Source organism: Callionymus lyra, chromosome 10 (genome assembly GCF_982586985.1).
Source record: "Callionymus lyra chromosome 10, fCalLyr1.hap1.1, whole genome shotgun sequence".
Taxonomy (NCBI): domain Eukaryota; kingdom Metazoa; phylum Chordata; class Actinopteri; order Syngnathiformes; family Callionymidae; genus Callionymus; species Callionymus lyra.
The window spans coordinates 11,831,002-12,102,298 of NC_141827.1; the positions used below are offsets into that span (position 1 = coordinate 11,831,002).

At 39.0% G+C, this 271,297-nt stretch overlaps 15 protein-coding genes and 1 long non-coding RNA gene across 25 annotated transcripts; 6 read left to right on the forward strand and 10 right to left on the reverse strand.

The window, feature by feature from the left end:
- Positions 1–3,767: 3,767 nt before the first annotated feature.
- Positions 3,768–5,303, reverse strand: LOC148070339 (uncharacterized). The gene is made up of 3 exons (XR_015712907.1): positions 4,710–5,303; positions 4,545–4,579; positions 3,768–4,446 (listed from the first exon to the last, which is right to left on the reverse strand). It is a non-coding gene; the product is annotated as an uncharacterized LOC148070339 (long non-coding RNA).
- Positions 5,304–52,148: 46,845 nt separating this feature from the next.
- Positions 52,149–54,396, reverse strand: pfdn5 (prefoldin 5). The gene is made up of 6 exons (XM_087800591.1): positions 54,294–54,396; positions 53,048–53,150; positions 52,944–52,975; positions 52,763–52,837; positions 52,573–52,678; positions 52,149–52,494 (listed from the first exon to the last, which is right to left on the reverse strand). The coding sequence occupies exons 1-6, from the start codon at positions 54,357–54,359 to the stop codon at positions 52,427–52,429; spliced, it is 450 nt and encodes a 149-aa protein (XP_087656717.1). The 5' UTR covers positions 54,360–54,396; the 3' UTR covers positions 52,149–52,426.
- A 2,176-nt stretch (positions 54,397–56,572) lies between these two features.
- Positions 56,573–60,074, reverse strand: ankrd33ab (ankyrin repeat domain 33Ab). Its single transcript, XM_087801148.1, has 4 exons — positions 59,817–60,074; positions 59,355–59,484; positions 59,132–59,272; positions 56,573–57,396 (listed from the first exon to the last, which is right to left on the reverse strand). The coding sequence occupies exons 1-4, from the start codon at positions 60,072–60,074 to the stop codon at positions 56,573–56,575; spliced, it is 1,353 nt and encodes a 450-aa protein (XP_087657274.1).
- Positions 60,075–64,169: 4,095 nt separating this feature from the next.
- arhgef25b (Rho guanine nucleotide exchange factor 25b) lies at positions 64,170–83,605 on the forward strand. Of its 2 annotated transcripts, XM_087800889.1 has the most exons (17): positions 64,170–64,528; positions 65,235–65,337; positions 74,522–74,820; positions 74,897–74,989; positions 76,784–76,902; positions 77,098–77,164; positions 77,461–77,564; positions 77,716–77,785; positions 79,182–79,271; positions 80,085–80,177; positions 80,249–80,299; positions 80,371–80,448; positions 80,530–80,721; positions 81,255–81,432; positions 81,497–81,672; positions 82,328–82,457; positions 83,190–83,605. In XM_087800889.1, the coding sequence occupies exons 1-17, from the start codon at positions 64,472–64,474 to the stop codon at positions 83,210–83,212; spliced, it is 1,923 nt and encodes a 640-aa protein (XP_087657015.1). In that variant the 5' UTR covers positions 64,170–64,471; the 3' UTR covers positions 83,213–83,605. The 2 variants fall into 2 exon arrangements, with proteins under 2 accessions (XP_087657015.1, XP_087657016.1); XM_087800890.1 differs by lacking the exons at positions 64,170–64,528; positions 65,235–65,337 and adding an exon at positions 67,031–67,327.
- A 348-nt stretch (positions 83,606–83,953) lies between these two features.
- Positions 83,954–96,582, reverse strand: b4galnt1b (beta-1,4-N-acetyl-galactosaminyltransferase 1b). Of its 2 annotated transcripts, none has more exons than XM_087800908.1 (11): positions 96,345–96,582; positions 92,176–92,391; positions 91,930–92,106; positions 90,781–90,887; positions 89,598–89,635; positions 89,347–89,527; positions 87,768–87,860; positions 87,512–87,702; positions 86,761–86,901; positions 86,450–86,684; positions 83,954–85,634 (listed from the first exon to the last, which is right to left on the reverse strand). In XM_087800908.1, exons 2-11 carry the CDS (start codon positions 92,382–92,384, stop codon positions 85,417–85,419), a joined length of 1,590 nt encoding a protein of 529 aa, XP_087657034.1. In that variant the 5' UTR covers positions 92,385–92,391; positions 96,345–96,582; the 3' UTR covers positions 83,954–85,416. The 2 variants fall into 2 exon arrangements, with proteins under 2 accessions (XP_087657034.1, XP_087657035.1); XM_087800909.1 differs by lacking the exon at positions 96,345–96,582 and adding an exon at positions 93,001–94,534.
- A 3,642-nt stretch (positions 96,583–100,224) lies between these two features.
- Positions 100,225–107,187, forward strand: os9 (OS9 endoplasmic reticulum lectin). The gene is made up of 14 exons (XM_087801243.1): positions 100,225–100,386; positions 100,659–100,841; positions 101,478–101,541; positions 101,651–101,727; positions 101,837–101,935; positions 102,035–102,236; positions 102,627–102,776; positions 102,869–102,921; positions 103,198–103,249; positions 103,329–103,411; positions 103,493–103,892; positions 104,211–104,378; positions 104,705–104,814; positions 106,190–107,187. Exons 1-14 carry the CDS (start codon positions 100,234–100,236, stop codon positions 106,325–106,327), a joined length of 1,932 nt encoding a protein of 643 aa, XP_087657369.1. The 5' UTR covers positions 100,225–100,233; the 3' UTR covers positions 106,328–107,187.
- A 1,142-nt stretch (positions 107,188–108,329) lies between these two features.
- c1galt1lb (core 1 synthase, glycoprotein-N-acetylgalactosamine 3-beta-galactosyltransferase 1, like b) lies at positions 108,330–113,481 on the forward strand. 3 transcript variants are annotated; one of them, XM_087801329.1, is made up of 4 exons: positions 108,330–108,777; positions 108,862–109,124; positions 110,891–111,555; positions 111,949–113,481. In XM_087801329.1, the coding sequence occupies exons 2-4, from the start codon at positions 108,914–108,916 to the stop codon at positions 112,246–112,248; spliced, it is 1,176 nt and encodes a 391-aa protein (XP_087657455.1). In that variant the 5' UTR covers positions 108,330–108,777; positions 108,862–108,913; the 3' UTR covers positions 112,249–113,481. The 3 variants fall into 3 exon arrangements, with proteins under 3 accessions (XP_087657455.1, XP_087657457.1, XP_087657456.1); XM_087801331.1 differs by having other exon boundaries at positions 108,865–109,124; XM_087801330.1 differs by having other exon boundaries at positions 108,330–108,768.
- Positions 113,482–114,756: 1,275 nt separating this feature from the next.
- Positions 114,757–117,504, forward strand: apof (apolipoprotein F). Its single transcript, XM_087801683.1, has 2 exons — positions 114,757–114,819; positions 115,685–117,504. Exons 1-2 carry the CDS (start codon positions 114,800–114,802, stop codon positions 116,595–116,597), a joined length of 933 nt encoding a protein of 310 aa, XP_087657809.1. The 5' UTR covers positions 114,757–114,799; the 3' UTR covers positions 116,598–117,504.
- A 2,331-nt stretch (positions 117,505–119,835) lies between these two features.
- On the reverse strand, positions 119,836–131,953 carry stat2 (signal transducer and activator of transcription 2). Of its 3 annotated transcripts, none has more exons than XM_087801681.1 (24): positions 131,830–131,953; positions 130,835–130,966; positions 130,625–130,769; positions 130,446–130,541; positions 130,289–130,381; positions 130,084–130,162; positions 129,916–129,995; positions 129,689–129,840; positions 127,884–128,042; positions 127,724–127,813; positions 127,443–127,502; positions 127,299–127,319; positions 127,113–127,206; positions 126,319–126,366; positions 126,167–126,250; positions 125,910–126,008; positions 125,693–125,828; positions 125,449–125,501; positions 124,435–124,523; positions 124,227–124,363; positions 123,973–124,161; positions 122,694–122,748; positions 122,490–122,560; positions 119,836–120,726 (listed from the first exon to the last, which is right to left on the reverse strand). In XM_087801681.1, exons 2-24 carry the CDS (start codon positions 130,963–130,965, stop codon positions 120,539–120,541), a joined length of 2,349 nt encoding a protein of 782 aa, XP_087657807.1. In that variant the 5' UTR covers position 130,966; positions 131,830–131,953; the 3' UTR covers positions 119,836–120,538. The 3 variants fall into 3 exon arrangements, with proteins under 3 accessions (XP_087657807.1, XP_087657806.1, XP_087657808.1); XM_087801680.1 differs by having other exon boundaries at positions 126,167–126,253; XM_087801682.1 differs by lacking the exon at positions 122,490–122,560 and having other exon boundaries at positions 120,583–120,726; positions 126,167–126,253.
- Positions 131,954–134,597: 2,644 nt separating this feature from the next.
- Positions 134,598–170,998, reverse strand: LOC148070348 (zinc finger protein 385A-like). 2 transcript variants are annotated; one of them, XM_087801444.1, is made up of 8 exons: positions 170,829–170,998; positions 151,899–152,044; positions 147,460–147,570; positions 138,418–138,583; positions 138,047–138,325; positions 137,103–137,290; positions 136,941–137,027; positions 134,598–136,006 (listed from the first exon to the last, which is right to left on the reverse strand). In XM_087801444.1, exons 1-8 carry the CDS (start codon positions 170,839–170,841, stop codon positions 135,785–135,787), a joined length of 1,212 nt encoding a protein of 403 aa, XP_087657570.1. In that variant the 5' UTR covers positions 170,842–170,998; the 3' UTR covers positions 134,598–135,784. The 2 variants fall into 2 exon arrangements, with proteins under 2 accessions (XP_087657570.1, XP_087657571.1); XM_087801445.1 differs by lacking the exon at positions 170,829–170,998 and adding an exon at positions 166,156–166,468.
- A 12,642-nt stretch (positions 170,999–183,640) lies between these two features.
- LOC148070349 (neurogenic differentiation factor 4-like) lies at positions 183,641–184,642 on the reverse strand. Its single transcript, XM_087800645.1, has one exon. The coding sequence runs from the start codon at positions 184,634–184,636 to the stop codon at positions 183,641–183,643; it is 996 nt and encodes a 331-aa protein (XP_087656771.1). The 5' UTR covers positions 184,637–184,642.
- A 12,505-nt stretch (positions 184,643–197,147) lies between these two features.
- Positions 197,148–200,781, reverse strand: endou (endonuclease, polyU-specific). 2 transcript variants are annotated; one of them, XM_087800292.1, is made up of 9 exons: positions 200,712–200,781; positions 200,528–200,650; positions 200,342–200,461; positions 198,911–199,076; positions 198,649–198,854; positions 198,464–198,577; positions 198,149–198,255; positions 197,929–198,071; positions 197,148–197,865 (listed from the first exon to the last, which is right to left on the reverse strand). In XM_087800292.1, exons 1-9 carry the CDS (start codon positions 200,767–200,769, stop codon positions 197,751–197,753), a joined length of 1,152 nt encoding a protein of 383 aa, XP_087656418.1. In that variant the 5' UTR covers positions 200,770–200,781; the 3' UTR covers positions 197,148–197,750. The 2 variants fall into 2 exon arrangements, with proteins under 2 accessions (XP_087656418.1, XP_087656417.1); XM_087800291.1 differs by having other exon boundaries at positions 200,342–200,464.
- A 2,124-nt stretch (positions 200,782–202,905) lies between these two features.
- tsfm (Ts translation elongation factor, mitochondrial) lies at positions 202,906–205,227 on the forward strand. The gene is made up of 6 exons (XM_087800779.1): positions 202,906–203,036; positions 203,291–203,443; positions 203,593–203,721; positions 203,780–203,902; positions 204,569–204,650; positions 204,752–205,227. The coding sequence occupies exons 1-6, from the start codon at positions 202,989–202,991 to the stop codon at positions 205,150–205,152; spliced, it is 936 nt and encodes a 311-aa protein (XP_087656905.1). The 5' UTR covers positions 202,906–202,988; the 3' UTR covers positions 205,153–205,227.
- Positions 205,228–207,916: 2,689 nt separating this feature from the next.
- myl6 (myosin, light chain 6, alkali, smooth muscle and non-muscle) lies at positions 207,917–210,356 on the forward strand. Its single transcript, XM_087800293.1, has 6 exons — positions 207,917–207,981; positions 208,120–208,147; positions 208,569–208,712; positions 208,777–208,950; positions 210,059–210,136; positions 210,208–210,356. Exons 1-6 carry the CDS (start codon positions 207,979–207,981, stop codon positions 210,234–210,236), a joined length of 456 nt encoding a protein of 151 aa, XP_087656419.1. The 5' UTR covers positions 207,917–207,978; the 3' UTR covers positions 210,237–210,356.
- Positions 210,357–210,755: 399 nt separating this feature from the next.
- On the reverse strand, positions 210,756–225,256 carry smarcc2 (SWI/SNF related BAF chromatin remodeling complex subunit C2). Of its 2 annotated transcripts, none has more exons than XM_087800311.1 (26): positions 225,129–225,256; positions 222,981–223,100; positions 222,824–222,909; positions 222,480–222,561; positions 221,411–221,503; positions 221,087–221,156; positions 220,213–220,282; positions 220,085–220,160; positions 219,776–220,020; positions 219,589–219,713; positions 219,003–219,056; positions 217,565–217,602; positions 217,371–217,501; positions 217,204–217,275; positions 217,008–217,121; positions 215,216–215,369; positions 215,029–215,145; positions 214,905–214,967; positions 214,587–214,845; positions 213,772–213,933; positions 213,652–213,707; positions 213,476–213,593; positions 213,148–213,311; positions 212,951–213,085; positions 212,482–212,830; positions 210,756–211,765 (listed from the first exon to the last, which is right to left on the reverse strand). In XM_087800311.1, exons 1-26 carry the CDS (start codon positions 225,237–225,239, stop codon positions 211,719–211,721), a joined length of 3,111 nt encoding a protein of 1,036 aa, XP_087656437.1. In that variant the 5' UTR covers positions 225,240–225,256; the 3' UTR covers positions 210,756–211,718. The 2 variants fall into 2 exon arrangements, with proteins under 2 accessions (XP_087656437.1, XP_087656436.1); XM_087800310.1 differs by having other exon boundaries at positions 213,652–213,710.
- A 6,025-nt stretch (positions 225,257–231,281) lies between these two features.
- c1ql4b (complement component 1, q subcomponent-like 4b) lies at positions 231,282–247,551 on the reverse strand. Its single transcript, XM_087800361.1, has 2 exons — positions 246,730–247,551; positions 231,282–232,112 (listed from the first exon to the last, which is right to left on the reverse strand). The coding sequence occupies exons 1-2, from the start codon at positions 247,267–247,269 to the stop codon at positions 231,933–231,935; spliced, it is 720 nt and encodes a 239-aa protein (XP_087656487.1). The 5' UTR covers positions 247,270–247,551; the 3' UTR covers positions 231,282–231,932.
- Between the last annotated feature and the right edge of the window lie 23,746 nt (positions 247,552–271,297).

Sequence of the window (271,297 nt, forward strand, 5' to 3'; positions counted from 1 at the left end):
TTTTTTTTTCTTCTTTTTTTGATAACAATTATCTTTTATGAATAGTCTCGTAAGTCCTTCTTTTTGCAACTTCATCTTAAGCGTTGCTCTATTTATGTTCATGTTTTAATTTCCACTGCTTTATCCGACTTTGATGTTGAAACTAAGGTACGAACACAGATATAGTAAAGTCAGGTGTCTAAATTAAGATTTTAAAATTAAATTTAAAATGATTTTAGAACGGATACCTTCGCTTCTTTCTTTAATACAAAAAAAAACATTCTGAGTAGATTTTTTTTATATATATATAGTTTTTAAATCTGAACATTTCAATTGTAAAGAAGAAAAAAGTAAGTAAGTAAGTAAGTAAGTAATTTTTATTTGTATAGCGCTTTTCTAGACCAGGGTCACAAAGCGCTTAAACAATCAAAACAATATTCAATAAAGTATATACTTTAAATGTCAAGATAAAAAAAAATATTGATAGTAATAATAATAAAGTAGGTTCTGTTCAATCCGTTAATGTTGTGAAGTGTATCCGAGGGTAGTTTTATGAAGCTGGAGTTCTAAATGTATCCCTAATATTCACATATTCTCACTTCAATATATTTCTCGTAGCGTATTATTCTCCCTGCAGGCTAAACTTCTCTTAAAACTTCTCTTAAAAGCATGTATTGTGTTATTATTCTTTATTTATTATAGCACTTCGATCTCTACCTACTGAAATGCGTATTTCCTTTGACTCACTTGTTTTGCTCATTGTGTTAAACATAGATGCTTGATTTCACTCACAATATTTGGGAAATGAACTGTAAATAGTCCACCTCTTACCCCCTGTATTATCTCAGGGTCAAAGTGACCCGAAGACTGGAAAACAAATGTGTTTGTTGTATCCCCTAACCACCACTTTATATCTATTCAAGCCAGGGACGTCGTTCACCACAAACAGTTTTTTTCCTGGTTTTCGGGTCACCTTGACCCTGAGAGAAGACAAGGGTTAATCAGATATTCAGTTAACATGTCTTGTCACAAATTATATTTTAATTGTCAAAAATATTATGTTTTTTTATTTATTTTATGACTCATTTATGTTATAATTCTCATATTTTTTACAATAATTAATTTTTGTTCTCCGCCACTGTGTATGTATTTCTGGAAGGCAGGAAGGTAATTCACCTTGATCCAGAGAACTAAAGGGATACCACATTTGTTTTCCGGGCCTCCGGGTCACCTTGACCCTGAGATTACACAAGCGTTAAGGAAAACGGATAATGCGCCACGTGAGTCATTAGATTGCTGACAATTCAACAACAGCTATGAATATGATTTGGTGTAATTTGACTGATGAATTCATATTTTAATATCATTCTTCATTAGAAACAAGAGAGTGGATTTGTTGATGTACATACAAAGGAGGTAAATATGGAGCTTTATAATAATAATACAGCTGAAGTTCATAAGAACTATAAAAAGCAATACCTTAAAGATAATTAAAAAATTAAATTGTTAGAAGAAGAAAATGTCCTCCAGTGCTCACACCGCTTTTTTTTATTATTATGTAGTAATCTTTCTGATATTTTGCCTCCTGACAAAATCAGTCTTTTTAAATCTAATATAAATATATGAAGACAACACTTTTATTGACACATTAATAATAAATAATGTGTATTTAAATTAAAATGGTCCGAGTGGAACCTTTAAGAAAATCATAAGATGGGGACGAGATGGAAATCTTTACCAATATTATTTTAAATAAATCAGCACTTTGATTAATACAGAAATACCAACATAATTGTGTAACAGTCTAGTTGATGATGTAAATATCCTCTTTATGAAGACTTGTTTTGTTTGGTACACTATTAATTGTCATAAATATTGCAATATAAATTCATATATAGAGTCTTGAAGTGGCTTCAAGTGCAGAGGCATATTTGTTATCCCCTATGAGTCAAATAATAAGAGCCTGGTTACACCTGTTAGATAGTAATTCATTCACAAGATTTAAACATTTTTTAAATGATAATGTCATTAGTGGATATCGCAGATCATATATATTTTAAAATGGCCGAAGAAAGCTTTTATTGGACAATGATTCCATCGTCATATCATTCTTTAAAAGTGAAATTAATTCCCTAGACCCTCCATCACTGCAAGTAACATAAATCATATAATATAACAGATTAGAAAGTAGTAAACAAAAATAAATGTGACTACTACCAACAAAAACAACAATTACTTTTTGTATTATTATTATTATTATTATTATTATTATTATTATTTGACATGTTTCCTCCTTCAATAGGGGTAATAATAATGATGATAATAATAATATAAATAAAAAACGATACGATTTTTTGAGCTATATGAAAGTTATTTCTCGCCAAATAAATAAAATCACATTTAACTGATTTCATTTTGTATTTGACATTTTCATTTATTATGTAGAATTTTTTTTATTTTTTGTCATCATCTTCATTTTATCAATATAAATAAATTTGTCCCCACAAGTTTAATCAGAATTCCAGCTGAAAAACAGCTACTTCCAGACAAGGATCGACATTGATCCAATTTGAATTAAATGAAACCAATGATCTACTAGGGTTAGAACTATTCATTTTAGCTTCTTACGAACCCTGCAGCAACTTTAATGTTTAAGATGTCGCTTCCCCTTGTTAGTTCTACTCCCAGGGTAAGGGTTAGGGTTATCATATTCAGTTTCCAGAGTGACCTGTTCACCCCGTAAGAGCCAATAAACCGCAAGAACAACACGCACACTCGGTTGCTTTTACTAAAAGGCATGACCATCTAGTTCACCTCTTACACTAAATTGAACAAAAAGAAAAATATACTTGTCCTGCAAACTGTTGGCAGGTCCGAAGCATCACAGCAGCTAAAGCAACATGCAGCTGGCCTGCGAAAGTAAAGGAAGACATAGTAGCGATGGGTGTTCTGGCCATGGTAAGCCTGCCAAAGCTTTGCCTCCACCCCACCTCCCTTAAACGCTGGAGACACAATGGTTTCTGTGTGGGTCTACAATGGTTCCTTAACAGCGTGCACTGGGAGGACTTGAGCCTACGTGCAGGACTCCAGTGAAGGGTGAAGCCAGCAAGATGCAAGCACAATCACACAAAAATGCAGAGGGACAAGCATCATAATTGAGACGACGTTGGTGTTTTGTCCCTGATCTACAGTGAGCGTATTCATGTGTAAAGGCTGCAAAGCTTTTACCACTAGGCTGCACTGTCTGTCTGCATTTCTAATGCACAATAACGCTGTCTTCATTGGAATACTCTCGAGAGCAGAATGAAAAGTTGGGACACAATATTTACCAGCAGAAAAAAAGTGTCAAATGAATACACATGACCAAAGGGATTTGTCATTAGAGAAAGGGATACTTAGTAAGACACAAACTGTCACAACCAATTCATGAAGTAAAATGGTAAATCTATATTCCCCCAAAAACTGTACCAGTGGACAATTTAGATACTTAATTTCTCCACAATTTCATTGTGATTATGTTTACATATGCATGTGACGAACATTTAAACATCAAACATCTCCCTTAGCCAATAAAGACAGAAATATGAAAAAGACTTTCTAGCTATAGCTACTGTCTGTCCATAGATATGTTTTATGGCCAATAACACTAAAATACCCTTATAACCAATAGTGAAAGTGTAGAATATAATGTAAAACATGCAACATAACATGTTGTTGTATATGTTACTTTCCTTGATTTAGTGAAATAAAAGATACAAAAGAGTGTGTAAACATATACAGGGAGTGCGGAAATATTAGGCAAGTTGTATTTTTGAGGATTAATTTTATTATTGAACAACAACCATGCTCTTAATTAACCCAAAACACTCATTAATATCAAAGGTGAATATTTTTGGAAGTTGGAGCAGGGCTTTTTTAGTTTTAGCTATTTTAGGAAGATATCTGTGTGTGCAGGTGACTATTACTGTGCATAATTATTAGGCAACTTAACAAAAAACAAATATATACCCATTATAATTATTTATTTTCACCAGGGAAACCAATATAACAGTTCAACAATCACAAATATACATTTCTGACATTCAAAAACAAAACAAAAACAAATCAGTGACCAATATAGCCACCTTTCTTTGCAAGGACACTCAAAAGCCTGCCATCCATGGATTCTGTCAGTGTTTTGATCTGTTCACGATCAACATTGCGTGCAGCAGCAACCACAGCCTCCCAGACACGGTTCAGAGAGGTGTACTGTTTTCCCTCCTTGTAAATCTGACATTTGATGAGGGACCACAGGTTCTCTATGGGGTTCAGATCAGGTGAACAAGGAGGCCATGTCATTAGTTTTTCTTCTTTTAGACCCTTTCTTGCCAGCAATGATGGAGCATTGTCCTGCATGAAAATCATGTTTTTCTTGAAGGATGCCGACTTCTTCCTGTACCACTGCTTGAAGAAGGTGTCTTCCAGAAACTGGCAGTAGGACTGGGAGTTGAGCTTGACTCCATCCTCAACCCGAAAAGGCCCCACAAGCTCATCTTTGATGATACCAGCCCATACCAGTACCCCACCTCCACCTTGCTGGCGTCTGAGTCGGACTGGAGCTCTCTGCCCTTTACCGATCCAGCCACGGGCCCATCCATCTGGCCCATCAAGACTCACTCTCATTTCATCAGTCCATAAAACCTTAGAAAAATCAGTCTTGAGATATTTCTTGGCCCAGTCTACAAGTAGACGTTTCAGCTTGTGTGTCTTGTTCAGTGGTGGTCGTTTTTCAGCCTTTCTTACCTTGGCCATGTCTCTGAGTATTGCACACCTTGTGCTTTTTGGCACTCCAGTGATGTTGCAGCTCTGAAATATGGCAAAACTGGTGGCAAGTGGCATCTTGGCAGCTGCATGCTTGACTTTTCTCAGTTCATGGGCAGTTATTTTGCGCCTTGGTTTTTCCACACGCTTTTTGCGACCCTGTTGACTATTTTGAATGAAACGCTTGATTGTTCGATGATCACGCTTCAGAAGCTTGGCAATTTTAAGAGTGCTGCATCCCTCTGCAAGATATCTCACTATTTTTGACTTTTCGGAGCCTGTCAAGTCCCTCTTCTGACCCATTTTGCCAAAGGAAAGGAAGTTGCCTAATAATTATGCACACCTGATATAGGGTGTTGATGTCATTAGACCACACCCCTTCTCATTACAGAGATGCACATCACGTGATATGCGTAATTGGGAGTAGGCTTTCGAGCCTATACAACTTGGAGTAAGACAACATGCATAAAGAGCATGATGTGGTCAAAATACTCATTTGCCTAATAATTCTGCACTCCCTGTATATTGCAGGATGGATGCTGCTCCAGGTGGACATAAATAGCAAGAGTCGCATTTTGAGAAATTAAGAAACTTAATAATGACATCATTTGTAGTACTTTAAGTGTATACTCAAAGCGTTGGTCTTATTCGTGGAACTACCTTGAATACACGGCTCAGCAGTTGGCTTTTTGTCACCTAACAACTTTTCCTTCCTAGTCACAATCTTCAAGAGGCTATGAGATAACTATGCAACATTTTGGGCAACGTTGTGGTGGAAACGGACCTTAATTAAATTCAGCTCATCATTGGCTTCTGTTGGTTCCTTATTACGACATTGGGGAAGATTGCTGTGTATAATACATGGACATGAGGTCAAGGGAGGCAGTGCCTCACCTATCAATATTACACCAAATTAGCGAAGGACAGACGTATGGACTTTATCTACAGATAAAATTAAGACCAGAAACAGATTCAATTTCAATCATATGAAAAAAAACAGATCAGACTAAGAAAAATACAATAGAGTATTTAAAAACTAAATTTTTGGCCTTCAATAAAATATTATTTGTTTTTCTCACTTATATTGATTAATTTAATACTCAATATTCATCTTTTCATGATAATAAACATTGTTCCGGTTTGCGTAAATCTAGCCAATCGCTGAAGGCCTGACGCAATATTAACCAATCAGAAGCAACAAAAGGCGGGTCCATCTGTCATTACAGCACCACTTGTCAAACGCCGTCGCTCAGGATTCTTCGCCCTTGAGCCAAACTTAAATCTGGACAGTTCTCGCTAAAGTTGATGGTAAATTCCCCCACTGCTATTTAATAGGAGGAATTTTTAAACTTCAAGGATTCAATTTCACTTCAATTTGTGTGAAGAATGCTAATGAGATATGAAATAACCCGTAGTCAATTGAATACGTTTCCCTTTTGAGTTTATATACTTGTAAATCTGACACTAAAGGAGTCAGTGCCTCACCAACCGTGAACCTCACTGTGAAGGTACACAAGTTATCTAGGAAACAGCTGCTTCAATAACCATTAGGCCGCGACAAAAGGAGACATACTGGTAGAGAAAGACCTAATATTCAACCCAAGGTAACTGTTGGCTCTAGAGATCCGTATGACAAGCAGAGACACAGCCAAGACTATCCTCAAGATCTTGGTTTTCCCTCACAGGCACGTCGTTGGACTGAAGGTTCATCTGGACATAAGGCTGGACGATGTGCCCAAAGTCTTGCAGAAGGCATGCCACACTTGGGAGGTGAACTGAGGACCTCAATCTGAGACGATGTTTGCCCGGGGTTATATTTATCCGGGAAATTGTGGTTGACCATTACAGACCACCTTTGTTGAGTGACCCCACTCAATAGGAAGGGACGAAGTAAAATAAATATAGGGAAGCGCACAATTTTAATCATTCAGTGCAAAATTGTTAACTGTTTATATATAATAGTATGTATATAATGATTGATAATGATGAGTGTTGTATATTTATTTTAATATTTTTTAAATTAATAAATACATATTTTAGAGTTTTGTTTTTTTCAGGCAAAAACAACATAATGGAAGACCAAAGACTACCTATAAATGCCATCATTTAACTTGCCATCTGTTCTCTGAAGGATGTAAATGTGATTCATATCAGTAGTACAACATGGTCTCCACACGCATGCAATTCACTACATAATAAATGAAAGTGCTCCTTGCATTGAGTGTATCTAAAACGTTTTATTTCATAAACATTTTCACAAAAATGTATACATTGAGTTCCCTATCCGCTTTTTGAGTGTGAGCAGACCTAGTGCTTTTGATTGATTAATTGATTGATATACCTTTACCCCCCAACTCCCTCCCCATGTTTTTGTGCTTCTCTTTTTCTTTTAGATCAAGATAATGATGTCACCGGAGATTAACCCACGTAATATTTCAGTCAAGATTGCAGTTCAAGTCTTTAACAATTAAACAACGTCTCCAGCAACGGCTTGTGTTTGTGTGCGATGGTGACGCGAGGACGGACAGATGGTGGAGTCACAGCATGCCTTCTGTCGCTGGTGCTCCTTGTGTCTGTATGTATGCTGGATATAGAACAGAAGTCACAAAGTTGATCAAAGATCGTCTCTAACCATGTGACTGATTTGACAAGAACTTCGTACTCAATGGAAAACCCTTGTCATTTGATAGGTTGCTACATATAATCTCATGCCCAGAGCACATCACCAGCGAGACGTACCAGGAGGCATCGTGATTAAATGTCCAAGCCACCGCAAATAAACCTCTCAACGCAGAGATTAACCATGCTTTTCAAAAACTAATTTTGGCTGCCTGTCCCACAACCACTAGTATAGAGTTTTGGCTTTTGGCTTACACCACCTCGCTGGTAAGAAACAGTTGGGTACCGAGGGACAACGTAAATCCAATACATTGGCAGACCAATTTTGAGAAGGATCAGTTTACAAACACCATTGTTCTACAGTCTGTTGTGGTTACAACTATCAGCACCCCAAGTGAACGTTTTCATGGGAAAAGAGGAGTGAGGCCAGCCTAAGGACCTGCTTAATCAAAGCTTAATAAGCATGCAATGATTATTTTGACATACCAATATATAAACCCATGCAATTAAACAAAAAATTGTCAAGATGCATTTTTACTCCTGCAGCTTGACAACTTTTTGTTTAAAAAAACAGGGAAATCCTAATATTTTGAGCTCATTGTGGAAACAGTACCAACAGCAGTTTTCACTGTTACAACTTTAGGAACAAAAGGTCAAATTAGTTAATTATGAAAAAGGAGAATGTGGGTAGAATAGTTGTTCTCTTGACTGTTAATAATATGTTTTTATTGGTTGTCTTTTCTATTGCTTATTCTGTTTGTTATCTTGTTTCATTCTTTTGTTCTGTAGAGGCACCACAAAGAAATGTTTTTTTTACAACACAAGCAATAAAAGCCTCTGATTCTGATGTTTCACACTAAAGTAAACTTTAAGCCGCTCTGGGTAGTTTTGGGTCCCTTCATATTTTTGTACTAAAATAATTTTCACTGCAAAAGTTCTCGATGGTGTGAACATATCACACTGGTTGTGGTGGGGGGGGGAGGGGGATATTTAGGTACAAAAACAAAGTTAAAGTTATGTTATTTACAAATGGAAGTCTAGGAACAGAAAATTCGTCCAACTGCTGCAAACCGGGACATGGCAACTTGTGTGACGTTTAGCAAGTGCTCATGGGAAATGCGGTCTCCCATCGGTCTAAACACTACTTTAGTCCACTGGTGTGGCTCGACTAAAAATCGCATAGCTCTGCTTTAAAGTGACAGTTCACCAAAAATGTATTAATCGTCCTTATTTAATACACACATTTTCTACTTGGGGGGTTATTAAAGGCTAAAGGAAAAGGACTAAAAGAAAAGTATGTCCAAATAATGATCCTAAATTCAAAAAATGGACAAAAAAAAATCGATACTGCTTGTTTGTAACTGCCCTCTTGTAATGAAGTCTCAACATGTGAAATACTTCCAGTTGTCCACTGTCTTCACTCATCTACGCAGTGTCTGGTGTCTTCACAACAGTAGTTCGACAAGGGGGGCGCAGAAATGTGGGCGCCATTCGCCACCATCATATGGTAACTCCCAAAAGAAATGGATCTCTGATGAAATAACACCAACCCTGTCAATATGTGGACAGGCTTTACTATTCAGAGGACACTGTAGCTTGAACAACTGTAAAAAAAAAAAAAAAGTATATGTTTTATGACAAAATTGCATATGAAGGAAAAAGACAGCCAACATTGCAACAGCTTTGAATTAAAGTTGATGTGAAAACCAATATGCACTGTGGACTTATACTAACTTGTCCACTTGTAATGTCTCCACAAAAAACATTTGAGAGTCTCTTCTAGCGGGTAACATTTCCCTGCTCTTTATAAGATAAAACAAGCAGGATAAACTTGTTTTTTATTGTACTGTTCAGTTAACAGTATATCTGTAATTGATATACAATCATCACAACTAAAGGGGCTGGCACAAGGCCTTATTGTTCCTACATCACCCAAGACCATACTCAGGTGGGACAGCAGTGAAATCTGGGGGTGGAACAGCAAATGTCGCCGGTGAACCAGACAGCCGAACCGACAGTGGACAATAGTAAGGAGTATAGGAGTGAAGGAAGAAGAAGAAATGAACGCACACCTTATCATGAGCACACTGTGGTTTAGGGACATCGTCATATAAAGGAGGGATGTCTGGTGCATCACATCAGTCAGATCTCTCCTGTCAATAAAACCTGCTGAGTCCAGGTGTTTGGTAATGGAGAGGAACACTTTCTACATACCAGATGATGTGACCTTTATGGCCACAATAAAGACAGAGACCTTGATTCAGGCAGCGAGCCCTCACTTCCAGAGTTAGCAAAGCCCTATTAACTGTCATCGATCCAAACTGCAAGAGTAATCAGCCCTATTAACTGTTTGAGGATCATCCCAGGTTTAGGGTGAGTCACGGATATCATGTTATTTAAACAATGATTAAAAACAGACCTAAAAGTGGGTTAATTCCATGCATATTTCAAAGCTACGATATAATAAAGACAAAGCTCTTTCAAAGGCTTGAAATATCATAATGCAGGGATATGAAAAGGCAAGTAAAAAACCATACGCATCTCAGCTGAAAATGACGAGGTCAAAATAGAGAGCGGATGGTGTTTTGAAGTTAATACTTTATAAAGTTCTCCCCGTCAGTAATCTTAGCAAACAAAGGAAAAACAAACAACAGAAAAAACGAAGCCTTTTCAGTGGACAGGCCTTAAGCACATTTTCTAGCGTAAATATTTCAATGAAAAGAGAGTTTTGTACTTGACATGTACTGATGAGTACAATAGAAGTACGTGATCAAGTTAATTCTTAAATCAACACATGACTAGCCTTTTAAGAAATGATTGGTTCATGATGCTTGAACATTTTTATGAAAATGGAGAATAAGGCAATGTCTTGAGCAAGTCAAAATCAACCACCAAACCCACTTACTTACTTTGCCATTGAGAAAAAACAGCACTCTTTTCAGAACACTGTCTGTTGAGCTTTCAATTGGTCAACAGATCAAAAAATGGACTAAAAAAGACTCACCAGATGGACGACTTGATGTCTATTTGCAACCAGGAAAGAAGTACCTAAGAGGTTGTGCAGTGACCATCACAGTACCAGACATCCAAAAACAAGTCTCAGTTATTGCTAGTGTGATCCAGATCTCATGGCTTATGAGGCTGAACTTACGACAAATTAATTGTATGACTGACTTATCTGGGGATGGCCAACCAAGGGATCCCCAGAAGGGAACATTCAAATCTAAGTATCTACACAGCAAAAACCTATGAGGCATCATTTCAAGGGAATTAAGTTGACCCCCAGGTGTTTTCCTTTTTTACATGGTTGTCACTTCACTTTTTAAACCTGTTGGGTCGTCTAAATCATTAACAGGTGTAACTTTAATGCAATTAAACAGATGGCTATCAGGTGAGATGAATACAAGTTTCCAACTTTTGCATGTGCAGAATTATCAGGTACCGAAGACTGAACTCTGAAGAAGGCTCAGAAAAAAAGACATAACACCTGCTGAAAAGGAAACAATACTGCAACTGCTGACTATAAGAGAAGATTTGAACAGAAACTGCAGGACTGTACGGCGTTTTGTTAACAATGCACAGCAGGGGGGAAAAAAAGAGTTGATCTACGCAGAATAAGGAGAGAAGTCAAGAGGAATCCAGTGCATCCAAATCCGTTCCAGGGTTTTTCACCAATTGTGGCTTGCCAGGTGTATCATCGTTATCAAGAGACATGATACATGAAGACGGATTTTTGTTTTTGGACAAAAAAAAAGAATCAACTGTGAGGTCCTTGGCCCCTTCAGAGTAGAACAGGCTGTTACAACCAACTCTGAGAATTCTGAGAGTTCTTTGAGCGCACCCTGTTCACAGTGGTACCGTTTTTGGCGACAAATACAGTATAGTAGTATAAGTAAAAGTGATCTCAACCATGTAAAACACCAAAACAGGGGGGTACCTAATAATACTGCACACATTGTACATGACAGTGAAACAGAAGGGGATTGGTAAAATACCAAAGGAGTAAAACACCAGCTGCTAGTTGACCACTTGCACTGCAGAACCAGGCATATCAACCTGAACTCCCTCAGCTAAATAATCAACAGGACTGGCTTCAGATACCTACTCTGAAATGGGACCAACATCATTTCATCACTTCCAACACCCTTTTTGGGCACCCTATGCCTTCCTATGTGTGTGAATGGCAGTCCATGCTTTACAGGCTAAACCGTGAAAGCAGTGGGCTTTTCTGTTGCTCAATCAATGTTTTATTTATAGTAAAGTTTACCTTTAGAAGTGGACAAATGTTGGTGTAATTTGCATACTGTATACATATGTGAGTCCCCGAATAAAATCTGGAATTGCAGCCTGGAAATACTTTTAATTTTACCTACTACTTATTTCCTTTCTTTACGCGTTCAAATAAACAAACAAACATTTGGACAGGATTGGCCTTCTGTTTCTAAGTTCTCTATAGTTTATGTTCAACAGCTCTAAAGGCACCATGGGTATTACCCTATTAAATTGATACATTTTGAACTTGGCCTTTATCGGGGGGTATGCATGAGCTATCCCAACAATACTTCCCAGTCAAATTATTCAACGCTGAACTCTAGTTGACCTTGCCTCCCATGATGCTGTAGTTCTAGTGTCCTCCCACATTTCTGACAATTGAAAGCATAAACAAGATGAAAGATACAATAGGATTTGCATACACACCTGCTCAATCGGTGTGAGATGTGTAAAAGGAGCAGCTTTGCTCTCTGCAAGGCCAGTTTGCCTCCTTTTACAAAGTCACAATGGGACTTCAGGTTACTTGGTCATGGCTCCTCTTGAGTCCTCTTTTTTGCATAGAGGTGGGAAGAAATGTTCTAGAAGCAGAGAAGTAATTCAATTATCAAAAGGTTAAAGCCCCTTTAGTGGCCTCTGTAGTCAAAGAAAATACTAAATCCTTTGCACAGTTGTCAACTTGTGTGTATTTATTAACATTAAAGAAAGAAAAAAAGCAAATAAATAAATAGAGATGGAGTTACAACAGATAATACATCTAACATGTTTTTAGTCCGGAACAGAAGTTTCAAAGTGAACCAATATGCCTGAAAAGAAAAATCATTCTGATCTCAATAATTCAAAAATGAAATCTAAAATGAAATCAACAAATATATAATACATTCAAATGAATAAACAACCCAGGGGCAAAGTATATTAAACACAACTATGATCACGGGGAATCCTTTAGTCCTCTCAGTCACTATAGACCAGTGTTTGAAACATTAAATGAATAATGAGGCTAAATTACAGAATCAAAGAACTGCCTTGTCGTATGAAGCACTATTTTAGCAAAATCCAACGCAGCATTGCTAACCGCTCGCAAGCTACAGAACTACAACAGGTTTATTTCCAATTTTATATGAGCCAGTGATGTTTTTAAATTAAATTAATTTTAGTGCTTCAAAATTAAGGGAAATTATTGGAGAAGAATTTGTCATTACTTTTTTCTTCGAGTTCTTTGTATTGCTTAGATGATTCGATGTCTGAAGGTGTCATTTTGAACAACATATATTTAGATATTTTAGGTTCAACAATGCTTGATGCAAAATACCAAACAGGGGATTGTCATGGTTTGGTTTGTCACATTTTCATTATTTTCTTGATTTCTCCTTCATGTTTAATGTCTTGTCATCCTGTTTTATTTTTGTGATCAATCACCCCTCTCTCTGTTCCAGGTTTTGCCATGTGATTTTGTTACCTGACCTGGGACACGACCTCGTTCACGACAGGAATCGAAACAGTTGCACTATCAAGTCTAGTTGACAGGTTTATTTTTAATGTTTCATTGGAAAGAGATGCTTAATCTCACATAAAATAAGCTCTGTGTTAGTATGCATAGCTAAAACTAGCTTCCACTTTCCCATGTCGAATAAAATATGTTGTATAATGTAGCTCTTGACAACTAAAATATACACTAATAGCTGGACCAAGTGAAGGTGGTTATTTTAACTTGGATCAGCTTTACCATGAAATTAGAGGCAAAGAATCACATTATCATATTATAAGAAAAACTTCAACCAGGCAAGAATTTCCATTTCTGTGCATCCCTAGTTTCACTAGACTGCTTTTGAAAAATATGGTGTGGGTTAAGTTTTATTTAATAAAGTTAATATATTAATCTAAATTAATATCTAACAAGCCTCTGATTGTCTCTGTAAGTCAGCTTTTTGTGTTGTATGTCAAATTAAAAAACTTTCACCAGAGCAGATCTGCACTAATTTACAACAGTGTGTGATCCATATCAATAATATATATATATATATATATATATATATATAATCCATGGTTCTTGTTCATTTAATTATGATTAATATTTAATATTTAAATGGGGTTGTGAAAAGGGATCTACATGTTTGTGCTGAATTCCATGTTGAGTGGATCTTGGATTTGCATGCAGGTAGAGATTCACACATCTTTATATTTTTGTGCATTTACCATTCAATGGATTTTAGTTTAAACCCGTTTTGACCATTCACGTCAAAATTCAAGGATATTATCTGGAGCCTGTTGCAGAGGAAGAGGTGGCTTTAAGCTCCCCGGCTATGGTGTTAATTACTTGAGGAGCCACAGATGCCGAGGCCCAGCAACAGGCGCTGCAGTCTTGATCAAATACCGGGGGTAAAAAAACTAGGAAGTGTTAGTAAGAAAGACACAAGTCAAGATAATAGTAAATTTAATATGTTTGTAGAAATGTAAACATTCATAATTTCAACGCATAAAAAACTAGCCATTCAAGCCTGAGTCTTTTTGTAATACTCTTAAGCCAAAATAAATAAATAAATAATTATAAGATCTAAAATATTTCATGCAATTCACGACTGGCACAATATTCTAACGGATCTTTAATAACGATGGAATAAAAAAACTGAAATGCATTACATTCGAGTCTCAAAGAAAAGAGTCGATTCATCTTAAGCCCAAAAACAACAATGCTCAAAAGCAAGTAAAACGTATGAAGCCGAATCGGTCCTGCTATACAATTATATTGTACACTTAAAATGCAAAGCAATTAAATATATTTGGGAAGTTGGATAATACATGCAAAAATAATTGTTGTCAATGGGAGAATTCAGATGCAATAGGGATATTGAGGTCCCTTGAGCTTTAGAATTCTGCCAATGCCAACATCTTTAGGGGATGCTTGGCACAGGAGATAAGCTTTCAAAACTCAGTTGCTCCTAGCAACTGCTATGTAGAATATCACTATGTCTACCTCAGGATTATTTCATTGCATTGCAACATAAAACTATGGTAACTCAGTCAAACGTCAAAAAATAATGCAAAGTAATTAATGATCACTGTGATGTACTGCCCGTTAGAAAAATATATTGGTAGTAAACTAAGGTACAATCAGTCATAATATCACTAAATTATGCCCACTGTATAATGCTGATATCAGCATTCCCAGACAAGAGTATGATTTAATCCTAGACGGTTGTGTAGCTGTGCGACTGCCATTTTATTTTCGTGCATGGCTCTGCAGTGCAGAAAAAAATCAGACACACTGTTTTATAAATGAGGTTCTAGAACAGCCTCTGGGTGACTGTTTTCATTTCCTAGTCATAAAGGAAGTATTTGCAACAATATTTTATCAATTATTTGAGGCTTCAGGAATTTCAGTACACACATCAGATGCTTTATAAATAACTGAAAGTTTAGGTTTATTAACTAATCGAAAAGAGTATTGCTTAACCGTGAACATAGACACGTTTACCTCTTTAGCAGACCGAGTCAATGTAATGACCTCCATATTGAAACATTGCATCCATTTTATGCTTCACGTGTACATGGCGGTTGCGTGAGCAGTGGCGTGTATGTTTCAGTGCTTTCGTGACTCGCCAGGAAGACCCCCTGCTGTGCTCCAGAGTGCCTCCCCTTCAAGCACATTAAAATAAGATGAGTCTGCGTCTATGGGATAGTACAGTGGTTTTCTTCGCCGTTTCTGAGAAAGAAATGTTGCAGAACCCAGCCTTGCAGGTGACGTGAACTAACTGCAAACACAGGCATAGTGAGGTAGAAATCAACACAAAGCGCAAACACATCTGTGTGTATGAGAATGGCCGTTTGTGTGTATATATGTCTGCGTGAGTGTGTGCTCGCGTATATGTGACTGTCTCCCTGTAGAGTAGACCATTAAACTAAGATGAGTACCGTCTTGGATGTCAGAGTTTGATACAGAGTGGAGAAGGATGGGCTTCTTTCTTTATCATATAGTAATCGGACATGATCAGTAGCATGATTCTTTATTTGTGTTTCATTTCGTAGACATACATTACTTTTCAAATCTCAATTGGGGCACCCAGTGATACACACCTTCTAGCGCAAACACAACTTGGCCCCAGAAAAATACTGCCAAAATATAACTCGGATAAAATTAGTAACTGGGGAAACATGTGAAGTAACGGGTTTTTTTTTCTGTAAATTCATTTTAAACCTTACTGACATGGATAAAACACATGAAAGAATATGTGTATCCTGAACAAAGAGCAATAACTTCAGTCAGTTTTAGCAGCGATTGTTCAAAGAAAAGTTTTTCCTAGTAAGTAAGCAAGTAAGTAATTTTTATTTGTATAGTGCTTTTCCAGACCAGGGTCTCAAAGCGCTTAAAAAATCAAAACAATGTAATCCATGCGGTTGTGTCTTCTCGCCTTGACTACTGCAACAGTTTATTTTCATGTATAAACAAGAAGGAGCTGTCTCGCCTGCAGTTGATTCAAAACTCTGCAGCGAGAATTCTGACCCGCTCTAGTAGGAGAACTCACATTTCTCCCATCCTTAAAACTCTTCACTGGCTTCCAGTTTCTTTCAGGATCAACTTTAAAATTCTGGTTCTTACTTTCAGATCTATTCATGGTCAGACTCCTCCTTACATCAGTGATCTGATCCAGCCTTACACCCCAGCTCGGGCTCTGAGGTCTGTGGATCAGAATCTACTGATGGTTCCACACGGTTCAGGACCAGAGGAGAGAAATCTTTTCAGGCTGTTGCTCCTAAGCTTTGGAACGATCTTCCTCTCCCTCTGTGTTTGATGATCTACTGACTCCTTCAAGAAACATCTTAAGACGTTTTTAATTGTTCAGGCTTTTCCTTGAATTTCCTGTTGTGTTATTGGTTTTATCTTGACCTTTAAAGTATATACTTTATTGAGTATTGTTTTGTCACATATTAATCATGCAATGGTGCCTCTTTATAAATGTGTGCGCAGTTAATTGTTCACATGAGAATAACTCTAGTCCGATGAATACTGGGAATTAAATAAGTGCATTCATTTTAATACCTAGTTTTGAAACTCGGTCGTCAAATAGGAGGATGAAACACGGACAAAGAAGAATTGTCCGCAGGAAGTGGGAAAGTCGAGCTGCCTCTTACTATGGCTCGGGCTCCGACAGTCAGTATGACTGCACTGCCGTCCGAAACCGGTAGGTAATATATTGCATATAAAAAAATGAGGTAAAGAAACAAATTGTCGAAGAATTAAAAAAAAAAAATTCAAACTTTTCTCTCGTTAAAACATTTAACACAATAAAAAATAAATGTGTTTTGCAGAATGATAAGATTAAAGAACTCGCTGTAAATTTAAACCAGATCAAGCGAAAGCCATTGAACATTGAAATCTAAGATGTAACTGCTAATGTGGTTCTTTGTAGTCAATAGAGGGAAAAGATCGTGGAGCTGATGAGAATGAGTCAAAGGAGGATAGTAAGGAGGATTACACTAGTGTGTGTAAATGTATTTTAAAAATAAAGCTCTTAAGGAAAGTGTCCCCGAATGTCCTTTACCTTTTCAAAAGAAAATGTCCTTGATTACCACATATTTAATAGCAGACAATAGGTTCTTACATTTTCAATCAATGTTGATAGTTCAAGTTTCTCTGATGTGAACTTCTCAATGTGAGGTGACTGTAGGTTGCGTCTGCTCTGATGTTAATAGTAAACATGCATGTTTCATAGTTGGTTTCAATCTTGATGCATCTTAATGTATGATTTATTTTTACGAATATGCACACGTTGTACTTTGGCCCCCAGAGAGAAGGGGTCGCTAGAAAGTCGAAGTCAGTCATTCAGGAAGAGAAGTGGGATTTCCATCCCGGTCCGGCAGGATCACTGCGGGTGCATCTGAGTTTGTCCAACCAACCTACATGTATTTTTTAAACTTAGATAAGGCCGTCCTTTGGGTGTGCTTCAGGATTATGGCGCTGTCTTTTTTCCTGTCCGACCAGCGCCGAAGCCTGGTCCAAACTAGACAGTAATGAGTCTGGTTTGTTTCCAGTAAGTATTGAAAATCCAGTTTAGTGGTCTCAGGATATGGTCACTGCTTTTTCAAGATGACATGGTCCTGTTGGCTTCACATACAGTAAAACTTTTTACTTTTTCAAACTACAGTGTTTTGTTGTGCTTTATTAGCCTTTATTTTGTATGTACAAATAATTGCATATTTATACATGTTCAAATTAAAATTCATATACATGGTAATTCTATCACGTTTTTTTGTTTTTAAGATTAAATAAGGTATTTTTTAGTAAACGCAGGTCTCGAAAACAATAGTATCGCAATATATATAATTAAAAACACTTGAATTGCTTGTAAATAAAAAATAAATACAGATAGGGTTAAAAAAAAACAGTTTAGTGTCTTGTATCATACAGTATTCTTATTTTGTATTACTATTATCAAAAAGTATCTTATTCCATTGGCAGTTATTAAAGTGTAAAAAAGTATAATTATCAGGCCAATCAGTGCAACATTGAGTTAAATCTGACGTTTTTACTCGACAAGACCACTTGATTTCTTGGATATCAGTTTTTTGCATTTCAGGTTATGCCTGCAGGTAAAACGAGTGACTGACATAAAGTCACTCTCGTAAATAAATATATTTTTGGGGCAGTTTGAGATGCTGATGGTTAACATTGATCTTCTTATTTAAATGGGATTGTGCTTCTTTCAAAATGTGCCTATCTGCACACTTAATCATCCATTAAGCCTAATTCAGCCCATCAAAAAATCCCATCATCCCTCTGTTACGCCCTTACTCTCAGGGATTGCTAAAATCCTCAACTGCAATGATAAACAGCAGCTACGGACTAAGTAAGTCTCTCCAGTCCACAGAGACCACATTTACGTCCATATCTTTCCCCAAAAAAATATGCTGACCTTAACATAAGCTTTAATTAGTGAATGGCTGAAATTCTATCCGTTATGTTCCTCGACTGAGGGGCTGCAAATTAAGTGTCCGGTAAATATGAAGCAATATAAACGGGTGTGGTTGGAGGTGAGATTGGTTTAATTGAATAGACATCATTTTAAGGTTAGATTTCCATGGAATTTTACCTCATTGCTAACACTAGTCACCCTCACTGGTAAGGGAAAGTTGTAGGATACTCGTGTTTAAGATTTAAAGCAAATCTCATTATGTACATTTCCCTGGACATTCTTCAAAAATATAATATAATAAAATGTAAAAATAAAAAGTGCATTGAAACTCAGGATCATATATGTGATGCATATGATGGTTTTGTTTAGTAGGGTACATGTTAATCTTATGCTACATTATTATTAAATAGCAGTGCATTTTTAATTCTCACACCAAAACACAGCGACCAAAAAGTGACATGTCTTTGGCATGGAAGTGTTATGTATTAACAAAAGAAAATGTTTTATTGGTTAAATTATTATATATTATTACATTTTTTTTTACTGTTTTTTCTATTGACTTTGACGTTTATAAAAAAGAAACAGAGATTTCAGAGAGTTTGGAAACACATTTGTAGAATGTCAAAACTGAATAATTTGGGAAAAAAAGTTTCTAATATCACTCTAAGGATCTCAATAGTAGTAATAGTTTGAAACAACTGAAGTAAAACCTTTCGGCAACAAATAAACAATTTTTAAGTAAATAATTGCCAAACATAACGGAGTAACATTGACCTTGGCATACCAGTGAATCAATAGCGATCATTTAATGCAACACAGCGCCATAGGTAGGGTTGGGTATTTTTTCGTATCTTATACTTCACCCCAAATTCAAATTTCAAATTTGTTTTGGTCACTTACATGTCGACTAAGGGTTGGGATTGTTTTAAGAGTAATCTTTTCCTTTTTGGAGTAACAAGAAAATTTGTATGACCATTTTAATGTAGCGACTGGAATTCATTTGTCGTGGCTTTCATCTGTCCAGAAAGAACAATCAGAAAATTTCCTAAAGTAGAATGAATTCAGGACGGAAATGTCTTAGAGTTCCACGGATGTATTTGGCTAATTTAAAGTGTTTGGGCCAATTCAGAACCAGAATTTTAAAATGAATCCTGAAAGAAACTGATGAGCCAGTGAAGAGTTTTAAGGATCGCGGAAATGTGAGTTCTTCTATGAGAGCGGGTCAGAATTCTTGCTGCAGGGTTTTTAATAACTGCAGGTGAGAAAACCTTTTTCTTGTTTAGACACCAAAATAAACTGTTAAAATAGTCTATAGTCTATAATAGTCTAGTAATGTAAGTAATAAAGAGAATATCAGAGATTGTTTGAATAAAATATTTTACAATTTTGGAGTGCTACAAATGAAAGCGAAGCAAAAATGATACAAAACACCATGTACTCACAAGATAAACATTTATGGTATGTTTACAATTTCTTTTTAAGATTAGCAACATTCTTGAACTGCAGCCAAGAGCAAAGACTGCTCCACACTAACTGTGCCGAAAAATAAAGAAAATTCTCTCTGAAAAAGAGTCTGGACACATATTTTTTGTTCAAGGTGGCAGCATATGTATTTGATCCCTCTATTGCTGGGACTGCTGTGAAGTTTGGAAGCTTTGTTAACGCTGCGACTCATTCTTGGCCTTTTCAGCCAATGGCAATGAAGTTATGTCAGCCTCAGTCTTTAGAAGCACTGCCTGGTCTTCATCCTCAAAGTGCTGAAAGTTGCTAGTATGAATTTTCCAAACTTGGAGCATACGCAAACAATTGAAATAGCATGATTGTGTTCGAACAAAGGAAAAATGTCCACTGGAGCAGATCACAATAACAATTAATGAACCTTGTCTCCACTTAAGAGAGCTTTTGCTGCATTATTTGACCTTGAAACCAGGAGCTACAGCAGTAGCCTTTTTTCAATTAACTGTTAAAGCTCTGTTTGTTTCCTTGTCAATATTAAGCATAAAGCTTTGGATAAAGCATTTTAACTGCACAAGTAAGTTGCTTAATAACAAAATAATCAATCAATTTTCCTGGAGTTAACTGAATATTGATTCTTATCAGATGACACTGCATTTGTGGGTTCATGAATGACCTTCATGTTGTCTTGGATTACTCTGGTGGATTCTCTCACTGTTGGATTTTATGGACACTGTTGTAAATTATCGTTTTCTTTGCATATATTTTTTATTATTTTTCTACCCTTAGAGCTCCAAGGTCAGCCCCTCCACTGTTCCCTTTGTTTACGTTTTGGAATGAACTTATCCATCGAGTCAACTGTGCTTTGGATTTACATCTTTTGGATTATTTGATTAAAGACTTTTTATAAAAGTCTTTGTTTCTGCGTCTGGGTCCACCGCTTCCTCATACGTCACAAATATTCGCAGCCTTTATAGAAGAGTTTTTTCAGTTCTCTCCACCATCAGGAAGCGACCATTCCATCTTGAGCTCACATTGGATATGAGGGAATAATGAACAATGCAAGAAACATAAACAATCAGCCCAATGTAATACTTTTAACAGTATTAACAATGTATTTATTGAAATAAATTTACTAAAATAGTATAGTTATTATCGTATCTTGTGTTCATTAAGTGTACCTACCAAGGAGATTACAATTTTCTTTGAAAGACCAGCTATGAATTACTTTTTCCTTTTATCCTATCTGACCGGTCGGCTATGCTTACACTCTGTAAACCTTTTGAGCTGAAGTTTTCAGGGTATGAACAGTGCACCATATCTTGTTGACTACATCGCCTGAAGTTAATACAAAACTCTGCAGTGAGAATTCTGACCTGTTCTAGTAGAAGAACTCACATGTCTCCCATCCTTAAAACTCTTCACTGGCTTCCAGTCTATTTCAGAATCAATTTTAAAATTCTGGGTCTTACTTTCAGATCTATTCATGGTCAGGCTCCTCCTTACATCAGTGATCTGATCCAGCCTTACACCCCAGCTCGGGCTCTGAGGTCTGTGGATCAGAATCTACTGATGGTTCCTGAACACGCTTCCGGACCAGAGGAGAGAAATCCTTCCAGACTGTTGCTCCTAAGCTTTGGAACGATCTTCCTCTCTCTCTGTGTTTGATGATCTACTGACTCCTTCAAGAAACATCTTAAGACATTTTTATTTGTGCTTTTCCCTGATTTTCTAGGACTCCTGTGTTTGTCTTACGTGTCCTGGCCTTTTAAAGCATGTATTTTAGCTGTGTATTGTTTTTGATTATTTAAGTGCTTAGTGACTCTGGTCTAAAAAGTCGCTTTACAAATAACCATTTCTTTCTTACTTACTTCACCTGAAAGTCATCTAGGATACTGTATATTACTTCAACAATTTAACAGTAATTGTCATGATTATCTGAGAACATGCTCTCTCCTTGGCAATAGTAAAGTCATGGTTGCAGCTTTTCAAACTTTTGGATGAGGATGACTTTCACAACAGGTTGACGGACTATTAGACGGACCGAGTGGAGAATAATTACTTGTGAAGGTTTAAATGCATCAGGCTTATTTCCCTGAAGCAAACAAAGAGGAGACTTGACTCGCGTTGTTAGTGTCGCTGAAGTCATCACCCATAATGGTGGCTGCATCTGCAGGAGACGAGTCGCTGACTGGTTGTTCACGCTTTGCTGACTGTGCAGAAAATGTTGCACTTGTCAGCCTTTAGAAAAATTGTGTGCTTCACTTCCTCCGATTTCAAGTATTCCCACCACTGGCCCTATTGGCTAGAGGACCATTATGTCGAAAATGCAACATGAGCTAAATAGATCAGTAAAACCGCACAAACTTACCAATGGAAACGTGCACAGCCATTATATTCAGGCTAGGTCAGTTTGGTTAGTTTAGCTTCCGACCGTCTCTAACTTCTGGACTTAAGTTTCTGGCGCTAAGCAAGTATTGTCGGGGGAACTCGCTTCCTGTCTGGATATCAATGTGGTTTATCTGACATTTTTGTGGTTGGTGAATTACCTTTAGCCCCAGTCTTGATATCCTTCAATATCCATATACTCTGACCAAAAACACATTTCCCTTCTCAACAAGAAAAAAATATATACAAGAGTGGAGATTGTGATGCACCACATTTACTGCGACTCCATCCTCCAGACGCACTACATACACATGCAAATAGGTTGCTTATTGACCTTGACATATGGGCCCGACTCCCATTGGTCCCCAAACTTTCTGTCCAGCTCAGCACTGCATTGTCAGTGACGAGGGAGAGGTTATGCCTGAGCCCCCTTACCTCCCCCCACTGTTAAGAATAGGTTCCTTCAGCCTGTTGAAGATGATCCTTTAAAGGATAACTAATGTGTTATTGTGAGGTGTTGGTGTGTCTTAAATGGATCTTGGACCTCTATTGTACTCATCAGTATGTGTAAGTAAGTAAGTCATTTTTATTTGTATAGCGCTTTTCCAGACCAGGGTAACAAAGCGCTTAAACAATCAAAACAATATTCAATAAAGTATATATTTTAAAGATCAAGATAAAAACGTATAACACAACAGGAGTTCCAGAAAATCAAGGAAAAGCCTGAACAAATAAAAACGTCTTAAGATGTTTCTTAAAGGAGTCAGTAGACTCCATGTTTGTATCTTTTAATTTAAATACTTAGGCCCCGACCCGGTTAGTTTTTCTGGAGATGAAATCGTGTTTACCTTTACCACACCCGCTCTGCTGTGATTTGGTCAATTCTCAAGGTTTGTTGCGGCCGATTACAGCTGGCTGAGGGAGGAGTGAAGCCCATTATTACATCATATCGGACTCCGCTCTCGTAACCATAAATACATTTAAAGACAATCAAATAAATACATGAAAAAATACATAACCATATAATTAGAAAGCTACTACCAACGAATACAAGTAAAAGTGCAAAGATCCATTGTAGCATCTTATGGCAGAACATAGGATGTCTTAAAAGGTTTTGCAGTGCAGGAGCCTATTGCTACGGTTACTCTTCTGAGCCGCTATAGTGTCATGCAGAGGGTTCCAAGGATTACTATGCTCTGCATAAGTGTATAAAAAAGTGTGTAAAAAAAGAAAGATAATCAATCAACTGAGCCTTCATACAGATACCGAATGGGGAGGTTGTAAAGTGTGTTCTTGAAGTGTTGAGGAAGGGTGTAGTGAACCCCCAACTAGCAAACCTTTGTACTATTAATCTCCATCAACCTTTTTCCCGGACATGATCAAAAAATACATTTTTGGTCGTTCCAAAGGCAGGTGGAAGAAGGAGCTTTTAAAGAAGTGTTCACTCTTTCACCATCAAAGGTCTTCAGTGGTTCTTAAACATTCTTTCTTCCCTGTGTTCTCTTAAATTGACTTCCCTTGTGTCTGGCTGATGAAGATAAAGATGGAAGTTTCAAACGCACTGAAGCGATGTGTGTGATTTGAAAGTGGATCTATAAAAGGGGAGAGTGAAGCTGTCATATTTGAGCTGAGGCTATGGTTCATGGTGAGGTTAAATGTATCCCAGGGGTTTGGTAAAACCGCTTTGTGAGTGATATAATTAAATAAGATCAACTATATGATGACTACGAGAGGAAATTAACAGTATCAATATCAAAATGTCCTTTGCAACTCCCAATATATGAATAATAATTGTGTAGGTCCCAAAAAACTTTGATAAATATTAAGATGATTTATTAAATAATGTGTTCCTTCCGAGCACAAGATGACAGGCCTTGGTCTTCAGAAACTTAAGTTAAGTTAAATTTCTGGTTGTACGTAAACACACCACCTGTGACGATGTCACACTCTGTGTAGCTTCAGGCAAGCTTGTATGAACAAAATGTACAGATTTCGTACACGAAGAAGACAAAGAAGCAGAATAACAGCCCTGAAAGATTATGCTGTTAAAAAAGCTAAGATCTCATGTTCTCTTAAAACTAGAAAACGTCAATCAGCATATATCAAGTTTGGCTTTACAGCCAAACAGAAAAATGACCATGATTGCCCAAAATGTTTTACAAATAATTTTTTGAAATATGTATAACAGATATTCTCTCTAAAAGTGGACTTTTCATGATACATTATGTGTTGTTTTGCAAATTCCCAGCCTTAGGATTATGGTGTTTGGAGACCCAGGCATGGTGAAGTTTGGGAAATCTGGCCTCTGCCGTCTATACTTGCATCTGTCAATGCACGAGAGCACTATGGTATATCTACTTTACATGTCTTACTTCATTAGGTAATTTATCAATCCGTGTAGAGAAGCCCAGCTGCTGAGTGGAGAATCACGTCAATTATAATTCCTCCTAAATGTTCTTAGGTCAGAAGTGGATGTTGGTTGACAGTGTAATGGATTGACAGACTGACACAAAGAGGTTGTCAGAGTGCTGGGAATGCTTATATTAAATAATTTGAGAGTAGTTATACAACAAATGACATGTCAATAGTCCTACTTGTCTTTCTTTAGCCTCAATTACTAGAAGACACCGGTATATGATTGATGTCAGGTGAAGACCAAACTGCTGCTTCAGTTATGTTTGAACTTGTCACTGAGATAAACCTTGATAAAGCAATAGATGGTTTAATAGTTATTAATTATATTGCATCACTTGTTGTATCAGATTTCAAGATCACTTTTAAGGTTTCAAAATCTATATTTAAAAAATAAAAAGGGGAGCACACTGACATTCCGTAAAAACCTTCTACTCTCAGATGATCTGTCTTACACAGACAGAAAAGTAATTTAGCTTATTACGTTGTTATGGCTGTCGTCAGTGCGACATATTGTCCCCACTTTTTTGTTATATAAATTGGTCACTAGAGACCGATATTCAAGATTTCAATAAACTATATTATCATTCAGCAGAAAATAATACTGACCAAAAAACTTTCCATAATTAATCCAACTACCCAGATTCTTACTTGACACACCAAACCATGGGTCCACAAGAGGAGGTCATTAATACTTATTTACACAGTTACACAGTAAGACATAATTCATCGCCCAAATGCACAGGAGCAATCAGTATGCATGTAATCACTTTTTTAATAATACATCTCCCACAGAGAAGAATAATTCCCCAGCGGAGGATTAATAGTAGATTATACTGACAAAGTAACCAATTATGCTCACAGTTTACAACGGCTTTTTGCATTTGTGCTTCCAGTTGAGTGATGGCTCTTGACCATGTAACGAGTCCCCAGGCAACAACTACAGTTGCAATCAAAATTATTCAACCCCCACTGCAAATAAGGTTTATTGGAAAAATGTACAAATGAACACAATCAACACAACTAATATTACAAACGGTTTCTCTGAATTCAACACAAAATGCCACTTTTAATGACCACTGCAGTTTCAAAATTATTCAACCCCTGAATAGAATTCCTAATGAGAGTAGACATTTGCAAATCAGGTGTGGTTTCCAGCTCCCCTGATGCAATAAAAAAAGGTCTTCATTAGCTGCATCAATTGTGCTTGAGATAGAACACCTAAAATACCTGTTGATGGGGATGTTGTATTGCATGTTAGAAACATGGTCAAGAGAATTGTCCACAAAGTTTAGAGAAGAGATCATTGCCTTCCATAAACAAGGAAAAGGTTAGAAAAGATAGCAAGGGCACTGAATGTTGCTAGGGGTACAGTTGGAAGCGACGTTTACAAGTTTAAAACAAAAGGAACAGTGGCTACACTACCTGGACGTGGCTGAAAGAAGAAGTTATCAATGGCTGCTACCAGAGTCCTGAGTAGGCAGGTGGTTAAAAATTCTCGACGGACTGCGAAAGACCTGCAGCAAGACTTGGTGGCAGCAGGCACTGAGGTTTCAGTGTTCACAGTAAGGCGCACACTAAATTCTGAAGGGCTCCATGCCCCAAATTCCAAGACGTACACCACTACTGACCCGAAGGCACAAGAAAAGTCGGCTCCAATTTACTCAACACTTTATGGAAACCTGCAGCGTGTAGAGGGCAGAGGGATTCAATCAGGTATCAGGAAATCCTGGGAGAAAATGTCATGCTGTCTGTGAGGAAGCTGAAGCTTGGACGTCATTGGACCTTCCAACAGGACAATGATCCCAAGCATTGATTGATTTGTTTATTGCAAACAGTTGCTAATTTGTACATTTTGCCAGTAAACCTTGTTTGCAGGGTGGGGTTGAATAATTTTTATTGCAACTGTATGTATGGCCCGTACTGGCTTCACAACAAATTCCACCAGCATTATGAGCACAAATCATTCCTCTCCAGATATATTAGAGATAAGGAAAGCGACTCCTGACTCATATGCCTTTGGACACATTGAATTGAGATTCAGTTAGAATGTTTGATGAAGAATGTTGGCTACAGTAACTGAGGAAGACATTGGTGTGACACGCAAAATTTAAAAATCGTCGACTACACTTCAAAATTCGATTAAAGTGGTTATCATTTGCTTACATATTGTATGTTGAAAATCAAAGTCTAATAATTAGGGATTTAACAAATTTAACTTGAAGTAAAAAAAAACACCAAAACTTAACATATAAGCCCTTTCTTTCCATACCATTTTATTTATGGCTATAACTTTGTTTCCTCAATACAATTGTAAGTAAAAGTTATTTGTAAAGCACCTTTCTAGACCAGGGACACAAAGCGCTTTAACAATCCAAAACAATACAAAGTTAAAATATATACTTTAAAGGCCAAGACACACTGCGCCAATTATTGTGCATCTGGCGCCGTCGGGCAGTCCTGTGTGGTTGGCGCCCCGAGTCCCTTTGGTGTGTATCCCCCAGTCGGGAGTCAGCGTCCTCCTCGGACGAAAAAAGAGGCGGTTGCACGCGTTCAGTCTGGAGTCGGGAGTCTGGCTCAATGGTCAATCTGATTGGCCGAGTGCTAGGTTTAGCGAGTGAATCAGCGCAGGACAATGGAACGGAAGTGACTATTGTAAAAACTAGATAAGCAGCGATGGATTAAACTGCACTTTTATCAAAAACTTTACACCAATATTATCATGTGACTGAAGCAGATCAATGCGGCGCAGTCTAGACATGGTAATCCGCCTTTCAAATGCATCCAGCGAACATTATCATGACATTGGAACACATCTCGTCACCTCCTGCTCCATGTACTAATTTATTTACGTTAATGTCTTGTTGTCCTATTCACATGCGACCTTTCATGTGTCACCGTGTCTGATTCATGGTCATTTTGTGCTAATAATGATACAGAAAGACAATATTGTTGACATGACTTTAATGATCATTCTAGATAATAATAATAATAATAATAATAATAATCTCTATTTATATAGCGCCTTTCTAGGCCATAATCAAAATGATTTCCCTATAACTTGCTCGACACATACGGAACCGTCTTTGAGCTGCCGCTGTGTGATCCAGGGGTTTTTCTGCAAGGTCTTTCTTCCACAACAAGAAGACCAAAGGCTGACAATGCCAGTCGCTTCATTTTCTCGACTAGTCTCAGAGGATTTCCGGGCTTCACTTCTCTCTGACGCCACGTGCTGCAGCGTCACCCGCTGTCGCACATGCACAGAACGTACACTTTTGCCGACAGTCTCTTTGGTGTGTTAGCAAGGCATTTTTTCGAGAGACAGGGCAAGACTACGTGAGACCACACAGGACTGCCCGAAGTTGTCAGATGCCCGACAGTCAGCACTGTGTGTCAAGGCCTTAAAAGGCCAAGACACATAACACAAACACAGGAGTCCCAGAAAATCAGGGAAAAGCCTGCAACAAATAAGAATTTCTTAAGATGTTTCTTAAAGGAGTCAGTAGACTCCATAAAGCGCAGAGGGACCAGAAGATTGTTCAAAACCTTAGGAGCAACAGCCTGGAAGGATTGATGATGTTCAGGAACCATCAGCAGATTCTGATCCACAGACCTCAGAGCCCGAGCTGGGGTGTAAAGCTGGATCAGATCACTGTTGTCAGGAAGGTGAATGGAGAAACCCAGGCGCAGAGGTAAATTGCAAAGACTTGATTTTATTCCGTGGGGAAGGCAAAGGCGTAGTCCAACAGTCCAGTATTCAGCAACAAAAGGCAATAGCAAGGGTAAGGCAAACTCGGTGTCAAGGGGCAGAAACAGGTCGAATACAAATCAGAGAGGAATGAGTCTTGGTAGGGAAAAGGGTAAGAGACAACGTACGAATACTTAGCGGTAGGATACAGGAACTAGAAAATGGTGACGACAAGACAAAGACGTGACAGCGAGTGGGGGCTTAAGAAGACAGGGGAGCAATCAGCAGCAGCTGGGGGCGGGACTAACGAGACACGGCTGGGAACAATTACTACTCAGACAGGGGGGGAAGTAAGACTAGCACAGACACAGAAGGGAGCTGATTTCACAATAAAACCGGAAACACAAGGAGGAACATGTAGACTCATGACAGATGTAATGAGGAGCCTGACCATGAATAGATCTGAAAGTAAGAACCGGAATTTTAAAGTTCATCCTGAAAGAAACTGGCAGCCAGTGAAGAGTTTTAAGGATCGGGAAAATGCGAGTTCTTCTACTAGAGCGGGTCAGAATTCTTGCTGCAGAGTTTTGTATTAACTGCTGGCGAGACTCCTCCTTGTTTAGACAACTGCACAGACTTGTATCTATGGTCAAAAGAATAAATCAACTGCAAAATTTAAAAAATAAATTCAGGACTGATATTTTCATTAAACCTTTCTGTGCCATGTTTATAATACAAGTGCGTCACATTCAATTGAATGTAATACAACTTTTCTTAGAGTCGTGGGATGAAGAAGAAGGAGACACCTGTTGTTTTTGTTTAGCTTTTACCCAAAACTCCCTTAAAAATTATCACATCATCTCCAGCAGATGCCTTTGGGCTGAAGCTGCTAAAAGAGTCAAAGACGACGTCTGCGCCCAGGCACAGGTCACTTCCGCATCCCCCCGGGTGTGTCGTCGGACCCGTTTGTTCCTGTTCCTTTCTCAGGTGTGCTTGCAAACAGACAGAAATGTTATTCTTTTGGTGTTTTGACCCTAATTCTAAATTGAGCTGTCTGAATCCAGCAATCAGTATGCATGTTATAGTGATTGGGTGTGTGTGTGTGTGTGGGGGGGGGGGGGGTTAGAGTTAGGGGGGGGGCAAAGGTTTTCCCGCTTTTTAGCATCAAGCAGAGTATATTTTATTATTCTCTAACTTTATATTCGATTATCTTTTAGCATTCATTTAAGTATGGCATAAACGTATATAACCATTTTAGTCTAATCTGCTTTATCAATGTATATACTCCAGCGACATGATGTGCCCCCCCCAGTCAGTCGGCCATGAGCTGTTCAATTTAGTGTAAATGAATCCCATCATGATTTAATTACAGATGAAAAATATCTACATTTGCGTATATACATCAGCTTCTCTGGCTACTAGTTAAGCCGATCAACACAGTGAACAGATTTTTGTGTTCCGACTACTTTTGAGCTGACCGTAACATTTTTGGTCTGCACTGCTTTTTGAAAGAAGTAATACTCAACACTGAGAAATGTGGTTCAAAAACAAAAGCCCCACCACTTGATCTGACAGGAAATGCCAAAAGGAGTGAAGGATATTCTGCTCAGGAGATTCCACACCAGCAGCGTCTGAAACTCTTCTAAGACTTATATTTTTTCTGCTTATCAGGCCAGCCATGGCTTTTATGTAATGATATATGCATGCAAATATAAATTAGTTTTTTCTTGGCTCAGTTATGAAATGGACAGTAGATTAGAGTAAGATTTACCCTGTAAATGTATCTATTGTGTTGGAAAGGTCCATGAAATACAAACATAAATGTTTCTCGAAACAAGATTGACTTTTCATCAGTTGTCAAGTCGACCATTGTTGACCATTTTTTATGATCAGTTAGGTTAGGTTAGGTAAGTTAGAACTTTATCGATCCCTCAGGAGGTCTCCTTCGGGAAATTGTTTTTCCAATTAGAAACAGCAATACAGACGATTATTCATAAAAATAAAAATAAGAACAAGAACAGAGAGAAATAAAAAGAAAGAACAAGATGACACAATCCAAGTCTGAAGATAAAGAACATAGATACAATAATAAATAACAAAGAAAAAGGATACAAAGATTAACAAAGAATAGAATGTCAAGATACATCGATCCACTCCTGCCCCAAAACTCAGAATTATACAAACTAATAACACGAGGAATGAATGAGTCCTTGAGTCTATCAGTGTTGCACCTGGGAAGGAGCATTCATGCACTCATTCTGCTTCTCTGCTCACTGATGACAGTGTTCAGAGGATGACTGTCACCATCCATGATGGACAGTAGTTTGTCCAGTGATCTCCTCTCAGCAACTGTCACCAGTGAGTCCAGCTTCATGCCAACCACAGAGCCAGCCCTTCTGATAAACCTGTCCAACCTGTTGACACTCCTCCTGGACACATTCCCACCCCAACACACCACAGCATAGAACAGGACACTGGCCACCACAGACTGGTAGAACATTCAGAAGGGTTTCCTGCAGATGTTAAATGATCGGAGCCTCCTCAGAAAGTACAGTCTACTCTGAACTTTCTTAAATACATGGTCTGTGTTGCAGGACCAGTTTACTGTGAAGAGGAGAGGGGCCAGTACTGTCCCCTGAGGTGCTCCTGTACTGCTCACCACAGTGCACACCACAGTGTCAGACAGTTTGCCCTCCTATCTGATCCAGAAGACATAGTTTTACTTCCTTAGGAGAAACAAACAAGTCTTTAAACTGTGGATCAAGGTAAGATGCAACGTTCAATATAAGCAGCAACTGCTTGTCTTCATCAAGACGTTTTTTCAGATAATTTCTGATGGTATTTTTCATTTTACCAGAGAGAATGGAGTCTTTCTCTTCATCTTCGAGCGATGCGTAGTTTTTCCATGTCATTGGCAAGATAAATGAGAGGTTAGTTTGTTGCTCAAAAGTAAATGCATCAGTGAATTGACTAAGTGGTCCCAGAACTTATTTTTTTATGGAGTCCAAAATCATAATGTCGGTCTCTTTGGACATCAGATGCCACTTCTTTTTCTTGAGGTGACAATAAGTTTTGGTCATTTTCAAAGCATGCTCCGTTTAAAATGCTGAATAAGTAAAGTACTTTACTAACATACCTGTGTGATCTGTTTCGAGTGAACGAGTGCATCTCCAACAACTTGGTCATGAACTGCATAGTGACGGACACAAGGGTAAGTGTAGATCTGCTTGTTTATAAATCAGTTGTGCATAATATGGTTTCTCTTTCAGATACTGGGTGGTGAGCTATCGGTGCAGAACTTGGGACTCTGTGTAAATTAAACAATTTCTGCTTGGCCAATTATATTTGCTCAATTATTGGACGGAATCTGTGCTATTGTACTCTATAGATGGGGAATTCTTCAATGTAAAGAAACTCAGCAACTGCTGCATTTTTTCTGTTTAGCTTCATTGGAATGCAGGTCATATTGTCCTTTCCTTTCAAAAATGTCTGGGAGTGCTGGGTAAAGTGTTTGACTCCCCTGTTTCTGTTCATTGTCATTCGAATGATACTGTAAAGGAAAAAGGAAAAAAAGGAATTCTACAGAGCTACCCAAGACATAATCGCTATTGACTTAATGGACGTTATTAACGAGAGCCTGGATTCTGGCTCCCAACCTCTGTCCCGCAGGAGGGTGGTCATCACATCCAATCGCTCTTCTGCAATTGGTAGGTCTTTTAGTAGGTTTTGCCCAATGTAGGGCTTGATCTATGCACTCTCTGTGGAACCCCTTCTTAATAAAATAAGATACAAAGTCCACAGTTCTTACCACGTCAATGTAGAAATGCTTATGCTGAAGATTTTGTTTTAGTAAAATATCAGCATTGTGCCACTTTAATTGGGAACTTGATCATGTTGGGGTGCTGCTGGGGTGGAAGGTGGAAAAAGTGAGGCCTTGTCTATAAAAAGATGGCATTACTTCAAACTTCACTTGGAAAAGGAGTGTTTCTTGGAAATGAAACCTTAAAGAAAGAGAACTGGGAGGGTGCAATTAAAAAAAGTAGAAAACAAAACAAGAATAAATATATTTTTTGGGGAAAACTCTTTTAAACAACCTGGAAAAGCACTATATAAATAAAAATTACTTACTTACTTACTTGTTTTTTAACCTTATTTAAACAATTTCCCGAAGGAGACCTCCTGAGGGATCAATAAAGTTCTACCTAAACCTAAATCACTGCTGTTGCTGTCTTGGATCCCCCTACTGCTCGGCTTCCATAAATCCAGGCCAAAAAGAAAACATTTTCTGGAATTGTTTTTTTTTTTCTTTGGGTGACCTCCTGACCACCACCAACAAAGACACTGCAAAGAACCAAAGGACAGTCGCACACCGACCAACGTTTGGTCAAATAGACTTGGGGACTGGGGCCCACAATGGAGGTGCAAGTACAAAAAACATGTTGGTGTATCTGTCTCGCAGGGGCTGACTGGAAAATGGGTGCTAGCTGGACGTAGTGACATCAAAACTGAGGCTGAAGTTCTGCTTCCACAGAGTCACCATTAACACAGATTTTTTTTGTTTTTGTTAATGGGAGAATAAATGACAATTGTGCACAATGGCACAAGAAATAACAACATTGGACACTGCCTTTTTTTTCCAAGTCAAAGTCTCTCCCTCTCCATTTCCACACTCTCTTTCTCTTCACCTCCACACACCAACTTTCTTCACTAGTACACTAACACTGAAACTCACTCTGGACTAATATAACACACACGCTCTCTCTCTGCCACAGCAGAGTCATAGAAAGTACTCAGGACCGTTCCCTGCACTCCGAAGGACCCGAGTCTTCCGAGAAAGGAAATGTCTGCTCTTTCCTTTCTTTCCAAAAAAAGCATCTGTGTTATTAGCCCACTCGGGCTTATTGTTCATGTTGCCCCCCCCGCCCTGACGTCCGTACCCTGGATGATCACTGGTGCATTTGAAGAACATCGGTGTGTGTGGGTAGACCAAAGTTAATTAAACTACATTTAAATTATACTCAAATATATATACTGTACTTGTGTGACGTTCTTGTATGGTTGCATCTGTATGATTTCCCTTCACTGTAGTCCCTATTAATGTCTTTTGCATCTTGTCCATCGCAAAAAAATTGTGGCTTTGTTTGAGTTGTACTCTGAATTATTCTAAAGAAGATCACAATTTTTTTTATTATATATGTTTTAAACAAATATTTGTATTTATTTATTTAGTAAACTATGTTCTCTGGAATAAACCTGAGACTTACGTTATGAGTACAGAAGTGACCAAATCTGTTGATAACCTGTGGAAAGACACTAATAAAACCAAACTGTGTGGTATCGCTAATAAAACTGTAGAGAAGAAGAGGTATCATATGATTAGCTCAAGACTAAATGGTAAACTCATGCTGCAATAGGTCAAATGTTATGTTGGTGACAATGTTACATTTAGGGGAACGTTGTTAAACTACATCGTGGACATCAAACTTAGAGAGTTAGAAAGGCAGTTAACAATTAACTGACCTAATGAGTGGAATACTTGCTACAGACAATAAGGGAGAGGAGAAAATGGTCGAGTCTTCAGCAGAAAAAAAACAAACACAAAGTGGAATGCAATTTAACGGTATTGTTGAACTTGCTGTTTTTCCTGAACATTACAGAGACATTTTCAAAAAGCAGAGCACAATGTGAGTCCAGCTTTTCAGCTCAGGAGTCAATTATGCACAACAAAGAGGTTATGCTCTAGTTTTGACATTTGACTGGCTTTTTGTCAGTTTCAAGCAGTACCAATATATGAATATATATATATATATATTCCCAGAGCAAACACCTATGAAAATGTATTTTTTCTGCCTTTGATTTTATTTAAATGATTATGTGTCAATTGATCAATGATGATGTTAATGCTTCATTGTTATTATTTTATATTTGACAAGCGTTTATTCATGCACATGTATTGTAGTATTCTTAAACTTGCATTTGTATTATCAAAGGAAATGTTTTCCAATTCAAGATTTTATAATAATTTCAACCATTATGGGCCTGAACCCTCGTAACAAATGTCTTTTAGTATGACAACAATTTTTTTTGTAATTTTGCATTTTTGAAAATCAGTGATAATTAAATATGTATTACCAATGTTATTTATGTGTATGATTGTATTATTAGTTCTAATTGAATTGTTTTTGAAGAATTTGAAGCAATTTCTATGCTTTGATTCGAGTGTTGTGAGCACAAGTTAATGTCATAAATGGAAATCTACTAATAGATAGATAGAGTGTGTGTGTGTGTGTGCGCGCGAGTGTGTACATGCCTGTCTTTTTGTGTGTGTTGAGAAAAAATATGCAATATTTGCAATAATTTACTAATATAAACATCTGGCAAGGGCCCAGCTCTGTGCCCCGTCATTGCAATCCCTGTTATAATTTTCAGGATAAGTCACACTACACTTTACCTTCCTCTATTAACTTAGCATTAATATATACGCATGGCTAGGTTACCCGTGAAACTACTGTGCAGATGTTTAGTTGCTTGAGACTGGATCACTATATTGAGATGATTTGCAGAAACCAATGTAGGCCACAGTGATGCTAAGATTTTGTCCAATGCTGCCATCTTGTGGTCATGATATGAACTCGTATTAAGTTCCATTGGATGACAGGCCTCTCCTCTGTGGGCGCAGCTAGAACATTTGAATGTCTCTTGTTGTGAATGACCCCTGTTGTAAAACAAGTTTAACTGGGATGTGATATACCCTGAAAGCACCATGGTTGTCATTGAGCCGTGCTGTCCTCTCCTTCACCCCACTGTCTATTTAGTGGAGCTCGTCTCTACCCTGCCTTAACACTCAAACCTCACATCTCACTTTGCATCTTTGATCCGCCCCCGCAGAATACTAAAAAGATGAAAGCATTGAAGATAGAGAGAGAGAAGGAGAGAGTGGGGAAGAAGACAGCTCTTCAACAAGTGTGGATAATCTGGGAAAAGAGAAAAGAGCTCTTGTGACGATGGCTAGAGGATGAGGAAGACATGCATTTGGCATCAAACAGAAGCTGACATTGATCTCAAATGTTGTTTAATCATTTGTTTACTGAGGAAAGTTTAGCTCTGGTACAAGAAATTCATGTTTGTATTATACAATTATATTTAAATATATTTTATTGTAAGTAAGTAAGTAAGTAATTTTTATTTGTATAGTGCTTTTCCAGACCAGGGTCACAAGGCGCTTAAACAATCAAAACAATATTCAATAAAGTATATACTTTAAAGGTCAAATATTGGATTAGAATCCCATTTCGAAATCCGAGGTAAGTACACAGCATGTATACATTTTTGTATACCTCCAAATGATGCATTAATTATTACTTATTACTGTTATTACAAAGCAACTAGTTGCATTACAATATTATTGTGTTGACATTGCAATGTGTTACACTTCTTTTATATTACTTTTACATCACTACTAAATCTGTTGTTTTAATAACAGTAATATAATGGCTGCATTAACAGCACAAAAACAACGTGACAGAGGTACTATAACTTTTGACATGTAATGGGAAGAAAAAAATACCTGATAAGATAAAGAACCCTTTACAAAAGTTAACATTTAGTGCTTCATAAAAAAGAAGAAAAAAAAACGTAGTTCTTAGTTCGGAGACTGTTTATTCCCAAGAAAGATGCCGACGAACAAACATAGTACACAAAAAAAGGAGATGAAGGTATGCTTGAAAAATAAATAAACAGATGCTAAAGGTGGCATGTAAAACAATCAAACAATCAAATGAAAGAACAAACATACACAGTCACGTAGAATCCCCCAAATATCTTCTGAGCAGTGCATTAAGATTTGCGGGCTTAGCTGTGCAAGTGTCCTACGGATGAACCCATGGTACTGTGATTCACACTAAACCAAGGGGAGTCTGATGAAATGCCTCATTCCCCATTGTTACCCCCAGCACACACATAAACAGACGTTCACACACAGAAGGACAAAAAACAGTATTGGATGGTGGTTGAATACTAATGTCACACCTATTTACATTTTAAGCTGCACAACTGTCAGCACATCTCTTTTCAGCAACGGAGCAGGGAACTGTTGGAACATGCAGTTCTCACATCGCTCTTGGTTTCATTCGGATCTTTGAAACCAATGACAATTAACGAGAATCAAAAGGAGACAATTTGAAAAAAAATGCGGTTGTCTGTAACCCTGTGGTTAAGGTAAGAATATTATAAAAGGTTTGTTTTGCTCATCTATGAGAAGAATCGCCCTTCATAAACGGACAAGGTACAGGCATGTTTTTAAATGTTTTGATAAATTAAGGATACATTAATTTGCCATATTATTGATCCTAAAAAAACGTTGGTTGAACCTGAAATTGAAAACATGAAATTCTATTTTAGATAAAGAGGATCCATGTGTTTTTTTTTAGTATTATTATAGCCACATTGCTCATGTAGCACAATACTTAGAGTAATTGAGTAAGTAATTTTTATTTATATAGCACTTTTCCAGACCAGGGTCACAAAGCGCTTAAACAATCAAAACAATATTCAATAAAGTATATACTTTAAAGATCGAGATAAAACTGATAACACAACAGGAGTTCCAGAAACACTTTTGATTGGAGGTACAAAGAGAAAAGAAAGAATGACAATTTAATACACATGCAAAAATCCTTGTCACATTATATCCTAAATGTCCCTTGAGAAAAGTTGCCATGTTTTTTCTAGACTAAACAGTTCGGGGAGTGAAAATTCCCATTTCCTGATACGCTTTAGACTCGTCTGAATGCAGGGAATTCACTAATGGCAAATGTAACTATTTGCCTATAACTTCTGGATCGTTTGTCTTTACTCAGAGTAAAGATCTCCATTTACTGCATTCCATTTTCATCTGCCCTACTTATTTAGAAGGATCCAAAACATCACTCAGTTTACCACACTCAGACTTGCACTGCCATCACCTGGCCTTGCAATGTATTGCAGGACAGCACGTTCCAAGAAACAGATCTGATATGATGGTGCTGCTTCCCATGAGCCAGGACTCCTCGTCTTATTGGTCAATGAATCGTTACCTCTATGCCCCTGACATTAGAAGTCATATGCACTCCAGCTTCCTCTGTTCCATGCAAGTTTTTTAAAATAAGGATTTGTAAAAACAAAACAAAAATAAAAACATTATTCCCTGTCTCAAGTATATGATTCACAATTGCACTTTTATTTAAATGTTATCTTCTTTTTTTTTTACAATTGGAAGAAAATGATGTACAATATAGGTATGTGTCTCCGTTATTGTTTGCAATACTGTAAACAATCCAGCAGATGTTGGTATTGAATAACTTAAGTAAGTAAGTAATTTTTTTTTATATAGCGCTTTTCCAGACCAGGGTCACAAAGCGCTTAAACAATCAAAACAATATTCAATAAAGTATATACTTTAAAGGTCAAGATAAAACTGATAACACAACAGGAGTTCCAGAAAATCAAGGAAAAGCCTGAACAAATAAAAACGTCTTAAGATGTTTCTTAAAGGAGTCAGTAAACTCCATCAAGCACAAAGAGAGAAGAAAGTTCCAAAGCTTAGGAGCAACAGTCTGGAAGGATTTCTCTCCTCTGGTCCGGAAGTGTGTTCAGGAACCATCAGTAGATTCTGATCCACAGACCTCAGAGCCCGAGCTGGGGTGTAAGTCTGGATCAGATCACTGATGTAAGGAGGAGTCTGACCATGAATAGATCTGAAAGTAAGAACCAGAATTTTAAAGTTGATCCTGAAAGAAACTGGAAGCCAGTGAAGAGTTTTAAGGATCGGAGAAATGTGAGTTCTTCTAGTGGAGCATCAGAATTCTCGCTAACGACGATAATAACGGTGAGCAGGGCCGGGTCTAGACAGGCATGTATGAGGGGGCAGCCACAAATCTTGAGGGGGCGTTGTGCTGTTACTTACTTACTAACATGTAAGTTTGAGGGGGCACAACATTTATTTGAGGGGGCCAGGCCCCCTCTTGCCCCTGCCTAGACCCGGCCCTGACGGTGAGTGAACTGTACATTATCAATGCAGTTTGGTTCGTTGTACCATAATGAGGCCTCATCAACCCATTAGCATCCATTTTAATTTACTTCTTGCACCTTGCAATTGTACATCCTTTAATCTACGTTAAACTAGGCATAACAAAGGTTTTTCGCTTTAATGTTTAACTGCACAGAAATAAGACGATTACTTTTATCTCATGCTGAAAAGTTAATAAGAGCCACTGCTCACATTGACAAGCTAAAAGCCTCTCTCGCTGTTAGATATATTGCTCAATAAGCTAATGTGAGTTTCAGTTCATACGGTTTTACAAGCGGATATGGGCTCTAAAACAAGTTTAAGAGAAACATAAAAAACGTATTTCAAGTGTAATCTAAAGAACCGTGGGGTGGGATATGGCAGATCAGGACAGACCACCAAGAGACGAAGGCGTCGTTGCCAAAGAGCCCGACCTGCTGAAGGACAGTTTAAAAATGGAGAAAGAGGTACTTGACATGGAAAAAGGATCCCTGCTCAAAAAACTGTTTGAGTTTGAAAAAGAAAATTGGAAATTACAACGAAAATTCAACGAGATGGAAAAGAATCAGAAGCAATGGGAGCAACACACTCTGATACTCGTGCAAAAGGAGAGAGATTACTTTAATAGAGAGAACAAGTCTCTTATCAAGCAGCTCGGAAACACTCTGAGGAAGTGTAATCAGGCCAGGAAAGATCTGGCAGAGAAACTGGACACTGAACGCGAGGAGGTTCAAGAGCTTGAGAAGCTATTGTGTAAAGAGAAAACTGCCAGCTTGAAGAAGAGCGAAAAAAGGAGTAGGAGAAAACCAACGGAGACTAGATTCTTTGGGTCTTTAAGGGGATTTCTGAACATCTAAAGTGTTTCTATTAAGAATTGCCTTCATGTAGATGTTGATGAACGGACGACACAAACGCTGAATTTACACTTCAATTCTTTCGGACATTGTGTGAATCTAAATAGGAAGATTAATGTTAATTGCTGTAAGATGTGAATTTATTCTATGATTTAAAACAGGCACAATCTTGGAGTGCTGGGTTAGATCGACGTGAGTTTAGTGTCATGTTAATTCTCGACGTGTGTGACCGAAAAACATCAATGCCGAAGTCCATTGACTTCTTCTGATGGTAAAACAAACAACAAATTCTCTACGACTAAATGCATGTGCAGGCTAATATCGTTGTGATGAAATAATATACAGGACATACTGACATAATGTACATTTTAATAAAAGAAGACATGACTGACACTTTACCCACAAATACCAAAAATTCAATACCAAGTAGGTCAATGTGTGTTTAAAAAACAAACAAGTATGGCAACGGTCTGTTTGTGAGCATAAAACCTTTTACTGGCTTCTGTAGTTTATTTATCCTAAATGAATAACAATATATTCAGAAGACTGAACTTTATATATTACTTGAAAAGTCGAGAATTTTCAAGCTGAAACAGAAGAAACTGTGACAAAATATGCCGATATAACTTTAATTACATTTAAAAAAAAGGGTATTCACTTATTATCAACCCGAAAAAATTTGGACCACAACCATTCCATACGATCTGTGGGTAAAAGGTGGGGTACACGATGAAGGGCAGTTTTGCTATCCAAGGTAATGAGATGTTGCTTTGATGTTTACAAATTGAGCTTAATTGAGCAAGACAGGGCAGAAATAATGGTCAGAGAAAAATCATATATATATACAAACATTAACATGAGTAGAACCACACCTTAACATATTTAATTGTTCCAGGAAAACGGAGCAGTTAAGTATGTATATGCAAGAATATCAACTTGCAATGCATCAGTAGATGACAATTTAAGTTTCTGATTAAATTGTTCATAAGAGGATCTGTGAGCCAGCAGAGCGACATGAACAACAACATACTTGTCGTGGAGATGATGAACCTGAGATTAGAGAAGGAGACGCTCGTTCAGAAGATCGCCGTCTTGATCAAGCAGTTGGCAAACGTTGAAAAAGAAAACAAACACCTGCGTAGAGTCATTGACGATATGGAGGTCAAGCAGAAACGTCACGAGCAACATATTTTATTCCTGCTGGAAAAAGAGAGGGAAACTTTCAACAGAGAAAACGCGATGCTTATCAAAGATATGGCGGACACTGTGTCCAAATGCAACCAGGGAATCACTGATCTCACGCAGAAGGTGGAAAACGAGCGTGAGAAGGTAGAAAATCTGAAGTGTCAACTAGGGACAGGAACACCACAGCTGTAACCTTCAAATTGGGACGTGAACCCACCTATTTGAGGGCTTATCAGGCGGATTATTTTCAGCCAAATGTGTATACCCTTAACAATTGCATAAAACATGTTGGCGACTTGGACTTCCCTTTAAGCAACAATAATTCTGAGAAATTGTTGCTTCAATTTTCAAATTTTAAATCACTGTTCAGGCATATTTAGTGTATCCACTGTCTGCCTGATACTGAAACAAGGAGTGATCCACCTCCAGCTGAGCGAGCAGACCTCACTGACCCATTGCTAGCCTTCTTTCCTTGAGCGGAGCTTAAAGACGTCAGTATTTACTGTATTAGACATTTAACACAAAGTTATATATGAACAACCATGCGTTTTGCCAACCATTGAATTGCTTTACATGGAGGAAGAGCAGTTTTGATATGTTTTCCCCAACAAACAACCTTATTTACAAATTACTTGCACCTGAAAACTATCATCTCAAATAAATGGAGTGACTTTAAACCAATTATATGAATATGCATATTTACTTCTATCATATTAATGATGTGGTGTTCCGTGTCGAGGCTTTGGAGTGTGTGTATTTCAAATTTCTACATAAAATCTCTCCAAATTTACCAGGATAGTAGTGAAAATACTCATGAATAATAATTATCCAGTGGAATTTCTCACTAAGCTTTAAAGGATTTTTTTTTATTTAATTTTTAAAATGTCGTCATTAACATATAATGACTATATTTATGATCATTTATTCAAAATCTGTACAGTAAAATCTCTCCAAATACACCATGACAGTAGTCAAGGTCATCATGAATCATAATCCAGTGGAATTCTTCAAACTTTTAAGGATTTTTTTTTGTATTTAATTTTTAATGTCGTCATTAATGACTATTTAATTATCATTTTTTTCAAATTTCTACGGTAAAATCTCGCCAATTTTTTCAGGATAATAGTCAAGGTCATCATGAATCATAATCCAGTTGAATTTTTCACAAACTTTTAAGAATTTCATTATAAGATATTTAAAATAAATGTGTAGTTATTGACTGATTATAATGATATAAATTTTGAATTTACCCCATAAAAGTTTAAGATACATTTCTGCTATAGCGCTATTAACACAATTTAAATTAGTTAATTCGTATTGTTGGTTAAAATAAATAAATGGAAACATAATAAATATAAATAAATGATAATCATTTAGTCCAAAGAAAATAGAACAGGATTGCATCAGGTTGAATAAAAACAACATAAAACATTATTACTGTTAATTTATTGTGTGAGAATTTTTTTTTTCCAAGTTGTCTCAAGCTATCTGCTAGCGTTCAGCGTCTTTACCGTAATCTTAGCAATAGACGCGCAAGATTTCTTCAGCGTGGGTCGGTCTTTCGCGGACTGCGGGCTCACATGATGGCACCGCTATGAACCCCTCAGGCTCCATCCAAAATGTGGGTGTTTGACAGAGAGTTTCGGTCATTGAGGATTTCGAGACAGTTTGGAAACCTTTTCACTTCTTAGGCAACAACCTACCCACAAACCCAAAATATGGTAGCAGGCTCAAATATTGAGATCCAACGCTGAGAACCAGAACTATTTATTTCAACTGTATAGTGTCTTGAGATAACTTTGTTATGATATGACACTTTAAATAAAATTGAATTGAATTGAACTGGTTTCAAAATAAAAAGCTTTCGTCGAGGTATTCCAACAATGGTTTCAAACATATGTTGTAATGAAGTAGACACATGTAGAACATCCGATCTTTGTTTACTTCATGAATATTTTGTACATATCGCTATTAGTAAAGAAGTGGTAACCAATGTGGAAAAGGTAGGGTTGATAGCAATTTACTATCAGTCCAGTAAATAAAATAATTGTGGACAGAAGCACATTCATCCACCACACACAGTATAAACTATTATAAAATATAAACAAAATATACTTTCACACAGTATTCAATAACCAAACAAAACAAAATAGCCTCCTTGGCTGGAAAATGTATTGTCTTTAAACGAAAAATAATATTGTCTGTTTGTTGTGCTGGCCAGCAAAATCAAAGTGAAAAGAGTGAGTACAAATCCTGAAATACTCAAGAGTTGATCCTGGAAGTAGTTGTTGAGCAGATGTTTCCTCCATCGTTGACAGGAACCATCAAAGAACAGGTGAAGTTCTAAGAGTGAAAAACGAGTGTATTCAATAGAAATGCAGGAGCTTTAACACACACGTGTCTCTGAGCCGCTGATGCATCTGAACACCACGCGATAACAAAATATAAAGTGCAACTTACTTTCAAAACAAAGTGAAACAGTACAATATAAAATACTGTCAATTAAATGTACACTTGAATAAAGTTATAAAACAATGCTTCAAGTTTCACACAAAAACTTAAATAGTTGCTTCGACACAACATTCATTTACACACAGAAATATAAACAGAAATATGAACAATAATATAAACGTATTGTTTAGGCTCACCTAAGAGTGACAAGCGAGTGTATTCAATAGAAATGCAGGAGCGTTGGCGCACACGCGTCTCGTCAGTGGAACACAGGTAAAAACAATGGCCGTCTTAAAGTGACAGTGTCTTAATGCGATACAAGCATTGAAAAGTAATAAAACATAAAACACAAAAATAACAACTGGGTTAAATTATATTATTCCAGTTAAAATAATTGAAACATAAAACAACAATTAAACGGCTGGGTTACAAAGTCATGAATAAAGGTTTGGACAGAGAATAATAAACTCTAAATAGAAACTACCTGTACAATACAAACACGCACGTTTGAAGCAATTGGTTTGAATTTAATTGATTCATTAATGAGCTTTATTTGTTTCAGTGGTTTCTAATGTAGAATTTGATGATGTACAAAATATTCCTTTTAATTAACGGTCATATTTTTTTTTTTTAAACACACAACTACCATCTGATGGACCTTTAGTATAACTATATGGATTATTCTAAACAATACATTACATTAGATTGAATAGGCTTTATTAATCCCTCTGGAGATCTCCTTCAGGAAATTAGGTTCCAGTTCACAGCAGGTTTCATAAAAACCGAATAAGAACAAAGAGCAAACGAAAGTAGAACAATTTGCATTTCCAGAATTAAATGCAGTGTGAAGGCTGACTCTGCTGAATATGTAAACTGAAGTGCGTATTATGTTTTAGTATTCAAAGTAAAAATGTGTGGACAGTTGAAATGATGGCATGAAAAAGAAAGACTGACGTGAAAACATTTAAAGAATGAAGATGTAGATCAGTGTATATAGCAGTAGTGCACAAATGTGAAACCTTCTCTATACCCAGCAGGTCAAATCCAACACTAGAACTAAATGTATGGTCGAATATTATTTAAAATAGTATTTTTTCTTTGTCCTACTTGAATGGCTTATTTGGTGGTACATGGAATGAGGGAGTGATGAATTAAATTAATTCGCAAGCAACAAAAAATAACAAGAAAGTAATTTTGTACTGTCTTTTTTATTAACATACCAGTTAACAACAGATAGGGGTATACAGTAATAGTATTATGTTATTCCTGTAGTGAGGTATCAATTTTCCAACAACAGTTTTTCATAAATTGCAAATTTATGCTTCGTTGTTGATGTGATTCGTTAAATATTGGACCTGATAAGTAAGTAAGTAAGTCATTTTTATTTGTATAGCGCTTTTCTAGACCAGGGTCACAAAGCGCTTAAACAATCAAAACAATATTCAATAAAATATATACTTTAAAGGGCAAAATAAAACTGATAACACAACAGGAGTTCCAGAAAATCATGGAAAAGCCTGAACAAATAAAAACAAACAAACAACTGATCAGGCCCATTGCAAATGTATATAATACACAGGTGAACAGACTCAAGGCCGGCCCAAGCTGGCCAAAAAGCAGACCACACCCATGAGAAGGACCAGAGATGAGATGGCGGAGGAAGGAGTGTCCATGGAGCACAGTATAAGATGATCGGTGTCGGTCATCATAATAACGTCCAGTGGCCGAACAATCCTTGCTGCCTGCACAGATGTTGTGTGTGTTGTGTGAGAGGCTCTCTGAAAACACAAAAAAACAGCATCAGAATAAAATAAAACACAGACAAATAGCACACCACAACAAAAAGAAACCAACCTTTCTGCAGAATGGTGTGACGTCACTTCATCATCTTGTTTGGTGGTAAAAAGGAGCAAATAAACATATTGAAGCAAGAGTAAAGTTGATCAAAAGGGTGTTTTTTTTTCAAGATCAACAGGATACTGTGTATAGGGAAGATTTTAATTGTGTTGACAAATATCCTACAGAAATATGGGATTGTTTAATTAAAAAAATATATATACTTCAAAATCATATCCTGTTAGAATTACACTTTCACTCTCAATGAATGTTAATACGAAGTATGTGGTATCTATTACATTTCTTTGACTGTCTAGCTGTGCTATACTGTACGTTACCATGATTTAATGTAACTTCCAAATTGCACAGAGGCGCGCTCGTGGGGCAATGTAGGCATGTTTCCATGAAAGTAGGACCCTGAAATAAAAAGAGAAAGACCAATTAACCATTCTCAAATTTCCATAGGCAGTTCATTTAGTGTACCGCCAACTCCGGCGGGGAAAGGCTCAGTGATCGCTGCAGTGGAGTTATATAAAGAGGACTCCTCGTCTAACTCCAGCCGCAGGTATTCAATAGAATATCCCACTAGTGGAATGGGAATTCTGTAGAGCTTTCTTGTCCGGTTGCTTCTTAATAACATTTAGCCACCAGCATCAAGAAGTGCTGGGAAGTTACTGACTTTTTAGTATTCCACAATCCCCAAGGAATTTTAACTGTCGAGTTGGAATCATTTCTGCATCTGGTTCAGGGAGACACACAAACACATGGCTCCATGTGACCTCCCTCTCTTCGTTGACCCTCTACTGTACCCATAGGGCCCAAAGAGAGATGCCAGGTTGGCCTGCAAACTGCTTCCGGGTCAGGCTGGGATGCTGAATTGTAAAATGTCCTGTCTGTCCAGGACTGTCAATTTGTGAGTTGCTGGAAGCCCGGGCCGTTCGTTAAGTGCAATTCATCACTCAGTCTTCTCAGCAGGATCTGGTGATCAACTGTGTCAAAGGCTGAGGACAGATCCAAGAGAACCAGAACAGTGTATTGACCCGAATCAGTCAACATCATGATGTCACTGGACACTTTCAGTAAAGCTGTCTCAGTAGAGTGATGTTTGCCGAAGCCAGACTGAAACTTCTCATGGATGTCGCTCTGATCCAGGAACAAAGACAGTTGCTCAGACATCACCTTCTCCAAGATCTTGGACAGGAAAGGGAGCTTAGAAATAGGCCTGAAATTACTGAGGTCAGTCGGGTCTAAGCCTGGCTTTTTGAGCAAAGTCTCCACAAATGAATTGGGAAAAAACCTCTGTGGAAAGGGAAAGGTTCACCATATTTGTAACCCAGGGGCCAATTACATCAAACACTTTGAAGAAGAGCCTACAAGGAAGGACGTCATCTGAGCAAGAGGAGGGTTTCATCTTGCTCAACAGTGCTAAAATATCACCCGGAGACACAGCACTGAAGGAAGACCACGAGGAGGAGAGGGGCTCAATAACAGCAGGAGTTCCACACAAAGGGGGAGAGATTTTCTCTTTTCGAACACACAAGATCATGATCTTATATTGTTAACAGGAGGCTAAGGCACAATACAATATGGGACGACCTAGTGACCCTTCTCATGGATGATGGCGAGTTCGACGTCAAAAAAGACCTGTGGCTCCATTATGAGGACTCGTTGGGTGGGGAATATAGTTTAAGGCAGTGATTCCCAACCTGTTGGCCGCGAAGGTATTGCAAGTGGGCCGCAAAATCGTTTCCAAAATGGTATCATTTTTTTGGGAGGGTAGATGTAATTATATGAAAATAAAAAATACACATAATAATGTTTTAAAAGGATATTAAACATTTTCAAATATTCTTTTCGTTTTATTGTTTTTCCTTCGAGTATTATACATGTTACAAGGAAATGAGTGGAGCCAATTGGATGCCATGGTATCAGAATCTAGAAAAAACAAATGTTTTTTCTGATGCCACAGTGGAAGCACAACGTTACCTGGCAGAACTGAATCTTAGCAGGACTGAGGATCCTCTGCAGTACTGGGAGAGGCAGTCAAATATACCTACCTTGCTGTGGGATAATTGTGCACCCCTGCCTCCTCAGGACCATGCGAAAGAGACTTTTCGAAAGCTGGAGAAGTTGTTTCTAAGAAAATAAACCGACTTAGTCCCACAACTGTTGAGAAATTGTTGTTTTCAAACAACAACAAATAAAGTCACAAGAACTATTGACGTCTCATCTCTGTCCCATATTTGGAAAACACTAACACTTATATCCCATAGGATTTTACACCACTATCAGCATTACTGACATATTAATCAAAACAGAAAAGATTGACGAATGAAACGTACAAAATCAATTTTATTTCTGTTGGCAGTGATTATTCCCCTGCAACAAGAGGCCTCAAAAAACAGTTTAAACGTCAATAAAGGTTTTGACCAGCAGGGGGTTTGTGAGCACATGAAGCCTCAAGAAATGAACCTTTTCTTAAACTAGTTGGATGGAAAGGTTCAAGGCTTCATGAGGCTTCATCTGCCCATCGCTACGATGACATCTCTATAAAGATTTGGTTTAATATAGCAACAGCACATCCTGTATTGTTTGTTTGTGATGTACAACAAAGTCAGTTGCCTTTGTGTTTGACTCATAGTGCTTACTTTCATCTCACACCAAAGAGCTAAGAGCCAATAAACAAACTACACAGCTGCTTGAGAAATAAAGCAAGGTCATATAATACAAGTTTTTCCAAACACAAATCTCTGTTGAATTATTATCTGTGGTAGAGTTACTTGCAATATGCTCAGACTTCATTATAGAAAATGTTGAAGAACTGTTAGATCCACTGAAGAAGACAGAAAATGGAGAATCCAGATGAATGCCAAACAGGCGAACCAATCTTTGTTGATGAACTTGCTATTCTGAGGGACAGCTTGAAGATGGAGAAGGAGGCTCTGATAAGGGAGAAAGGCTCCCTGATCAAAAAATTATGCGAGGTTGAAAAAGAAAATTGGAATCTTCATCGAAGAATTGAAGAAATGGAAAAGATCCAAAAACAACGGGAACAACAGACACTGATTCTCATCCAAAAGGAACGGGAATTTTACAACAGAGAGAGCAAGTCTCTTATTAAAGAAATGGCAAATAGACTAACAAGGTGTAATCTGGCAAAGAAAGAACTCATACAGAAACTGGAGGACGAGCGTGAGGAGGTAAAGAACCTCAAAAAGAAGCTGCGGATTCGTACAGGCTGTTCTCAACAAGCAGACGAGACGAAAGGTGTAATGTTATAACACATGCATAGTGAGGTGACTTCCACTGTGAGACACATTTCATTCATGTGGTTTTCAAAATGAATGATTAAACATTTTTGTCACCAAATTCTTGCTGTATGCCTAACAATATTTAAAAAAAGAGAATTTAAATAATACATAAAAAGTTAAATGATATGGTGACGGTGAAGAACTATATCTACAAATGATTAAAACTAATGACTGATTTAAATTATAGAAGACTAAAGACAAATCAAATGGCCCAAAACATAGTTTTAATGTTGAATTTTAGGAGAGATTTGTGATGGGGAGCAACCGAAAGGAAAAGAAGAAAGGGAGGCATTTCAAAGCCCTTTTAAAATCTCCGTTGGATATCTAGCATGCCTTTTTTAAACATAGTTGACCCTTTTGTCTGCAGAAAAGTATTGTATCCTTTAATGTTTGTTATTGACTTACAAGAAAGTCTAGCGCTTTAATGTTCAGACACAGTTTCTTAAAGGGTATGCTTTAATCTCATACCAAAAAGTTAATAAGAGGCGAAATATCCACACCGAGAACCTCAAAGTTAACACCGTTCCTTATTGTTCTTTAATTATTTTGACGCATGGATTTTTGACCAAAGAGTGGTACATATGTCTCTTTTGAGAGAGTTTCATACTTCGAGTGACCATGTGCAGCAGTTGCAATATTGCAAAAAGGACCAACACTAGTTTTGAAAAAAAGCGGAACTAAATAACCAAAGAAATGAAATCAGACACTTCAGCGATTGAATCTACGTCGGGCAACATGTTTGCCACGGAAGAACTTGCTCTACTAAGGGACAGTTTAAAGACAGAAAAGGAGACAATGATCCAAGAGATAGGATCTCTGATAAAGAAGTTGTGTGAGGTTGAAAAAGAGAACTGGAAATTACGTAGGAAGATTGATGAAATTGAGAAAAACCAAACACAATGGGAGCAACACACGTCGATCCTCCTACAAAATGAAAGGGACTACTTCAACCGGGAGAACAAGTCTCTAATAAAGGAAATGGCCAATACATTAACAAGATGTAATAAGGCCAAAAGGGAACTGTCACAAAATCTTGAAGAAGAGCGCGAGAAAGCAAAAACTTTAAAAAGACAACTGCAGAAAGAACAGGAAACATCCTTGAAGAGGGTCGAGAATAGGAGTAGAAGTGAACAGAAAAAGACAAGCTTTTTTGGAACACTAAGAGGATTTTTGGGTCTTTAAGTTACTCTGTGTTGTGTTGGATTTGAATCATTTGCAGTAAAGCTATTGTTGTTTTTCTGACATATTCCAGTGTAATTTCCAATTATTAATGTTCATGAGTTTAAAAGTCCAAATCTGTATTACTGTCAAAGTTAATAGTTGTGAAAAATAAGCAAAACGATGCTCAAGCTAAAGAAAAGGGGCTGAATTTTACGGTTTCTTTTTTTAACCTACCTTTTGGTTTTATTGGTTTCAACTAATAACCACCAAAAATTGGTTGTTTTGGAAATATAGCAGAAATTTAGTGAATTCTAAGTCTCCACCTGCGTTCTAACAAAAACATAGGGACACTCAACAACCAAGCAAAGTTCAGTATGGTTTGTGCTGCACAATATATTTTTTCCACCTCACTTGTTTATTATGCTATACATTTACATGTAGAGGACTTATCTAACCTGTGCTAATAACAAATCTATCAAATGCACATTGAATCGAAAGAAAGTGCAGTGTGTCCAGGCCTTTAAACTACTGCCTGTAGGACGGGTTCAGGTGGACGAAGCAGTGGTCAGAGGGAGAATCCTGGTCGAAGGCTATGTAATTGTCACCGGGGAGAGTAGATTGAGATTATGATGGAGATAACAAGGTAAGATATAAAAGAAATCAAGGGGGTGAAAATGTAAAAATAGGAAGAAGAAAACTTTTTTTTTTTCAAGTAGAATAGTTAAATGTTAAGATGAGGCGTCTGGGATTTAAACCAGGGTCCTACGATGGGAGTCAGTAGATTGACATGATGCTCCATCAGTGTCCTTGGTAATGAGTTTTTTTTATTGAGTAGTGGATAAGAGGGGGGTTAAAAAAATATGTATTGTTATTAAAAATGAACAAAGAGTGTAGTTAGGTTAAGGGTTAGGTTGGGTGTTAAAAGGATTTAAGTGCAGGGGGTTTGGGGTTAAGTGTCAATAACAAGTAATAATTATGTGTTTTACGTATTTTTTACATACATTATTTTATTTTTTTAAAATTGCCCTGCGGTGGTTGGCCAATTCAAGAAACCGACATTTAGCCTGCTGTGCTAAAGCAACTGTATGAAGTCAGTGTGAAAATGGCGGTTCATATTTCAGCGGACGTAGGAAAATGTGGGGAAGGAGAGAGAGTAAATGGTAAAAGTTAGAAAAAAAAGGGAAAGGGTGATTTGAAAGAAAATTTAAACATTTGAAAATACAATCAACAATCGGAAATTACAGTTGAATTCAGTCCAGCAGGTGAGCGTGAGTTTAACAGGGTGATCCATTTCTTGGTTTTTGTCTCCCTCTCGTGGCGAGTCCTAGTACTAAAATGTTCTAGGATGTTGAGCGTCCAGCAAAGCACAGGCAATTAATCGTGTTACTCCATATTTTTTGGGGGCTAGATAGACTGAAGTCGACCGATCTGTTTACGAGCGAGAGATAAGAGTTCCATTCACCTGCCAGAGAGCTTTATGGAAACATGTATAGAAAATGTTAGGCTGGTGCAATTGTTCAACTAGTATATAATTAAACATTTTGTTTTGTCAATTGTAAACAATACCTTTCCCATTTCCTCATTAGCATGGCCACCGACAGCTGATGTCATTGGCGATAACATTACACTGTTCTCACGTGAGTTTGTAATCTTGTTCAAGTTTTTTGTTTTTATTTTAAAACAAAACTACAATAATATTAATTCAACCCTCCCAGCTGAATCACCGACCACCCTGAAAACAGTCTTAACGCTGCCAGTTTGCAGATCCACACCAGGTATAAATATTTCAAACCATTCCCCTTAAACCCAATCAGTGATTAGTTAATGTAATTCAATCAAGAGAGATGACAAATCAGCAGCAGGAAAAAATGCCTCTGAGGCAGAAACCTTGAACAGAACCAGACTTTTTGTGAATGACATTCTGCTGTAACCAGCTGGGATGGAAGGATAGCAAGTAGAGGGAGACAAAGGCTGTGTCTCAAATTGTGCACTTCTCTGAGTGCACTGGTTTATAGTACACATGAGGATAATGCATGTACTTGGCAAGTGCGCAAATAGGACAGGGTAGTACTGTCTCAAACTAAACACTGTCACTACAGACCATAAATTATTCGACGGCTTCTTCTTCTACTACTTTTTAATGCTTTTTAATAGTGATAATAGTCATTACAGGTCTAGTATATGACTATAATGATCACTTTATTACCCTTTAAACCTTGTATTAGCGATGTGTTGATAAAACAGTGTCCTTATTTTCAGAGTCCACTAGAGGTCACTGTTCGCTCTATAATCTATTGCTTGGAAATTCAATTGAATCGTCACACAATTTAAGATAAATAATGAATCCCTCTCGAGATAAGGGCGCCCCCTACTGTCCTCTGTAAAATATTACAGTTTCATGAGGCCTCATCGGCCCATTGTACCTTGCAACATAATTGGTTGTTATTTAATAGTTGACCTGATAAACCATTAGAAAAGTGCTCTAATATATTGTGTAATAAAGCCTAATGATAGTTTGTTGTGTCAACTACATTTTTAAGCATATCAGAAATATATGCAACATGTATTATCTACTAGAGTATTGTCAATTGGTTACAAAAAGTTACAACATAGCATTATACCTGGCCTTATTTATAAAATACTTTGTGTGTTATGGATATTGTTATAAAGTATGATAATTTATTAATGTTAATAACTAGTTTTACAGTAGTGTATGATCATAATGCTGTATATGAATATATTTGTAATGTGTTGTAGAATCAGCAGGTATGGAAGGGATGCAAATTTATCTTTACAGACACATTTTATTTAAATAAAGATGTGGACACAGAGAAGAGTGTTTGGGCTTCAGGAACATGATCTGCTCATAAAATTGATGGCGCCCATTCTCAACAGTCTGAGACGTTGGAGCCATAATCTTGCAAGAAGGCTTAGACATCTCAGACCAGGTCAAGAATCAAATCAAACCACTTATTTCTCACTAGAAATGTTATCTCATGATGTGTTTTTTTTGCAGTCATTATTAGAAAACCAAAAAAATGAAGAATTCTGGTCCGTCTTATTTAAGACTTCTTGGCTTGTTGACCTTGTTGAAGCTGCTGGATCTTCACATTCATCACTTCAATCACAGCTGCAAAGAAAGCAAAGTGTTGAATAATAAACAAAACAAATCGGGAAAAAAAACGTGAAAGCCACATAATCTTCTCACCCTGACTGACGGCATGTTTCTCCTGAAGAACTGGCTGAATCTTTTCCATCTGTTTTGTAATGAAATCTATTCTGCGTTTGAAGAAAGGTTTTGAATCTTCAACACTCTATAAAAAAAAAAGGGTATTCATTTCATTTAAAAGAACGTCGCCCGCTGGTTACCTTTAATAAAAAAAAAAACATTTCTTTACCATCTCAATATAGTATCCTGTCCCCACATCTACGACAACATGGTCTACATCATCTAATGTTCCAGGTACATACATCTGTGGAGAGGCAAAGTCAAGGATGCATCTTTAAAAAAAAACTTTAACATTAAGTGGCGTGTCTGACATGAATAAAACAAAAGGAATTAAAACTCCAAAAGGATACAGAGCTTGTTAGTGGCACCAGTAATTCTTTCCCTTAAAGAGCAGAGGAATATGATCAGAATTAAATTCTTCCCATTCTCAGAACAAGACGATGCGTCACCTTACCTTGGTTGTTTTTGTTCAGGACATTCAAACTCTCTTTTGCTTCAACAAATTTGGTCTGGACCACTTTAAGCTGACCTATTGATGATGTGAAGAACTCAACCTCCTGCAAAACATTACAGTAAAGAAAACATTATTTATATTGATTGTAATAAGGGTACAATTATACGTAGAATAAAAAGAGAATCATAGTACAGAGCCACACCACAATACTGTGAGTAAGTAAGTAATTTTAATTTGTATAGCGCTTTTCCAGACCAGGGTCACAAAGCGCTTAAACAATCAAAACAATATTCAATAAAGTATATATTTTAAAGATCAAGATAAAACTGATAACACAACAGGAGTTCCAGAAAATCAAGGAAAAGCCTGAACAAATAAAAACGTCTTAAGATGTTTCTTGAAGGAGTCAGTAGATCATCAAACACAGAGGGAGAGGAAGATCGTTCCAAAGCTTAGGAGCAACAGTCTGGAAGGATTTCTCTCCTCTGGTCCTGAACCGTGTTCAGGAACCATCAGTAGATTCTGATCCACAGACCTCAGAGCCCGAGCTGGGGTGTAAGGCTGGATCAGATCACTGATGTAAGGAGGAGTCTGACCATGAATAGATCTGAAAGTAAGAATCAGAATTTTAAAGTTGATTCTGAAAGAAACTGGAAGCCAGTGAAGAGATTTAAGGATCGGAGAAATGTGAGTTCTTCTACTAGAGCGGGTCAGAATTCTCGCTGCAGAGACTGAATAGTGATAAAATACAAACAAAAAACAGACGTTTGTAATATTTATCTTTTCGACTAAAAATATATATTCATGCATTTCGTGTGATAAAAATTAAGCTTATTCATCTTAACCTAACTTAATGTGTAGGTCACGCAAACATGTTCTGGATAATAAAACATATAAACGGACAAACTATTTATTTTAGTATGACTTTAAACCCAGTTATACATGTGGGTACAACGTCACACATGTAGATCGCATCACAACAGAAGAGGCGTGTTTATTTACGACTACGTTCCGAGACATTAGTTAGCTCGACTATTACTCAGATGGGTAAATAAAGCAGATACAAAAATAAAAATCCGGACACATCATGTCGCAGGACACACGCCCCGCATCGCTGTCACGCTACTGCTAGCACCGGCCGGTGAGCTAACATTGTTGTTAGCCTAACAACACAATGGCTCCACAAACATTCGTTAGCGACTCGCATCCAGGACCGACCAGTGAAGAAACACGAGAGTTACAGTACCGTGTCTAGCTGGGTTTTCAAACCCTCCAGCTGAGGCAAAGACAAGTCTGCGAGATTCACCGACATGTTGTTGAGAGAAGACCAGACGATACGCAGATCTACTTCCGGGTCGTCAGGAAGTAATGACCCGGAAACACACTGCCATCTAGAGGAGACTGTTAACATTACAAAACGATTGTATTATGAACTAAGAAATATATAGTTATGTTAGTGTCTTAACAGATATTCCTCGCAATACAACAACTAGTTTTTATATTTAAGTAAAGAGTTCATCTTCTTTTAGGTGCTCTAAAAAGATGCACCTAAAAACATCCATATACTTCCATTCTTCTGGTCTGTGTCTCAAATCGCATACTAGCGTACTCAAAGTTAGTATTTTTAGTGCGTAAGTGCATCTCAATTCTTAGTATGCGGAATTTAGTGCGCCATGCACACTAAATTGTCGTACTAACACGCCCACAAAACTGAGTATGGTTCGATGGACACTAACCACCCTAAACAGCTGCCATCTTAATGACGTTGTAAACGGAAGTTACGTCATATATATATATATATATATATATATATATTCATATACTTACAGGTGTATTTTTAGCAGCAGTAGGAGGATGACACGTCTTCGGTGCTGATACCAGCTTAAATATCTCACGAATATTTCATTTCTCATATTTTTTCTTTATTTCTTTTTCCAAACTTGCAAAACGTGCTGCCAGCAGGTGTCGATAGCGTTCAAACAGCTGGTTGCAACCATCGTTAAATAGAAGAAGAAGCTGTCGCGTCATTTCCTGTTAGTGTGTAGCAGCAGTGTTTGATTTGAGACATACTATCTGCGGAGAATTTGCGTACTAGTTAGTATGTACACTATCCTGATGCATACTAACTTCTAGTAAACTAAGAGAAGTATGCGATTTGAGACACAGCCCTGGTCTGTATTGTCCATCTTGTATTGAAGACGAAAACCACTGAGCTCCTGTCGCTAGACTTAAATGGAAATACATTTTTGCCTATAACTCTAAAAGGGAACGCATTACTCGACATGAGTGTGATGAGAAAATCAGGTTTGAACTTTAATTTGTGTCCAAGCAGCACGGCAAAAAAATGTACATGTTTGTTTCAAGCTTTGTTTCTTTTGTTTGATCAAAAAGTCTCTCCGACGTTCTACCTTGATGGAAATTTAATGCAACCAAATTCAACTGCAGTTTCTGGTCCACTGCCATGAAACGGTTTTGTGTTCACGTTGTGGATTGGTTACCCTGGCAAACATGCATAATAGTAGCAAAAGAAAAACATTAAAATAATAGCAAGAGTTTCACTGATTTAATGATGACTTTTCGGAATGAAACCAATAATTGCTGACAATCTAAATAAATGCAAAATATTAAGAGAATCTAAACTTTAGATCTTACAACAGATGATTTTAATCATGGATAATCTGTTCTGTGCACAATAATAATGGCAACTCAACATGTGTTAGGACCTATAATCATCTTGCTGAGATTGGAATTGTTGTCTTACCAACTGTTTAATTCAAATTATTTAACCTAGATTGAAGAACACGGACACAAATCTAGTCATTCATTTTCTGCCACTTACTTCCTTTGTGGTGGTTCTCTGGGAGCTTCTGTTGTCGCCCTCTCTGTTGATGTTAATAACCAGTAGCCAATTGAATAAGTTTCCCTTTTCGGGTTTATATACTTGTGAAACTGACACTAAAGGAGTCAGTGCCTCACCAACCATGAACCTCGCACGCCACAGCTTCTCACACTATTAAGTGTATGTAGACAAGTCGTCCAAATGAAGTAAACCTCTGGAAAATCATACCTTCATATATGCTATACCATTATTGTATTGATCATTTGAACAGTGTACATCTCTTTTTAATATTTCTTTCAATTCTCATAACGGTCTAAAAGCACGTATGTCAGAAGAAAAACGTATGTACATGGAAACATGACATCCTCAAGTGAGATGTATTTCAGAAATTGCAGATGGATATTCTATGAACAGTTTTCTAGCCAGCAGAAAATGTGAAAAATAAAATGCAGTTCAGTTTTTTTAAAGTCTATTTTCACATCATAAATGTGGCGGTACGTCACATATGGCCGTGAGGTAGATACCAAAGGTTTGCCAATACCTGTGCAAGTCAGCCACCTATAGTACGTACTTAATGATATGGGTTTGAAGGTATTAGTCTTTGTGCTGGGGGGTAAGGACACAGTCCGGAATCTGGTTTTGCAAGAATCATGAAGTTCTTGATGGCAATTAAAAAAAAAAAAAAATTAAGCCTTCTTTTTTTGCTTTTTCTCCTTCTTTGGTTTAACTTTGTCTTTTTCAGCTTTTGCTTTTTCTCTCTTTTTCTGTTCCTTAATCTCCTTGTATTTCCAAATGGGAGGCTCCAGAAAGCCGTGGTCCATCTTCCCTTTTTTAGTTTTCTTTGGCGTCGTGTCAGCCGGCCGGTTAATGTTGATCTGGGGGATGCAGCCTGAGGGAAAGACGCTGTTTCTTCTCGCCATACTGCGCGGGATGAACGTCGTGGCAACTTTGTTGGAGGCCATGGAAAGGATGCTGCCTCTTCGGTCTGTGTCGGCGCAGCAAGTGGTCGGGATGGATTCAGCCGAGATGATCGAGGGAATGATGTGTGACACAGAGCCATTGCTGTGACAGACTGAACTCTCCTCCAGGTCCTCCTTTGAGTGCTTATTCACCAGTTCGGGCACAGCAAGGCGCCTCCTTCCTACTTCAGGAGGGCTCGTTGGGCAGAGGGGACGACATCCTGTTGAAATCAGAGGGCTGTGGACACTCGTTGTCATGCGCACCATGTGGTCCAGCACACCGTTGTCCTCTGGGTCGTGAGGAAATCGAAATCCAAAGGTTGTTTTGATCCGTTGGGTGATTTTCTCCCTTGCAGTTTTCTGAGCCATGGCTTTGGCTACCCTGTCTTTGAGGTCGGGCCACTCTGGGACGTAACTCTCGCAGAACTGCTCTGCCTTCGGACGCATTTTGAGGCGTCTGAAACGACAGATCGTTTCATAGCGTCCTGTTTTCAAAGCCCAGTCCAGTACACCCTTTGCTTTGGTGGTGTCAACTGCATTAATGTCAGCTCCTGTTGGAAGATGTCAAAATAAAGGTTAATAAAACCCATACCAGAGAACTACACTTGACACATCAAAACCTTCTAGACCCTCCAATAACCTAGCTCAAACCTCTGTGTATCAATGCCTCTTTCAATTTCACATCCTAACTTCAATATTTCCTTTCAGTTTAAATGGAGTCAAATTCGTTTCTGAGTTCTAGGAATGGCAATACAACTGCTCATCAAAAATATACCAAACTTCTTGGAGCAGAATAGAAGACTTTCTGAACGTGGCTTCAGTCTGCTTGGTAGAGCTGTAGACAATTTATCCGGACGGCCCCGTCCGGCATGTTCTTGTTAACAAGATTTAATGTTAAGATCTTAAATGTTTACCAGGAAGAGTGTTGTCGAGAGTAAGTCTTGCCACTCTTTTGTCCGTGTGATTTTATTCTCTGTTTGAATCTCCAATTCAAATATGACTTTTCTATGAACAGTTTCTCCAATTTGTAGTCCTATTCTTTTCTCTGTTCCTCAGGTATTTTATAAACTTTGTAATCTTTGATATCGTTCATGGATACAAATTAGAATAACAACGATTTGCATCATAGCTTTTTTCTTTGTTCTTCTGAATATACGTATCTACCATGTCCATAAACCTCATTGGTTGTATTCTTCTTATGCTTTTTCTTTTCCAATAAACTTCAACATTCCTTTCCAACCAGTCTCTCTTCTCCACACATCAAAACCCTCTGAGTTTATTCACTGATCTTGTCCTTTTCTAGTCACTCCCGTCGACAACCTGAGCATCTTCAGAGTCTCTTAACTCCGCTTCTTTTCCTCGTGTGTAACACAATAAGGTAGTCTTTGTGCCACACAAAGTGTTTTTTTTAAGTGTTACTTGTGTTACTACTAAAGAAAAGTTATTTATACACAAACCTTATAAGGAGTTCAGGAGACTGCTTTTCTTAAAATGTGCATCCTAAAAATAAACACCCCGAAGGCTAATCTGTGCCCAAGACTAGTAAGTCAAGGATTACAGGGTGTGTTAGCGTCACCACATGTTCTCAGGTAATGATAGCTGTTTTTTAAAAGGATGGTTGAACTGAGGGCTGAGATATCTTCTCTCTAAGAGAGGATCAAGAACCGATCAACCGTATCAAGTCATAGGTCAACAGTGTAGGAAATAAAAACATTCATTTGTTTCACAATGAAACCATTAAAATGGAAGGTAAATATTAATCATTGTCATTGATAGGAACTAGCTCCCTTGACTCTAGCTAGCTGGGACTGAGAAGAAGAGCAAGAAAGATTTACAGAATGATTTGCTATGTTTATTTTGGCTCATTGGAATAAAAACCTACAAGATTTTAAGCATATACTATTGTTTCATTTGGTGTGCTTGGTCTTATTTAGCGGTTAACAGTTATTTTACTCCGGAAAGGTTCTCTTTTTAAGCTACTATCTACTACCTAAAGCAGCACAAAGTAACAATGACATAACATGTTTTTTTGACAGTTTACCTTGTTACAATTTCAATTTAAATATATGTTCTACTGCTGATTCCCTGAGGGAATGGATAATTCTCAGTCAACCTGTACTCTTTCATATGACTATGGGAGGAAACTAGAGTGCCTGGAATAAATCCAAACAAACTCAACAGAGAAAGGCTGCCTCAAGCAGGAAGGTGATCGTTCGAACCTCTGTACCAAGGCCAAAATATGATACAATACAATACAATAACAATAACACATTAGTCTTGACGTACCTGCCATAATAAGTGCAGACATGACATCGGTGCGTCCCGTCATGGCCGCTTTGATGAGCGCCGTGAAGCCTCTGCAGTCCCTGATTTCAGTGTCTAAACCAGGGAAGTAGTTGAGAAGATACATGACACTGCTAATGTGGCCTGGAAGAAGAAAAAAAAAAACGACATTAGCATCAAGAATTTTGAATAAAACTAGAAAAGGGGTTGTGTCGGGATGAATCACCTGCTTGCGAGGCGATCATGAGCGCCGTGTTCCCTTCATGGTCCTGATGGTTGATGTCTATGTGAGGACAGTGGTGGAGACCATAGACGATGTCGAGGAATCCTTTACAGCACGCCACCATCAGTCCGTTCTGTCAGCGAGAGTTGGAAAAAGTCACTTAAGATGGGACTTCGAGGTTGCCATTCTTGCTGACCACTTGACCACACAACAGATACTCATACGTTCAAAGAGTCTTTTTTTGCTTTATCAGGTTTTTAGACCTATTTTTTTTTTCAGTTTTTGCTGATTAAAAAGTTTGAACTGAAGGAGAGACCTGGAGTGTCATCAAGTCTTTGAGTTTAAGATGGTGTTGTTCATAAGATGAGGGCCCTTTGGGGTTTAATAAAAAAGATCGCCCACAGTTCGAGCTGTCTATGTTGCAGTTTATTAGCATGCTAGCAACAATAGTACAATGTCTCTCACCCAGTTATTAATGTCCAGCTCCATGACTTCCTCTTTGGAGACCCCCCTCTGCAGGAGCCTCTCCAAGGCGACGGCGTCGTTACGGACACATGCTTGGTAGAGCGTGGTGACGGATCTTCCATGGGAGTTTTCTTCCAGGATGTAATCAGGAAGCAACGAGTCGTCGGACAGGATACTGTCCGAGTCCGAGTCGTACTCGATCTCGTCCTCCTCTTCGGGACCATAACCGAGGTGAGGGTCCTCAGCTGCCGTGGCCATCTTCTTTCGGAGGAACAGGTGAGGCGATCAGTCAACTTTGGCTACATCTGTAGACGGAATAAACAAACCCACGGTCAGGTTATGTATATTTTTCTACATACAAATTTCAAAACTTTAAAGGGTCAAGACAACACAAGTGCTGGAGATTCCTCTGTGTAGCATGAAGTGGGCGGGGCTACCTCAGCTCACTGGGCCTTTACTGTTGAATAACTGGATCAGCCATGGAAAGCCCAGCTGAGCGTACGGAACTGCTAATTTGGGATTCAGCCTCAGAATAACTTCAGCCGCACGTGGAGCTTGTCAACTCATGGCTGTTGTGCTTCTGAGAGTAGCGGTGAATACAAACAGAAAATAAAAGGTATTCATGTAAATGACCGGAGAGATGTATTAACACCTGTACAGCAGTGTGAAAATAACTCGCCACCAACACCTGCTGAAATGACAGTTGTATGAGACATTTGAGCGTAAGTTGTGTACAACTCCACTTAGAAATACTTTTGATATATTATTTGGTTTTAAGTTTTTACCCTACTGTTCACACATCAACACACACACACGGCAGACTTACCATCAACCAAACCAGGTGGATATCAGCAAGTTTTGTGGACCGACTTTTTCCTCCAGAAGTCCACCTGAAGTCCGCGATGATCACACCTACACTATTTCAATCCTGCACATTGTGGCGATGACACAAAAACAGGGAGGAGGAGTCTTGAGTCTTGAGATGTTTAGCCACGGTGTTCATCTCATCCCACTTACAGCAGCTTAATGCTGAGGATTACTTTCTGCTGTCTGTTTTCATCTTTCATCGCCGCACACGTGCAGCATCATCCCCGTATAGCAGGACATGTGTTCGTCGACAAAGCTAAAAAAGACGTGATAAGTAATAACCAGAGAATCATGTACAAACACTGACGTTTACTCACAACTTAAACCCAAAAATTGTCGGTAAGATGAATGAATAAATTAATAAATTAATGAATGAATGACTTCTTTTTATTTTCTAACTTTTTCAAACAACAAATTATTTGTACATACAAAATAAAAAAAACACCAATTTAAACAAAAAAGCAGAAGAAAAAACAAAACATAACAAAACCCTTTAGTTTGAAAAAGGAGTGTTTTTTAATTCTTACCCCTTTTAAATTATTCTTTTGTTTGTGGCACATTGCCACATATTTTTACACAGATATCCATACAAGAAATACATATATATTGATATATAAACACTGTAACATAATATTTGTAATATATAAGCATATGCTAAATAGGTGTGAATAAACAAGATATACATAATATACATTATTACTGTCATCGTTGGTTCTCACATGTCCTATTCCATATACTTGTTTATAAAAAATGATGTACCTTTTATTAAACAGATTTATATTTTATCTTTGTTTTATTTCTGTCTCCAGACTGTTCAACAAAGTCACTCCGAAGATCGATATGCACATGATTTTCATATGTAAACAAGACTGAGGCTTCTCCCCCCTCCTCCCTTTCCATGAACATTACCTGTATGTTTTTTTTGCATTTGATTATTTCTTGCTTCGTACATTATTTGATCTGTTTTAAATTTGACCAGATCTGCAAATTTCAACATTTGTGATTCTATGAAAAGCGAGTTTGTATGATCTCTGTATCCTGTATTGTTAATGATCCTAATTGCTGTTTTCTGTATTGTACATATAAACTTTAAAGTGCTTTTGTAGGTGTTTCCCTAGACCTGAGGCATTAAGATAAGATATGAAAATAGTGAATAATACAGAGTATGCATTCATTTTAAGTCAGGAAAGATTCATATGAAGTTACTTAACAATTATGTTACCATTAATTAATTGGTGTTGTGTCATTTTATCGGTTTTATCTAAGATTTATTGATCGATAGATATACATTATATAAACTCTTAAAATTAGGCTAATAGAATTAGGCCTTGGATTAACTTAATTTAAATAAATAACAAAGGAGAATTAAAAACATTTATGTAAAGAATTTAAAAAATGAACATGTGTGATGTATTTTTGAAATCTACTTGAATTAAATAAAAATGATAAATGGGTTTCTATTAGAGTAAAAGGTGAGTAGAGTAAAAAAAAATTAAAGGTTCCATTTATTAAAAGTGACTTTAAAATTGGATTTATTGGGGGAAAAAAAACATGTTTAAGTTCAATGCCGTCGGCGACCCCAAGTGGGCAGTAAAGGGTCGGGCAGGGCTGATGTTGAAAGGGAGGAAGAGAATCTTTACTTCTTTAATGTAAAGTTAAAAAAAAGTTGTACTACATGTTGTTACATTAGGTTTTATTTCCATGACTTGAACATGTTTATTTGTATAAAACATAATATTCGTTATATTCAACCAGAAAGTTGTGACATCTTATCGGCCTGTTTGTTATTCGTGTAGATTCATGGCCTGTATATTCTCTGGAAGCCAATTGCCAAAAAAAAAAGGAGCAATACTCCCTTAAACGTAGAGCATCTTTGGCTCGAGCTCACACTGTTCACCTTCGTCTTTGTGTGAACGGTTTTGTGGTTTGAACTTCTTGTTCACCGTATGTTCATGAAGTTGAATGCCTGATGGAAAAAAAGCTCTCCCGCGAGAAAAGATCTCTTTGATTAAAGCCGTATTTTATGGTGAGAGAACATGCTGTGACACCTTTGTACTCTGACCTGGACGTGTTGTAAGTGGAAATCCAGTGAAAAGGGCTGTTTCAGCAGAAACTGTAGTGGATGCCAGTTAAAAAAAAGATAGAGCAAATGTATGGTGAAGAGAAAGGTGAGTTTTGTTCTGTTTTTCAGATCTGCAGAGAAAGGGAGCGGAATGATCTCAAGCCAGGTGCAGAAGTGTCCCCGAAAACATGCATTAAATGAATCCAGGTTACATGTCTGACACGTTTGCTTGTGATGTCTGCAACTTGTGATTCTTATCTCAAATGTGTCCAGAAGCTCAAGTTATATTCTCTTCCTTAAACCCTGATTAGATATAAGATCTCTCTCAATGTGGGGAGGCTTGAGGCAGTCAATGACAACCATATTCAGGTAAAATGGGTGCAAAAGTCTCACACATCTGTAACAACAATTATTATATGAGATATATATTGATCGTGTAACTAAATGTTAGACATACATAGAGACTACATTTATAAGTGAGGGGAAGAAAACGTCTTTAGTCATTTTCAATCTCAATAGATATATATCTAAATATCTGAATTAACTTTGATTTCCATTCATCATTTGGTTGATTACAGATGAAATGGTTGATTGTACGTTTACAATGATCTATATAGAACAAAAACTGTGTATGACTCGAAGTGTGCAATTGCAAAAAGAAGAAAAGAAAAACGACAGCTGTGTCTGAATATAGTCGAATATTTATGCGATTGTACGTGTTTAATGTATTTGAAGCAAACATGTGTATATGAGTGTCTATTGTTTAGTATCTTGCCGTTTTACTGAAACTCAGGAGAAAGAGATGAGATTGAAAATAAACCATGCATACATAAAAACTTATTTGTAACTGTTGCCCTGATGTGTGGCTGTAACTCTATGCATATTCATGTCCAGACGTCCATTGACCAATCAGCTGCCGGAGAGCTTCCTTGGGACTGCAGCGGCACTTAAATGGACTATTTAAAAAAAGATTAAAATTCGATGAAGTGGTTACTGACAAATAGTGTAAATGACTCGACTTCATGTTTATTAAACATCACGTTGTCATAGAAGGTTTACAGACACACAGAAAGCTGTAACTTAACAAACATTTAGGTTAGGTTAGGTAGAACTTTATTGATCCCTCAGGAGGTCTTCTTCGGGAAATTGTTTTTTTTTCCCAAATTATCCACAGCAAATACAGCAATTTTTCATAAAAAATAATCAAAATAAAATCAGAACAAGAACAAAGAGAAATAAAGAGTAAGAACAAGATGATACAATGTAAGCCTAAAGCTAAAGAACATAGATCGAAGAAAAACAACAAAGACAAAGGATACAAAGACTAACATAGAACAGAACATCAAGATACTTTTATTCCACTCCTGCCCCCGAACTCAGAATTGTACAATTTAATAGCACGAGGAATGAATGAGTCCTTGAGTTTGATTTGTTTTTGCACCTTTTTGTTGGGTACTAAAGTGCAGATCTTGTCCTGGTCAAATGAAATAACATGACAGGACCTGTCCAGGCAGAACGACCCCTTCGTAACCATTCTGGCCTCAGGAGAGATTCCTCTGCTGCTGACCAGCTGTCCTCATCTGCCCAAAAGAAGGAAGAGATTCAGTGCAGCAGTTTATATACATGCTTGTGAGCTCCGTAATCTGCTGAACTCCTTACTTTCGTTTCGAAACCTTAAGACAAAGGAAAGGATGCTGCTCTAGAGAAACAGAGCAGCGGCTACAACATGAAGACTTTGGCGAAAGTGCAGGAGAGGACTGAGCAACTTCTTGGAGTCCAGAAAGTGAGTCTTTTTTTTCTTTTTTTGAGAACATTGAGAGGAGAAAAAGACCTATTTGCTGCATGTACACAAGCTGTGTCTTTATTTCATAATGGCTCAGATGTATATGCGTAATTGTGCACGCATAGAACCAGGGATTATTGTGCAATGGAGTAATTCTTCCATTCTGTAGAATAAACAGATATTTCCCCCTCCCCTTAAGTTCTTAAATGATCAAATAGTGTACTGTATAAAATGTGTCGCACTTACGCAAGTGTTTTTTACCAGCATTGTCTAGTCAAATGAATTAACAGGGGACAGATTATACAAGAATAATATGATCAAGTGAACTGTTGACATGTGCAGACACATTATTTTCCAGACAGCTTCAATGTGAGGCACAAGTCTGTCACATATATATTATGTTTATATTATATTTGGCCTGTTTGAAGTTGTTTTTTTCTGAATTGATCAGTCTCTGTGGTAAAGTCCCCCCTGGAACATCCCCGAGCTCAGGATCAGACTTTGTCAGCCTTCAAATCGACATTTGCGCTCCCTTGTTTACTTCATTTCAAGAAATTCCACAGATAAGATAAGAAGGCACTTAAAGTGAAGCTTGAGCAGGAAAACGTTTGTGACTGACGGAGAGGCTGACAATGTTTGTCAGTGCCTCGGTACGAATTGCAGTTTTTAGTAAAAATAAGAATCTGACTTAAACACTGTTTGTCAGATTTCAGACAACAGCAAAGAGCAACTGTTAGCAGATGAGAACAACCAGGAAGTCCGGATGCAGTTCAGATGGCCCCGGAGGGCCAGTGTGACCACATGCAAAGGTAACCCTTTTTCCTCTGAATCGACTTTCTTAAAGACACAGTATCAGATAATGAGGATATTTAAACATACTTTGTCTGGACAAAGTGTTCTATTACTTTATGATTTCATTTCACCTTTTATTTTTTTATTTTAATAGGAAAAGGTTTACAGCTGAGCTGACCATGTATACGGAAAGAAAAACTATGTTTAAACATTTCTTAAACATGACTTTAAGGGTCTTAAAAGTAAAGAAACAGTATTTTGGCACAAATGTGTGTAAACTTAATTATTGCATTGAACTCTTCTTAAGAGTCGTAAATCACTACAACATTTCTTCATAACAGAACTCCAGTACCTGTGTTATGGCATGACTGAGTATTATGTGAAAGTCACATAATATGACAAAGTAATAAATCATCACATGTTTTATATGAACCAGTTTAAACATCTGACTTCAAAATTTTAAGTTTAAAAGTGTAAATGTTGAGCTTATTACTGTTCTAAATGGAGTAAATACGATCAATAATGGACCATAAGGGGAGCACCAGCCAATTGAAACATTATTCTTGTATATTATGGTCTTGGAAAGTCTTGAATTTCTTCTGTTGACTTGTTGATACCTGCAAAGACCCTGTTTTTTACGGCACAAATCCCAACATGAATTTAGGAACAGCCATGGTAAAAGAGTGCTTCAGAGTCGGTCAGAAATCATAGTATTATGAGCGCCTTTAATTTAGTGGGTTCTGCTGAGAGAACTTCAGCAACGTTTGATAAGCAAGAGTCTTTCAAACTAGTCATTTTTAACTATTTATCTAGTTTAAAGTGCAATATTTCCCAGACGTTAACTTAATATTAATCTTGACATGCTTAGGATGTGATCTAGCTTTGAACTTATATAATAATAACACAATTGTGACATTTATATTCTTACAATTACTTGTAAATACTTTTTCTTCTCTTCTGTTAATTACACATATTAAAACTTTTTAATATGCTATTGTTGACTAATTCAAATACAAACATTGTACATTTATTACAGATGAGTGTCTGAGTGTGTGTAACAGAAAGTGAATTATATGGACACACACACTCCACTTCTCTCCCTCAGCAGCTCAGCAAAAAATCCCATCTATACGAGTAGCTATATTTCCAGAGCTCTAATCTTCTGAGGTTTCCATTGGTCACGCTAAAAACATATGTAACAATCACATGGGACAAACAAACACCATCTGTGTCAACATCCCCCCCAAAAAAAGGAAGCTCTCCATGTTTTGGGCCGGTGCTGTGATATAAAGTTTGCCACAAACTGAACCACCAGCTGCCACAGGCACGGACAGCTGTGCACAGAAGATCATCTCGTCATGAATACTTAATCTTTCAGATTAAATCCGCCTGCTCCTGTGTCAGCCCACAGAGCAGCGTGCAGGATGTCTATGTGTTTGTGTTTTCGAAGGTTTGATAGAGTTCAGTGCGACGGGAAAAAGTCCCAGTTTATTTCGACTCGTGATTTTCTTTATGACTTCAGCATCCGGAGAGATCTAAGAATGAAGAATGTGTGTCATTGTTTAGAACAGGAACACGAAAGAATTCTCCAAAATGACTGCGGAGAGGGGAAGAGAGAGGAGGCGGGATGGGTTTTTTTCTGAGTCCTCCCCCTTCTCTGCCCCTCCTGCTTCCTCTTTCTGCCTCACTTTGTGATCCCTCTCATATCTTTGTCTGCTATTGGGCCACACAGAGAGGCCAGGGAGGAAAGTCCTTTCACAGTTTCATCTCTGAAGAATGGAACTGATTTTTACTTGGTCAGGCATACTCTCTGGAACATTTTGTCTTCTCTGAGGATAATGGTGCGTTCAGGGTTAGCGTGTGTCTAAGGGGTCCTGCACGATGCCTGATAACCTCGGACCAGGATCATCATCATGAAAGGCGGTCACCAGCAGCGGGGGTGTGCGTGTCAGCACCTGTTCAGAATACTGCTCGGCAAGTGTGGATGCTGCTTCATCGGTGGCAGAGGTACGACGGTGACATCCTTTGATTCCTTGGCTAGTCTGTGTATGGGTTACAGGGACAGTAGGTGTTTTAGGGGGACACTTCGAGGTCCACGTAAACTGAGAAACATGTGCCATGAGGACTCTTCATTTTGAGCTGAGCCAAGAGCCAAAGCTAACACTTTGGTTTAGTGAGTAAAAAAGTGGAAATAAGTGGTGATATTGATGCAAAATAAGTTAAAAACTTAATAAGTATGTTTTTTTCTGGAAAAGTTTATAGTCGGACGCAAAACAGCTTATTAAAGTTGTGGTCTTGTGTGTATTTACGAACTATAATTTAAAATCTGAAGAAAATATTTTATAAACCACAGGATGCAATAATTAAAATGACTTATTTTAGATGACTTTGGTCACTAAATGTGTTGTGATTGTTCATTTAATGTTGTTTCGAATGGCGCACTTGTTGCGTTAAATTCAGCACTTGGTGGAGGTGTGCAGTTTCTCAGGGCTTTTCTAGTTTTTAAGATAATGGGCGGTTTGAATTCTTCAACAAATCAACTTATTTTATTGCCAAATGTTAGAAAAGTTAAAAAATATATATATATATATTGTTGTATTTTATTTTGCTGGTTAAGTTTACATTAGTTTTTACTTGTTTTGTTGTTAGCATGTCTGCCAGTGCTATAGGAATTGGATTTTCTTTTATAAGATAACAATATATATACAGCCACACAAAAGTGTGTAATGAGGATCTTGAATTTATGAAAGCTGTGCTCACAGGCTGTAAATGTGTGTGTTTTGTCTAAGATTTGTGTGCAGATTACTAATCCAAGTTAAAACGGTGTCAGAAGTGGGATGGGAAACTGATTTATTGGCCTGAAGGAGCCACACAACTGGCTTTAGGGAAGGACACAAGATATGCTTGGGGGCCTGTGTCATGTCACTCACACTTTGCCGACGTGGGGATAAATGTGGTGGAAGATTGTGAGGTCCGTGTGCAGGTTCATCATCACCTGGGGGTCACAACTCTATAGAACACAAGAGGATGTCCGGGTCGACAAGTATGCTCAGAGGAGCTCAAAGCAGATGTATTTGCTTTTTGTTTTGTATACAGGATACAACAAAAGGGGAAAAAAATGATAGACTTGAATAAGAAAAAAATATCAAAAGCTTTTATTTTTACACACATTAAAAGTGTGTGCTTGTGAGATATTAAAGACTTGTGGAGAACGTATGAAAGAAAAAATATTAGTTGGTTTCATCATTCCCGATAAAAGCCAGCACAGTCAGGTTATTGTTGTGTGACGGTGCACAAACACGCACACCAATAGACACGAGCAGCACCAATCCTCTGTTGCTCCAGTTGATGAAGAGTAATTAAACTTGTGGTCTGGAAATAGAAGTGTCAAATGTGAAATTGAAAACAGCCTTCAAAACACTTGAGTCGTGATTGTTTGTCCCTCAGTTTTCTGACGATTTTCCTTGTAGGAATTATTTCTCAAAACAACACTGTTGTATTTTGATGATATTTTCAAGGGCTAAATGTGAGTCTTTGGGAGATGGGGAGGGGGGTACGAATCCCGCCAGAAGCCTGTGGCTCTGTGGGAAAAGGAAATTGGCTTGTGAAGAGTCTCAGAGGTGAGCGGCTGCTGAAACTTAAAATGGGTCATTTGTTGCAACACAGGATGTCGAGAGACTCTTATTGGAATGACATGAAAATAAATAACAATAGAGTTGTGTGTTGTAAAGCCTGGCCATTGTCGTGAAATGTAATTTGGCCTAAAACAATGTACATGTTGAGTTGTGTATCACAAGCAATGCTGCAAACCCACATTCTTGATGTTCAGATAATCTCTGTTCGACCCCTTCATTGCTTATTCTTTCATTTTTGTTTAAAGTGGGGAAGATGATCTTCAAAATGATGAATAAACTTCAGACCACTGAGGTTAGAATGTTTCCCTGAAACTGCTCCTCCAGAGCTGGAAATCATTTTCCTCCAACTGATAGGACTAATTATTGACATGTCACACATCTAATTATACCACTTAAAATAATGTTCTTAGTGTAACTGTGGTTGACCATCAGAATTCTGAATAGGACATTGGTTATGGACTCAGTTTGGCTGTCTACTTAGAATGACCCGATCAAGCCTCTCAGGCAATGACAAGAAATTATATTTAAGGGTCACTTAAGTTAATTTAAGTTTGTCTTAAAATATCTTGGACCTCTATTGTACTCGTCAGTATGTGTCTGTTTGTACAAAACTCTCTTTTCATTGAAATATTTACATAAGAAAATGTGTTTAAACCCCGCCCACTGAAAACAATGTTTTTCTGGAGATTAAATCTTGTTTACCATAACCACACCCACTCTGCTGTGATTGTTCAAGCATTGTTTGTCACTGCATGTTATTAATCCAGCAAGTCTTCACCTCCAAAGGACTCATTGTATAAACAAAGCGGGGCGTGATTACAGCTGGCTGGAGGAGGAGTGAAGCCATTATTACGTCATAATGGATGCCGCTCTCGTAACCTCTCGTTCGCTGAGATTTCAGACGGTGGGGAACTTTATAAAGTTATAAGTTCAAAACATGGTCATGATGAGGGACTTACTGCATCTTGGAGAGAAATACTTCCGTGTGTGTATTTGAAGTTTTGCATGAGTCATGCTAGAAAAACAAGGCTTCTATATATTCCTGTAACTATCTTGTGCACTAATTGATATCAGCAGACTTTTGGATAAATAGATTTAACTATGTCTAACAGGAATCAGCTTCATTTCTCAGAACACACACCCACACAATAACACACATGCACGCACACACCCACACAATCACACACATACACACTCACATACACACAATCACACACACTGACACTAATGCCACGAGTCTATAATTTAAATGTGGAAAATAAAATAGACAACAGGAAAAGCCGCAGAGCCCTGACAAGAGGCTCATTTCTATTATGTTCCCCTTCCTGGTATGAGAAAATAAAACTTTATAGGACAGTAAACCATGTTAAACAATATGAAGCAACATTATGTATCTTAACATTTATACTTATACTCCCTAGTAGAAGACCATGAGGTAGATGAGATGAGAACATTTTACTTAATCTCCAGATGTCTCTTTGTTTTCAAAAGTAAATTGTACTGAAATTATTCAAGGTTATTCTTTTAAGATTATTTTACACAAAAACTGTTTCAAATGTTTTGCTTTCAGATATTATACTGACAGTCTTTCAACTGCATATTTCAACAAAATAAATTAGAAAAAATATATAATATTGACCCTTATTTTATCAAATAACAGAGTCCAAATTAGTTTTTTTGAGAAGAATGTTAGAAATTAATATTAAGAGATTAATAAGTATATATCTAATCGTATATACTAGGAACAAAAGACGACCAATAAGGCTCATGAATGTGATTGAAGACAACATGAAACCATTGAGAACCATTTATATATGGCAGTTCAAATGATTCTGTTTCCTGACACCTCTAGCACTGCACAGCTAACGATCGGAAAAAAAAAAAAAATGAGCAGAGAACGTTTTTAAACACTAAAGCGGATTTGTGTGCTTCTGAAATATTCCTCAGTTGACTGCTCGCAGATCGACAGATGGATTAAAGGATTGACCCTATTGGTCCAAACGGCACACCTACCCCGCTCAAAAGACTGAAAAAGCATGAGTGATGATAATCCTGACCAGAGAGATGATCGCACACATAGAAAATGTTAGGTGAAAAAGTCAGGTTGAAAACAAAATAATTAAAGAAAAATTCAGATTAGAGGAAAACAAAAAGTTGGGTAAATTAAGCAAATAAAATTAATTAATAAAAAAAAATGTCATTACCTTACTTGAATGATCTTCTGTACTACTACATCCAAGCATGCATTACAGGAGAAGAAGGTTCAAGTGACTGTTTAACTCTCACTGTTCTTTAATGTAGGAAAAACCTTCAGATACATAATAAATCTTACCATATGTGTATGTTTTACTCATATTACCTTGTTTGCAAGTTTACTTTTTGAGTAAACTAAAGTGTCTGGATATGTGTAGTATCACAGGCTAATGTTAAACCTAAAATTGCATTAAATATGTATTTAACTTGTTACATATTATTGTATATAAGTGTTAACACATACAATTTTCTAGTAAAACACTGCAAAAAGAATGATAAAAAACGGTTTTATTCAACTAAAAAAAATCTCTAAACTTTGGAAAATGGTGTCACAACATGATCTACAGCTTGTAATACATGCGTTTTTAATTATTATTTTCGTGTCTAAACAAGAAGGAGCTGTCTCGCCTGCAGTTAATACAAAACTCTGCAGCGAGAATTCTGACCTGCTCTAGTAGAAGAACTCACATTTCCCTGATCCTTGAAACTCTTCACTGGCTGCCAGTTTCTTTCATGATCAATTTTTAAATTCTGGTTCTTACTTTCAGAACTATTCATGGTCAGACTCCTCCTTACATCAGTGATCTGATCCAGACTTACACCCCAGCTCGGGCTCTGAGGTCTGTGGATCAGAATCTACTGATGGTTCCTGAACACGGTTCAGGACCAGAGGAGAGAAATCCTTCCAGACTGTTGCTCTTAAGCTTTGGAACGATCTTCCTCTGTGTTTGATGATCTACTGACTCCTTCAAGAAACATCTTAAGACATTTTTATCTGTGCTTTTCACTGATTTTCGGGGACTTGTGTGTTTGTCTTATGTGTCTTGGACTTTTAAAGTATGTATTGTTTATGATTGTTAAAGTGCTTTGTGGCCCTGGTCTAGAAAGGTGCTTAACAGATAACCAGGACTTACTTACTTACTTTAATATTACTTTTTTTCGCAATAAAACGCATTTGAGGCAGAAATTCTGTTTGAATGCCTCACAAAGGTCTAATGGTTGGGAACCACTAATCTATTGGTTTGTGTAAATATTGTGCGTTCTTCATTTAATGCATTTCCTTAAAATGAAGACAAGGCTGTTCACACATTAATTAGTTTCGTCAGGGATTTTATTGCGTCCTTCCTACGTCAGCCACTTCATCATAAAAGAACATCATGGACAGACATCAGATCGCTAATGTACTTTAAGTTTCCTTCTGGGTCGGGACGAAGAGAGCCAGCAGAAGACGACATTATACTCTCATTACCGTCTGGCACTTTAATGGCTGCAGCAGACTCTTTGGTCGACCCAGATTTCACCATCTCCTCACAAGCCTGTTACGATGATTACAGCTTACATAAAAGTGCTGACGGGCTGTGCTGGCTTTTGGGAAAAAGTCCAGAACAACAAACTGTGGCTTCTTAAAGGCTCCGTTTTGCTTGGCTCTGCAAAACAGAGTGAAATGTAAATGTTGGCATACTTCAGTTGAATCACTGTGGTGGAAAGTCATCGCAGTGGCTTCTGTTGTTGGGAGACTTAAAGTGAAAGAAATGAAACCAGCTGTGTTCTAGAACAGTACATTTTCTTTGATTCCGGTCAAAATAAGGTTACCATACTCCTGTAAATGTATGGAAACATATGACCAAACCCAGTTATGTCTTCCTGTGTGCCTCTCATAACTCATAATGACACTTTCAAATCGTCTCTCTATGCAACTCTACAACTTCGTGGTCATATCTCGGTCACCAGGGAGCTTCCGAACCTTGTTATTGTCCCAAAATCAATGCTGTGTCTCAAATCACATACTAGCGTACTAAAAGTTAGTATTTTTAGTGCGTTAGTGCGTCTCAATTCTTAGTATGCGAAATTTAGTGCGCCATGCACACTAAATTGGCGTACTAACACGCCCACAAAACTGAGCATGGTTCGATGGACACTAACCACTCTAAACAGCCGCCATCTTAGTGACGTTTTAAACGGAAGTTACGTCATATATAAATACATATAGAGTATATTCATATACGTACTTACAGGTGCATTTTCCGCAGCAGTAGGATAAACACGTCTTCGCTGCTGATACCAGCTTAAATATCTCACGATTATTTAGATTCTCATATTTTTTCTTTATTTCTTTTTCCAAACTTGAAAAACGTGCTGCCAGCAGGTGTCGGCGATAGCGTTCAAACAGTTGGTTGAAACATCGTTAAATAGAAGTAGAAGAAGAAGCTGTCATGTGATCTCCGGTTAGTGTGTAGCGACAGTGTTTGATTTGAGACATACTATCTGTGGAGAATTTGCGTACTAGTTAGTACGTACACTAAACTGATGCATACTAACTTCTAGCATACTAAGAGTAGTATGCGATTTGAGACACAGCACAAGACTTCATTTGATGACATAAAAATGTATTCTATTAAAAAATGAAATTCTGTCCATGACATTTTATAAGACATTTTCTTGAACTTCTATGCATAGAAAACCAGTACGCTAGTTGAACAAAAGTTTGGCTGATGAAATCATGTTTGTTTGTGGCCAACATTGGTCACTTTATCAAGAATCAGTCAATCTATCTACTTCCTCCTCCCGGAAGGTGAGATATGGGGGCCACAGCCGAATTATTTGTCTAACTATTTTGGGGAATTCATGATTTTCTCGAAGTCAAGTGCAAAGTTCCTAATGTACAGAAACATGAATATAAATGCTGATGTATGAATATTATTCCTTCATCCACAATGAATGAAAACTTATGTTAAAGTCTAATCCAAATACACTGGAAACCAGATATTTGTTCATGTCCCATTTAGGTCCATTTATGTATAAAGTATACAACAATTACTATAACTATTCCTTAAGCCTTTTGTTTGTTAGCATTTAGTTTAATATACAAGCACATGACTGACCACCCTCTGCTCCAGGTCACTCTCCTGGTGTCTAACTATTTTGGGGGATTTTGAATCAACTATAATATCCAAACGTTACGGACATTTTTTTTGCAACTATCATAATATTGATTCTTATATTTATGTTGAAGTGAATTATGAATTCATATTCTTACAGGACGCCGGAATATAAATCATGGATCTTCTGCTTATCACAGGACAACCTGGGGCAAGAGTTAAGATACAGTCTAGTCAAATAGACAGAAAAAGAGGGAACACACTCAGATGTAGAGGGAAAAGTAAATGACATAATTAAAAGTCACACTTGAACTAAAGCCTCCCAAACAGGAAATTGGACATTTTTCTCGATGAATGCGTCTTCAGAGGGGGGCGGAGAGGATTCACAACATGACAGACTTTTTCCTCCTGAACCTCATTTTCTCCTCTTTCAGAGTCTTGTTCTGTGGCGGGCAGCAACGGCAGTCTGACTCCATCCGGAGGCTCATCAGCCCTGCAGGCCTCGGGCAGCTCCAGCCCTCATTCGGTGTCTGGAGGACCGCGGCATCCCGTCAGTGCCTTGAAGAAATGGCTCACCAATCCTGTGCGTAAGCTAAGTGTAGACGGCAGAGGATCCGGGAAGGAGAAGCAGATCTACAGGCAGCGGTCGCTCTTCTGTCCCGGCGAGGCTCAGGAGACGTCATCGGAACCGCATGAAAGCTTCGCCATTCTCCCCTCAGGAGACCGGAGCATGGTGAGTGGTGCTCATGCTGTTTCCACATTCCACTTTTTTGTTTTTTTTTACATGTATTTGCTTTTATTCTCATCAGGTTTGGAAGGACAGTCTGCTCAGTACGGCGTCTGTGTCTCCGACCAAGTCATCGAGTTATTTCAGCGACCTCCTGCAAGGAAAAGACTTAAGCGTAACCTCTTTCTCTTGTTCTGTGTTTCTGTCACGCTAGAACACAAAGTTCTTTTAAAAGTGGGAAAAATACTTTGTAATCTGCTCACTTCGATTTTTTTAATAAACTAAAATTGAATGACATACATGTTAATGCATTATAAATATATAAAAAGAAGCAATATAGGAAAAGTAAATAAATGCACGTTTATAGTATTTTTCATTAGTAATTATTGACATTTATAATTATGTATTATTACTTTACTGGACAATTTCCATTTAAATTAAATTAAACAATTTCCCGAAGGAGACCTCCTGAGGGATTAATAAAGTTCTACCTTACCTTACCTTATCACATTCAACCCCCCCTGGCAAAGATATCTTCAGCCTGTAAGGAATCATTGAGAGTAAACTAAAATGAACACGATTTAATGAGATAAATTATTAAGAAAGTTGACAGTCTTTCCACTTCTCACAGCAAGTAGGTTATGCATACACTGTGTGTGTGTGTGTGTCTGTGTGTGTGTGTGTTCAGTTTAAGATAATACTGTACTAAGTGGTCTTTGAAAGGCCCCGCTGGGTAGACTAAGTCCCACAGGATTTTCTGGACCACATCTGGAAATGTTAAACTAAGTAAGCAGTCTGTGACAGGCTGGAATGAGGTCATGGTCTCTGGGCAGGAGAGCCAGACGCAATCTAAGAAGATGAGACAGTAAATCACCTATAGAAAACAACCCTCGATTTCAGAGCACATCGTCTTATGACTTGATAAAGAAGCGATCAAATAACTGGACATAGTGAGAGAACTGAATCTTGATTATTTTTTTATTTTTTTTAAACACCTGGTTGTGATGTGAAAAAAGACAAATCCATGAAGAGGATTACAAATCCCCATCAGATAATTCTGATATTGGGGGAAAAGCCACGTCTGTTACATAACTGCTCACAGCTTTAACGTGTGAGCTGGCAAAGTCTTCCATTGTTGCTCCCGCCTTCAACGAACCCACAGATGTGCTCTCAGGTTTCAGAAAGAAAAAGAAAGTCCATCCATGCATCCATCCATGCATCCATCCATCCATCCATCTATCCATGCATCCATCCATCCATCCATCCATCCATCCATCCATCCATCCATCCATCCATCCATCCATCCATCCATCCATCCATCCATCCATCCATCCATCCATCCATCCATCCATCCATCCATCCATCCATCCATCCATCCATCCATCCATCCATCCATCCATCCATCCATCCATCCATCCATCCATCCATCCATCCATCCATCCATCCATCCATCCATCCATCCATCCATCCATCCATCCATCCATCCATCCATCCATCCATGCATCCATCCATCCATCCATGCATCCATCCATCCATCCATCCATCCATCCATCCATGCATCCATTCATCCATCCATCTATCCATCCATCCATCCATCCATCCATCCATCCATCCATCCATCCATCCATCTATCTATCTATCTATCTATCTATCTATACTTTATAGACCCTTACATATTCAAAGGCTCATTTTATTTAGTATCTCTGACAGAATAACAAAAGAGAAATTAAAAAAACAATGGCATCACAAAACTGTGTGGAAAACACATGAGCAAATACAAACGGATGGACCTGAACTTGACAAAAAACAAAATGTTTATTATTTTATCTTATGGACCAATGCTTTGGTAAAGGATGCCGAATGAGTGCAGCTGCATGAGATGATTGTTTGTTTAGTCAAAGGTTTCCAATCTAAAAATGGCCCACAGCATGGATATTAAACAACGTTGTTTTCTTTCACTTCATTTCAGCTCCACTGCAGTCAGGCAGACAACAACGGTGTTTCGGGTGAAAGTGACCCCAAAAAAGATGCCGTGGAAATATCTGTGGACAGTGAAGAAGAGAGAAGCGTTGCCTTAGAGAAGAGCATGTAAGTAAGACTTGTGTTCCCCATCTGGTTCCCGAGGGTCGGGAGGTCGAGCACTCCAGGAGGCAGGCTGCACACTTTTCTATGCTGCAGACAAAACCTCATCAACCAATGATTTGACTTGAAACTCCTGGACTTGAGACTGGTTCTTAGTTTTATACAGGCTGCTTTAACCTTCATTTTGCCCCTTTTTGTTAGATATGTGCTCACGGAGCTGATAGAGACTGAACGTTTGTATGTGGAGGACCTGGGACTGATAGTGCAGGTAAGTGTTTATTAGTTCAATCATATTTATAACTTAGAAAGTTGATGAATACATGTGTAATGTGGGATAGGAGAGGAACACTAGAGATTTTCTTTTTTTTATAATATTTATAAAAGATGGTTTGGATCTATAATTTCAGCTCATGCTAGCAAAAACAATAGTGTAGATATTCAATTCACAGTGATTGGATATTATATCTCATTAGTGTTGCTCGTAAAAGCTATGAAAAAAGACCTGATCCCACTTGCTTTTCCCTCTGGGACCTGAACTGTGGTGTGTTGTTGTGGGCTCTTCAGGGTTACATGAGCACCATGACTAACCAGGGAATTCCAGACGACATGAAGGGAAAGGACAGAATTGTTTTCGGGAACATCCACCAGATCTACGACTGGCACAAGGGGTGAGTCATTGTTCTCCATATTTCGGGAAGATTTATCTTGACTTGGTCCCGTAAAGCTCCATGTTATTCACCTGGGCCCAGCATGATCCCCCCTGCCCCCCGTGGATGTTTGTTTCCTGGCTAGTTTGCCTCTCTGCCTCCTGTTGCACAGGTATTTCCTGGGCGAGCTGGAGAAGTGTGTGAGGGATCCTGACAATCTGGCCCAGCTTTTCATCAAACACGTGAGTGCTTTTGACTTCCTGCTGTGTCTGCAAGTGTGACTGATGTTGGCCTCCAGATGTTCCCACTGATCAGTGTTTGACTGAAATCGAAATACATTTACTGTGGAGCCCATTAAGTCAATAAGTTTTTATAACTGCATATATAAAATATTCTGTAGGTTGCTCGATACTGACACTAATGTATCACTGGAAAACTATAAATGGAAAACTTTTATTTTTATTTGTATGTGCTGGTGCAAGAGTTGCAAGAGTAAACTTTTCCTTTTTAGAGTTATAAAATGTTCATTTTAATTTAGTGACTAGAGCTCAGTTGTCTTTGTCTTCATCTTCGTCCAAAAAGACACTTAACTTAAAACATCAAAATAACTGTGGTGCTTGTCTATGATATCCAGATAGCATCAGATTTTTTTTTATGAAAAACCTTAAATAAATCTGTATATTTTAAGTATTGTTTTTAGCAGAAGTTATCAGTCAGAGATGGCCTAGCAGCGTCCGCCGAAAACAAGCTTCAAATATAGACCTGTTCGAGTTTTGCCAGAACAATTGTTCTTGTCGAGGCTTCAACAGAAGATGAAACGCGGAGATATTTAGATGTTTTTAAGTTTTTAATTTTGGACGAAAGATAAAGCTGAGCTCCAGTCACTATGTTAAATTTGGAAATAAATTTCTTCCTGGAACTCCGAAAGTAATCCCAACACTCAGTTGTCATGAGGGTGAGTAGAAAATGGTTGAAGTTTGCATTTTGGGTGATCAAACTCTTTGAGAAATGAAAACGGATGTCCTTATTGTTCAAATGTAATCAATAGTCAGCCGCTTCTCACGTGGACTGAGAGCTAGTTTTACATAATTAAAAGGTAAACAAACGGTTTTAAATACATGGTCCAAATTGTCTTTGAATGTGACCCTGAGATCTTGAAAATGCTTATTCGTGGGATTGAAAAAAACGTTTATTCATCAAACGCTGCAATTATAACAACTAGTTTATTTTGTCAGAAGCAACAAAGGTCAAAAATCCATTCTGAAATGTCCCCGAAAAAAAAAATGCTGTAGAAGAAAGGCAATTTTTTGGAATGATAGAGGATGGTCTTGAGCTGTGAGATGTTATCTGATAGATTACAGACCTTTCCAGGGTGTCACCTGCCTCTCAACACAAGGAAAAATAATGAATGAGTGTTTATGTTAATTCTGTGACTGATTGACACCTGAAGACTATGAAAGAAACATACTGTACTTCTATTGCATTATCCTGAATCAGGCCTGTTGAAGCAATGCTTCTGTAAATGGTAAAAAACACGTGAATTTATCAATAGACCACTGAGCAACAACAGGTTGATTAGATGTCACACGTGAGAACGATCATGTTGCAGGTATTTGATCACAACCTCAACTCTTGCAGGAGCGGCGACTTCACATGTACGTCGTTTACTGCCAGAACAAACCCAAGTCCGAGCACATCGTCTCGGAGTACATCGAGACTTACTTCGAGGTGAGGAATTTTGAAGAGATTCTGTCAAATTTGACTATCACTGTGCATTTGCATGTCTCAGTTTCATCTCTTTATTTCTGCTACATCACATAAATGGACGACATCATTGTAAGGAAAATCAAAAACTACCTCTGCAATCTTGTTGGGGAAAAAAAAATCAATCAACCTGTTTTTTCATTTTACACTTTGTCTTTGAGATGTTTGGTCAGTATTATTTTGGGCTTTAAGTGTACACTAGAGGAACATGTAGTAATGTCAGCCGTTAAATTAAGTAAATTAAATCCATCATGTAACATGGAACATGCAACACGTGATCATTTTAATCTCATCAACGTTCTGAAGAGTCGTCTAATGTTATTAATCCTGACAGATGACATCGGGATGTTTATCAATCAGAATAATCTGTTTCTATTCAGACCCGGTTTGTGATGAAACACTATGTATCTTGGTTGGGCGAGAGGGCAAACCCATCACAGTTTAGTCATGTTTAGGCGAAAAAAAAATGGAGGACAGAGAGATTTAAATGACAGCGACCGATTTAATTTGAGACTAACTTGATCACAACCATTTTGTACACATCATTTGAGGAAATGCTTTGGTGGGAGTGGGTTTTCATTTCAAGATGCTTGACATCTGGATAATTAATAATAGAAGAAGTTGGAAGAATTTGAAGCAAGTCCTATCATTGACAATGGCTGTTATTAGCATACTAGCTGTTAGCATATAGTCAATAATTAAAATATGATCAATACTAAATGTGTGATCTCAGTTGCAGTCTTGATCAATCAGAATTCCTCTCACGTTCCATAATAGAATCTGAGGCAGCAGTTGGGTCACCGGCTGCAGCTCAACGACCTGCTCATCAAACCCGTGCAGCGCATTATGAAATATCAGCTTCTCTTGAAGGTAAGTTTTTTGGCAGGTTTTTCCTGAGAAATCGTTTGTTAAAAAGCTTCTTTTATTGTTCTTTTGTGCAGGACTTTTTGAAGTACTACAGCAAAACTGGACGGGACGTCAGTGAGCTAGAGGTAAGAGATCCTTCACGGACCTACGAGCAAGCACAGTCACTTATTTGAAAACACATTGATTCGTCCTTCAGCAAGCGGTGGAGGTCATGTGTTTTGTGCCCAAACGTTGCAACGACATGATGAATGTCGGCAGACTGCAGGGGTTTGAGGTTAGGATTTCTTATTGTTTCACCTCCCATCCCGGGGGGGAAGGCTCGAGACTGAAACTCTCAACAATGTTTGGTTTCCAGGGGAAAGTCACGGCTCAGGGGAAACTGCTCCAGCAGGATACTTTCTCCGTCGGCGAGCAGGAAAGCGGCTTCCTGTCCAGAGCCAAGGAAAGACGTGTCTTCCTGTTTGAGCAGCTCGTCATCTTCAGTGAGCCCATCGATAAGAAGAAAGGCTTCTCGCTGCCAGGGTACACGTTCAAGAACAGCATCAAGGTAACTTCCTGTGTCACTGATGCTCCTCAGTCTCAGGTCATGTGTTTCAGTGGAGAAAATTGTAAATATGTCATTTCACAACACACTTTATAGTTTAAAAACATGAACACTGACCAGTCTGATTTTGTATTTTTACCTTCTCATATCATTATTTGAACGGTCTTCTAGTATTCTGTTTTTCCTATATAATAGTTTTGTCTTTAATTGGAATAGTTTCTCCTTTTCTTGTATAGTACGACTTTAGAAACAATCTTACAATTATTCCCTTGGTTCCTTTTAATGGAAAATTATATTGCATAATACAAACGCTTTTACTACGTGGTGAGCTATATTGAAAGATCTTTTTTTTAATCGTCAATTGTCTATGTCTACTGAATGGCTGTCTCGATTTACTCCAAAAATTCTTCATTCTGAGGGTGTTATATATTAATAAGTCTTTTGAGTTTATGTACAGGTCACCATGTGGCTTAATCTATCAGCTGGTGGATAAAAGACACGTTATTTCCTTTCACATCTTTATCTTATCTGGACAGGTCAGCTGCCTGGGTCTGGAGCACTCGGAGAAAGATTCCTCTTGTCTTGTCCTGACTTCCCGCAAGACTGATGGGAACGTGACCCGCTTTATCATGCAAGCGTCGTCTGTGGAGATACAGCAGTCGTGGTTCAGTGACGTCGTCCAGATCCTGGATTCTCAGAGGAACTTTTTGAATGGTATACATGTGCTCTCAGAGGTCCCTCTCAGCAAAAGTTTTTGATATTAAAATCCTCTTCGCAGCTCTGCAGTCGCCCATCGAGTACCAGCGCAAAGAGAGCAACAGTTTAGGGCGCAACTCAAAGTCCCCATCAAGTCTGCACCCGCTTTCTTCTGCTTCCATGGAGCGACACAAGCAGTCATGTCGGCTCATGTACAACACCTCCATGCCCTCGCTGCATCAGCACACCACTGATCTGGTATGTAACTTATTTGTATTTTTTTAATCATTCATTGAAGCCAGAAATATGAGAAAAATGTTAGAAAAGACATGGAGTAGTTTTGAGTTTTTTTCAGAGGTGAGTAAATAATAATTTTTGTCGTGGTTGGAAAAGGAAAGTCTGGGCTTCTTTACTTTGGTTGCTGCCTGCAATACTGAACCATGTAAGTTAATGGATGGATGAGAGATTTCAGAGGATTCAAATTATCTCCTATCCTAGACCAGACTTGAGTGACATGCGGTTCTATTAACGGATTATTATGACATTTCTTTGACTTTTGAATTACTCAATCAATGCTTGATTTCCGGGACTTTATTTGATGTCATTTCCCACTATTTAACTTCCTTTTAATATGTTCAATGATTAAATTAATTGTCTTAAGAGTAAATATATTTTTAATGCTGTAACATCTGTTTTTGGCTGGGTGTGCACGTGGCTTCCACTCTTGCTAGTCTCGAGTGGACAGTTGACATATTTTCACTTTTAAAACATGGATGTTTGGACGACAACCACAAATGGACCATTTCTAACATTTTATCAACTGCCACTGTCCGAGAGTAGGATCAATTCTTTAAACAGTAACAAGGGTTTTTTTGTTCTTGAAGTGGTGACGTCTTACATTTCCATCTCCAAGGTTTCTGTTAAAACAGCGGCGGCAGCTGTGGCTCCGCTCTCACCCCAGTCGTCGCCTGGAGGGACCGGTGATCCACTCCAGCTTTGGGACGTGCAGTGGCCTGTGGAACCGCAACCGCCCCGACACACAAGTAAGTCTGTGCTGACTGTGCGACATGTTCACTCTGGGGAGGTATGGAAGCGAGGGCAAGTGCTCCCAGCTGGGGAACCAGATAAGGAGACTGTTCAGTGTCAAACCGGAGCTGCTTTTAAGCTTCGACTGAAATGTTAATCTTAGAAACATAGAAAACACAAGTGCATGTCACATCATTTACATCTGTGGTGGTGTTTTCCCGCTGATTTCAAGACACCCTCTAAACTATTTTGTGGAATCTTGACACCAAATCATTACCAATTGTAAATTATACCCTTATTGCTTTTATTTAATGTATATTCTGTAAATTGATAATTGTACATTTTTAAGCAGCTATAGCTAGTTAAGTTGGAGGGGTAATGCTTTTGTGTCCCTTTTTACATGCTTTTTCTAAATATAATGTAAATAAAGTAATTTCTATTAATTGGAATCGCAATAAAGTTCTCTGATTTTATAAATTAATCATAAATTGTTTATTACATCAGCCAAGAAGATTATTAGATCACTGGTCGATCAGTAATTTCAGATTAGAATCTATTTGATGTTGATTTCACTTCAGTTGTTTTCCCGATTACCATCTGGATCCAGTCCATGTCTTCAGGAGTTGCTGAATGACCTGAGAATAGAGGGTTTCTAAACGTCAGCGAATACTGTGAAGCAGCTTGACATTTTCCATTCTGTGTCCAGAGGAAAGAAGATTTTGTTGACACATTTTTTTGTTTTTCTTTAGGGCTTGACGACGAGCAGTTATAAGACAAGGAGCCGTAAATAACAAGGGATGAACCTTCTGTTGTCACAGTGCCTGAAGTCTGGATGCCTCATCCTGACGACCTCACGCCCATCTTCACACTGGTGTCTCCCTTCTCGTAGCATCTTATTAACATCTGAATGAACATGTCCTGATGATAGTTTTGTACCTGTAACTTCAAAGCTGACTGTTTCTCAATATTCCGATTGTCATCGTCCGTCCCTTATTTTTCAGCTCATCTGTGCTGAGGGGGAGCAGAGATGGTCATGATAGTCGACACGGGTGTAAATATTCACGTAGATTTCCTTCACTGAAATGTCACAAAAGTTGTATTTTTTTTGTTGGACATTCCTGAGATGTAAACTTAAATACAGTGCTTTGGTTTAAAGACAATACAACTGGTTGTGTTTATTGTGGAAGGAGAGACGAGAACTCCTCTGTCTCTCTTCTGTTTCAACTGCAAATCTTAGAATCTAAATTAATTCTAAACTAAACACTTGTCACTAGGCTTGTCAAAGAATCGTGCCAACATCGAAAACTCCAGTCTATCCCAGTCATGTTGTGTGGAAAACAAAAGCAAGAAACTGTGTGCCGTCGACTCAAACTAGTGCAATCTGATTTATGACATTGATGAAATACAAAGTTATTTATCAAACCTATGCTTTGCATCTGCTCAGAGGGGGTCACAACTTCTTTCTTAGGCTGTGGGATGAATATGTCAAAAGAAACATTCACACACAATTAAGTTTGTTTTGCAAATTAATCCGATTTATTAAGCCTTTGCACATGGAAATTGCCTTTATTATTTTATGTTTGGATGGTAGGTGCAAAGATTTTGTATGTTCTGACAGGAATTAGGTGCCTCAGTGATGAAGCCCTTGAACTGTCTACGAGAATGGCATGCAAAAGAATTTCATCACTCTCCTCCTAAATGTGCTAGTTCTGAACTAGATTGAGAAGCATCCGATAGCTTCTTATTGATAAATCATCTGCCAGATTTTCATCAATCATTGGATCCGTCCTCAGTACAAAACTGTAAGTAAGTAAGTAATATTTGTATAGCACTTTTCTAGACCAGAGTCACAAAGTACTTAAACAATCAAAACAAAACCCGATAAAACATATGCTTAAAAGGTCAAGACACCACCGAGACAAACAGCTCATGATCTCTGTGAATCAACCACATAGTATCTTATCTATCTAGTTTTTGAGACAGACCACAATGGTGTTAATGATTGACACATAAAATGAAATGCATGTTTACAATCGAATAAGTCATTTTCCGTCTGCTCTAGCATGTCAACTAGAAATCAACAGACTTGTAAAGTATTTACACAAACATTTTAATAAGTCAGCACCAAAAAATGAATAGAAAACTGCATTAATGAAAGCATAGTGATCAGACATACATTGGGGTTACTTTTGGGGTGACGCAGGCAAAATAAATGTTTGTGTTAGTGTATGAATGGCTTTCAAAATATTTTTTGGCTCTTTGTTATGGCAACAAAAAAAATACTGCTCATATGGCTCATGCCATATGAAACTGAACAACATCACAAAAATATTTCAAAATATTCCTTTTGAGACCCTAAATAAATAAATACATAAACATTTGGCAGCTCTGAATGGAACTTCAAATAAAAACTTTGACAACAAGAGGGTTGTACGGGGGCGCCATCTAAAGGCCATTGTGCTTTTTGCTTCTCCAAACATCCTCAGAGCACATATTTCACTTCCTTATATTAAGAAAGTTCACCATCCTGCTCTCACTTGACTTCGCTCCTTCATTGCAAGTCTAGACTTATTGCCTCGTTCTGTTGTAATACTGTTGTAATACTGATGTAATATAGGAAACCAAGGCTGCTTCAGAGCAGACTGTGGTGGTGGACGGAACCAGAACTTGGTCTCGCGTTCTTTCACGTTTCTTTGTCAAGGAGTCACATTTGTTCCGAAGCGGTTCTTTTTGGCAAGTGTTCCTCTGTTGTAGAAGTATGGAGTACTTGCTCACTCACGGCATTTTTCCTCTGAGAAGAACCACAAAGTCGCTCCAACCAGTGGGTGTTTAGAAGCTAAAACACTTACATTTAAATTAATTACTTTTAAGGATTTAAATACAGCAGGTTTCCAGCTTGGCGTCACGTGGAGCAAGTCTGAGGACCAGCAGAGAGGTGCTAGGATCGACCACGTGGTCAACCTCTCGGCATCCAAACTAGTTATGAGTCAAACACTGGAATCGGTTCTTGAAGAAGAGGAGGCCGTTTTTCGAGCGCTGGGCGTCAGAGGTGGCAGATGGGTAACGGAATTTGGCGTAAGTCTTGTCACTCTCTGATACGCTCAACCAGGGAATCTTTATTTTTGAAGCGTGATTGATGACGACGTCGTCGCAGGAGCCCACGTGGAGAGATCCCAGGCCATCGATGAAAAACTCTGAGAGGGGATTACAGATGAAAGGGTCAACATTTGGATGAATTGAATTGTCCTCTTTTGTCATTTGTTCCCCCATTCTCTTAAGAGTAGTTTTCACTCTTTACATTGGTTTGGTTTATTTACTTCCTTAATCACACCATCTCATTCGAGGTTTGTCGTAAACATGTTACTATGGAACACACCTGGGCAAAGTGCAGCCCGGGGGCCACATGTGGCCCTTTGAATGTATTCATGTGGCCCTCAAGAGGTCAGAGTAGAACACAGACATTATTTCTGACAGCTTACAATTTAATATTGCGTTTATTATTGTATTAACTCTAAATATATAAAGATATATGTTTCTGATTTTTTTGTTTTTACTTTTCCTTTTTTTAGAAGAGTTCTTGCCCATCGAAATTATTGACATCATATTTGGAGTAAAAAATTATTTTTCCATCAGTTTCTTTTACATAAAAGGTTGATAAAAGTGTTTTGACATAGTCAGGTTTATTTTATGCTGATATTTCTTTCTTTACTATTCTTACTTGCTTTGTTTTTTCAAAGTTCTTCTGTATTATACATATTTTAGCTCTTCGCCCCCCTCCTTTGGATTGACGGCCCCTCACAACAGTCACAGTATATGATGTGGCCCCAGAGGGAATTTAATTGCCCACCCCTGCTATAGAACATCACATTTATCGTCTAAAAAGATCAACAAATTGTAACAAAAACCAAATAAATCCATTCCTCAATTCCTTTTGGGCCCGGTAGGTTAATGTTAATGTTCTAGCAGATATTTGCACACAACTAGAATAATCAATCCTCCCAGTACTCACCCAGGTGGGCCACCCTGGCCAGTCGGGGGTCGAACCCGACCTGCTGGACCTTGTCGGTGCGAGCCAGGAAGAAGTTGATGACCCCATCCGTGACCACGCAGTTGGGGAAGCCTTCGATGATGTGATGAAATCCGAGTCTCATGTGCAAACAGTCTCCGTCCTGCCCGGGCTCGGTGGAGATGGTCTGCCTGTAGGTGGCGGTGTACCCCGTGGCCTCTCGCACCGCCCCGCCCACCTGTGGACAAGTCGCTGCATCAGGGTTTCGCATGTTTTCTGACGTGAGTCGACCCGTGGGTTCAGTCGTCACTGACCAGATCCAGCGTGGTCCGCTCCAGGACGTCCACCATCTTCTCCAGCTTAGTGTTGGCCGTGAAGATAAAGTCGTCGTCGACCCACAGCACGTACTTGGTTGTCACCTGGGAGACGGCGAGGTTTCGTCCAGCAAACCAGCCCTATGATGCACAACAGACACGTCAATGATAGGCCGCCGCCTTCCTTGTGAGAATGTAAGTAAGTAAGTAAGTAAGTAAGTAAGTAAGTAATTTTTATTTGTATAGCGCTTTTCCAGACCAGGGTCACAAAGCGCTTGAACAAACAAAACAATATTCAATAAAGTATATATTTTAAAGGTCAAGATAAAACTGATAACACAACAGGAGTTCCAGAAAATCAAGGAAAAGCCTGAACAAATAGAAACGTCTTAAGATGTTTCTTAAAGGAGTCAGTAGACTCCATCAAGCGCAAAGAGAGAGGAAGATCGTTCCAAAGCTTAGGAGCAACAGCCTGAAAAGATTTCTCTCCTCTGGTCCTGAACCGTGTACATGGAACCATCAGTAGATTCTGATCCACAGACCTCAGAGCCCGAGCTGGGGTGTAAGTCTGGATCAGATCACTGACAAGGAGGAGTCTGACCATGAATAGATCTGAAAGTAAGAACCAGAATTTTAAAGTTGATCCTAAAAGAAACTGGAAGCCAGTGAAGAGTTTTAAGGATCGGAGAAATGTGAGTTCTTCTACTAGAGCGGGTTAGAATTCTCGCTGCAGAGTTCTGAATGTCCACACCTTCCCAAAAGGCATGATGTAATGTTCGATGTAGTCCCCTCTGATGCTTTTCGGTTGATCGCTGTCATCTGCGATGACGATGGTGACGGTGGGGTAGTACTTCCTGATGCTGTCGATGAGATTCTGAAGCCTATCGTAGCGCAGGAAGGTCTTCGTTGCTATGGTCACCAAGGCACTGATGTTGTACTCCGCTGTGATCAAGACGCAAAGATTCAACACTAATCCCATTTAGTTTTGGTCGAGCTGCTCGCCGTACCTCCTTTGGATCCGGTGTTGTAGAGTTTGGGCGTGGTCCTGTGACGGACCTTGATGGCGAAGGAGGCTTGATGACCCTCGGTGGAGAGCTGCACTGAAATACACAACAAAAAACAAACAGATATAATGAATGCTGTCTGAGCAACGGGATGTTTGACTATACACTGTGATCCAAATTATTACGCAAATTATATTTTCCTCAGATTTTCCTAAATAGTCGACCCACGACAGTCAGCATAATTTGCTGAGTCATCAACTGTTATTTAATGAATTCCAATGTTACTGAACAAACCTCCAAATGATAACTGTATTTTTTTTAAGAATAAAAAACTTAAAATGCACCGTTCCAAATGATTAGGCACGACAGAGTTTTATAACATTTTACAGGTTGTTAATAACTGAAAATGCTCTTTTTTTTTTAATTTGCAGCATAAGGAGGTCATAGTTACTGAAATCAAAAGCTATTTCAATTAGAATCATAAAAATCATCAGGTCAAGTAACATTTGAACATAGGACCTTATGTGATAACAGCTTCACATGTCTTGCATCCATTGACCTTGTGAGTTTTTGGACAGTTTCTGCTTGAATTTCTTTGCAGGATCATAGATCTTTTGCTTGAGGATGCTCCAAAGGTTCTCAATAGGGTTGAGGAGGTCAGAGGAGGATGGGGGCCACACCAGGAGGTTCTCCCCTTTTTATGCCCATAGCAGCCAATGATGCAGAGGTATTCCATGCAGCATGAGATGGTGCATGAAGATGATCTTGTTTTACGAGAAGCACGGTTCTTCCTTTTGTACCATGGAAGAAAGTGGTCAGTCAGAAACTCCACGTACTTTACAGAGGTCCTTTCCACACCTTCAGGGACCTTAAAGGGGCCGAATAGATGGATTATGCACAACTGCAAACCTCTGGAGGATCCTACAACTTGATGTTCATGGGACTCCAGAGGCACCAGCAGCTTCAAATATCTGGTTGATACTTTGTAATGGTATTTTAGAAGCTGCTCTCTTAAACCAATGTTTTTGTCTGGAAGAAACCTTCCTCGTTGTTCCTTCATCTGCAGGAACCCGTTTCTGCTCTGAATCAGCCACAAATCTCTTAACAGTACGATGATCCTGCTAAAGTTTTCGTGAAATATCTAAGGTTTTCATACCTTGCCCAAGGCATTGAACTATTTCACGCTTTTCGGCAGCAGAGATGCTTTTTCTTTCCCGTATTGCTTGGAAATGGTCATCTGCTTAATAATGTGGAACGCCCTCCATAAGTAGTTTTTCTTTAATAGGGGTCAACCGGCAAACTAATTGGTCACATGTGTCTGAGATGGATTTCAATGATCCAAAGAGATCCTGGGACACAATACCGTCCATGAGTTTAACTGAAAAACAAAACATTTAATCTTTATAACACTTAAATACAATTTGCGTAATAATTTGGAAGGTGTAGATAGAGTCAAAATACAATTATTCACTTGTTTTGTTTATAGATATTTTTGTGGTTTACGAAGATTGATGACAAAATCAAAGTTAAGCAACATTTAAGACAAGGATTTTTTTTTTCTCGCGGAATATAACCGTCTCACCTGTGTCCACGGTGCTGGGGTGAAACCGCGTGTTTGTATAGGTGACGAATTGAAGCTGTCGGTTCAAGTTGGGCAGGAGCCTGCTGGACACCGTCATTTGCATCTTTCCATCGCCTCTAACTCGGACGCCATCCACCTCAGCTGCAACGTTCAGCGTCCCCAGCAAGGCAGTGATGTTAACCTGAGATGGAACGAACGATGAGAGGGACGTCCAGAAGACGACAAAGCTTGTGCAGGAACTCGACACTCACCATGTGATGGTCTCTGGGAATGTCCTGTAGGGCCAAACCTGCAAACGTCAGAGCATTAATAAAGCTTCAAGACTCTTCAAGACTGTGGTGAATCTGGAGGAGCACGGGACACCATGACTTCACATGGACAAAAGAGACAGTTGTTGAGCAATCAGAACAATTTTCAAGGTCTTTTAAAACTCCTGAACCGAGATGAAGTAACTAATTCATAGTAGGTTACAAGGGGCAGACTATATTTTCCAGAATTCATCAACCTAAATGAATTGATTCCCCTTTAGAAGTGGATTTTTCAGTTAGTTACTTTAGAGTAGTGAGTAGAGTGAGTCCGTGTAAGTGTCCTGAATAACTTATTGAGCTTCAGTAGACCCTAAAGGAATCAGAGGAAGACTGGGCAGGAAAGTAATAAGCATCAGGAAATGCCAATCTGAGAGAAAATCAACCTCAAAGACAAACATTTCAAAGTTTACTTTTTGGTCGAGTCGTTGTTGGATTAAATCTGTCAATTTGGTAAGTGAATGAAAGAAGTTGATTACAATTATATTAATAGACGGAAAGATTGGTAAAGTTATACCTTTAGAATCGACTTAGAAAGTCAATTTTAAAGTTAATAATTTTACGTCTACTGTGTTGTGACAGGAATGACAGTTTATTCAACTTTATTAACATGGTGGACATGATACATTTTAATTACTGACATATTTACAACAAAAAAACATTGGAACCAACGTTCAGATGTTTTTTAAACGGTGTGGTAGGATCTGTGGCCAAATCCACATTTTTGAGGGAGACTTTATAAATGTGAAAATTAAAAAAATTAAAAAAGAACCAAAAAAGAGTATAAGTCTTCTGCTCAAGTAAATCATCACTGCAGCTGCTTGACTTGAGAATTCTAAATATTACTATAATATGTTCCAATTCTTGAAGATAGCGTGATGAAATTGCTTTTCATTTCAGAGTTTAGGAGGTTTGAGCACATTTGAAGGTTGTGTCTTTGTGCGATGTGTATAAAATGTGTTCTGAACAAACGGTGATGTCCAGACTTATTGTGACCCTGGTCTAGAAAGGCGCTATATAAATAGAGATTATTATTATTATTATTATTATTATTATTATTATTATAGTTGTGTCTCATAACGCCACAAAACTAAACATGCGTTTCCCCTATATTCTTGAGGCGTCTCACCTGGGATGATGATCGTTTTCAGCGGTTGCACCTCGACTCCCCGTGTTGGATACTGAAATGGATTATTCGCCTCTGCAAACATCAGCATTTCCACAGAGGACTGTGATCTGAAAAATAAATTACTTAAGTTATTTTTAAGTATCAACACAAAAGAAGAAACGTCCAGACAAATCAGAATCAGCTTTATTTGCCGGTGATGTAAGAACAACACAGGAATTTGTGTAGAAAAAGTGGGCGTGCATTTACAGGTATATTCAGTGCGAACTGTACATGCCATTAAAAAAATCATGTGACAGTAAATCTTTGTGTCAAGCTTTCATTTCAGGTTTTATATGTGATTTAAATCTTTTAATCATTGTTAGAACTTTAAGAATACCGTGCAGCTGTTCTGGGGTTGGACTCTTCAACCCGTTACCTGATATATTCTATATTTCCAAGTTAAACAAGACATATTAACCTCCACAGCATTTCATAGTGGTCCCTAAAGTAATTACATGTACAGTGCTTGTAGAAAGTATTTGGACCTTCTTTTTTAAGGGGGTACATTTTTTTTTTTAGAGTAGACCGTATGTTAGATTTTGTACCTACCTACATTCTTTGCTCTCTAAGAAGGTCTGATTTAAAAGGTACCAAAATATTATGGCTTAAATTGGATTTCCTTACTTTTTACTGTGAATAATCCAGAGGGTTATTTGGTTATTATTTATTTCATTAATAGTTTTGTTTATTTCCTTACTTCGTCCCCCCTATCAGAGATGTCTAGAAAGTAAATGTATTAAATTAGACCTCTCAGGGAATTTAAGTCCCCACCTTGTACTTTAGTTTCCATGTGTCCTGTGTTTTTTATTGAACACAAGATTTTTAATGTTTATTGTCATGTGACCAGTATTTAAGTTACGTATTGGCTAGTTTTAGCAGCGTGATAAAGGCTCATTGAACACAATGTGTGATCACATTTTATTTAATTTTTTTAAATTTGTATTACAAATGATATATGATGATGAATTATGGAGCATGATCATCATTTCATCGTTTATCCTCTTAGTAGAAAATGTAAGTTGCATATCTCACTTTTTGTGTACTTCCTACTTTCACGATGTGCTCAACGAACACAATCAATGGAAACGTTTTCTTCTCGGCTACATTTACCTCCTCTGGAAACTCTCGTACTCTTTGGCCCGTCTCCTCTTGATCTCCTCCAGCTCCGACGCATCGTAGGCAGTGTGCAGCGGGAGCGACGACACCCGAGGGAACAAGAGTTGAGAGAAGGGCAGGTTCAACCTTCTGCTCTCGCCCTCGCACACGCACCCGTTACGAGCCAACAAACTAGAGGATCCCAGAGTGGAAATATTAGAGCGATTTCAGGTGTGAAGAATAGGGAAGAGGACCACTTACCTGGCCACGCTCTCTCTCACGTGGAAGGGGATGTTGCTGTATCTCTGGTCAGGCGGTCTCTCCTCCGGATTACTCTCGATTAAAGCGCCTTGCCTTCGCCACTCGTCCACGGTGGTGTAGGCCCGTGTGGGCCACGAATGGATGAAGGCCAACACCAAAACTACTGAAACCAGGACGGCCAGCACGACAGTCTTCCTCAGCGAGCGCATCCTTAAACTTGAAAAAAAAAGTATATTATGAGATTAAATTATTACAGAAATGCCTTTATTGCAAGATTGAAGTAAAAACAGTTGCCAGAAACATTTCTATCTTTAGTTCTTCTGTTTTACACTGACCTACACAAGGTGGAAATACAGTCATGGCACATTTTTCCAGTGGAGTTTAATCTAAATGAGATACTTGAGCTATGAATCAGTTTGAAAAAGAGAGGGAAAAAAAACACACTGATAAGATCAGGGCCTGTTCACTCAGTTGTTGTAACTCAAAATGAAACTCTATGAAGTCATATTGAGGTTTTTACAGGAAGGGCGGAATATGTTGTGTGTAGTATCTTGTGCCAGTAACGGAAATGCAGTTCAAATCTACAATAAGCGGACGTGAAAAAAACGAGAGCAGAAAAGACACTGAACAGCTCATTGTTGGAGACTGTGGAGTGAGAGGAGAACTTTCAAGGACTGAGAAGTCACATCTGTGAAGTGTTTTGTCCGCCGAGCACCCCACAGACCACTCCTCCGCTGTCATTGCCTGCCAAGTCTGACAAGAATAAATCCACTGTTGGCGGGTTGATTCGTCACGTCTGCTGAAGACAAAACGTCTTTCTCCTACCTTTCAGCTGGGATGTGTATGAAAATCCATATCCTCTCTGACGCTCACTATCAGCTCGGCTCCCTTCGAGTGGAGGCTGGGCTTCTTCCAAGAGGAGGAAGTCTGATTTGCTGACTCGCAATTTGATCTTACTGTGACTATATTTACGGGGCCCTCACGAGGTCAAAGTTAAACTGTTTGTATAGAAATGATTTTGACACCTCAGTGCCTAGATATGATATTCACATTGTGTTATCAGTTTTATCTTGACCTTTAAAGTATATACTTTATTGAATATTGTTTTGATTGTTTAAGCGCTTTGTGACCCTGGTCTGGAAAAGCGCTATATAAATAAAAATTACTTGCTTACTTACTTACATGTCCACAGTTATTGTATTATATTACTATACAAACAATCAAATACATTTCCTTACACTGAAATATCGATGTTTTTTTCTATTCTGGCCTTCTTTTTACTATTACTATTTTTAGTCTCTCCATTTATTAATATTTAATTCACACTTTAATGTGGCACGAGTCTGCCTCACAAGAGTCACAGTACACAATGTGGCCCACCCCGGATCCAGAAAGCAAGACTGGAATGTATGACGACGACAGACAATAAACAAGTTAACCTGGACAAGCAACATGCAACTGTTTGGAAGGTTGAACTGAAGGTCAAATTTGAATTGTATTTCCTTTTTTTACTCGTAATAAAATGACATTAGTTCAACAATTAATCTTTAAGCTTTCCGAAAAATGTGTTGCCTCTCAAAATTTTAAAAATAATAATAAATCATTCATTGTAAAACGTTTTTTTTAAATGTGATGTAATAAAGTGAACTTAAGATATATCTTATGGCGTATAACTATTTAACCAAGGTATTCACATCTTTACTTGAATCATATTTATCATTTGCGTTTTTCAAATCTTGATTGAATTGCGAGATCACTGTTTTTAATGAGCTCATAACCAGAATTTCATTCTTGTCCTGTTTTATTATTGTCTTCTGTTTGCCGTGTCCTCTTAAGGCATCTCCAGAAACCGTGCAGATAAGAAAATTTTATAGACAATGTTCAACCTACAGACGGCTGGGTGTGTCGTTGAAACCGTTAAATTATGGTCATAATAAAGTCATGTCTGTTATAAAATTCTGAAAAGATGTTGGCAATAAAGTTCATTTTTTGAATATCCTTAAGTTATTAAACACTTTATTGACATAATTGTTCATCCTTGGGTGGAGCGCAGGCTTATCTGACATCAATTCTGTGATCACAGACCCAGTTCTAGACTTGTCTGTGCATCTTAAGGCCATGTGAGGCCATTTGAGCGAACTGGTTTCATCTCCAAATGTAGCACAATTTGTGAAGTCCCACAGACGGAGTTCAGAGGAAGTCCGCAGGCACCATGTGTAAAAGCAGCCTCATCTCCAGATTAAAAGTCACAATGTATAGGATGATGTGTTGTGTCGACATCTCCTGTTCATGTCGCACATCATATGTCCAGCATGTCTCCAGTATCCCCTCCTCCTCCGACAAACTATCACACGACCCAGACTCCAACCATCTCCTTATGAGCCCTAACAAAAAGGATCTGTCTCGCCTGCAAAACTCTGCAGCGAGAATTCTGACCCGCTCTAGTAGAAGAACTCACATTTCCCAGATCCTTAAAACTCTTCACTGGCTGCCAGTTTCTTTCAGGATCAACTTTAAAATTCTGGTTCTTACTTTCAGAGCTTTTCATGGTCAGGCTCCTCCTTACATCAATGATCTGATCCAGCCTTACACCCCAGCTCGGGCTCTGAGGTCTGTGGATCAGAATCTACTGACTCCTTCAAGAAACATATTAAGACATTTTTATTTGTGCAGGCTTTTCACCAATTTTCTGGGACTCCTGTGTTTGTCTTATGTGTCTTGGCCTTTTTAAGAATATATATTTTAACTGTGTATTGTTTTGATTTTTGAAGAGCTTTGTGACCCTGGTCTAGAAAGGCGCTTAACAAATAACCATTACTTACTTACTTACTTACTAGTCTCCCTTTTAACAGCATCTTTATCTCTCTGATTTCTGACCCTGCCTGCACTTTTTTCTTCACCTCATGTGTAAAAAAAAAGGATAAATCAGGCCAAGTACATTATTTGTAGCCTAAAAGGGTAAATGGTTTTATTTTTGATAATACATATATTTCAACTCTGAATTTGGCTTGGTATTTTTCAAGACTCGCTCTTCTTTTCTTTTTCCTGTCTTTTGTCCAGCTAAAAATTCTTATCATAAATTTTAAAAAAACTGCTCTCATTACTTCAGTTCCCTAAAACGTAATAGCAACATATGGATGCTTTGTTTTGGCAAAGCAGGTCAATAGTCAATAGCAGGGGTAGTAGGCATTTACATTTTTGTTCAGGGGCAACATTATATATAACGCGCCAAAACAACAAAAAAGAAGAACAAATTTACCAAAAACACAATTATGAACCATTCATTTAAAATGATATAAAAGTACCTTTTTTTGATAAAGCTAAATATTCTGAAATAACTGAAGAAAGTTATATGAAGAGTTAATGAAATAATAAATTCAATTAAATGTGTGTAATTCAACAACAAACTGGTACGAGAAGACACAACACGTTTTTCTATGTCGTTTCACGCAGACAATAAAGAAAAATCAATGTTGAAATGAAACAAAAACTTAATCCCATTATGACTATGAAGGAACCTTGGACTGTCTGAAGCAGATTTTGGACATTGATACTCAGAGACACGCCCCCCCCTGGCAGCTGTGCATCTATGACTATAAGAATTCTGCATTTTCTAATGATGACGAGCTGTGAGGATGAGGGAACATCCTGTGGTCGTGTGAGGAAGCCAGAGCCTTCTAGAAGGTATGAAGCAGCAGTACTCATTCACTTGAATAGGATAGAGGCCTGTGGAGGAGGAGGAGGAGGAGGAGGAGGAGGAGGAGGAGGAGGAGGAGGAGAGGCATGGGGGATAAAAAGATGTTACTCGGACCCTCCCAAGATCTGATCGTTATAAGTCATTCACTCGTAATACACATGTTAACTGTTAAGATAGGAACTGGATCACGAGTCTGTCCAAGAACCAGTACAGAACATCAGTGACACACATCCCTCCCACGAGCAGATATCTCACGCGTGTGGACACTGGAGTGGGAGAATCTGACAATATAAAAATATTGAGGTATTTCTCTGGGGTTTTTTTGCCAATAATAAATGTAATATAATATCCAAAGGCACATGGTCTTCCATCCGCACCGCGACGCATCGGATCCAAGTGAGCCATAAATAAAGGGGGGTCAAGACTCTACAATAAGGCCCGTGGATCTGAGCAAAAAAAACACGCAGCTTACCTCCATCCAGCGAGCGAGGAGATGGGACAGGGGCTCCTGGCTTCACGGCGAGACAATCCTTCTCGCGAGGAGACCGAGATGAGAAGAAGAACAAGAGCTGAGGACGCTCCCTCCTCGCACAGGCGCACTTCCACTGTCGCCCTCAGCAGCGCCACCTGAACATCAACAACGAATCTTGCCCTGGTGTGTGAGTGTGTGTGAGTGTGTGTGTCGCGTGGGTTTTTTTCGGTCCAGGATCAGATTAGCTTGATTAGCTGCGTCATGGTAACAGTTTGTCAGTTACTGCACGTTCGCCGCTTTCACTTACGCGTCAACATTCTAAAGCATCTTTTATAAACGTGTCCTTGTCTTGTCAAGAGTGACCATTAAAGACTCTTGCAGGTGATTGACGTTTAATTGAGCCAATGGTGACGCGGTACAGCCCAGTGACGGTGGCCAATCAGAACAGACCGCTTATAGTTAGGAAAGAAAATAAAGATAACAAATCTGATAATGTTTAATATTAGTGACGAATGGAATATAATACTTACGAAATGTATTACTACAGTTTCAATCTCGTTTAATTGTGTTTTATATTTTCTAATCTTTTTTTTTACATTTTATTTTATTTATTATTATTTATTATTTTTGTTTAAAAATAATCTTCAACAGTCTGTATGTTTTTAGAATTCTTTAAACTGATAAACTTTCTCTTTTCTTTTTTTTTTATTCATTTTTTTGCATTGTCTTTGTGTGTGATTATGATTAGTTGTTAGAATTTATATATTTTCCTGGTGCATAGTTTTAAAAAAAAAAATTAAAGCACTGGATGGACAGCGGCAGCTCTGCGTGCTTGGTTTAGAATATCAGGTTGTTTATTATTATGTTTCTGTTGAGGTGAAGTATACATACAAGAGCCCCACTTGGAAAAAAAATACCACTGCTGATGCACTTATTCGTATTTCCTCAAATCGGAATGTCCAAAAGACATATAAAACAGACACAATTGTCACAAAAAATAAGAGATGCAGATGAAAATATGATAATGTTTAATATTAGTGACGAATGGAATAGAATACTTACGAAACGTATTACTACAGTTTTCACTTATCTACTACATATCACTTCTTGCTGTGGCAGGAAAGGTCCTGGCCATGGTGATGCTTCAAAGGCTAGTAAACAACATTAGTAAGTAAGTAATTTGTATTTATATAGCGCTTTTCCAGACCAGGGTCACAAAGCGCTTAAACAAACAAAATAAAATTTAATAAAGTTTATACTTTAAAGGTCAAGATAACACTGAGAACAACACAGGAGTTCTAGAAAATCAAGGAAAAGCCTGAACAAATAAAAACGTCTCAAGATGTTTCTTGAAGGAGTCAGTAGATCATCAAACACAGAGGGAGAGGAAGATCGTTCCAAAGCTTAGGAGCAACAGTCTGGAAGGATTTCTCTCCTCTGAACCATCAGTAGTTTCTGATCCAACGACCTCAGAGCCCGAGCTGGGGTGTAAGTCTGGATCAGATCAGTGATGGAAGGACTTTAAAGTTTATACTTTATTGAATATTGTTTTGATTGTTTAAGCGCTTTGTGACCCTGGTCTGGAAAAGCGCTATACAAATAAAAATTACTTACTTACTTACTAAGTAAGTAACAAGGACAGCGCTCTGCTGGAGGCCAGAAGAAACACTATGAGGACCAACTGAAAATGGCACTCAAAAAATGAAACATAAAGCCTGGAGACGACAGCTACCGACCGCAACACCTGGCGGCAGCTGTGTCTAGAGCTGGGATCGATACACTTGAGGAAGGAAGATCTGCCAGAAGGGATCAAAGAAGGCTGAGGAGAAACAAACCCATGACTGCCAGCAACATCAACATCATATATACATGTCCCACCTGTATTTGACCTGTGGATCCAGAATAGGGCTATTCAACAATCAACAAACTTACCAGTAGAGGATAGAAGTGTGTGTGTGTGTGCGTGTGTGTGTGTGTGTGTGTGTGTGTGTGTGTGTCTGTCACACGCCTTCCAGGATCAAATTAGCTTGATTAGCTGCATCATGGTAACAGTTTGTCAGTTACTGCACGTTCTGCCCTTTCACTTATGCGTCAACATTCTAAACAATCTTTATAAACGTTTCCTTGTCTAGTCATGAGTGACCATTAAAGACATCGCTGGCTCTGAAGTTGATTGACATTTAAACTTAGCCAATAGTGAAGCAGTATAACCCAGTCACGGTGACCTATCAGAACAGACCACTTATAGTTGGGAAAGAAAATAAAGATAAAAATCTGCTAATGTTTAATATTAGTGACGAATGGAATAGAATACTTATGAAACGTCTTACTACAATTTTAATCCCATTTAAGTGTGCTTTATATTTTCTAATCTTTTTTTTTTACATTTTATTTATTATTATTTATTATTTTTTAGTTTAAAAATAATCATCAACTGTGATGAGTCTCTATGTTTTTAGAATTCTTCACATTGATAAACTTTCCCTTTTTTTATCATTCAATTTTTTGCATTGGCTTTGTGTGTGATAATGATTAGTTGTTAGAATTAATATCTTTTTCGTGGTGCATAGTTTTAGAAATATTTTTCTTAAGTACTGGATGGACAGCAGCAGCTCTGCGTGCTTGGTTTGGAATATCAGGTTGTTTATTATTATGTTTCTGTTGAGGAAAGTGAAGTCTACATACAAGAGCCCCACCTAGGGGAAAAAATGCCACTGCTGATGCACTTATTCGTATTTCCTCAAATCGGAATGTCCAAAAGACATAACAAACAGACACAATTGTCACAAAAAATAAGAGACGCATGGCAATTTCTCTTTATGTTCTTGTTCTTATCCTTAAAACTCTTCACTGGCTTCCAGTTTCTTTCAGGATCAACTTTAAAATTCTGGTTCTTACTTTCAGATCTATTCATGGTCAGACTCCTCCTTACATCAGTGATCTGATCCAGCCTTACGGCCCAGCTCGGACTCTGAGGTCTGTGGATCAGAATCTACTTATGGTTCCACGCACACGGCTCAGGACCAGAGGAGAGAAATCTTTTCAGGCTGTTGCTCCTAAGCTTTGGAACGATCTTCCTCTCTCTTTGCGCTTGATGGAGTCTACTGACTCCTTTAAGAAACATCTTAGGACGTTTCTATTTGTTCAGGCTTTTCCTTGATTTTCCTTGAACACCTGTGTTGTTCTCAGTATTATCTTGATATTTAAAGTATATCCTTTTTTGAGTATTGTTTTGATTGTTAAAGCGCTTTGTGACCCTGGTCTGGAAAAGCGCTATATAAATAAATATTACTTACTTACCTATTTTATTTTGATTTATTTTTTATTTTTCATGAAAAATTGCTGTATTTCTGTGGCTATTGGAAAAAATCAATAAAGTTTTACCTTACCTTACCTTATTATATGTCTGCCTTGTATTGTAAGTAATTTGGTTTTCATTATAAGCAGTGTGGAGAAAACAAATCATGGGCTGTAGAACTTGGTTGAAAGTAATTTTTGTAACAAATTAACATTTCTTTTTTAAATATAGTCTGTGCTGATATTGCATGTGGTCTTTCAACATCTATCAAAATAGAAATAATTTAAAATAATTTATATAATAATTAGTTACCACAATCAATAAAAAAAAACTTCGGATATTAGAATATATTTGCATTATATCGTTGTGTTGTGTCTGTTTTATTTTTTTATTTTTTTTATTTTTTATCACACTATCAATGTAAATACATGTGTACATAAATGAACCGTTAACAAGATAGTATTTTTGAAAATGAGTATAGTTTATCTTGCATCACCAAACGTAAATGGAAGCGCTAAGATAACGCCAGTGTTATCTTTGACAGTTCAATAAAGTTGTGAAGAGAAAAAAGGTTCGCGGGGCGATACAATAATGGCAGCCTCCATGGAACAGAAGCTTATTATTAGCTTGTGGGGTTTTCTCGTGACATGTCCGCTCTGTATCTCCGCCTTCTTGAACCTGGAGGAGTTGAACGATATGAAATACGGGATCGAGATCCTCCCTAATCCTGTTATTATGGGACAGGTAAAGATGCCGTTCAATTGAGCTAATGTGTAGCTTAGCCAGCTAGTAAGCTACCATCAGTTAGCCTGTTGTCATAAGTGGCTTTTTTTTAATGTCGACCACGATTATAAGCAGGGGGCGATAAACGTGACCTTTTATCCTTCACTATCTACTAGTATAACGTTTAATAAATGTTAAAATATCTCAATTTTCTTCTCATTAAAGATGACAGCAGCCCTTGAACGTAAACTTGTTTAGCGAGCACGTTTGAACAGCTGTGTTTCTCCACATAGACCAAGACAGAGGAGGTCATGATGGTCTCCAGCAAGTACAAACAGATGTACGAGTGTCGACTTCCAGCGCAGGCAGTGCGCTTCCACCAGGACTCTAATTCCGAGTCGGACTCTCAGGGCTACGAAGGACCGGACATTCCGGATCTCCTCAGTCCAATGTACAGCGCATCGTGTCTGGTGAAGGTGAGACTATTGTTAGTTCTGGCATCGTTTAATGTTTGCACAGTTGTTTATTTCAGCTTGTGATGTGCAAAACTTGTTATACTAGGAACATGAAAACATTGTATCTAACCTGACGTGTTTGTAAACCGCTTATCTGAGAATACAGCCTACTATCTTGACTGACAACATGATGCCCCAGGACATGTCAAATAAGTGCATCTATTACCTAGTAGTTGTTTTTGTCAGCCAAAGTAATTTATATAACTTTTGATGTATCATTTCTAAGAATATTTGTCATTCAGATGACACGATTTATAAATATGAAACTCCCTAGCCCACATCGAGATTGTTTTAATCGTGGTTTATCATCATTGAAGCTTTGTGAGAAATTGCCTCCAAGGAGATAAGAGTATCACTCGTTATACTTAGTATATACTTTATTGAGTATTGTTTTGATTGTATAAGCGCTTTGTGACCCTGGTCTGGAAAAGCGCTATACAAATAAACATTACTTACTTACTTACTTACATGCAAACCTCCCTGCACCCGACTATAAACGTGGGCTATTGCAGAAATTATTTTAAGACCCTTGAACCCCGGAAAGGGGTCAATAACATGTAAAAATTGCATCTTCTTTAGTGTTGCTTTTTTTTGCAGACAAAAGACTGGTGGACGTATGAGTTTTGTCATGGCCAGCACATCCGACAGTACCACCTCGAAGGTTTAAATCCTTATTTTTAACAACCTACATGTTTGGATTCTTGTGTTAGTTTCAAATATTTGGAAAGGGTACATTTTTGGCAAATAAAATGATTTGTATTCCTCCATAGACACAGAGATCAGAGGAGATATTCTCTTTCTTGGTTATTATGAGTCAGACCTTGACTGGAGCAGTGAGGTGGAAAAGGTAAACAGCTTCATGGATGTTGGCATGGAATATGAAGTAACTTGATTATATTTAAGGCTATATAAACATCATAATCTTACAAAAATGATGTAACCCTTTGTATACACAGTCCTCCAAACAACACAAGTTGAGACGTTACCACAGTCAAGCCTATGTGAACGGCTCAAAGTGTGACATTAATGGAAAACCAAGAAAAACTGAAGTCAGAGTAAGTCACTCAAATAAAGTTGCATTACCTCTGAGGCAAAGGGAAAGTGAGATTAAGCATGTTTTATAAAATACACTCCTTTGTCTCTTCTAAACGTAGTTTGTGTGTGAGGATGGCTCGAGTGACTACATTGCCCGAGTGGACGAGCCACAGTCATGTCGCTACGTCCTCACTATTCACACCAGTCGGACCTGTCAACATCCTTTCCTGCGCCCACCGTCCAGCGCCAAGCCCCAGGGTATTGTGTGTCAGCCAGCTCTGAGTGCAGAGCAGTACATGGACTATGTTAAAGCTCAAGTCTGTGAGTAGACAAAATGATAAAACACAATATTTGTCTATTTTGTATCTGAAATTAAGCTTGATCGGAATCTGTTTATTTAATTCTAACTTGTCCTTTACATTGGTTTACAGTATATCTGTAATTTATGCTCAAATAATGTTCACTTCACATAATGCACACGTTTTATTTCTCCAACATACAGGTGCAATTGTATGTGCAGTTTGTGCTTTTTCATAAACGCATATTGTGGCCTGAAAACAAATGTGTTTGAACGACCTTCCTGGCTTCCAGAATTGAATATTCAGTCGTTTGTTGTTTTCAGGCCTTTGGGTAACCTTCACCCTAAGATAACACAAGGGTTAAATCCCCCAAAAATACTTATATTTTCCTCCTTTTCCTTTTTTGTGTCAGCCGACACGAAACGTAAAGTAGAGCAGATCTCGCAGGAGCTGAGGAGTCTGGATGAGATGTTGGCGGGTCATGAAGGTTCCGATGCAGCAGTGAAAGTGACTGCAGAGGAAACTCCACCTTTAGAAGCAGCGGATCGTTCAGAAGCGAAAGGTGCATCAATGATCAAATTGCTTTATAATTATGAAGTTAATTTTGACAGGGAAATGATTGTAAAAAATGTCTTTCCCTTTTTGATGGTGCAGATATTTCAGACGTATTGGAGGATGGAGAATCAGAAGAAATCCCTATCTCAGAGGTAAACCACTGCAATTTGAGATATCTAGAAACCTTTATGAATGTGTATGCAAACATCTCTGTTTTAAGTTGTGTCTGAATATAACGGAGCATAATATTTTTTGGATACTTGCCCAAAATAGTTGCTTGAATAACTGCTTGTTGTTCTTGAGGTCAAATGTGTATCATAATATTTCTGTAATTAAATATAATTTCATGTTTATGTCACTAATTCACTTGTAGGAAAATGTAACCACTTTTGCATCAGTTTTTTTTACCCCGTTTTGTTCTTTAACAGGCAATGGATGATGGATACTCCGAGAATGAAGTCATAGATGATGCCGAAGAAGGTATTACATGCTAGAATATGACACTCTTCACTCCGGACATGTTTTTACTATTGCTCTTGTCTCCTTCTTCCTCCTTCAGTTGAAAAATTCAACTTTAAAATCATCACTGACCCAGCAGACCTGTTGAAATTTGTCCAGCATCTGAAAGAGAGCAACCGAAAGGTGAGATAGTTTGTGACTTGCCCCATGTATTCATCTTTCCATTGACTGGACTATTAAGTTTCACAAATATCTTTTATTAAGAAAGCACAAAGGGAAGATAAAGATCACTCAGGGGAAACGACAGAAGAAAAGATTACAGAAGGAAAAACGGCGGACAAGAAAGACGAAGATGAAGAGCTGCTGAAAGAGTTTGAGGATGAGATGTCTGACCTGTCCCTGCCATCTCACAAGAAAGAGGAGATAAAAGAAAAAATGGAAAAAGAGTTTGACAATATTATTAATGAGGCGCAGCAGGAATTGGAAACTGAAGGATTAAAAGGAGAGTTTGATCGCACCCAAGCGACACAGACACTCGAGACCACACTTGATAAACTTCTAGATCATTTAGAGGACAAAGATGTTCAGGACCCAGAACAGAAGTCCGTTCAAAGAGTCAACGACCCAACGAGAGGCAGCCCCAGTCTGGCTCCACAGCAGCCAGGTGAGAAATCAGTAAAGTACAGTGATCATTTGCATGAACTGTCCCTTCCCGCCATTATCCATTCAATTGTCATTACAAAGTCCACGTAAAGACACATGCACACACATGAAATGAATGCCATATCAGAAATGGATTGTAGTTTGACCCTCTTTGGGCTTCTCTAAAAATTATAATATGTCTCTGCACACTTAAAAAGTCAAATTGAATCCAGAAATCTGACGCCTTTAGGACGCATGTCATTTGGAAACGATGTGGCTCTGCTGATTGGTTTTGAGGTGAACTTTTGTTGTTTGTCCTTTTTTTGTCTCGTCACCCCAGACCAAGCAGCTGATGACCAGGTTAAGATCAAAATTACTAAGTATAAGACGGGCGGCAGCCCTGATGGGCAGGTCAAAGTTCAGGAGATGGGCGAAGGAGATCCACAGTGGCAGCACATAAAGGACGTGGTTAAAGAACAGCTAGAGAAAGCAGGACTGAAGGCAGAAGGTATGAAAGGGAGTCTCATCAACTTGCGGCCTTCATTCTTTTCTTTTATCTCTCGTATAAAGTGTCTCCTTTCATCCACCTCAACAAATTTTGAGCCAAGATTGTTTTAAAAGTCTGAAAGCCATGATGTCGTAATTAAGTCATAAAACGAGTAGATCATAAAATGTCGTTTAGTTGCACTATATCGATAAACATGTATCATCCATGTGTGTTTTTCCTTCATATCCCTCTGTTTGTTCACGACATTCTCTTACCTTCACGGAGCCACTATTGCATCTTCTACAATGTGTGTAAATCACCAACAATTCCGTGTGTTTTGTTTGAAGGAAAAATAGAAGTAAAGATTCTCACGCGGAAGAATGCAGAGGAGGCTGGTGACCAGTGGCTGACTGAAGAAGATACAAAGTCCTTCAGGGAGCTTCTGATAAATCTCCTGGTAGTTTTTTTAAGACTTTTTCTTAACTTTCTTGGGGATGTTGTGTTTGTCTCTATGTTGTCTTGACCTTTTAAAGCATCTATTTCAACTGTGTATTGTTTTTGGTTGTTTAAGCTCTTTGTGACCTTGGTCTGAGAAAGGCACTTCATAAATAAGAATTACTTACTTACTTACTTTAAAATTAACCCTTCATGGGTACATTTAATATAGTGGTGAAAAGACACAATGCTTGTACTTTTCATTCTCTTAAATAACTCCTCAGGAGTAGTGGCTCTTTCCAAATAATACATTCTAATATATGTAAGAAAAAAAATCAATCAAATCAATTGGCATAGCTAGCTGAACATCCTATTTCCTGCTTTGTAAATGATGCAGGATGATATGTGCACAATTGTTCTTTGAATAAGATGTTGATGATACTATGGTAATTATCAGACATAAGATCATATTCTGATCATGTAAAAAAAGGAGTGAAATCATGCTACTGTTGTATACCTTCAGGTGGTTTTTCAGCCATTGAGCTATAGTCTCAGCTTGTCATTAGATAAAACTGCTGTGGGACTGTACTTTTGATTCGGCCACATACATCCCTGTTGTTGGAAAATGTTTGTGTCATAGTCTAGTGTTGTTGAACAATGTAAGGAAGACTCATGCTGATAAAGATCTTTGTTTTAATTTGAACCGAGAACAGGATTTGCAACAATCGGCGTCCTCTCCAATTATGATTTGTGGATCATTATTTTGCTTCAAGGGTGTGGGTGTCACGGTTCAAACACACTCTTCTTTTGTCTTTTTAATTTGCAGTGTCTGTGATGAGTGTTGTTAATAGTTTCCCTTCAGTTTTTTTGTTTAAATAATTTGATTTATTCTGTATGATGTATCTCATAGTATAATTTAAAATTATTTGCACCTCATATCTAAACAAGGAGCGCAGTACACATTAATTATTATACATTTTTAGCTGTCAAAGTGTTGATTTGAACGTGAAATTAATATTGTTTAGACCACTAGTTTTGACTGTTTCCTTAAATGGTATAGGCGGATAAAAGTACTGGCACAAAGAGCCCCACCTAGCTGCCCCCAAGAGCCACCACAATCTTCTTAGCCTTTTATTTTTGGGGCCTCCCGAGTGTACATTTGCAGCTATGGCATGGGGAATTTTGTTCTTCACAATGAGGGGAAGCGAAAAGAACACCAGAATAAGTGACAATGTAGAGTTAATTAAAGTGTATTTATTCTCTAAACATGCGTACATGTTAAATCATCAGGTGATCAAGGAAAAAATGCTCATTGTTCTTTTAATAGTTTTGTGTCATTGGTTTGAACCAGGGAATGAAGTCAAATGTTCTTCTTTTTCTTTTTTTATGCATCACAGACCGGAGGAACAGAAGAAGTTTACAAAGAGCAAAAGCGGCAGCAGGAGCTGGAGAACAACTACAGGTTTGTGTGGGGAGAATCTCAGGAGGAGTCACAGTCCACCAGCAGCTCGGACTCGGACGATGTGGACGTGTGAGCTCGTGCAGCTTGTGGTGGAAGCTGCTTCCATAAAGATGGGCAGAGGGACAGCTCTTGGAGACCGTGTGGCTCAATTGCTATTAAATATGGCTGAAAAAATGAGCTCACCGTTTGCACATTCAGGAATGTGTGTGTGTGTGTGTGTGTGTCATTTAAAAGGCAATAGGTGTCTCGAGAAGACACGGTTTGTCTTGCACGATAAATTACAAAAATCCACTTGTCAGTTGAATGACATGTGTTAATTCTCCACTCTTGTGAGGTGGCAGGAGTTCTGAGCTGTACATTTTTATAATTGTTGGTACAAATGGTTAATTTATTATACAATGCTTTTGTCTGCTTGGTTAGGAAAGTTGACGTCAGTTTGGTCCGTAGATGTTCTTCCTGTTCCTAAAGGCTTTTTTTAAGTGTGCGGCATTTATTTACAACAAGGTCTAAATACAGTTATTCAACTTACTTTTTTTTTTCAACGAATTGTGACCTAAAAAAAAGAAGGGCTTAATTTGTATGGATGAGTTGCTGCATAAACTAAAAAAAGAATGCATACAATCATCTTTTTTCATTTCAAGTCAACCTGCTGAAATATACATACTTTTTTTATACCGACGACTGAGAGGCGTCAACCTTGGTAATCCAGTGAGTTTAAGACAAACTGACGAGAGCAATAGTTCAGCCCGTCTACAAGGTGAAAGGTTGACGATTATATAGGTCTTTAAACGGTGCCATTACAAAAAACACGGCACACAGTTGGGCCTCTTCGACCCTGCAGGCATGTGCGCGTCAGCAATGCTTCTTTACATGGACCGATGCCGCCAATCAGAAGATAACTGTCTCCTTTATGAATAAAAATCTGTTGCAATACTCATGTTTTGGTTTGATTTAATACTGCACTGTATTTACAGTCAACAGAGGGTGAAAAGTGATGATGGCTTTTTGTTTTTGGTTTAAACAAACTAGTATGTTGAAATGATTTAAATGTCACCTTTCCCATGTAATTCAACCTGTAGAAATTGTGATATTGCGTGAACACATGTATGCTGTAAAGGCAAAGGTAGTGATTTATATGTTTCCATTATAACAATAAGATAATTTATTTAAAGATCTGAAGTAGAGACCTTAAGAGAGAACATGTTATCAACCGATGGAGAGACATAATGATGTGAATAAGAAACATTAAGGGGGGGTTTTCAATGGCTGAATAAAAGCCATCAAAAGTAGTACAAACTGTTATTGACATTGACGCTGAAAACACATATGTCAGGTGTGTCTGTCAGTGTTGACTCAAGGTGTTGAGAGGTGACACGTGGCTGGGTTGTGTTAACTCGTCCTATTTGTCTTGTATTTGTTTGTTTTATTAACACACAAGACGACACACATATTGAAACAACTTTTGCGATGTTTATCGAGTGTTCATGGGAAATATGAAACACTACCACTTTAGTCCACTGGCGTCGCTCGACTTCAAATCGCATAGAAACGTTATGAAATATTTTAATTAAATATTATTGTGGTCGATGAACCACAATATTGTTATAGCTGATGATTAATTATTTAATTTGGAAAACGTTTAATTTTAATTTTTAATTCATTTCATAAAGTAAGACAGAAAATATTGATAAAGACTAATAAAAACAACATGGAAATACATGAAAAAGGATTTTCTTTTTGTAAATCGCTCTAATAATATCTGTTATTAGTAACTGTCGAGGTATTTAAACATTAAAAAAAAACGTGTCGCTCGATAAACTGAAATCGTTAGACGCTCGTTTAAAAGTGTCAAACACAAAACTTTACAGGAACTGGTACAGTGTTTTATATGGCACTTCAAAATAAAATAAATAAAAATGGTTCAAATGGTATTCAATTAAAATCAAACACTATGTATTTTCAAGATTGTTTTATAACTACGTCCTGTATACATTAAGAATAACGCGTTACATACCAGCATAAACGTCTTTCTTAAACCGGATGTTGTAGGTTTTTTAGTAGGCGGAAGTGATATGTCAAATAACTTGGACCCTTCTTGGAAACGGCTATTCCTTTTCTCTAGCATAACAAATTCTTAAATAACAATGGTAACGTGTTTGAAATGTTCTATTCATTCCGACTGCCGGACGGACGATGGTGTCACACTATTGCTAACATAATGCAACATTATCGCCAACTTAACGGACAAGTTAACAATACAGCTAGCTATAGCTAGCTAGCCACCTTTTTTTTTTTTCTTCAGGCTTTCCCCTGGTAGTCGTCACACTTCCTCCTCTGGTGTCTTCGCTTAAGTTTCTCTCTTTTTTTTAAATCATTATTTGGTTAAATATAAGCGGTATCTTCGGAGACGTTTGCAGGCCGGGGAGGAGGGGGGGGTTGAAGGTACTTCCTACTTGGACGAGGGCTCACGTGAGATGTAGCTTCTCGGAGCCCACAGCTGCTATTATGACGCTGGTAAGACTGGTAAGTCTCGTTAAACCACTCCTCGAACAGGGAGTGACACTGTCGTCTAAAGTTTAAAAAAAACAACTGTCATTTACTCTCCAGCAGCTGCCCAGTTGATCGAGCAAAACCGAGACACCTGGTCACCTGGTCCAGCATGAAGGCGTTAGGGTCCAGAGTCTCCTTCTACGCGGGGTTCGTGGTGGGGACCTTCACCCTGTACGTGTTCCTCAGACAGATGTGGTTCGAGAGGTCCGCACAGGCCACCAGCTTCGACAGGCACCATGATATCATGCTGAAGGAGGACGAGAAGAACTGGAAGAAGGAAAGGTCGGCTCTCTTCAACCTACAGCACCCTCATCACACAGGTGAGCATGTGAAAAAGGAAGTGGATCAATTGTTTTCACAGCTCGATTGTTTGAAATGGTAAAAAAAAAAAAAAGAAGCAGGATTTATGCCTTCCTGGTTGCCGTGAACTTGGAACTCTTAAGTCAACATTGCTTGGAATTTTCAATGAACTTGTTAGAGATCTTGTTTCCATATGTTGGAAGTCTTTGTCTGTAAATCGACTTATTATAAAGAATATTATATATTGTAATATTATATAGGAAGAACATGTGATTAGATATTTTCCAAAAACGGATTTGGCAGATTTTCATTACATCTGTCATGCACAAGAAACATTTTACATTTGGTTTTATTCATACTTTATTTTTAAAAAAAACTACGAATATTATTGAGATCTCACTTGTTCCTCACTAAGGCGCTTTAGGAATAACCATTACTTACTTACTTGCTTACTCACTGAAATCAAAAGTATTATTGACGGTACCTTAAGATGTTTTTATTTGTTCAGGCTTTTCCTTGATTTTCTGGAACTCCTGTTGTGTTATCAGTTTTATCTTGATCTTTAAAGTATATATTTTATTGAATATTGTTTTGACTGTTTAAGCGCTTTGTGACCCTGGTCTGGAAAAGCGCTATATAAATACAAATTACTTACTTACTTACTTTATGCGCACTTATTATGTTGGGTAGCTTTGACTGACTGAATGACACTTAATGAGGTGCACGGGTTTGTTCTTTTAAAGTTATTAATTTTTTTTTTAAGGCTACCCTAGGATTATTATTTTTCTGTTTATCGTGTTTTGTAATGAGTTATTTTAGAGCACGTCCAAATTTACAATAACTTGGTGTATATTTGATCGTTAAGTAAGTAATTTTTATTTGTATAGCGCTTTTCCAGACCAGGGTCACAAAGCGCTTAAACAATCAGAACAATATTCAATAAAGTATATACTTTAAAGGTCAAGATAAAACTGATAACACAACAGGAGTTCCAAAAAATCAAGGAAAAGCCTGAACAAATAAAAATGTCTTAAGATGTTTCTTGAAGGAGTCAGTAGATCATCAAACACAGAGGGAGAGGAAGATCGTTCCAAAGCTTAGGAGCAACAGCCTGAAAAGAAGCAAGAGAAAACTGTGCATTATATATAACTTAATATTTTATGTAGCTAAGAATTTTTTTCAAAACAATAATTGTATCACTGTTTTTTAATTGAAATATGCAAGCATTAACTCGGATAGAGTAATGTTATCAGATTTTTTTTTATTGCAAATTAAAATAAACACTTTTGTTTTAATCTTATTTATCTGTTTAATAAGGTTTGAATTAAAGTCAAATACATTCCTTTATTTATTAATTCGTTGCAGTTTCTTCGGGTGAGTGACTGGCGATACCCTAAACATGACCCCAGTCGGGGCACCCTTAGTTATCATTCACAAACACACTCATACCTACGAAAAAATGCAGCAAGTTCCCAATCAACCTCTGTATTTGTATGTTTTTGGAGTGTGGGAGAAAACCGGAGCGCCCAAAAGAAACCCACTGATGTAAGCTGGCTCTCATTCGTGTCCTTGATCCGTCTTTGGAAAGCAGAATATATTTAGAGACTGTTATTATGAAACTATATTTAGGTGAACTCCAGTTTCACAGGTTGATTTAATTTTAGACTTTTTTTCCCCTCTGTAGCATCAATGTTGTTGCAAGTGATGAATCTTGATTTAATTTGTTATTCTTTTGAATTAAGATGTATTCACAGACTCGGTTAAACCTGCTTGTGTTCCCTTTCAGGCGAGGTCAGCCACGTTGGAGATGAGCTCTACAAAAAAGTGCGGGTCCTGTGCTGGGTGATGACCGGACCCAAGAACTTGGAAAAGAAAGCTCGACACGTCAAGGCCACTTGGAGCCGCCACTGTAACATTGTAGTCTTCATGAGTTCAGTCGACGACCCAGACTTTCCCACCGTGGGTTTAGGAACCAAAGAGGGCCGCGACCAGCTCTACTGGAAAACCATCCGAGCCTTCCATTACGCCTACGAGCATCATGGAACCGAAGCCGATTGGTTCCTCAAGGCAGACGATGATACTTACGTCATAGTGGACAACCTGCGCCTGCTCCTCGCGAACCACACTCCAGAGGAGCCGGTTTATTTCGGCCGCAGGTTCAAGCCTTACGCCAAGCAGGGCTACATGAGCGGCGGCGCGGGCTACGTGCTGAGCAGAGAAGCTTTACGTCGATTTGTCGACGGATTCAAGAACAAGGTGTGCACCCACACTTCGTCCGTGGAGGATCTCGCATTGGGCCAGTGCATGGAGAAGGTCGGGGTGCTGGCTGGAGACTCCAGAGATTCTCTGCACAGGGAGACGTTTCACCCGTTCGTCCCCGAGCAGCACCTCACCAGCAAGTTTCCCAAGAGCTTCTGGTATTGGAGCTACTGCTACTATCCCATCGTAGAGGCAAGTATGAAGGCTTGGCTGGAGCTTTTCGTGAAGCAACACGCGTTGTTTAACTAGAGGACATGTTTGCTCAACTGTCAAGTTCCTGCAAACATCGTCGCACTGCTTTAAATCTGAGTTCAAGTAACGAGTGAAACCAAACACACGCACAACTACCTCCTGTGCAGTTTCAAAACGTTTCTTTGATATACAGTAAAATTCATGATCATCTCAGGTTCAGCATTTTTCCTTCTTTCTGTTAAATGTAAAACTTTTGAAACCGCATCTGTTGGAGCCTCAAAGAAATCATTTGACAATTTGAAAGAGGGTCGTCACAGAAAAATGTATATCTATAAAAAAACAAGTTGTGTAGTTATTGGCTTCAAAGTAACCACTTCTATGTTCCTCCTCTAGGGTCCCAACTGCTGCTCTGATTTGTCCATCTCCTTCCACTATGTCGGTGCAGCACAAATGTATTTGCTGGAGTACTACACCTACCACCTGCGTGCCTTTGGATACAACTACAGATACAAGCCGCCGCTGCCTCTCGGCTACAACTCTGAACGCTCGCACTCGGGCGACGCACCGGAGCCGAAAAGGGACTCGCACGAAAAAGGAGCGTCCGAGGGCCAAGAGGTAGCCAAGGCTGAGGCAGAAGTAGGTCTTCCTCCTGCGCCGGCCCAGGAAGCGGCTGCTGCTGCTCCGGCTGGATAATGACTCTGAAGGTGTGAGCAAGTGTGTGATCATGACTAGGAGGGTTTTTTTGGGGGGGCTTTAATTGTTTGATTTGTCATTCCAAAATGTCTTTTTTTAATTTTTTTTATTACCTTGTTAAGTTGAACGTTGGGGCTTCCTGGCATTTGATTGTGTTTCCAAATCAATAATATTGTGTTAATGAGTCGACAAACTAGTCCATATTTTAGCCTCAGTGCCATTATTTAATTATTTTCCTCGGAAAAAAAAAAAAGCAACTGCACCAAAACCCTTTTTCTGACACAAGACTGGAATTGACGCCTTTACTTCTGTGGCCAAAGACGAGCAGTGTCACGTGCTGCAGCATGTTTAAAAACCTTGACGGGAGCCCTGGGAATATGAAGTTTGACTCCAGCGTTTGAGGAGAAACTGTGGACGAAGCACCTTAGCAGCTACTCAAAATTCACTCCAAACCAACATTATCAATTATTATTATCATTTCTGTGAGCTAGAGGAGAGGACGTGTTTGACTAACTCATGCGACCTCTGACCTTAAAGATTTACCTTTACAGTTTTGAATTTTTTTAAATAAATATAAACAAATGAATCACTCCAATGACACTTGAATACATCATACTTTACTCATTGTTATATTAAAGTTTCTACACTGTTTGAAGGAGATAAAAAAAACAATATTGGTAAATACTTGATGTATCTTTTTGTGTTGCTAAAAACAAATGATTTGCTCATACACGCATAGGAATTTTATTCAGTTCGTTGCATTGATGGTGATGAACGTCGAGACTCATCTAAAGATTAATTATTAAAATTTAGGGTAACATTGTGGTCAAGCTGGAAACAAACAAAAGTTGTCGCTATCGGCGAATTGACGCGCATCTCTGAACGGTTTAGCTAAAAGAAACGAGTGGCTCGACTCTACAGAGTCTTCATCTGGCCTTAACTTCTATCAGTTCAGCAGGCCAATCGAGCCTTTTGCGTCTGTGGCCCCTGAAACTGCAGCCAGAGGCCCCGTCATCATCACCTGTCATACGATGATTGATTTGAGAAAGCGAAATACATTTTTGTCCGGCCCATGACAATCGGCGCACTCATGTTCCACTAAAAGGGAGATGTGTACAGAAACTATTTATATTTGTATTTATGTTGCTGTTGACGTCAACATGGACTATTTTTCAGTGATCGCTGTACAGGAGTGTATTTTAATCACAGCGAATAAAAACATATTTTATTGTACTCGTGGTCTATTTTAAGAGTTGATTTTGAGATATGTATGGAATTAGTTGAGACAATGCCAAGATTCGATCTTCCTGTTTAATGGACATGAACTAGAAATTCAGGGTTAGCAACATCAACCATTTAATGGGTTCAAGAAGTTCCTTGAAACTTTCCTTTAATCTATGATAATAATAATATCAAAACTTTTGATAAGTCTTAATTCTCTGTTTGTGTTTAGACAAATCTGCCTTTCTAAAAGGCCAAGACAACATAAGGCAAATGCAGGCGTCCCAGAAAATGAGGAAAAAGTCTGCACAAATAAAAATGTCTTAAGATGTTTCTTGAAGGAGTCAGTAGATCATCAAACACAGAGGGAGAGGAAGATCGTTCCAAAGCTTAGGAGCAACAGCCTGAAAAGATTTCTCTCCTCTGGTCCTGAGCCGTGTGCGTGGAACCATAAGTAGATTCTGATCCACAGACCTCAGAGCCCGAGCTGGGGTGTAAGGCTGGATCAGATCAGTTATGTAAGGAGGAGTCTGACCATGAATAGATCTGAAAGTAAGAACCAGAATTGAAAATTGATCCTGAAAGAAACTGGCAGCCAGTGAAGAGTTTTAAGGATTGTGGAAATGTGAGTTCTTCTACTAGAGCAGGTCAGAATTCTTGCTTCAGAGTTTTGTATTAACTGCAGGCGAGACAGATCCTTCTTGTTTAGACATGAAAACAAACCGTTACAATAGTCTAAACGAGAAGACAAAAGCATGCATTACAAGTTCCCGATTGTGTTGTGACACCATTTTCCTTAATTTAGAGATTTTTGGTCAGTTTTTTGCAGTGCTGTCAAATGACATTATTTTGTTAAAATTCAAATGGATGAGCTATGCTATGTTCTGGACACATTAAAAAAACAAGATTCTATGGGTTAACATCAGATATATGGCATGTGAGTGGATTTAGATAAATCAAAGTAAAGTTTGATTCATTCCAATCACAAATATCAGCATCTATCCATATTTTATAATGGACCAAGTCATGATATTTAGTTGTAAACCATTTTATTCAACGTTTTATCTCCTATATGTCAGAGTTCCAAATGTGCCCCTAGTAGGAGGCTACAATTCTTTCAACTATTTGGGTCACAAACAAAACCTCCTGGTGGAGGGACTGGGGGGGGGGAGAAGAGGGGCCCAGACAAACAACGCAGCTGCTGGACACCCGGACTTTCCCCCCCCGACCAAGAATCAATATTCAAGTCCTGGCACACTGTGGAGCAACAGAGGAGGAGCGCCGTGTTGTGCAGACGAGCTGGACATCTGAGGAGAAAGGAACACTCTGCATGCTGAGAGAGTTATCGAGGTGAGATCTTCCTGATTCTACTTCTCAGTACGTTTTTGTCAAGATTACTCGGTGCACGACTGCGTCAAATACTTGTTTAATATGTTTTTTAGACGAAATCATTGAACACAACATGCTCACACTTGTACTTGTCTGTACTTTTTTTCCTTAAGTTAAATGTTGTCTTTGTAAATCAGTTTGAACATTTTCAACAGTTTACTTTAATGCTGTTTGTTCTGTGCTTGACCTCGTTTCTGTGTGTATGTTCCACCTCAGTGTGAGTATATAGTGTATTTATTAGGCTCTAATGAGGACACAGTAAAACCATATATAAAAAAAAAGACAATTTATAAATGACGATGGATAACAATTGTATTAATTAAGTCATAATGTATAATTTTGGGGGAATACTTTTGAAAATAATGCATTTTTATATTACGTTTCAAAATTAGATGTATTTCAAATACATATTGGACAATACAATAAAAGCTTTTATGGCATAACTTAATCTTTTGTTGATTTTTTTTAATCAAAATATACTTAATCAAATTTTTTTTTTTTCTGTTTCTGAAAGATCTTTAAAATTTAATGAATGATAAATGATACTTTATACAATGAAATTACATCGGAAGCTTTTTTTTATAAAGACCTTTTTATTATGAGTTCCCATCATATTAAAGCTACCTGTTGTGTTATCAGTTTTATCTTGATCTTTAAAATATATACTTTATTGAATATTGTTTTGATTGTTTAAGTGCTTTGTGACCCTGGTCTGGAAAAGCGCTATATAAATAAAAATTATTTACTTACTTACTTACTTTTATTCATCTCTTGATACTTCTGGCTTCGCTGAAAGAAGTTGCTGAAGTTGTATCTTCTATTTCAGAAGATCCAACATGTCCTCCATGGTTGCGTTTCTTCTCTTGAGCCAGCTGCTGCTGATCGATCCGGGGTTCTGCAGGGCACCCCCTCGGGCCCCGGGCAACACCCACCCCGTGGAGGAGCAGGTGTCTCTGGACGGGACACAGGACCTGGACAACTCTGCCCAACATTTTGTCGCCGTCCTCAGGGAGAAGCTCCACGGGCTTCATGTGGAGGAGGGTCACGGGTTCGACGGAGGGTGTGAGGAGCTCTTGGACGCGAGCGGGATGGACGACTCTTTGTCTTCTGCGTTACCCCGGGAGCTCCTGGGTCTGTCTCTGGTGCCGGCGCTGGTGATGGGCGGCTGCACCGACGAGGCCCGGACGCTGGTGCTGAAGCTCTACGAGCTGCTGGGAGTGATGGACACCCAGGAGCTGCTGTTCGACTTAGAAGAAGTGATGCAAAGGAGGAGAAGAAGGCCCAGACCTTCTGTGACGGACATGGAGGCCGTGATGGTGAACATCCAGCTGCTGGCCGAGGTGACCCCTGTGAAGACCAAGAAGGACCGGGAGGCTCGTGGTCGACGTCTGAGGCGCAGCGTCTGCGTCAACAGGAAGGAGGAGCGGGTCTACAAGGTGATGGAGTGGATCCCCGGGGTCAGCACCTTCTACAACCTGGGCTCGGCGGTCTACTACGCCTCGGTCAACTGCACCGACACGGCCCAGGAGAGGGCCATCCTCAGCGCCGTCGACCTCGGGACCGACGCCATCGTGGTGGCCACGGGCGGGACCGCGGGGCTGGCGGGGTACGCCATGGGGGCCGGGGTGAAGACCGGGGTGAAGGCCGGGGTCAAGTACCTTGTAAACCGCATGAAGCACCACGACGACGTGCTGGTGAACCAGCACTCTCCAGAAGAGGGCGTCTTCACTGTGCCTTAGTCTCTTTGTCAACTTATTCAACGAGGTTTGTTGTGTTGCATTATTTTATTTGAAGTCGTTTCTAGTGTATTATTGACTTAAATGACACAAATACATCTGACTAAAACCGTTGTAGTAACCCCTTAATGTATTCTTAGGTACAAACAACTAGAACACAAAAGTAGATAATATTCTAAACATGCAAGTTTATGTTACAAGCTTTAATAAAACGACTGACTCGAGTACTACTTCGATGGATTGACGGCAGTGGCACTACAACCAGTTGTCATTATTTCCCACTATATCACTGTCTGTGGCTAATAAGTGACGTGTGTTCACCACTATTTTAACTCCAAATGACTAGTTGAAAATGGTGCAAAAATGTGTTTATTCGACCAGGAGTCAAGTGTCTTGGACTGACAATGTTCATGTCAACTTAAAAGGATCCAGTTATCAAGTAATCAAACGTTCAATCAACGACAACAATGAACTACAATCAACTAATTATTTCTGACTTGTTAACATGTGTTTTTAAAGCAGCAGGTAAACTTCCATTCGCAAGTTTGACTGACTAGACCAGGGGTCGGGAACCTTTTTGACTCAGAGAGCCATGAAAGCAAAATATTTGGAAATTGATTTCAGTGAGAGCCATATAAATAATATTCAGATGTAAGAATCTGTGCTTGACATGAATTCAAGCCCTTTTCCTTTGTTCATCAAAATCAACAAAGAATTCAGACGGGTTCATCCCTTTCCATGCCTCCATTTCAATATGTCCATCATATTTAAATGAGGCACAAGACTAAAATTTCTCCATTTCTGTGATCATGAAAAAACAAAAACAAATGAAAACATGAATTCAAACTAACAGTTTATATTTGTTAATTTTAAACATGTCTGATATGAATCACACAAGTGGATTAATTACATTTCAGATGAAGTTTAACATCATCATCGCTTTGTCTGATCGTCTCTGACGTCATTAGAATGTGCGTCTCACCTGCACCTGTTTAATGTGTTTGGGTTTGAGTGTATTCTTATTATATTCGTGAGATAAAGGTAATTTACAAATAGTCATCATGTGATGGTGTATTAATACAAGTGTGTTTTAAGGACCGCGATCACAAAAGGAAAACCAGCATTTGTTGCGCTTTCATTGAAACCTGCAGCTTAACTTTAATGGACCTGACGTCATGTTTCTGTGACTCTCGTAGAGAAGAACCTGAAGCGATCAAACGCGCATTATTTTGTTCGATATATTATTTTTTAAAAACAAGCTTATAATTCTATATCGTTTTTCTTAATTGCGTAAAATGACTGTCGCACGTTTTGCTCTTTTTATTCTCGATTCATATGATCTTTTCCGTGCGTTCAGTGGAAGGGGCGGGACCTCTGATTGGCTGCTGTGCATGTCAATCAAATGTTCAACCAATCGGCGCAATAACCATTTGATTGACATGCACAGCAGCCAATCAGAGCTCTCTTTACTATTTTCTTATATCATATTTTATTAAATCACGCGATCTACTCGCAACAGCTTCGATCGCGATCGACGTATTGCCCGCCCCTGAAACAAGTGATAATATTTTATGTTTTATCTGAAAAGCCGAAATCTGCGAGCCAGATGCAATCATCAAAAGAGCCACACCTGGCTCGCGAGCCATAGGTTCCCGACCCCTGGACTAGACAATGTTTAACTGTGTGTGTTTATTTCTGAACCACATACAATCATATGTACTACAGATCTCAGGAAAGTTTTGTGTCTCATCAATCCAATTTTTTTTGTTTTTCTGTAAATCCGACAATTTAATATTGTATTATTGTAATTCATACTCGGTTGATTCTCCATTTGAAACAATAATTCACCTTCAATAAAATAAGTGATGTTTTACCTGATTACATATGTTTTATTTGTCCTCTTTGTAGATTGTTAAATCTAGAAATAGTGATTTCATCTGGTCAAGTATATGTATGTTTACTCACTTCACTGTTGGATGTCTGACCTCTGACCTTCCTCAACAGTCAGCCCACATTAAAAAAAACATTGCGCGTCTATTGCTAAGCTAACGGTAAAGCCACCTGATACACGAGACCACTGAAAATTGCAATAAAGTAACAATAATAATGTTTTATGTTGTTTTTATTCAACCTGATGCAATCCTGTTCTAATGTCTGTGGAGTAAATGATTATAACATTTATTTACATTTATCATTTTATGTATTTATTTATTTTAACCAACAACAATTGTGTTAATACGGATATAGCGGAAAATGTATCTAAACTCTGTTTTTTGACGTACATTTGAAAGTCATATCATTATATAATATGTAAAAAAACCTACACATTTATTTTAAATATCATAGAATTAAACCCTTAAAAGCTGGATCATGATTCATAATGACCTTGACTACTATCCTGGTAAATTTGTAGAGATTTTACTGTAGAAAATTGAAATAAATGATCATTAAATACAGCTATTAATGACAACATTAAAAAAATTAAATACAAAAAAATCCTTAAAAGCTTAGTGAAAAATTACACTGGATAATGATTCATAATGACCTTGACTACTATCCTGGTAAATTTGGAGAGATTTGACTGTAGAAATGTGAAATAAATGATCATTAAATACAGTTATTAATGACATTTTAAAATGAAATTAAAAAAAATACTTAAAAGCTTAATGAAAAATTACACTGGATTATGATATTCATAATGACCTTGACTACTATCCTGGTAAAGTTGGAGAGATTTTACTGTAGAAATGTGAAATAAATGATGATTAAATACAGTTATTAATGACATTTTAAAAATTAAATAAAAAAAATCCTTAAAATCTTAGTGAAAAATGACACTGGATTATCATTCATGATGACCTCGACTACTATCCTGGTAAATTTGGAGAGATTTTACTGTAGAAATTTGAAATAAATGATCATTAAATATAGTCATTATATGAGCCACAGAGGAAATACCTGCTCAAATGAGCAAATGAGCGCAAAGTCAACTTTCAATTAAATTCCTTTGTCGAGCACCCGGACATCATACCGTTCTGAGCGTGGGCACAGTTTAGAAAAAATAAATAAATCCTCAACACGAAAACGTCTCCCTTGCTTGTGTCGTGACCCCCTTCACCCCAGCCAACACTGAAAAGAAAAAACATTGCACTTCTAATTGTGAACTTACGGTAATGGCGTTGAAACTGGCCGAAAGGGTCTGACCCGAAAGGGTCTGACCCGAAAGGATCGACAATAGGCATTTGAGGTTTACTTTTTATTTCATTTAATACAATTCAACCAGTACAAGTTATATTGCACTTTTGTTCATGTAATCGAATGTATTTTACATAAATTAACAAAACACATTGAGATACAACAACTTTAAAGAAACGTATATTACACTGTTATCTTGAGGTTACTTTAAAACGAATATCAATAACAGCAATATCATGTTAGGAAACACTCAAGTAAATGATCATCATGTGCTCAATATCATTATACATTCAAAGAACAAATCCTTAAGCTGTTGGTAAAATAAAACCCCAAATCCTTTTTTTTTTATAATGACTACAATCACAAGACAGTTTTTTTTTTATTTAAATAAAATATTATTGTCTACCTTCATTTTTTTTTAAACATATAAAAATCCCTTTCGAGGTTCGCAAAAAATATACATCAGGACCCTGCCTGGTGCCAGAATATGAACCAGTCATGTTCATCTGGGGTCACTGGGGAACTGTTCAAAATAAAACTTTTGCTTCAAGAGAAAAAAAGTCACATTTTTTGAAAACAAGTGGATGCATTCTGATGTCTCACAGCTAAAATACAGGCGAAAAAATGGACAATTTTCCCGGTACACACAACAGGATCCGACAAGATTAACAAAACCATAGGAAGACTGAAGTTAAATCAGGGAAAGCAAGCGAGGATTTTCAGTTCAATGAAGGGAAAGTAAGCGTAGATCACAGCTGAAGAGAAGTCGAGGCGCTGGAATAAATACTGGGGGCCAACATGCTTTGACAGAGTTCTTCCAGAGAGAAGTCGATGCTGGGATAGATCTGAGCATCGTCTTCGAGGTCCAAAAGCGTGGGGAGCATGGGGTCGGGAGAGTACGTCTCTCGGGTGACGTCACGATCATCTCCTTCAGGATCTGTAAAGCAGAGAAACGTGTCGTGAACAACACCTCAGCAAAAAAAAAAAAAAAAAAAAAAAAAGGGACCGGCAAGTGAAACAAGCTTTAATGGTTAAAAAACAAGAAAATATCCATATTTTGCTTGAAGTCTGATTGTATTCATGAGACAAGATTATAAGACCAGGTGATGAATGTCATCAGTGAAGCAGCAAGATTGACTTTACAAAAAGACGTGTCAAATTCAATCGCACAAGAGAGGAAAAACATGTTTGGTTTCAAAAATTGGAACAGATTTGTTCTCTCACCTGTGCCATTATTATTGTATTGTAACAATTATTACTGCTATTTATTCCTTTCATCATAGCATAATTATTATTTGTATGGCCTCATGATGCCTGATACCATCATAAATGAATTTAAATACACAATTAAATTGATCAAAGAGAAAATCCCTCCCCCTTTGTGTGGAACACCTTCTGTCACTGAGCCTGCCTCCACATTGTGGGCCTTCTTTAAGCCTGTAAATGTTGCTGATGAAACCCTCCTCCTGCTCGTCCTTCCTTGTAGGCTCTTTATTAAAGTGTTTGATGCAATTGGCCCCTGGGTTACCGATATGGTGAACCTCTCCCTTTCCACAGGGTTTTTTCCCAATGCATTTAAACATGCCATAGTGGAGCCTTTGCTTAAAAAGCCAGGCTTAGACCCAACTGACCTCAGTAATTTCAGGCCTATTTCTAAGCTCCCTTTCTTGTCCAAGATCTTGGAGAAAGTGGTGTCTGAGCAGCTGTCTTTGTTCCTGGATCAGAGCGACATCCATGAGAAGTTTCAGTCCGGCTTCGGCAAACATCACTCTACGGAGACAGCTTTATTGAAAGTGTCCAGTGATATCATGATGTCGACTGATTCGGGTCAATTCACTGTTCTGGTTCTCTTGGATCTGTCCTCAGCCTTTGACACAGTTGATCACCAGATCCTGCTGAGAAGACTGAGCGATGAAGTGAGACTGTCTGGGTCTGTGTTACAGTGGTTCTTGTCATACTTTCTAGGCGCAGTTTCAGTGTATCTGCCAATCAAATGAGGTCCGAATCAGCGGATCTGTTGTGTGGAGTCCCTCAAGGTTCTGTTTTGGCTCCGTTATTATGTTGGCTGTACTTGGTTCTTCTGGGTAAAATCATTCAGAGATTTCCTGATGTTTCTTATCATATTTTTGCTGATGACATCCAGCTCTACTGCTCTTTTGATCCAACTGAGCCCCAGAGGCTGAACAGCTTAGTCAATCGTTTGTTAAAAAAAGAAATCAAACAATGGCCGAGTGAAAACACTCTGCAGCTTAATGTGGACAAAACTGAAACTTTTCCAGGGTTGAGTCAGTATTTGGGTGACTTAGGCCAGACTGTCAAACTGAGCCTGAGAAACCTGGGTGTTGTCACTTGTAAATGTCAAATTTGCTCCTCCTGAGACATATATTCACATGGAAAAAATGTAATTGCGTCAACATTCCTTTTCTAGGACATTTCGACATCAACTATTTCTGTTTGAATTAAACCCTGAAGTTGAATCACTGCAATTCTGCAGGATGCTTACAAAAGAGGATAAATGGAAAAAGGGAAAATGGAAATATTAGAAATCAATGATATACTGGTGTTAGGCAGTGATGTCATGCAGGAAGCTACATTAGATTAGTTCACTCAGGTCACCCACAAACTGTTAATGTTGCCCGATATTTGGGAACCAAACAAAGATGATTAGTGGTGATCTTTCTTGGGAGAGCAAAGACTCACCTGCCGCCTCAAATAAGCCTTCACCCAGCATCATGTCAGAGGACCCGCGCGACTGGGCCTCCGATGTGTTCCTACACGACCCAATAACAAATATTCATGATGCAAACGGTGCTTCACTTCTTTATGCTTCTTTAGGATTTCGGAGGAGTATGTCAACTAAAGCGGAAACATTAGCTGAAGAGCGAAAAAACACACTGTACTTACTCTTTGGTGACAAACATCAGCTTTGTTTTGATGTATTTGATGTAAGGACTGTCATCTGGAAGACAAGCAGATGTCAAGACATGCAACAACTGGTCCAGAAAGCAGTGCAGATACTGCATTTATTGACATGAAGCCCCGAAGACAAGAGGTCAGCTGAGGTCTGTAGAACACGTGAGCAATGCTGGTCACGCTGGAACTACACAGACTGACGGATGCGGAAGCTGCTGAAGTTGCCATGGTGATAAAATGTACATTTCGGTATGAAAACTTCCATCAATTACAACAAACATGTACCTGTTATTACAAAGGTCGTCCAAGTTAAAAATGACGTTTTAGTAATGTCCTGTAAAGGTTTGTTTTCCACTTTTACTCCCGCACTTCTGCCACAGATCACACCTGACCTCATTTCCATTAGGGCTGAACGATTAATCCCATTTGCGATATAATCACGATATTCAAAAACACATAATTCAAATTGTGTGAATGATTCTAATTGTGTGAATGATAATATGTTATTGTGTATGACAGGAAATGGACTTAAACACAGGAGAGACTGTGCAAATATATGCAGTAAGAAAATGACTGACCAGTGTTTTCACTTTTCTTTACTGATCATAAATATAAATGTTTACATCACACTTTTAGCACATTTTTACAGTAGTTTTTAGCATTTGCAGTGACTATGTTATGTTTGTTTACAAGTGTAATTAGAGTAACTAAATAAACCTTCTCCTTATATTTTAAGGTATGCTTCATTTGCCTTTATCATAAAAAATACTTAATAACTTTATCTTGAGAATTAAAGAGAAATATAGTTTAATGTAAAGTTAATCATTGTATTAGATTTAAAAAATGCATAAAAAAGAGGACATTGAAAAAATAATCGCATAAATAATCTCAATATTTCGGAAAATAATCGCAATTATATTTTTTTCTATAACCGTTCAGCCCTAATTTCCACCCATTCCACCCCGCCTGCATTTTCTTCTTCATCTCCTCCGTAAATATTAGAATATTTTCAAAAATAATTTACTACTTTCCACACATAAGAGTTTGACATTCTAATAATTATTCTCCAATAATTATAATAACATATACTTCCATACATCTAGTCCTGCCTCCTCCATCCAATCATCAGCTGTGAAGGGATTAATGCGACACATCAACACAGGAAGTTACTATCAATAGAGTCCAGATTGCATTATTTAAAACGACTGGGACACAATATTTAGGCGTGCACATGATGCTCTCAGCAGTAAATTGAAAAAAAACCTCTTACCTCCGGTTTTTTCTGAATAGAAAGTTCCAAACACGTCGTCTTTGGGAATATCAGGATATAAGTAAAGAAGTGGATTTCCAGGAACACCATCATCTCCCTGAAGCTGGAAGTTCCTAATGATTTCCTGGAAGGGAATCTGTTTCAGATCATTTTTGGTGAACGGCTCGACAGATTTCACTTCAGGGAGACCTAGAATCCACCGGACAGTTCAGCGTTATAAAGTGGTTGTACACATAATGCTCATTACAATTTACCATTCGAATTCATATCCAGCCAGGAGAAGGTGACTCCTCCGACGACACTCTCACTGAAACGAATCATGAAGGTTCCCTTCCGTTTGTTCTTCAGCAGAGTCCTCTCAGATTCTTTGCTCACGAAGCCGGTGATGAGTCTGCAAGCACACAGATCCGTTTAGTACATGAAAAAACAACAACTGTATTTTCTCAAGTTCTGTGCAAATACCCGGCACTCCAAAGGGGCTCAAGGTAATCTTTCACCACCATCAAGATTCCATCAAACCACAAGAAAAAACTTTCTTGGGCACTTTCCTGCTGCAAAGAGTAAATATAATCAGATTAGTAGACACAAACAAACTGTTAAAGTGGTTCAACATCGCCGTCGACATACATTGTATATACTAGAGCACATTAGGCCTGATCTAAAAAATATATTCCATACAACACCCATCGTTTTATGGTTGATTTTGTTTTGATCTTCCTTGTTGCCCCATTGATAGTTATTGAAGAATCCATGCTGTGATTAGTATTTGAAAAATATCATCAATCCTCCATAATAATACATGTTGAGTTATTATAGAAGTGTGTACTAGACTGACTTGGTGTAGCTCGCAGTTAAAAAAAAGGTTGTGGTTTAAGCTTTCTCAGATTTTTAGAAACATATTGTAGCCTTTATGTCATTGCTGTGTCTCATGTTCTCTGATCATTTACTATATATTTAAGTCATTTTGTAGGCCCTACCTGGTTTCTAAAACAGTGTACCCCTAGAGTCATTATTCAACATTGCAATGTTAGTGCATGAACATTTGTTTACAAAACAAAATAACGCTTTTGTCTTCTAGTTAAAAAATCCTCTCAGTACGTCATATAAAAACACTGTGAGTGATGCTGCGTCTCTGGTGAGACAGTCGGCCTGTGAGCAGAGGGAGATGCCACTAGGACTGGAACAGTTATTTAACACCTAAATAATAACCACCAGCAAAAATGTACTTCTCCTTAACTCAAATCAATTCTACCTCCTATTCAGGGTTAAAGAAAGGTTTCTGGTACATAAATCCTTATTTAACTCCAGCTGTCTAGCAAGGGCTAAAGCTCCCTGAGCGAAGCCTGGATTAGCTGATGTAGAGCTTTTGTTGAAGTTGGAACTGAATTGCCGAGGTGGAAATATGGAAATTATTCAAATTTTTCAAAAATATGACCTATAACATTTTATGAAAGGGAGATTTGATGATACACTTACCTTGCAGAATTTGGACCATCCAACACTTTGGCTGTCATAGTCGGACACTCTCCCTGTTAAATAAATGCCCAAAGAGAAAACAAAAGGGACTGAAAATTGGTTATAAAAAAATAAAAATAAAAAAAGCGGATACATTTGAAATCCAGAGAGAGAGAATCAAAGAAAATAGTTCTGCAGCTGTGTTATCAAGGGGATGGTGGTGATGATGATGGTGATGATGATGCTGAAAGGGGGATAAACATACCAAGTACTTTTCTTGCTATCATGGCGCATTGCTTTTCATCCAGAGGACGTTTGGTCACAGAGAGAAACTGCCAGCTCAGCATCTCTGCAAACTGTTGCCACGGTGCTGGAGGAGTGTTGGCGAAAAAGAGAACGTTCTACAAATACAAAAGGCGATCATTAAAAAACAAACAAACTCTTTATAAGGCACGGCAATGGTTTCACGGTCATTGTCATACCTTTGTGTCCTGACTGAGCATGTTGAACCACAGGATGGAGGCCCAGGCGCTCTGCTGCTGGCTGGAGTTGGAGATGATGACCATTGGGAGAGAGGCTGTCTGGAAGTTGACATTGATTTGGAATTTACATTAATGCTAATGCTGCAGATTGTCCGAGCCTGCCGTTTGAATGACTGAAAATGCAGCTTGTTCACACCGCTTTGAAGACCACCTACCACACCTTTTGCTCCCTCTACTTTGATGGAAAACTATTTTACCTCCAAATCCACGGACAAGCCTTTGTGCTGGAAAACCGTGTTGAAGTAGATGATGTGAAGCTCTTCTGTGACGCTCAGAGAAATCTGCTGCAAATTGAATGTAAACCATGAGATGAAGAAAGAAAAGGTTTCTATTGAAATAAGAGACCCACCTCCCCGATGCCTTTCCCACTTCCGCTGGATTTCTGCTCCTTCAGATTCTGCGTGAGATGATAAAAACACTTTATCAATCAAAAATGATACACAGTTAAAATATATACTTTAAAAGTTAGTTCCAGAAGTTCCAGAAAATCAGGGGAAAGTCTGCACAAGTAAATATGTCTTAAGATGTTTCTTGAAGGAGTCAGTAGATCATCAAACACAGAGGGAGAGGAAGATCGTTCCAAAGCTTAGGAGCAACAGTCTGGAAGGATTTCTCTCCTCTGGTCCTGAACCGTGTTCAGGAACCATCAGTAGATTCTGATCCACAGACCTCAGAGCCCGAGCTGGGGTGTAAGGCTGGATCAGATCACTGATGGAAGGAGGAGTCTGACCATGAATAGTTCTAATAGTAAGAACCAGAATTTTAAAATTGATCCTGAAAGAAACAGGCAACCAGTGAAGAGTTTTAAGGATCAGGGAAATATGAGTTCTTCTACTAGAGCGGGTCAGAATTCTCAATGAAGAGTTTTGTATCAACTGCAGGCGAGACAGATCCTTCTTGTTTAGACATGAAAATAAACTGTTACAATAGTCTAAACGAGAAGACACAAACACATGGATCATAAACTCAAGATCATGTTGTGACATAAGTTTAGAGATTTTTCGTAGTTGAAGGAAACAGTTTCTGGTCAACAGTAGCTTAGCTTAGCTTGAGTCACAATAGCCAGCTGTAGAGACGATAATCTAATTTACTAATGTGCTTTTCAGGTTGTTAAAAACATCTTTTTACAGCGAAAACACTCACAAGATGTCTGAAGTCTGCCACCATGCCACCACTCTGCATTTCTGCAACATTCAAGGCTTTGGTTCTGGACCCAAGAACATTAAAATTCCGATACCTGCAGCAACGTTAGCAGAAAAAGAAAAAGGTTAATAATAAGTTGTTGTTTAATAAATGGCCCACGTTGGTACAGTTCACAGTTTACCGTACCCCTTCATTTTCGGGCCCGCCCTGTGGAAGAAACAGGCAATTCATTGTTGGTTAATAAGTTCCATCCATCCGTCAATCCAAACTTCAACGTTAAAATATGCAAGAGAGTCTGATATTAATGAGAAGGTGGTTGGTGTGTCTCACCTGTCCATGGACACGTCTACTTTCATGATCTGGTTGAGCTCAAGTATCTTCACCAGCAGTCTGGAAAATCAAAAGTAAGACAATTTGAATGTATGCGACACTGATTTGATACATAACTTGATAAAGTTCTTTGTCTTTTTCTTTTCATTTACATTTTTAGTACTTGTTCTTGTTGAAAATGATATTACATGATATTGGCATGTTTTGTCCATAGTTTTTTTGGAAAATACAATTCAATAAAACAACAACATGTACTACGAAGACGCAGTAACGTTCCAGACCTGGCCTTCACGGAGAACTGGATATTGGTGCGTATAACCAGCGGCCCTCTCCCCAGAGGCATGGACGGCTGCGTCTCCACCACGAAGGAGCTGGAGAATGTGGGATAAAAGAACATCAGGACGGATCGTAAATCAAGATCAGAAAACAGAGTTTACTGACCTTTTGATGACTTCTTGAAGAAGCTTCTCCGCTCTTCTTTGCAGCCCAGGTTTTTTGGCTTTGATGGGGTCATTTGGATAGCTGACCTTTCCCGCCAGCTCTTCCAACTTACCGAGGAACTCTCGGACCTGGAACAGACACACTGCCAAAGAAGTGAACCTGCAACGACACCGAAAATTGAGGGGATTGAGCATTTTTATTCTTTCTTTCTGTGTCCTGCACCAACTGAAGAACTACATTTTAAAATACGTTTATCAATTTATAAACAAAAGATTAAACCATAAAGTGCACATTGGCCTGTAGAAAACAACTTGCATTTCTTTTTAACCCTTCCATGCGGTCTCTGGGTCAAGGTGACCCGGTGGCCTAAAAACCAATGTGTTTGAGTTTTCCCTTGTGGTTTCTTTGGGTCAAAGTGACCCGGTGGCCTAAAAACCAATGTGTTTGAGTTTTCCCTTGTGGTTTCTTTGGGTCAAAGTGACCCGGTGGCCTAAAAACCAATGTGTTTGAGTTTTCCCTTGTGGTTTCTTTGGGTCAAAGTGACCCGGTGGCCTAAAAACCAATGTGTTTGAGTTTTCCCTTGTGGTATCTTTGGGTCAAAGTGACCCGGTGGCCTAAAAACCAATGTGTTTGAGGTTTCCCTTGTGGTATCTTTGGGTCAAAGTGACCCGGTGGCCTAAAAACCAATGTGTTTGAGTTTTCCCTTGTGGTTTCTTTGGGTCAAAGTGACCCGGTGGCCTAAAAACCAATGTGTTTGAGTTTTCCCTTGTGGTTTCTTTGGGTCAAAGTGACCCGGTGGCCTGAAAACAAATGGGTTTGAAGTTTCCCTTGTGGTACCTCTGGGTCAAGGTGACCTGGTGGCCCGAAAACAAATGTGTTTCAGGTTTCCCTTGTGTTACCTCTGGGTCAAGGTGACCCGGTGGTCTAAAAACCAATGTGTTTGAGGTTAACCTTGTGTTATCTTTGGGTCAAGGTGACCCGGTGGTCTAAAAACCAATGTGTTTGAGGTTAACCTTGTGTTATTTTTGGGTCAAGGTGACCTGGTGGCCTGAAAACAAATGTGTTTTAGGTTTCCCTTGTGTTATCTTTGGGTCAAGGTGACCCAGTGGCCTAAAAACCAATGTATTTGAGGTTTCCCTTTTGTTATCTTTGGGTCAAGGTGACCCGGTGGCCTTAATACCAATGTGTTTGAGGTTTCCCTTGTGTTATCTTTGGGTCAAGGTGACCCGGTGTCCTTAAAACCAATGTGTTTGAGGTTTCCCTTGTGTTATCTTTAGGTCAAGTTGACCCAGTGGCCTGAAAACGTATGTGTATAAGTTTTCCTTGCGGTACGTCTGGGTCAAGGTGACCCGGTGGCCTGAAAACAAATGTGCTTCAGGTTTCCCTTGTGTTATCTTTGGGTCAAGATGTCCCGGTGGCCTGAAAACAAATGTGTTTGTGGTATCCCTTGTGTTGTCTGGTTCAAAGCGAACGTGGTGAAGGTCATTCATATTGAACCACAGATTATTATTATTATTTTATTTTTAAATGACGCCTTATTTGTTTGTTTATTATTTATTTAATTAATTTAAGTTTAAATATTGTTTTGTATTCAAAAAGTAGTTAAACAAGTTAGAAACGTCAATATAATGAGACTAAAGAACATGAGATATTCAAAAATAAATATTTAAGATCCATCCAAGGAATCTTTTGTGAATAAATACACTTTTTAGTCAAATATATTTCCATGAGAGCCAACAAGAGCGGCCGTTTGAGTAAAATAACCAAATTAGATCATGGATGATTAAGAAGAATAAACGTGATACCATTTCTCCAGTTGATCCAGACAAACATTCTCCGGAGCTCCAATGCAGGCCTTCTGCTGCCTCCGCTGCCAGTCCACCAGCTCAGTGGTCACCAACATCTTGATCAGCTCCTGAGCTTTGTCCAAGAGTTGACTCAACTTCGTCAACGTGCTCTGAGTGAGAACAGCAGATTACAGGACCGTGGCAATAATGAAATCATAACAGATTCATCTTGAATGACTACTGACCTTCCTGCACTCGTTCAGGCGGTTTACGAGAGATTTGAAAATGTTTTGTTGTCGAGTTTTCTCCTCATTCTCTACACCCACTGTGGTTTCAGATTCAAGTCATAGTCAAAGGTCACGTCACACTCAACATTTTCATCAATAACTGAGGGAAGTGAAAAAAGCGCTTACCTTCCATCAAGTGTGTTTGGTATTTAAAGTCAAATTCATCTTGCTGGTCCTCAAGGCAGTTTATCGTGTGCTCCATACACTACGGAACAAAGAAAACTATGAGTTCATGAACACTGTTTTGGTCTTTCCTTGAGGTTTACTGCTGTGCACCAACAACAACAATAACAATAATAACAATACTCAATAAAGGAAGTCATTTATTTACCTGAATATCATTTTTAAGGGCCGACAGTTTGCGCTCCAAGTCTTGTTGGGAGCTCGTCCCGACACCGTCCTGGCTCACACTCATCATCTGGACCTAAACATAACAGGATATTTGAGGAAAATGCACTAATAAAAGTCATCCAGATAATATCATCAACCTGGTCTGGCAGCTCAGCAGATCTCAATATTTTTTTCTCCTCTTCCTGGAACCAATGTATGATGCCTGCCAGGCTACAAGGTTCCTTTTGATAAACCTACAAGAGCGAGATATGTTTTCGATGGTTTAGTTTATGAATTACAAAACAGATTTTGCTGCAGCGAATCAGACTTTACGCACCTGAATATTTTGTCGATGTCGCCGGATGTTGTGCTGCATGACAAAATTCTTGTCTTGCACAAAGCGACTGTGCTGAATGTCCAGGTTCTCGAGCAGTCCCTGGAACAGGACGTTAGCGAGGTTCAAATCCCGAGCCGCGCGTTGCCTGCGTGCCACGAGAACAAGATTGATGCGGACATGTTTAACTTTAACTCGTTTCAGCTGCTTTACCAATCCTGCATCTCGATCCAGGCAGCGAGGTAATGTCGGACATCCATGGGTAAATCATCTCGGTCATACAGCCCGTACAGCTGCTGAGTGTACATTCCACTCAGCTTCTGCATCTTCTCCCACTGAGCCATTCTAAAATGACAAAAATTGGATCATGATAAATTTATTTAAAAAAAGATTTGGGTATGAAATGTATATATAGATACAGTTAATACAACTTTAAATGCCACTTTATAATACTATTTTCTCATTTCCACTTTTAATGTAGAGTCTGCTCGCGTCATCTGTAATAACAAGATGTCTAAAGTGTTTTTTTTGCAGATAATGTAGATAATGTAGTAAGTTAATAGTTAGTAAGTAAGTTGGAAGCAAAAATATTAAAGATAACAGCCCCACGTCCATGCTTTGCAGATGCATTACAGAGATGCAGCAGCAATGCAGCCATCATAGTCAATGTAAACATTACTACCAGCTACATTTCTGCTGCAGCTCCTGTGTCACACAAAGAATTCACCATTACAACCCCAGCTGGAGTGGAATTAGCACAAAACAGGATCCGGTTGTCTTTCAAAATAAAACCAACCAACTGGGTCAATGCTACTTTGTTGACGTCATGAGGATGGTTGATATTTGATATTTACTGCGAGTTCAAGTTTGTCATCACTGTAATTCATGTCTTGTTTTTGTTTTAAATACATTTAGCTTAAGCACCATTAACCGTATTTTTTTTTTTTTTACGTATAGTTATATCAATGTTTTTCTATAAATTCTGCATTTGTCGTTAATATCCTTCTTCCATATTATATCAGTCAATTCAATAATAAATGAATTCGTGCAAATATGTCTTGTCTTTCATAATTGTTGTTTAGATAAAAAAAAAAAAAATAATTCAAATGCGTTTAGCTTGTGTTATCCATAGTCCAGCGTGTGCTAGTTAATAGTTATGTTTAACTAACTAATGATACTCGATTCAATGTATGAATAAATCCTCTTACCTGTACGTTTACACTGTCAAAACTCTCAAAGACTGTCAACTCAAATAAGAAGCAACAACTCCAAAGAGAGATTGACGACGTTTCCGCTGTTTACTTCACCCACTGCGACATAAGTTTCGTTTTATGATCTACTTGTGCTCTTGTACTTGTGTTCAGAATCAAATAACCCAGGGCGCCATTGTGGCTCTTTTTGCATTGCTTCGTATAGGACACCGAAGAGCCATCATGGCTGCCACACAGTGCAGTTTCCATTTGGGCAGAGCTTCGGTCGGCGATTGGTCGAGAGAGTCAGCAGACGCGAAAGGTGATTGGTAGAAACGCGCGTCAATCATTCACAAAGGAGGAGAATCGAAACTTAACAGTGCACTTTGTATTTCACGTGAAATGGAAAACAAAGTATGACTAGATACAGTCGCAAATTGACGACACCCTCAAGAAACATCTTAAGACGTTTTTATTTGTTCTGGCTTTTCCTTGATTTTCTGGAACTCCTGTTGTGTTATCAGTTTTATCTTGATCTTTAAAGTATATACTTTATTGAATATTGTTTTGATTGTTTAAGCGCTTTGTGACCCTGGTCTGGAAAAGCGCTATACAAATAAAAATTACTTACTTACTTACACCCTTTAGAAGAAAAATGACAGTCGCTATTGTTGCAACTTTTTAAAGTTTTGTTCTTGGTCAGGTTTAACTGATACGGCTGTGCATTGGCAAGCACCTGGCACTTGTCCGGCCTGCAAGATTCTCACCACACATGCTACACACCAACATGTTCTTTGCCTCTGTTATGCTTTCACTCGGTAGGTCTGAGCTGTAAATCCAGTGTTTATTTCAAGTGTTCTAAAGACACAATAAACGGATGAAATCTAGTTCCTTCTCCTGGCCTTCTTTTCAACTGGTTTACCTTCTCACTAGTTTCTCCTGTATCAACGCATCCTGGCTCTCTGGATTTACAACCATATTCATGTCACTTATGGAGGACCTCCATAGCGTGTTAATACTCGTATTACCTTTTGAAATTTACCTTTTCAATATTTTAACGTTATAGTTCATAAACCATTTGTAATAAACCCTGTAATTACAACTCTGATGGGCACCAAATGTCACATATAAAATACCTCCATGTAATGTTGCTACACTCACACTCAATACTTTAAAATGTCCCTGTCTGAATTATTTTCAATCAATATTTTCATGCAATGTATTGTAAATATTTTGTCAAAACTCCTTATTTACAACACTGATGGTCACAAACTGTATATCATTTATGGAGGATCTCCATATCATGTTCTTTTTCAAATTCCCCTTTGAAACTCCATATTTGCATGCCAGACTCATATACACGTATACATTTTGTAATTCCAATGGGCACCAAATCCACTTTTAAATATCATCCATATCTTGTTACTGCACTTCATTAATTTTTCCTCTATATTATAACTCTGCAGCAAGAATTCTTACCCGCTCTAGTAGAAGAACTCACATTTCTCTGATCCTTAAAACTCTTCCCGGGCTGCAAGTTTCTTTCAGGCTTACGTTTAAAATTCTGGTTCTCAGAGCTATTCATGGTCAGACTCCTCCTTACATCACTGATCTGATCCAGCCTTACACCCCAGCTCGGGCTCTGAGGTCTGTGGATCAGAATCTACTGATGGTTCCTGAACACACTTCAGGACCAGAGGAGAGAAATCCTTCCAGACTGTTGCTCCTAAGCTTTGGACAAACAATTTGTAATACCTTTTGGGGATTTGCTTTGTCAGAAGTGAATTTGGTGACCACATTAGAAGTATTAAAGCAACTTGAACAAATAGAAACAATCATTTTTGGTTGTACTATGCGAGGTGAAATCAGACGCGTACCTACATCGCCACCTCCTGGGCACTTAACGGTTGTACAATTGGACGCAGGTGAATGCTCGGTTCCTCCAGTGTACATTATATCAAGTAACAAATAAATTAGAATTGTAAGGAAATGACAACTTTACTGTAATCAATCACCTAGATTTAACACACATTTCAAATAGTCACTTGATTAACTGATAATCTTACATATTTAATTCATATTAAATAATCCTATTCTTGCATTGCATTCACTTAAACTAAACTCAGGTTCACAACTCAAAGGCCGAGGTCACAAACCCTCACACACACAGAAAGATTAAACAATCCCAGATTCCAGGACGTCTGGACACCTGTTTGAGAATTCACTCTGAAGGACACAAGTCGCTGGGAACAGATTCTTGAAAACAACAACTTTTGGTAAGTTTCCACTACGATCACGTGCGACCGGCCATCTTAGAATCAAATGTTTACACTTACTGACCAATCCTGCATTCACATTTGACTAGAGGCGTTAACCTGAATATTCTACTATAAAGATCCACCATTTGTCTGATCTTTGCGTTCTGGCATTCGAAGACGTCTGCGATAGATCTCTCTGCTTGCTAGCGCCCGTGTTCACGTAAGTTTGTCTCTGACTTTTGCATAATTCACTAAACGAGCATTTTCTTAAACTCATCAATGTGTCTGTCCTTCATTCCATCACCACGTACGAGGCTGTGGAGGGGTCGGTTCATGGGAACACAAAAACCCCTAACAGAATATAAAATTAATCATAAAAAACCCCACAGAAGAGGCGACTTTCCTTCCCCGTCCTATAGCACTAGCCTAATCTTACATCACCATAAAATAACGAGTTTTTATTTATGCTTGAAGAAACACTTATAACAAGGACAAAGACCGCTAAAAATAAAATAAATATACACAAGGGAGCAGTCAACATTTATTACAATCTGATTTAATTCTATGATTTTTATCCACATTTAAGAAGTCCCAACATATACATTGAGTCATTTTTGGAACTTAATTTACAGTACTTCTATACATTTCCCCTAAAGAACAATAAATACATTTTTATTTATAGACATGTTTATCAGTTTATTGCAGTTAATATGAAGAGTTTAGCAGGAGTGCTGCAAGTATTGCTACTGTTTCCTAATCATACTTCTTTGTTTCACACACGCCATAAGAGCAAAATATTCTGTGGGGTTCACAAAGCAGAGCGTACAAACAACAGATATGTCCCACTGTCATCTATGATATTTGTCAAACAGGATTTATTTTTGCATACATCTACTCATCGGGGTACGTGATGGTCCATTTTCTTTGTCTCGGAAACAGAATGCTGGTGTCTTTCCTCCAAGTTGCTCCCAATAAATATGGGGACAAATGTGTTAAATAAATGTGCACATAAGGCAAAAAAAAACCTGCTAGTTTACAACTATTTTGACTCAATAGCCTGTTGTGCTCACAGTGCTGATCCACACCTCGTCAGTCTGGTTGTGCAGTTCGGTGCAAATGATTTTTCAAAAAGCTTTTCTTTTTTCATTGACATGCAGATCTTTCGCTACGTCTGTGCTTTGTCATTCAAAAATGAGCTGAACCAGGTCCGTCGGTTTTCTAGCGTGAATCTTACGCTAACTTTTTAAAGCTACACTGCAGTACATGTGGATTTTCCTTTAAGATTGGGTGATATTTTCATTGCAAAAGTGACACTTTTCCAGGTGAATGTTGCAATAAATCTGACAAATAAAGCATATTTCCAGTAATGTTTTTTAGAGGCCACATGTACAACTTAATTTGGTCACCGCTCTGTGACACATAATGATATCCGCTATCAAAGAAGTGTTTTGTCATTTTTGTTTTAAATCTAAGTCTTACTGCTACACCAGGAATCCAAAGGAGGGATCGAGTCCTAGCTCAGAATCACAGTACCATGTGTTTGACAGAAACATTGAGCTACAGGTGGGATTAAATCCATTCTATCTTAGAAATGTCTTCAGATGATTATTTTCTTCCAGCAGCTTTGTGAGATTTAAGAATCGTAGCATGTTTTTTTTCCTTGTCCACAGTTCACAGTGTGTTTTTCCCCCTGATTCCACATCTCTCTGTCACTGTCAGTACGGAGTGAAGAGAATTGGCCCGTGGGTGGTGCGGATGGGCCCCGGAGCCGGCCTCAGCAGACTCAGGGGTGCTCCCTGTAGCAGATGGTGATGGGGGTGAGCTGCTGGGCCGGGCGGTCGCAGGGCCAGCTGATTCGAGGATGCCGCCACCGCCATCGCCGCCGCGACGGCCAAAGGGTTTGGTAAAAGTCCTCCGCCCAGACCTTTGGGAAGTTCCTGTCAAGAACAGGTAAAAGGAAGTCTAAACGATTATGGTCACTGAAGGTTTTTAAATGAATATTCCTCGACCTTCCTCGTTTTAATTTTTCTCAAGCCAATAAGTTGGTTAACCAAAAACTATTGGACATATACATTTGAGAAACGTGGGTGTTGTATTTGATAAAGACATGTGTCTAGTTCAACACTGCAGAAAACTGACCAGAAACGGTTTCCTTCAACTGAGAAAAATCTCTTAATTTAGGAAAATGATGTGGAGCTTGTAATCCATGCGTTTGTGTCTTCTCGTCTGGACTATTGTAACAGTTTATTTTGGAGTCTAAACAAGAAGGATCTGTCTCGCCTGCAGTTGATTCAGAACTCTGCAGCGAGAATTCTGACTCGCTCAAGTAGAAGAACTCACATTTCTCCGATCCTTAAAACTCTTCACTGGCTTCCAGTTTCTTTCAGGATCAACTTTAAAATTCTGGTTCTTACTTTCAGATCTATTCATGGTCAGACTCCTCCTTACATCACTGATCTGATCCAGCCTCACACCCCAGCTCGGGCTCTGAGGTCTGTGGATCAGAATCTACTGATGGTTCCTGAACACGGTTCAGGACCAGAGGAGAGAAATCCTTCCAGACTGTTGCTCCTAAGCTTTGGAACGATCTTCCTCTCCCTCTGTGTTTGATGATCTACTGACTCCTTCAAGAAACATCTTAAGACGTTTTTATTTGTTCAGGCTTTTCTTTGATTTTCCTTGAACTCCTGTTTTGTTATTGGTTTAACTTTCCCTTTAAAGTATATACTTTATTGAATATTGTTTTGATTGTTTAAGCGCTTTGTGACCCTGGTCTGGAAAAGCGTTATATAAATACAAATTACCTACTTACTTACTTACATTAATGTTCTGGTTTTATTGATCGACAATGACTCATTCAAAAGGATTTACCATAAATTCTGTGCGCTTCTTATGTCGACTAAGAAGAGGGTTTGGTTTCCCCGCGACTCCGTCTCGATGTCTTCGACTGGAAATGTGCTGAAACGTCAAAAAACGAAGCAGGTTTACTTTGACGTGTCTCGGGGGGAGAATGTGATTCAAGCTGGTCCTGACCTGCTTCAACTGTAGCTCAGAGTTCACTCTGACGTTGCAGATCTCACAGTGGAAGGTGCGTTCCTGAGTGTTAGGGTCAGAGGTCATCTCCCCTCCGTGCTCGGAGCTGGGATTGGGGCACAATCGTGGGTACGCTTTTATGGGCCCCAGTCCACTGCGGGCCTCCAAAATAGTTTTGTGTTTCGTGCCTGATTGAAAAAAAAAGACAGATATTTAAGATAATTTAGTAAAAGTGATTCAATTACATTCCAAATAATAAATATTTTTATAATGAACAAGAAAACAATGATGCTTATTTTGAGTGAGAAATAAATAAGTACAAAATAAATTAATAATTGATTATGCTAGTAATTATGCTATGATAGTTTTAATCTGACTTCATTTGAACCATTAAAAAAAGCGACAGATTACAGTCATTTCCACCCTGTCTTCACTCTCTTCTTCATCTCCATTATTTGTTGTTTATTGAACCCAAAAATCTGAACTGAACTCCACTCTTATTGCTCGTCATTTCCCTTAAAATCAATTTAACCACTCGTATTGACTCAATAGAAAAATAAAAAGATATTTAAGATAATTTAGTAAAAGTGATTGAATTACATTCCAAAAGTAAATGATGCTTATTTTGAGTGAAGAATAAAAAAAGTTGAATTACAGGCTAAAAAAGAAGCGAAAAAAAGCTTTTGAGATCATAGCAAAGACTTGAGGGGATGGTTGTTCATATAGGTCATGCATATTCAACAAAAAGTCACTAAAATAAAAATGTATACAAGAAAAAAAACAACATTCGAATAGTAAATGGGACCTGCTGTTCTACTTCCCTCCACTAAGAGGCAGCCTTGTATTCATCGACTTTTACTCCTCGTCTCTCAACTCAAGAATGAAGTTTATCACTCATTTCTCACACATGATGGAAAAGATCAATCCTTCAAAATCCCACCAACCTTTGTTATGTGCCTCTAACTGTGAGAGAGAATTGACCGCCACCTTGCACAGGGAGCAGTAGAGAAGCTTCTTGGCCTTCTCTTCCTCGGGGTCCCCCGAGGATGGACTGGCAGCCGGGGACGGGGACGGGGCGTCGGGGACAAGGGCCACGGCCGAGTCCGCGGCGGGGACCGGGGAGGACGGCAAACAGTCGGCATCTGCCGGGGTCAGGGTGGGAGTTGGGAGGCGACAAGGGGTCAAAGGTGACTCATTGGAATTGACGCAGGACTGGCCTTCATCTGAAAGCACATTGTAGATGTTCAGTTCATTTGAAAGACTGTCAAATACAGAATAAAACCCCTCGGGATTGACTTTGAAAAATGTTCCTCACCTTGCTTGGGGTCGTCCGGCTCTGGGCTCGGGGTTGAGGGTGCAGGTGAGGCGGTGGAGGGGGGAGGCTGCTTCTCCCCATCCTGAGGACGCGTCGTCTTGGATGTCTCGATGCCTTTTATTCTCCGAGCGTGTCTGTTGCCCTTGTAGTGAGCTTCTGCCTGACTCTGGAAGACAAAGTTGTTCAGAAATGATTATCAATTCAAATATATATGGAATTTTAAATGATGATATTTCCCCACAATAAATTGTTCAATCTGCATGATACGTTTTTTTTATTTTGTTATTTAAATTATATAATATTAAATAATTTAAACCCATATTTTTTTTATAGTGATGACAGTCATCCTCTGAACACTGTCATCAGTGAGCAGAGAAGCAGAATGAGTGCATGAATGCTCCTACCCAGGTGCAACACTAATAGACTCAAGGACTCATTCATTCCTCGGGCTATTAAATTGTACAATTCTGAGTTCGGGGGCAGGAGTGGAGTGAGAGTATCATGATGTTCTGTTCTATGTTAGTCTTTGTATCCTTTGTCTTTGTTATTTTTCTTTGATCAATTTTCTTTATCTTTATCTTTAGACTTAGATTGTATCGTCTTGTTCTTTCTCTTTATTTCTCTTTGTTCTTGTTCTTATTTTATTTTGATAATTATTTTTTTGTGAAAAATTAGTGTATTTGCTATGGATATTGGAAAAAAAACAATTTCCCGAAGGAGACCTCCTGAGGGATCAATAAAGTTCTATCATACCTCACCTTACCTTACCTTATATTATTTTAAATAGTTTTGAGAAAAAAAAACCCAAGTACAGTAAGCTGCCATATCAAAGAACAATAAAGTCAAAACATGGTAACAATTTAAGTTATAGAAATGATTGTACTAGAATTGTGAAATTGTGCTTGTGTTGTTCTCAGTATTATCTTGATCTTTAAAGTATATACTTTATTGAATATTGTTTTGATTGTTAAAGCGCTTTGTGACCCTGGTCTGGAAAAGCGCTATATAAATAAATATTACTTACTTACATACTTACTTACTTACTGTCATAGGACAAAAGGTATCCATTTTTTTTTTGGCAGCCGTGAAGACATGTCATGCTGCAAACTAAATCTGAAATGAGCGAAATCTTGCATGTCTGTTTGAGGTCAGCGGAAGATTTGTCGAGTGTCTAATGAGTCTGTCAAGAGAGATTAGAGTCCATAAGAGAGTCCTTGCTGTCCATCACCACCAGTCTAATCACTGAACTGGCCTGCTGAGCCGACGACACGGGATTATTTTATAAACTTGAGTCTGTGGAAAACCAGTCCCCAAATCAAACCGGAATGAAGAAGAAGATAAAAGCAATGTTATATAACAAGTACACCGTCCTTTGTATATATATATACATATATATAAATATATATATATATATATACAGTATATACACTATGTATTGTTTATAATGAATTCATCTTTCAACATTTACTGAAACATTTCTTAAGCTTAATTGTAGACCAGAAGTTTCAATTTATCCACTTACTATTCTTATTATAATAAGGTACTCAAATTGAATTATAGTACATAACGGCGGCGGCACAAGGGGGTAGGGGGGTGGAGGCCCCCCCCCACAAAAAATATGTTGAAAAATTAAATTCAAGCTGAAACCTTGTGTATTTTATAATAGTTTATTTAGCTAAGTCTGCCAGCAAAAATTGCCCTTCAAAATGCAGGAAATAACGTTTCAGAGCATCTAGATTTCAAAATGACATCGTATTTTATTATATATTATGTAGAAGGAGAATTATGCTATGATAGTTTTACTCTGACCTCATTTGAACCATTAAAAAACTAGAGCTACAGATTACATCCTGTCTTCACTCTCTTCTTCATCTCCATTATTCTTTGTTCATTGAACCCAAAAATCTGAACTCAACTCAACTCTTATTGCTCGTCATTTCCATTAAAATCAGTTTAACCACTCGTATTGGCTCAATAGGTGAGCATCAGTCAATCATAAAGCAGACTTTTAAAAAAGCAGAAATTTGTTTTTAATTATTTCTAAGTCACCCACTTCGGAGGGGCGTGGTTTGGCCATCAATGGAGTAAGACCTGTGTGAGAGGGCTCCCGAAATCTTGATTTATAATCATAAGAGGCCAAACAATCTCTTATTTGTCTCATACCCACAAAAAAAATGAAATGCCAGACTTACACAAATAGATAACTAATTAACAGATGATCCTGACATTTTAATAAACGACATTTTTAAAACGTTTTATTCGTATTTATATAGTTCTAATTTCCCAGAAGATGATATTGAGATGAGAAAGTTTTTGTATAAATTGAGCTCCCCTCTTGTTGATGAAACTCTACGGGACGATCTAGATGCACCTTTGACACAAGAAGAAATGATACAGTCAATTAGAAAAATTAAATCAAATAAAGCCCCTGGATCTGATGGTTTTCTATTGAGTTTTTAAAAACATTTAAATGTAAATTGGCCCCTTTATTATCATTTGTATTATTATCGGAGCTTGGCTCTTTGCCTCCCACCTTTACCCAGGCAAAAATAGTCATTTTACATAAGAAAGACGGAGAGCCGAGCTCATGTGGATCTTACAGGCCGCTGTCCCTGCTCAACTCTCTCCATCGAGCCGCTATCAATCGCACTGTGATCTACCAGGGGGTTTAAAGGAATCGTACGCAATGGCAAAAAAAAATACAAACTCTCTCTTTACGCTGACGATTTGCTTCTCTATGATAAAAACTCTGCTGTTACTGGACTGTCATTTTGAACATTCACTCGAAGAATTTGATACATTTTCAGGATATAAATTAAATCTTGATAAGAGTATATGTTTTCATATTAACAGCTTAGCGCAACAACGTTGGACATACCATTTAAATTCAGTATAACTACCTTCAAGACTTTGGGGGTAAATGTCACAACAACTATATCTAAATTAGCTTCAGCAAATTTCACCCCCTGATTTTGGAGATGAAGACTGACATTCCTAGGTGGGCCAGTCTCCCCCTATTATTAATTTGTAGAATTAACAAGGTTAAAAAGGAATATTCTTTTGTATTTCTTTAATACTATTGACAAAATCATAACTTGTTTTTTATAGGGTGGAAAACCACAAAGGGTAAAAAAAAAAAAATCCTTCAAAATTGTAAATTTGTTGGTGGTCTTCCGCAAATTCAATATTAATTTCCACTGTTATGCGGATGACACCCAGCTCTACCTCTCCAGCAAACCTTCGTCCACTCTCCCACCCACCTCCCTTACCGATTGCATCTCTGAGATAAAAACCTGGTTCACCCAAAACTTCCTTAAACTCAACAATAGCAAAACCGAGATCCTCCTCATTGGTACGAAATCCACTCTATCCAAAACCAACAGCTTTTCTCTTTCTATTGATAACTCCTCTGTTTCACCCTCCCCTAAGGTTAAGAGTCTGGGCGTCATCCTTGACAGCACACTATCCTTTCAATCCCACATCAATAACATCACTCGGTCTCTGCCCCTCCCTGACCCCCCACACTGCCGCCATCCTTGTCCACAGTCTCGTCACTTCCCGTCTGGATTATTGCAACTCTCTCCTTTTCGGCCTCCTTCACAAATACCTCCATAAACTTCAATTGGTCCAGAATTCAGCTGCCCGCATCATAACCCGAACCCCCTCCATTCACCACATCACTCCTGTCCTTCACCAGCTCCACTGGCTCCCGGTTCAGTTCCGCATCCAGTTTAAAGTCCTCCTGTTCACGTTCAAAGCCATCCATAACCTCGCCCCCCCATATCTGTCTGATCTCCTCCATGTTCCCACTCCTTCCCGCTCTCTTAGATCCTCGTCCTCCATACACCTGTCTGTCCCCACCGCCCGTCTCACCACCATGGGGAGCAGAGCATTCAGCCGCTCTGCTCCCCGTCTCTGGAACTCCCTACCACCCCAACTCAGAAACATTGACTCATTCCCCCCATTTCAAATCTCAACTCAAAACACATCTGTTTAAAACTGCTTATTCCATTTGATGCTATTGCTCTACCCTTGTCTGCTTCTTTTTATGTATACATATTTTATTGTTGTGTTTTTAGATGTTCTATGTATGTAACCTATGTACGGCGACCTTGAGTGTCAAGAAAGGCGCCTTTAAATAAAATGCATTATTATTATTATAATAAACTATTTTAAAAAACATTTTAATTTCTTTTAATAAACTAGCTTAAGATGAGTTGCAGCAAGACCCGCCTTCTTCTCTCTGGTAGCTCCCTGAGATTGGTGTAGAAGTCCAGCCAATTGCAGCAGAAAGCTGTTGAGCCCATGTATGACATGTATGACTGGTTGAGCGTGTGTGTATGACTGGTTGAGCCCGCAGCAGAGTGATTTTGCGCCCAAAAAAAAACGTTTTGAGTTTACGACAACCAAGACACACTCACTCCAACCGGTGGCAATAATCTCACTCCATACATTCAGCTCCCCATCATTGCTGTTCCTGCACTCACCTTTGGACTAGGTCAGAGTTCGAATAAATTATCTAAACTTTCATGTATTATACAAATATTTTTAATTATTATTTTTTAAAGATCTTGTCATTTTCATATACATATAAATGCAAGTGGGATTACACTTTATTTTATTTTTAATTATTTTTTTAATTTCTTAAATTATAAGAAGAAGCTTACTGGTTAGAACAGGCCTGTTGGCGCCTCATATGGTCCTAGCGGGCGACCTGGTGCCCTCGGGCACTGTGTTGGTGACCCCTGCTCTAAATGATATACCTCTGTCCTGTCAATTAATATTGAAGATGCAAAAATAAGAGAGAGATGGGAGGAGGAATTGGATTGTTTCAATTCAAAGTGTTGGAGTTTGTGGGTATTCATACTGGATCTAAATGAACATACTTGAGTCTCATTGTCTGTCTACTCACAAGGGTATAACTATTTTTATTTTCATTTAATGTATATTAACCTTTGGTTTGTTTGTTGTTTATGTTTATTTTTTTGGTTTATGTTCATTAATTTTAATTTCTATTTTTGTAAAAGAAAAACGTTTGTATTGTTGTTGCACTTCATATGTTGTTATTACCAGTTAACCTTTTCCAATCTATTGTTATATTTGTTTTTTTGGCTTTCGTTTGAAAAAAGAAAAAAAGTATTTTCACTGTGGAATGTGTACATTGTTTAATATGTATCCATAAAAACATTTTGGATGCCTGACTAATCACAGCTGAGTGGGTGTGGTTATGGTAAACAAGATTTAATCTCCACAAAATAAACAGAAAGTGTTTTGAGTGGGCGGGGCTTAAGTACATTTTCTAATGTAAATATTTAAATGAAAAGACAGTTTTGTACAAACAGACACATACTGATGATACAATAGAGGTCCAAGAACAATTCAAATTGAATGAACAGTTCACCCAAAATGCATATAACTCTAAAAAGGAATGGATTACTCTGAAAATATTCCCAACTTTTAGTGGACATGAGGGTGAGTATGCTGTCATAATGTACTTGAATGATTAATATGACTAAAAATTAAAGATAAAAAGTCATTAAATCATTATAAGGCATTATTCTTACAACTATTCATATACTCTTGTCTGATTGCATCGGTAAATGCTCATTGTAGTTAATCACAGTATAAAGATGATTTTAGAAAAAGAGTATAATGCTGAATTGAAGCACACATCTGCAGACTATAACATTAGTTGCATGTGTGTCATTAAGTCAATGGTGAGGCAGCAGCAGACGTGTATTTTGCCTGGCAGGTACAGGGTTGGTGGGATTGAACTCTAAGCAGAGTGGGCCACTGGGGCGGTCTGTGACGACGCTGTAAGCTGCAGGAATTAACTGGCAATGATAGTAATTCATATAACCCCGTCTTGATTGGCGATGACAGGAAGGCATATATAGCTCCGTCAGTGTAACCCAACCCTGCCTGCTCCCCCATAGCCCTGCAATAAGAGGACTAGATCCTCAGAAGACACCAGCAAGCTTGACAGGCGTCAACATTCTCTGTCTGTCTGCGGCCTCAGATTTTTTCAAAAGCATGTTTTAAATGAGGCGTTGTTTGGAAAACAGAATTGATGTTCTACCAACCACACTTAATCGCATTTGACATTTAAAATATAATTTCAGTCCACATGAAGTAGCACCTGAGCAGGTAAAATCATGGTGACAGTAAGACGTGGCCTTGAAGAAAATAAATGCTGCATGTAGAAGACGCCATATTAGCTGGGCTCAGGTCTGAAGGATGCACAAAGGTAAATGGTTTTCCAGTTAAACGGGTGAGGGATGCGATGAAAGTGGAGAGGGCGATTTAGATGACAGAGGGGAATCAGAGATGGTGGTTTAAAAGGGGAAGAAAATGAGAGCGACTGAACATCCCTGAAATCCTTTTTCTCTCTAAGCAGGATGTGCTTTGATGTTTTATCTGTAAAGGGACAAAAGCACAGAAAGCTGCGAAAGCCCGCCTTGCAGCCAAATCAGGGTACAGGCGACAGGAAGAGGGGGAGGAGAAAAGCGGGGGGATGATACAGTAAACCCCACAGACAGTGACGCTCTCGCATTGGAGGACTGACGTTATAAGTAACTTACAAATAAGAGAGTGAGGGATAGAGGAAAGAAGGAGTGAGATAGAAGAAGAGAGCGAGGGGGGTGTCCGATGTGGCACTGCAGTAGTGACGGTGGCTAATGCAGAACCATGTGACGTCATTCTTGCAGCACAGCTGAGCCGAACCCTGCCAGGCTAATTTCTCCTTGGTGGTCTCAAATGAATAGCATATTTCAACGCTTGTTCTGGGACAAAATCATCATCCTCGCCGTCCAGAGAACAAGATTTGCTTCTTCATTTCTCTGTGAAATGAAATTCTCTCATGATATTTTACAAGCTCTGCTGGACCAATCCCCCGGGCCTTAAACAATAGTATCCAGGGCTATAATTGGCCCACAGGCCAGCCTTTAGACTTACCTGATCCAACCTTTTTGAACAGCAGTGTAATGGTGTTCATAATAATACATTGATAAACGTTATCTATTAAGTAAGTAAGTAAGTAAGTTATAGTCATTTGTAAAGGGCCAGACCTAAGAGCCCGAGCTGGGGTGTAAGGCTGGATCAGATCACTGATGTAAGAAGGAGCCTGACTATGAATAGATCTGAAAGTAAGAACCAGAATTTTTAATTTTTGATCCTGAATGTAACTGGCAGCCAATGAAGAGTCTTAAGGATCAGGGAAATGTGAGTTCTTCTACTAGAGCGGGTCAGAATTCTCACTGCAGAGTTTTGTATTAACTGCAGACGAGACTGCTCCTTCTTGTTAAGACAAAAATAAACTTCTACTATAGTCCAAACGAGAATACACAGACATGGATTACAAGCTCCAGATCGTGTTGTATGAACACCATTACATGTTGTTATGGTGCAGATACACAAGGCAGTATTGACTAACTATAGTAAACTGTAAACATGACAACTTTCTGTCTCTACTGGAGCGTCAGCTCAGAGATGGATCTGGTTCAAAAAGTGATCGCGATTAAGAAAAATGCTTGCTGGCATTAGAGTGTCTGAAACCTGGACCAGCATGCTTTGCATTTGGACATTAAGCCTGGTAAACTGTGATGCAAAATCTCTATCCGTCAGCTCGGAGGTTACATTTTTGATGCAACTGAAAAATTCAGAAAGCCCCGATCCCTAATCGTGTTTTATAAAGTAGGGATAGTACTTGAAGCAGGGGAAAATAAACACTGTTTACGTTAGTCCATTTGATTCATTTAGCCTAGGTAGCAATCAGAATTTGTAGGTGTCACATCAAAATCAGCATTCACTTTCTCTGCAACACCTTGAACTTGTGCATGTTGTCTCACATTTCAATATTTTTTACAAATATTGCTTGAAAAAACAGCAAAACATGAAGAAATTTCTGAGTTAAGCACAAATTACCTACTGGCAAAGGTGGAAGGGTTATTATAGTGTCACTCAGTGCTATTTAAATCCTTAACTTGTTTCAAACTTGAAGCATTTTGGTGAATTAAAGACACTAGAGAAGACGACCTGGATTCTTGATACTTGGTCTGACTGAGGAGGAGACACGCGTGTGAGCAGAGAATTTCCATCATTATTGAAGAATACCCATCATGCTTTGAAGTTTCTCAGCAGTGGCAGATCGCTGCTCTCTGGTTCAACAGCCATCGGAGCTAACAGGTGGTTCAGTGCGGAACCTTTCACAGTCCGGCACAGACCCGGCCTAGACCTTATTTTTAAACCAAAGCGCTCTGCAATTATGCTCAAAGTATTTAAATGTGTAGAGTGTAGAACACGGAAGCATTAATGGAGGCGAGGCTTGTGCATCCAGACCAGCTGAGAACATGAGCAGAGATATAATTAAATGGTTCAGATGACCCTGTCGCCTATGTCCTTTACACACCTCAACATTTGCAGTTCAGCTATTCAGCACTATGCCACTGGAATGCTCTTATATTTTTAGCCGGGTGAACTCATGTTTGTTTCCACACATGCTACGAGATTTAATTCCGTATTTACAGACAATAACCTCAAACCAGCGCTTTCGACGGAAGGCATCGTTTGCTGATGGATCAACTAGTCCGTGAGCCGGACCTTCCACACACAAACATAAATGTCAAAATCACAACACATCAATCATGTCATCAGGACCGGTCGGAGTCGGGTGTCCATATTATGACTTGTTTCAAGTGAGGGTACAATAAAACCACTTGAGTTTCATGGCTTCTTGGACAGAATGACAACTTCAGTGTCAACCTTCCGCGTGATTGGATAAATGTTTGATTCAAGGATTTAGTACTTAAAAGCAAATAATGTGTACGAGAATTAGTTCTTAGGTTCTTTTCTCAACCTCAGCGAGGAACTGTGAAACACTCAACCTTCAAATGCCATTTCCTTCTGGAGAGCTTCATGCTGTTATGTGTCTAGCAATCCAAAACCTGCTGGACCGGCTGAATATTTTAAGCCTGACTAAAGTTTGGACAAGGTGTGAACAGTTGTTCATAGCTGCGGACATTCGAAACATCAACGAAGGCTCACCTCAGAGTTGAAGCGAATTTGACAGACGTTGCAGGAGATGATCGGCCGTTTCGTCTTCACCATCGGCGGCCCGAAGGTGTGTGTCATGACGGCCTTCTGGACAGGGTCCATCTGGGGACGGAGAAGAAATTTGAGAAACAACGACGTGGCTTTCTTGGTGGTTTCTTCTGAAGCTCTAGCAGAGTCAGAGAGAGGTGTGCAAGGAAAGGATGGAGCAACTCCATGGAAGAAGACAGTTAACTTCTCCAATAACTGATCCAAAATGAAACATTTTCAAAATCATAAGCTTGTTTTTGTAGTAGTTGGTTTGTTGGTTTGAATATACTTCATGTCATACACATATAATACACACTTTTGGAAGACATTTATTACTGCCCCCTGTATATAGAGTTACGATTCATGTTAATCATATGTTTTCCTTTTAGAGAAAATATGTTATTTTAAGTTGTTGACATTATATGTATTCTAGTTGTTAATGTTGTCATCGGTATATGGTTATTAGGGTTTTTAATGTTGTCTTTTATCGTCTTTCTTGTAAATGTTATTACCATCATTTGATTATCGTAATTCATGTTGTTGTTTTCAATCCAAGCATTCAAGAAACATCTTGAAGAAAAATCTTAGGACGTTTTTATTTGTTCAGGCTTTTCCTTGATTTTCTGGAACTCCTGTTGTGTTATCAGTTTTATCTTGACCTTTAAAGTATATACTTTATTGAATATTGTTCTGATTGTTTAAGCGCTTTGTGACCCTGGTCTGGAAAAGCACTATACAAATAAAAATTACTTACTTACTTACATTAGGTAAATTGACATTTCTGAAATTGTTCACAAAAAAGATAGAATTGAAGAAATGACCGAGTCATTGTCAGGGATGTCTGGAGAGGAGAGACGGCAGAAATGGTGAAGATGGACATTTGAATAGAGAACGATCAAGTTGGGGAAGCTTCCTCGCTGTGGCAACATTTGATGGGTAATGCTGAAAAGATTTAGGAGACAGTGAACTGGCACCAAGATACGATATATCCCTCGGATCTGCAGCTTTACTGAGACAGAATATAGTCTTTTTCTTGTTCAGATCAAGATAACGTATCACACAGGCTAGCGTTGTTTACCAGCCATGGCCTTGTGAGTCTTTGAAAGTAGTTCATCTGAGTTGAAAAAGAGTTTAAAAGGGGTTGCACTAAGGAAAGATCGACGCCTTTCAGCAGCTTCATTCTGTTGTCCCCTCCAGTTGAAACCCGTGTGACCACTCACTGCAGGAGCCGAGCAGACGTGGCTTTTGCTGGGTGTTGCCCTCATTAAGAAGACGAAAGAACGCTGTGGTTTTTACTCAGCCTCTCATCTTCTGCTCGGGCTGAGGGTGCTCGCTGCCAAATTAGAGGCTGTTTGCACTCTCCACCTCAAGGCATGGAAAAATTATATAATTGCTCTGAAAAAACCTTTTCAGTTCATTGTGAGAATTATTCGCTGCTGATGTTTCATTCTTCTTATTGTTGTTTTTCCTTCTCGACGTGAACTCTTGACTTCGTCCACAAACGCTGTCGGAGACCAGGAGCGCTCGTCTGCTGACAATGACAAATACAACCCGGATTGGTCTTGACAACTGTGATCCTGAATTGAATTATAGACCTCCTTCAAAACTATTTATAACACACTTTAGCGTAAAATCAAATCGAATCTCTCTCTGTCAGCCTGGTTGTAAAAATGAGATCACTGTTTCCAAACATTTGTTTAGTTTGTAATATACACTCCCTAGTCCGAGAGAAAATGCCATAAAAAGTCATCGTACCACCATCAGCTATAATGACAAGTCACATTCATGGTAACATTGATCTCATTTGCTTCAGACAATAGAAGTTTAAACTATTCCGTTATAACCTTAACTCATCCTTGTCATGAGTCTACATGTTCCTCCTTGTGTTTCCGGTTTTATTGTGAAATCAGCTCCCTTCTGTGTCTGTGCTAGTCTTACTTCCTCCCATGTCTGAGTAGTAATTGTTCCCAGCCGTGTCTCGTTAGTCCCGCCCCCAGCTGCTGCTGATTGCTCCCCTGTCTTAAGCCCCCACTCTCTGTTACGTCCTTGTCTTGTCGTCACCTTTTTCTAGTTCCTGTATCCCGCTAAGTATTCGTACCTTGTCTCGTACCCTTTTCCCTACCAAGACTCATTCCTGCCTGTTTTATTGGACCTGTTTCTGCCCCTTGACGCCGAGTTTGCCTTACCCTTGCTATTGCCTCTTGTTGCCGAATTCTGGTCTGTTGGATTACGCCTTTGCCTTTCCCCACGGAATATATTCAAGTCTTTGCAATTTACCTCTGCGCCTGGGTTTCTCTGTTCTGCACCGTGACAATCCTAAAGCTGTCGCACCTGACTCTGCTCATGTGGTGCCTTGATTCTCTGGAACTCCTGTTGTGTTATCAGTTTTTATCTTGATTTTTAAGTATACAGTCTATTTTATTGAATATTGTTTTGATTGTTTAAGCGCTTTGTGACCCTGGTCTGGAAAAGCGCTATACAAATAAAAATGACTTACTTACTTGAAGGAGACCTCCTGAGGGATCAATAAAGTTTTACCTTACTATATCCGGCCAGGGAACTCCCTCAATTGGCTATAGCAGGACCAGAGTTTGTGTCTTGGCAAACCCTGACAACATTGCCTGCTCATGTAGAGTTTGAGAGGAATACAAGCAAGGAGGTCAATGAATAAAATCAAAATGGAACAACCTTCTGTACGGACAAGGTAGGCTTTGTAAAGTTCCACTAGATTGTGCCCCCAACAGTAGTAGAAGTTGCACAGAGGAATGAAAGTCCGTTGAAGACAGAGTAAATGAATGTGACGTAGGGTGAAGACACAGATGGTGAAAACACTTTTTGGTATCAATCATCCAGAGTAGTAGAGAGATAGGAAAGGGTGAAGAAGAGAGTGTGACCACGGTGCGGACGACTATGACATAAGAGTAGCAGCAAGAGTGTAAGTAAGTAAGTAATTTTTATTTATATAGCACTTTTCTAGACCAGGGTCACAAAGCGCTTTAACAATCAAAACAATATTCAATAAAGTATATACTTTAAAGATCAAGATAAAACTGAAAACACAACAGGAGTTCCAGAAAATCAAGGAAAAGCCTAAACAAATAAAAAGGTCTTAAGATGTTTCTTGAAGGAGTCAGTAGATCATCAAACACAGAGGGAGAGGAAGATTGTTCCAAAGCTTAGCAGCAACAGCCTGGAAGGATTTCTCTCCTCTGGTCCTGAACCGTGTTCAGGAACCATCAGTAGATTCTGATCCACAGACCTCAGAGCCCGAGCTGGGGTGTAAGTCTGGATCAGATCACTGATGTAAGGAGGAGTCTGACCATGAATAGATCTGAAAGTAAGAACCAGAATTTTAAAGTTGATCCTGAAAGAAACTGGAAGCCAGTGAAGAGTTTTAAGGATCGGAGAAATGTGAGTTCTTCTACTAGAGCGGGTCAGAATTCTCGCAGCAAAGTTCTGAATCAACTGCAGGCCAGACAGCTCCTTCTTGTTAGGACATTATCACATGAAGTGTGAAGAGGAAAGTGTTGAAGATTAAAGAAATTAAGAAATGTCAGTGACTAGGTAGAAAAATGAAGCTGGAGGAGGCAACCTGCTGTTGTATAAGTAAGTAAGTAATTTGTATTTATATAGCGCTTTTCCAGACCAGGATCACAAAGATGTCTCGGCCTCTGATCACCCTATGAGCACCCAGTTAACATCGATGGTTTTTAAAGGTGCTTGTTAAATTATAATCATGATTTCATTTGTTAATACTTGAGGCTAGTGTCTTTACACTAACAACAGTTAGAATGTCATTTTCCAGTACACAAAGTGCAACAACAGATTGATGAATATTTAGTCGTCAGGCCGTGGCGTCCTCTCTTTTATGAAGCCGGTCTAATAATAACGTGCACTCGGGTCATTGTTCTCAAGAACACGCAGAGCCACGCATATCGATGAAGGCGTGTGTCGCCGGTGTGACCTTCACATGAAACCCAATCGGGAAATGAGAACCCGCCCCAGAAAGTGCTGACTGTAGAGAACACTGTGCTGGTGCCTCTGATTCCATTGATTAGCTGTTATTCATGATATCACAGTCGAACACTCTCCTGGCGTTTTCCCAATCATGCTGAAACTCATTTCACTAAATAAAAAGTAAACAGCGGTCATTTTCAATTACTCAGTATAAAGTGTTTTATTTGCTGTCGTTGCTTAAGGACTGACTCGGCATTTTTTAACCTCGTAAAATACAAATCATCGAGCCTATAACTTTTATATTTTGTTTTGTAATGAATGCCGGTGATCTGTGGAGTCATCTTTATAGACATCCACAAGACGCGTACTTCTAGACCACGGCAGTTACTACCTTGTGAAGCACGACAATGTTCGTGTGTGTGTGTGTGTGTGTGTGTGACACTCACCGCGTTGAAGCCGTGGAAGAGGCCAATGGAAGCAGCGTGAGGCGACTCCAGGGGGAACTGCAGGAAGGGTTTCAAATCCAGTGGCGGTGGAAGCACAGGGGGGCTCCTGAGGAAGGCAGGGACCGGCCCCGGGCGGTTTACGCTTCCTGTGACACACCATAATTGTAAAGATAAAGAAAATTGTTGCGATATAGTGGCATTATGAATCTGACAATCACATTGTTTGGATTTGTTTGTTGGGCTCAATTAGCCTAAGATTATCCAGTCAAAGACAAATGAAAGAAGATTTTTAGCATGTTAACCCCTTGGGCAATTTCAAGGTTAAGGTGACCCGAAAGTCACCTTAACCTTGAAATTGAAGGCGTATGTTTTTTGGACCTTTGGGTCACCTTGACCCTGAGATAAAACAAGGGTTAAATGTTCTTTTCATGGACGGAACATCCATTCTGAACCACAAGTCATCCAAAAGAAGACAAACTATTATGAGAGGCCATGAAATGAATCAATCATCATGATTATATCAGACAAGTACTTTTTTAATCTAAAAAATAGCACAGATTAAAAAAATCAATAACGTGTACAAATTCATAATCTAAATTTACAGACATTAAAAAAAAAAAAAGGATTAAGTAAAATTCTTAAAAAAGATGATACAGGGCATAAGTCCTAAATAAAAGCTTTGCATTAACAATACTGCAAATAATACTAAAAAATGCTAAAATAAAGAATTCCCATCATTTACAGGTTGATTTATTTAATATACCAGAAAACTGACTTAACACAAACATACGGTTGGAGGAAAATAGGACTCTTTTTGTAGATGCCTGCAGGTTAATCTTATTGATGTGCAAGAAGTTCAAATAAAATATCACTGAAGTACACAAGAACGCAGACCAACTGACGACACAAGTCACGTTCTCCTTTTCCTGGCCTGGCCTTTTTGCCGTCATGTCCTTGGAATTTTAAACATGTTAAAATCGTGTCAAACATGAGTCTCATTCATCACCGACCTGTCAGTAACCTTCTCAAATTGAGCTACCAGATTTAAATAGGCCAATATAAGACAGTTGTTAGTTAGTTTAGTTTGGTCTTAACTTGTCGTATATGTAGATGTGCAATTTCCCCATTATGTGTGCACATTTATTTATATCATCAAAGTGAAATACTCCAAATGAAAATTCCAAGACGACAGCAACTGAACAATTAACACATCTTGATGATCCCCAAGACCTTTAGGAAAATACTTGTGTATTTTGGAGTGTGTGTCCCCTTACATTTGGTATGAAAGTAACCCTGCATTACAATAAAAAAGAACATCATACCAGCAGTGAAATATGGTGGTGGTGTGATGGTTGGGGGGCTGTTTTGCTGCCATAGGGCCTGAAAGACTTGCTCTGATAAATGGAAGCAGCAATTCTGCTGTCTACCAAATAATACTGAAGGACAAGGGCTGGCCATTTGTCCGTGACCTCAGGCTGAAACTGCGGCAGAACAATGATCCACAACACAGCAGCAAGTTCATCTCTGAACGGCTAAATGAAAAACTACTAAGACTTGGGAGAAGTCCAGTCAAAGTCCTGACCTATACAGGCGTTACCTTTAAAAGGAGGTTCATTATGAAAAATATCCCAAGGCTTCTGGAATAACAACGTCTTAACAATAACTAACTTCTTTTCAGACCAGCCATATATGTAGGTTTGGATTTTCATCTCCCTTAATAACCAAACTTACATTGAAACGCAGTTTTTTTTGTCTTCGAATAATATTAAGATGATCTGAAACATGACAACAAAAATAAGAAATCAGAGACACTTGACAAACAACATTTCCACACCACTGTTCATACAATTATGACATAGAAATATGTTCTTTATGTAACACATCTTGTTTTAAAACAGTGGTCACCAACTTTATATCACTAGACCTGTTTGATAAAAACTTCCTAAATAGCAACAAAAAAATTAAAAAATGAATAAGGATGGTAATAATTTTAACTTTTATTTATGACATTTGAAAGTCGGGTACCACACCCGCTATATTTGCAGTGCAAATGATCAAATATTTGTACATTCAATTAAGAAAACATGTCTTAGACACTTGTATTTTTGCCATTTTTCGTAGACGCCATCAGTGATTCTCTCTGGATGCTTTGGTGACCCCAGATTTAAACTGTATCTGGTTAAACAAATGATCAAAATGCAAAATGAAAACAGTTAAGGGCTGCATAATTACATTCCAAGAAGCTTTTTTAAACGCCGTATACCCTCTTTACTTCCTCTGTGACTCCGAGCGGATGTTGAATCAACGGCTCTTTTTTTTTCCCAGCTTTTGTTGGATACAAGTTCCAATTTGGAAAGAAGAAAATAATGTTACAGAGCTATTACACTTGCCATGTTCACATGTATTATATATTTAATATCTGCCCGCACCTTCCTCCCTCTCACTCGTGGCTCAGCGTCAGCAAACGCCTGCTCTTGAGATGGGCAGAGGGGCTAAGCTCCTTAAGCTTCACAGCTGGGTTGCGGCAGATATCTGCCTTTTTTCTCACTCTCTCCCTCTCACTCTGGCTAAGCGTTGTTCTCATCCTCGGTTCTATCCCCCATGTGTACTTCTCCTCACTCCAGCACCCGTGTGTTTTGTTCCTCCTCATCCTCTCCTCTTCTACCCATTCCACTCCAGCTTCCTGCAGTTATTCATCTCTTCGGCGTAGAAGCCGGCGAGGATGCTTCAGGCTCAATCTCTGACGAGAGAATTTGTATAATCTTTTCTCCAGAGATTATAGGCAATCATCACATTGCTTTGTAACGACCGCCGAACAATTTGCTCAGTATGGAAATGGAAAGTCGTCCGAAAGTGCCGAAGAAAGAGCTATTTTAGTAGCGGCAGCAGCGGAGGCTTCTTTTCACCGACGACAGGGAGGGAAAGAATGTGCTGTCGAGATCACAAATAGCAGAAGGGGAGTCTCCTGGTGCGGCATTCCTCCACTGTTTCAGTCTTTCGGAGCGTGAGGCAGCTGTTGCTATTTCCAATTCCACGGCACCAGAACGACAGAGAAGGAGTAAGACGTGAACATGAGGTCGTCCGACCTCTGACCTTCAGCGTGCCTTCGATTCTTGAGGACCCTCTGCGGCGATTATCACCTTGTGAAATGTAACTAAAACCGCCAATCAAAAGGTCTCGCTAAAACAGCCGTGTACATGAACTCCTTGAATTACTTTTCTTTCATTTTCAATAGAGTTCATCAATGTTTGCTGTGCAATGAAGCTTCAACTGTCTGATGCTTCTGAGATCATATATCGTGGCCACTAAAGCAATTGGTACGGAAGATTACTTTTAATTTGACATAGTCTTGTCAGGGCCATTAGCTTTCTTACCATCGAGTGTTTACAGCGATTTTTGAAAAACAATATTCATTGTTTTATGTTCTTTCAAGCATCAGCTCGTCCTTGTTGTTGTGTACTACTCGTTTTTAAACAAATACTTCCTTGAATTCAATGATATGTTTTCTTGAATTCCAGTTAATTTTCAGGAAATTAGTTTGTGTAACATAAAAAGACTATAGTGGTGATTTGAACAAGCTATTATTTCTCTTGCATATGTGTGACATACGAGTGTGTATTACTACCCGCTGTTCTATTGAATTTACAATATCTCGAAAAATGATGGAAATTACAGTAATAAAATAAATTCATCCTAGATAATACTAGAAAAATCAGATACAGTGCATACTCCTGCCAACATGCTCATTTAACACATTTTCATAGCATCAAATAGATCTTTTTTTTATTATTGTCTATACCAGGGTTGGTAAATAACATTTGTTATAATGTTGTGAGGGGCTGTCAATCCAAAACAGAGGAGCAAAAAGCTAAACTATGATGGAGAAAAAACGACAAATAAGAATAGTAAACAAAGAAAAATCTGCATAAAATAAAGATGACTATGACAAAACATATTTGTAAACCTTTTGTGTAAAAGAAACTGATGGAAAAAAATACCTTTCTTCTGAATAGAGTTAAAACAGGAATACATTGTTAGCTGTGGGAAAAAAATGTCTATATTCTACTCTGACTACTCTTGAGGGTCAACTATACTGTTGTTTGCCAAAGTGGTTCCAACACTGACAGAATAATTGTTTGAACAATTGTCCCACTTAAATTTAAATTTAAATTTATTTAACTTAAGTTTAATCTAAGTTTGTTTTAAATTAACATGCCTTCATCTTAACACACACAACAAAGCATACAAGAAAATGACAATGATTGACCAGCCATGTTAAAAAACAAAGATCCGTGACCGGGAATCAATGTATCGATCGATTGGACGATGACCTTTGACCGTTGACTTATTTAATGATTTGTGTTTAAGATTCACCTTTACCTTTTTTCTTGCTAGTTTTTTTTTTTGCCGAACCACAAAGCAGCAGCAGCAGTCACAAATAATACATTGATGACAAAACCTTAATTCCAAACTAAATGACATTGTAATTACTATTATAAACTGCTTTGTTTAATCAGTATAGTAACATGAACCTCACTTCGAGTGCTTGTTGACTCAAAAACATCCTCACATATTTGTAGCCATGGGAGCTGTGTTACTCTGACGCATTAAAACGATACTTATCACACTCCAAAAACGGCATTAGGTGCAATTAAAGGCTTGGTTAACAATGCAAGTATGGAGACGACAACATCTCCTGCAGCGAGAGGTGTAATCATTAAGGTTAGTGGAGCGTATCCCCGGCAGCCCTTGCGGTTAATCCGCACACATTTTTTTCTGCCACAATAGCGTTTGAAGGTCACAGCTTTTCGGCTAATTTATTCTAATTCCTGCATCCTCAGTGAAGAAAGTCGTAAAGGGTGATGTATTGGAGCTCTCCAGCGTTGTCATTGTTGCGCCGCCGCCGCCGCCGCCGCCGCCACGCCGCGGAGAGTGATTTACAATGACATCAGATAAGTGAAAAGCACGCCTCTTCAACGGCGGCCGCGCGGAGGCCATTGATTGGACACATTCTGGGGAGAGTCAAAGTGTTAAAGTGCTGCCAAACTCTATAAATCCACTCTCCGCCGGCAAATGATCAAGCGAGCGTGTTTCCACCGACCCACACACACACACACACACTTCACCATGCAAATGTTTGGACGCGAATGAGATCAATGTGTGTGTAATAGCTTATTGGATTTTTGTGTTGAAAGTGAGATAGAGGCAGTTCGACAGGGACGAAGAGATGCATAAGAGGTAAACAAAAAGAGGGGAAACGGACCCTCAGAGGGAGGATTCATCCCTACGCAAGGATTCACATCCTGGGTATTCACACACGCCGCCACACTGCTGTGACTAAGGCCTCTCAAATTGGCAATTCATTTAACCAATTTAGCCTTAATGCTCACAGAGGTAATGTCAATGTCACTGGAGCTGGTCGGCGTTCCCGAGCTGGTGTCCTTTTTGGTAAAGATTTTGGGTAAAAGTGGAGGTGCCGGCCCCCCGGAATGATAATAATAACGAGGCACGAGCACGATCCATCAAACTTACGACAATAGAGTCTAAGATGACACCTTTGAGTCTGGAAAGGATGCCAACCGCCTCATGTCTGCATCCAAGTGGGCAGACGACATATAAATGGGCTTCTGTGGCGAGATTACCTTCGCCAGCGCATCATAAGTAGCCTCTCTGCGGCGGCGGCACCAGCCGGGCTTGTTAACCTGCGCCTGCTGTTTGTCTTTTGTCCTTCCTTACAGTGAGGGGGTAGATGCAAGCAAACCCAAACAGTCGCTTTAATCCCGGGGTTCGGTGGCGCGTGTCATCATTAGCATACTGATGATCTGTTACGATGATGTATGGCTCCGGTTTTGAGACGGCCAAGCGAAGGTGTTCACTGCCACGTTTCATCACTTCATTCCTATCGCTAATGCACAACACTTTGACGTGCTCATGCACAACTTTGCATCAATAACAAAACGTGTGTGTGTTACACACAGGGGCTACTGGCTTTTTAAATCATCAATCGCATCAATATGCAGTTTTCGTTTCCTCATGAACTGATATAAATGCAATTTTTTATAAAAATAAAAATAAATAATCAAAATAAAATAAGAACAAGAACAAAGAGAAATAAAGAGAAAGAACAAGATGATACAATCTAAGTCTAAAGATAAAGATAAAGAACATAGATCAAAGAAAAACAACAAAGACAAAGGATACAAAGACTAACATAGAACAGAACATCCAGATACTTTTACTCCACTCCTGCCCCCGAACTCAGAATTGTACAATTTAATACATTTATGTAAACTATAAGAAAGCGACACACAACATGATAGGGGGGTATATTTAAGTAAGTAAGTAAGTAAGTAAAATTTATTTATATAGCGCTTTTCGAGACCAGGGTCACAAAGTGCTTAAACAATCAAAACAATACTCAAAAAAGTACATACTTGAGAATATTTGGTCTTGGGGATCAATTACTGAGCTCTTTTTATCTCACACACATTTGACACATATGAAGGTGTAATATACTGTGTTATTGAAACATACAGTGAGACACTGCGAAGCTACAGTGATGACTGTGATGCTGACAGTTCACATGATGTTGAGCTGTCGGGTTCATGAAAAAGTTGCAGACACCTTTGGAGGTTGTGTTTGTTGGGTCAAAGTGGAGGAAGGAGACTTGCTGTGTAATTTGAACTGATGCTGAACCATGAGGCTTCATAAACCCATCACCAGCGTGTTAACGGGTTTATGAAGCCTCATGATACGGAATCAGATACAAGTCTCTTGATTTGGAAAAAGCCACTAGATGGCACTCTTTCCTCTATAATCCTTGACTCTGATTCACGAAACCTGGTGTCATTTTCAGTGCCATCCAGTGGCCTTTCAACCTGACTCGTGACACAGCATCAGCTGCTTCATCAAGCATTCAGTAGTTGGCACCACAATAGCACTGGTTATGAAATTTAACAGTCATAGCCAGACAAAGGGACAGAGATTTCAGTTTTCCATTTCAAAGTGGATAAACAATAATAGTGAAAAAAGATCAGTAACATCAGAATGTTAAATGGTTGAACATTTCAAATGTAATTGTATTCACTGTTCATATTGTATAATTCAATTCAATGATTTGTATATTGAAAGTTTAAATGTGTTTTTATTTAATAATTGAATTAGTTTTTGCTTCTTAATTATTGTATTAATAAAAATAATAATAAAAATAAGGATTTTTATTACACATAGAGTTTGAATTTTGCAATCGTTTAAATATGTATAATTGTGGTTCAATATTCTGAATTTGTAGCCTATTAAAGGCAATATAAAGTGTTGGTATATCCAAGCCACTTGAACGTTCAGCCAATAATGCAACACTCGGGTGTCTATTTAGGTATATTGCTGACAAAGTGTCGACTTCGTATCGATATCAGGTGTTAGAAAAACTATATTACATCTCAAGTTCAATCTGTGGTTCTGATCCGAAGCCCCGCCAACTATGTCTGTGTAGTTAATGTAATTAATTTTAGTAAGTAAGTAAGTAATTTTTATTTATATAGCACTTTTCCAGACCAGGGTCACAAAGCGCGTAAACAATCAAAACAATACTCAAAAAAAGTATATACTTTAAAGGTCAAGATAATACTGAGAACAACACAGGAGTTCCAGAAAATCAAGGAAAAGCCTAAACAAATAAAATGACAAAATTCTCGTCTTTTGGAGTCGCAGGTTCAAAACCCACTCTTGGCTTTTTTTGAAGCGGTGCCATATTTTAGAATGAGCTTGTATATGGGGAGACTCTGTGAAAGGCGCTTTACAAATAAAGCTTTCTTACTTATTTACTTACTTAAAGAGTCTCTTTATAAAGTTTTCTCCGTGAAAAGGTGGTATTTTTAAATAATAATAAAGTTGTTTTTCCTACAGAACAGGCTTCATGAACAGCCTCTGTCTCACCAGATATGCGTTCATCCCGAAACTGAAATTTAACATTTTAAAAAATTGGAAATGAAATCAGACATTAAAAATGTCACTGATATACTTCCATACAGGACATAATAAAGACAGTCTTTTTCTAATATTAACAGAGCAATTGTACTTTGTTTGTATATTAGAAATTGAAATTTTACTCAAATAAACGTAATAAACAGCTAAGAAGTCGACACATCACCTATATTTTAGCAATAATTCTGTCTTAGAAAAGCTGGATTTAATATTGCCAGCCCGTGGTGTCTTGTTTCACTTCCTATCTGTTGGTTCTGTAATTGTAGGGCAACTTTTTGGGTGTCAAACCTTTGAAAAAGAGAGCCAAGTTTGCGGAGGCTGCAGGGGGAAGATGGCTCAGGCTCAGTGCCGCAGAGTGCCACTGTGAAGGACCGACCATGAAATCCAATTTACTGCAGCTCAGCTTACCCTCAAGTCAAAGGCAGCTATTTAAACCTAAGCCGGGGACAGACGACAAAACACACACATTCGCTCGCAAACCTTTGTGCCTCAGAAGCAGCAAGTTTACAGCTGAGCTCTGATTAATGTTGCGTAAGTCAGTGTGAGACCGGGAGAGTGAGGTTTGTTTAAATGATAGATGTTCCGCACCCTGGTGACCTGCCACAAAGAGAGGACTGTGGGGGTGTGTGTGTGTGTGTGTGTGTTTGGTGTAGAACACCACACTGTTATCATGAAGGATTCCTAATGAACAAATTAATGGAGCAAGTATCAGCAAAGAGTCTCCACTGTTCCATTAGAATTCAAACGAGGAGGATTCAAACGGCTGTTTTTGTTTCTCGGGAAAAATGCCGAAACGGGATTGTTGGAGGACAAGGGGTGAGACGTTGAAAGACGAGCCCTTATAAGAATAATAGCTGTGAGTCTGAGTGGAGGGATATGATTGAGCAGGGAAGAGGGTCCTGGTGATAAGAGAAGATGAGGTGGAAAAGCGAGGAGGGGGAGAGGGCGCCGCATGTTTTGAGGTGAATCCAAGGTGACCGGAGGAGGTAAAGAGCTCTGTTAACCTTCGGGGGTAATGTGCGGAACAGAAAGACCGAGATCTGTTTATGTGCAGAAGATCACCCTTGTTATCTGAGAGGATGTGTTTTTGTGATTCAAACATTTACAAACCAATGTCACATGGTCAAGGATTTCTTTGTTTAGTTCTTGCAGCCTTCCTGAGGTCAGAGTTAAACTCACAAACTATCATTCAAATGAATGCATATTAATTTACTTCTGAACATATTTAAGGCTGTTTGTCTTTGAGTTTCGCCATCATAGTTGGGCTCTCGTTTTATTTTTCAATGCGAAGACATGATGATTTAATAAGAGCGATATATCAGATCAACCACATTTGTTTCAATATCTGCTTGCATCTTGTGAGCAGATACATTCTTTGTAAAGTCTTCGAAATCAGTCAGTATTGTGAATAATAAAAATGTTTACTTTTGCTGTTTTTGCTTTCATTGGATTCACAAACCTGTTCGAATAAACGATAAGTTTTACATTAATAACGATCGCAGGACAGATCTATATTTAGTGGACAGTATAGAAGACGAACGGAGCCTTAACAGAATCTGAAATCAATCCTTTCAACTGGTAGAGATCAATTTAAGCAATACAGTCGGGGTTAGTTTCAAAATACACAACTTGTCTTGAAGCACAAACATACACTTGCTCTCCCATCTTTCATCAAATCATTTGGACTCAGATTGGTGGTTCATTTCTGACACTCTTTCCTTTGTATTGACATTTATTAAGACTCATGTAGAAAGATATTCCACTCCTGCAGCTCACATAAAAAATTACTTTGACGGACAGCTTTGGCCCTCTATACTAAGCACTATGATCCCATTCATAAGACATTATTATGTGTTTATAAGATGTAATGAAGGTTTGATCTTTAAGTAAACGCTGTTTTAAGTAGTCACAAATAAAAAAAAACATTTTATTTTATGAAATTAAAATATGATATTTTACTTAAAGCTGTTAAATCCAACCTATACTGTAACATCCTTTCATTTTTAAACCTAAACATGAACTATATAACTGAGTATATCTTGTAACCAGTCTTGTAACCATAAAGTTATAATGTGACGTCACGTTATTTTGATTTACATCCATATACATCTTTTATAAAGACTCATAATTGCATTATACCATCTTATAAATGTCCAACCTATTATACACAAGACCCTCAGAGAAAGCAATTCTTCCTTTTACCAAGATCTTTGTTCAAAAACGGACGACAAAAGCACACAAAGATTATTATTAAATGCCACATGATGAGCTTCACTGAAGCGCAGCAGAATATAAGTGATGGATGAGCGTCATCGGGACAAACAGCTCTGCATTATTAGACCAAACGATTTACACACCTGCTGCCGCTGCTGCGCAAACACACCTACAGGAACATTTAAAACACACAAAAGCTCTTGATGAATAGACCAAAAAAAAACAACAACAAAGACTTGGAGCAGCCAGCAGGTGTATCCTCTAATAGTTTTATTCAGGCATAGAGGACACACTCGGCAAATGTACAGGAAGGAAAATCATAGTGTTCGAAACGGCTTCAATGATAGCTTATATTCTCAGAGATGATTGCAGTCACATGGCGTCGTGGTCAACATGAGAGTAGTAGTCAATACACCGTTTTACAGTAAACAACTTTAAGTGAGTCCTCTGTTTTTTATTCCGTGTGTGAAGGACGGATGAATAAAGCTGCAGCTCTTATTTCTACTTTTACTTACAAGACCGTTTCTCTGCTGGACACAGCCTTGTGGAATAATGGGATCTGGAAACTGAATTCATGGTGTTGGGGGGGTTAGAGAATTGTGTTTAAAAATGTCTCCTGAGCTTTCATCTGAATCAAGCTTTTATTTACGATCGTAGTGGCTCTTATGACGAGAAATCCTCTTCACCCTAGACTAAAAAAATGCTTTTGAAGATTAATTTGGCGTGAATGATGTTTAATACTCAGCCATTTTTCATTAGGATGTTGATTTAATTAATGGAGGTTGGATGTATTTATATTAATTGTCGATGAGCAGAAAAACTATCATGTGGAGCATTTATATCCTTTTTTATTTGTTCAGGCTTTTCCTTGATTTTTTAGAACTCCTGTTGTGTTATCAGTTTTATCTTGACCTTTAACGTATATACTTTATTGAATATTGTTTTGATTGTTTAAGCTCTTTGTGACCCTGGTCTGGAAAAGCGCTATATAAATAAAAATGACTATCTTACTTTTTTTTATTTTGTACACACAGGTGTGTCGTGAGGAGTTTCTGCCCCTAACCTGTTAACCAACTAAGGCGGCTATTTGCGGTCCTCGTTCTTTACTTTATCTCAGGTTACGAGAATGACTATAAATAAAACATCACAGTATGGAGCACATGTCTCACGCGGCGACCGCAAGATTCAAGTGACTGCACACAAACAATCACGTCCATATGTCTGACGGGCTTCAGCGATGTGATAGGACGACTGCCACCATCTTGAAAAAACATCGCCGTGCACTTGTTTGCTACAAAGATCCGTCTGTACAGTCAGGAGAAGTTACAAAAGAACATCAAAGTAGGAATAATGATCTTGACTTGTTCCTGGGTGGAGGTTGTTTACAAACTAACGTGTCTCCAAACATTTAGATTTATAGTCTTCTTATAAACCATTAAAGCAAATTATTTGTTTCTTTTAAAACATAGCAAATAGGGTTAATCAAAGGCGGTAGCATCGTATACTTTATATACTGTAATATGGACGTAGTATTTCTGTTGTTACCTGTCGGTTTTTAAGTCATCTTGCCGTCATGGCCATCTTGGAAATGCAGTCTTTCCGGATCAGACAGACTCCAGTCAAGAGGAGTTCAGGTGGGTATAATTATGATTGATCTATTAAAACCCCGTCCATTTAGTCAGGGGGTCCCCAACCCTTTTATTTTTTACCGGTTCAATGTCAGGATTATATTCACCGACTTTCAGATAGAAGAAAGTAAAAAATACAATAGCATGACCAGAGAAAAACTACAATTAAGTGCATCAAAAAAATCATCTCAGCAAGAGCTATGGACTGGTTACAAGTTTGTTTATTTGATTGTATGCCGACGATGTTGTTTTGTAAGTTCGTGTCTCCTAGCTCTTTGTGCCCATGTGTGAGTATGTGTTTATTATACATTATTTATACGCAATGAAGATTCTGAAACAAAACCTTTGTTTCTAGAGTTTGTGTTTTACTCATTTTCACCAGTAAAGAGTCACACGCTAATGTTATTTTAGAGAAAATGTTAAAACACCTTTTAGGGAGTATAATTAACAGAACATTTTGTTTTTTTGTGTTTGGTCCGGTGATAAATGTCTTGGTGACCACTGCATTGAGTTGAGTCTACAGTGGCTAGTATGTGCCCTCTTTTCCGCCACGTCAACCAGAATCACTTATTATTCAAACTCAGGAAACTTGGATAAAGATCCAAAGATAAATGAAAACAGTGACTGCTGATAATGAGTGTTTAAGACTCAAGCTGTGTTTTCAACAAGGCTGTAAATATGTTTTTAATTCTGTAAAAAATGTGGGTATGGCTGGGTATGTATGGGACTTCCACTCTCTCTCTGCAGCCAGCCTCGTGTGGACCCTTGAAGAACTGCAGCTTTCCTCCGTCATTAGCTTCATTAGATGTTGTCTCCTGATTAGCATCTCGTGAAACCAGGTCGGTTCAAAATGCATGCGTTTATTTTTCTGCTGACTCAATAAAAACACGGACAAAAGAATGTCCTTCAGAGATGCGGTAAACGAAAAGCATGTGTGTCCAGATAGGATCGGTTTTCTACCTCCAGATATTTGAAATGTGTGTCAAACATAAAGACTGATGGAGCGATTTGTCCTCTTTTAAATGTCAAAACATTTTATCCTTCACTGCACTGCTTGTGTTTAAAGGTCATGTTGTTTATTACAGCCAAGGGTTCAACCGTAAGTCGTCCGGACGACACAAACTGACCGATCCTTGTGTATTTTGTGAAACTCTCTCGTCATGAGACCAGAAAAAAGCTCCGGTCCTTCTTTTCGTAAATAAATAAAGAGCTAAAATCTTAAGGTCTAAAATATTCATCCTTAAATCACATTGGAGTTTTCCAAACAGAGTGCATCGCTGTCAGATGGAGGACGTTCGCGCCGTCTTATCTGTCGAGCTTTCACTTCTCGTACGAGAAGGTGACTTTGACTCAGAGCGATCGTGATATTTTGTCCGTGAGGAGGAAGCGATGATGTCCACAAAGCCCCTCACCCATGTTGTGGCGATCGTGTGTCAGAGTGTGTGTCGTGGTGGCTCACACACGTTCATATCTGCAGCTGCGGGGTGAGATTACCACAGGATCACACCAGCTCCCTCCCAGGAGGACTGAAGTTTTAGTTGAGTCAGCGTTTTTACTTGAGGACAGATTAGAACGTGTGAAGGAAATACAGACGAGATCTATGACAGATCAGTGCTTTGCTTTTTAGTTAAGTGGATTTAGATGGTCGGTTTGTTCAAGGTTAGTCGGTGATGAGCGACACAACTCTTGTTACAAGAACATGAGGCAGAATCATGTCTATATAGAAGAATATTGTATAAAATAATCAGGAATTAGCATCTTTTTTAATAATTTTCTTTTTAAATATACATTTTCATTATATAAAAAAAACATTTAAAATATGATTGATATGTGTTATCTATATATTTAAATCTTGACATCTTATAAAATCATTAAACAATAAACACACGCAAATCACGTGGGGAGAAATTATTCTACCGAAAAATTCTGTTTGACTTTTAGTGCTGATTTTAACTTAACATGAAAGTTCCGCAATAAAATCAATATCATTATTATATAAATTGCTTTTTGAGTATTAATGTTAGTGATACCTTTATGTATATTCTTCTTTTATCACTTATTTGTATAACTAATTAATGCAAAAAAACTCTAGTTATTCTGAAACCAAGAATTTTTTACTAAATATAAAGTGTATTTTTTTTATTATTTAATGATCTTATGTTTAAAGTTAATTTTACAGAATTTAAACTGCAATAAAATAATTGACAGTAACACATCCATCTCCCCACGGTGACCTCAAGCAGTGTCGAATATCTCTTAAATGTAATGGATAAAAATACAGACAACTACAAAAAATGCTTTCTAAACTTAAACAAAAATTGCATTGAGCTCTCTATTGACGTCTGAGTTTTCTGGTCCAAAACAGTTGAGAAAGCTTCGGAACAAATCATTTGACGAGACAACAATGTTGATAAAGAACAGTCTGAGCTCACCCAAGATCATCCTGAATCCCTCCACTGTAAACTCCAACAGAAGCGTCCCACTTGTCTCTTCCGGGGGGTTCCAGCAGCTACTGATCTCGGTCGGCTCTAGACGTCCAGCCCCTCTCTAAACTCAGCCTGAATGTGGTGACAGCATCCAGCATGACAAGCCTCACTTTGCATCTGCCGCTGGCTGAGAGTCTGGGGTCTGAGGGAGCCAGTGGATGCAGGAGAAGCTCAGCAGTTCTGACTGCAACACTGTTGCAGCTCCAAAGCCTGTGATGTATTCACTGTTGTGGCGTCAGTGGAGGAGGAACACGAGAGGATACAGATGGAGCTCTGCCTCACTGGAGGAACCTCTGCACTGGTCTCCCCCGCTCTCTCTCTACCCTCTCTGTCCTCTCTCGCTCATATTTTTGGGATTGGGTATAACCTAAAGGCACCTTGCCATGCTCGGCTGTGATTGGCCGGCCGCCGAGCCAATGAGAACTGTCTGTGCATAACATTTTTTCTTGTGGTGTTTGAATCAGAAGACATAGATTACACTGCTGTTGTTTCTGCTCCTTCATTTCACCAGGCTTTCTCTGGTGTTCTCTGCCATTTACTCATGTATTCCCTGCGGTGTCTTCAGCATGATGTGTTCACCATGTCTAGTCTATAATCTTGGTCATTTAAAAAAAAAGTCAGCATAGACACTGAGCTTCATGGGTCAGCGATGATGTCATGGACTGTCAACTGAACTTAAGAAAATTAGAAGAAAGTTGGCCTCAATATAAAGGAAGAAATACAAAATAAAACGAGTGAACTGAGTAACAACGTACTTGTACAACGTTACTTGTATTAAGGTAAGGTAAGGTAAGGTAAGGTGAAACTTTATTAATCCCTCAGGAGGTCTCCTTCGGGAAATTGTTTTTTTCCAATAGCCACAACAAATACAGCATTGTTTTAATTAAAAATAAATCAAAATAAAATAAGAACAAAGAGAAATAAAGAGAAAGAACAAGATAATACGATCTAAGTCTATAATTACAAGGTTGTCATAGGAATAAGATACATTTTGCTTTTATTGTACAGTATAATATTTTATCTAAATAATCAAAATATAATGAATAAATCAAGCAAATCTATAAAATACCTCTTTGAAAAAAAACAACATTTTCTTTCAATGTATTTGAGGGACAAAACAAATCACCCAAATAAATGAAAGAAAGAAAGTTAATATCTAATTATAGGTTTATAATAGGTTAATAATAAATGTTTCCAGTTTTCTGATTATACAGCATATATTTCTGACTATGATATACATATATATATATACAGTATGTATATGTGTGTGTGTGTGTGTGCATGTCCATGTCATTGTATGTTTGTGTCTCTTTATGGGTTATAAAATCTTCCATACTTCTTCAGTCTCATGAGGTCGATGGAACAAACACAAATCATGTCTCAGCGAAGGAGAAGCATGTGCAGGTGAGAAGGAGTGACAGCTGAAGAGATCGGACTGGCCGTCGGTAAAAAAAAAAAGCAGGAAGAGTGAATGAATGCACAGCCGACCGGGCCTGAAACTGTACGGTGAGGAGGACGAGAAGAGGCTGCTGACAGCCAGACGTGACACAAAGTGCTGATGGAGCTCGACATCATCCACCCGAACCCCCTGAATCACTTTATCAGAAGTTCCCACAGGATCGGACGGACACAACATCCCTGTGTGCGCTGCAGTGTGTGTGTGTTCTCAAGATAAAGTTGCCTCATTAGTAGAGTTGAGCTGAATAATGCAAGCAGGTGTATTGTTGTGATCAACGAGCCAGGTGCTAATATGGCTGTCTCGGGACGGGGGGGTGCTGGGGGGTCACTCCTCTAATAGATGTCACCATTGGAAACTGAAACCAGACCTGTGACACAGTATCCTGTGTGTGTCTGTGGGAGGCCCGGCTCGTCTTTCATCATTAGTAGAGTCCCGTAAGTAGTTCTAAGTAGTTTGTTGACTTATTTAACACTTGGAAATTATACACGACGGACTGATATTCTATATATATTCGATATATCTCTAAATGTGATTTGGCTTTTTTTTTCCAAATGACACTATGATCATTTTATTATCTAGTTAACCAATTATGAGGAAATTATTACATTTACTTCACTCACTTATCAGCATGTTTATTGTCTAAAATTGACAATTTGGACAATTGAATTATTTTATCCCGCCCTACAGCTATTGAAGTTTTTGAGAGTAAAAAAAGTCAGGGTTTGTCATGGATTTAAGTATACTTGAAGTGATCGTTCACCCAGTGTAGACAGTACACACTGGGAGCTCTTGCAATATTCAACCGGTGTGTAGCATGTTAACCTTTTAGCTTCTGCTACAAACAAGCTTAAAATATAGACTCATTTAGTTTTCACTTGGTCTTAAGAAGCCTAAATTCATGGCTTTATAATGTCTAAAGGTCCCATAATATCTCATGAAATATCAAGTATATGATATCTTGAGCCCTTAAAATTATATTATTGTAGACGTTTTTTTAATCCTTCAATTTTATGAAAATATTTTTACTGACTGTAGAGCATAGCAACAAGAACAGATAGTGTAACAAAAAACCACAATGAAGATGAATTATATTGTTGGATTTAACAGGTCAGCGAAATTTTTGACTGCAGAAAAAAAGACTTAAAACTCGGTTGAAACTTGCAGGTTGTGCATGAAGCACCTTCGCCACCTTAACTTTGAAACCTGTATTATGTATTCAAGACCATTCTTAATAATTTGTGTGTGTAAGTAAGGAAGTCATTTTTATTTATATAGCGCTTTTCCAGACCAGGGTCACAAAGCGCTTAAACAATCAAAACAATATTCAATAAAGTATATACTTTAAAGATCAAGATAATACTGAGAACAACACAGGAGTTCCAGAAAATCAAGGAAAAGCCTGAACAAATAAAAAAGTCTTAAGATGTTTCTTGAAGGAGTCAGTAGATCATCAAACACAGAGGGAGAGGAAGATCGTTCCAAAGCTTAGGAGCAACAGTCTGGAAGGATTTCTCTCCTCTGGTCCTGAACCGTGTTCAGGAACCATCAGAATCTACCTCAGAGCCCGAGCTGGGGTGTAAGGCTGGATCAGATCACTGATGTAAGGAGGAGTCTGACCATGAATAGATCTGAAAGTAAGAACCAGAATTTTAAAGTTGATCCTGAAAGAAACTGGAAGCCAGTGAAGAGTTTTAAGGATCAGAGAAATGTGAGTTCTTCTACTAGAGCGGGTCAGAATTCTCACTGCAGAGTTCTGAATCAACTGCAGGCGAGACAGATCCTTCTTGTTAAGACATGAAAACAAACTGTTTGTGTGGTGATTTAATTTTGGAACATGAATAGTTTTTTTTATTGATAACGACAGAATGAATTCCAACACGTTGTAAACATGATCACAATGGTATGTATGAACCAAATATATTCCTGAAGATAAAGTTACTTGTACTCCGGGCGTGACAAACTGAAATACCAACCAGTATCGTTGACTGTATAATCGTTATCACCAGTGTTGGTTTGTAGCCGCGTCGACTCTGAAGGGGACTAGAATTTCACTGAGGTAGTTTATGTGGAATGCATGCAGGAAGCATTCATGGGGCAATGGTTCAGTTACAAAATCGATTAATTAAGTGTTATGGAATAACTCCACACTGACTGTAAACACCAACTATAATTGATCATATACAAGGGATACAGTGATGCATCGGCAGCTAACACGCTTCCACGGAGAAGCCGCTGCAAACATGTGAACTGAAGTCAACACTGTTGACCCGGCGACACTCATATATATTTAGCCTCAAAATTGTGACACAGAATCTGGATTGCAGTCGTTATCGAATATCGAATAGTGACACACAGCTGCGCCCTTTGAAGTTTTTTCATGGTTTTTTTATTTTCTATTTAAGTAAGTAAGTAAGTAAGTCATTTTTATTTGTACAGCGCTTTTCCAGACCAGGGTCACAAAGCGCTTAAACAATCAAAACAATATTCAATAAAGTATAAACTTTAAAAGGTCAAGATAAAACTGATAACACAACAGGAGTTCCAGAAAATCAAGGAAAAGCCTCAACAAATAAAAACGTCTTAAGATGTTTCTTAAAATAGTCAGTAGACTCCATGAAGCGCAAAGAGATTTACGTAGCTTTTGCCCATTTATAAATAATCCCAACCTCACCCAGCATTACACAGATGTTATCTTATCCATATACACCTGCTACACAAAGATATTATCATGTATAGATCACAGACAGATACAAAGATAAATTACTTTTTTTTTTTTTTTTACATAGTCACATGTTTGTGTGGGCTTTCTTGGGGCACTCTGGTTTCCTCCCAGTGGATTAAAAACCTACAGAAAGGTTCATCGTGATTGTCTGTGATTGGTTGTCCCCGTTCGCCCCTGACAGCCCGTCCAATGGTAGCAGCGAGTGACAGAAGATGTACGATGATTATATTGATTTACTTGAGGTCAAGGGTCAGAGTTCTGGTGCCCGGTGTCAAACCGAGACGGCGCAGTCGTATCAAAGACGAGCGTTTCCCCGACACCTGAGGTGGATTTAGACGGTAATGCGTGTCTTTGCTTCTCCTCCTCAGATCATTTCAGGGAGAGATCAAAGCAGGAATGTTGCACGAAAATCTGCTCAGCAGTCAGCCGTGGTCTTACCTGAGCTCCACATTTGAACTTCCTCTTCCTGTCTGGGCTTAGAGGCTTGATCCAGAGGGAAGTCCGCAAGTCCTCCGAGTTAACCCGACAAACAATCGGCCCGTCCAAAGAGGAACGAAGTTCTCGGGGATTTTTTTGCCGTCAGAGTGTGGAGGAGACGCAGGAAGCCACATGCTCGCTCTTCTCTGGAGGAGCCGTGTTCAACATAGTGATGCTCATCGCCACCAGATCCTCCTCTTTTCAACGTTAGCAACCCTTTTCACTGTCGCCTGTATTCACTCGTCCTCTTGCAAAATCTCTCGCTCGGGAGAGAGAGAGCAAATGAAACAGGATTCCAAAGGCTAATTCTGCTGCTGAGGAAGCGGGAACCTAATATGTGTGGACAACTGTGGAAGGAGGGAAGACGAGGGCAGAGGAAGAGAGCGAGAGGGCGAGAGGAGGAGGGGAAGTACGAGGCGAGGATGGCAGGTCAGAGAGAGGAGCGTGCATGTGTTGTCAAGCTGCAGGAAAAATTGGCAAGTTGATGAAAGTTGAGAGGGAAAGCGTGTGTGTGTCGACGAGGAAAGTCGGATGGGATTGTGATGAAATGTGAATGCGGGATGAACGAAGTGACGACAGGTGAGCAAAGGGAAGTTTCACACTCGCAATATATTTAATCGTCGTGTTTATCTGATGGTGTAAGTTGTCTTAGTTTCATGATTCACGCAAAGATTGATTCGCATCTTGATCTGCACAGAGTCAAACTGTTAATGAAACTTTTTAAAATGGATTTATCAGTTGTTTTTTTTCCACTTTTTTCTTGTCATTCAGATTCCCAGGTGCAAAACAAATAGACTCAGGGACTCATTCATTCCTCGGGCTATTAAATTGTACAATTCTGAGTTCGGGGGCAGGAGTGGAGTAAAAGTATCATGATGTTCTGTTCTATGTTAGTCTTTGTATCCTTTGTCTTTGTTGTTTTTCTTTGATCTATGTTCTTTATCTTTAGACTAAGATTGTGTCATCTTGTTCTTTCTCTTTATGTTCTTGTTTTTATTGTATTTTGATTTATTTTTTATGAAAAATTGCTGTATTTTCTGTGGCTATTGGAAAAAAACAATTTCCCGAAAGAGGACCTCCTGAGGGATCAATAAAGTTTTACCTTACCTTACCTTACCTTAGATGTGTGAATGATCTAATTTTTCTCTAATCAATATCACATTATTGCAATATATTGCAATATATTGCAATATATTGCAATATATCGTTGTTACTACAGTATCACAATATATCGCAATAAATCGCAATATATTGTTTTTACTACGGTATTGCGATATATGTTGTTACTGCAGTATCGCAACATATTGTTATTACTACAGTATCGCAATATATCGCAATATATCGGAATATGTCGTTGTTACTACAGTATCGTAATATATCGCAATATATCGGAATATATCGTTGTTACTACAGTATCGCAATATATCGCAATATAACGCAATATATTGTTGTTACTGCAGTATCGCAACATATTGTTATTACTACAGTATCGTAATATATCGCAATATATCGGAATATATTGTTGTTACTACAGTATCGCAATATATCGCAATATAACGCAATATATTGTTGTTACTAAGGTATCGCAATATATTGTTGTTACTGCAGTATCGCAAAATATTGTTATTACTACAGTATCGCAATATATCGCAATATAACGCAATATATTGTTGTTACTAAGGTATCGCAATATATTGTTGTTACTGCAGTATCGCAACATATTGTTATTACTACAGTATCGCAATATATCGTTGTGACTACAGTATCGCAATACTATTTGTTGACTGGTCAACAAATTAGATCATTCACACATCTAATTATTTAAAAAATTAGATCATTCAATCAAGATCAAGCGAGCTTTTGCCCTTCTGCTCCACTGCGAGGTAGACCAAGTCATAGATTGCTAAAAGTAAAGGATTTATTTGACCCCAAAAAAAACTATTTTTGTGTGTTTCCCTCTGGTCTGTGTGTGCAGACGTTTCCAGAGGTGAGTATTAGTTCATGGAAACTCTGGAGTAATTGGGCCACTGAGGAAAAACGCCCACAGTCTGAGCTGGACATCATCGTTGCTGCTTTTACTCATGACCGTCTGTTCGAAGCATAAAACACATGCAAGGTCGTCATCTCTCAAACGAACTTTGACTCGCCTGTGTGGGCGGCGGTCTCTACCCACCCCGGTGCCTTTTCCTCAGCAGTGGCCAGTGGTCTCTACGGAGAAAATACTGAGTCACAGTTTTGTTTGTGATTCAATAATAGATACAAAATAGCAAGCACTCTCAGAAAGAATTCTCCCAAGAACAATCTCTCCGCGCTTATTTGAACTTGAAGAAGCTTTTTGGACGAGAGGTGAAAGGTCAATCCAAAGCTGTACTCAGTTCAGTTTCATAGCTTTAAAACCTTTTGGAATTTGTGGAAGTTTGTTTTTTCTGCGATGGCTGACAAGACAGTAGTGAAGAGCAGACACTGTGCTGTAGATCCTCATCGTGTGGATCAGGGGGTCAATCATGTGGACCTAATAAATAGGGGTGTAAGATAGTATCGATATATATCGTGATACATTTATTCACAACCCTGTATATTTTTTTAAATACATTTTTGCACAGACGTGACGTGCCGACGCAGCAGTGGCAGAAGAAATCAAGCTACAAAATTCAACACCACTAACTTTAATAAAAATCGAAAAGACGCTTCACGACAAAGAATATGAGCGGATCTAAGAAACAATAATAAGTAAAATTACTTTGAATTAAAGTAAAATGTTATTTCAAAGGTTACATTTATATTTAACCTCAGCTTTTAAAGCTGATGTTTGGACTCATTTTGGCTTTAAAACAAAGTTTAAATAGAAAAAAAAAAAAAAAAACACTGAGAGATACTGGATGTTGCTCCAGGTTGTGTGAGACTGTTAATGCACTTCATTGTTAATATAAGTTTACATTTTACGTTCATATTTTGAGAAGTACTTTCCTACAAGCACTTTCACATTTGATTAGAGAAAGTATTTGCTTATTTCTTTGTTTTAAAAGCCAGAAAAAGTGTTGAAAGAAAGAATATATTGTTGTAACTACATTATTGCAATATATTGCAATATATCGTTGTTACTACAGTATCACAATATATCGCAATAAATCGCAATATATTGTTTTTACTACGGTATCGCAATATATTGTTGTTACTGCAGTATCGCAACATATTGTTATTACTACAGTATCGTAATATATCGCAATATATCGGAATATATCGTTGTTACTACAGTATCGCAATATATCGCAATATAACACAATATATTGTTGTTACTAAGGTATCGCAATATATTGTCGTTACTGCAGTATCGCAACATATTGTTATTACTACAGTATCGCAATATATAGTTGTGACTACAGTATCGCAATATATCAGAATATATTGTTGTTACTACAGTATCGCAATATATCGCAATATAATGCAATATATTGTTGTTACTAAGGTATCGCAATATATTGTTGTTACTGCAGTATCCCAACATATTGTAATTACTACAGTATCGCAATATATCGCAATATATCGTTGTGACTACAGTGTCGCAATATATCGGAATATATCGTTGTTACTACAGTATCACAATATATCGGAACATGTCATTGTTACTACTGTATCGCAATATTTCGCAACATATCGTTATTACTACAGATCGCAATATATGGAAATATATCCCAATATATTGTTGTTACTACGTTATTGCAATATATCCCAACATATCGTTATTACTACAGTATCGCAATATATCGTTGTTACTACAGTATCGCAAGATATATAGAAATATATCGCAATATATCGTTGTTACTACGTTATTGCAATATATAGCAACATATCGTTATTACTACAGTATTGCAATATGTCACAATATATCGTTTTTACTACGGTATCGCAATATATCACAACATAATGTTGTAACTACTGTATACCAGTATATCGCAAGATATCGTTATTACTACAGTATCACAATAAATCACAATATATCATTGTTACTACGCAATCACAATATATGGCAACATATCTTTATTACTACAGTATGTCGTTGATACTACAGTATCACAATATATCACAATTTATCGCAAGATATCGTTGTTACTATGGTATCGCAATATGTCGCAACATATCGTTATTACTACAGTATCGCAATATATCGCAATATATCATTGTTACTACAGTATCGCAATATATCGTTTTAACTACGGTGTTGCAACATATTGCAATACATCGTTTCTACTACAGCACAGCAATATATCGTTGTTACTACGGTATCGCAATATATCGTTTTAACTACGGTGTTGCAACATATTGCAATACATCGTTTCTACTACAGCACAGCAATATATCGTTGTTACTACAGTATCGCAATATATCGTTTTAACTACGGTGTTGCAACATATTGCAATACATCGTTTCTACTACAGCACAGCAATATATCGTTGTTACTACAGTATCGCAATATATCGCAATATATCGTTGTTGCTACAGTATCGCAATATATCGCAATATATCGTTGTTGCTACAGTATCGCAATATATCGCTTTACCTACGGTGTCGCAATATATTGCAATATATCGTTCTACTACAGCACAGCAATATATCGCAATATATCTTTGTTAGTACAGTATCGCAATATATTGCAATATATTGTTGTTACTACAGTATCGCAATATATCGCAATATATCGTTGTTGCTACAGTATCGCAATATATCGCTTTACCTACGGTGTCGCAATATATTGCAATATATCGTTCTACTACAGCACAGCAATATATCGTTGTTACTACAGTATCGCAATATATCGCAATATATCTTTGTTAGTACAGTATCGCAATATATCGCAATATATCTTTGTTAGTACAGTATCGCAATATGTCGCAACATGTCGTTATTACTACAGTATCGCAATATATTGCAATATATCGTTTCTACTACAGCACAGCAATATATCGTTGTTACTGCAGTATCGCAATATATCGTTTTAACTACGGTGTTGCAATATATTGCAATACATCGTTTTTACTACAGCACAGCAATATATCGTTGTTACTACAGTATCGCAATATATCGCAATATATCGTTGTTGCTACAGTATCGCAATATATCGCTTTAACTACGGTGTCGCAATATATTGCAATATATCGTTCTACTACAGCACAGCAATATATCGTTGTTACTACGGTATCGCAATAAATCGCAATATATCGTTGTTGCTACAGTATCGCAATATATCGCTTTAACTACGGTGTCGCAATATATTGCAATATATCGTTCTACTACAGCACAGCAATATATCGTTGTTACTACGGTATCGCAATAAATCGCAATATATCGTTGTTACTACAGTATCGCAATATATCGCAATATATCGTTGTTACTACAGTATCGCAATATATCGCAATATATCTTTGTTAGTACAGTATCGCAATATATTGCAATATATTGTTGTTACTACAGTATCGCAATATATCGCAATATATCGTTGTTGCTACAGTATCGCAATATATCGCTTTACCTACGGTGTCGCAATATATTGCAATATATCGTTCTACTACAGCACAGCAATATATCGTTGTTACTACGGTATCGCAATAAATCGCAATATGTCGTTGCTACTACGGTATCACAATATATCACAATATATTGTATTGTCACACATGTATCGTGATACATATGGTCACAGATCTACTAATAAAGCAACAGAATAACAACTGAAGGCTTGAAGCCGACACTTGTGCACAACAAGGCAGTTTAAATAAACTCTTATATCACTTTGACAGGCGGGACGCAGGAAAACTCGGGCAGAACTTGACTCCAGCATGTATTTCAAGTGATCTAGTTTTCTACACGTCTTAGTTAGGTGATGTAAACTCGTCATAATTCAACACCATCCTCCTCACTCTTGTTCTATTTGAATATTATGGACACCTGGCGACAGCAGCAGCCTCTGGCGACCGGCCACCAGGGGGGGGGGGGGGGTGAGGTCAGAGGACGTCGGAGAAGGACGGCAAAAGTGGAGCGGTAAGCAGATTTCACCGGAGAGATAGTGTTTCACTCGCCCGCACTCTCTCCTCCCTCCCTCACTCCGCCTCTCGTTCTCTCCTCTGCCATGAAAGTTTTACAAGACCGCTCACCATTAGAGAAGTCGTGCAGGACGATGCTCTCTTTTCTCTCTGATCTATAAATGGCTGCACGCTGTTTACACACTGTGTGCGTCTCAATTCCCTTCAGTGTGTGGCTGATTCAGATAGAAAATGAAGGCACGATGTCGGACGTTGCTGAGCTCATGTCGGTTTGTATGAAGTTGTCGTTTTTATTTGACCGTGAAAATGGGTTAAAATGAAGCAGCTTCTTTATGAGAGGTTTTGTTCGCACCGTCCATGGAACGCCTTCATCTCTGTGTGTGTGTTGTTATCTGTTGGCGTGTGTGTGTGAGGTTTATTTAGAAGATTTAAAAACTACTCCACTGTGACTCAGCACAGTCAGGATGTGGTGTTTAAGTTATTGAAGTCATCCAGGATGTTTGTTGTGTGGAAGTGTTCACACTGTTTGGTGTTGTTTTAAACTCTTTCCTGACTTCACACACCTGCTACAGTGGATGGATGGGCAGGTGTGTGAAGGTACGATGTGGCAGATCATAAAGATCAGTAGATTTTACAACAAGCTTGCACTCCACTGACTTTTCTTTTTAAACTAGATTAAAATTGAACGAAAGTGGTCACTGAGACCAGCTGATGATAATATGAACAATGTAAAATGTAAATAAATATGTTTAACCTCATTGGTGGAGGTAATAATGCACTTTATGTTTAATGTGTTTAATGATTTTCTTACACAAGAAGGATCTGTCTCGCTTGTAGTTAATACAAAACTCTGCTGCGAGAATTCTGACCTGCTCTAGTAGAAGAACTCACATTTCTCCGATCCTTAAAACTCTTCCAGTTTCTTTCAGGATTCATTTTCAAATTCACAAATAACTTACTTACTTACTTACTTACTACTTACTTACTTACTTACTTACTTACTTACTTACTTACTTACTTACTTACTTACTACTTACTTACTTACTTACTTACTTACTTACTTACTTACTTACTTACTTACTTACTTACTTACTTATTTACTACTTACTTACTTACTTACTTACTTACTTACTTACTTACTTACTTACTTACTTACTTACTTACTTACTTACTTACTTACTTACTTACTACTTACTTACTTACTTACTTTCTTGCTACTTACTTAATTACTTACTTACTTACTTACTTACTTACTTACTTACTTACTTACTTACTACTTACTTACTCACTCACTCACTCACTCACTCACTCACTTACTTACTTACTTACTAACTAACTTACTACTTACTTACTTATTTACTTACTACTTACTTACTCACTTACTTACTTACTCACTCACTCACTCACTCACTTACTTACTTACTTACTAACTAACTTACTACTTACTTACTTATTTACTTACTACTTACTTACTCACTTACTTACTTACTTACTTACTTACTTACTTACTTACTTACTTACTTACTTACTTACTCACTTACTTACTTACTTTCTTACTTACTTACTTACTTACTTACTTACTTACTTGTGTTAGTGACAAATATACCAAACAAATGAGTAGAATTCACTCTGGCTGTTTAGTTTCCATAGGCAGACGGAGTTTGGAGTTTAAGGTTCAAAGGGCAGCTGTGTGTCTTCAACAGATGCTCAACTCTGGTATCAAACATTTGTTTCAACTGATAATTCTGTTCCATCATGTTTTTAGTGTGTGTGTCAGCACACTGTCTGCTAATGTTGTCCATTTTCCACATCAAGGATGAAAGCATAGACGACATTCCTCTCTCCCATTAGCTCTCGCTCTCCTTTGAACATTTAATCAGTCTTATTTCCCTGATTAATCCCTGCTCGTGTCCTTTCATGGTAAATAATTACCGAGCGGGGGCTGATGGAGAGGACGGCGGCGGGAGCTTGTGATTGAGCCGAGTCCCCTGGTACCTTCATTAGCCTGATTATTCTCATCCAAACACACCAGCAAACACTCCTAAATAGGTTAATTCTATTCCCACTCTCAAGTTGAATCACGCACATATTTAACCGAACGAATCATCGCCGTCGTAGAAAATGTCCTTAAAGTGAATAATCTGAACATTCACTTTAACCAGCCATGCTACAAATCAAACGCCATTAATTTACTTACTTACTTACTTCCATTATCATGAATACTGTGTGCTGCTGCCCTCCAGTGGTTCAAAATATACTTGCCCTTATTTATTCAAGATTCAAGATTCAAGAACAGCTTTATTCGCCAGTGCATATTGTTATAAATACATGGAATTGGTTAACAAAATCAGAATAGGGATAAACAATATGTACAAAATATACAAAATAAATAATAATAATAATAGTAATATAATAATAATAATAAAACGTTTTAAGATATTCAACTGACTCATGACTGTAAATGAAGGTGTGTGAATGAACTAATATATGATTTTATTTTATTAATTTTTTTGATTCAATTATTATCATTATGATCATCATGCCATCCGTCATACACGGATACAAATCAGATATCTGCTTACCTTTCCTGTTATTAATATTATATTTATACATTTACAGCAAGTCCTTGTGGTTAATGAACACATTCATACATGTCTTTGTATTTATATTATATGATATACTGTATGTATGTATGTTTGTTTCATTCTATAAACTACTGACAACATTTCTCCCAGATTCCAAATAAAAAATATTCTCATTTACAGAATTTATTTCCGGAAAACTGACAAATGGACTGTTTTCATAACTCAAAAAGTACAAAAAAAAAACTATATCACATTCATTTTAGAATGAAATGATTTAAGAATTCAGAAATTTCGGTGGAATAACCTTTATTTTTTAATATCTTGGCTTCTTGGCGTGCTCTCCCCCACCTTTGTCATTGTTCATGGGTGACTTTACTCCTCTCCTGGCACAATAATACAAGTAGCTCAGCTTTGTTTGATGGCCATCCATCTTCCTCTTGATTACATTCAAAAGGTTTTCAATGGGGTTTAAGTCTGGATATTGGGCTGACCATGACTGGGTCTTGATCTGGTGATCCTTCATCCACACCTCACTTGACCTAGCTGTGCAGCAATGAGCATTATCCTGTTGGGAAAAAAAACAATACTCAGAGTTTAGGAACATTGTCAGAGCAGAACGAAGGAAGTTGCGTCCTTACAAATCCATTTTGATCTTTGGCCAACACCAGGTCGTCGAATGGTCAGACAGACACCTTAAGTGCCTTTATTGTTGCTGAAGAATGTCTTTGAACAACAGAATAGGATTTAAAATTAAATATATATTTCTTCCACTAGATGGCGCTAATTGTTGATGGCGATTGTTTGTGAGTGTGTGTGTGTTGTTGTGCAGCTGTGGAGAGGGGACTATGAGATGAGGCCTGACTGCCCCTCTCCCCGCAGGATTAGTGACTTAATGCAACCATTCAGACACTGAGCTTTGATCGTCTGCTTAATACTCTTTTATCCCAAATAATACAAACCCAGCAAACAACTACTACAGTTTTAAAGGGACACGTATACGTTGCTGAAGCACGGTAAAAAACGTTGATGTGTCGCTCGCACCTGAATTTACCGGTTTAAGTCTCGCCTAAAAAGGAGGTCAACGGTCAACAGGGGTGAGGGCACGAGATACACTCGGTGGGTCGTTCTTAATCAAAGATGATCGTCGTCGTTGACGACCGAACTCAGAAATATGACGTGCTCTTACGTTACACTTTGTTGTCTGTTCCATTGGTCGGCGGCGCTGCAGCAAACATACACTCCGGCTTCTACTAATCCCTGTAACAACAGAGCTATGTATTTCTCCCACCGCGGGGTGTTCATCAGGATTATGAGTGTTTCATCCCGGCGCGACCTTCGACCTGATACTTACCTAACTCTTCCTGCTATAGCGCAAACCGTTTGCTGCCGAGCCTCACAGAGAAAAGGAAATGACCGGCGCATACACGTGACCCAGATTCTGACAGAGCATTCCCACCAGTGGGCTTTGACCTATGGGGACCTTTTGACCTCCTCTAAGTGACCCCTCCGTGGGTGGTCTTCCGACTGAACAGCGTCTTCCATGGATCTGCTCAAGTGTCTGCTGCCGGATCAGATGCACCGTCACAAGACTTCTTGAAGCTTTCTCTCTATCACCGAATGGGCCACTCTGTCTTGCTAGAAAAGTCCATTGACCTTCAACGCTGGAGTGAGTCGGTGAATAACCATTGATGGGATGATATGTTGCAACAGTGACAGATATTATTCTTTCTATCCAGTCCAGCAGTTGCAAATTATCATTCTGTAAGTTCGAGAAACCCAACAGGTTCTATTAAATTTCCTACTAGACTCAAACCTTCTGATGTATAGATTAGGACATACTTCAGATCTTTTGTTTGTTGGGATCAAGCCTCTATCTTTTCTTTCTTCCACCTTTGCGTCCTGATTTCCTTCCATGGCCATCACGGAGGGAATCACCTCTCAGTCCCTCTCCAGCCTGCTCCTCTGTCCACTACTTCATCAGCTCCTGGTATAAAAGTAAGAAGGCCTTTATAAGAAGTTCTGGTTATTCTAGTTGTCCTACTTCAATGCCACGCTTCAGATGTACTTCCCTGCCTAGGGTTGTACGACGTTTCTTCTTCGTCGTTTGACAACCTTAACTTAATCTTGAAATGATTATTTTTCTTTGGATGTCATCTACTTTGTTTCCACATCCATCTTTGTAACAGTTTATATTCATGTCTAAACAAGAAGGATCTGTCTCGTCTGCAGTTCATACAAAACTCTGCAGCGAGAATTCTGACCTGCTCTAGTAGAAGAACTCACATTTCCCCGATCCTTAAAACTCTTCACTGGCTGCCAGTTTCTTTCAGGATCAATTTTAATATTCTGGTTCTTACTGATGGTTCCTGAACACGCTTCCGGACCAGAGGAGAGAAATCCTTCCAGGCTGTTGCTCCTAAGCTTTGGAACGATCTTCCTCTCCCTCTGTGTTTGATGATCTACTGACTCCTTCAAGAAACATCTTAAGACATTTTTATTTGTGCTTTTCCCTGATTTTCTGGGACTTGTGTGTTTGTCTTATGTGTATATATTTTAACTGTGTATTGATTTTGATTGTTAAAGCGCTTTGTGACCCTGGTCTAGAAAGGCGCTTTAAAAAATATTCTTTAATTTACTTACTTACTTACTTAATTTCTCAATCTCATATTGGATACAGCAGTGTTGTCTGCTTGCTTTATTTGGATTGGTGGGCGAGGCCCTGTGTTGTCGGAGAGTCGTCGGACATACCTCTGGATAGCAGGTCACCCCTTTTATACCACAAAAAAATAGTCAGTAAGCCAACTCGACACGTTAAAGCTGTACATATCACCCATTCATATGGGCCAGTAGACTCTTACGGAGGTGGTTCATAAGGTTGTGATCACCTTTTCTAAGGTGCCCCACTTTCATTCAGCCCATTTGAACACTGATCACTAGTAAATAAGATTGAACAGATTTAAAAAAGGATGTTCAGGACGCACAGTTAGTGCAATCGCATCACAAAAAGGTTGTTGGTTCACTTGCCGGGTTGGAGGAAAAGAAAACTTGCAATTTTAGGTTCTCCAGTTTCCTCCCTAAGTCCACATACCTCAAGTGGTTAATAATTGTGTTTGCATAATTGGTTGTATGTCTATGTATGCCCTGTGACAGACTGGCGTCCTGTTCAGGGTGTTCCCCGCCTCTCGCCAGAAGAACCTGGGATAGGCTCCACCCCTCCCACCCGTGACCCTCATAGGATCATAAACGGCAGAAAATAAATGAATAAATAAATACAAAATCGAATTCCAATCAGCAGAACGGTTATAAAGGAAAAGGTACAAGACACAAGTGTACTGGCCCATACAATCTTTTGCAACAACTCAGAGTCATTGAAGTGTTTTCTCTCTGAGCTGCTTCTATTTGACCTTCTAGTATGTCCTCTGTGGAAAAGTGCTATACCATTGATTTGTTTCACCTTAAACATCCTACCTGCACGAGCACGTCTCTCATTAACGCTTCCTGATATTTATTTGGTTGTACTTTGGGACCCGTTCACAATCTTTGGTGCCCCGTTCTCCACGAGGCCCGGAATTCTGGTGATCACATTTGATTTTAAGAAGACAAAACTGGAGGGTCATTTAAAAAAATATATTTTAATGACATCAAATATCCACCAAAAGAGAAAAATGCAAAAATAAAATCTACAACAAACGGATCGTTGACCTGAGATTAAAAACAATAAATTATTTTCTTCACTTGTACTCACTTGACTAATATTACATCTAAAGGGTGCTACATCTTGTCATTTTGGGTTTAAGCCTCAGCATAAAAAAAAAAAAAAAACAACACAACAATGAATATTGATCACGAAAAAAAGACTAACAATCCAACAGAAACAGGTATGTACACAACGATAACACAACAAGACAAATGCTTGAGCATTTCATTAAATTAAGGAATAAATAAAATACTTTAGGATATCTGAAGTTATTTAGAAGTGCTTAGATTTGACCAGACTTGTTTTGGGTTCTTCGTAAGAATATTTTCTTTCCATTGATAATTTGGTTCTGGTCGATTTCATTTTTTCAAATTAAAACATTTTCAGTCAGTTTTTGTCTTCCAGTCCGGAATGTCTTTTTCTTGAGAGGATGTAGGATGAAGGGATGAGCCCCCCTCAGTCTCTGTAGACGGGGGTCTGTCGGGGAGGAGGGTGGTAGGAGTCGTAAGACCCTTCTATGTGAATGTCGTAGGTGGTCTGCGTCTGATACAGGCCTTGATCCGCCGGGGAGGGGGAGTAGTGCTGAGCGGGTAAGTAGCGTGGTGAAGGCTCCTGCTTGTTGACAAGGTTGTTACCGATGCTCAAAGGGGGGGTGGGCGGCCCTTCGTAGGGAGGGGTCCCGACGCCCCCGGCGTGATACTCGCTCGGCGAGTGGTTCTCATAGACGGCTCCTTTCATCGTCCTCAGGTGGAGCAGGTGAGCCGAGTCAAAGTTGCCGTACGGGGGGGTCGGCAGACCCGGGGACGAGTACCTCACCACGCCGCCGTGAGGGTCCTGGGGTCCCCTAACCCCACGTCTGTCCTCGGGTCGGACCACGACGCTGGGAGGAGTCGGGCCGAGCTGCAGGGCGCCCGCCACGAGGTTGGTGGTGGGCTGCGAGAGACCCTTGCACAGCGTCTCCATGAAGGACCTGCTCTCCGTGGACACCCCGCCCTCCAGGGCCTCGGACAGGGCGCAGATGTAGTTGCGGGCCAGACGCAGGGTTTCGATCTTCGACAGTTTCTGGGTCTTGGAGTGGCAGGGCATGATGCAGCGCAGGTTCTCCAGGGCGTCGTTGAGGCCGTGCATGCGGGAGCGCTCCCGGGCGTTGGCCTTGACGCGTCGCGCACGGAAACGCTCCTGCCTGGCCTTCGTCGGCCGCTTCCTCTTCGGCCCTCGTCTCTTGGAGCCGTTCTCTTCATCCTGACACTCCTCTTCGTCGTCCTCGTCGTCGTCGTCGTCCTCCTCGGCGTCCTCGCTGCCGACCTCGCTGGCGTGTTGGCTGGGGCCGGTGGCTCTGTAGCACTGCTGGGATGGGTTGCCATCGGGGGAACTCATGTCGCCTTCCATCCACTGCATGGGGCTGACGTCCTCCTCGCCCTCTCCTTGTCTCACGTACGGTTTGATCATCATTGTCCTGGAAAAAAAAAAACACCAGACGGTCAGAATGATACACTTTTTACTTGCCCATGTTGGAGATCTACTTTACACGGTTCAAATGTTGATGATTTAAAATGTCAAATGTCTTTGCTTGATAAGATACGCACCCTTTCCTTGATTTTCTGGAACTCCTGTTGTGTTATCAGTTGTATCTTGATCTTTAAAGTATATACTTTATTGAGTATTGTTTTGATTGTTTAAGCGCTTTGTGACCCTGGTCTGGAAAAGCGCTATATAAATAAAAATTACTTACTTACTTACTTTCCACGTAGGAGAATTGATGGACGGATTGGTGGCTGCTATCATTTATAAAAACTCCTTTATGTCAATGATTTCTTTAATATTTTTAATTGCTTGTTAAACTGGTAAACAAATGCCTTTAATATAAAAGCAGTGCCAGTACAAATTAATTATAAAACAAGTTTGTAAATACAGTATTTTAAACAATACACAGCATTCTTACAGGTTTGTCTGTAAAAATATGTTTTAATCGTGATTTCTGCCTTTGTTAGAACACAAGATAAAGTGAAATAAACTGTAAATAAAACGCCTTAATAGGAATTAAAAGATCATTTATAATTAAATGCGGGTTCAAAATATTATTTTTAATTAAAGAAAAGAAGGGTACAAAGATAGGAGCTTTTCTTGTCTGAGGTAAACAATTGTCTGTTGGGACTATAATCTGGCTTTTGTCCAGTAATACCGAGATTATGTGTCAGCCTGGATTCTGAAGTAAATAGAGATAATAATGTAACAATGAGGTTCTGTGTTGACCTGAGGATCTTTGTTGAGTTCAAGTGTTTTTATCATATTTTAAAAATTAGACCAAGCTTTTATTTTAGTCTTGCTCTTGCAAGTCTAAAGAAAATGTAATAATCTCTAACCCACATGTTTTCAGTACTGGACAGCTCCACGTCTCAACAGTGTATATTCAATATAAAAAAAGCAAATATAATGCAGATATTGTGGCATCAAAACAGAGCACGAAGGGGTTGTATTTCCTCCCATCCTCCCAACCCACACTTGGGATAATCCCGGTCAACTTCTGAACTAAAGCCCCCAGCAAGATAAAGTCTCTGACAGGAGGTGACTTCAATCTGGGCCATCGCAGGATTTACGGCTGCATGAAGCCGAAACCCACGAGATTAAATGAAAGATCGACATCACCAGATCAGTGACAGGACCGAGGTCTCGGGATTGATTTGATAATGAAGATGTTTGTAATGCGTCACCAATCAATAACATTGGATATCTCTTGACGTCAGTCGGTTGATGTAGTTTCTCTTTATTTGAATAGTTTCTTTATTAATGTGAATTTAGACACAAGCTGCAGGGACATTATTGTTGTTTTTGTTATATGTTCTGTTAGGTAAAGTACAGTCAAATAAAAAACGAACATTATCCACTGAAACATCTTCAATATTTTTCACTTTAACAGTACTTTTGGCATATTTTATCAGGTTTTTTTTTTCTTTTAGCTGAATGGATCAAATAACTTTAATAAGTTTAAACGGTGGCATAAGTTAAGTACCTGTAGAAGTCAAGTGGATTCTCTCCTCCGTCTCTCTCCTTCAGATCCTTCTGTCCATCAATGAGGGGCGTCCTCTTGGGGGTCCCACAGTCTCAGTGCGGCCGCGACGGTCCGGCTCTTGGCTTTAAGGTCCACGCACACGCTCCGCCCCCCCCCACTGACGTCCGTGGATCTGCGCGTGGCAGACCCGTGGGTCGACGTGTGTGCGTGCGCGCGAGCGTGCGTGCGACCGCCTTTTGTTAGTGACGGGAGACGCGCTTGTGCGACTGACGCTAACCGCTCGTGACAGGCAGCGAGTGCGTGGGAGCAGGTGTTCGTGGACTTTTTCTCCTCGGTGTGGAAGCGAGTTTTTGGGTCCACGCACGGGACAGGCTTGGACTCGGGAGGGTGTCCACTAGTCTTTCTTTTTTTCCTTTCTCTTTCTCTCTTTAGTAAGTAAGTAAGTAAGTAATTTTTATTTGTATAGCGCTTTTCCAGACCAGGGTCACAAAGCGCTTAAACAATCAAAACAATATTCAATAAAGTATATATTTTAAAGCATATTTATATTTATTTAGGGCACCCTTCAGAACAAAAGTGACAAACAAGTGGTTGTCAATAAAGTTTAACAAAATCATTGTTTAAAATATAAGTTCCCACGTTTCATTGGGAAACTCAACAAGGACTGAATATAGATATATATATAAAAAAAACAATATTCATGTCTTTAAGACGTTTTTATTTGTTCAGGCTTTTCCTTGATTTTCTGGAACTCCTGTTGTGTTATCAGTTTTATCTTGATCTTTAAAGTATATACTTTATTGAGTATTGTTTTGATTGTTAAAGCGCTTTGTGACCCTGGTCTGGAAAAGCGCTATATAAATAAATATTACTTACTTACTTACTTACTTATTATGTCATGTATGGTCACATTTCCGAGATAATAGTGTTATAATAACATATATTTAAATCAGCATTATATTTTAAATAATGTTGTTTTATTCAAGCGACCCTTCGTCCCAAGACCTTGACCTTTGACATTTACTGTACTTGTCACACCCCTGTGAAGGGATCGATGCGATAAAAAAAAGGACACGCAATAGGACGTTAGAGATGTCGAGTCTAATTTAATATTAACAAACGAGGATTGTACACACCAACTGCACACGCAGCAGCAGATCAAAAAATAAATAAATACAAATGTTGTGTATATATACTGTGTGTGCACTTTGAACAATCCCCGAGTAAATGTGATGTCTGGCTTTCGTTCAGTAACCTGGTCATACAACAGGTTGGCAGTTAGAGTACTGAATCAGATTCATCCACGTCTGATCTAGTGGGTCTTAACTGAATGTAAGGAAGGTGGTCACATGGCAGGAGGATGTAGATGTTTCCTCATGTAGAGGCATGTTTTCCAGTTCCACCTCTGTGTGTCACTGACAAGAACCTTGTCATCTTCATGCAACACTGAAGTCATCACTGTACTGTCATAATTATCTAATTACATCTTTATTGTCATAATCTTGTTGTTTCCTCTTTTTTTATGATGATCTGGAGTCTGAAGAATTCTGACTTGCTCTAGTAGAAGAACTCACATTTCCCCAATCCTTAAAACTCTTCATTGGCTGATCCAGCCTTACACCCCAGCTCAGGCTCTGAGGTCTGTGGATCAGAATCTACTGATGGTTCCTGAACACACTTCAGGACCAGAGGAGAGAAATCCTTCCAGGCTGTTGCTCCTAAGCTTTGGAACGATCTTCCTCTCCCTCTGTGTTTGATGATCTACTGACTCCTTCAAGAAACTTTTTTTTTTGCAGGTTTTTCCCGGATTTTCTGGAACTCCTGTGTTTGTCTTATGTGTCTTGACCTTATATAGTATATATTTTAACTGTGTATTGTTTTTGATTGTTAAAGCTCTTTGTGACCCTGGTCTGGAAAGTCACTTTACAAATAACCTTTACTTACTTACTTACTTACTTACGTCACACTGGTGTATGTACTGTTGTATGGATTCAATGAGTATTTGTAGAATTGTACCATTCATTCACCCAATTGTCCTTATTTCTAAGTTGTTTTTTTATTAAAAGACAAAAATAAAATACAATAAGTTACATTATAGCATTCAATTGCATATAAATAACTCCTACAAATACAGCAGACAGTAGAAAAAGTTATTTCTAAACTTTATCTCCTGCCTGATGGGAAACGATTGATAAGGGTCCCTGGTGAGAGGGGTGACTCTGTTCTTCTCTTCTTGTCCATAGCTGTTGCAGCAGAGTACCACACGGTGATCAAGTAGATGATTATGTGCTCCACATGGGCCAGGTAAAACTGGACCGGCATCGACCGTGGGAGGTGGACGTTCCTCAACTGATGCATACGCTTCCGAGCCATCCTTACAATGAGATTGATGTTCTTGTGGTTGTTGTCATCTCACCAGGTCATAAGTGATCTGATCTGTGGATGGACTCATCTCTTGTTCATTTGACTTTCTCCGTTGCTCACTCATTCGTCACGTTCTCCCGGCATCACAATCTGCCAGAGATGTGACTATCTTGTTCACAAAGCTGGTCCTTTATCATCCATCCATCCATCCATCCATCCATCCATCCATCCATCCATCCATCCATCCATCCATCCATCCATCCATCCATCCATCCATCCATCCATCCATCCATCCATCCATCCATCCATCCATCCATCCATTCATTCCTTCCTTGCATTTTTTGCACCAAAAAGTGTAAAAAGCTGTGAATAAATTCAAAGCTAGCAGAAATGTCCAAGGGTCTCTCGAGAATTTACAACTGAGGATATTTTCAAGTATCAAGTATATATAAAATTTAGAAACAACTTTTGATGATGATCCTTCATAAGCAACAAATAATTGGATGATGTCGTTGCCATCTGGAGACAGACCTTGCTTAATATCGGTTTTGAAAAAATGTCTGACTTGAAGGTACCTAAAAAAAAAAATATTCCAGTTGGAATTATTTTGTTAATCCTTTCAAACATTTTAAATGTATTTCCCTCAACAAGTATACGTAATTCTTTTATCCATTTCTCTCTCCATTTATCGAATGTCTAATCCGTTATTGCTGGTTTGAATTTAGAGTTCCTAGATGGCCAGAATAACATTTTGCTTTCACCCTCTAATTGGTAAATATTCTCATTAGAATTTGATTTAGTTTTTCATTCCACTTCGTGTTCAATGCTGTCAAATTACAACTTATCTTCATTCATTCATATTAATATTTTCCAAAACACCACACAAAAATATCTGTTTACATTGCTAGCAATGAATATTTTCTGATTCTAATTCTGATTATTGGGGGTTTAAACTAAACCATCTATGGTAACACATAGAATACAATTTGCAATACAAAAATGAAATGATTATTGTTTTTAAATCGATACAGTGCTGTTGAATACTGATACAATATCGTGGAAAAGAATCTCACATCATATTACCATACACGCTCACTATTTCCCTGCCATCATGGGAGGACTGTACATTAAATAACACACACACACACTATCGTGTAGGTTTTCTGCACATACAAAGTTTTCATTGGCCTGTTCAGACTGACCTCCCCCTCAGGGTCCCTGCCTGGAGTAGTCCACACCTGCAGCCTGAAATGGGAATAGCAGAGTCGGGGCCTGACATCCCCAGAGTAGAACCAGCGGGGGAATATGCCAGTTGAGGCCTTGTGTCCCCATTATCAGCTCCTGCAACACTATTCATGAAGCCGGGCTGAGGATTAACTGTCATTTGGGGTTTCGGGTCGTCACGTACTCGCGGTTGGTTTCATGCCGTGCTTTTACGAAATCTTTCTTGGACTCAGTTTGATTCTTTACCTTCGCCGCTTACTTTAGCTGTTTAACCATAAAAATAAAAAAAAAGAAAGTGAACTCCGGGAAACAAACACGAGCATGACCTTCCTCTGAGTCCCAAGTGAATGTGTGTGTGTGTGTGTGTGCAGGAGTGTGTTGGTCCATCTGTCACACGGGAACTCCTGAGAGAGAAGTTAACATGGCAGTTTGTGTGTCAGAGCTCCTGTTTGTGTTAGTTTGCTAAGTTTAGTGACGAGACACTTGAAGTGGATCGACGGACGGTTCTCTGATAGCAGTTTAGTTACATAAAATTACATTTTATATTTGTTTGCATGGAAATAACAGTCGCGCATATCTGTGTTGGCAGCGTATTATCCTGTCAATCATTATAATATACATAGAATCATGTTGGAATGATGGCAACCGTCTTCCTTTCTGTTAATGTTCTCCTTGCTTGACGGGGTTTTCTCTGGTTTCCTCCCGCACACCAAGGAGGGTTGAGTACTTAGAATTTTGCCGTTTTGAGTGTGTGTGAGGGGTTGTGTGTCCCTGTGTGCCCGTGACCCTGTTCAGGTTGTCAACCGCCTCTCACCCTAAGCAGCTGGGACAGGTTGCAACCCCCAATAATCAGAATTAGAATCAGAAAACATTCATTGCTAGCATTGTAAACAGATATTTTTGTGTGGTGTTTTGGAAAATATTAATACGAATGAATGAAAATAAGTTGTAATTTGACAGCATTGAACACGAAGTGGAATGAAAAACTAAATTAAATTCTAATGAGAATATTATTATATAGGGTGAAAGCAAAATGTTATTCTGGCCATCTAGGAACTCTAAATTCAAACCAGCAATAACGGATTAGACATTTGATAAATGGAGAGAGAAATGGATAAAAGAATTACGTACTTGTTGAGGGAAATACATTTAAAACGTTTCAAAGGATTAAAAAATAATACAAACTGGAAGATTTTTTTTTAGTATACCTTCAAGTCAGACATTTTTTCAAAACCGATATTAAGCAAGGTCTGTCTCCAGATGGCAACGACATCATCCAATTATTTGTAGATGCTTATGAAGGATCATCATCAAAAGTTGTTTCTAAATTTTATATATACTTGATACTTGAAAATATCCTCAGTTGTAAATTCTCGAGAGACCCTTGGACATTTCTGCTAGCTTTGAATTTATTCACAGCTTTTTACACTTTTTGGTGCAAAAAATGCAAGGAAGGAATGGATGGATGGATGAATGGATGGATGGATGGATGGATGGATGGATGGATGGATGGATGGATGGATGGATGGATGGATGGATGGATGGATGGATGGATGGATGGATGGATGGATGGATGGATGGATGGATGGATGGATGGATGGATGGATGGATGGATGGATGGATGGATGGATGGATGGATGGATGGATGGATGGACGGACGGACGGACGGATTGGATGGATTGGATGGATGGATGGATGGATGGATGGATGGATGGATGGATGGATGGATGGATGGATGGATGGATGGATGGATGGATGGATGGATGGATGGATGGATGGATGGATGGATGGATGGATGGATGATGGATGGATGGATGGATGGATGGATGGATGGATGGATGGATGGATGGATGGATGGATGGATGGATGGATGGATGGATGGATGGATGGATGGACCTCTTTTCTAAGGATAAATGCTGGGACTCATAGGAAAATATCTATGATTGAACTATGCGCAAAGTAATTTAGACTTATAGAAATTGTTGTATCCTCCGAATTCTTATTCTTATTCTTCTTATTTTCCTTGTGTATGTACTGACTTTTTATATATATATATATTGTTTATCTTTGGTGTCTGTACTTATCTACAAAATCTGATCAATAAACAGAATAAAAAATGTTAAGGCGATACTGTAACAATGTTCAACAAGAAAATATACAGTAAAGAGCAGATAGAAATGTGATGTCCGTTGTGTGGCGCATTATTGTGAGGTTTTCCTGATCAAGAATTTCTTCAGATGATGCAGAAAGTACGTCGGAGCCTTCACCATGAAGATGGTACCCAGCTGACATATCCACTGCACAATGTCAACTGCGGAGCCGCTGAGGATGAGAAGTCCACGATCGTCTTCACTGACTTCTGAGCGTTGAGCTGCAGGTTCAGCAGTCGATTCCACCTCTGTATGGGGTAAGAAAACTTTTTAAATGCGTGTGTTTTCTGCATAAAATACGAGTATAAATCCTTTTTTTTTTTACAAACTTTTTTTTTACAAAATTACGAGTACGAATCAGAATATTACGAGTACAAATCAAAGTTACGAACACAAATATGACGTCACTGGGTCATTGAACGGTCACAGTTGTTACAACAGCAAGCAATCCAAACTCAGGTAAGTAAAGACTCTTGTTTTGTTTTTGTTTCGACCATGTAGTCAATCTTGAAACTATATATATATATACATCATATGCAGTTTTTTTTACCCGAGTTTGGTACGCTTGCTGTTCAGCCATTTCGGAAGTATGCGATGCCGTTGAATGACCCCATGACGTCATATTTGACAGGAAAGTGATTCGTAACTTTGATTCGTACTTGTCGTATTCTGATTCATACTCGTAATTTTTAAAAGTTTGTAAAAAAAAAAGCATTTGTACTCGTATTTTTTGCAGAAAACACACACACATTTAAAAAGTACGCACAAAAACTTAGAATTACGCACACAAACTTGTTTTACGCACGCACACCTTTTAGTGTGTTTTTTTTACCCCATACTATGACCTGAAGATGGACTCGCCCTCCGTCTGAGATAAGTCTGATCACGCGTGACGGAGGAATGACTTGAGGTGCCAATATTGTTCTGCGGTGCCATTTTGACACACTATAATAGTATAAATGTTGGAAAATTCATTTGTAGAGAGTAAGACCGTGTTGTTCATTTTGAAAAAACTGCTAAATATTCAGTTTTACTGGTTTAAACCATTGAGTGTAAAAAGGGGTTTAGAAGGAGAAACGTTTTTTTATTTTACCGCATACATGGAGTATTTTATCTTTTCATTGAACTGGTTGAGAGTGAAATACACTTAAACACGGCTTGCAGTGAAACGCAGTTCTTGACGCATATAAATAATATGTGTTACGGTGTCTTTTCAAGCGCGGTGGATTGACCAATGTGGTGCAGGTTTAATTCCGGGGCGCCCCGACCACAGGGTCAATAGGAGGGACAGGCTCATAGTAATGACAATGAGGTCATCAGAAGCATTGTAAAGGGAAGGAGAACACGGTAGAGAATGAACGTAACTCTGAGTTTCATGGTCTCCCGTCAACTTTAGAAATGACCCACGTCTAAGCCACGCTCGAAGCCTCCCTCCAGACCGGCTCAGACCCGGGAGAGACAGGGGTTGATGTTGACCATGTGTCCGCCACCTCGCCATCTCAGTGACGGACCGTGCTGCCAGAGAAACGGTCTAAGCCTCCGACCCCCCCACACCCCCCTTAACCCGTCCCTAAACCCCTCAGTTTGCCCCCCTCCCGCCCCGCTGAGCTTGCTCATTGGCTGACCGCCTTCAGGCGTCCCTTTTGCACGGGTTCATTGTCTGGTGCCATAAGCAGCTTTGTTTCTGCATGTGCAGCTGGGCTAGCCCGCGCAGCCATTAGCCTGCAACACGCTAAAGCGCGAGCGGGATAATATAATTACAAAACAAAAGTCAGGTGGCTCACGAGATCTGCCAGAAGAAGCCAATTTGGGGGAGATGCGTGGACACGCTGGCGGGTGGCCAGCTATAATTCGATTATGAAGTTGTGTGAGCAACAAAAGAAACAATTGAACCTTTTTTTTTCCTTTCTTTATTTACCCCGGTGTGATTGAATTAGGATTTCTTTGGGTCCGAAAAAAGGGAGCGCTGTGTGAAAAGCGAGATTTACTCTTCTAATTTTTACTCACTGGGATATGGTTTTGACTAAATAGCCCCCCGAAAAAAAAAATCCTTAAACTAATTCTAGCTCCAGCGCTCTGACTTGTGAGGCCCCGAGATGCAGATGAATGAGCGATCAGCAGAAGTCTCGCTCCGGCCGACGGCTCTTGTGCTCGTCTTTTGCATGAGCGCACACAGACGGCGACAATAGGATCAGTGGCAGATTCATCTCCTGTAATACTTTCTTTAAACAGAGCTGCAAGTGTGTCCCCCTGTTCGGTCGGCAGACCCAAATTTATCCTGTTAGTCACCCTAGATGAGTGAAAGAGTAAACCCCCATCCCAGCTGGACACACACACACACACACACACACAAACACACACACACATGCAGCCGATAAAAGCAGGTTTAGCTGGTGGGCTACTGTTCAGAGCAGGTCAAGCAGAACCGGATCTGTTAATGTGTTTTGTTTCTGCACTTCATACCGCAAAAGACTGTTTTCAGGGTTTGTTTTGTTTGCGACGCCGTTTTTTTTTTAAAGACAATAAGTAATTGTGTTGAACACACACATGCTCGTCGTGCTCAAGAGCTGGTGTCAGTATTGTGCCCACCACAAGTGTGTAAACGCCCATTTTGTGCCCCATTAGGCACAGTTTGATCGCGGCCCCGGGAGAGCGAGCCGCATTCTCATGCACGAGCTCTCGGACGAGACGATTGAACCCATTCAGCAGACGGTTGAGAAGTTCAGATTGTTTAAGATACTGATGGAACCATCGGTGAATTTCAATCAGTATAACTCCCACACTCTCGCCTTAGCACGTTCAATCAGCAGTTGCTCAATTTTACTGTGCAGTTTTTAGCAAAAAAATGACTTAGTCCATTTAGTATACTAAGGTACTTGGAGTCTACTAAAAGTATTCTCGTGATACTTCTACGGGCTAAATAGTGAAACCTTTTATAGTGAAGACACATGCGTTTGTGTCTTCTCGTCTGGACTATTGCAACAGTTTATTTTCATGTCTTAACAAGAAGGATCTGTCTCGCCTGCTGTTGATACAGTAGAAGAACTCACATTTCCCCGATCCTTAAAATTCTTCACTGGCTGCCAGTTTCTTTTAGGATTAATTTTTAAATTCTGGTTCTTACTTTCAGATCTATTCATGGTCAGACTCCTCCTTACATCAGTGATCTGATCCAGCCTTACACCCCAGCTCTGGCTCTGAGGTCTGTGGATCAGAATCTACTGATGGTTTCTGAACACCCTTCCGGACCAGAGGAGAGAAATCCTTCCAGGCTGTTGCTCTTTGCTTTGGAACGATCTTCCTCTCCCTCTGTGTTTGATGATCTACTGACTCTTTCAAGAAACTTCTTGAGACGTTTTTATTTGTTCAGGCTTTTCCTTGATTTTCTGGAACTCCTGTTGTGTTATCAGTTTTATCTTGATCTTTAAAGTATATACTTTATTGAATATTGTTTTGATTGTTTAAGCGCTTTGTGACCCTGGTCTGGAAAAGCGCTATATAAATAAAAATTACTTATTTACTTACCTTCGGTTCACAGGGGTTTACTTTCTTTATACTACCAGTGTACTAGGTATACAAACTGAATATATAGTTTAGTTTAAAAAAAGGATATTTAAAAGTATACTCATAAAGTACACTATTCTCTTTACTAGCAATGAACTAGTTTTATATGTCTTATAAATATTTGGGTTTATTAAAGTATCCTTCATTAAACCAACATTTAACATTAAACCACAAGTTTCCTCTGTATGTCACCTGTAGTTTCTGGCGTTTGGAGGTACAGTACAGTACAGTACAGTACAGTACAGTACAGTACAGTACAGTACAGTACAGTACAGTACAGTACAGTATAGTCAGGTCCATAAATATGGGGACATTGACACTATTCCTTGTTTTTTGGCTCTGTACACCACTACAATCGACTTTTTTACTTTCAGCTTTAATCTTTTTAGGGGAACAAAAGTAATGGGACGAACTTGAAAATGGTAAATCAAACGTTCAATGTTTGATATTTGTTCGCAAATCCTTTGCAGTCATTTCGAGCCTGAAGTCTGGAAGGCATAGACGTCACCAGACGCTGGGTTTCATCCGCAACGGTCCTCAGTTCCTGCATGTTTTCTATTGAATTGAAATGCATGTTCAATTGGATTCAGGTCAGGTTTATTGCATAAGATTTCACTTTTTTTTGCCTTAAAAAAACATTGGTTGCTTTTGCAGTATGCTTTGTGTCATTGTCCATCTGCACTGTGAAGCACCGTCAAATGAGGTCTAAAGCTTTTGGCTGAACATGGGAAGATGATATTGTTGGAAACATTTCATAATTAATCCGGCTGCTTTTGTCAGCAGTGACATCATCAATAAATGAAGCAGTGCCATCGGCAGCCATAGACGCCCACGCCATGACACTATATCACCACTGCTGATGAGGTGGTATGTTTTGGATCATAAGCACTTCCTTCTCCAAGCTCTTTGCTTGTGATCACTGTGTTGCAAGTTGATCTTGGTCTCATCTGTCTATGGGATGTTCTTCCAGAACTGTGAAGGTTTGTTTTTTTAGGTTTTGCCAATTCTAATCTTCCTGTATGTGATGCTCACCAATGGTTTACATCTTGTGGTGAAGCCTCTGTATTCACTCTGGTGAAAAAGTCTTCTTTTGATTGGGAACACAGTGGTTTTTCGATCTGGCCAACTGACGTTAAGGGATTTTCTTCACCAGGAAAATAACTCTTCTGTCCTCCACAGTGGCTTCCGTGGTCCAGGTCTTTTTGGTGTTACTGAGCCCACTGGTGCATTTGGTCTTTTTCAGAATGTTCCAAACTTGTGTAATGTCCTTGGCTCTCTTATTGAGAGGTAACAGCAACAGTTTCTAAAAAGGCAAATGTCACTCCAAGGAATGAACTCCAGACCTTTCACCTGCTGAATGAAAAATGATAAAATGAGGGAATAACCCATGCATGTCCATTAAAATAGCATTTGAGGCAATTTCCCCATTACTTTTGGTGCCAGAAAGTGAGGAAAGCATACATAGAAACTTTTTCCATTCCCAAAAAGTTCTCCTGATTCGGATATAAATACGGTCAAATACAAGTCTCAGGTTAAAGCACATCTTGTTTGCTTCAATTCAAATTCACTCAAATAATTATGTCAATTTCCATATATTTATGAACCTGACATTATTTTTGTTAGAATACATGGATCAAGCATCAGACAAAGACACAGTCATGTTTTTTTTTATTTGCCGTTAATGCGTGTATCTAACACTTACACCAAAAGACAAGAAAGTCGTGTACCATATTGGAAGTAAATTTCATTAAGAACACTTGGGTATAAGTATCCGTTTACTAATCTTAAGCATAATATTTGTAGTACTTGCTAAAGTGGTGGACCAGGAAGTGCCCAACTCTTTAATCTTAAGCATATATCTGCCATGACAGGGCTTGTTGCTGAGCTGATGGATGGCGTGACGATGTTTTGACTGGTGGGACATGGTTCTGTACATATTTCTGTGTTTCAAACCCCAGTGATTACTTCCTGGTCGACCATTCATTGTGAAATTCGACCAAAAAGTGGAAAGCTAATTTAGATGGCCTTGTGCCTGTTTTTGAAATTGTAATTTTATTTTTGGGGGGGGGGGGTCATTTGGGTCATTTTCCCTATATGACCACCAGAAGCTGAAGGTAGTCTTACCTTCTAGTTCATGATTTCATACATTTTTTTATCGTAAAAGTTTTGCAGGAACACATATGGTTTTAAAAGAAGCACAGATACGCCACAGGTTTGTTTATTACATTCTGCTCATCGTCACGCGGAAGCAGCTTCAGGGAGACGCTGGAAAGGCAGAGCCGATAAACTTCTTCCCATTTCCATAAGAGGAGTTGTCCCAGGTGTAGGTCTGGATGATCAACTGTTTGCCTCCGACGCTCAGGCGACACCTGACGACACGAGGACAGTCACATGACCACACATGCTACCCAGAGAGAAAGGTGTCCACTCACTGTTTCCCAGGTCGGGTGATGTAACAGAGGCTGTAAAGGGCGAAGTCGAACTCGGGGCTGCAGCCGATGACGGCGGACCCCACCTGCTTGTAGTAACCGTCCCACTTGAACTGCAGGCCCAGGATGTCGGGGAAGGTGGTCCACTGTGAACAGAAGGGCCGAAATGTAAAAATCAGATTTCTCTTGAATCGACACCAGGAGTTGAGCGAAGTTTGATTACAGGTCCGTTGAAGCTGTGGCTGTAGTAGTTGAGGAGTCCCCTCTTTTCCAGCAGATAAAACTGGACCCAGTTGTGGAAGCCGGACACTTTGCCCCCCTTGATTTCACCTGCGAAGGAATGTTTGAGTCGGGAAATGAAACGTGTCTCAGAGGAACGGCTGGGTTGCTCTTGATGTTTTTTTTACTTATTTATTTATGAAAGAAGCATGAAATATGTCAACAACAAAAACAAACTTTATATTATCGTGGCTCTATGATAAGCTTTCTCTTGCTGTCGTCTGATTTTTTATATTTTAAGTGAATGAGGTGATGTTACCTGCAAAGATGTGCTCGAACCCACTGGAGTCCATCTTCCTGTTGTTGCGGGAGTAGAGGCCGAACCACATCATCTTCAAGTCGTGGAGGAATTCTTCCTCTGAGTCGTAGACACCTTTTGGAGCAGTTGGAAGTGAGTATCTGGAACCTGACGACCAGTTGTTGTTGTCAGGCGAGTGGATTTGCCTTTGCCGCGGAGGAAGGCGAACAGTTCTCTGCCCAGCTCTGTGTTGGACATGGTTTCTCTCACAAAGTTCTCCTGTTCATCCAGCTGTTGTGAGCTGAAGTCCTCGTCCTGCCCTGTCATCCTGTTGTAGTTGTCCAACACGGCCAGCAGGGCGGCGTACGTGGGTCTGGAGAAGAGCGAGTCCTCGTCCAGGTACCGGAACAACCTGGAGAACCATGAACCGAATCATGAAGGACGTGGATTTTGAAAGTCGAGACTCACGGTTTGGAGGAGAGATCGTTCTGTGAGCTGGTTTGGGAGCTCGGGACCAGAGTCTGGGGGTCAATGATGAGGTCAGAAGCTGAAGCTTTGTTGGAGTCCAGAACATAGAGGTTCTCGGATAACTTCTTGAGGTCAGTGTCTGTGATCTCAGAACCGCCCCCCTCACCTGCGAAGGAACACAGAGTTGATATTTCATTTACTAGCTACTCCAGGCACAGGTGTTCATTTTTGTTTTGTATTGCATTTCAACGAAACAATAAAAAAAAACAGAAGTTTAAGTAATCCTATGCGCAACACCGCCATCTTTTGGTACTGTCATCAAACTGCACACAAAAGTCAAAACTCGCATTGAAAATCCACTTCTACTACTCCTAAAATGATATAACAATGACGAAAATGATGATAAGGTTCCAGGGTTCAGTCAGTACTGAGCCTGAGAAACCTGGGTGTTGTATTTGACAAAGACATGTCGCTAGTTCAACACTGCAGAAAAATGACCAGAAACTGTTTCCTTCAACTGAGAAAAATCTCTAAATTTAGGAAAATGATGTCACAACATGATCTGGAGCTTATATTCCTTGCGTTTGTTTCTTCTCGTCTGGACTATTGCAACAGTTTGTTTTCATGTCTTAACAAGAAGGATCTGTCTCGCCTGCAGTTGATTCAGAACTCTGCAGCGAGAATTCTGACCTGCTCTAGTAGAAGAACTCACATTTCCCTGATCCTTAAAACTCTTCTGGCTTCCAGTTTCTTACAGGATCAATTTTAAAATTCTGGTTCTTACTTTCAGAGCTATTCATTGATTATTTGATTGCTTAAGCACTTTGTGACCCTGGTCTGGATAAGCGCTGTATAAATATTAATTACTTACTTACTTATTTACAAAAAGACAGTAGGGAGGAATTTTCTTACGGCAAAATTGTTGCGAGGGGCTTACAAGTCGGATGGAATATAGAAAATTACAATGAAAACTTGTAACAGGAACTAAATGACTGAAAACCATTTTTATTCCTAATACATTTCATTCATTCATGTATTTTATCAGAGATACTCTATGGAAATGTGATGATCCTCAAAAGAAATACGAGAGCAAGTGATGTGATTTTTTCTATTTTGAGAAATATTCCCAAAAAACATTAGGAAATAATTGAACGGAACATTTTCATATGTGTATTTGGGGATTGACATGTTGACACACTTAATGAGAAATACAAATTAAAATGATAGACAATATTATGACTAATTTCTGTGAATTTGGCACCACAGACTGTCTGCCTTTTGGTTTGGTTTATCTATTGCTTAATTTGTGTGTTTTCTTGTTTCATTCTCTTATTCTGTACTGCCTCCATAAATCCTATATTGTGTTTACAACACCGTCAATAAAAGCTTCTGAAATATATTGAATCCATAAACATTAAGATCTCAACTTACTGTCACACTGCTCCTGGTAGTCGCTGCAGCAGTTGTTGTACTGTTGACACTTGGAGTTACAGTGACAGTTGTTCTGACTGTTGTAGTTCTCACCACATCTGCCCTTACAAGAGGTGGAAGCTTCTGTGCAAGACATGGTGATGAGGACTATTCAGATCTTGCAAATGGACCATTTGATTTTTCTACCTTTACAAAGATCTGCGTAATCTGAGCAACAGTCTTTGAAGCGCTCGCAGGATGGATTGCACTGACAGGAGAAGTCGCTGTCTGTTCCGTAACCACAGCGACCCTGACAGGAGTCGAGCGTGTCTGTAACCAGAACCGTATAAATCACTCAACATTTAAGTTTTACCAAACAGAAAATACTTACTGCTGTATCCAAGACTCGCAAGAGTCGCGCAAAGTGTGAGAACCGCCAGGAGCTTCATTCTGCCTTCACAGCACCCCAACACAAGGTTGCCTGTTATCATCATCGCCCTTTTATAGAAGGAGTCCTCACCCAATCCAGACTCGGGGTGAAAGCCGGCCCATTCCTCTCTTTCATTTACATGACAATGAATATGTTATTTCTGAACTAAACTCAGTCTAAATATGTTCATTTTCACTCTAAATTGTGTGTTAGTGTGGTGGTCAGTCTTGGTCTGGTTACTCATGTAAGGTGACCACGGACTTTCACCGTAAATTGCTGGAAAACACTCCCGACCCCTACAACCATGTGAAGGTAATAACAAGGTTCAAACATTGAAAAGAGCTTATTTTGTCGGACCACCGTAAACAACCTTTTCTTGTAAATATAACTCAAGTAAGTCAATCGAATGTAAATCCTTTTTTTTATGGAGAGATCACAGAGGACAGCCAGATGTTACACTTCTCAGGGTTTGTTGATACAAGGGACCTCTGAATACCTAGAATAGCTGAACTGTGTGTTTTCTTGGTCACACCGTGGTCACATGTCACTCCCTGATCATTAGAACCACAAAAAAGCCGTTATATCGAGCAATATTTAGATCAGGTCGGTTTTATATGTGGTTCATTTTTTTTCTCCTCTACAGAGAATCTACCGCGAACAACTCTTAGAAACACTTGAACCACAATATAGCTCCAACAGTGGAAGTGAGACAGATGTTAATATCCTCTTTTTTTTAAAAATGTTTTTATCTTTTAAATTCAGGTGTGTGGCCGCCTTACACACTGAAATAAAGTGATGTCTGTACACAAGCTCTTTTTTTTTCTTTTTTATCACATGCTGGTTTACAGATATGATCAGAGTTGAGATGACACAAATCAGTCAAATGTTCTTCGCCTGTAAAACATTTTGGCTTCTTTAAGTGAATGGATTTTACATTATGGCCACTACACTTCGGTGTAGCTGTTGTGTGGCATGAGTTGTCCTTGGTTTTCTGCAACTCCTGTTATGTTATCAGTTTTATCTTGACCTTTAAATTATAAACTTTATTGAATATTGTTTTGATTGTTTAAGCGCTTTGTGACCCTGGTCTGGAAAAGCGCTTTATAAATAAAAATGACTTACTTACTTACTTTACAAGTTATACGATAATCCTGTTAATCCTGTTATAACACATTCAGCCTCTTCTTTGGGAATTTAAATAACCGATTTTTAAACCTCCTGGGGAGACTGAGGTCCTTCGGAGTGTGCAGACCACTATTAAGGACCTTCTATGACTCCGTGGTAGCCTCTGCTATCCACTACGCTGTGGTCTGCTGGGGAGCAGCAGCACGGACCGGGACAGGAAGAGACTGAACAGGCTGGTCACGAGGGCCGGCTCTGTCCTGGGCCGCTCGCCGGACTCGCTGGACTCGCTGGACTCGGTGGAGGAGGTGGGAGAGAGGAGGACACTCTCCAGACTATCCTCCATTAGGGACAACGCTCTCCACCCACTGCACCTGACCGTGGAGGAGCAGCTCCTTCAGTGGCAGGCTCAGGCACCCCCAGTGTAGGACGGAGCGTTATAGAAGGTCCTTCATCCCAACTGGTGTCAGGATATTTAACTCCCTACTTTAAATATCCTGATGTTAATCCGTAGTGTGTTTTTCTTCTCGTGTGTTTTTATTTTATTTTATTTTATTTTATTTTATTTTATTTTATTTTATTTTATTTTATTTTATTTTATTTTATTTTATTTTATTTTATTTTTATTCTATTTTATTTTGTTAATAGTGTTAATTTTCTGATATTGTACATCATTTGTATATTTTTCAGATCGTTTAATTTTATTTTATTATCTCTTTTATTATTTCTTTTTTTTTCCTTGCACTTTATTTTCAATTGTGTTCTGTTGTAAAAGTGTGTTTCCCCTCTGGGGATGAATAAACATTTTCTATTCTATCCTATTCTATTCTAAACAATTATATTGAATTAATAGCAGGGCCGGGTCTAGGCAAAATAAATGTTGTACCCCCTAAAGATTTGTGGCTGCCCCCTCATTCATGCCTGTCTAGACCCAGCCCTGATTAATAGTAAGAAATAACTAGGCTTTGACTATAGAAAGTGCATTTGAACTCCCTGCCTGTGGGGGGCGCTCCCTGAAAACACTGGCGTTTGTCCCTCGTCGGCTTCCGCCGGCAGCAGCATGTAGCTTCAATGACGTTCTGGGTTCCATAAGTCTGCTCAATTCCTGCTGAAAACATGTCGTTAACGTTCATATTCAGGGCCATTATTCGAGACGTGTCCAAGGTAAACAGAGATTTTTGGACGATATATGTTGTCGTCTGTGTATGTATTTGTTCGTTTATGGTTTTTATAGCTTTTGATCGTAACTATTTCAAATGCAGTTTGTCTCGTTGTATTATGAGTTTGGCTGCTATAACAGCTCCTGGTTTAGTCTTTATTCATTCCAGGATTCATTCATGAGTTTGCACAGAAACTATATTCTGGTCGTGTGATGCATTCTGGTTAATGACTTTGTGATGTTTGTCTTTCACCTTGAGGCCAGCTCAGTGCAGCAGGTCCAGAGGTTACACACAGGATGTCAGCAGCTGGCAGCCGACAAAAGTCTGCTCATGAAGATGAGGAAAAGCACCGGATACACTTTCATTAACTGCAAGAAGGCTTTGGAGAAGTTTGACAATGACGTATCGCAGGTACGTCCACAAATGTGTTGTTATTTACAAATGCACAATTGCTGAAAAAAATAAACCATGCACTTGTCTATAGTAATCTTCAGGTATGGATTATTTGACCGACTATAAAGACTACACTTTAAAACGTGGTAAATTTTTACAAACTTCAGGCGGAGGCTTGGCTTCACGAACAGGCACAGAAGGAAGGCTGGAGCAAAGCTACCAAACTGGAGGGTCGCAAGGTCAAGGAGGGTCTCATCGGGCTCTTTGTGAGCGACAAAACTGCAGTCATGGTGGAGGTGAGATCATCCTCTTAACTTGTTTCTACATCTTTCTAAATGTGCTTTGGTTTCGCAGGTAAACTGTGAAACAGACTTTGTTTCGCGGAATGAGAAGTTCCAGGAGCTTGTCAAGGATGTGGCTTTTTCCGCTCTGGCTCATCACCAACGAAAAAGTCAGAACAAGGAAGGTTATGTGAAGGTAAAAAACGAGGTTCTTCTTTCTGTTGTCAAAAATTTTAAAAACGACAAATATTTAACCAATAATTTAATTTTATGTTCTTTATAGTAGGCCATTTGGATGATTTTTCATTTCATGTTGTCTGTTATCTTAATTCATTCTTTTATTCTGTGCTAAAAATGTACAAAAAATCCTATGTTGTGTTAACAACACTGGCAATAAAAGTTTCTGATCCTGGATTGGGTAATGAATCAATAATGGATTAGATTTACTGTAGTAATCCCTCTGGAGATCTCCTTCGGGAAAATTAATTAATACATAAACACAAGTGAAGAAATGGGGGGGAAGGATTTATGAATACTAATTCAAATACATATTTTTTTTATTAAATAACCAGACAACGACATGAGTGAATTATTCTGGCACTGAAGATGTCTATGGATGCAAATTTCTATATTTTTCTTTTTTCTTTTTAGCAAAATATTTATGAAGTAAGCAAAAACGAAAACATATTTAAACTTGGATTCAATCTAGTTGGTGTGTTGCTTTCACCAGTACATTGTATAATGAAATGTGTATTTCATTATTTAAATGTGTCGCTAAGTAATTATTATTTTTGGAATTATTGTTGAAGCTTCAATATAAAATATCTGTTTTTAGTTGCTGATCTACGACGTGTGTTTTCAGAGTGTACTGGCCGGCGATGACCTCGGCAAAATCACTGTAACGAACGGATCTTCTCTGGCCGACCGTGTGGCTTTGACTATAGGTTAGTGACGAAGAGTGAGGATGTTGTTTAATTTGGAGATGAGTGAGGCTCAATGTATAAGCGGTTCATTTTGCTTGACGATGTCTTCCTGTCCCTGCCAGGTCAGCTGGGCGAGAACATGTCGGTGAGGCGGGCGGTCTCGCTCAGTGTCCCCTCAGAGTGGGACATCAGCTCCTACGTGCACGGCGGCATCAGCGGCCAGCCCGAGGTGGTGATGGGTCGCTATGGTGCTCTGGTGGTTTTCCAGGGCGGGGAGGAGGAAGAGCGAGGAACTATGGGGCGGAAGCTCGGACAGCACGTGGTGGGAGAGGCTCCGTTGTCTCTGGGGAACATGGACGACCTTCCCTGTGGAGAGAGCGAGACTCGTCTGCTGCCTCAGAGCTTCCTCGCAGACCCCAGCAAGACCGTGGCTCAGTATCTCGGGGCTCAGAAGGCTCGAGTGCTCGACTTTGTCCGCTTTCACTGTGGAGAGAAATCAAGTGGAGAAGAACAACAGTCATGATTATGGTAAAGAAAATATATGTATTTACAGAATCAACCTATGAAATGACCAACTCGAAATAAAATCGAAAATGAATTTGGGTTTGTTTTCTCAAGTGATGCAGCATGATTGTGTTTTATCCCAGGATGAGTGTTAAAGCATCTGTCAAGTGTTAAGTGGGGAGGATAATCTATTAAAAGTAATACTAGAGCACTCTCTTTGTGTGCATAAGGTAATGCTAAATTACTTCTAATATCCACATTTGAATCTACTTCAACCCGTTTATTAATTGTGTTCTTAGAAAAATAAAACCAAATACACATTTACAGTGAGTTGCTCATGAAAACATTGACTAAACATCTAACTGAAAAAAAACCCTCACAAAAGTAAATGGATCTTCAATAAATTATGTTTAATATAGTTTTTTCTGCGACTCCAATGCCTCATCTTTAAGTTTTGAAGTTTAGTTCAGTGTTGTAAATACGCCTGTGCTGTGTCTCAAATCGCATACTTCTGTTAGTATACTAGAAGTTAGAATGCATCAGGATAGTGTACATACTAACTAGTACGCAAATTCTCAACAGATAGTATGTCTCAAATCAAACACTGTCGCTACGCACTAACAGGAAATGACAGCTTCTTCTATTTAACGATGTTGCAACCAATGCTGTGTCTCAAATTGCATACTTCTCTTAACATACTAGAAGTTAGTATGCATCAGGATAGTGTAGATACGAACTGGTATCTGACGATACATGTGACTTTGACACCAACGGAAGTTCCCGCGCTACATGTGACGAAGCCGCTGATTGGCTGAAGCTGTTTTACTGATAATAACGCACAACTGTACAATGCAATACAAACATTCGACTTCTTAAATAATTCGTTTTCAAATAAAAAAAATCTTAGAATATTCCCATTTCTACCTGTCTATAGTTCGGATCATAAACACCTCAGTAATTATTTAGTTTTCATTTCGATTTTTTAAAAATCAATTATTAAATGTATATATGACCATTTTATTGAACAAGTCATTTAATTTTTATTTAATGTGTTCCATTTGTATAATGTACGCACTGCAAAAAAAAAAAAAAAAAAAATGGTTGTAATATTATGAGGGTTTTATGGTCTTAAGTGTAACATTAAAGTAACCAATCAGCGGCTTCGTCACATGTAGCGCGGACACTTCCGTTGGTGTCAAAGTCACACGTATCGTAGTGATTATTTTGACGAAGATCGTCTTTTTGTCAACATAAATGTTATATTTGTGGTAAAAAAAATTATCATGTAAACATTCTGTTGACGTTTCTTTAACCCTTAAAAAAATATTTTAAAAAGACGTTCGCGTATGCATCGTGTGACGTCATCACGTAGGAAGTGGGCGCAATCAGCGGGTCGGAAGCTGGGGTCCTGTGATTGGCTGGCGCGCAGCCGCTTGGGGTGACGTCACGGTGTATTTCAAGACCGCGGTCAAGCCAGTACCCTGTCGGAGTCTGTTAAATATGTCGTGCGCGCTTACATTGCTTATTACGGCGGTGCCTTATCCAGCAGTCTAATATGTAACTAAACTCACGAAGATCTTTAAAAGAAATAGAAACATGTTATATTACATTTTCGCGAATACATCCAGATATTTACATAAATGAAAATGAATTAACTTTCAAGATATTTTGTCAAATATTTTAAGTTAAGTTAAGTTTAAGTTAAGTTTTAAAACTTTGAAAACGTTCCTATAAATCTCAACGTGTGCTGTTTTTAAACGTGTGTAGATAAAATACCCTAGTTTGGAATGTAACTGAAATGTATCTAGACTGAAGTAGACCACCTGATGATTAGACTCAAGAGATTTCAGAAATTCTATTGTGTACTTTCAAAATAAAGGCCCTTTAAGTATACTCATTCATATGAATTGATGCTGTTTTTAAATGTGTGTAGATAAAATACCCTAGTTTGGCATATCTGAAAATTATGTAGACTGAAGTAGACCACCTGAAGAATAGACTCAGTATGTTTCATGAGATTCTATTGTGTACTTTAAGAATAAAGGGAGTTTCAAAAATACTCATATTCATATGAATTGATGCTGTTTTTAAATGTGTGTATAGAAAATACCCCTAGTTTGGCATGGCTGACACTTATGTAGACTTTTATTACTTTTATTTTGAAAGTACACAATAGAGTCCAGTGAAATGTCTTGAGTCTATTCTTCAGGTAGTCTACTTCAGTCTAGATACATTTCAGCCATGCCAAACTAGGGGTATTTTCTATACACACATTTAAAAACAGCATAAATTCATATGAATATGAGTATTTTTGAAACTCATTTTATTCTTAAAGTACACAATATAATCTCATGAAACATGCTGAGTCTATTCTTCAGGTGGTCTACTTCAGTCTACATAAGTAGATACATTTCAGCCATGCCAAACTAGGGGTATGTTATCTAAACACATTTGAAAAAAAGAATAAATTCATATGAATATGGGTATATTGAAAGGGACTTTTTTTTTCTGAAAGTACACAATAGAATTTCATTAAACTTCCTGTTTCACTCTATATAAATTTCCAGTCATGCCAAACTAGGGATATTTTAAATATAAGCCTTTTAAAAAAAGAAATATGTTTCCTAAATTAATAAAAACATTTTTAAATTAGGGTTTAATTCATGTAAAAGTCTGTGTTTCTTCATGAAACATTAATAATAAATCACATTAGTATTATGCTCGAAAAAACCTGCCGGAGGCGGCATTACCATAATAAGCAATGTAAGCGCGCACTACAGATTTCTTCGATTCCGACTGGGTGTTTACCGCGGTATCTCAAGACAGTATCCATCCTCCTGCAGACATGGTGAGTTGAAATCATATTTCTCTGTGGAAATACAGCGATTCAAACATCATCATGTTAACGGTCGCTAGTTAAGCTCTCAATGGAGGGCAGGATGAAGACTGGATGCTACTGAGCTTTAATGTTCATGTCTCTCCTCAGTCTGACTTCACCGAGGACCAGATCCTGGGTGAGTGATGACTCCAAACATCAATGTGCCTCTAGAATATACAATACGTGTATTTTAAGTTGATAAACGAGGCCATGTTCAACGTAAACAAAAACATGTTTAATATTGTTCAATAAATCATCGCTATAATGATACATTCATTTTATTTTATAAAGATAATGAAAACATGTATAGTATAAACAAAGATGCTAAGTTAAGTTAAAGTTATGATCTAAAAAATGTTTGATAATGACTAATGAAATTTAATTTTTTAATTTAAAAACTATTTCATATTATCACTTAATCAGATGCATTTGTTTACAAAATAGATTAAAAAAACAACACATTTACATTAAACATTGATGATGACAGAAGTAATGTAAAGTTAAGTTATTCTGATTATCATCATCATCATCGAAGGAATTCACTTTTGTGTTTGAAGAATTCAAGGAAGCCTTCCTGCTGTTCGACCGGATGGGCGAGGGGAGGATCAGTTACAGCCAGTGCAGCGACGTCATGAGGGCACTGGGTCAGAACCCCATCAACGCAGAGGTGCTCAAGATTTTAGGGAACCCCAAATTGGAAGGCAAGTCGTGAGAAAAAAAAAATCCTTCAGAGTCTTGTGGATGTCTCATGACGTCATCATCCAGACATGAACAACAAGACGCTGGACTTCGAGCAGTTCCTCCCGATGCTGCAGGCCATCGCCAAGAACCACGAGCAGGGCTCGTACGAGGACATCATCGAGGGTCTGAGGGTCTTCGACAAGGAGGGGAACGGCACGGTGATGGGAGCCGAGCTGAGACATGTCCTCGCCACTCTGGGTGAGTCAGTGATGCTGTTAAAGGGCCTTTATTCTGTAAGTACACAATAGAATTTAAATGCTATTAGCATTTAACATTTTCTATTTAGTACTTTTCATTACTTCTAAAGTATGGAGCTCTTTAAAGTAACAACATGTAACATTGTGACATTATTTTTATCATATGTTTTCTAATAATAGTTGAAGTGGATCACAACTCGGTAGGACCCCAGGGCCCTCATGTGCAAAGAAGTGCGCAACACACACACAAATTCTTATTACATTTTTAAATTAAAATCGTTTTGTTTACAAAATGTTATATTATGAAAACAAGCTCATAATTCCTTTAAATATTTTTCTGAATAGTGTGAAACAGCGGATTAAAATCAAAATTAAGTAAAATAAGGAACAATGTTGTCTTAATAAATACAGATCATCAGTTTGGTGAATGAGAACATATTTATATGTTTGTGAATAATTGAATATCCACTCGTGTAACTACAAACACTTGTGTGTTTGTGTGTTCATTTTTGATCAATATTGATCGTTAATGTAAGTGTGACGTGAACATCTCAACGTGACTTGTAAGGCCGACCTGCATCTGAGCAGTAAATAAGGAGGTACGCCACCTACAAACGTGTCGGGAAGTCCGACCTTTTTAAATACCTGTTTCCTTGTTAAACATATGAACTTTGACGTGGAAAAGTAAGTCCTGACGTTTTTCGTGCGTGCGTCCTATTAGTACATGTGGCCCCAGGTAGTATTTTATGTTTTAAATATTATATATTATATTATATATGAATAAAGTTTATCTATCCATCTATTTTAACGAAGTTCTTCACCATGTAAATTTGTCTGGACGACCTGCCGGGAGAGTCTGTTGCATGTGACCACCAAACTGTTTTAACTCATCAGAAGATAAAACCTTTTTGTGGACAAAAGTGTGACAGTATTTTTCTTGATTTGTTTTGCACAATGGAGATGTTATGACAATCTAGTTACACTGTTTTGAAACAACATTATTAATGTACATATGCCTTTGAAAAGTCATGAGAAGAAACATCTCAAGATGACGACTACACTATATCAGGTTCTCAGACAAATCCAGGTCTCGCTGTGTTGTCTCGCAGGTGAAAAGATGACCGAGGAGGAAGTGGAGAATCTCTTAGCTGGACATGAAGACGCCAACGGCTGCATCAACTATGAAGGTGAAAATAAAAACTCTTGATGCGTGAAAGCATGATCTGAAACATGGATCAACCATTTCTTCTCTCCACAGAACTGGTGCGGATGGTGATGAGCGGGTGAAGAACCTTAATTCATCAGTTACACTTGTTTATTTTATCTCAATTTTTCATTTAAAATATTGTTTTGTTTTTATTATTTATAAAGTGCCTTCTCTGTCTGATTCTGACTCAGACTGGAGGTACTAATTCTTTCATCCCTCAGTCTTCCTCTCTTCATTATTCCCTTAAATTATTTAAATAAATTATAAAAAGAAAAGTGTGAAGGGAGTGGTTGTTTGTATTCTTGGTGACATTCCACTAATTTGACAAACACATAACTTTTAACAATATGTAATTTTGCCTCAAGATACATTTATACGCAGTCTGTTGGAACAGATATACCATTGCAGTTGCACGCTTCTGACACTAGGGGGGTAAAAAACCGTTGACATAGTTCTGATTTGATCTTAGCTAGGAAAATCATTGTTTTTTTTTAATTTTCACTATGACCATGAGGCCACACTTTGCCTGGTTGAGGGTCAACGTCAACAAGCATGAAGAGAACACAGACTGAGAGTTCGTAAGCAACAACAAAAACAACTACTTTCATGACATGTTTATTTTGTCAACTTTTTTTTTTTTTTTTAAATGAAAACCTGAACTCTTGTTCTTTTTCCCATACAAACGGACGGATTATTACGTCCATGACACGGCGCTGCTGCTGTGCAGCGGACTGGAGGGACGTACAGAAACCAAACAGACACGTATTATTCCATATCACAACAAACCATCACCATGTGGTTAACACTGACAGAAGTATGGAACACTCACGGCTGCTGAGGTCAGCAACACTGGCAGGAAGAAGAATCGCTTCATTTGTTTTTTTATTCTTCTTGAAATAAAACTGTATGGTAGATCATGCACACACACACACACACACGCTCGCACACACACGCATACACACAAAGCTAGTCTGTGGAGGGTAAATATCGACTACAAAGGTAAGAATATACAGTTACAATGTGGAAGTATGAAAGAAATATGATGGAAAAGAGTAAAAAAATATCAAAAGTTGATAGGAAAGATGAGGATATGTAGGATGCAACTCTTCTTCAAAGGTGCGAGAAACTGGAGATCATACATGTGACAAAGGATCATTTTGGTTAACATAGATTAGGATAATTTCCAACTTCCTCACAGCTGGAAATGACGCGGATTCAAGATGCTATTGGTCCATATGTCCTGACCCTGTTCGACTCAATCAGTGTGTAAGCGCTCTTAAGACAGAATAAGTGCTAAGGTTCAATTTCAACGACGCTTCAAGTTGTCCGAACATTTAAAAGTGCATTTCTTTCTCTCGTCAATTAAGTACCTTCAGAACGAGCGCACGAGTGTCCTCCTTCGTTAATCTTTACTGGCGTTTCTTTCTTTCTTCTTTTTTTTTTTTTTATTTCAAAAGAGCTCCAATCATAGATCCTTGTCTCCCTCACTTGTCCACGTGGGGAAAAGAAGATGTGAATAAATGAGCCTTGATGATGACAGGTGGACTTCAAGTCTCTCAGATTCACTGAGGAGGAGGAACTGCAGCTGACGAGTCCCCGGAGCTCGGTTCTGTGAGGGCGAGACAGATGCCAGGTGAGGTGGAACCATCACGTCTTCTAAAGCAACTCCCTGCTTCTCCCTGCCATCAAGTCAAAGTGCAGTGAAGTCGTCTGTGTTCATCGATTTATTCTCCTTTCAACAGCTTTCTTCTGCATTATAATTAGCTTTTGTTTTAAAAGTTAAAAAAACACTAAATCATTTAAATCATTTATTTGCCAGTGAGATGTTTTCTGTGATGATTACAGCAATTTGATGATTTCACTCTGTTTTAACATCAACATAAGGATTTTGCCTGTGTTTCATTTCATTAAATATTAATTCAAATACTTTCAAATACATTTTTATGGATTGTTTTATGAATTTGTAGTTTCTAACATTTACATTTTTTTGTGAAAAACTATATAATTTCCTACTTTCAACACTGTTTTTTTTATTTTCTTTATATTGTATTTAGGCTTCTTGCTTGATCTTGTGTTTTTTTCAGGTTGATGGCAGAGTGTTATGAGTTTTATCTTGCCCTTTAAAGTATATACTTTATTGAATATTGTTTTGATTGTTTAAGCGCTTTGTGACCCTGGTCTGGAAAAGCGCTATACAAATAAAAATTACTTACTTACTTATTTATAAAAAATTGGATTTTTTTCTATGCAGTTGAATTTTGGTAAATTGTTTTATTTTTGCTAGTCGTTAATGTCTAATCGCACATCTATAGACATGTCACTCACCGTGGGGAACCGAAGTAGAGCTGGAGAGGGCGGCGGGGGTCTGGCCTGGGGGGGACGAGTGCACCCCTGCTGGTGGTTGTGGGTCAGCCGCCGAGGCGGTGGAGGAAGGAGTTGCGGGACTCGGGGCGGGCTGTGGCGCTGGTGTGGACTGAACTTGCTGACCCACCGTGGGACCCTGGGGTGTCGGGCCGGAAGACGTCGGGTTGGAGTGAGCGCCCCCTGCCTGGCTGTGCTGCTGGTGCTGGATCTGCTGGAAGTGTTGCTGGCGAGCTCGCATCTCTGCGTATTTCAGCTGCTCCATGTGGAACGACTGACGGTCGGCCAGCAGCTGCTGTCGCTGGTACTCCAGCTGGTGAGAAAATGACCTTGATTTGAAGCGACATCTTAAAAATACCTTCATACATTCACATCTCATCACTCAACATTCCAGCTTTCGAGCCAGTTCCATGTGAATATGAAGGATACTCACAGCCTCCCTCTCTCTGTCCATGATGGTTTCCAGTTCTTCAAAGTGTCGCAGTTTGATCTCCAGTTTCTTCATCTGCGTTTCCACCAGCAGAGCCACCAGAGACTTGATCTTTCTCTCCTCCACAGCTGCCAGATGCTGGAGCAGAGGGACCAGGATGAGTCTCAGAGGAGCCGAGCGCAGCAGCGGGTCGACAGTACCTTGGCTTTGACGGCGGCGGCGGCCAGTGCTGAGGCGGCGGCGGTGGCCAGATTGCCTTCTCCCACCTCCCGCTCCACCTTTGCCTTCCGCTCTCCGTCGCTGTCGCCTTCCCTCTGTCCTTCTGCGGATTCTTCTTTTCCCTCCTTTTCCTTCTCTCCCTCACCTGCAGGATAAACTTTGATGAACACACACCTATTACAGGTGGATGTTTAAATCATCTAAGTAAATAAAGTCAATCCTGAGTGTTGGGAGACATCCTCTCCTTACACTCCATTCACTTCACTGCTTTCTCACTGACAAGACCTTCAATTTGTTCGTCTCCCATACCCGTCTCTGACTCTTTTTCAGCCTCCTTCTCTCCCTCCGACTCTCTGCCTGGCTCTTCTTCTTTCTTCCCGTTCTCCGTCTGCTTCTCCTCCTCTTCCACAGCTGCTTCTTTGCTCTCCTGTGCAACACAACACTTGAGGTCCAACACGTCAGAGGACTCGCAGATGGACGCTCACCTTCGGCTCCTTCTCTTCCTTGGCCTGGCCGTCGGTCTTGTTGTCCTCGCTGCTTTCTTCTGCCGAAAGACATGAGTGTTAGACTTTGACATTTTTTAAGATGGCTTGTCACTCCCCCACCTGGTCTCTCTCCGTCCTCCAGACCCGTCCCGGCGATCCCACTGCCCTCCAGTCCGTAGAGCGGATCCTGCCGGCCGCTGACCCTCGCCGCCTCCTCCACCCGCCGCACGTGAGCCTCCACCAGGGCCGCCGGAACCTCCTCCTTCATCCTGGAGAACTCCTCTGAGGAGGACAGACAGACACATGCTGTGTCTCAAATAGCATACTAGCGTACTCAAAGTTAGTATTTCTAGTGCGTTAGTGCGTCTCAATTCTTAGTATGCGAAATTTAGTGCGCCATGCACACTAAATTGTCGTACTAACACGCCCACAAAACTGAGCATGGTTCGATGGACACTAAACACACTAAACAGCCGCCATCTTAGTGACGTTTTAAACGGAAGTTACATCATATATAAATGCATATATATGCATATACTTACAGGTGCATTTTCCGCAGCAGTAGAAGGATAAACACGTCTTCGCTGCTGATACCAGCTTAAATATCTCGCGAATATTTCGATTCTCATATTTTTTCTTTATTTCTTTTTCCAAAGTTGCAATACGTGCCGCTAGCAGGTGGCGATAGCGTTCAAACAGCTGATTGAAACATCGTTAAATAGAAGTAGAAGAAGAAGCTGTCATGTGATTTCCGGTTAGTGTGTAGCAGCAGTGTTTGATTTGAGACATACTATCTGTGGAGAATTTGCGTACTAGTTAGTATGTACACTATCCTGATGCATACTAACTTCTAGCATACTAAGAGTAGTATGCGATTTGAGACACAGCAACAGTTTGAGATTGTCGCTACAATGAGGGCTTCTCTCTCGGCTCACCCAGGGCGGACTTCGCCGCGGCCGAGGCCACGCGCGGGTCCACGACGGAGGCGAGGAACGCCACGGTGCTCATGACCGGGTTCCCCGCCTGGCTGAAGGGTACGGGCTGGTAGGCCAACGGCCCCAGAGGGGAGGAGGTATCTTCTAGGTAGGGGTCTTCGATCGGCAGCCGTAGGAAGTGAAGGATGCACTCGTCCTGCGTGCGACTGCCGACGTGTTCCGACACTTTGTTCCAGTCGTCCTTGTACATCTCCAGCCCCTGAGATCAGAGCAGCCGTGTCATCACTCCACAGCTAGAGAGCGATGGAGAGTCGTTACCTCCAGCAGCAGCAGCGTCTCCTGCTCCGTCCAGTCTCTCATGGAACTGGCTCCACTCTTGCTCTGTGAACACAAACCATCGGGTTGATTCTGGTCGGGAGTCAGTTTGATCCAGGAGTCCAACCTTCGTCGAGCCGCTCTTCTTGCTGTACATGTCGGTCCGCAGGCCGAAATTCTGCATATCTGCTGGTTTCTCTTTGACTTTGTCGGGGAAAGACATCATGGGCTGAGTGCCTGGAGTCTGCAGGAGGACACGAAACAAAGGGTTTGAAACAGTCACTTCACGAGTTCGCGACTGCAAAGTCCAAGACCTGCGAGGCTTTGGGCTGGAGGGGCACCAGGCTGGAGGGGGTGTCTGCCAGGACGTGGAAGTGGGAGGTGGGCGGAGGGCCCATCGGCGTCGGCCGGCTCTCAGAGTCCACCTGGTAGTTGATGAGACCCCACTGCTCCAGGAAGGCGTGGACTCTGTGAGAGAGATTTGAATGATCTGTTGAATGAATCGTCTGGACCATGCAGGGTCCAACGGCAACTTCTCAGAGATCTGAGGATGTTGAAGGAGAAGTTCAGAGAAGACTAGAGGTAGTGGAAACTGTCCACAGTCAGTGACAGAGATCAAAGGGCGGTGAAGAAGAGGTTCAGATACTCAGGTTCTCATAGGCAGTGACAAGATCAGAAATACGTAAATCAGTAGGACAGGTCATAACTAGGGAGGATGATCAAGCTGGGTTTAGAGGCCGATGTCATTTTTATTATTATATCTCTAAGGTGTCATGAATGAATGGAATTCAGAAGCTGAACCGTTCTTCAATGCTAGAACTGAAGAACAACTGTTAGTGCCTCACGACAACGAGGTTTAACTTCAAGCTTTGTAGAGACGTGTAGCTGTTCCAACATAAATATAGTTAGAATATTACGGATTTACTTGAAGGCGACGATGGAATCTGCAGCTTCTGCTAACACAAGCTAACTGGGAACCTTGGGATGGCCTGTGAAGTTAAGGATGGATTAAGTCTGAGACAACAGAGTTTTGAAAGAACCAAAATAGGCGGCATCACCCGGATAACATGTGCCTCCACAGCCTCAGACATCAACCAGTCGTCAGAAAGAAATGAGCGAGTATCAGCACTTCTATTGACTTTTTATCTTCTTGCATTTAAGAAGCAGAATCACAGCTCTACAGTCTGCATCCGCATCACGTCAGGTGTTCCTGGATACAGAGCTGTAGATATTTACTTTCTTGTCCATATGAATAAATAAAACATTTGCATCACTTCATCCCAACAAATATTTTTTTATCTAAGTAAGTAATTATAGGTTGAAGTGCCTTTCTAGACCAGGGTTTCAAAGCACTTTAACAATCAAAAATAATATACAGTTATTACAGTAATATATACTTTAAAAGGAAAAGACACATAAACAAACACAGGTGTCCCAGAAAATCAGGGAAAAGCCTGCATAAATAAAAATGTTTCTTGAAGGAGTCAGTAGATCATCAAACACAGAGGGAGAGGAAGATCGTTCAAAAGCTTAGCAGCAACAGTCTGGAAGGATTTCTCTCCTCTGGTCCTGAAGTGTGTTCAGGAACCATCAGTAGATTCTGATCCACAGACCTCAGAGCCCGAGCTGGGGTGTAAGGCTGGATCAGATCACTGATGTAAGGAGGAGTCTGACCATGAAAAGATCTGAAAGTAAGAACCAGAATTTAAAAATTTATCCTGAAAGAAACTGGCAGCCAGTGAAGAGTTTTAAGGATCAGGGAAATGTGAGTTCTTCTACTAGAGCGGGTCAGAGTTCTCGCTGCAGAGTTTTGTATGAACTGCAGGTGAGACAGATCCTTCTTGTTTAGACACGAATATAAACTACAATAGTCCAAACGAGAAGACACAAACGCATGGATTATAAGCTCTATACATAATTTTCTATACTATTAAAAGTCAAAACAGTCAAAAGTCAATATAATACTATCCTGTTCGACTTCAGAGTTGTTGATCATACAACCAAGGCTGCTCTGGTTGTTTGGATTGTGTCTCCAGCCACAAAAGAGTTCAGCAACACGGACGCAAATATTCCACGAGACCACCTAAAGTCCGACATGTTTCCTACCTCATGATGGCGCAAACGTCTCCTGCCAGATTCCTGCGGCAGGCGGTGGAGGTGAGATACTCTTGAGGGTTTAATCTGTAGGTGTCAATCATGAAGTTCCTGTACGCCAGGTAACTGTTGAGCAATGAAACATAGAGAAGAAAAATCTTAAACGTGAGTAAACCCCCATCTCGAGACAGTCGCGACTCTTACTCACATCTCGGGGGTTTTGGATTTGTTCTTGCCGTTGAAGAATTCCGGGAGGGCTCGGCGCTCGATCGCATGAACACTGAGGAGACGCATGTCTTTAAAATAACTCTCGTACACAGTGTTATTAAAAATAATATTTATAACCACAATAGCAACCCTTTTAACCTTATGTACCTGTTGTAGTCGAACCAGGCGGCGTAGCTTGGTATGATGATGTGGTGAGTTTGCTCGGTCACATTGTCCTCATGAAGATCCGAAGTCTTCACCGGTTCACCCTTCACACTCGGGGAGCCTTCTTCCTCCTCCTGTTAGAACATAGTCTCTGTACAATGAGGTTCCTTCACGTGTACATTCTTCTACTGCCTCACCTTTCCTGCCACCTCCATGGACTCGTCCTCTTGTTCGTCTGCGGGGAAATGTGAAATTGCTGTTTCCATGAACTGTTTTATTGGATTTTTGTTCGTTGGAAAGTGAACAACGAATCAATAGGTAAATCTTGAAGATTTTGAACGAGAATTACATTTTTGTTGATGTCAAACCTGTCAACCTTTGGACCATGAGGCGCATAATGACAGGGAAAGAGAACAGAAATACTTTGATCACTTCTAGAAGACACTACCTGAGAGCAGGTGGAGGAGTCTGGGGCCACATTGACCGTTTGACTGTATCAATGCGGTCTGCACAAGGTTAGAGGAAATTTCTCAAGTTCCTTCTTTTATTGGTCTTTTGTGAATATAATTAATATATATTTAAAAAAAACATGTAAATTACACTTGATGTTTTTTCTGTTTAGATTCAGTATAATTATGCAATCTCCTATTTTTTCCTTCTTGTGTGTTCAGGAACCATCAGCAGATTCTGATCCACAGACCTCAGAGCCCGAGCTGGAGTGTAAGGCTGGATCAGATCACTGATGTAAGGAGGTTCCTGACCATGAATAGCTCTGAAGGTAAGAACCAGAATTTTAAAATTGATCCTGATAGAAACTGGCAGCCAATGAAGGATCTGAGAAATGTGAGTTATTCTACTAGAGCGGGTCAGAAAACTGCAGGCGTGAATATAATGTGTGTGTAATATAATAAATAAAATAAATAAAAACAACATGTCAAATAAATTACTGTTGATGTTTTTTCTGTTTCGATTCAGTATAATTTTGCAATCTCCTCTTTTTTCCTTCTTCTTTTCAGCTAGACATCCCCCCACAATAGTCACTGTTGCTTTAACTGCCACACAATTCTGCTGCTTGTAAAAGAGACAAAATCCTGTGGTTTAAGATCCTATTATCTTTAGATAGAGCTCTTGCTGGGCTTAGTAATTACAAATTGCTGTATTTACTTCTACCATCTTCTTAATGTTGTTGTCCTCAAAACTATGAATTGTTCCTTTGAGAAGAACAAAGTCATTTAGAGAAGCTTATTTTAGCTATTACAGTCGGTATCTGCCTCAGGACCTGCAGCAATTGTTAGTAAAATAGACTCATTTTTTGATTTTATGTAACATATATTATATATGTTATACGTTTTAATAGTTCTATTATATATGTATCTGTTTTTGGTGCTTTTATGACACTCGCTACTCGATACTTTATTTTTCTCTTGAACATCCTGTTGTTTGAGTGACAGGATACATTTGAGGTTTTAACACAAATGAATTGTTACGTTTCTGTTTCTGTTCTGCTGTGACTCGACGTCTGTCGTCATGAGGTTGTCATGAGTTGCACAACTGAAGGAGAGGTGCTATGAAAATAAAGTCGAATTATTCATGCAGCAGCCTCTCATAGAAGCGTTTTAAAAAAAATCATCTCACCAATGTCAGTTCCTCCCTTGATCGGTGTTGAATCGGACTCCTTCTTCGTGTTATCTACGAACAGACACACACACAAACGTTGTACTTGGGCATATTTCTGATGCACTTCCTGATGTCATTCTAACATTCTTTGAAACACATGTCCGAAACCTAAAAAAAAAACGTTTTGTCCTTCATTTTCTTCAATGAATTAATTGTTAAATAGCAAGTTTCCCTTTTGATATCTTTTTTTTTTAGTTTTTGCTTATTTAAATGTATCCTTATCTGGGACTTTTTGAACAAAAAATTCCACTTTGATTTAAGTTAAGTTTAATTAAGCCATTATATTTCCCCCCCCCAAAAAACAACAGGTGGTTAAAAATGAGAAATGTATTTTGATCAAGCAGCACTCTCTATGGTTTTCTTCATTTTATTTTGCCTAAAAAGGTTTCAAAGTACTTCAGCCATGATGGAAATAAATACAAATGCGGTCTACGACCACTGCTGTAGTCAAGAGCACAAAATAGCCACGGAAGAGTTCTACTTCTTTAAGAGAAATTAAGTTAATAAATAAATAGTTTCGTGCTGAATTGAAAACTCTACACACTTGTTTTCACTTGGTTTCCTTCTTCAGACGCTGGGACAGGAGACGCTTCATCCAAGTCTTTACTGAGATCTTCTTGTTCCTCTTCCCTCTGACCACGTTTAGATTTAGTGTAAGGGGTCGTCGGCCTGTCGGGCGCAGGAAGTTAGCGGGCGTCGTTATTCGACGTGCAAGTGGAGGTGAAACTGACCCCTTTTTTGTGTTCTTCTTCTTGCTCTCTTGAGGCGGAGGAGTGGGGGACGGCGAAGGGGAGCGCTTCCTTTTCTTAGCATTGATGGGCTTCTTGTCCCTCCGCTCGTCCGGCGTGGTCACCTCGTCCGTCAGGGTCTTGGCCGATATCCTTTTCCTCTTTGGGCAGCCCTCTCCCAACTCGTAGTCTTCCTCGTTCATCCACTCGTTGTACTGGTCCAGGTCCAGGATCCACTTGGCGTGCACCTGAAAAAAGATCACGTGCGGTCAACCTGTGAAGATGAGCCGTTTGAATGTCTTGATGAGTCACCTTTCTGGGCTTCTCTGGACTCGGAGGATCCTCTATAGCTGCCTCCACCTCACTGGCCGCGATCCACGTATCGTAGCTACAAGGAAAAGTGAGTTCAGAGAAGTTTCATTCTCGTTAAACTGCCGTACCTGTCAGGGAAGTATCCCCAGTGGAGCAGCACTTGTTTATCTCTCTTCATGACTGGACGCACCCACTCCTCTGAAAAGGTTGGAACAGGAGCAAGACCGTTACTGACCAGAGCAGCTTCACACATTTTCACCTAATTTATTTCACCCCAACATGCTCGGTCAAAAGTTAAAACTACCCAGAATTAGGTTACTAGTATATTTTTTTGTTAAACAACAACAACTTTGGTTAAAAAATATTTTTTATTAATTCCTAAACAATGTAAACTGTTTTTTAATCACAAATAAACAATGTCAATATTTTTAAATAATTCCTAAACAATGTTAACATGTTTTGAACATATTCATTTGTTTGGATATGATTAAAAGAACTGTGGAAATTTCCTTTTAAAATAAAAATAAAAACTATATATAAATAGTATCTAAACCATTTAAACAGTCCTGCATCCTCAAAGTAAGAAAATACAATGGTTGTTTCTGCATTTCCTTTATTTTCTGATTTAAATTGGTTTAAATCCTTATGAAAATAGTACTATAAAGGAAAACAGCTTGTTGTGGTAAATATTCAGTCTTTGCTGTACAGTATACATGAAGAATCTTTTAACTACTACAGATAGTAGATAGTAGATAGTAGTACATCTGTTTTTCAATCAATTGTTTTTTCTCATTTTAAACATTAAAAAAAAAGTGGAAACGGGCAAATTATGGAAAATATGAAAAGGTTCTAAAAAAAAGTCAAGGGTTTTCAAGTTATTACTTTTATCGCATCTAAGCTGATCAGGAAAAGGCATTTTTGAGACCAAAGCTAAATCAACTAAATCACACTTAGATCAACCTTTACAAGTAATTAACTTATAATAACACTCTGCTTTAGCACCTTCCTCCAGGCTGCCAGGAATAGGAAGCACCACGTGAGAGCTGGACGTCTTGTCCTCCGTCACTGAACCCTGCAACAAGACGAGTTTTCCCAGTGAGACACGGTGTTTGAGGACACGTGCAGATGAAGAGACAGAGGCTGGACCAGGATGAAGACAGCCAATGAGGTGCCACAGGTGTGACTAGGAAGTTTGACTTGATCCCTTAATCGAACTGTTATTGGTTCATTTTTTAAGCCATCAATAACCATTCATAGACTCTTTCTATAATACAAATAAAACCGCAAAATATCACCTCACAGTAGACGGTAGCTCGGTTGCCTCACCTGGTGTCTTTTGATGATGTCTTTCAGCTTCCCTAGAAGCTTTGGTTCGATGTCAGAGCTCAGGTAGATGACCGGCCTGCTCAGGCAGTTGTTCTGGAAGACAATAGAAACAAAGTAACATCGTGCGCTACAAGTGAACTCTGCCAGGTTTCAATACTTCTCTTCTGACGCACTTACTTTAGTCAACAGGCAAAACTGACCACTTTTAACATTTAACCCTTGTGTCATCTCTGGGTCAAGGTGACACAGTGGCATGAAAACATCTGTTTACCTTTGACCCAATAACACAAGGGGTTAAGAAAGCACTGCCCCTTTCTCTACACACATGCTGTGTCTCAAATCGCATACTTCTCTTAGTATACTAGAAGTTAGTATGCATCAGGATAGTGTACATACTAAGTAGTACGCAACACAGAGAGTATGTCTCAAATCAAACACTGCTGCTACACACTAACAGGAAATGACGCGACAGCTTCTTCTTCTACTACTATTTAGCGATGGTTGTAAACAGTTGTTTGAACGCTATCGCCACCTGCTGGCAGCACGTTTTGCAAGTTTGGAAAAATAAAAAAATAAAAAATATGAGAATCTAAATATTCGTGAGATATTTAAGCTGGTATCAGCAGCGAAGACGTGTTTATCCTCCTACTGCTGCTGAAAATGCACCTGTAAGTATATGAATATATATGCATATATATGACGTAACTTCAGTTTAAAATGTCACTAAGATGGCGGCTGTTTAATGTGGCTAGTGTCCATCGATCCATACTCAGTTTTGTGGGCGTGTTAGTACGCCAATTTAGCGGCATGGCGCACTAAATTTCGCATACTAAGAATTGAGACGCACTTACGCACTAAAAATACTAACTTTGAGTTCGCTAGTATGCGATTTGAGACACAGCAACAGTGTCATGTCATTAAAGGCTTTTTATGGATCCAGATGGAACAAACATTTAGTTATATGTTCGTTGTCCTACTATAAAGATTTCCTGAAGATCTTTACTATAATGTGTTTTTGAGATACGTTGACAGATAAACAACAAGACAAACAAAACGGACGCAAACTCACCTGCACCAGAGATTTCTCGATGGTCATGAACATCTCCACGTTCCGATCCATCCTTGATGGATTCTGGAAATCAAACCTGCGCCTACCAGGAAATGAGACTGGAGTTACACAGGAAACTTATCAAGTGGCTGATATGCTTCTGAGGGCTGACCTCTGACCTCACTTTTTACACTGTGAACATGGAGTTTTGTTAACTGATTCTTTTTTATTTCTTTTAGAGGAGGCTTGTACTGAATCATTGACAAGGTTGCTGAATACTAAGAGATGCTGCAAGCAAATCTTTTGGATCTTTCACTGACTTTCTACTTCATACAAATGTATTTAGAAAACATTCTGTTTCTTACCATCCTTGGTCACTCTTGAACTTGTAGGCAGCAGCCAGAATATGGCACAGAGCGCCCCCTGCTTTGAAGTCCAGGAAACACTTCATCTAAAAACAGGACGAGGACAGACTGAAGCGAGGAGTTCTGATGGGTTTAGTCCGGGTCGGACGGAACATACCGGCAGTTTGGTGAGGGGGGGGTTGCTGACATGGCGACCGAAGACTTCCTCCTGGAACTGGAGCAGCTGGACTACGAGGCTGGACAGAGACTTGTTGGTGGGAGGCTCGGCCTGAATGTACTGAGAGAGAAGAGTCGAGGTCATTGACTGGACGATGAGAAGGAAATCTTGATGTTTATTTCAAAAGGATACACGCATGGATTCATATATTTATTCAAGCAACTTTTTTTAAATTAACAACAAAAACAGAACAACCACAAACTAGTAAATCAAATCAACAATAATAAGATAATTTACATGTTTTACTTTTATAGCACTTGTGACTATAGTAATATTCCACTTGGATTACAATTTTAAATAAACCATAATAAGTTATCATTTAACACCATCGATTTAATTATATTTATATTTTTTAAAAAGAGTATATTTTGTGATTATCAACTCGTTACTTTGACTCAATCTTTGACTACAAAAATAATGACTTTTTTACTTAATGGATTTCAACTTATTTACAAAAATATAGCAAACGTGAGAAAATATTCAAAGGTTTATATTAAATAAGAGACTTATATATTGCAATATGTTGATTAAACTAGTGTTTTTTAAAATAACTGATTGCAGTTATTGAAGACACAAAGAAAGGACAAAAGTATCAGAAAAAACAGACGCTTTTTAATCATGTATTTTGATCACAATTAGTGACACAACATCCCCGCCTTTGTAGCCAGATCGCAGTGGTCAGTACCTACTAAATGTAAGTAAGTAAGTAAGTAAGTAATTTTTATTTATATAGCGCTTTTCCAGACCAGGGTCACAAAGCGCTTAAACAATCAAAACAATATTCAATAAAGTATATACTTTAAAGGTCAAGATAATACTGATAACACAACAGGAGTTCCAGAAAATCAAGGAAAAGCCTGAACAAATAAAAACGTGAAGCCTGAAACCAGAGTAAATTGTCCTAAACATCACAGTTTAATCTGAAATGTGTGTTTAAGAATTAAGAGGGAAAAGTCGAAATGTATGTAAATATTTACAACCGTCCTCACCGGACACAAACTATGATTCTCGTTCTATAACAAGCGTATATAATTGAGGAACTTCATTTGAATAAATCATCTTTGAACTAGGGGGTTGTCTTAATAAAGCAGAAGATAATCGTACTAAGTGCACTCACTTAGTTCGTGTTCATCAAGATAAAACTGATAACACAACAGGAGTACTGTTGAGTGAATCTTCACATGTTACACATGGGGCTTTATAGCTGCAGACGATCACTCTTGTCCACCGATCGTTCAAATGTGGTCCTATTGACCTACAAATATGGAGTCTACTGACTCCTTTAAGAAACATCTTAAGATGTTTTTATTTGTTCAGGCTTTTCCTTGATTTTCTGGAACTCCATCAGTTTTATCTTGCCCTTTAAAGTATATACTTTATTGAATATTGTTTTGATTGTTTAAACGCTTTGTGACCCTGGTCTGGAAAAGCTCTATACAAATAAAAATGACTTACTTACTTACTTACAAATTACAAACCAGCAGCTTCAATCACCTTCTCTATGAAGTTGAAAACAAACCTACAGATGATTCCAACTGTTAGCAAGAGCTTTTTTTGGAACAACCTGTATAGGCTTGTATTGGGGTTTTTTTCTGACCATTTACACTATTCTAGATCTTCTGCTTTAAGCAAGATCACTTTTTAAATCGAGATAAAAAGATGACATGAAGCGACTAATGTTCCACATTAAGGGGGTTCCAAGTCTAATAACGATGGTGCTTGAGAAGCACTCCAGAGTGAGTCTGCTGCTGGAGCAGCCATGTCTGCAGGCGGCCAACATCTGGATCTGAGCACCGTTAGCGGACTAGCCTGAGCAGCTAGCTCTCTCAGTGGCCGGCTCCTGTTAAAACCAACGCCAGCCCAGACCTTGGTAAAATACAAATAAAATGCACGATCTAGATTCGTAACGAGGCTCGGGGCTCGTGCGGAGGATGCCGCGCATCTGGCTCAGCATCCTTTTGTATCCCCGGCGCGAGCGAGTCAAACAGCTGGACTCGCCCCCCCTCCGCCTCCCCCCTCCCTCTCTTTGTCTTTCCCGCGCCGATCAACCCGCGACACAGTGCGACGACAGAAACATGCGCTCAGTACCTTCTTGTAATTCTTCCCCAGCCAGACGCGCACATTATCGAACTGAGAAACGGTATCAGACGCTTCGAAATATTTTACATTCGGCCCGCCGTCTTTCTTCCGCACCGCCATCTTTGCCTGCAGAGCACCGCACGAGGTCTGCTGCCGTCCAGTGGCCAGAGTGAGGTACTGCGGGGGAAAGTGCTGCTTTACCGATACATCACAGAAGAGGGCGCTGTTGTGTTGGATAAACGACTATCACGAACCCGAACTATGTGAGAACACTTAGTACGATTATCTTCTGCTTTATTAAGACAACCTCCAGTTCAAAGATGACTTATTCAAAATGCATTTACTCAATTATATTCGCCTGTTAAGAAACATCTTAAGACGTTTTTATTTGTTCAGGCTTTTCCTTGATTTTCTGGAACTCCTGTTGTGCTATCAGTTTTATCTTGATCTTTAAAGTATATACTTTATTGAATATTGTTTTAATTGTTTAAGCGCTTTGTGACCCTGGTCTGGAAAAGCGCTATATAAATAAAAATGACTTACTATACAAATAAATGACTTACTGTTATAGAACGAGAATCATAGTTTGTGTCCGGTGAGTGTGCTTGTAAATATTTACATACATTTCGACTTTTCCCTCTTAATTCTTTAACACACATTTCAGATTAAACTGTGATGTTTAGGACAATTTACTCTGGTTCCAGGCTTCACGTTTTTATTTTTTCAGGCTTTTCCTTGATTTTCTGGAACTACTGTTGTGTTCTCAGTTTTATCTTGACCTTTAAAGTATATACTTTATTGAATATTGTTTTGATTGTTTAAGCGCTTTGTGACCCTGGTCTGGAAAAGCGCTTTATAAATAAAATTGACTTACTTACTTACTTACTATGAATAATCGAAAATTAGAATCAGAATCAGAATACTCTTATTGACAGTGTTGTAAAAGCAACGCAGGGATGTGTTGTTAATGGCATTACAGTATATAGAAATTAAATAAGAGAGATTAATAATATATATACAAAATAAATAAAAATAAAATAAGAGCATTACCACAATATTAAAATATATACTATTATTATACGTGTTTTATTTGTCTAAATGCAACAGGAGGTGATTGAATGATGAAATAATGTAGCAGAACAATGTAAATTAACTTGTTTTATATAAAAAGTGAGGATAAAAACATCCATCAAAACTGTTGGATTAAACCAGGACTGTTTTGATCAGGAAAAGAAAAAATACCCTCTTTTTTCCCTCCGTCTTTGACTCACTTGGTCAGAATGAGCATCAAAGAGCTTCTTTCACTGAACTATGTCACACAAACAGATCAGTCTGTGCTGTTGGTGAATCATCTCGCAGTGAGAAGAGAGATAAGAAAGCATCTGTCACACAAACAACAGCTTTCTTGGGTATTTCGACGTGATGATCGTGGGTCTTAAACAGTTCTGGGACTTTCTGTACTACCATCAAAAAATGTTGAGATGTTTAAGGTATAAAAAATAACTGTACAAATGCTTCAGATTTAGTTTAGGTTAGGTTAGGTAGAACTTTATTGATTGAAATTGTTTTTTTTTCCAATTAGCCACAGCAATACAGCAATTATTCATAAAAATAAAAATAAAATAATGAGAAGAACAAATTTAATAATAAATAAATTTTAATGTATTGTAAGTAAGAAAGTAAGTAAGTAAAGTTTATTTGTAGAGCGCCTTTCAAGACCAGGGTCACAAAGCACTTTAATAATCCAAAACAATACACAGTTAAAATGTATACTTTAAAAGGCCAAAAAATATAAGACAAATACAGGAGTCTCAGAAAATAAGGAAAAACCTGCGCAAATAAAAATGTCTTAAGATGTTTCTTGAAGGAGTCAGTAGATCATCAAACACAGAGGGAGAAGAATATCGTTCCAAAGCTTAGGAGCAACAGCCTGGAAGGATTTCTCTCCTCTGGTCCTGAACCGTGTTCAGGAACCATCAGTAGATTCTGATCCAAAGACCTCAGAGCCCGAGCTGGGGTGTAAGGCTGGATCAGATCACTGATGTAAGGAGGAGTCTGACCATGAATAGATCTGAAAGTAAGAACCAGAATTTTAAAATTGATCCTAAAAGAAACCTGCACGCCCAGACCTCCACGCTCAGACCCATTTTACAATATAATTTATTCTTCAAAAAAGAGTTAGTTAATTATGATAGGTATATAATTTATCTCATTTTTAACAAACGATATTGTATTCGAGACTAGTCCCAAGTGTAACCTGTAGTTTCCAACCAACTGAATATTAATGGTTTATTTTGTCTAAATAATATTGAAAATATAAAATAATGATTATACAATTCACTAGACCTACAGTAAAAATATGTGACTGACTATTGTTTAGAACTGGACAACTCAAGCAAAAAGAGAAATACACAAATATATATAGATATAAACTATTAAACGTAAAGTTTAAGGTTTAAAAAGTTTTAAATGTAATATGGATGCAATTAAGTTATCACAAATAGTCACATAAAAATAATGAATAGTGTTTACAGTAATGGCTGTAGGCCATGTAAGGCCAAGAATGCTGGAGGGGTTTTAGACACCGAGCTCTGTATATCCTTCTTTTCTGCATCACATTCATCACCTGTGCAGTTTAAATCCACACCTTTTTATTTCTCTCCCGGAGCCCCTGGGCTCCACCTCCAGAGCTGCTGCTGATGCTGCCAGGATCTCAATCGGTCTACCCCCCCCCCCCCCATCCTTCCTCCCAGGCCAACAATGAGTCAGGTTCTGCTCGAGGTTTCTGCTTCTAAAAGGACGTTTTTCATCGCCACAGCTCCCTGCACAGTGTTTCGCTTATTGCTCTTTGTTGAATTGCAGGGATCGGTTTTTCCTTTCTCCACTATAGTCTTACTTCAACTGTAAAGTGTCTTGAGATAACTTTGTTATGATAAGACACTTTAAATAAAATTGAATTGAATTGAATTGAATTAATGGCAAGAACCTCCATCCAATCTCTCAAGCAACTACTTTGCAACACTTACCACTCCTACATTGTGGGTGTTACTACGTGTCCATCCAGGGGCTGCAAAAAACAAAACTTATACATACTGTTACTTATACATTGTGCGTATTCAAACCATGTCTATTAAATACTGAGCAAATAAGAAATCCGCCTCTCCAAAATTCAATTTTCTACAAAGACAACTTCATACATTTTATATAAACTTTACTTTATTCATAGGTGAATGTCTAATCTTCAATTTCCATAATTCCTCTTATCTAATATTTACTCGCAAAAGGATTGCATATCAGTTTGTGAAAACAATTTTTTTTTAAAAGGCTCCAATATTTGTTCTCCCTCATCGTCGTCGATCAGAACGCCTTCCTCAGATGACAGGGATTGAAAGCATTTTACTGCCTCTTCCAGGTACTCTCTGAAGAATGTCTGGCAGCTCAACTCTTGCTAAAAAACTAAGTTTGTTCTCCTCAACCCGTTGGCCAGCCCGCCTACGGTCTCGGAGAATTTTCTGCTCGTCCTTCGGAACCACACGAGAACATGGTTTGTTTTAAACAGTCAAGATTTAACTATGTTTGTTTAAAACAACACCGACAGAGCTCTCTTAAGAAGACGAGAAAATTAAACATTACCACTCCAAGTTGTTTAGTATTGTTGTTTAGACCAACTAGTGATCTCTTAAGATACACTTCTTAAACAGGGTAATATCTACAGCTGCACATGGATTAAAAAACGTTAGTTTTAGCTAACCATCCATACCAAAAACTCGGTATGCTTAAAAAAAACAACACCCAGGTATTGGCGTGTAATAGACAGCCAGGATAAGAGGCACATAAAAGCAAACTAACTATAGTGTATGTCCCTCATTCCTGATTCTCAGTAAAGCAAAACCAAACAACTAATACATTCTTCCCAAGAAGGATATAAATATGTAGAAGAAGAGTTCAACTGTCTTTGTGTCGTCTGCGGGAGTGAAAAAACAAGTAATTACAGTGACTCTTGTCATCTCTGACCTTTCAACTGAAGCTCATTTAGACAGAGTTCTGAATTAACCCTCATTATTTTTAGAATAGCTGGGAGTGTGTGTGTCTATGGCGAGTGTGTCCGTGCCGGAGGAGCGAGAAAGAGTGAAGCCTATTGATTATTTTAATCCTTCTATTTGTGAGTCTGTGATCCTCCCGGCTCAGGCTTCCACTGGAGGATTGCTAATGGGGCTGAACGCTTCCCTCCTCAACACTCACTCTCTGTCCAATTAACTCACCTCCAGAACCTGCACTGGGACTCACTGCTGACATGCAACACCACCTTCTCTTACCTCTCAGAGCCCCCCCCCGATCAGCCCCGGATTGGGCAGATACCTGTTTCGTGCGGAGTTGTTACCTCTCACCTTTAATTAAAGATCAGCCACATCGTGGGCTTCGTTGCGGACTTAATTTTCACCTTTTGGAACGAGGAGGATCTCCTCCTTCGTTAAATGTTCGTTGTTCATTTACGTCTTGAGCGCTGTATTTCACTTTGGTTTGTACTTTTTGTTGTGTTTCCGTTGATACTCCAAACCAGACTAGAGCCTTTAATAAAACAATCGAAATAATTGGATGGAAGTGCCTGAAATCAGGTTTGATGAATCAGACTTTGGCAGATGAAGTTGCTGCTGACTGTATAGGAGTAAATTCAAAGATGCATTTTTACGACTTTACAGGGGATCAATTCAAAGAGATTATAGTGCTGGTTCACTTTATAACAAAACTATTTTTTCTTGATCAATATAATTCTATTGAAATATTTTATAGTCACATTTACCTTGACTGCAACTAGAAACCACAGTGTATTCTTGGTCATTTTTCAATCCCTATGTTTCTCTGGATTAATTTCAGCATAAAGGTTGCAGTCTTCACGGAGAAACGTATCAAGAACATGACGCTAAAGTCAACAGATTTATATTCATGAGGATATTGCTCTCATAGATGTTTTTCAACATCATTGCCCAGCTCTTTAGGAATCAAAGATTTTTTATTTACATTCCATTACAGTCAGCAAAATCTGTTATCAAGGCCCACAGTGAATACAATAATCATAATAATACTCATTTATTGATACAACATTTTTAATTATTCAGACTTCAGATTCTAGGCCCACTTCATATAATTCTAGCCCTAGTGTGAGAATATAAAACAGCATCAATTCAACTTGTTTGCAAGTTTCTGCTTGTATGTTATGGTAAGTTGTTAAGTGTCTGACGCGCGGATGTAAAGCAGTTTGGTGGTCACATGACACACACAGAACATGTTAAAATGTTACGTATGGCTGCTTTAAATTACACAATGGTACAACCTTATATTTGTTATATAATCAACAGCAATCCTGATTGATTCAACTTCGATTAAATACCAGACTTTTATCCCTTTAAGAAGCACCTCTTTCTCCTCACAAGACACTTTTTCTAATGTATTTTTTCAGTGTTTTCAGTTGAATTTTTTTTAAAGTCTTTGAAATATTTCCCAGGTTTCATTTAAAATACGTACCTTTTTTTGGAGGATTCATCTTAATCTCTTATTAAGATTAGGAGTTAAAATGGCCTCTCATATTTAGAGGTGAAGGAGCTTTCTGTTGTTCCCCATGGCAGAGCGTCGTGAGCTTGAATAAAATAAATGGAACATCAACATTATAAGCACAGGTTTGGGAAAGATATTTTTTTCTTAGATTGATGGTGCGACTCAACCTGATTATCATTTGTATTTATTGTTTACATGGCCTCCAACTGTGAGAAAAAATAAAAAACACTGCCAGGTACACTTCTCTTCCAAAATTGCGCACTGAGAAATGATGGCTTCACAAACATAGGTAGGCATTTAACAACACACACACACACACAAACACACAGCAGGTCATGTGGTCGGTTCCTTTTTGAAACAAATAATGACATTTTGAAATGATGATTCTGATATGCATCCTTGTTCTCCTCTGTGTACATACTAGCTTAGAGCTAACATTTGCTAATTTGATCGTCTTTAATAATTTCTCTGAATACATTTTTTACAAATGACATGCTAGTTTGTCCAGTATATCACAAAGACTCTTTATTATATGACTTTTATTTACAAGTTACATCAACTGGGTTTATTTATCTGCTGTCGCCTCATGTATGTTGTTGTTGTAGATTTAGTCGGATTATAGTTACTATCTTGCAGGAGCGCTAGCACCAGTCGATTGATTAAATTCCTCGTCAATAACTCAATAAAACACGTCCACGGTTCAAGCACAGAAGTCCCACATTGGTCAACAGCAGTAAATCGAAGGATATTTTCACAAATTGCAGCGTTATCGTGATGGAATCGGTCCCGGATGGTGACTGAGGCGGCAGAGGAATCATTATGACTTGAGGAGAATCTCACACATTTGCTGGATACACATGTTTTCGGGGGGGGTTTCTCGACGAGTCGAGGACACAGGCATCGACTCTGATCCGAGACTAAACACACATGCTTGCACACGACCATGGACGCTCACATAGAACACACACGACACTTGAGATTATATTGTTAAGATCCCTATATTCATGACATATTTCTGTTAGGTGTCGTCGGCCACATTGAAAATCCATTTCTGCGGTTTATCCGCCAGATTCGGGGACCAAGTCTATTTGAAAGTGTTTCCTCACCGGCCTATGGATGGATGTTGCTCTGTTTAAGATTTTCCTCTTTTTTTTTTACACTTAATTCCATGTATATATCGATCATGTTGCTCTCACCGCGTGCTGACATCATGACACAAGATGACGTTTAAGTTCCTAACATGGAGACAGACAAGGTGCATCAGTCAGGGTAGATGAGGAAACCAGAGAAGGTGCTGTATTTGTTGGTGTTTCCGCCATGGACTTTGCCTCCGTCCAGCTGCACACACACTTCGTCGCCGACGTCAAGATGCAGGATGACGCTGTTGGAGGCGTAGTCATAGTTTTGATCCGCGTCCTGAGCGATGGCGCTGGCCCTCACCTGTGACGAAAACAGAAAACGCTGTTAGTGGATTTACAGTTTTGAACTTTTTTCAGCCATTTTAGAGTTTCACCTTATGATCCGTCTGGTATTTCAAAGAGCAGCTCAGGGGGAACATGTGGCCCTTTTGCTCACTTCTATTGTTAGTTCAGATTAGATTAGATAAACCTTATTGATTCCTCTGGAGATCTCCTTCGGAAAATCGTTTATCCAGCACACAGCAACACGGACGATAGATTCATAAAACAAGAACAAGAACAAAGTGCAATAAAAAGAAAGTGCAAAATGACACAAGTTCAAAGAAAAATAACAAAATAAGTTTACTTGGAATAGAATCATCTTTTCACTCCACTCCTGCCCCCAGACTCAGAATTAAACAGCCTAATAGCACAAGGAATGAATGAGTCCCTGAGTCTATTAGTGTTGCATCATGGGAGGACTATTCGTGCTCCATCTGCTTCTCTGCTCACTGATGACAGTGTTCAGAGGATGACTGTCATCATCCATGATGGACAGTAGTTTGTCCAGTGATCTCCTCTCAGCAACTGTCACCAGTGAGTCCAGCTTCAGGCCAACCCTTGAGGCTTTAACCCTTGAGTTATTTTAGGGTCAAGGTGACCCCTTCATCTTGACAAAAGGGATATCACAAACACGTTTGTTTTCCACCTTGACCTGAGGTAACACAAGGGTCAATAATTCTGTAGTATTAATTAGTCTCTTAAGATACAAATTAAAAGTGATTTTTCTTGGTTTGTCTTTTTTGTCTGACGTTCTCTTTCGGCTTTTGGTGATAAAAATCCAAGGCCGTCAAACCGTCGCAATCAATACTCGTTGGGAATGAAGTAATCCGACTCAAACATCATACAAATTGGACCTATTGTCCCATGTTAATACATCCAGTACCCAATACTTAGTGTCCACTAAACACTTAAATTGCTTGAAAACTGGAGGTAATTTGACTGAAAACACTTACCTGTCGCTTTATTTTTAAACAAATGACAAGAAATTTGTATTATAACAATTTATTATAAATGCTAAAACTGTCCAACTGTGAAGCCACGCATTTATCGTGAAGATGAAGTCATTCTTAGCAGGTGTTGCGTTGGGCTGGTCTGCATAAATAGCCCATCACCCTGCATATTCATCTAGACAAAGAATGAATTCCGGTCACACGTATTTCGGTGTACGTGCGCGCCTACAGCAACACTTGCGTCGTTCTGTCACTTGAATTGTTCACGATTCACCGAGGCAACTGTGGATTAAGGAACTCGTTTAACGCGGATCATCTCTGTCGGATGAATGAGCTTCACACAACACAACAATCTTTGGAGCATGTTTTAGAAGTTGATGTTACTTTAAAGCAATCCAAAAATCTCTTAATATATTTGATCTTTATTTACAAGAATCATTGAGTGCTGACATATTATCACAAGCTAATGTGACGTGAAAAGGTTTGAATTTGACATCCCTGCTCTTGAGAATTTGTGCTAAAGGTCACGAGAACGATGGAATCTGTAGCAACCTTTGGCTCGTTGAACTGAAAAACTCTATTTAATACCTGAAATATCCGCTCGTGAAATGTGTAAAGATTTGATTGAATCTCGAGCTGTGAGTAGAAGAAGAACATCACACACAACATGCTAGAACACACAACAGGAGGGGACAACACCGTGTGTTCAACATTTCCAGATGAAGGTGGAATCAGTGATAATGTGGTGGATTTATTTAACAGCTGCTCTGACTCTGATCATTTCTATGAGGTTGTGTTGTGAAATTTCTCTTCTTTTTGCCTTTTTTTTTTTGGACACACACACAGCGGCTCTGTCTGTAATGAATAAGCGAGCAGACGATTAATAGTGCAAACTTCGACGAGCGCATCCATATGAATGAACGCAGATATCATCTCCTCCTCTGTCTTCTCTGACTTCTATCACTTCCCTGATCACCCGGACACGTCCAATAGAACCCGACAAGACATTAGTCCTCCATTCCATCACGAGATTCACATTTGTCTCATGAAGCAATCCATTCCCCGGCGTTTTGTTCCATGTAGAGGAGATTTTTATTCTTCTCTGTCAGACACAAATGAATCAATACACTTTGTTTTAATTCAACTCACATCAGCCCATTAATTGTGGCCTCTCCCTCCACGACCACCACCCCCTTCCATCATCCCTCTCCTATTTCCCAACCACATCTCTTCATTCCGAGGCCCATCTATCCATCTTTTTGTGTCTTTACACAGCGGCAGAATGCAGGTCACGCACACATTTTTCTCCCCCCCTGTGTTGGAGAGAGCGGCGACTAAGCGTGTCCCTGTCCGGTCTAAATCGGATTGATTAACGGCCTGTTTCTCTGGAAGGTCTCTTGAGGACCGGCAACCCCTACCTCACAAACACCTCCACTTCTTCCCACTTACCCCCCCCAGACCTCGCGTGTGCGGTCGGGACAGCGGATACATGGCTGCAGCTGCAGTAATTGGTAGTCCGACAGACATGGCAGCACTAATAGGTCCTAGCCCGTCTTGACTCCAATGCGAGGCCTATAAACGCAGGCCAGAGTGCTCAAATGGGTCCCATTAAAAAAAAGTGCAGGGGAGTCAATCTATTGTCATATAAGAATAAAAAACGGACCTATTTTCTCAACACGTCAATAACAAGAGGCGTCTTTTCTTGATTCGGTTTTTTAATGAATCTCGTGAGAGCACCTGAGAGAAGGTTCAGACAGCTCTGAGGGGTCCCTACAAGTCCCAGGAGGAGACGTCATGTGTTTTAACTGCAAAGACATTCTGACGTCTTGTTGGTCCAGCATCTGCCTGCGTGCTTGAGCGGCAGGATTCCCCTGACGTCGTTTTTCAGCGAAGTTAAAGACGAAATCTTTATTTTGTGATTTGAGGCAGATGCAAACAAAGAAAACTGAGGTGAAAAACAGATAAAGTGTATTTGTTGCCCTTTGATAAAAAATGTAATTTGATGATGTTTGTATCATGCTGCAGGAAAAAGTCATAATTGCACATGTAAATATAGCTTCTAATGAATGCAGTTTTTTTTGTCTCTCATTAAGACCATGTTTCCGGCGAATGAGAGGTTACGAGAGTGAAGTCCATTTTGATGTAATGATGTTATAAACTTCTCTTTCAGCCAGTGGCAGTCACGTCCCGCTTTGTTTATACAATGAGGTGGAGACATCCAGGAATGATTACGTACGATGACAAACCTCAATGCTTGACCAATCACAGCAGAGTGGGTGTGGTTATGGTAAACTAGATTTAATCTCCAGAAAAACAATTCAAAGGACTATTTCAATAAAAAGGAGAGTTTTGTACAAACAGACACATACTGATGAGAACAATAGAGGTCCAAGATCCATTTAAGACACACTTAAATCTCGGCTTCCCTCGTCTGTATCTACTAGCGCCACTTAAATCATTTGATGATTTTTCTTCCTTCATATCAAAATACAAATAAAAATGAAAAAGCAGAAGCAGGTGAAGGTAAGAGAAAGCACAGCTTTTCATTTCGGGGTTGAAATAATGCAACAAAAATAATCTTTTCAGTTAACATGTACTATTTCCGTTAACGGTTTAGTCAAAAACGCAAATGCTTTTTCAGGTAATATACTACAGGACATTGCATTTGCAAAGGATTGTGGGATTATTGAGCATGCATAGAACCGTCCGTTGTCGCTATTCCTATTTTGCTCGTATACTTGACAAGGGCTTGTTGTTAAGAACTTGTTGGTTCGTAGCGAAGCCAATGACATTCCATTCCAAAATACAAAAAACTTATTGGGAAGTGACACAGACATGAACCTTTACCTCTCATACATTAACGGCAACAACAGAAGTTGCTGCCGCGACACCTCGGCTCATTGAACTGGCCTTTTAAACATGAACATCTTCTAATTATATTTGCCAGCCAAAAGGACACACTGTTATTTATGACTTTTTATGCTTTGCTTTCTTAGCAAAGCTTACTAAGCTGTGACTCAGTCAGAGATGCTGACATTTACTCGGTTATTACGATGATTAATTCCGGCATCTTGCTGTACTGGGAACCAGAGGATACGCCTGATCGTTTATACATGGTATGCACATATTTTTAGGAGTCTGACATTTGAATTTGTATGTTAAGAGAACGATAAATAAAGATGAGTAAGCAGATATTTATACACATGTTCACATGCTCATGGTTTCCTCCAATATGGGTGATTTTCTTTATTAACTAATTACAAACCAGAAGTTGATTTTAAACCAAATGAACAGCTGTTCAAACAGAGTTGATAATAATTGATTTGGTTATTGCAAAAATTATTGGGAAAAAGAGAAAAATGCTTTTATTCTTGATAAATGATGAGAGTTAATTATGTAAGCATATGGTCTATTACCGATTTATTTAAAACGTATTATAATTGACCATTTATTAAACTTCACCATTGTCTTACAATATGTACTTACATGGACACACACTAGCAAACAAAAACTCAATCATAGTGAGACATACGCAAACAGTTAAACACACACTATCGAAGACATAGACAGAAAGAGAGACACACACACTCCACTCAGACACACTCTATATCACACACACACAGACACACAAACAAGCTTAGATGCCCATTTAGCGGCACATTATATCATTAGCAGCATCATAAGTGGCTAACACAACCCAGACTTCCAACTATATTTTGTCGGCGTTAGAGGAGCCGACACCATCACTGTGGGAAATACTGACCCTGGCAGAGCTCTATGACCCTGAAACCAGCACAGATGAATCTCGGTTTATACGCTGTCAGATACAATCCCAGTGAAAGAGAGTTCTCTTCAAGTGGGCAGGAAGCACGAGGGGCTCTGGGAGTAAAAACAAGAGGGGAAGGCAAATCAAGATTATTGTCAAGCACGGCAGAGATTGATAGCAACGAGGGAGTGAGTTTCTGTCTGCTGGACCGATTCCGTTCTGACTTGATCTGCTGCTGTTTGGGAGAGCAGAGACTCAGGAGGACACGGAGGATTACACTGTTTCCGTTTTTCATTACCCCGACCAGAGGAGAGCTTCTCCTCCCAGATACACCACATTTCCTTGTTCCACAAGGTGTTCCCTAATAAATGACTCTGTGAACTATTAAGATACATGATTAATGTAGCTCGTGTGCAGTGTTTTGTGAAGGTGAGTGACAGAATTCTACTGCTACCAGCTGTAAAATTCACTGCTATCAACCACATTTTCAAATGCTAAAAAGGTATCAAATTATAAAGATAGAGTTAATAACAACAGCAGCACTAATATTGAAGACACACTACCAATGAGGATAAACAATGTTTATTAGTCTAAATGAGTAATAAAAAATGGTTATTTTTAATTGAATTGAATGTAAATTTATTGAGATCAGCTTTTTTTATTGCCTAAAAGTGCAGGTGAAGTGATTCCCAGCATCACCTCACTCCAGGTCCGTGATGTACTTCGGAAGATTCCACCAGGGAAGGCTGCTGGTCCTGACAAGGTGTCTGCTCGGCTGCTAAAGTGAGCAGAGAAGCAGATGGAGCACGAATGCTCCTCCTCAAATGCAACACTAATAGACTCAGGGACTCATTTGTTCTTTGTGCTATTAGACTAGATTGTTTAATTTGGGGGCAGGAGTGGAGTTAAAGGTGATGTATTGCATGTTAAACATGTTATCATTTGCATTGTGCTATTTGTATTTGATCTATGTTCTTTATACTTAAAGTTTATGTAATTTTTCTTTTGTTCTTGCACTTTGTTTGTTATTGTTCTTGTTTAATCAGTCCATCATCTGTGTTGCTGTGTGCTGGAAAAACAATTTCCCGAAGGAGACCTCCAGAGGGATCAATAAAGTGTATCTATCTATCTATCTATCTATCTATTAACACAACCTTTAACCGAATAGTTCAGTGAAAAATATCGGGCTTGTATATTTCTTTTACTTGCAATCATTCTCAATCTTTAGTAATAATTCATAAAGCAATGATTTTATCTTGTTCTAAGCTCCGCCTCTCTGGCGTCAGCTCGATCTGGTCTGTCAGTGGAAGTTACGTAGGTGAGTTAACACATTCTCGAACACTTATTTTTTAAGTGGCCGCTCCAGAGTATATAAGGTAAAAACTTTATTGATTTAATAGTATTTAATATACTGCTAAAGAACCACTCAACTTTAACAAACTGCGAACAAGAGGTTACGAGAGCGGAGTCCATTATGACATCACAATGGCTTCACTCCCTCCTCCAGTCAGCTGTAATCACACCCGCTTTTTTTATACAATGAGTCCCTTTGAGGTAGGGGATTGGTGACATACGGTGACAAAACTTGATGCTTGACCAATCACAGCAGAGTGGATGAGGTTGTTTTCAGTGGGCGGGGCTTAAGCACATTTCTAATGTTAGTATTTCAATTAAAATAGTGTTTTGTAAAAACATACTGATGAGTACAATAGACATGTATTTAAGAGACAATTAAATCTAAATATTAGTCGCCATTTAAGTATTTAATAATTACCATTTATGACGCTTGCCTGTCCCAAGAAGATCAAGAAAACTAGTTTTTACGACGTGGTTGTACATTTCTGCTGTAGAATAATTATGCAGATTCTCATCAAGACTCTCATCTTTATAACGTTAATTTCAGCCCAGCTATAAATCTCCCTGATCATGAGCTGAAACGTTCCTTTTTTACAATTTTTATAACCAAATTTTCAATATTACTGAAGATTTCCGTAAAATCCATCGAAAACTATATTATATTTGATTTAAAACAAATAGATTATCCAAAAAAAAGGTTGAAAAAAACAACTTCACCAACACTTTAAGTTTAAACCATAAGCCTGGTGTTACATTTTACTTGGATTAAAAATGATGTCTTTACTATGATTCAAATGTATGTCTTTGTGTTTGTCTCATTCTTTGGTCTATGTTGTTGTATTTCATCTTTTTTTGCAATATGTGTTTCTTAATACATGTTTATAATAAACATAATAAAAACTAAATAGTTAAGTCCAGCAGCTCGAAGTTCCCACACATATTTTAAATCAGTTCAGGGTGAGTATAAAAACAACGATTTGTGTTTTGGAAAACTGAGGTGATTGCATCACCTGAAGTAAAACACCCATTGTTCCCTATTTTGTCCTGCTGTAATCCTCCGGCGATAAAAGTGACACGAGGCTTCGCCGTGATGTACGGACCTATAAGTGCGGAGGCGATTGAGACCAGTCTCTTAAACTCACCTGAGGGAATTGAGCCGGCAGCTAGAGCTCAACGTTGAGACGGTGGGAAATTGTATTGAGATTCACTTTTACAAATAAAATATATTTTCTCTCCTGCAGGTGGACATGCAGGACTCTCACTCTTCTCGAAGGTAATTGGAACTGCAAATATTAAAAATTAAAATAAATATTATAAATCATATTCTTTGTTCAACAGGTCATGGCGTTGATTGGTAAAGTCTCTAATTGCCTCCAACATGGAACCTTTGAGAGGGAAGAGAAGAGGTAATTGGACAAACCTCAACACACAAAGACAGTGACTTAGTGAGTCATCTGTGTGTCCATTCGTCTACACAAACATCTTTAAAAGATGGCCTTATAACATAAACCTTGTGAACATAAAGAAACGACATTCCTGCATGTGATCTGGTGGAAACAGATTTCTTTGTTCAGAAAACTTGTTAATGCGCGACACAAAACTTCCAAGCGTCACACGATAATAATGATATAATGGTCGTAGGAACAACAAAAGCATGACAACACAGACAAACAAGCCCTGGTTTCAGGCAGCAGGATATAATGACCCTGCCATTATGAAGGAACATATCGTCAAATAATGGCGGAGAGCTACAAATGTTCCTGGACACGCGTCAGAAGAAAAATATATGCGTGACATGGTATCAGGAGAAAGCAGACGTGTTTGTAAATATTGCGACATGAATAAAAAAAAGCACATGAAATAAAGACCACCGTGAGGAGCGACACCTCGTCTGATAAGTCGCAATTAGAAGATTCCACCTCTCGATGAATTAGGTATCGCACCTCCTCACTGACGGTGAGCTACTGCCTCTTATTAAGTCTCTCTCAAGAGCCACAAGTCCTGGCAGTCTTTATCCTTCCGTGTATCATTATGAGACTTTTAATTGGCCATACATATAATGCGTCTGTTTGATGGCAGAATAAAAACCTCTTTCAAGCGGGTTTACGGGTTACAGCACATAAGTGTTAAACCTTCACATTTGCTCATGGAGGGAATGTTAATAAAGCTCGGAGGGGGTGGATGACACACTGAGGATATAAACCCCTGCAGCCCAAATATAAAATATAGTTGCAAGACGTTAGAACAAAATGTATTTATCGGGAAATATACATTTGAGTTCTGTAGTTTTTAGAAATGTGACATCAATGGAGAGACATGTAACAAAGTTCCTAACACTGACATGTAGGAGGTGGTGGTGTATGCAGAAACGTATTTATACTTATGCATGAGACAAAGGCGCTATGGCGGTACGGTCAGCCATTTTGATTTTCCATCAGTCATTTGGTCAATCCTATTGTTAGGTAATTTTTCATGCACGCCAGAATCAGATCCTTTGTGTCATGTGATTCCATCTTGCATGAGCAGTTGAAGAAATGCTCATGTAGCTGCAACTTCAGATGTCTGAACCGCCTCAAGAGTTTCTTGGGGCGACACCAGTCGGTCAAGTGCGAAAGAGGACCAACACCTTCACGTCCTTCTCTTTAAAAGACTCGATTTGAAGTTTGAACAGACAGTGGGAGCTCATTAACATTGTCTTGTCGTCGTCACAGTGTCCAGCGCGTGGGTGGGTCAAAAGTTCTCGCAAGATTTCGCCATATTGTTCTAGCTATAAATATTCATACTCCCACTCATGCCTCATCACTGTAAAGGGCAAAGTACAAATTGATGGTGAATTATATATCCACTGAAAAGGTCATCTACCTCAACACCTACCTTGATCTTGAATTATTGCGCACAAGAAGAAATGATTTTATTTTAAAGTGCGTTTGCGTTGATACAAAGTTGCTGGGAATCTTTCAGCTTTCAGAGGACACTTTTGCTTCCTCTGGCCAGCTTGTCATGAACATCCATCCATCTTTTTACGCCGTCAGAGCCCCTACGGAAGTTAGGAAAGTGTCTCAGCTCTCTTTGACACGGCATCCATCAGTCCAGTCTGACAGGGAGACACACTGACAGACACAGGTATCGTCGTTCAGACCTTAAATGTCTAGAATGAGACGGTGAATAGAAACTCTGGCACTCAAACCTAAGACAAGTAAATGAAAAGTACGTCAAAGTGAAATCATAGTCTGGTCTGTGTATTTGTCACATAAAGAGATGAACTTTCTCTTGTGACAGATTTTGTCTCCTGGTAAGAACAGCAACATTAGCGGTAACACATTTTTGGAATGAAGACAATTATGAAGCAGCCCAAAACATTGGGAAGATTATATAAGTTTTACACTAAATTGACTTCATCCAACAGCACCTCATATAATTCAACTCGTTACAAATGTTCTACCTATTTATTTTCTACCTTCTTCAGCTACCTACTTCTAAAACGTGTATTTTAACAGCCAACTTAAATACCTAAGTTTCCCTGTTTATGAATTTTGGGACATTTTTTCTCATTTTAAGGTCCAGAAGGATGAAGCTGAAGTGTCTGTAGCAAATGAATACATATTAAATCCACACCCTGAAGAAGTGAGCTTGCGTAGAACTATAACTACAACTACTACGATAACATATATGTGTGTCGTAAGGTTTGGTCCTGACAAACAACTGTACAAATGTACACAATGTAACTTGATATTTTAGAGTAGACTCTCTTCAAGTACATTGACCTTCCAAGTGACTTTGGCCAATGTCAAAGAAATAGTGGGAGATAAAGAGTGTGAGCCAGATCGGCGGTGAATTGAGATAAATAATTGAGTGGATGGAAAAGATAATTAATATGAAGAGATGGGTCACTGTGAATGTGTGTGTGGAAAGGGGGGCGCAGGTTTAGAGGGGAGACGATCTCATCTAAAAGCTATGAAATATTTAATAGCTGAAGAAGACAAGAATGAAAATGTGAAGGCAGGAAACAAACCAAGTACTCAATTATAACTGACATTTAACTGTCCGTGCCTCACGTCCATCCTGTCCGATCAATAACAAGTTGAATAGCAGCTTTTATGGACTTGATCAGTCATGACTGATAGGAAGTGTTTAAAGAGAGAGAGAGTTTTAAAAAAAAAAAGTGCTCAATTTTGTACAACGTTGCGTATCATATCCAAACATTGACGTTCAGTCGGAGCCCAACAATGAACTTCCTGCTTATCGACGTCGGGTAGACTGAATGTGGAAGTTCTCCATGCCCTGTGTGGTTCTCGTGTACCAGACTCTGATAGCTAATATGACAGTTGATAAGATTTCAATTTGATTTTACTTTTATTTCTTGGGAGTATTACAAAACCAGGTAGGGGATTCTCCTTCGTTGGGTCAGCGGCCTTTCATTTGTATCTTCATTTGGGTCGCGGCCCGTCCTTTTTAGGGGGTTCTTGTATAAGAAGGAAAATTCAACAGGGAACTCTACTGTGCCCACGGTTCTCAGTCTCTTATCATGAGCCTCTATATCAGGGGTCTCAAACTCAACTCACCAGTGGTAAATTCTTGTGAGGACTGGGCTGCAGGCCAGTGGGGCTTTCAGCAATAAAAAAAATACATTTCTAAATTTAAATGTAATTGTTACATTTTTAAAATAGTGTTGTTTTACTGTGAATTTGGGACATTTTAAATATAAGTTCATGTGTTTTCTATTTCATAAAAGTGTTCAAACTGAACTACATTACAGCTATATAAATGTTCCTTAACCATCTGATTTAAATGGATCTCTCTTGGCTCTGCCTGCATTCATAAGAACTTAGATGATAAATCAACTTAAATTAATGAATGAATGAACGAATGAATGAATGAATATTGTTTATTTCAGGCATGTCAGTTTAAATCATCAACATCACACTTCATCGTAGTTCACATATTACATGCATGTGCCGGGCCACAGGTTTTCCACCCCTGCTCTATGGGGCTGAGGAAACTCATTTTGTCCATTTTGACAGGACAATGTCATGTTTGAGATTCTGTTCAAAGCTCGACAAGTTGTTCTTCCCAGTGGATCTGGTGTTCCATCTTTTGCTCACACTTAAACAAGAAGGAATATTATGAGATACATTTCAGGCCAGATATTACCTCGTATTCCAGCGGCTGCTACAGACTGAGAAAATGATGTTTAAAGCGTTTCCAGTGTAGACAGTAGAAGGCAAAGGCTCATAATATTAAGTGTTTCCTGTCTGTGTAGCATGTTAGCCTTTAAGCTTCTGCTACAAAAAGCTTGAAATATAGAGCTATTTAATTTTTTTCGGAACAATTCCCCTTGTTGAAATAATTCACTACTTTATTTATCGAAATAGCCTCATAAAAGGTACATAAAAACATTTCCCAGCTAAATTTAATAGACACAAAAAAGAAATACACATACCAGAAATGATAGCGACTGACAGACATAAAAGGGGTTCTACTTCATGGTGCTACGCCCTCTACTCGAGATTTTGATATTGGTTAGTCCCATGACGCACCGTTCCATAACACTTTGGCGCTGAAAAAACAAATATTGTGTGTGGCAATAAGTTTCTGATTCCTATGGTTCAAGTCTCTTGCAGTTGTCATACTAATACCAGCATACAGTGCCTGAATTTGTACTGGATGGAATTGTTTTTTTTGGTTCTAGATGGTGTCTCAGACAGAAATATGAAATGAAGTTGACATTTGGTCGGCCTACATCGCACAATGTATGAAATGTTTCCAATGAAAAATTGTTGAAAAAACATATAGAAGAGTAATGATTGGGATGAGTTTAAGCTTTCGAGGTAATACCTACGATACAATCCGCAATGCTACAGTAAAAAAGAGGGAGCTCTTTGCATACGCCACACCTCAGGAATCTTGGGACATTTAAGTGGTGTGGTCTAATAGCTTGTAACATGACTCAGATTGCAAGTTTGAGACCCCTGCAGTAGAGACATGTCAACGTTTCTACATCACCCCGAATTACATGATACGCAATTTGTCAAACTACCACCCACCGAGGGTTGGTGTGTGGACGCTGTTCTTCATGCTGTCCTGCTGAGAAGATCTCAACACGGATTGCTGAGGAACTTTGTGATTTGTTGTTTTGCACCCCTCACATCTGACTGTAAAACAAGCTGTGGTTCTGCAGGAGTGAAACAGATGCCGGCCAGCACTATAACCAGCAACACACTTTCATCATGCATATCATTAGAGAAAAACTACTCAGTATTCGACTGTGAAATTCTAACTGGTCCGACTAATTAAAGTATGTAAATCACTAAAGCATGTCAGTGAACAACAAGTGAGCAGCAGAACGGTCTGCTCACTTGTCGTTGCCGTCAGTTCATGTTGCTTGTAAATTATGTGCAGTCAAACCTCCATCGTGCCATCAAACACTCAAACTGGTTTAACTGCTTCTTTATTCTCCACTGGTAATCCCAGGACGTCACTCTTCATGTCAAAATTGGAGCTCCTCTGAGGAAAGGCTTAGTTTCTCCGACTTGTCACAGATCTCCAGATGGAAGCGTTTAAGGCTTTTACCAGACCTTGGTACTTGTTTATTTATTAGTGTTAAAGTGGAGTTCCTCGGAGGACAGTAGCCAGCTGTTGTGTTCAGGCTTTGTTGAGGAGTGTTGTCCCCTTGATCGCTCGCCTGTCATTCTCTCGACACGTCGCTTTGTTAGCGAACAATTAATTAAAGTTTTCACTTCTCATGTCGAGCAAATCTTCGTCTCCTGCTTTCAACCTGCCTCTCCTGATTTGTCCTCAACAATCACCCACAACATGATAAAATACACTGTGTTGATAAATTCCTGGGGAACCATCCACATATTGACAGCCCAAGCAAAGTATTTTAAGTTGACCTTCATTGTAGGGGTGCATTATGGAACCCCACTACAGTGGTCCCCTGTTTATTATTTTCTGAAAATGGTTTAATTTTTAAACTTTTTAAATCCCCTTTGAAGCCTCATGATTCCTCCCTGTTCTCTTTATAAATCTTTGCCAAACTTTCATTAAAGGGCAACTAATGTAAGTAAGTAAGTAAGTAATTTTTATTTATATAGCGCTTTTCCAGACCAGGGTCACAAAGCGCTTAAACAATCAAAACAATACTCAATAGAGTATATACTTTAAAGGGCAAGTTAAACTGATAACACAACAGGAGTTCCAGAAAATCAAGGAAAAGCCTGAACAAATAAAAACATCTTAAGATGTTTCTTGAAAGAGTCAGTAGATCCATCAAGCGCAAAGAGAGAGGAAGTTCGCTGAATTAATGTATTGATTTAAGTGTGTCTTAAATATATGTTGGACCTCTATTGTAATCAGTATGTTACAAAACTCTCTTTTAATAAGGATATGTACATGAGAAAATGTGGTTAAGCCCCGCCCACTAAAAACAATGTGTTTTTCTGTCGATTAAATCTTGTTTACCATAACCACACCCACTCTGCTGTGATGGTCAAACACCGGGGTCGGTCACCGAGGGTCATCAATCCCGAAAGAAGATACATTTAAAACATGTGAGTAAGTCAGAAAGGTGGGTGATTGCAGTGATTGCATCAATTGTTGAATAATGTTAAAAACTACTACAATATGTAAAGTACAGCTTTAGACCCAATCGGGATAAATAACACGATGGGCTGATTCATATTAGAATTTAGAAATCATAGATATCGATGGTAAAAACATTGAAATATACAAATCATAAATGGGGCAATTATTATTATTAGAATTATTGAAGTTATTGTTCTTTATTATTATTATTATTATTAATGTTCTAACCCCACGATGTTTTCCGGGATTGTTGATGTGCAGTGACAACAATCGATGCTTGACCAATCACAACGTAGTTGGGATATCTGGGGTAAACTAAGTGTTTTCAGAGGGCGGGGCTTAAGATCATTTTCTTATGAAAATATTTCAATAAAAATATGTTTGTACAAACAGACACATACTGATGAGTACAATAGAGGTCCAGCATCTATTTAAGACACACTTAAATCAACACATCAGTTGCCCGTTAAACAGTAAAGGGAAGAAAATTGTACCCTGGGTTTTATACTTGCTAGCTTAGCTGGTGCATAGCAGTGCTATCTGGATTCATTCTGTATATATATTAATAATATTAATAATAATAAAATATTAATTGTTATAAATGCTTGATGTATGAAATCATTTTTGCAGCTAATTTGTGTCTTAGACTTTATGAAAATCCTTTTCCTGTTTTTTTTATCCACAGAAATTGATTGAGATGTTTGGCCCTTTCTTCAACAGGGTAACTATGGACATCAGGATTTTTATGATCGAGTGTGGTCTCAGAATCGGTTGTATTAAAGATATGGTTATTGCTCCTACACTATCATTAGTGGTGCTAATTGCAATGTAACGTCATCAGGAAGAACACACAATATAAGTAATTCCAGTAAAATCATTCAATGATTCCAGAATCGTAAGTTTAAATAGAACACAGACAACATTGAGCGACACAATCTCACCTGGCCATTCTTCTTCAGGTCTGCCCACATGCTTGTCCCGTCACCTCCTCTCATCAGGACGTGGTAGGTGAAGTAATAGATGCCAGGGAGCGGACAGGTGAACTTGCCAGTGCTGGGCTCATAATAGTTCCCGACATTGGTCACCACGTCATCAAACTTGAGGATTTCACTCCCTTCATGTTGTTTCCTGAGGCCGGCGTAGAAGGCAATCTTGGGACTGTACAGTGACGGGCCGTAGCCACCGGGTCCTGGCCCCGGTGGACCCGGAGGGCCTGGTTTGCCGGGATCTCCGGGGGGGCCTTTGGGACCAGGGGGACCAGGTAGTCCCTGAGTACCCCTGAAACCTTGTTTTCCCTTACGGTTGGAAAAGTCTGGGGGCTGAGGGGAGACCGCAGTCAGCTCGCCTTGTGGCGGGGTCAACGTGTCACACACCATTTTGCAGCTTCCCAGCATTTCGTAATGTGTTCCCCCTCCTCCCGATCCTCCCCCTTTGGTAGTGTGGACCAAGAGGGGAATAGCCACCAGGAGAACCAAGACCATGGCCACGCCAACTCCAGCTGCGATCACACGTTTCTTGCGGCTGAGGCGGGAGGCGGCCAGAGTGAGGAAGTCCTCCTCCCCCTTTGCAGGGATTGTTGTGCCGGCCAGGCTGACCTCTGGGTAGGATATGGATTAAGAAGATGAGGGAGGAAATGTGCGGCAGAGGGCGATTCTAGCGCCAGTTCCGGAGAACAGCCGAAGAAAAATCAGAAGTCTTTTGGTGTTTTAAACAGCTTTTCTATTTCCATGGTTTAATGAGCGTAATGTCTCCTGTCACTTGTTAAGTATTTCTAAGCTGAACTTGGAAGTCAGGCCTTTGCTTTGTTATCCGGCGAAGAAGACGTGGACGCTCCAGTGAAGAACTCTCGGTTTCTCAGGCAGCAAGCTGTCAGGTGGGGTCTACAGTTTTCCCACTGGAGTTCATCTCACCCCGCACATACAAAGATGGGGCGCTGACCTGTCTGGAAACTGGAGTCGGTTACGTGCTTTTTATTGGATTACAAAAAGCCACTCAACAGCTCCATTAATCCATCTTTTTGAATCAAATTTAAAAAGGGATGATTTATTCTCTCATACCGGTAGTTGAGGGATTTAGAGGGAAAAATAATCTGTGAAAAAAACACATTTATATATATGTAAGAAACTACACATAACGACCAAAAAAACAAACATGAAAGTGCAACAGTAAGAGTTTCAAATAGTTTTTACATTAAATAATGTGCTTTTTTAATAGCTGAAACAAAAAATAACTTTTAAAATAAGTAAAACTATGTTCCGCACAAATAATTAATTAACATAATCATTTATATAGTAATAAATAACTCACCGGCTTTGTTGTCACCAAATTTTGTCCCCCATTAAAAATCCTTTCCCCGCCGAAGATTCACGAATCTCTGCCGATCTTCACTTCACTCGGTCCGCGCATCCCGTTGAGACGCGTTCACGGACACCTCCGAGCAAGTTTTCTCCTGGATTTACTCTCAGCGGTGAGCGAGGAGTCCGTAAAAATCTCTGGTGACAGTCCCAACTCAAGGAAAGAAGAGTCGTACTAGCGGCTCAAAGTCGTGCCAAAAAAAGAAAAAAAAAAGTTGACGATCAAATTAAATAATCCGACTGGAACTTTAACACACTTTCCGTAAAGCCCACAGCGGTGCGACTCCATCTGCAGCAACAGTTCACTCACTTGTTGTGTGTTCAGTCCTGCTTCTGCCTGACTGTCTCCCCCCGCCCTTACACACACACACACACACACACACACACACACACACACACACGCACACACACACACACACACACACTCTTTTTATCTGACCTTTCACAAATCACGGGACGGAATTCGTTTAAGTTCATTTAAAAATGTCTAAAAAAAACAAAAACGTTTTGCACTTGTATTAATGTCTCAATTTGGGTTTATTTTGAAGAAAATGTATTGGAATATTTCGAATAATTTGTATTTTATATTCTAATGGTTTTATAATACTCCAGGTTAATTTATTAAAGTGTAAAATGTTAGTTACATTCATTGTAGTATGATGAGTTCAGTGCAATTGAATGACATTAAAAATAGGAATTCTCATCTCTTTACCTCCACGAGAGTTTATGTTATTGCAAAATTAATTAATCTCAAATAATCTTACAAGAGCTGAAAAACGAAAAGACGAATACATTTTAGGTCTGAACCGCAAAAACCTAAAAAAAAAAAAACCGAGCGAAAAAAGAATAGAGCTAAGACAGTTCTTGCAGTGTTTTTTTATCGAATTGATTTTATGCAGTCATGTGAAATGAGCTCCTTGGCAGAGGCACGCACCATGTCAGCGCTCTCCCAGTTAACTGTGGGTTCTTTCTTTTTTTATTGTTTATCTCGTTTTTTTCCTTCGATCCTTTTGTCCTTCGGATGGTCGGCCCGTCACAACTGTTTCAATCAGATAATGTTTGTTATGGTCTCTTGGATCCTGCCTGGGAAAAATGTCTTCTTTAAGAACCTGCAATATTATCATCATCGTCTGTACATTTGTTTGTAAAGCTATGACATTCAATAAATACCGCCGACCCCCTCGAAGCATCTAGAATTCTGTTTTGATGACAAATTAGTAAAATATTTTCAAGAAGGAATAATCTTTTCAGACACATTTACTGCAGGAAAATAGTTTTTTGTATTTGCTGCAGATACACCCTCATTAGGGCGGTTGGATAAATACTGTAGAAAAGTGTTTTTCTGTGAGGTTATCATCTGAAGTCTCTGAATAAAAATCATCTTTCTCTGGTTATTTGAGGCCAGCAATTCTGGAGATCCTGCCGTCTGTCGTGACAGCGAGCGTGAGGAAGCCGAGGCGCGAGAGGAAGAAGGAAGGTAACTGGCACACATCACACAAAACACTGGAAGTGAAAAGGATAAGGTGAAGGCAGGAGAGCGGTGTTCTTGGGCTTGTTGTCAATGTCTGTGTTTCTGTCGCTTTCAGACCTCGTTAGAGATGAAAGATGAATCGCTGCTGACAACCGCCCTCCACCTCTCTTCCTCTTTGTCTTCCCTCCATCTTGGCTCTCACGTCCTCTTTTACTCTACTTTTAAAAGCACACAAAAATACAATAAGCGTCAAATTGCACGTCGTTTGTGGGATGATTCCATGTCCGACCAGAATATACGTTTCACAGACCCTCGTATCGTGAAAACTGTGGGTCACATCTTTGCTAAGATTCAGCTCTTCATCAATCTGACACATTAAAGATACACAAGAAGATAAAAGCTAATGTTTGGCCATTTCTTCGAGGCGCAGAAGTCTCTGTATGTTCTGTCAGTTTTTTATTTATTCATCTCTCAACTTCAGTGTGCAGGAGTGTGTAGAAGATATTGAATATGGATCAATAGATCACTCCCCAGGATGCATACTGTCAGCCGACTGAGCCCCGAGGCAGATGCCGAGCCTCCAGTCACATTTGCATTTTGAGATGGAAAATAACTAGTGCTTGTCAGAAATTGGTGGTCTGTGTGGTCGCTGCTTTTTTTTTTTTTTTTTAAAGGCAAATTAAAAGTTGTCAAGTTCAAGAAATTGTGAAAATATTCGATTTTTCTATACATATTATAACGCATATGTGGGGACTTTATCTGTAATGGGGTTTCACGTGTGGTATCCCACATGCATACCTATGTCCTCGACAGACGTGGAATTTACATACTGACACGCTGGCGACACACTCAACAGCTCACAGCATTTAAATCATTATGCCAAGAAGGAAGGAAAACTTTGAGAGAACGGGGTTTGAGAGGCCCATAAAATATGAAGGGAGTGGATGAATAAATAACAGTGAGGTGCGTCAGGATATTGTGTTCCTCCTCTCTGTCTGTGTGATGGCCCAACGTATCCTAATTGGACTTGTTTTTACACAAATCAATAGTCTCTGGATTTGAGTCACCCCTTTCTTTGGATATTGGGGGTTGGGCTGAGGAGGGGGCGTGACCTCAGGAGCCAGTGCTGATCAGGAAATGTATCCCCAATCTGCGATTGGGGAAATGTGTGGACGCTGGTGGAGCGGTGCTTGAGAAAAGGATGAAGTCTCTTATGCAGGGCATCCGGAGTAACCCTTGTCACTATAGCTATATATGCACTGCAGAACTGAATGTTTGAAGACAACCTATGTTCCTTCTGCCATTAGATGTTACAACAGATCTCTCCCTCATGCTTGACGTGCACGTTTTACTTTTTGTTGGCAACTTTAAAATTATATGTTTATGTCTTTTTGTATGTATTTGTTGTATTTATGTATTTATTTTTTTAAATTGTTTTGAATGTTTGTATGGATGGATGTATTATTGCTACTGGACAAAATAATTTCTCCCCCGGGAGATAAATTATCTATCCATCCATCCATCCATCCATCCATCCATCCATCCATCCATCCATCCATCCATCCATCCATCCATCCATCCATCCATCCATCCATCCATCCATCTAACCATCTATCCATCCATGTATCCATCTATCCATCCATGTATTCATCCATCCATCCATCCATCCATCCATCCATCCATCCATCCATCCATCCATCCATCCATCCATCCATCCATCCATCCATCCATCCATCCATCCATCCATCCATCCATCCATCCATCCATCCATCAATTCATCCATCCATCCATCCATCCATCCATCCATCCATCCATCCATCCATCCATCCATCCATCCATCCATCCATCCATCCATCCATCCATCCATCCATCCATCCATCCATCCATCCATCTATCCATCCATCCATCCATCCATCCATCCATCCATCTAACCATCTATCCATCCATGTATCCATCTATCCATCCATGTATTCATCCATCCATCCATCCATCCATCCATCCATCCATCCATCCATCCATCCATCCATCCATCCATCCATCCATCCATCCATCCATCCATCCATCTAACCATCTATCCATCCATTCATCCATCCATTCATCCATCCATCTATCCATACTTATGTCAGTGCATGGTTGTGTTTGGCATGTACACAGCAGCCACAGACATGGTTAAACCATGTGTGTTGTGGAATAAATATGAGTATGATGGTTTCTGTTGGTCCAACCTGGATGATGTTGTTTGATTCAAACCACTTTAGGGAGGAATGTGAGGAACATTTAAAGCCTTCACTACTGTTAATGTATAGCTTGGGTTTTTCCGGTTGTTTGTTTAGATATTCTTACTATAGTCTTCTTCTGACTTTGGTTTATTGTCGTTGTTCTAAACATGAGGCAATCTGAAAGCTGTATGTCTCATTTTTAGGCGAAAAAAAAAGATTAAAGATTATTTGATTTCAACTAATTGAAAGTGTGAATTTCTGCAATACAATTATACAATAGCGTGCAGGTCAAGCAGGTTTTCATGCAAATATCCAACATTTTAAAGAGCACCATAGTCAGTGGATATAAACAGATGGATGTTTGTTTGCTAGAAATCAAACAATGGCTCAGTGAAAACACTTGTAAGCTAAATGTGGACAAAACTGAAACTCTGGTTATTGCTCCTGATGAAAGGTTCCGGGGTTGAGTCAGTACTTGGGTGACTTAGGTCAGTCTGTCAAACTGAGCCTGAGAAACCTGGGTGTTGTATTTGTCTTTAGTTCAACACTGCAGAAAACTGACCAGAAACTGAGAAAAATCTCTAAATTTAGGAAAATGATGTCACTACATGATCTGGAGCTTGTAATCCATGCGTTTGTGTCTTCTCGTTTGGACTATTGTAACAGTTTATTTCCGTGTCTTAACAAGAAGGAGCTGTCTCTCCTGCAGTTGATTCAGAACTCTGCAGCGAGAATTCTGACCCGCTCTAGTAGAAGAACTCACATTTCTCCGATCCTTAAAACTCTTCACTGCCAGTTTCTTTCAGGATCAATTTTAAAATTCTGGTTCTTACTTTCAGACCTATTCATTGTCCTCCTTACATCAGTGATCTGATTCAGCCTTACACCCCAGCTCGGGCTCTGAGGTCTGTGGATCAGAATCTACTGATGGTTCCTGAACACACTTCCTGACCAAAGGAGATAAATCCTTCCAGGCTGTTGCTCCTAAGCTTTGGAACGATCTTCCTCTCCCTCTGTGTTTGATGATCTACTGACTCCTTCAAGAAACATCTTAAAACTATTTTATTTGTTCAGGCTTTTCCCTGATTTTCTCGGACTCCTGTATTTGTCTAATGTGTCATCAGTACAAGAAATCCCAAATGATTTGTTCACAAATTTAAAGTTATTGAGAGACTTCAGGTGGAATTGTGACTTCTTTAAAATGTAAGATTTTTTAACTATCAGATGATATCTCATGACATATAGTGGTTTCCTTTCTTTATCTTCTGTGTTTTAGCATTTCTCTAACCTTTTCTGTTTCAGCAGCAGCAGGTTGACATTTGGAGTCTTAAGTGAAACGTCTCTGCAAGTTTTGCACACCCCCTAGATTGAGAGCAATAACTTCTGAAATTACAAATTTCCTTCAGGTCACTTACCACTGTCATCCCTATCGTGACAGCTGACACGTGGATCATTTAAACAACAGTTGTCAACAAATCCCTACCAGGACCGATTACGTCATGACGACAACTCTAATACACAATCACCAAAAGGTGACGGACGAGTGGAAACACAACTACCCGTCAAATCTATACAGGCATGAGCTGAGAGTCGTGGGAAGAAGCTGAAGCTGACCTGCAATCTCACAGGTCAGAGAGTGACAGACTGTTGCGTCCGGCTGGGAATGAAAATGTTGGGGTCAGCGCATCAACACTGACACCATTATCTGGACACTAGCTTTAGCCAGTTGTCTGCATTGAGTTGACTCACTTTTATTTGCCACGTGGAATTTATTTAGGGACACAAGTCAACAAGTAGGTTCACAACTGAAACAGGTGCAAACAAAACACACATTATCAAATCATGATACATACACACACAAATATATAAATATACTTAATGTCATATATACATGTCTATATATCTATATATATCTTTCATTAAGCCTCATAAATGCATTATCATTTCATATATATGTTTAACTCATCATACATGAGACCCAAGTGTTAGCCATAAGAAACATCTTAAGACGTTTTTATTTGTTCAGGCTTTTCCTTGATTTTCTGGAACTCCTGTTGTGTTATCAGTTTTATCTTGACCTTTAAAGTATATACTTTATTGAATATTACTTTGATTGTTTAAGTGCTTTGTGACCCTGGTCTGGAAAAGCGCCATACAAATAGAAATTACGTACTTACTTACTTACTATAAGTTTTTTCTCAGAGCAGCCTAGTGGAGATTGTTTGCATGTGCACCCCCCCTCCCCCCAACACACACACCCCCGTACATATAGCTGATATGATTATGGTCTTGATTGCGACTGACAGTCAGCAGATTGAGTTGCACAGCCTCTCTAATTCTCTCTATTAATGAGTTGCGCTCCACACTGCTGCCCCGGACCCCATCTATTAATCATCATTTGTCACCCGGCCCTCCCTCCCTTTCCATTTCCAGAAGAAGAAAAAAATGCCGTCTTCTCCGTGTCACTCCCTCCTCCAATACTTTCCTCTATGACATGCAGCTCCCATGCAAAATCAATCTGTCTCTCAATTTGTGTCGCTGTTTTCGGGACCCTGCACCTGTCCCCTTCATTGCCTCGGCATCACTTCTCGCTCCCCTTGTTTGGTCCTCTGCGCTCGTGTCTTCCTCCGCCCGGTGTGGTCAAGCATACTGAGAGGCTCCTTCTCTCCCCCCCGAAGCTCCCATTTTAATTCCGCTGGCACTCCAAGGTTAAATAAACCCGCTCACATTGGTAAATAACGATTTAACTCTCCAATACACGTCCGGCTCTACAGTCCTTTGACTGGATCATTTTTTTTGGAGAAATGTTTAATGAGACCACCCAGTTATGAATAGGTGGGTCCAGAGAAATCCTTTTAACATCAGTTACATTTTGACTAATTCCCCAAAAGCCGAGCGTTTGAAGAAAACTCGAGGTTAAAATCAAGTTCTTGTCTGTCCCAACAACAACTTCCTCTCTCCGTACGAACCCTATGACCACTACATGGAAACATCCAGCGACATAAAATGCAACGAGAGAAGAAGAATTTTCCAATAGCATCACTTTTGTACAACTTTATCTCTCAACTCAAAAGAGCTGTACAAAAATCGTTAACAATCAAAAACTATGTACAGCTAAGATACATGCTTTAAAAGGCCAAGATACATAGTAAGTAATTCATTTCTATTTGTATAGCGCTTTTCCAGACCAGGGTCACAAAGCGCTTAAACAATCAAAACAATACTCAATAAAGTATATACTTTAAAGGTCAAGATAAAACTGATAACACAACAGGAGTTCCAGAAAATCAAGGAAAAGCTTGAACAAATAAAAACATCTTAAGATGTTTCTTGAAGGAGTCAGTAGATCCATCAAACACAGAGGGAGAGGAAGATCGTTCCAAAGCTTAGGAGCAACAGTCTGGAAGGATTTCTCTCCTCTGGTCCGGAAGTGTGTTGAGGAACCATCAGTAGATTCTGATCCACAGACCTCAGAGCCCGAGCTGGGGTGTAAGGCTGGATCAGATCAGTGATGTAAGGAGGAGCCTGACCATGAATAAATCTGAAAGTAAGAACCAGAAGTTTAGTTGATCCTGAAAGAAACTGGAAGCCAGTGAAGAGTTTTAAGGATCGGAGAAATGTGAGTTCTTCTACTAGAGCGGGTCAGAATTCTCGCTGCAGAGTTTTGTATCAACTGCAGGCGAGACAGATCCTTCTTGTTAAGACACGAAAATAAACTGTTACAATAGTCCAGGCGAGAAGACACAAACGCATGGATTATAAGCTCCAGATCATGTTCCGACAACATTTTCCTAAGTTTAGTGATTTTTCTCAGTTGAAGGAAACAGTTTCTGGTCAGTTAAGATAGGACATAGTCATATAGTCACAAAGGACAAACACAGGAGTCCCAGAAAATCAGGGAAATTAATGCACAAATAAAAATGTTTTAGGTTTTTTCGTGAAGGAGTCAAAGATCAATTTTAAAATTAACTAGTTCAGTTCTTAGTTCATAATTCAAAATTTTCAAAAGTTCGCTACTCGGAGAAGGAACTAGATGACAGTTCTTTATTTATATATGTTGCCACATTATTTTTCGATATTATTGCCACAGCTTATATAGTATATAAAACCACAGACGACAATTAAATTATCTTTTTTAACATTACAAATAATATGTGTTAGATTTCATTTTCATATCAGAAACAATATGACATTTATTGTCAGTATATAGTGTAGGAAAGAATGTAAGAATCAGAATGAGAATCAGAAATCCTTTATTTGTCCCGCGAGGGGAAATTCGGTTTAAACAACAGTAAGAGCAATATACCACAAATAAAACAAATAAAACACCCAGCAATAAAATAATAAAATGAAAAAAATCTAAATATAATAAAATGGAAATTCTGCACTATATTATATATTAAAAAAAAAAATAATAATAATATTAATTAATTAATTAATATATATTAATATAATATTATATTTATAATATTAATAGAAATTAATATAAATAAAATAAGTCGTGTAAAATACAATGAAATAAGTGACTCTTGCATTAAAGTGGGCATTTAATAATTAAATGACTCAAAAGCTCATGATCTGTGTTCAACTTTAAACCCTCAAGAACCAGGTTTACATCGAGGCAGCATTTTTGTCTATCCAGACAGCATCAGTGATGCGTTTGCGGTCCTGACGTGCCCGAAAATCTGCACATAAATTAAACATTTTCCTCAAATATTTGTTTAAATGATTATTGGACGAATCCTTGATACTCCTGCGATACATGTTTACAGTGTGAGACAGCAGGTTCCTGCCTGAAAGGTTCTGTAGAAATCTGGCAACCTACTGGATGAAGATGAACGGAGAGAGCGTGGCGTTCACGGACACCAGAATGAACGCGTTCACAGAAGCGTTCATCCGACACTATGTTCAGTTCACGTTTGTCCAAAATATGATCTGGTTCAAGAACTATTGTTCAAGGAAGTCGTTCAGGCGAAACACTGCACAGGTCTACCTAAATAATGGAGAGTGGTCGCATCATGGCTACATTTTCGAGTCGGGTCTGGTCGGGACCAGCTGACATATGGCTGTGGATTTGTTACTGGACTGATAAGATGAACAGGATTTCTATTTCCTGATATCAGGCTGGACCTGATCTCTCAAAATGATAAAAAATGGTGCCACAGCTATACGTATTTAATACATTTTCACAACTGCAGCGACACGTATATCAACTCAAACACAAAGATGCTGCAGGGGAAAAATAAACAAGTCTTTGACTGCGATCCACGCGGAAGGACGGGAAAGACAGCCGGGGCGCCGGAGTGCGAGGGATCATACAGAAGGAATGACAGGGGCAACCGAGAGAGGAGAGGAGAAGGACGGAGAGCCAAGCGAGACATCAATGACCTTCTTCTGGCTCTTAAACCACGCTGTTCATGCCATCGCATCACTCACAGACGAGTACGCCTCCTTCAGCCCGCTGCCGCGACATGAACATGACAGCTGCTGTGTGATGTGCCGACATTGTTCTCTGATGCCCAGACAGGTGTGTGTGATTTAACCCTACGTTACAACGTTTATTTGCCTCCCCTCATTAGAACAGGTGAAGGTGTGCTGCTGCTCCACAGGCCACGACACACACTCTTCTCTAATTGGCCTCTGCATTCTTCACAGCAGGACTTTTGTTTTTCCAGTGGATTTATTCTTTGCTTTCTGCATCGACAATTAGCCAGATACAACAAAATTAGCCAAAAAAAGCAACCTGCTGTTGGATTGATTCACCGAGGGCCACATAGGCAGTTAAGATGCTGAGCGAGAGAAACAAGTTCAACCTCTAACCACTTGTTTTTAAAAGAACAACATCAGCCTTAAATTAGTTTTCCTTGAAACTAGTTTTAGTTTTTTTTTATATTTGGGGCTGAAACTTTTTAAATCATTTCAACAAAGTTTGTGAAACGATAAAGGTTTGAACTATTTAATGAAAATATATATGATAAACTTGAAATAATAATAATAATAATAATATCAGGCTCTTGAACGCACCACTAGCTAGGTGCTACTGAAACAGTTTTCAGAGTTATAGGCAAAAATGTGCATCCATTTTAATGGAGCAACTGGAGCTCAGTCGTCATCTTTATCTTCGTCCAAAATGACAAACTTAAAAACATCCAAATACCTCCTTGGTGATCTGTAATGTCTATCTTGTATGGAAGCCTCGACAAGAGGAATAGTTAAAAAAAACAACTTAATTTATTTATTTTATTTTCAGTTTGTTTGTAGGGGAAGCTCTCAGTCTCTCAGCTCTAGCTAAACATTATCTATGACGGTAAATAAGGTGCAGAACTGAGTTGATGTCACAAAGGAAAGTAACAATATTTTTGAGTATGTGTAACAAGGAATTTGAAATCACGTTAAAAATAGTTTTTGGATTTGAGTACAAAATTAATATTCGCTTCTGAAAAAGAATATTTGAAAATATTAATATCCTTTTAAACTTAACATTATTATATATGTATTTTTATGTTTATATAATTAAATGGAACATCCCACAAAAAAATGATTCGCATTTTGTAAACAATTTTGTGGCCTAATTGCAATACCTTCGCGGTCCACCAGGTCAATGGTCTAAGATATTAGGTGTGGAGGGGCCTGTGGGAAAATGACGGCCAATCAGAGTGCTCGCACTTTGTCAGCCTCGCAGTGCTCTACGGATGAAACTATCTTCCTCACTGCCAACATTGCATTAAAAATATTGAACAAACTACTGTACTTCCCTTCACAGAGTAAATGTCCGTACTAGTCGCTGTATATGCAACGTAAGCAGCCATTTATTATTATTCTTTCAATGGAAAGAAGCATGAGAAAAATCCAAACTGGAAGCTTACTTAAAACTTGGTTATTAGCAAGCATGCTATAAAATACATGTGACATCAAATCTATTTTGCACCTTATTTACCTTCAAACTTATCGAACACAGTGTGTCATTGCTCACGTGGAAGAATTACGCTGATGGCTTAGGAGCTTCATTTATTTAAAAAAGGAAAAGATTACTCTGAAAATAATCCCAACCCTTAGTGGAGGGTAAGAAAGAAAAGAGTGAAATTTGAATTATGGGTGAACTTACTAACCCTTTAATACTTTCCTACGCAACTGCTCCGGTTTTGGTTCAATATTGTGTTATCTTTTTTAACAATTCAATTGAATTTTCAAAAGTTATCTGAATACCCTATACAGTTTGAATAAGACTATAAAAGAAGAAAAACTGGAACTCCCCTGTGACGTCATTTGGACTTTCAAGTTCCTTCTTCCTAAGGGCCCTGAAAAGAACCAAAAGGTACAAGTTGGAAAGGTTGTACTTTAACTGTTCTATTGTAGTGATGGTGTGTGGTTCGTCATAAACTCAGTGAGTCACTCCTGCGTCATTTCACCTAGAAAAATACGTCCACTCGTTGTAGAAGTTATACTGTTATATTCAGAAAGGACACTGTGTAAAATAAGAATAGACTGTTTGTATATATATATATTTAATTTCCCTAACAATTATTTAGATTTTCTACCTGCACTGCTGAGCTATCATGATCTCCTGACACAATTACGCTAACACATCTCGATCCGATTCCTCTTTTCCTCCCACACAGTCTCGACCGTTCTCCCTCGTTTGAAGCTCTACCACCAGGTCTCATTTTCTCTCCCGAATCTCTGCCTCACCCCGCAAAACCACCTCATTTGTTTTTATCTTGCGGTTAGCGTTGTGTTTAGCCGATACCGGGGAGTGTCTCAGTCTGCTCGCCACTCGTTCTCAGAGAATGATCACAGCAGCTGTTTTTGTTGCTGAGAACTATTTGTGTATTTCACAGATTCATGGCTCGAGCGGATAGTTTTCTAATCAGCATTGCAGTCATTTGTTGAGCATTATTCGAAGCTTTTCTGTCGCCAGTTTAATGGACCAACGCTTGTCATGCAGCACACATTTGCATTGAAAAGTAATGGATTCAACATGACTGAGGCTAGTTTGTCTCCAGAGCTAATGCTTAATAGATGGACAGAAAATGCAAAGACAAGCCCTGGAATTTAAGAATATATTGTTCCTATTTCTGCGGTGACTTATGATGTGCCGCATTCACAGACAAGGCAATTATTCTTTTCAGTCCAAAAATATCTCCTTCATCTTTTTTATGAACATGTTTCTTCCAGTTTGCAGATTTAAAACACTTAATCAACACCTTCTTATTTCTTGACTATGGTAGAGAAAGTTACAAGCTGTTTGAACATCAGAGTAATATTAAGATGGTAACACTAGTCTTCAGGCTTAGACTTAGAAGAAGAATAGCGTCTTAGCATTAGCCAAAGACAAGACTCTTGTGATTTAAGTAGCTAATATTGTAACACAATGGGGTTGTAGTTTTCATCATTTTCATGATTACATTTATAACTAAAGTCTATATAACCGCATGTGAAAAACCATTGAGTTGATAAAATGATATTCGAGTCCATTTAACTTTATGCCTTTACATTTGAGTCTGTTGTTTAGGAAACATTAGTTAAGCTAAATGTTAGTTATACATAAAAAATAATAAAAATCTTTTTTTATGTTAATGTTAATGTTTTCCCCAAAATATACAAAGAAAAGTCCTTATTTAAAGAAAATATCCTAATGTCTCTGGTCTGCAAGTATTTACTGATCAAATGTATATTTCACGGATACAGATTGGAATCCAGTAGGATTCCAGATCCTACTAGTACAGATTTGAATTCTGTACTAGTAGGATTCCAGATCCTACTAGTAGAGATTAGAATTCCAATCTGTATACTAGTATAGATAGAAATCCTACTACTGAACTGGGATCTGAATATTGGAATTCCAATCAGTCCAAGTAGGGTTTCCAGATTCTACTAGTGAATTCCAATCTCTCCTGATTGGAATCCTACTACTGTATTGGGATCTGAATATTGGAATTCCAATCTCTATTAGTACAGATTGGAATTCCAATCTCTATTAGTACAGATTGGAATTCCAATCTGTAGTAGTAGGATTCCAGATCCTACTGGATTCCAATCTGTACTGTGAAATATGTCTTCCTTTTGGCTCGGTTTATATGATGAGCATATTTGCTTTTGTTTATCATACATTCCATTTGTATTATAACGGATAGCATTGTCATAATCAGTGTTAAACCTTCAAATGTGCAGCAAAAATTCAATTATTTCTAAAAACGTGTCAAGGCTTAGAAATGATACAACTATGTCAACCATGTCGATGTAAATGAAGCTTCTTCAGCAGCTTGACGTGAAGTCGTGAGACGACAGATATTTCCGTGAAGGTAACGTGATGTTGACTAAAGTATATTAATCGCTAACAATTAGCCGATTAGCCTGAGGTTCACTCGAGGCTGCGCCAGACTGTGTCGCGGGACGAGGCGCCGGAGGACGTGAATAATTCATCTCAACTCTGACCCCGTCCATGTGTTTTAAATACCGGGTTCAGCCCGGGAAGCTGATGAATCATTCATCAGAGAGGGTTTGAATGTGACGTTAAATAACCTCTATCCTCTCGCAGCAATATTGAGGGGGTCAGCGACCGGTCTGGCCCTCGGTCTCCTCGACCACCTGCTCCCGCCCTCGGTCTCCGAAAATCAATCTGTCACCCGGGCATACGCTTGAGTCTGTTTGTGTCTTCCATGGACGGGGATCAATCCTTTTTAAAATCTCGGGGTCATTTCCACGGACAGAAAAACTGTGTGTTCGAGTACAATGAGAGGTACTGTACACAATAGAAGATATTCTCCATGAATCAACAGCTATTAAGTGTGTGCGTTTGCTGGTGTGTATTTGTGTGTAATTGCCGTGACGAGACAAGATGTTGAGAGCTCGGCGATGCATGTCGTCAGAGCGCTTGAACGCTCCACGGACGGCCCGCTGAGAGGAGGAGTGAAGGAGAGACAGAAGGCAGTTGGTAAAAGAGATAAATAAAGAAGGAAACATGCTTGGACAGAACTTTACTTTCATGTGAGTGTTTGTTGAACTAAGTTCCTGAAAGATGACGGAGAACGTTGACACGGCAAGTGTCCCTCTGCTGCACTCTAGTCCCATGTATTTAAACCTTTTTAATGACACAGTGAAGGAGGAGAGGGGTTTTTAAAGAGCAACTATTTGATTTAAGTGTCTCCTGAATAGATGGTGGACCTCTATTGTACTCATCAATGTGTGTCTGTTCTTTTAATTAAAATATTTACATTACAAAATGTGCTCAAGCCCCGCTCACTGAGGCACTTTTCTATTTTATTTTTTTCTGGAGATCAATGCTCCGTCTTAAATCGCAGACTTCTCCAAGTGCACTGCGTAAGACACTAACTTGCACAGTGCTCAGATTTCTACAGGGTAGTACTGTCTCAAATCAAACCCTGTCGCTACACGTTTTCTCGTTTAGACTATTGTAACAGTTTGTTTTCGTGTCTTAACAAGAAGGATATGTCTCGCCTGCAGTCGATACAAAACTCTGCAACGAGAATTCTGACCTGCTCTAGTAGAAGAACTTACATTTCCCCGATCCTTAAGACTCTTCACTGGCTGCCAGTTTCTTTCAGGCTCAACTTTAAAATTCTGGTTCTTACTTTCAGATCTATTCATGGTCAGACTCCTCCTTACATCAATGATCTGATCCAGCCTTACACCCCAGCTCTGGCTCTGAGGTCTGTGGATCAGAATCTACTGATGGTTCCTGAACACACTTCCTGGACCAGAGGAAAGAAATCCTTCCAGGCTGTTGCTCCTAAGCTTTGGAACGATCTTCCTCTCTCTCTGTGTTTGATGATCTACTGACTCCTTCAAGAAACATCTTAAGACATTTTTATTTGTGCTTTTCCATGATTTTCTGCGACTCCTGTGTTTGTCTCATGTGTCTTTGTCTTTTAAAGTATATATTTTAACTGAGTATCATTTTTGATTGTTAAAGCGCTTTGTGACCCTAGTCTAGAAAGGCACTTTACAAATAACCTTTACTTACTTACTTATTTACTTACTTACTTACTGTAAATTACTCGACAGCTTCTTCTTCTACCACTTTTTAACGATGATTGCAACCAGGATGGAACACTATCGCAGAGACCTGACATAGATTTTCGCCAATTGAAATTAGTTTTCAAGTTTCATTGTGTTATTATTGTTGTTGTGATGTTTTGTGGTAAAAGCATCATCTTCGTCACTAAGATGGCGGCCATCGATCCACACTCAAATTTCTGGCCATTTGAGTACACCAATTAAGTGCTCATTACGCACTACATTTTTCGCACACTGCTCATTGGGAAGCACTTGTGCACTCAAAATATTAGGTGTAAGTGCAGAAGTGTGATCTTGTTGACCTTAACCACGCCTACTGCTATTGGTCAATCATTGAGGTTTTCCACCACGCGTCATCAAGTCTCCACCTCCAAGGGACTTGTTGTATATACAAAGCAGGGCGTTATAACGGCTGACTGGAGGAGTGAAGACCATTATTACATGATAATGGACTCTGCTTTCATAACCACTCTTTTGCAAAGATTTCAGACAGCGGAGAACTTTATAAAGTAATAAGTTCAAAACATGGTCTTTTTTCATTAGGAGTCTGTATTTGGTTAGTGCTTCTACAGCAACATTTTATCTGCTAGAACATTACATTTTGAAATTTAATTGAGATGAGGAACACGTAGCCCCTTTCATGTCATCCTGCAGCAATCAATCTAAGATTTCTCTCTTTTATTAAGGTGTTTATTAATAAAAATTTAACATAATTATAGCGTAAGATGCACATAGTATCAGCATTTGTATTACCTTGAGATGGATTTTTTTGTTGTGGCTCACGGAGATACCTGTACATGTGCTGACGTCGCTTACCGGACATATTCTATCGTCCTCCCTCCTCTTATTTGCAGATGTTTTCTTTGCTAAATATTCTGTCGACGGCATTGTGGCTTTACGGACAGTTTGTTGTTGACAGTGCCTCAGAACGACGAAGCGCGCGTGTCTGTTTGTGCGCAAGTGTGTGCATGTGCAGTGGTGGTGGTGATGGGGGGTGACAGGCAGTGACGGTGGGTACACAGCGTAACCTTTAGAGTGGAGCCACAGGAGCATGACGGCCAGACTCCAAGGTAACACAGAGAAAGACAGCGAGGTGTGTGTGGGCTGCTGAGAACAGAGTAAGAAAGTCGACAGCAAGGGGAGATGGTAACTTTTCTGTATTTGTCGTGTGATATCCTTGTTGTATCCAGGTGTAGTTCTGAGGAACAAACAGCGTGCCGAGCAGCAGTTGTATCCAAACACACTTGTTTGCCTCGCAACAGGGATTGAGATAATCCATTTAGTCAGTCGTGATAAAAACATGATGTGTAACTTTGTACAGGAGTAAACTCCATGAAGTGTTAGTGTTAAAATTCTATTAGCTCCAGCATCACTTTTGCAGATGCAGTTCTGCTCCCCCACCACTAGGTGTTCAGATTTAGCATGGGTACAGATCAAGTGGCAACATCTGTGCTGTGTCTCAAATCGCAAACTACTCTTAGTATACTAGAAGTTAGTATGCATCAGTTTAGTGTACATACTAACTAGTACGCAAATTCTCCACAGATAGTATGTCTCAAATTAAACTCTGCTGCTACACACTAACCGGAAATCACATGACAGCTTCTTCTTCTACTTCTATTTAACGATGGTTTCAAACAGCTGTTTGAACGCTATCGCCACCTGCTGGCAGCACGTTTTGCAAGTTTGAAAAAATATGAGAATCTAAATAATCGCGAGATATTTAAGCAGGTATCAGCAGCGAAGATGTCTCATCCTTCTACTGCTGCTGAAAATACAACTGTACGTATATTAATATATATGCATTTGTATATGACGTAACTTCCGTTTAAAATGTCACTAAGATGGCGGCTGTTTAGTGTGGTTAGTGTCCATCGAACCATACTCAGTTTTGTGGGCGTGTTAGTACGCCAATTTAGTGTGCATGGCGCACCAAATTTTGCATACTAAGAATTGAGACGCACTAACGCACTAAAAATACTAACTTTTAGTACGCTTTTATGCGATTTGAGACACAGCACTGGTTTTAAAAAGTGAAGCCCATGCAGTTCATCAAGTGGCCACTTGAGGCTGGCCGGAAAGAGTGGAAGTCATATGCAGACCAAGCCTTAAGAAAAATACATTTACAGAATTAAAAACATATTTACGACTTGGTTGGAAAAAAAAGGGCTTGGGTTTAAAACATTCCTCACACATTGTACGTGGTGAATTTATTTCAAACATTTATTTGTTTATTATATCCCTGTTTATCAGTTTCCTTGAATTTGCCCAACAGTAGGTGTGGTCGACTGAGAGCATCTTAGTTGAGTGTAGACTTGACTAAATGGGTGTGGTTTCATTTATTCTTGATCTGCTTGTGTTAGTGGTCAAGGGACTCTTCAAAGTGTGTTACAAATCATATTAATAGCAAACAATAATCACAGGTTTGATGATGGTAATCTGTGGATGGAATTATACAACCTAACAACATAGTTGGTAAAACACATTATGATTTATTGTCCACTGTGACGTGCTGTGTCTCCTCAACTGGCAATAAAATGTATTGGACATATTGATTTTTACGGTTGAGATAGACTTTTGTAATGAAACCGCAACAGCATGTTCCCATTGGTCCTGTTCACACTGTAATACATGCCGGTGTCTCCATGCAACCATTTTTCATCAGGATCTCTCTTGCGTCCAAGCCTGGTGAATAATTTATAGAAATAGGCTTATGGAGGACGTGTGCATCCAGCTGAAGTCCCCAGTGAAAGTCTTTAAGCTGCCTTAAGTCATTGGGGTCTTTCTGTCGATACTGTCTGCCAGCTAAGATCTGCTGTTCATTCACACTGACAGGCTGTACGCCCTGGAGGACTGTATGTGAACACACAGGCATTCACACTCACAGTGACTGGTTGGTTATGAATTAAACTGTGCCTCTCTGGAGCATTTTGTGCAGTTGATAATAGGTTTCCATCATTTTCCTCCACGGAAGATACGAACAATTATAATATCACGTTCCAGATTTGTGATGTAATCCTCAACACGGGCGGTTCTACGTTTGGTATTCAGAGGACTTGTTTGTTAAAATAGAATCAAAAATTATATTCGGGGAAAAGATTTTGTAATGAGGTTGATCCCGGATGTGTTAGTCGTAGACCTCTGGGGGTGAATATAGAAGTGTTTGTTTTTACTTTTCTGTCTTGACCAGAGTAACACACGCACCATCACAGATGTGTTATTGCCAAGACAATTGTATTTGGAATTGTTTTGTGTTGTTTTTGTTGTGACTTTCTGTTCAACTTCCATCAATGTTTATTCTAATGAAGCCATGTAGTGGCGCATATCCACATATCATTGTGATTAAAATGACTTTATGTCAAACGTATGTGTGTATTTTCTGGCCGGACACACACCTACACACACGCACGGCCCAGGTCCTGTGACTATGACAAGCCTTGCTGTCTGCCGTGGTCCTCTCCCAGGCTTTGGAAAGAGGATGGGGGAGAATGTTAAGAAAGCAGGAGAAGCCAAGCATACATTTCCACTGTGGGCTGAAGGGAGATGGAGGCAGCGGAAGAGGGGGAGCGGGGGGTCTTCTCACACAGTTCCTTCTCTCTTTCAGCCTCCCCTTCAGTCTGTGGAGACTCCGAACCGTCAGCAGAGCAGTGGAGCATCTCTTCTCTCTATTGTATCTATTTTTCGCTCCTCTTTTCAAATCTTTGAATGAATAAATGTAGCATTTTGACGGAGGGACAGACTAAAAAGAGTGAGCGGCAGCTAAAGGAGGAAGTGTTGGGCGCACACATGTGGCAGGTAGAATGCAATTACTGTGTGGCGGTGCCGGGTTTTGTTTGTTCAAGCAGCATTGTGCGGTGTGCTGCTAATGAGGCCCGCAGAGCTTTTTAATAATGAATTGGCAAAAAGGTGAGTGTGTGCATTTCTGTTTGTGTTCAGGTCATTTTGCTTAAGAGAGCGGGGCGTTTTTATTTTGGACCTCGTGGTTTACGAAAAAAAAACAAAAAAAAAGGTTGTTTTTTTCATATTTTAAACAAGAACACTTTCAATGTGTTTCCATAGCGATTAACTTTGTCTGAGTACTGTTCTGTCAGTATTATTTTGGGGCGATATTGTGTGTGTTTGATTGCAAGCACTGATCACTGATTTGTCATCTTTAAAAACATGTTTGTTTTCATTTTCATTAGGGAAATGAAACTATAACCAATTAACCAAATCCTGTGTTGCTTTTCAGATTGTTTACTACTGTTTATGTTTATGTATGTCAAAGGCTGCTGGGAAAAAAAACTTTTTTAATAGGCGGAAACCTTGAGCAGGACCAGACTCAGAGTTGGCATGTGGGTGGGAGTGAGGGGACTATGGGATGGTCAGACATATGGGTGGAAAAAAAGGAGAGGGAGGCTCTAAGTAAGATAGGAGTGAAGCAGCGCCGTCCAGGGAGGGTCATGGAGAGAAATCTTGATCAGTTTACAAGGTTGTGGAGGAGATCTTGGATCCAGTAGCAGCTCGGGAGCTGGAGACGGAGCCTGAGAGAGAGATGGAAGGAAATGCCTGATATTTTTAGTGAAAAGTGAAAGTAGTCAGTCCAGAATATTTGCTTTATGTGTGAGTTTAAATTTCCTGAGGAAGTACAGTTATGTTCAGCCTGGTTCATCTGCTATGTGATGCTTGTGGACCAGGTGAGGCTGAGATGTGGAGGCTTAGGAACTTGAAGCCCTTCACCCTGCACTACATCATCTAACTTTACCTTCCACCAACTAATGTCAACTCCTTCCAAACATTCCCGACTAACATTTGAAATATTGAAGTCTTTCTTCCACGTGAAACCAAGTCTCTCCTCATGACGATGTTTTGAAGGTATTACTTCATAAAGTTCTCCTCTGTTTGAAATCCTGGCGAAAGAGAGGCTACAAGAGTGGTGCCCAGTATGACGTATCAATGGGCTTTACTCCTCAACCAGCCAGCTGTAATCATTCCCTGCTTTATTTATACAACGAATCCCTCGAAAAGTACCAAAAGTACCCTGGATAAATATGAGCTGATACAAACTGAGCTCCAGTAACTTCCGTAAAATGGATTAACATTTTTGTCTATAACGCTAAAAAGGAAAAGATTAATCAGAAAATAATGATGGCTGACTTTAGACAGTTGTGCACAAAAGGCTGTAGCATTGAGAGGTTGGAGATGGTGTTGAATACCTTTGTGCTGCGAGGAGTTGGTTAATGGAGTGATGCAGCTTCTGCATGCATAACTAATCTTTAGGCAACACATAGACGGCAGTTGAATCTACAGATGTAAAACCCCCTACTGCGACTATTAGAGCCGCTATCTTGAATCAGTCCTTGGACGTTGTAGGGCTGTCAGGGCTCACATGCCTTTGGAACAGTGCTTGGAAATCGGGTACCTCTGGGGTGGCTGACCCGGGTGCTGGTTCCCCTATTTATGAAAGTTGGACTTGTTTCCAGTGAGCGTTGGACTGTGACAGGGGTTCACCTTTGTCATAGATTCCGTTCATAGATTTTATGGACAGAATTTCTAGCCAGGGTGTTGAGGGGGCATACGATTGGTTCCCTTCTTTTTGCTGTTGACATAGTCCTGTTGGTTTCATCAAACCATCACCTTCATCTCTTGCAGTATCAGTTTACGACCAAGTGTGAAGCGGCTGAAGGATGAAAATCGGCACCTCCAAATCCATGCCCATAGTTCTCATTAGGAATAAGGTTGGGAGCTTTCTCCGGGGATGAGAAGAGTCAGTTGAGGCGGAGAGACAATGTCTCTTAGCTGGTCTGGGAACACCCGGGAATGCTTGAGTCTCTTGTAGCTGGGGACAGGAAAGTCTGGGCCTCCCTCTGACCCTGACCCGGATAATATGGAAAGAGACCAAGAAGAAGCAAGCTAAGATTTTTCTGTCTGAAGAAGTTATTAGAACATTTACATGATCATACGAGGAATCCATTCATGGTCAGAAAACAACAGGGGTCTGTGTCGGTCAGAACTTTATTGTAATTGTAGCATGATGTTGAATATATGAAGAGCGCGAATCTGGCATCATCATCATGAATTCACTAGAGAGGTAAGTCATTAAAATGCAGTAACTAGATTAAATACAACAAGTATTTGACTTTTATTTGCTTATTTACTTAATAATAAGCAAAAAGAATTGGGAAGAAAGAGTGACAGTCATGGGAAAGCTAGTCAATTCAAATTTAAATGGTCGAGCTCAGCATTACAACACAATAGAATTCACTCGTTGAATTATCTGCAGTCCTCTGCTGCTGTTTATCCAACATAACGTAAATAAAAGAAAAAAATTCTGCCCGTCTGTTCTTGACCTCCCATCCGCCTGCTTTTCTTATTTAAAAGGTGAACAGTCTCCGCGTCTTGCTTTTGTCAATGCTGCTGTCTTTCCCTCTGACACTTCCTCCTGTTGAATTATCAAGCTTTCCTTCTCACTGTCTCTCATCCTCTCACCTCTGCAGGCGTCGTCACCAGACTCAAAAAACCTTATATATGTTTACCCTCCGGCACTTAAGTTTTCAGGCATGTCTTCCTTCATTTCTCTCTTCCGTCTAGTGCTTGTTTGTCTCCAGCTGCCCAGATGGAAGACGTGAGGAGCATCACCCCCGAACTTTCTTTTTTTTTGTTTATCCGCCTCTGCTTTTCAGTCACTCTCCCTCCCTCCATGATTTGATAGAAGAATAGAGGAAAGATATTTTACTCGTTTTATTTTCGGGGGCCGTCATGTCTCTGCCTCTGAAGTCTATTTGTGTCTCGGCTCATGCGTCTCTTCATAGGAGCGCTCAGTTACTAACCGCCTGCTGTCACGGATTCCAACAAGTCATCTGCCGGCGGGCCCTCCGGGGGCTCTTTATTCCACGGGTTGGGAAATAGGGGGGAACCCAGCAGACCAGAGCAGACCTTGTCTGATTCTATCACCTTCCAGTGCCGTCCCCGTATAATGACAACGCCTCCCTCAGCGCCTGCAGATCCATGACTGACCCCTTCAGTCAACTCTCGTCAGTCCAACTGTCAGCTGTCAGTCATGTGTCTGAGATGCCGAGTGACAAGGGAGCGCATTGATAGCCGCTCCAGGACTGTGTTGGTGGATTAATCAATATGTTTTTCTTGTCTGCCTGTCATTCTTTAATACCAGAGCTGTCCCCGTCATCAATCCAGCCTCAACCGTTGCAATTTTTATTCGCTCATAAAATGTTTAGTTTGGCCAAGTCAAAAAACTCCTGACCTGTTGCAGACATTTAATCCGAGCTGTTTGTTAAAGAATCACCTGAATTATTGAATGTATTGCCGGTTTCAACTCTGTGTTCTGTACCTGCTGACAGTCAAGGAGAGTAAACATGAGTAAGTAAGAAAGTTGTATTTGTAAAGTGCCATATATACTTTACTCAAATAACCTTACTTTCACAGACCGGGGTCACAACAAGCGCTTAAACAACAAAACAATACACAGTTGAACAAAACAAAGTCGATCGCTCACCATGGTTCGTCTGTTATACTGTATGTGTTCATATTATATTGTGATAGTAAGTAAGTAAGTAAGTAATTTTTATTTATATAGCGCTTTTCCAGACCAGGGTCACAAAGCGCTTAAACAATTAAAAACAATATTCAATAAAGTATATACTTTAAAGGTAAAACTGATAACACAACAGGAGTTCCAGAAAATCAAGGAAAAGCCTGAACAAATAAAAACATCTTAAGATGTTTCTTGAAGGAGTCAGTAGATCATCAAACACAGAGGGAGAGGAAGATCGTTCCAAAGCTTAGGAGCAACAGCCTGAAAAGATTTCTCTCCTCTGGAAAATGTTTGAGTGTCTGTAGCGTCTGCAAAATGTACTTATTATTTATTTTAACATCGAATGTCCCCGCTCACATTTTGCCATCATGGCTCAGAGGCACGACTCAAATACACAATATCACAATAAACGGCAATAACAAAACAGAGCAAAACATAAACTTGAGCTAAGCAGGAAATGCTAATACTAAATGCTGACAACAGAATCACCTGCTAAATGCCAAGATACTGAGCTTATTAAGTAGTAAGTAAGTAAGTAAGTAAGTAAAGTAAAGGTTATTTGTGAAGTGCCTTCTTTAGACCAGGGTCACAAAGCGCTTAACAATCAAAAACAATACACAGTTAAAATGTAAGGCCAAGACAAATAAGACAAACACAGGAGTTCCAGAAAATCAGGGAAAAGCACAAATACAAAAGTATCTTCAGATGTTTCTTGAAGGAGTCAGTAGATCATCAAACACAGAGGGAGAGGAAGATCGTTCCAAAGCTTAGGAGCAACAGCCTGGAAGGATTTCTCTCCTCTGGTCCGGAAGCGTGTTCAGGAACCATCAGTAGATTCTGATCCACAGACCTCAGAGCCCGAGCTGGGGTGTAAGGCTGGATCAGATCACTGATGTA

What these genes read in the sequence shown, in the direction of transcription:
- pfdn5 (XM_087800591.1), bottom strand. Translation starts at nt 54,359, where the DNA reads ATGTCGGTGAATCTCGCAGACTTGTCTTTGCCTCAGCTGGAGGGTTTG. An exon ending in TGAAAACCCAGCTAGACACG is followed by an intron (nt 53,151 to 54,293) that starts GTACTGTAACTC and finishes AATGTTTTGCAG; the next exon opens with GAGGTTGAGTTCTTCACATC. An exon ending in CAGGATACTATATTGAGATG is followed by an intron (nt 52,679 to 52,762) that starts GTAAAGAAATGT and finishes TTTTTTTTATAG; the next exon opens with AGTGTTGAAGATTCAAAACC.
- ankrd33ab (XM_087801148.1), bottom strand. Translation starts at nt 60,074, where the DNA reads ATGGCCACGGCAGCTGAGGACCCTCACCTCGGTTATGGTCCCGAAGAG. An exon ending in AGCTGGACATTAATAACTGG is followed by an intron (nt 59,485 to 59,816) that starts GTGAGAGACATT and finishes TCTCGCTGACAG; the next exon opens with AACGGACTGATGGTGGCGTG. An exon ending in GTCTGCACTTATTATGGCAG is followed by an intron (nt 57,397 to 59,131) that starts GTACGTCAAGAC and finishes ATCTTCCAACAG; the next exon opens with GAGCTGACATTAATGCAGTT.
- arhgef25b (XM_087800889.1), top strand. Translation starts at nt 64,472, where the DNA reads ATGAAGACTTTGGCGAAAGTGCAGGAGAGGACTGAGCAACTTCTTGGA. An exon ending in GTTGCCTTAGAGAAGAGCAT is followed by an intron (nt 76,903 to 77,097) that starts GTAAGTAAGACT and finishes CCTTTTTGTTAG; the next exon opens with ATATGTGCTCACGGAGCTGA. An exon ending in GCAGACTGCAGGGGTTTGAG is followed by an intron (nt 80,449 to 80,529) that starts GTTAGGATTTCT and finishes TTTGGTTTCCAG; the next exon opens with GGGAAAGTCACGGCTCAGGG.
- b4galnt1b (XM_087800908.1), bottom strand. Translation starts at nt 92,384, where the DNA reads ATGCGCTCGCTGAGGAAGACTGTCGTGCTGGCCGTCCTGGTTTCAGTA. An exon ending in ACATCATGCCTTTTGGGAAG is followed by an intron (nt 86,902 to 87,511) that starts GTGTGGACATTC and finishes TGTGCATCATAG; the next exon opens with GGCTGGTTTGCTGGACGAAA. An exon ending in GGCCAGGGTGGCCCACCTGG is followed by an intron (nt 85,635 to 86,449) that starts GTGAGTACTGGG and finishes ATCCCCTCTCAG; the next exon opens with AGTTTTTCATCGATGGCCTG.
- os9 (XM_087801243.1), top strand. Translation starts at nt 100,234, where the DNA reads ATGGCAGCCTCCATGGAACAGAAGCTTATTATTAGCTTGTGGGGTTTT. An exon ending in CCGACAGTACCACCTCGAAG is followed by an intron (nt 101,542 to 101,650) that starts GTTTAAATCCTT and finishes ATTCCTCCATAG; the next exon opens with ACACAGAGATCAGAGGAGAT. An exon ending in AAGAAATCCCTATCTCAGAG is followed by an intron (nt 102,922 to 103,197) that starts GTAAACCACTGC and finishes GTTCTTTAACAG; the next exon opens with GCAATGGATGATGGATACTC.
- c1galt1lb (XM_087801329.1), top strand. Translation starts at nt 108,914, where the DNA reads ATGAAGGCGTTAGGGTCCAGAGTCTCCTTCTACGCGGGGTTCGTGGTG. An exon ending in ACAGCACCCTCATCACACAG is followed by an intron (nt 109,125 to 110,890) that starts GTGAGCATGTGA and finishes GTTCCCTTTCAG; the next exon opens with GCGAGGTCAGCCACGTTGGA. An exon ending in GCTACTATCCCATCGTAGAG is followed by an intron (nt 111,556 to 111,948) that starts GCAAGTATGAAG and finishes TTCCTCCTCTAG; the next exon opens with GGTCCCAACTGCTGCTCTGA.
- apof (XM_087801683.1), top strand. Translation starts at nt 114,800, where the DNA reads ATGCTGAGAGAGTTATCGAG. An exon ending in ATGCTGAGAGAGTTATCGAG is followed by an intron (nt 114,820 to 115,684) that starts GTGAGATCTTCC and finishes CTTCTATTTCAG; the next exon opens with AAGATCCAACATGTCCTCCA.
- stat2 (XM_087801680.1), bottom strand. Translation starts at nt 130,965, where the DNA reads ATGGCTCAGTGGGAGAAGATGCAGAAGCTGAGTGGAATGTACACTCAG. An exon ending in TGGATCGAGATGCAGGATTG is followed by an intron (nt 130,770 to 130,834) that starts GTAAAGCAGCTG and finishes CGTGGCACGCAG; the next exon opens with GCAACGCGCGGCTCGGGATT. An exon ending in CAGTTCTCCGTGAAGGCCAG is followed by an intron (nt 127,503 to 127,723) that starts GTCTGGAACGTT and finishes TTGATTTTCCAG; the next exon opens with ACTGCTGGTGAAGATACTTG.
- LOC148070348 (XM_087801444.1), bottom strand. An exon ending in TCTTCCACGGCTTCAACGCG is followed by an intron (nt 147,571 to 151,898) that starts GTGAGTGTCACA and finishes CTCCGTCCCCAG; the next exon opens with ATGGACCCTGTCCAGAAGGC. An exon ending in GTTAGAGGCACATAACAAAG is followed by an intron (nt 137,291 to 138,046) that starts GTTGGTGGGATT and finishes TTTTTCAATCAG; the next exon opens with GCACGAAACACAAAACTATT.
- LOC148070349 (XM_087800645.1), bottom strand. Translation starts at nt 184,636, where the DNA reads ATGATGATCAAACCGTACGTGAGACAAGGAGAGGGCGAGGAGGACGTC.
- endou (XM_087800291.1), bottom strand. Translation starts at nt 200,769, where the DNA reads ATGAAGCTCCTGGCGGTTCTCACACTTTGCGCGACTCTTGCGAGTCTT. An exon ending in TGCGAGTCTTGGATACAGCA is followed by an intron (nt 200,651 to 200,711) that starts GTAAGTATTTTC and finishes TTCTGGTTACAG; the next exon opens with ACACGCTCGACTCCTGTCAG. An exon ending in AACGATCTCTCCTCCAAACC is followed by an intron (nt 198,855 to 198,910) that starts GTGAGTCTCGAC and finishes ATGGTTCTCCAG; the next exon opens with GTTGTTCCGGTACCTGGACG.
- tsfm (XM_087800779.1), top strand. Translation starts at nt 202,989, where the DNA reads ATGTCGTTAACGTTCATATTCAGGGCCATTATTCGAGACGTGTCCAAG. An exon ending in TTATTCGAGACGTGTCCAAG is followed by an intron (nt 203,037 to 203,290) that starts GTAAACAGAGAT and finishes TTTCACCTTGAG; the next exon opens with GCCAGCTCAGTGCAGCAGGT. An exon ending in AAACTGCAGTCATGGTGGAG is followed by an intron (nt 203,722 to 203,779) that starts GTGAGATCATCC and finishes TTGGTTTCGCAG; the next exon opens with GTAAACTGTGAAACAGACTT.
- myl6 (XM_087800293.1), top strand. An exon ending in CACCGAGGACCAGATCCTGG is followed by an intron (nt 208,148 to 208,568) that starts GTGAGTGATGAC and finishes TTGTGTTTGAAG; the next exon opens with AATTCAAGGAAGCCTTCCTG. An exon ending in ACATGTCCTCGCCACTCTGG is followed by an intron (nt 208,951 to 210,058) that starts GTGAGTCAGTGA and finishes GTTGTCTCGCAG; the next exon opens with GTGAAAAGATGACCGAGGAG.
- smarcc2 (XM_087800310.1), bottom strand. Translation starts at nt 225,239, where the DNA reads ATGGCGGTGCGGAAGAAAGACGGCGGGCCGAATGTAAAATATTTCGAA. An exon ending in TGGGGAAGAATTACAAGAAG is followed by an intron (nt 223,101 to 225,128) that starts GTACTGAGCGCA and finishes CTTCTCTCTCAG; the next exon opens with TACATTCAGGCCGAGCCTCC. An exon ending in AAGAAGAACACAAAAAAGGG is followed by an intron (nt 219,714 to 219,775) that starts GTCAGTTTCACC and finishes TGCGCCCGACAG; the next exon opens with GCCGACGACCCCTTACACTA.
- c1ql4b (XM_087800361.1), bottom strand. Translation starts at nt 247,269, where the DNA reads ATGGTCTTGGTTCTCCTGGTGGCTATTCCCCTCTTGGTCCACACTACC. An exon ending in ACCTGAAGAAGAATGGCCAG is followed by an intron (nt 232,113 to 246,729) that starts GTGAGATTGTGT and finishes TTTTCGTCACAG; the next exon opens with GTGAGGGCCAGCGCCATCGC.